General features: G+C 38.8%; 1 protein-coding gene across 4 annotated transcripts; it reads left to right on the top strand.

Annotated features, from left to right (window-relative positions):
- The first annotated feature begins 120,126 nt into the window (after positions 1-120,126).
- LOC136864708 (ubiquitin-conjugating enzyme E2 S) lies at positions 120,127-243,723 on the top strand. Of its 4 annotated transcripts, none has more exons than XM_067142038.2 (6): positions 120,152-120,252; positions 154,799-154,942; positions 169,528-169,675; positions 208,878-209,068; positions 209,156-209,284; positions 236,669-243,723. In XM_067142038.2, exons 3-6 carry the CDS (start codon positions 169,528-169,530, stop codon positions 236,813-236,815), a joined length of 615 nt encoding a protein of 204 aa, XP_066998139.1. In that variant the 5' UTR covers positions 120,152-120,252; positions 154,799-154,942; the 3' UTR covers positions 236,816-243,723. The 4 variants fall into 4 exon arrangements, with proteins under 4 accessions (XP_066998136.1, XP_066998139.1, XP_066998138.1 ...); XM_067142037.2 differs by having other exon boundaries at positions 120,160-120,252; positions 154,743-154,942; XM_067142035.2 differs by lacking the exon at positions 154,799-154,942 and having other exon boundaries at positions 120,127-120,252.
- The last annotated feature ends 44,635 nt before the right edge of the window (positions 243,724-288,358 follow it).

Raw genomic sequence — 288,358 nt, 5'->3', positions numbered from 1 at the left:
AAACATACAGCATATTAGAGTGCGGTACGGTAAGGTTAATTTTCCTTTTTACGTAAGCGTAGGAAAATGAACACAACGAAAATTGTTCTGATGGACTAAATATCCATATGTGGCTGGGAGGCGTGACCAGTCTTAAGGAAAATAATGGATGAGAAGAGCATTGTGAGATAAAACCTTTCGCCCGAACAGCGGCGATACATCTCAGGCTACAAAGTGCAACACAAATACGGTGCAAAAGATCAGGAATAGATTCCTCAAACGCAGGAAAGGAAAATAAGTCATAGGCTATCAGTATGGGCACAGAAATGTTTACTTTCTGAGTTAACTATTTGTTTAGTATGAATTAAGATTCTGCTATACGTCCATTGACTGGAAGTGAATCTGAAAATCTGATGTACGGTAGGTTACAATGTATAGGCCTATCTATCTTCGCTGAACCTCACGGGTGGGGGTGGGGGGTAAATTGTGATGCCTATGAGACAATAAGAACTCTATGAGGAATATCGAAGCTTGTTCAGAAGTCGATAAGGTGACGGACCGAAGGGTAGACATATAGAAGTGATGGTGATTATTGGTCAGCCATCCTCTATTAACACTCTAATCAGCGGAGAAAAGTTGAAGGGACCCGACGCTTCGATAAATTAAGGTACTGTACCGAACAAGAGCCAAGAATGGCATGAAAATGAAAGACTCTCTAGGCTTCGATAACATAATATCGTCGGGGTCGGAAAAGAACAAGGGTTGACCAAGAGAGGTCGGGTAGGAAAGATGAAAGTGAGGAGCATGACACAAGCAAATGGAAGCAATGCCTCATCTCGGCTTAGGATCCCGTGGTCGCCAACCCACGCTCCTAAGTTAAGAGCCCATGGGGCCCCTTTTCGCCAACTCTTACGACAGGTAGGGGATACCTTGGGTGTATTCAACCACCCCCGCCCACAGAGAGTAGGCATTTAGAATATTGGATTGAAAGAATGGCAACAAAGTGTAGGCCTATCATGATTCCAAGAAATAGGCCAAACCATATTTCAATACACTATGATCAAACTTGAAGAGCCGGGCTGCGTGGCTCAGACGGTGGCCTTCTGAGCCCAAGTTGGCAGGTTTAATCCTGGCTCAGTCCGGTGGATTTTGAAGGTATGAAGGCGCTAAAATGCGTCTAAATATCTACTGCGGGACAAAATTCCGGCACATCGGCCCCATCAGCGTCTCCGAAGATCATAAAAATAATTACTGGGATGTAAAACCGTTATTAGTATTATTACTTATTTTTATTTTATTTATTTTAGAACTTGCTTTACGTCGCACCGACACAGACAGGTGTTGTGACGATGATGGGATAGGAAAGGGCCAGGAGTGGGAAGGAAGTGGCCGTGGTCTTTATTAAGGTACAGCCCCAGCATTTGCCTGGTGTGAAAACGGAAAGCCATCTTCACAGCTGCCGACAGTGGCGTTCGAACCCACTATCTCCCACAGCTGCGATACGATGAAGATGTGAAAGATATGAACCATAATGCAACCTCATTCGAATGAGTGAAACAATTTGACCTCCTGATCGATAAAGCACTGAAAACCATGGTTCGAAAGGATGTTGAAGTGTTCACTGGCATAGGCCTAAGTAGGGGCCTACTACCTATGTGCAGCTGAGATGCTTCCCATTCCGTAGACCACTTGCCGGTTAGTTCGTAATCATGACGATCGAACAATATTTCCTTAAATTCATGAATATCTGCATTATTATAGCTCGCACGGTAATAACGTATCCAGCATGAAAGACTGAAAACGATATTTTCTGTAATTTTTGCTATGTACATCTTTGAGGTAGAACTAACAATTCCATAGATATTTGGAACCTTGTGAAGAATTGCATAATACGTCTCCGTTATTAGACCTAAGTATTTCTTGTACTGTAAACTCGTGTCCTCGCCCCGAAATGGTGCAGGTCTCGTACGGTAACACGTCATGAAACATAAAGGATCGAAAATTACATTATAGACAACTTTAATAGTGTACAGTTTTTCGGCACAGTTAATTTGAAACTAACATTCTGTGATTTTTTTTTGTTGGTGATTTTACGTCGTACTGACACATGGAAGGTCTTCGGCGACGCAAGGACTGGAAAGGGTTAGTATTGGAAAGATACTGGACGTGGCCTTATTTAAGGTACAGCCTGGTGTGAAAATGGGAAACCACGGGAAACGACCATCAAGGCTGCTGGAGGTGGGATTGAAACCCACCAACTGCCGAATGCAAGCTAAAAGCTATGCAACCCTAACCGCACGGCCATTTTGCTAGGTATTCCATGATTTGTTCTCCTTAATGTTGCTACACCAATAATCGAATAGTAGGCTATACCGGTATAACGTAGTGCACATCGAGGCTATCCCTAAACGTAAATACCGCCAATGTCCGGCTCCATGGCTAAATGGTTAGCGCGCTGGCCTTTGGCTACAGGGGTCCCGGGTACGATTCCCGGCAGGGTCGGGAATTTTAACCTTAATTGGTTAATTTCGCTGGCACGAGGGCTCTGGGTGTATGTGTCGTCTTCATCATCATTTCATCCTCATCACGACGCGCAGGTCGCCTACGGGTGTCAATTCAAAAGACCTGCACCTGGCGAGCCGAACTTGTCCTCGGACACTCCCGGCACTAAAAGCCGTACGCCATTTCAATACCGCCAATTTCGAGACATGCTGTTAAGCTGTTTTCCCATGATGTCGACACAAACAAAAACACAAAGACAGACAAAAATTGAACTGAATCTACTTCGCCTTCACTTTACCAAATCCAAGATAAGAATGAGTTAACATTTTACGGTGTAAGTTACAAAGTTATACATTAAAAATACAAATTACCATTGTCCGCCTCTGTGGTGTAGCAGTTAGTGTGATTAAGCTGCCACTCCCATAGGCCTGGGTTCGATTCCCGGCTCTGCCACGAAATTTGAAAAGTGGTACGAGATCTGGAACAGGGTCTGCCTAGCCTCGGGAGGTCAACTGAGTAGAGGGGCTTAGATTGCCACCTCAGCCATTCTCGAAATGGTTTCCCGTGGTTTCCCACTTCTCCAGGTAAATGCCAGGATGGTACCTAACTTCAGGCCACGGCCGTTTCCTTCCCTCTTCCTTGCCTGTCAATTCCAATCTTCCCACAAAGCCCCTACTCAGCATATCAGGTGAGGCCGCCTGAGCGAGGTATTGGTCTTCCACCTCAGTTGTATCCCCGGCCAAATGTCTCACTCTCCAGGACACTGCCCTTAAGGTGGTGGGATACCTCGCTGAGTCCGGGGGAAGAATCCACCCTGAAGGGTAATAATAGTCTAATAATAATAATCATTGTAAGTTCTGGGATGCGAATAATGCAGCCTTATATAGTTCCTACACGCAACATTCCTCGGTGTGATCGGCTACGTTTTATACGATCATATGTGTGAAATCTACTGTATGTGCCCTAGATTTGACCACCCCTGCCGTAATTGCAGACAGCCTCGTCTAGACACGCTGTCGGAGCCAAAACTGCAACTCAGCGAATGTGTAAGCCTGCTTGCTTCAACAGCGTTCTAGAACAAAGGCGAGAAATAAAAATACTGTACAGAGCGTGCATTGTAGTCAGCGGAGGACGATATAAGTTAGGTAGGGCCTACGTCTCAAAATTTCTGTGACCAGCTCCGTTGCGTAGTTGGGAGAGGTATTCATTCGCCTTCTATGCTCCAGCTTGCAACAATCTCAGTCGAGATTTATCAGCACGTTGTTAAGTCCCTATTCATGGCATCTTTCCGGTATAGATATTGGGTGGCAAACGATCGGTTGTATAACCTAAAGACCAGAAGCAAGTAGGCCTATTCTGAAACGTTTTTATTTCTTCGCCTTGAGATTTTCTACTAATTTGCTTTCTAACAAATTCTTCAGACTGAACTCCTTGCTTTTGTAACCAAGACAATGAATACTGTAATTTTTAGAGGAGGCGAATCTGTCTGTAAACAGCAGGTCACTGTTTAACCCGCAGGCCTAATAGATGAAAGGAAATTAGGCACTAGTTTCTTCGTAAGTATATTTTTTTCATTCGCTCTGTAGCTGTCTTCGTGAATCAGTGGTAAAGCGCCCGAAGTTCGCGGGTTGGATCCTGACTAATTTAGTATGTTTTTGAAGGACGGTCAAAAACCTTGGCACCACACGTCATCGTTTATGGCGCGTTAAGGATCTCTGGAGGCATAACATGTTGTTAGTATTACATTCCACTAACGTCCTTTTAAGTTTTTTGGGGACGCTGAGGTGCCAGAATATTGTCCCGCTGGAGTGATTTTACATGCCGATAAATCTACCTATACGAGCCTGACGTAGGTATTTGAGCATTTTTATATACCTCCGGACTGAGCCGAGCTCCAACCCGTCAACTTGGACTCAGAAGACCAGCGCTTCTACTGTCTGAACCTGGCAAAATTAAATTAACTCAGTTATAACTTAGTAGAATTCCACTTTCGTTGCTAGATAGCAGCTCGATCGGAATTTCGAAATTTCTATCAGATTAGGCAGATCCCTTGGATGGCACTACTTCACAAGTTCTGCATCTTTGTAACAGATACCATACCATGATAATAATAATAATAATAATAATAATAATAATAATAATAATAATAATAATAACAACAACGCCTGGCCCCGTGGCTGAATGGTAAGCGTTGTCACCTAAGGTTCAGAGGGCTTCGATTTCGATTCCCGGAAAGGTCGGAGATTTTAACCTTAAATTGTTAATTCCCCTGGCTCGGGGACTAGGTGGTTGTAAAGTCTCCAACAACTCTGCAACTCGCACATCATCCCCTTCTTCAATAAAACACAAGTTTCCCATAAAAGACAGATGACTCCCACACTTGTCGGAGGGTCTGCTTTATAAGGGCTGCACCAGGGTAGTAATAGCGACACGAAATAATTATACAGTAGGCTATTATAACAACAACAACAACAACAACAAAAGCAGCAGTAATTCACCCTATATATAGTGTATCGGGGTAAGATGGTAATCGGGGTATGATGCCTATTTGCTCCTGTTGCTTCACTGTGTCGAGAGAGCTCAGCACTGATCAGTCCACTACTTCCTTGAGTCAGTGTCTCGAACGGCAAGCGTTCAGTGCAGTTGTTACGGTCATTTTCCGCCTTTGTGAGCTTAAAATCGGTGGCAAGTATTAAAACTTACGCTGTGAAATATTTGCAGATGCATTTAGAAACAATAATAGTGATTTCTATACCCCTGTACCAGTTGTAACTATGTGTTAATCATGTACTGTATATCTTGAAGTGTATGTGTGTCAAGTTACTACCTGTTTGCTGCCATAGTGGATCACATATTTCAACTGGCATCTCACCCCGATCCCTGGGAAAGACGCCATATTTTCTTCGGGGCAAGATGGACACTCATAATAATTTACCATATATATATTAATTTGCCTAGAAATTATGTAAGAACACAAATAGAGGTCAGTGGAGTGAAGAAAGTCTCCATTGAGCAATGGACCGTGTAGAATCTGGTGGCATGAACTTTTTTCGAGCTTCTCAAGAGTATGACATTCCATATCGGACCGTGAAAAGGCGGATAGGGAAAAACAATGGCAAAAAACGAGGAATGGGACCTCAAAGTAAGACATTTAAACATATTTATTTGAGTTTCAAACCATAAATAAATAAATACATAATAAAATAAAAGTCAGAGCTAATGAAAATAATAATTACCATAAAACAATATTACTTTTTAGTAATAAATATTGTGTGTTGTTTCGTAGGTTGCCTTGGAACAGAAAATGAGAAACAACTTGTACTCTACATTAAGAGACTACAGGCTTCCGGATTTCCTGCTACCGGAGGTAGTTTGCGAAAACTAGCATTTCAATTTGACGAAGCGAATAATATTCCTTATCACTTCAACAAAGGATGCTTGCACGGCTGGCTAGGATTGGTTGCAGTCATTCTTGAGACGTTTTCATGATCTTGTGAAGAGAAAACCTCAAGGTCTTTCCATCGATAGGGTAATGGGACCCAACAGAGAAGACATTGGAAATTATTTCAAATTATTAGAGGATGTTCTCTTGCAGAATAACGGCTCTCAACAGCCTGCTCGGGAACTGAAACTCGTACAAGTGTTGCAGCTTAACCAGGGACCTCGTTTGAAAAGACTGCACCGATAATAATTTTGGAACCACTCGAAAAAAGAAGGAAGAAAACTGGATCTGTGTTGACAAACCAGAAAAACCTAAAATGTTCGAAAGAAGCACAACACAAAAGGACCGGCCCGAAAAAAACTCCTGCCAGCAAACAAGAGAGAAAAGGAAAATCGACTGCTGAAGACAATAACTGTGTTGTGTACAAAAGAAACTATTACGAAAGAAACGAACCACAAGTGGTCTGAATTCAGTACATTCACTGTAAGAAATAGCTTCATGAAACATGCACAGATGAGGCAGATATGTGTAAAGACTGCGCTAACAACAGTAAACATCAACCGTAGAAGGGTTGGTAATTACAATGTATCATTGTTATTTTGTATTATTTGACCATAAATCACATACTAAAATTGGTAAAATTCATATATTTGTATCCAATTTATTTTGCCATCTCACCCCAATCTTCGGGGTGAGATGCCTAGTACGCTAACCTGTAAAAAATATTATACTACAGTATACAGATATTATGCTTTTAACATATACAGTGATTTTCAGTTTGAAAAAACCTTGCTAAACATGTGTAATAAATCTCGTTTTGAAAATCGCAGTATTTCCCCTCCTAATTTCATGTGGAACCAAAAAGTATGGCATCTTCCCCCGATGTACTCTACTTTTCCGTGATAATGAATTTTTTTTTAAGAATAGGCTTTACGTCGCTCCGACACAGATGTCTTATGGCGACGATGAGATAGGAAAGGACTAAGAGTGGGGGTGGCCTCAATTGAGGTACAGCCCCAAAATTTGCCTGGTGTGAAAATGGAAAACAACGGAAAACCATCTTCAGGGCTGCCGACAGTGGGTATTTTAAGAAAATATACTAGAAACTTGTTGGTTATTAATTACGTGATAAGTACTGTCACTCCTCACTGCAATTACCGCCATGAGTCTTCTGGGCACGCACCTGATCAAGCCCCTTACACACTCTTGTGGTTCGCTCTCTCATTCTTCTTTTACCGCCACATTTAATTCAGCCAGATTGTTGAAAACTTACATACCTCAAAGTCGTTAACAATCGAAGAAGACCCAATATGGGACACGACTTACCTGCTACTGCCCGGACAGCAGATGGATTTCTTTCCATTGTAATCCTGATCTAGAATCGCAAACCATTTTCACAACAGATGGATCATTTCTTTCCATTCTAATCCTGATCTAGAATCGCAAATCATTTCCACAGCAGATGGATCATTTCTTTCCATTCTAATCCTGATCTAGAATCGCAAATCAGTTCCACAGCAGATGGATAATTTCTTTCCATTCTAATCCTGATCTAGAATTGCAAATCAGTTCCATAACACTGCCAATTTAGCCAAGAAGAGGATTTGAGATTTTCCACAACCCGTTCGTTTTACCTCAACCCAAAGTGACTGCCATCCAGTTTATGGCCTCGCCAGAAATCCTTGGTCTGCCGTTCGTTTTTTTTCTGGGTCAGCGCCCTTCTACTCCACCTGTTGACAGGTTCCACAGAAACGAGTGCAATTATATATTCCGACCAGTAGCGGCGATTGGGAATTAGAAGTGGGAGGGGGGGCGAAAAATGGACAGACAACAAAAAATACCCAGGATTGTGGAATATAGCGGCAGGGTGGAATATAAATCAAAATTTAAAAAAAAAACCTACAAAATGGTAAGTTTTTGATGCTCTCTGAGTGAATTTCAACAGAGAGGTAACAGCTTACCAACTTAAGTGCGGTAATACTAGCTTTTCTTAAGATTTCTATTCAATATTATGCAATAAAACTTTCAGCAAAGAAACAATTACACATGTATTACAATTAAATAGAAGTGAGGCGTAATACTACAATTAAAATCATTTATTGTTTGACTGCACACTAAAAACTAACGTATACTAAAGAGACTGTCAGACTGACGAACGCACGCGGCAAGCAGGTGAATCATACCTCAGTGTCCATAACTTTGGCGAAAAAAAAACTGCTACCCTTCCTCACAACATATCGCCGCTGCCGGAACAAAACCTCCTATGTGAAATATTTTAGCTTAGAACTTTGGCCGCTAAGGTTCTGTCATCTGAGGTGCAATATTGTGTGAATATTGTCAAAGCGTTCTCGCTCTTCATAATATATGTGCTGTGGATCAGTATATCTCCAAAAATATTATCACACAGGAGGTTTTGTCCCGGAAACGACGATATGCAAAATCTTCACTACTTGCAGTGTCGCTATATAAATCGATTAGACAACAGGGCTTGTACAAATTGCCTTTAAAAAAATAACTTCTAGATTCAGCCTGCTAAAATGGAATAAAAGTCCAATGTTTTATCCAAAAGTGGGGGGGGGGCAACTGCCCCCTCGCCCAGCCCGCCCCCCTAATCACCGCTACTGATTCCAACCAGGGATAACTTAGATTACAGTCGGCAGAGTTAAGGTCTGGACGTCCGCATTAAAGACAGTCTTTACAGCAAATAGCTCTTGTCAACAGGTTGACTACAGGCTACTCTGGTAAAATTTAAAATGTGTTTTAACTTACTCATTTGACATTCTTTAGTATTTGAAAGTTTAGTGATTGTCATCATTATGTGATTATTATTGTGAATATTGTGATTCTTGTTATTGATTGTTATTGATTGTGTTAATAAAAGCTTTTACAGGAAACTGAAGAAGTTAAAATTGAAACGGCAAATCTGCGAGGATCATTGGGATGCGAGTTATGTTGTCGAGCTCTCCTATTGTTGCTTGAGTGACTTACCAGAAGAAATTCACTGGCCTCCAAGAACACTTGATATTTTTAAAAAATCTCAGTTTAAGGTAGCAACATTTATTTTTATTTCAAACATCATTACAGAATAGAAGACAGAATCTTTACATACCTATTCCAGAGACAACAAAGCTCAAAACATTTTGATTTAAAAATATACGGTTTTTAAAATTAAAAGATGCAGAGACTAATAGATTTTCTCATTACCGAAATTACTGATTTAAATCACGTAATTTTAAGAAAATATACTAGAAACTTGTTGGTTATTAATTACGTGATAAGTACTGTCACTCCTCACTGCAATTACCGCCATGAGTCTTCTGGGCACTCACCTGATCAAGCCCCTTACACACTCTTGTGGTTCGCTCTCTCATTCTTCTTTTACCGCCACGTTTAATTCAGCCAGATTGTTGAAAACTGGCGCCGAAGGCGACGACCAATCATGTCCCACACATCATAAATAGGGTTGAGGTCTGGACTCCTCGCTGGTCAGTCTCGAGTGGGAATGTTGACCTCCCGGAGAAACTCCATGACGCTCTGAGCAGCATAGGGTCTTGTATTATCGTGCGTAAGCATGAAGTTTTCGTCGAAAGCGAATACAAATGGCACAATATGATGAATGAGAATCTCCTCAATGTACCTGTGTGCCGTGAGGGTGCCGTTCTCAATTACAAAAAGATCGGTACGGTTATCTGAGGTTACGCCACCTCACACAATCACGGATCTTCCTCCAAACGGTGTGACATCGGCTTTAAAAAAAGGTACGGGGGGTAAAGCGTCCTTCCGCCCTTCCCCACACCCTGTCTCTTCTGTCAGGTGACCTCAGGATGAGTCTAGACTCGTCACTGAAAAGTACATGTCCCCACTGATCCTCAGTCTAAATATGCACCTGCGCGAAATGATGACTCTGTTCGGTGTTGTGATTAAAATGCTGGTCCTTTGGCTGAATTTGCTTCATGGGGCCTCCTTCCGACTGTGTTCTCGCACCTACGTCGTGGACTTGCAAGCTTGGAGCAGACTTCTACGAGTCCGAGCCTCAAGCGCTGTTAGCTCTAGCCGTCAGCTACTCAATACGTGTAACCTCAACAAGTGATCTTGCAAGATAGAAGTGAATCTAGGACGGCCTGAACCAGATTTTCTGTTTTAGGTATGATGATTCTGAAAACGTTTTACAGCCTGATGAATGCTTGTAGGAGATGACTTCAAAACCTCTGCTACATAACGATACCTACGGCAATCATTCACCAATGTTGCTGCTATCGCCGAGTCCACGGGAGTTTTTATAGCTCAGAAAATCCTGATACTGGCCAGTCAGCGTCAAAGGTACAAGGGTGACTACAAATCTGAAATAATGGTTTTCATAACTGGCGGGAAAAAATGAATAAGAAATCTGCGGAGCGTCCACAATTGTTTGAATGGGTTACAATATTGCATTAAATGGTTATTCATTGTTATTCATTGTTGATTCTCCCTCAGTAGTGATCACAAAATACTAGTCAGTCTATAAATACTGGAAAAAGTATGGTATCGTATTCAGTCTCGGTTAAATTCCACCAAATACCAAGTGTTACGCTTGTGTTTGGAGGACAGTTTATTTTTAGTAGCCTATTTTAATAAGGCGTGCCATAGCATATAGTTTAGGCCTATTTTAAAACATGCGCTATAGAGAAAAACGGACAAAGGGGCCGATTTCTTCCTAGTGGTTTAACGTCGCACTCTCACATTTAAGGTTTACGGCGACGCAAGGATGGAAAATGGGTAGGATTGAGAAGGAAGTGGTCGGGGCCTAATTAAGGTACAGCCCCAGCATTTGCCTCGTGTGAAAATGGAAAACCATCAATCAGGGCTGCGACAATGGGGTTCGAGGCCGGGCTGACTGGCTCAGGTGGTTGAGGCACTGGCCTCCTGACCCCAACTTGGCAGGTTGGATCCTGGTTCAGTCCGGTGGTATTTGAAGGTGCTCAAGTACGTCAGCCTCGTGTCGGTAGATTTACTGGCACGTAAAAGAACTCCTACAAGACTAAATTCCGGCACCTCGGTGTCCCCGAAAACCGTAAAAGTAGTTAGTGGGACGTTAAGCAAATAACATTATTATTATTATTGTTATTGGGGCTCGAACCCACCATCTCCCGAATGCAAGCTGATAGCTACGTGACCCAAACCACACAGCCACTTCTTCGGTGCACAACAGGTCGAAACAGCTGTCACATACCACCGGAAACCTGAAAATACATGAAAGTAAACACCTCGGAACATTATGCCAATAACTGTCAACGGGACCGGCGCAAGGTTACTTGGAGTCCTAGGCAAAAGCTCCATTGTCTCCGCACCCCACCAATCTAAAATGAGGAATGCACTCATTCAAAACGTTTAGTTGTGGTTGTGTTGTATTTATACAAAGCATAAGACTAATTTAAACAAAATGTTATGCATTTATTATAGGCCCAAGTGTAACTTTTGTATGTCCACCCCCAAGTCCCTTTTCCTGACATGGGGTCGGGGATGAGGTGACATGAAATTATATGGCAGATTTTCACGGCTGGTTGACCTTCCAGACGCCAACCTCAGTTGAGGAGCTAATGGAGATGAAATGAATGATGGTGAATGGAACTGGGTAAGGAGGTGGAAGGAATCGGCTGTGACCTATGAGTAGGAACTGTCCCGGAATTTGCATGGAAGTGAAAATAGAAAACCATAGAAAACCATTCTCAGGACAGCCAACGGTGGGGCTGGAGCCCACTCGTTTCCCGAATGTAGAGCTTAGCTACATAGCCGTAGCGTGTTAACGGGTGCGGCCACTACACTCGGTATATAATAACGTACTTGTTATGTATTTGCTGAATAGGAATTTTAAGTGATTTGTGCTGTCGACTGTTGTAAAAATAGGAGTGTTGCTATCTATCAAAAGGAGAAGTACGGGATCCTACAACTGGTGATACAAGGCAAAATTGAAAGACTGACGAAGAACTTTATGGCTTAAAAACTTGTTAGACTGGTACCAGAACACAGAACATTTCAGTGCGGCAGTATACAGAGTATACTTACCTATGAAGACGGCATCCGAATCTTGATATTTAACGACCCCTAGACGCCCAAAAATTGGGTTTCGCAACTACGGAAGTTGTTAGAGGGGAGGGCAGGTGGAACATGTCCCATGTGTCATATGTCATGTCAATGTTTTATTTCTACTACAATTGCTAAATGTAGTTTGGGTGAATTGCGGTAATTCAACGTGTAATGAAACAAACTTATCAGCATTTCGCCATAAGTAAACGGGAACAATTTCAACTCTGAAGGTACTGTAAATAAATGGCGTGTGACCTCCGAAGAGGCCTGGTGCAGGTTTTTCGAGTTGACGCCGTATAGGCGACCTACGTGTCTCTGAGGATGGTATCTACCTATGATGAGTTCTAATGTTGAAGACGGCACACGCACACCAAGCTCCTCACCATTGGAACTAACCAATGAAGGTTAAAAACCCCGATCCATCCGGGAATCAAACTCGCGAGACCTGGGCAAAGGCCAGCACTCTAACCATTTAGCCATGGAGCCGGACAACTCCGAAGTATTCCGCCGTTAGTAACATAGTTTATCAGTGTAGACGCAGTCCGACTCGTTGGCTGAATGGTCAGCGTACTGGCCTTCGGTTCAGAGGGTCCTGGGTTCGATTCTCGGCCGGGTCGGGGATTTTAACCTTCACTGGTTAATTCCAATGGCCCGGGGGCTGGGTGTATGTGCTGTCCCCAACATCCCTGCAACTCACACACCACACATAACACTATCCTCCACCACAATAACACGCAGTTACCTACACATGGCAGATGCCGCCCACCCTCATCGGAGGGTCTGCCTTACAAGGGCTGCACTCGGCTAGAAATAGCCACACGAAATTAAATTAAAAAATTAAAGTGTAGACGCAGAGCACTAGCTCAATACTGTTTCAACTTACCACTCAGCATTATCATCTAATAATCCTTAATGTTACTGGGAAGAAGTAGGCCTAGTCTATTCTGAATCTAGAACATGAGCGATTGTTACTGTACCTCTTTGACCGTTATAGGCACGATGGGTTACACGGTATAGGCCTAGACCATTTAGTCTTGGCAACAAAAAAAGTTCGAAGAATGACAGAAAAGAAACCCAGTTTGGTACTGACCATTAAGATATACGCACTGGAAACTTACAATATTACTGCCGATTGATGTAATGTGAAGGTTCTCTTTTGGTGAGTCAATTTAGGCCTCTTGTCTTTAAACCAAATGTGTATTATGTCGAGGTAAATGAGTATATTTTATGTTGATCTTTTCAGTCGAGTTTGTAGAACCAGTATGGTAGATCTACAGGGTATACTTGTATGCTTATAAACAATAGATTTTTCCAGCACATAAGGTACAAGAGTTCTTAATTTTCGTTTTACACTTAGAAGATATAACTTGCAGTTACAAACTAATTTTTGTATGTGACATTTAAGATGTCCCCAGTAATAAATAGCTAAAAATGCTACACCTTGCAGTTTAAAAATAATTTATGCATGTGACATTTAGGATGCCCCGTCCCCAGTAATAATTAACTAGCGACGCCGGTGTCCGCAATATAAATGTGATGTTAAGACGTCGTGGAGCCTCCTTTCAAGGCATTGCACAAGGGATATTTAGGCTGCAGACCTCGTCTTACTTGGCCCATTCAAATCTGGATTACATTTGCTAGTTGAAGGGTTGGATCCTATCGTCATTTTAACTGTCCCAAACCCCTTTATCAAGGCCTGTGATTAATGGAAGGCACTTTTTATACAATCTGCATATGCCAATAATTAGTTTCACTTCATTCATGGCTATGCAGCTCATCAGGAGGTTTCTTCGTTTGGTTGGGCGTTTTTAGGAGTTCTACAGTTGTGTTCAGAGTTCAGGATCGAACACAGTACAGTCGATTGACACTGGAAGGGCCTTAAAAGCGAGAGATCCGCGTCTGGAGATTTCTTACATAGGAGAGTGTAAGCGAGGATATTTTACAAGCCAAGTCATATGAAACATACAGTCTTACCGTAAATTGTAGCATTACTGTTATGAAGACTTCCGTAGATTCTTCCAATAATCACACACACACACACACACACACACACACACACACACGCACAATTGAACATAGCACAGTATGTTAATCGCTTGTTAGAAGACTATCAGTCATTCACTGTCACTACACATAGAAACACTCTTAGAAAATGCTCCTCCCGATGTTTCTTCATCTTCTTTAGCCATGTCCGTTTCACTTCCGCTGATAGTGTTGGTCGATTTAATATTACTTTCGCTTGCGTTATCGGTATTGCTTTCATCACTGCCTATATTGGAATCCGTGTCACTTCCCACATTTATGATAATCTCCTGCGCTGGGTACAGTAAATCTTCACTTGAAATGTACTGGGCGTCAGTTTTCATTAGGTGCACGCAACGTTTCTTCCAGTCCACTTTTGTAATGGAAGGAAATGTTTCATCCGTAAATTTTAATAACGCATCCATTCTGAACTTCACATTATGTTCAGAAACGTTATTCTTGACACGTGTCCGTATCAGATCAATAGGATTCATTTCTGGAGTAAGATGTAATACGGTATGACCTTGTTTGGCTAAAATATTTTCTATTTTATAGGTACACTGGACCGGTTCTTTCATTTTGTTTAATGAATATAACTGGGGTCTCACCATATCCTCGTCGAAAGGAATTAACTTTCCTGTTAACCAGGACATCATTTAACTAACTACTCAAGTTTTCGTTCCGTACCCTGAAGGAGTACGGCGGGCCTCATAAAGGGCGACACTCTCTCAGGCCAGGAGGTTTGTCACGTTGAATGTGATGCGGAGAAGGATAAGGGGGAAAGTGGCCGTGGCCTATAAAATGACCTGTCCCGGCATTCATCTTACTGCAGGATAGTGGAAAACTACGGAAAAACCATTCCCAGAACAGTCGACGGTGGGGACCAGTCCCTCTCGGTCTCCCGAATGCAGAGGTGTAGAGCCACGGTAGAGCCGTGGCCACCGGCCCTCTGCTCGTTTCGTCGGTCGGAATGCAGAGTTGTGGGGCAACGGACAAACCGTGGCCACCTCGTTTCTGTACTCGCCTACCGGACATCATTTATCTCCTCTTAGAGTTCGATGTGGGAGCACGAGTTAACTGCTTGTTGTGATAAGGAACATTATCTATAACGAGGACAGTATTAGGTAGCAAATTAGGTATATCTCCCTGAGCCACTTTTCATAATTTTTGAAGTGCATATCATTGTGATAATTCACTGATTTCTGGACAAATTTAAATCTTACGAAGGCATTCGGTACCAAACCGCCCTCCCCGCCGGCGTAGATGATGATAATTCTGTTTCCTTTCGAAACAAGTTTAAACAGGCCCTTTCGTAAGGTGCTGTGTGAGAAGTGTGAATGTAAGACTCGTCCATATAGATAAAGACAATTGGACGAAATACATTCCTGTACTTTAGGATAGCCTACTTCTGATGTGAGGAATTCGTTTGGCCTGATACTACTTTGTTCCAGGAGTACTTTCCGGTTATTCCTTGTATTCTTCCACCTGAATATTAGAATGCAAAGAATTTTTCGGAGTGTATTTTCACTTCCTTCGAAATTTATTAAAGTCTGTAATTTTGCATGAATTTTCTATAAAGTGGGTATTCTTTTATCTGTAATGTAGAAATTATTTGCGACGCATCGAATGACTTGCTCATTAAAATAGTCTAAAGTGGCCTTCCAATATCTTTTGGGCCTTCTCTTCCAAAGTGTAGAAAATGACGAGGATTCACCTGTTAATTCCAGTTCATTCTTGATTCGCCAGACTGAAGTAAACAATACGCCAGTTAGGCCTACTTCGGGCACTCGTTTCAGCACAAATTCTTTCTTCATAAATTGGTAGACATCAGCAACCACTTGTTGGGTTTGGTTATGAAGAACTTTGTCCTATTACTCGCTTTGCACCGGTGGCATCTCCAGCTCCGTATGTGATCCCACAGACCACTGAGTAATACCAGCTGAACGCTTTGTCAGACACGATGACAATAAATCTGTTTACTTACTTATCGTATGGCTTTTAGTGCCGACAGTGTCCTAGGTCATGTTCGGCTCGCCAGGTGCAGGGCCTTCTATTTGACTCCCATGGGCAACCTGTGCGTATTGATTGATTGATTGATTGATTGATTGATTGATTGATTGATTGATTGATTGATTGATTGATTGATTGATATGTATGTGTGCATGTTGTAACTTTTATGATGAATACTAATAAATAAAATCATGAATAAAAATATATATAAATAAAATTACTCAAAAACTTAATAAAATTAATAAGCATAATTAACCGAAATGTCCGTAGTATGGGCGCCAGAGTTCACCAGAATGGATCCCTTGAATTTAGATAAGAGCATGATAAACTTTATATCCCAGGGCGTGTACATAATGCTGCGTACTGGTACATCTGCTGCAGGCCTTACCTAACCTCCTGAAAACGACTAATTAGGTAGGAACTGCACCTAGGTTCATCAATAACACTGATTCTAAAATAGCTAACTGTATTCTTAACAAATTCCGTGCATGAGCACCTCATCAACATACAACATTATACATATAATACACACATAAAATATTGCTGGAAGACTCCATATTTACAACAACAACAACAACAACAAAAATAATGAAAATCATGGAAAACGAAAGCGAGAACTAAGCTACCATTTGTAGATAGTCCGATGAACAATGTACATGTATGAAGATAAATACCCTTCAATGTCTCTATATCAATTCGACTTACCGATTCTCATAATCGGCAGTTATTACATCACACAGATACTGTACCTTGTAGTACTGTGTTCACATATTTTAACACTTGTTGTAAAGATATATACACACGTCTGTCGATCCTCAACATAAATTATGGAAAGTCTAAGATAGCTTTCACCAACATATAATGCTAGGCCGCCACAAGTGCTACAATACTTAATGCGCAAGCACTCTCCACAATCAGCCATCCACTTTCCACGAACATAACAAGACCACGCTCCACGAACGTTTGAAGACCAGTCCATTGCTGCCGTGTCACTCCAGTACCGTGTATCAGCACTACTTCCTTCCCGTACAGTGCGTCAGTTGTAGTTCTCTTATACAGTGTCACTGGTTGTAGTTATCTTCCTTCTCGTTCCTTTACAATTACCTCTACAATCACCCTTACAATGTCCCCGGTTGCCGCCGTATGATCAACCTTTATAGACATCAACATCCCCCTCCTCTCAGATGATACGTCTGGATTGGTGCTTGCCCACCAATCATGAGCGAACCTCTTCTTTCTCCCAAGTTATAAACAAACACTCGGGAGTTTTACATGAATCATCAAATTTCCCTGGTACAACAACAAGCTCATCTCATCAGGCTGGGATATATACATGACTAATGGAATTTCCTGACACAAGTACATCACAACAAACACTGGGGTAGCCAGATGACTCATTCAAATTACCAGAGTTATTAAAGCAATGTTTTCCCACTCGTGCAAAACAAATTACTCATACCTACATATGTGGATATCTTCCAGCTTACCAATATAAATGGCAAAATATACAAATGAAATACTGATAATAATAATAATAATAATAATAATAATAATAATAATAATAATAATAATAATAATAATAATAATAATAATAAATCGAATACTGACAATAATATCTCTAACTTCTACATATAATTCGGGGGTGTGATATATGTACTATCACATAACGCCCCCTTGGTGAATCGATGATATCACATATTATGATTCACCATAAAACAGAACTTCATACATAACCTTATAATGACATAACTGAACACATGATTTTCTGTAATAATAATATATACATTCCGTCTACTGCATTGTATTCGCACACACGAAATGCAATTTGTCCAAACAATAATAATAATAATAATAATATGGCTATATACACACAACTCTGATTGTTTCATATAGCATTGAACACAATCCCTTCTTGCTACTGTACACATACATTAAAATTGATAATATATACATCCAAGGTGCAGATCCTATCTCTTATATCTACGAAGGCTATAGATATTAAATGTCCCAAGGACCTAGTCGTCAGAAGTTAGAAGCTGATAAGCACACTTGCCTATTCTACTGTCCACAGTATACGGACCCTGATATTAATGAAAAACTATACATAAACTTAACATTGGCATCGATAGACGAGGAATGAGTACCGCAATGAAATCCGAATACATCTAGAATCCACTCTATCTCACACACAAACATTCATCCCATTGAGTCACACAAGAATCATACAAACTTTCATTCGGAACATTCATAAAAAGGAAATCCCTCTTTGTGAAATGCGCGGGAATCTCACTACGTTTACTCTTCCACAAAACCATAATTAATGCAAGCAAACAAATCACATACTTTTTCACACATTCCACATCGCTATCACACAACACGTCATTCAAATCATTCACACAAGTCTCACCCTTAAATAAAACATAACACACTCGCTTGTCAAACATACGCACTTCATTCTCACTCACGCTCACTCGATTACTGAAATTCTTACCATAATACACCTTGAAATTGCTGTCATTACTACTTAATGACCCAACAATTAATCCATCTTCACCACATTCCATATCAGCTCCCACTTGCACCACTTTCATGCCAACAACACTGCTACTTTCGACTCTCTTATCAGAAGTTTCATTAATCTTAAAGTCACCATTTTCACACATAATGGACCTAACTTTACTCTCCTCACGTACACTTAAATCAACAAAAACATCCTCATGATGTATACTCCGTGAACACTCTTCACTTACTAAACAACCTTCATCAACTTCACAAAAAACTTCACTTTCAATTTCAGAAACTTCTAAAAGATTATCGATCGCAGCACCGCTATTACCACCACCACTAGCACAAAGTAAGGCATCCGACACATCTTTCTTACTTTCATCACGCCCCCTATTCACAAAATCTCCCTGAACACAAAAACACATGGTCATACAATAATTCCTCTTTCACGTCTACCTCGTAACTTACCTGTTTCATCGCGTGAATAGGAATTTCGGTATCGGACTGCCTATCTGACCCAACTAAGAAGTCCGATTCCGGTTTAAATTACTTGACGTGGACTGTTCACTGTTATCATTTCTCGGCACTTGATCTGGAGGTCTTTGATCCGTACGCCACCTACTTTCTGATTCCCCTTGATTAGGTCTTCTGCCAAAATATTCCTGGTGATTAACTTCCTGATTAGACTGTCTGTTTCCCCTTCCGGAATTACCACCCTGATTCCCTTGCCTAGAATGACTGAAATTCTGAATATTCCTATCTCCCCCTAGCTGATTACCTTGTCTCCCATTATCCCCGTACTTTCTACCTTCACTTTGCCTAGTCCTCCCCTGCCCTTCCAAAGCATCAAACCTCTCTAACAGCTGCTCTAATTCCTTGATCGTAACAATATTCTGCATACATGCAGCTAATCCGACCTTCTCAGGAAAATGCCTCAACATCTGGCGGACTGTATCTCTCTCCGATGCTAGACCTTCAAATTCTGGCTGATCAGAACATGCGCCAAGAAATATTCCGTCATAGACACACCTTCCTGAGGTTTATACTTGCCAAATAGCACGCGATCTCTTTCTCTTCCCTGAATAGCTTCACTCCAAAATTTAGAACTAAATTTCTCCCTAAATTCCTCCAAACTCGAAATACCCTGTCTATAAACTTGAAACCAGGATCTCGCTTCTCCAACAAATGCAATATCCAACATCTCATCAACCATACTCCACTCGATCAAACCATCGTCAAGATTCTTGAAAACCGTTTCTCCACTGTTTTCAGGAATTCCATCGGATTAAACTGCCGACCATTAAACTTGGGTAATTCAGAGTCCTTCGTACAAGATACGTACCTATTACATATACTGCTACCTACTTGGATTTGACTGATCTTCTGCCTTAACTTTACATGACATGCTTTAATTCCTTCTTCAACTACCATTCTGGCATTTCCTTCTACTGACTTGAGGTCTTTCTCCAATTTCTCAGTCTTTTCATCTATTCGCTTCGCTAAAACATTCTGGCTGGTTTTAATTCTATCTATTTCTTCGACTTTATCTTCTACTATTTTTATTCTCTTATCACATTCCTTGCTGTTTTCAACAAATTCCTTCCTAACAACATTAAATCGGCATTCGATTTTCTCAGTCAGTTCCAAGCGTTGAGATTCAACCTTATTATTGACTTCCTGAATTTCCCTGCTTTGATGGTCAAACTTCTGGTTCAATTCATCTATTCTACCATTCACAGCACTACTTAAACTATCAATTTTACTAGACAATTCAACACTCTAAATTTAACTCCTTAATTTGCTTCTCAATCGTACTGGACAATTCCGTACTAACTGAATTTAATTCACTATTAATACTGTATATTTCATTGCTTAGAAAACTCAATTCACTCTTCAACTCTTTACTCTGACCATCAATCTTACTGGACAATTCATCACTCTTACTATTAGCAACTACACTCTGATTATCGATTTTACTGGACAGTTCAATACTCACTGAATTTAATTCTTTACTCTGGCTATCAATCTTACTGGACAATTCACACTTCAACTCATTAAGTAGCGATTTAATCATACAGAGCATTGAAGCTTCCCCTTGATTCCCTACATTCTGAGTTTGAGACGGGTTACTCGGTTCTTCACCTATCGTTACCGATTGATCTTTCCTACTATCAGCCATTTCGCTATTCTCACTTAAATTAGATAAACTCGATGTGGTGGAATTCTTTTGACTTCTCTTATCCTGATTCATAGTACTAGTAACTTTAACAAACTCTCTATTTCTCAGTTTTATAATACTCGACTCGCTACAACATTTCTTCATACTCCAACATACATATCAGGTACATATAAAACACTTCACTGACATAGTTTGTAGAATTCCATCCACACCTGACAAGTGCACCTACGCTTATAAGCCTAACAGATGTACCAATCATTCAGCCACACGTTGGGAAGCCAATTGTAACCTATTTTGTTGAAAATAATAAATAAAATCATGAATAAAAATATATATAAATAAAATTACTCAAAGACTTAATAAAATTAATAAGCATAATTAACCGAAATGTCCGTAGTATGGGCGCCAGAGTTCACCAGAATGGATCCCTCGAATTTAGATAAGAGCATGATAAACTTTATATCCCAGAGCGTGTACATAATGCTGCGTACTGGTACATCTGCTGCAGGCCTTACCTAACCTCCTGAAAACGACTAATTAGGTAGGAACTGCACCTAGGTTCATCAATAACACTGATTCTAAAATAGCTAACTGTATTCTTAACAAATTCCGTGCATGAGCACCTCATCAACATACAACATTATACATATAATACACACATAAAATATTGCTGGAAGACTCCATATTTACAACAACAACAACAACAACAAAAATAATGAAAATCATGGAAAACGAAAGCGAGAACTAAGCTACCATTTGTAGATAGTCCGATGAACAATGTACATGTATGAAGATAAATACCCTTCAATGTCTCTATATCAATTCGACTTACCGATTCTCATAATCGGCAGTTATTACATCACACAGATACTGTACCTTGTAGTAATGTGTTCACATATTTTAACACTTGTTGTAAAGATATATACACACGTCTGTCGATCCTCAACATAAATTATGGAAAGTCTAAGATAGCTTTCACCAACATATAATGCTAGGCCGCCACAAGTGCTACAATACTTAATGCGCAAGCACTCTCCACAATCAGCCATCCACTTTCCACGAACATAACAAGACCACGCTCCACGAACGTTTGAAGACCAGTCCATTGCTGCCGTGTCACTCCAGTACCGTGTATCAGCACTACTTCCTTCCCGTACAGTGCGTCAGTTGTAGTTCTCTTATACAGTGTCACTGGTTGTAGTTATCTTCCTTCTCGTTCCTTTACAATTACCTCTACAATCACCCTTACAATGTCCCCGGTTGCCACCGTATGATCAACCTTTATAGACATCAACATCCCCCTCCTCTCAGATGATACGTCTGGATTGGTGCTTGCCCACCAATCATGAGTGAACCTCTTCTTTCTCCCAAGTTATAAACAAACACTCGGGAGTTTTACATGAATCATCAAATTTCCCTGGTACAACAACAAGCTCATCTCATCAGGCTGGGATATATACATGACTAATGGAATTTCCTGACACAAGTACATCACAACAAACACTGGGGTAGCCAGATGACTCATTCAAATTACCAGAGTTATTAAAGCAATGTTTTCCCACTCGTGCAAAACAAATTACTCATACCTACATATGTGGATATCTTCCAGCTTACCAATATAAATGGCAAAATATACAAATGAAATACTGATAATAATAATAATAATAATAATAATAATAATAATAATAATAATAATAATAAATCGAATACTGACAATAATATCTCTAACTTCTACATATAATTCGGGGGTGTGATATATGTACTATCACAATGTATGTATGTGTGTGTGTGTGTGTGTGTGTGTGGTGACAATGAGATAGGGAGAGGGTGAAGCCCGGTGTCGGCACGTAGCCTACTCCTGTCGAATAACACTAAGGCCCGTATTCACCAACACGAGTAAAAGCTTTTATCTTGGTTAAAAGCTACGTAAACCGAGATAACAGTTAAGTTTGTATTCACCAACAACATTATCTCGGATAACGGGTATTATCTCGGTTGAAAATTTTACCGGAGATTGGTTGCCCGGTAAAATGGGAAATCTAAGATAATAGCATTCCAAAATGGCAGCTCGTAGACGGCTGGAATATCTGATTGATAGGGAAAATCACAGCGACGAGGAATATGATCAAGATTATGCAGTTAATAAACGTCCTAGGTGGATAAAAGAACGAGCGACATACTTCGAGGACTACGACGACACTGATTTTCAGACTCATTTTAGGTTATCTAAAGCTTCGACACTGTCAGTCTTATCCAAGATTGAACATAACCTGGAATTTCCAACAAATAGGTAAGGCGAATTCTCGATTATAGCTTATATCTTGTACGGTACACGATTGAAGAACTAAGGAATGTTTTATATTTTTTGAGTGAAGTAAGTTGCACAATTTCTTTCGTAGTTATTGAACAAGTGACAGGCATACCGGTAACCAAAAAAGAAAAGGTATAAACAGGTTAGGCCTTGTTGTCGTATTTTAGTATAGGCCTTTACAACTCAGTTCATGGTTTATCTTATAAACACTGTCCGAAATGTAAATATTACCGATATGAATACCGGTGATTTATACGTGTTTTAATTAAATTACGTATTTCTTATTGCAAATTCTGTTATTTTGCTTAATTGCATTCATCCATTCAATTTTCACGTACTTTTACACGTTAACCGCGAACTGACTAGTATCAACATACTAACAAAATAATGCAAAAGGAATTTTTGCAAGTCAAGTTCAGTACGGTATCTTTGCTGTATTACAATTACAAGTAGGCCTAATCATTTTCCAACATTGTGACTAGATGACCGGGCATTACAGTAGGCCTAGACATGACAGTACTAATTTTAATAATTGCTGTAGTCAATCAGTAACATGGTTCTTCTCAGCCAGTGAAGTGAATGGTATTTGTTGTACTTTTGGTCAGAGTTCACAAATACACTTGCCATTCAGTGAATGGTATGAATTAGTTGCACAAATAATCTGTGTTACGGTACTGTATGCCTGGTCATAGTGTGCCTTTGCCCCTTCTCTCTTTAACATTGCCTCTGTGAAATATAATTCTTCCCAGATACCAGACCTTTTCATCTGTCAGTTACATATTTCTCTGAAACCGTAGTAGACGGGAGCTGCAGTCTCGCTTTGAGATCCACTGTGAAGAAAAGTTATTTTGCCAGTTCATAAATTAGCCTTGTTGATGTAGACTTCGCTACACATATTGCTCTCTTTGGGAAACTTGCTTTTACCTGCTCTAGGACTGTTAGGTCTGCAGGCATTATAGCCTACGCATGGTATACTTCACTCGATAAATAAGGCAATTTCTTTAATTCTTCACTAAAAAGTTACACTCTTGTCTTAAGTTAGTACTGTACAAACATGCATATTTAGGTAACCACAGTGCTTATCAGTACATCGCATTTTTTATCATACGAACACTGTATGGATTGTCTTTCTATCCTTTCAGGAATCAAGCTGTTTCACCCATAAATCAGCTTCTGCTTACTTTAAGATATTACGCTACTGGAAGTGGTCAGCTTAGTGTGGCAGATTATGCTGGGGTGAGCCAGTCTACGGCATCTCGAATTGTACATCGAGTCAGCGCAGTCATAGCAGCTTTACGACCCCGCTATATTAATCTTCCTCAAACACCTCAGTCTATACATCGAACACAGAGTAACTTTTATAATATCGCCAGGTTTCCAAAGGTGATAGGGGCAATGAACTGTACCCACATTCGGATACGATCCCCTGGTGGTAATGAAGCAGAGCTCTTTCGAAACAGAAAGATGTACTTTTCTTTAAATGTCCAAGGAATGTGTAAATCTAACATGGAATTTTCCAACATTGTAGGTAGATGGCCAGGCAGTAGTCATGACAGCACTATTTTTAATAATTGTGTAGAACGAGCCAGATTTGAGCAAGGTATCTACAGAGATTCAGTATTGCTGGTAGATGCAGGTTACCCCTGTAGACCATATTTAATGCCTCCACTGGATGCAGTTCAAACACCGGAAGAGAATCTTTACAATTAATCGCAAATAAGAACAAGAAATGTGATAGAAAGAACATTTGGTATATGGAAGCGACGATTCCCAGTTCTTGCTTTGGGAATGAATGTCACGTTAGATTGTGTATTTCCTGTGATAATTGCAACAGCTGTTCTTCATAATATCTTGCGTCAAGCTGGAGAAGACCTGCCTCCAGATGATCCACATCTACAGCTACCTACACCGTGGGATGAACTATTAGGAGAAGGGCAGATTGATAGACGAATGGATCAACAGGGCATACCTCGCCGTGACAGTCTTGTTAGACGAACAATAATTGATTCCTACTTTAGAAGTCTTTTACGGCAATAACAACACAGTACTGTCACAGTGATAATCCTCTGTACTGTTGTAACTTCACAAAAATAAAGAGGTAAGTAGGAAAGAAACACTGTTTTTGTTTCTTGCTTACATACAGCATACAATATGAAGCACATGTTGTATTATTGTAATTAGATTTTATTATCTAGCCTATGTTGATGTTTTATAGTATTCTCTTGATTTTCAGATGGCACCAAAGTGCTGTATTCTGGAATGCTAGAGTTATTACAGTAATTTTGAAGAAATAGATGTCTTGTCAAACCAGAAGTGATTACAAGACTATTCCCAGGTCTACCAGAATATTTGAACTACAAACCAAGCTGGAAGGATTAAAGAAAGATATTGGGGACGAGTGGGAGTTGTTTATAAAGAATGATTGCAAGAGTTTTTGTGTTATAAAAATTTATAAATGTGCCCATAGTGTGTGAAAATAGATACTAATGTGGGAATCCAAGTGTGTGTGAATGGTCATATAATGACTTCTTTTCACTTGTCTTGGATAATGTCACAAGGGAAGCAGCAGAGGTGGTTTCAGCTACAAAGTTTGTTAACAAGGTATGTTGACAGGAGCAATGATTCTGCTGAGAATAATACTGAATTTTAGAACAGATGACTCTTAGGCAATCTATAATTAATAATAATAATAATAATAATAATAATAATGATGATTTGCATTAGAAAAGATGACCAGGTCACTTGTAATTAATATTTATTTGTGTGAAAATGTACAGAAACAGCTAACATTTTTATTAGAACAAATTTTTCTTGGTATGTAAAAATCTTACAATTTTGGTACGATCCTTATTGCTTTTGTGTTGTATGAACAGTTTTCTTGTTATGATGAATAACCTTATTTCAAATATATTTGAGAGAATTCCACATTTTCAATACTTCAAAATATGTATTATCTATTAATATACAATTGGACTATGGTGAAACATGTTTCGTGGCTGAAAATGTCCCAAAAAAAGGGACGAAACATATTCCACTGTAATCCAATTGTATTTTAATAGAAAAATACATATTCTGAATTATTGAAAATGTGGAATTTCTCTTACATACAGGCTGTTAACCATGAAATTTATTTCATATAAGTTTGGTTTGTGCTACCACATCCAAAGTATCTCCAGAGTTTTTCAAGAAAGTCCCATCTCTCTCCTCCTTTCGAAAGTGAAAATAGGAATTATTTTTTAGGAGTATTTATTGTATGGAGCTGACGAGATGATCAGATTCTTGATGGTGAAGCAGAGGCGAGGGAGGTATTGCTACTGCGTGGCCCAGAAACATTGGTTCTGTAAATATCTACGAATGGAATCCAAGACTTTAAAGTACAACAATGATTGACGCAGGGTGACCAGATTGTACTCACATAAATTTATATTAATCTTCTGAAAATCCCTCTTGATGCAAAAGCAAGGCCTAAAATTTTATTGGTACGTTTTACACAATTCTCTCCGTTATAGGCTATTATATTAGACCTTTCTGCCCGTTTCAAAGTACCAGGTCTCTCGATTGCTGTATCAGTGAATAATATTGCAGTCATAGTAATAATGATAATATTAATCATATCACAGCAGAATAAAAATATGAAAATGATTTGGAAAAAACTATAGGCTACATTTTAAGATGAAAAATTGCTTTATAAGGGTGAAGCCAAGTCTGAATAAGTTTTGTTGGAGGAGGATAATTTATTAGAATCTTCTTCACTCCTGTTAACTAGTTTGCCATGACTTCAATAATCCTGTCTCTGTCAGTACTACTCATGACAGCTATACCCCACGCAGACATCTTTTGTTACTGCTGGTATCTTGATAACTTCTTTGCTTAGCTCTCAAAATGATATTCACACCAAGGTCACTAGCATCACTAAACATACTGTTTTACTTTAGCCCATGCAACTATTGGACTGAGTTCGCAGTTGAAGTGGGGTAGCCTAGGTACGATATGGCTATGAGCAGCTAAAAAGTTGATGAATTTTAAATAGCTATTGGTTTTATCACCTCAATCCAAGTCTTATACCTGCGCTCTGCGCATTTTAACACAACATGGTACCCCTTGTCGTCGTAGCCAGTGCTCTCAAACCTCTCATTGTTTTCATCGAGAGTGGTATCAGATATTGCTCGCCGCAAGCCAATAATAGGTCATCTGCCTGCCTGCCTGCCATTCCTCTTCACCTTCAGTTCCCCCTAACCCCCCACATGCAACTGCTCTTTCAGGGATCCTCTCTTCTCAGCTCTGTACAGTAGTAACTGATCCGATAGGGAAACATTTTCAAGAAAAACTATCATAACATAATGGCTACAGAAAATCAAAGCCTATATGATGGTCATATGAAGGAAATTGTTGGGTTATTTCCAGTGAAAAACCTTACTGTTGCAGAATTGTTAATGCTTCCATGGGAATTACTGGCGTTCATTAAAAGTAAAGGGCTGGGTTGAGTAGCTGAGATGGTAGAGCGCGGCCTTCCGAGTCCAACTTGGTGGTCCGCTGATATTTGAAGGTGCTCAAATATGTCACCTTGTGTCAGTAGATTTATGTTACTAGCATATAAGAGAAGTCCTGCGGGACCAAATTCCATCTCCTCGGCATCTCTGAGAGCTGTAAAAGTTTAGTGGGACGTAAAAATCCATAACAATAAAAGTTTTTCAAGTCTTGATTTTAACAACATAAATAGAAATGTTTTCTGAATTGCAGAATGTAAAATCTGTTCATTTCAATACTCTATACAGGAAATCCACCTTTGATTTTGTGCACATCTTCAAGAGCATTCATAGTAAGTGGTTTAATCTGAAAAATGCCAGCAAGACTTATGCCTTAGTTTGATAATTTTGATGACAGTATATTTGTATTTGTATGCAAAATTCTCAGAAGTTAGGGATATTTATAAAAATCTAAAGAAATATGTTATTGAATACTGATACCTGTCCGGTGGCCATGATCGTGAAGGCATTGAAGTCTATATAATCTGACACTGTAGTTAGTCAGTTTGAGACCCATTGGTTGAAAAAAGTATCACCATCAGAATGTTGGCCAGCAGGGTAGGTGCTGGTATACAATTTCTAATCGCTACATTGCATGCCAAAATCATGGATTAAATTCCAAACCTCTTTGCAGTGCTCACATGGAGTGAGGGCATATGACGCTGTTGATGGCGATTCGTGTATTGGATGGGGATGTAAAGCCTTGAGGAGACCCTGTGGTGCTAGTCGACAGGAGTAGTAGAGTATGTACCAGCACCAGGTTTCACCCTTTCCCTTCCTACTATCATATTAAATGCCATGCACTTCATCATATCTCATTAACTCCTCTGATGGGAGGAAGGGCATCCGGCCATGAAAACCTTGCTACGAAGATTCATCTCGCATCATACCAGACTCCATAGAGGAACAGGACAAGGGTTGGACATACATGTTATTGAATACTGAACTTGAACCATAAGGCTGTCTAACAGTTTGGAAAGACAAATGGTCAGTTTGGTAGATAACTTATTTCATGAAATGGCAGGTACCGCCTATTTAGGATACAGGAAAATCATGTAAAAAATTATGCGAAGTGGTACCAGAAGTAGTAGTGAGGAGAGATCCTTCCTTTATGCTAGTCAGGATGCACAAACCCACACCTAGAAGTATTCTTTCTTACACAGAAGAAGTAAATCCAAGACTGTGTAAATCTAGGAAATGCGACCATTTTCTTTGTTGGTATTGCCTGGCTGTAATGAAGACAAGTTTGCTGTTGTCTCTGATAGAGCTCGCATCATGTCTGGCCACATTGGGTCAAAATAAGTGAAGCGCCCAGTTTAAAATTGTCGTGGCTTGTACGGAATCTCTGACATATTTACAATAACTAGTGATAAGTGAAATTCATAGACTTTTTAATAAGTCATAGGTTAATAAACTTAGGCCTGTTCATTTGTTGTGCAACATGTGCCAGATGTCTGGAAGTGTCAGGAACAAAATTAATTTTCTTGTGCCAGAAGAAATGTACCTGCAACTTCAAGCAATTGACCAGCAAGAGTATATTTTCGGAAGCTAAGCTTTGAAACTGATATGTAACCAGACCATTGGCCTATCCAGAGCAGACCAGTGGTTTTGTACAGGGTATAATAGAGGGCTGGAGGCTGCTTCACGGCAGCTAACCTGGGGGCTTATGCTCCAGACTTCCTTTCCTTGTTGTGCAAATCAAATTCAACTTTTGGCCAGTCTCAAACATAAAATACAATGTTTGTACTGTGTACATTAATGCACCAACATTGCCTGCACTGTTTACTGAATTGTGACATCATCCAAGGCACACCATGTTAGATCTCTAACTCGGTCCTGGAGGGTAAGAGTTGTAGAAACCGGGTGAGTTGGCCGTGTGGTTAGGGCAGCGCAGCTGTGAGCTTACATCCAGGATATAGTGTCGGCAGCTCTGAAGATGGTTTTCCATGGTTTCCCATTTTCACACCAGGCAAATGCTGGGGCTGTACCGTAAGGCCACGGCCGCTTCCTTCCCATTCCTAGATCTTTCCTGTCCCATCGTCACCCTAAGGCCTATCTGTGTTGGTGCAACGTAAAGCAAAAATAAGAAGAAGAAGAAAAGTTGTAGAGGGAAAATAAGGCGACGATGGTTCGACTAAGTTTCTTAAGTACAAGTGGAATGGAACTGAAGGAGTCCACAGTTAGTTAAGAATAAGAGGATTATGGAGGCTTGCAGACTGACTGATGAAAAGCATAACAGTCTATATTGAAGATGTATGCACGTAGCCTGTGTGTTAAATAGAGGTGTCCAAGTATTCCCAGAAATGACTCTGCAGTTAGGATGGTGCTTGCACAAAGTATATTTTTTCAAAGCGTAAACTACATCAGTTCCTCCTTGCTGTACTACTGAACTTATTAAAACAAAGCAACTATCTGATGTCACTATATGTACATGCGGTCGAAAATATATTGTATTATGATTCAAAACATGCTGATAACTCCATTTTATAAATATTGTCACACATTAAACAAGGTTGAGAAATGATAACTGTCACTTCAATAAAAGAAAATATTTTCCACTTTTTTTGCAGTACTTTGTATAACTTATTATAATCTTATCAAGAAATGATGCTAAAAAATAACACAGTGCAGCCCAGCCTGCACAATTTGCACATACTGTTGGGTGTTCATTTCTTGTTAGGGATGTACGTTGTTCATAAGAACTGCTAGCAACTGAGGAAATGTGTGCACAAGTGTGAGATGAATATAACTTTTTACCGTTGGTTTCTGTACAGCATGAATCAAGTTGTTAGGGGTTAGAAAGGTTATCTAAATTATTTTCAGCATAAGCATACTTTCTTTCGGTATGTGTGTGTGTGTGTGTGTGTGTGTGTGTGTGTGTGTGTGTGTGTGTGTGTGCATTAATTTGTTGATTTAGGAGGTTTTATTGAGCCATTAGTTGGTAATGACATCTATGTCAAATTCTAGGAATTGCATAAATTTCAGTGAAAACAAAAACAAGCAAGAAAAGCAATGGCTAATGTCAGCAATACTGAAAATGACACACTATTTATGTTAGGTTACAAAAGCAAATATAGTGTATTTTGTGAGGTTGGATAATGAACACTTAGCTCTAAAATAAAAGTCACTTTTCCTACTTAAGTTTTGCTGAAATGATTTTTGAGGCTTAAAAGTGTCTATTAATATTTGGTTACTATGTTGTTGTTGTGTCATTCTGAAGTTGATTAATATGTAAATAAAGTATGTTAGAACAGCTAATTACATTTTCCACATTCTTAACTAGTATTCCAGCTGCCCCTCATCACTAATTCCTTCACTACCTTAATATGGTAAATTACTATAAGGTCAAGAAATGATGAACAAATAATTTGTGAGGCTTAAACTGTTCCATTTTCTCTGCGTGTCCAACACTTGTAGGCTATATTAAAGAAATTTCTACAGTAGCACTGAGATTAGAATTATCATGAAAAAATATTAAATAACCAACATCAGGTAAGTTTAAGGTAAGAATTTATCTTAATGCCTATGGTGTTTGGATTTAGCTACTTCTTGTACAAATTCAGTTTGTTCCATTTCTTAAATTAGTTAGGCCTAAATGGAGAACAATGAAACAGTATGTGTCTCGGCATGACCTATATTTCGACCAAGTAGGATAGAATGCAATTGCCTGAAAAAATATTTCATCAGGCTATTCAAATAAATTAATAATGTGTGCCTTCAGTGCTATGTTAAACAGCATTCAATTTGTTGCTTATGACATTAGTGAGTTATTTCTCTAATCATGATAGCAGAGAATTATTTACGAGCAGCAACAGCAGCAGAATGCAAGTGCCAGCTGGCCAACAAGTTATCAGTGAGAGGTAGCATCAATGTGTAGTCCAACCTGGTACTTTACAGAATGCTGTGGTATTGTACAAGAACAAATGTTACATAATGATGTTAGTTTAGTTTGTTCTTACATATGACAGTATTATATAGCGAAACTGGGAAGATTAATTTTCAGATTTTTTTTTTTAGAATAGCCTATACTATTTATGTATTTTCTGTTTCTCTGTACAATTAAGGAAATAAATAACAAGAAACACACCCAGAATTAAATAAGAAAAAAACACAATTAAATAAGAAACACACAAAGTAAATAACTAAAACACACCAAGAATTAAATAAGAAGCAACACACAAAATAGCTAAAAACACATAACACAGCTGAACTCATTTTACTGTTTTTTCATCAACAATTCTGTTTTGATTTTCTCTTGCTTCAGAAGTTCATACTCCCTCTCAAGTCTGACTTGTTCAATTTTCAGCTTTACTCTCTCCTGCTCTAAACGAAGAGAGTGAAGCTCCTGTTTCCACAAGTGTTCCTGCGTTGCTTCCTCCGTGCACTTTGTTATCGCCTCAGCTTTTAATTTGTGGACTTTTGCCAAGGGTTCTTCTGATTTGCTAAGCGTTGGCCTTCTACGCTTAGCCCACCTTGGAGAAATTGACACTGGAGGGGCTGGGGAAATGTTGAAGTCTACACTGCTCACTTTATGGGAGTCACTTTCATTACAGCTTGTAGTCGGTTTCAGAGCTGGATGTATTGAAGACTTTAGCATATTTGAAGTATAGTCGCTCCAATCCAACTGCACTGCTTCAGCCTCCATATTAGACTCCCCACACCCCTCTTCCAAAACAACTACATTACTGGTACCAATGTCCATAGTTAACTCTAATGGTTCCCTATCACTCACAGTTGTCACCTCTAATGGTTCACTATCGCCATCGTACGGGTTCTTCATTCCCTCTACTGAAGGGCGAATCAGCTCGATTACTCTTTCCAGAATGGGGTCACTTTTAATAAACGTATTAGTGCCCCCACCTGTTTTCAACACTTCCATTTTTCTGTCCGCTGATGCTTTCCTGGCAGCTTTCTTCATGTTCTCCCAAACTGTCTTCAAATTTGCAGCGTCCCGAACAGACTCATTTCCTTGGGAATTAAATGAAATGGCAATTTTTCCCCACCTATCATTCTTCATCTGCGTCGTTACACCATCTGTTTTCTTATTTTCAATTACATGAATGTTCTCAGCCACCAAATTGATTAACATTTCCTTCTCGTGGAACGTCATATTTGGCTTCTTCCTTCGTTTCTGCAGCTCACAAGCGGACATGATTGACGAGAAAATTACGAAAAACAGCAATAATATCTCAAACACTTCCAAAACACTCAACAACTTGTATATTTTCGCTAATGGCGGCAGTGCGTAGTCATTTGTTTTCCGTGCGGCAGTATGAAAAATTCTACGTTCAAATTCACATTGCAAGGAAATCTTGGGTTTCGTAAACCGAGATAATAAATGCTGTGGTGAATACGGAAGCAACCGTTATCCGAGATAATAACATTATCCGAGTTTTGGAAATCTAAGATAACAGCCAAAGTTACCGACGTTGGTGAATACGGGCCTAAGTTGACTGCTCAATGCTTTGCATCCCCATGCTGGCGACCGACTGAGCAGGGAGTACCAGACCTGTAGACCAGGTCCACTGCACATTTTGTTTACAGTGTTCTCCACTATTTGCACTATTTGTAAACACAGAATTAAAATAAGAAGAAAATATATTCTAATTAAAAATTGTTTAATAGAGAATGGCTTAAACCATGTTTGAATAGCCTAGCAAAATTGCGTATCATGATGATAATCTGGGGTATGAAATGTAAAGGTGATAATAATAATAATAATAATAATAATAATAATAATAATAATAATAATAATAATAATAATAATAATAATAATAATAGTTTTCCTTTCCACCAACTTGTAACTTTCTCATACTGAAAATGAAAACCTACAACCTGTTTCCCTGTTTTCCAGTCAATGGCCGGGTCAGGGATGGGATGAATGAAGCCCCCAACTTGCGGCGAGGATAGGAATTGTGTGCCGGCTGCCGAGGCCTGTCGCACTTCTCTGGGGCAATGATTAATGACTGACAGATGAAATGAAATTATAGTGGAGAGTGTTGCTGGAATGAAAGATGACAGGGAAAGTCGGACTATCCAGAGAAAAACCTGTCCCGACTACGCTTTATGCAGCACAAATCTCACATGGAGTGACCGGGATTTGAATCACGGTATGCAGCGGTGACAGGCCGGCGCGCTACCGCCTGAGCCACGGAGGCTCTTAACGTGCTCATATTTGAAATTTAGCCGCTGTCAATTACGACTGATGTATGTATATTTTAACAAGTGGCGTATTGCTATGTGATTAAATAGCCCGCCTGGTGGCCATGATCCCTAAGGCTCAAGTCTATATGGTCTGACACCGTGGTTTGAGTCCCGTTGGTCGAAAAAAGTTCCACTATCAGAATATTCGCTGCCAGAGTAGGAGAGGTGGTAGTATACAATATATCACTAGACTGTGTGTCAAAAGCAGGGCAGGAGAGGTGGTAGTATACAATATATCACGAGACTGCATGCCAAAAGCAGGGTAAGAGAGGTGGTAGTATACAATATATCACTAGAATGCGTGCCAAAAGCAGGATAAGATAGGTGGTAGTATACAATATATCACTAGACTGCGTGCCAAAAGCAGGGTAGGAGAGGTGGTAGTATACAATATATCACGAGACTGCATGCCAAAAGCAGGGTAAGAGAGGTGGTAGTATACAATATATCACTAGAATGCGTGCCAAAAGCAGGATAAGATAGGTGGTAGTATACAATATATCACTAGACTGCGTGCCAAAAGCAGGGTAGGAGAGGTGGTAGTATACAATATATCACTAGACTGCGTGCCAAAAGCAGGGTAGGAGAGGTGGTAGTATACAATATATCACTAGACTGCGTGCCAAAAGCAGGGTAGGAGAGGTGGTAGTGTACAATATATCATTAGACTGCGTGCCAAAAGCAGGGTAGGAGAGGTGGTAGTATACAATATATCACTAGACTGCGTGCCAAAAGCAGGGTAGGAGAGGTGGTAGTATACAATATATCACTAGAATGCGTGCCAAAAGCAGGGTAGGAGAGGTGGTAGTATACAATATATCACTAGACTGCGTGCCAAAAGCAGGGTAGGAGAGGTGGTAGTGTACAATATATCACTAGACTGCGTGCCAAAAGGAGGGTAGCAGAGGTGGTAGTATACAATATATTACTAGACTGCGTGCCAAAAGCAGGGTAGGAGAGGTGGTAGTATACAATATATCACTAGACTGCGTGCGAAAAGTAGGGTAGCAGAGGTGGTAGTATACAATATATCACTAGACTGCGTGCGAAAAGCAGGGTAGGAGAGGTGGTAGTATACAATATATCACTATACTGCGTGCCAAAAGCAGGGTAGGAGAGGTGGTAGTATACAATATATCACTAGACTGCGTGCCAAAAGCAGGGTAGGAGAGGTGGTAGTATACAATATATCACTAGACTGCGTGCCAAAAGCAGGGTAGCAGAGGTGGTAGTATACAATATATCACTAGACTGCGTGCCAAAAGCAGGGTAGCAGAGGTGGTAGTATACAATATATTACTAGACTGTGTGCCAAAAGCCTGGATTCAATTCCAAACCTCCCGGCAATGCTCATATGGAGTGAGGGCATATGACGCTGTTGATGGTGATTCGTCCGTGTTGAACTCAGCAAGACACTTCACGCGACAACCGCACGTAATACTAATAATTAAGGGACTTATCGGCCCAGTACTCGAGACCCGAGAGAAGGCGAGGTCATAGCAGACATGTTTGAGACGGCATTCACTCCCAACGAGGAACCGTTAGACCCTAACTTAGCAAGGCGAATAGAAGCATAAGTAGCCGAATTCCTCACCAATACACCCAAGCCCGAGGTTAAGAAGACAAACATACACGAGATATGGTGGATCATACATCATCTAAACCCAAAGAAGACCCCCGGCCCTGATGAGATACACTACAATATATTATAATAAAGAAATTGACTCAAAAAGCCCTATCATTACTCACAAGCATATTCAGTGCAATGCTCAGGCTTGAATACTATCCCGAGGAATGGAAAACGACCCGAATTATAATATTTGGGAAGTCTAGCAAGGATGACTTGGACCGAAATAACTACAGAGCAATAAACTTTCTGGTTGCCTCAGCAAAGTATTCGAGAAAATACTGCTGAAGAGGCTAATTGCGCATATCAAGAAAAGAGAAAAATAGGAATTACCCGCAACGAACAATTCGGATTTAGGAACGGGCACCCTTCCACACAACTGCTCATGTGATTCATAGAATACCGAGCAAGTGGCCGTGCGCTCAGGGGCGTGCAGGTGTGAGCTTGCATTCGGAAGATAGTGAGTTCGAACTCCAATGTCAGCAGCCCTGAAGGTGGCTTTCCGTCGTTTCCCATTTTCACACCAGACAAATGCTGAGGCTGTACCTTAATTAAGTCCACGGCTGCTTCCTTCCCACTCCTTACCCTTTCCTATCCCATCGTCGTCATAAGATCGATCTGTGCTGGTGCGACGTAAAGCACATTGTAAGATTCATAGAACACGCAACTCTCGGCTTTAATAAGCAAGGAGACACGAGCAAGGTTTTCTCATATACCCTAAAGGCAAAGTTTGGTACGAAGGATTACTAGCGAAACTAATAGACTGTGAGTTCCATCCTGGATATGCCAGACTAATCAAGTCATACCTGGAGGGCCGAGAGTTCCAAATAGACGTACACAACACACTGTAGAGCATGCGAAGGATCAGAGTGGGCGTAGCCCAAGGCTCCCTAAGAAGCCCACATTCTGTTCGTCCTACATACAAATTACATGCCGTCAGCCGAACTCACTATTACGCACCTCTACGCAGATGATCCAGCAATAGGCCTATCAGTGCAGCACTTTCAACTCATAAGGACACGAAAGAGGTTAAAAGTAAGCACTACACACTCTCGAACCTTGGCTAACTAAATGGCCCATAAAGGTCAATGTTAACACTTGCCAAGCAGTGATGTTCACATGGAAGAACAGACACAGGCAAAGGCCAGCCAATATAAAACGTCTCACGCTATTCAATCAAAAAGTAGCAGGCCATGACAAAGCTAAATACCTAGGGTTAGTCCTAATAAAAATATATCGAGCGAATTGGTTGTGCGGTTAGGGTCGCGCAGCTGTAAGCTTGCATTCGGGAGATAGTGGGTTCGAACGCCACTGTCGGCAACTCTGAAGATGGTTTCCCGTGGTTTCCCTTTTTCACACCAGGAAAATCCTGGCGACGTACCATATTTAAAGCCACGGCCGCTTCCTCCCTACTCCTAGTCCTTACCTATCCCATCGTCGACGTAAGAACTATCTGTGTCGGTGCGGCGTAAAGCAATTTGTACACAAAAAAGCTCACCATGCTACACCATATCAGAGACATACAACGCAAAGCCCGCATACGGCTCATCCAGTTTTATCTAATACTGAACCGAAAATCCAGTATTAACACGAAGGTAGCCATAAGCATGTATAAAGCCTTAAATAGACCAATTATCATTTACGCAACCTCAGCGTGGTTATACAATGCCATGACGAAATTGGACAAGCTGGAAAAAATACAAAACACATGCCTTCGAGCAGCGACTAAACTTCCATTCGATACACCGCTACGGGACTTGCATCAAATCACGAAAGTCTGCTCTATAAGACACCATATCCCCATATCTATAAACAAACACTCCGAATGTACATACACGAAATGGGGAAATGAGATCAACCCGCTAGTAAATGGCATTGGACGCTACGACATCCACACCAAAACATACGCTGTTCAGCCACAGGATTAGAAGGCAACAGGCCCAAATATACCCCACCCCCTTCTAAGCTGACACCATTAAAACACTGCACACAATACACTAAAATGTGCACTGCAATGAAAAACAAAATGCATGCATGATATATATACATTTGTGTGTGTGTGTGTGTGTGTGTGTGTGTGTGTGTGTGTGTGTGTGTGTGTGTGTGTTACATCTCTTTTCATCTGCAAGCGACACACACGAAGAAAGGATTGATATAAAGCACACCACGACGAAGACGGCATAGCTGAATGACAACGGGCGCCTTAATTCACCTCACAGCTCCCGAACTGCGACACGGTAGTGTAAACTGTGCCCGCAACCTACCAAGAAGATTCTCACACAATTATTATACACGTCATAATTATTATCTTTAATTTTACTCTTTCTGGTTTGTACTATTCTCCTATATTAATTAAGGTAGATTGTACAAGGACAAGAGAGCAGACGAGCCAGCGCACACTCTAGAAAATATATAATCACCCAGAAATGTGTACTAAGTTACCGTATTTGTAAATATCCGTGCTTATCTTACAATTAGTTACAGATTCAGAGACATGTGTGTGGCAACACTGCAAGAACGGGACGTTGACAGGCGGAAGAAGATAGCCCCATACTTCACGTAAGGTTTGGCGAAGAGACCTGGTGCAGGTCTTCCGAGTTGACGCCGAAAAGGTGACCTGCACGTCTATGAGAATGGAGTCCTAACTACGATTAATTTTAAAGATGAAGGTGGCATACACACCCATCCCCCGAGCCATCGGAATTAATCAATGAAGGTTACAATCCCCGACCCGGTCGGGAATCGAACCCGGGACCCCCTGGAGCAAAGACCATCACGCCAACCATTTAGAAATCGAGCCGGACATCACAGCACTGACAGCAACGCAAAGAATGTCAAAACATCCACCAAATTTTCTGAACTTAGCACCGAGATTTGAAGCAACTTTAGATACAGCCCTTTCAGTCCTGGCATTAGTTGAAAATAGTGTGTACAGTAGGCCTAGAGGGGGTCCGTAAATGATTTTAAATGAGGTGGAGAGGACTGAGCATTTATGGCACTACTTACGGCACGTTCTATCTTATGATTTACGCAATAAATTGTAAGTATATTTCGTTTGTGCTTATTTTTCAAAATATTTGCAGATCCTTATATATTTTGCGCCATGTGAAGCAATTCCAATACGTTGTTTTCGTAAACGCTCTTCACTTACCCCATGCCAAGTAAAACACATGCAAATAATTTCAGCCTCACCAGTTAGTTCAATTATATTTTTAAAAATGCATGGCTTTTCATCGTACATGTGTCGCTTATAAAATCATATACGATTTATTTGGTACGATGATGTTTTCGTTAACCAAGTACTGAACATAAAGGCTGTTTCGTTAATGTACTTAGAAAACTTTAAAGACTTTTATTTTAAGATGAAACGATAATATTAGCTCAAATTTAATCAGAATTCACTATAGTCCCCACATTGCAGTCATTTATGTTTTGCAAAGTGCATATTTCTGGGAACAACTTAAATGACTCAATATTCTTGCGTATTAAGTAAATGCGCAATTCGAAAATTTCGAGCCATTATTTCAATCTTTCAAATTTTCATTCTTTCTTTCTTCTTTCTAAACACGAAACCCTCTCCGTGAGGAGCTCTTCCCGTCGTTCTGCCATAATTTCAGTTCACTTTATATCGAACCTACTTCTACCGTAGTTAGATATTTTATCACTCAATTTTTAACTACTTTTAGCTGTTGGGCCCTGAATAAATGCAGCCTCTGCATACATTATTTTGTCTTTAAAGGTCCCTACATTTTCAATATCTTAGCAAAAAGTGCATATAACTTCTCCCTAATATTTTGCACTCAGACAAGGGCGCATAGGTTTCCATTCATCAAAGCACACTTTCCCTAAACAACAACCTATTAAACTGCACTTATTCCCTTCTTCCACCCTTACACTCTCAGACATTTCACTTGCACATTTTTTCTCAAATTCACATTTGTCGTTACCTTTAATTTTTTTCCATTCGTGAGTTGCAACACTTCACTGCACTGTGAGTTCGATTCTACGTGAGTAGGCTTACATATGCTTTTCTCGAGAAATTCTTGCTAAGATATTCTGTTCGAAACTATTCAAAACTATTCAAAAGTAAAACTGCTGTGGATGAGGGATAACCAGATATTCGATTTTTATCATTTTAACTTCAAGTCACTCAGACTCAGTTGATGATGTGGATGACGACTAATCATATGACAAACGGGACTATGCACCGCCCAAGGCAGTAAGGTGGCTCGCAACAAATGAAAACCATATTAATTGCGATAACCGATATTAATAAAAGCTCAACAATCAAAGACAGCCATTTACAGGCAGCAGCATCATTCATATTTCATACAGAAGCTGAACAGCAGAGTTGCTTGGCTTGAGGCTTGCTCGTATATCCATGAGTGGGCTTAGATCATGTACCTAATTTCTACATTATTTATTGCCGTCTGTTTTTCGGCGATGGCAATGCGTCAGTTATTTCCGTTGCAGTACTTTGTTAACTATATTGTACAGGGAACGCCGGTACAGCAATTAAAATTACAAAGTATTTCAGGATGCAGTTAGGCAACCCACTTCATTCTGGCTGTTAGGCAACCCGCTTCATCCCATTGACATGGAGAGCGTGACGCAAGCCTCGCTGCTAGGTGCCAAGGACAGGCCAAGGCATGGCATATCGCCGGATTCCTTGCCGATTTTGACAAAATCCTGAATTAATTGAGATACCGGCAAGTGATAAACATCAACGTGTACACAGTTTCATATAGCTCGACACGTGCACATCCCATCGAAATCCCTTAGGGGGAACAGAAGTTATTCGACGTTATGCAAATCGAGGACATCGGATGACGTATCACGCTTGGCAGTACATAAAGGCGACAGGCACAGGTTCTTGCTCATAAAGGGCCTCTTAACTTAATGGCGTGCTACATTTCACCAGACGCTCCGTTCGACCCGATAGACCTAGACCGTGTCATTGACACAGGAGTTCCGACTGTTCTAGCCGGTGATTTTAATGCCAAAAATCTCCGCTGAAACAGCCGGAGAACCACCACTAGGGGCAAACAACTCGCCCGCCATTGCGACCGGAACCATCTACTTCTCCCACAACCCCAACGTCCGACCTGATACACTGGATATTGCAATTTCCCACAGAGAACACCACTTCCTCGAACTCACGACCCAAGACCTTTTCGATTCAGACCATAAACCTGTCCTAATGACCATAGACTCCTCTTCTGAATTTACCCCCACCCACATTCGTAACTATAACCGCAAAATTAACTGGACCACCTTCCCTACCGAACTATCCTCACACTTAAATGGCAATCCCACTATCCCAGCGTGAAAGGACCGGACGATATAGATAACTTAGCCGAACAGTTTTCTACTGCTATTATTAACGCTGCACAGGCCACCGCTGAGGGCCCAAGCATTGTCCAATTAAAGGACACACTCACCTCAGAAATCCTGGCGCAAATTACAATTAAAAATATAGTACGTAGGCTGTGACGAGAAACCAGGGACACGTATCTTAAGAGAAAATGTAAACGGTGCAAAAGAAACCTCCAGATTACGATCCGGAACTACAGGAGGGAAGCGTGGCGGTCCAGGCTCTCGGGTCTGAACGTGGCCGATAACTCCCTCCACAGGTTGGCACGGAAATTCGCAAACAATAGGTCTGGCATACCCGCCCTCCACTGTAGGAATGGAATGACTCACTCAGACAAAGAAATGGACGACGCCCTGGCGGACACGTTCGAGAGCATGTATACCCTTAACGACGAGCCTTGCGACGAAAATTTCGTAGGCTTCGTCAAAAACGAAAACGATCTTCACGAAACTGACGAGACTAACCTCCTCCCTGGCTTTAAGTTTGTAACGCCGTCCGAACTGTTCGCCGCCATAAAACGACTCAAGAACAGGAAATATCCTGACCTTGACTACGTGTCAGCGCCCTTTCTTAAGAACCTTCCCAAAAAGGCGCTGACATGTTTGACTAAATATTTTAACGCAATTTTCCGGTACGGCCGCTTCCCGACCTGCTGGAAAATTGCGAAAGTAATTATGTTACCTAAGCCCCAGAAAGACAAGACATCCCCACAGAACTACCGACCCATCTACCTCCTCAGCCTCATATCCAGACTTTTTGAATCCCTTTTCCTAACCCGACCGAATATTATTTTAGAAGGCCAGAAACTTATGAACGAGGAACAGTTCGGCTTCCGGCGAGGCCATTCCACTACCCACCAGTTAATTCGCTTAACGGAGAAGATTACCAAGAATTTTAACGACCGTCGACACACAGGAGTCTTTTTTCTTGAAATTTCGCGTGCGTTCGATAAGGTATGGCACGATGGACTACAGTATTATATAAATTAAGGGCACTAGGCTTTCCCCCCTATGTTCTAAGCCTACTGAAGAGTTACCTAGCTGACCGAAAATTTCAGGTCCAGGTCGACGCTGCACTGTCGAACCCTCGCCCCATTGAGGCGGGGGTACCACAGGGCAGCGTGATTTCACCGGTTATTTTCAACCTATTTATGATAGACATGCCTAAACCTACGCACGGGAAATTATATTTATACGCGGACTACACAGCGATATCCTCTGTCTCGTGGCTGGCACCTAAAGTAAAGGACTACCTCCAAGACGCGTTCTCCATTCTCGAGCCCTGGCTAATGAAGTGGAGAATCAAAATTAACGTAGACAAATGCAGTGCTACACTTTTCACGAAACGCTGTTCCGATGACTCCGAGCCCCTGATGTTCTTTGGCGAAGTCATCAGGGGGAACAATAGGACCAAGTATCTAGGTTTCACCCAAGACAGAGGACTAACGTTTGCCGATAACATTAAATGTATTACTGCGCAAGCAAATTTGCGCCTTTTCAAAATTATGCCGATGATAAAAGCCGACAATGGGCTAACAACAGAAAACCGACTCCTCTTGTATAAGTCGATGGTCAGGCCCATCCTAGAGTATGCCAGCATTATTTGGGGGGGGGGGGGGAATGCAGCGATGTAGCACCTTGGTATGAAAGAAATACTGACCTGCATGAACGGTACCAGCTCGCTACCATTCAGAGCAGGATCAGCCACACAGCCCCTCAGCAGTACAGCAAGTCCCATCTGAGCACCAACCGCCTAATATCCAAGCTGGGAACTACGACACCGTAGGCCTACGCTATCGCAGGCCTAAGGATATTCTAAACTAAACCACCCCCTTAAGGAGTGCAGGCCACACTCTGGTCAGTTAGATCCCCACTAACAGTGCACAAACCTAGCCTATCACGGTAATGCAGTATTAGGTACTGTATTATATGTTATGAAATAGCACTCAAGGACTTAATAGGTCGAAGGGCTATAGGCCCTCACCGGTACCGGGACCTCCCGGCACCAACGAGAATTGTGGCTTCTTCACCTTATTCACTATCGCGAGTTCTACCTAGCAGACTCGCTAGTGAACGCCGTGACTACTGCTCGTCTTAGGACGAAGTTATACTCCGCTACGACTTTAATTCCACGAGTAGAAAGTGGAAACTGTATCACTGCGAGAATAACTTCGCGAGTGCGAACTGGACTTCAAATTCTTCAAAGACTTAGAAATTTCCTTGGCGAGTTTAACTTGCATTTCGTACCATCGTACGTACGAAATTCTCTCCGAATTTCTCTCCGAATTAACTTCATTCGAAATCTAAATATTTCAACTGATGTTGACTTTATCTTCGTTCATTTTGCGTAGGCAATAACCTTGAACATTTTCATAAGAAATAACTTTGATTTCGTTTATGATGTGCAAACTTTAGTGGAATAAACTTTTCCATTTGACAAATAGATTGTAAGGAACAGATATTACAGCGAGTGAAATAATATACTGTCGATCCCAGAACAGTGATCCTTAGTTATTCGGACACTCAATGCAAGTGCCGACGTGTGTTAAAACTGCATCATAGAAAAATTTATACCGAGCTCGATAGCTGCAGTCTCTTAATTGCGGCCAGTATCCAGTATTCGGGAGATCGTGGGTTCGAACCCCACTGTCGGCAGCCCTGAAGATGGTTTTCCGTGGTTTCCCATTTTCACACCAGGCAAATGCTGGGGCTGTACCTTAATTAAGGCCACGGCCGCTTCCTTCCCACTCCTAGCCCTTCCCTGTCCCATCGTCGCCATAGGACCTATCTGTGTCGGTGCGACGTAAAGAAAAATAACTAGAAAAATTTACAGTAATGTGAGATGAGGCGTGCAATTTAATGTTAATTTGCAGTGTTTGCTAGAGTAATGCGAGACTGAAGGAATTTACCAGGAATTTGAATTTAGCAAAGAAGTCAGCCAAGGATAACATGATAGCAAACATAACTGGCAGCCATATGTATTTTAAGAAATGATGGAAGCATCTGTAAAATACAGACAGATACCTTACGGCAGAAACAGGTTGCAGGAACGACATTCCAGGGATCATTAATGAACTAGGGGAGTGTATATATGAGGACTTACAGAAGGCAGAGGTATTCAGTCAAACGTACGTAAACACAGTTGGATATAAGGATAATGTTTAGGTAGAGGACACGTCTTATACTGGCGAATCGCTGAAATGCACCTATGATAAAAAATATATTTACAAACAAATACAAAAGTTGAAAGCTAGAAAGGCAGCTGAGACTGATAGGATTTCTAGGCATGTACTAAAGGGAATGGGTTGGGATATAGTTCCATATCTGAAATATTTATTTGATTACCGTTTGAATTAAAGAAGGGTACCAAATGAATGAAGAGTTGCAATGGTAAGCCCAATGTACAAGAGAACGGGCGATAAACATAAAGCGGACAACTACACGTCAGTCAGCTTGACATACGTTGTTTGTGAGCTCTCGAAAAGCATTCCTTCTGATAATATTAGACACGTTTGCGAAATTACTATCTTGTTTCTTAGAAACAGTTCGGGTTCAGGAAAGGTTATTCCACTGAGGCTCAACTTGGTAGGATTCCATCTAAACATAGCAGATATTTTAGATTCAGGAGGTATTTTCTTTTCTTTCTTGCTAGCGGTTTAACGCCCCAACAACACATCGAAGATTTTCGGCAACAAAAGAATGGGAAAGGACAAGGATTGGGAAGGTAGCGACCGGGGTCTTAATTAAAGTACAGCCCCAGCATTTGCCTGGTGTAAACATGGGAAACCACGGAAAAACACCTTCAGGGCTGCCGATGGTGGAATTCGAATCCATCATCTCCCGCATGCAAGCTTATAGCTGCTCGACCCTAACCGCACGGTCAACTTGCTCCGCTGAAGAGATCAAATATACCGAGCTCGATAGCTGCAGTCGCTTAAGTGCGGCCAGTATCCAGTATTCGGGAGATAGTAGGTTCGAACCCCACTGTCGGCAGCCCTGAAAATGGTTTTCCGTGGTTTCCCATTTTCACACCAGGCAAATGCTGGGGCTGTACCTTAATTAAGGCCACGGCCGCTTCCTTCCCACTCCTAGCCCTTTCCTGTCCCATCGTCGCCATAAGACCTATCTGTGTCGGTGCGACGTAAAGCAACTAGCAAAAAAAAAAAAAAGAGATCAGATGACCTGTGTTCCTATTGCACTATCCAATACTTTTGATAGGGTAGATCATGGGAGACTACCGACGCAAATGTGGGCTATTGGACTAGACAAAAGAGTGCTTGACTGGGTGACAAAATATCTAGAGAACAAAACTCAGAGAATTAGAGTAGGTGAAGCGGTATCTGATCGAGCTCGATAGCTGCAGTCGCTTAAGTCCGGCCAGTATCCAGTAATCGGGAGATCGTGGGTTCGAGCCCCACTGTCGGCAGCCCTAAAAATGGTTTTTCCGTGGTTTCCCATTTTCACACCAGGCAAATGCCGGGGCTGTACCTTAATTAAGGCCACGGCCGCTTTCTTCCACTTCCTAGGCCTTTCCCATCCCATCGTCGCCATAAGACATATCTGTGTCGGTGCGACGTAAAACAAATAGCGGTATCTGATCCTATAATGATTAAGATGTGGGGGTCTCACAGGGCAGTATTATTAGGAACTTCATGTTTTCTTATTTAGTATATCTATATATACCAGGTGGCTCCGAATCGCCGTACTTTCTACATATAAATGTCCCGCATGCACAAATGTTGAATGGGATATCTACCAACTGATTTTCACTGGGGCACTTCTGCCAGCGGGCAGGTTACGTCAGAATATGACGAGGTAAGAACCGCACTGTTGCTCGCAGCATGTTACTCAGCGCCACAGGTCTAATGCACCCCTTGTATTAGTAAACCTCGTTTTCCACCGCATAGTTCTACGCTGGTGTATGGTACAGCCGCACTATATTTGCTGTGTGCATATCGGCAATGGCTAGTGTTTTGAGCAGAGACGAATACACAGACATCATTTAATCTGGACAACCTGGTCGGAATGCAGCCGAAGCTCCAAACAGACGTATACCTTCCACACACGTATTTCACCGAACAGTATTAGCTTTCGTTTCATACAAGCAACTATTTTATAAAGTAGAATGTCTACACGTACCTATATAAATTAATAATTTATTAAATTTCCTTTTCTGCATTTTGGCGTGGTTACAAACAGTAGCGGCGATTACGGTGTGGAGCGAGGAGGGACAGTCGGATCCCCGTCCACTTTTATATTTTATTCCAATTTAGCCAGCTGGAAGTAGGAATTATTTATAAAAAGAGATTTGTACGAGCCTTGTTGTCTTATCTGCTAATTCTTTGGCTTTACGTCCCACCGACATAGATAAGACTTGTGGTGACGATGAGACAGGACATGGCTTCGCGTGGAAAGGCAGCAGCCGTGGTCTTAATTAAGGTACAGTCTCAGCACTTGACTGGTGTGAAAATGGCGAACCACGGAAAACCATCTTTAGGGATGGCGACAGTGGGATTCGAAACCAATATCTCCCGGGTGCAAGCTCACAGCTGCGCGCCCCTGACCCCACAGCCAGCTCGCCCGGTACAAATAAATAGAAGTGCGGCATGATTATGCAATTAGAAATCATTTAGTTGTTTTTTTTTTTTTTTTGCTAGTTGCTTTACGTCGCACCAACACAGATAGGTCTTATGGCGACGGTGGGACAGGGAAGGGATAGGAGTGGGAAGGAAGCGGCCGTAGTCTTAATTAATGTACAGCCCCGGCATTTGCCTGGTGTGAAAATGGGAAACCACGGGAAACCATACTGTTTGCAAACACGCCAAAGAAGCAGAAAAGGAAATTTAATAACATTAATTTACACTGACTGACAGAGCAAATGCAACACCAAAGAGGAGTAGTCCGAAAGGGATGAAAGTTGGGGAAAAAAGAGAGACGGCACGGACGAATAATTGATGTTTATTTCAAACCGATATGCAGGTTACACAAAGCGCACAGCATCGACTCAGTAGGATGTAGGACCACCGCGAGCGGCGATGCACGCAGAAACACGTCGAGGTACAGAGTCAATAAGAGTGCGGATGGTGTCCTGAGGGATGGTTCTCCATTCTCTGTCAACCATTTGCCACAGTTGGTCGTCCGTACGAGGCTGGGGCAGAGTTTGCAAACGGCGTCCAATGAGATCCCACACGTGTTCGATTGGTGAGAGATCCGGAGAGTACGCTGGCCACGGAAGCATCTGTACACCTCGTAGAGCCTGTTGGGAGATGCGAGCAGTGTGTGGGCGGGCATTATCCTGCCGAAACAGAGCATTGGGCAGCCCCTGAAGGTACGGGAGTGCCACCGGCCGCAGCACATGCTGCACGTAGCGGTGGGCATTTAACGTGTCTTGAATACTCACTAGAGGTGACGTGGAATCATACGCAATAGCGCCCCAAACCATGATGCCGCGTTGTCTAGCGGTAGGGCGCTCCACAGTTACGGCCGGATTTGACCTTTCTCCACGCCGACGCCACACGCGTCTGCGGTGACTATCACTGACAGAACAGAAGCGTGACTCATCGGAGAACACGACGTTCCGTCATTCCCTCATCCAAGTCGCTCTAGTCCGGCACCATGCCAGGCGTGCACGTCTATGCTGTGGAGTCAATGGTAGTCTTCTGAGCGGACGCCGGGAGTGCAGGCCTCCTTCAACCAATCGACGGGAAATTGTTCTGGTCGATATTGAAACAGCCAGGGTGTCTTGCACATGCTGAAGAATGGCGGTTGACGTGGCGTGCGGGGCTGCCACCGCTTGGCGGCGGATGCGCCGATCCTCGCGTGCTGACGTCACTCGGGCTGCGCCTGGACCCCTCGCACGTGCTACATGTCCCTGCGCCAACCATCTTCGCCACAGGCGCTGCACCGTGGACACATCCCTATGGGTATCGGCTGCGATTTGACGAAGCGACCAACCTGCCCTTCTCAGCCCGGTCACCATACCCCTCGTAAAGTCGTCTGTCTGCTGGAAATGCCTCCGTTGACGGTGGCCTGGCATTCTTAGCTATACACGTGTCCTGTGGCACACGACAACACGTTCTACAATGACTGTCGGCTGAGAAATCACGGTACGAAGTGGGCCATTCGCCAACGCCGTGTCCCATTTATCGTTCGCTACGTGCGCAGCACAGCGGCGCATTTCACATCATGTGCATACCTCAGTGACGTCAGTCTACCCTGCAATTGGCATAAAGTTCTGACCACTCCTTCTTGGTGTTGCATTTGCTCTGTCAGTCAGTGTATATACGTGTAGACATTCTACTCTATAAAAGAGTTGCTTGTATGAAACGAAAGCTAATACTGTTCGGCGAAATACGTGTGTAGAAGGCATACGTCTGTTTGGAACTTCGGCTGCATTCCGACCAGGTTGTCCAGATTAAAATGACGTCTGTGTTTTCGTCGCTGCTGAACACACTAGCCATTGCCGATATGCACACAGCAAATATAGTGCGGCTGTACCATACACCAGCGTAGAACTATGCGGTGGAAAACGAGGTTTACTGATACAAGGGGTGCATTAGACCTGTGGCGCTGAGTAACATGCTGTGAGCGACAGTGCGGTTCTTACCTCTTCATATTCTGACGTAACCTGCCCGCTGGCAGAAGATATCCCATTCAACATTTGTGCATGCGGGACATTTATAGGTAGAAAGTACGGCGTTCGGGAGCCACCTAGTATAAAATAACTTGTCTGACTGACTGACAGATTCATCATCGCCGAGCCAAAACTACTGAACATAATGAAATAAAATTTTGGGGATACATTCATATTAACATGTAGGTGCTCGCTAAGGGAGGATTTTTTGGATATTCCGTCGTTAAGGGCGTACAATTGGGGCTGAGTTTTTAAAATGAGGATATCTATATCTCAAAAACTTAAAAGTTTACAGACGTAAAAATTGGTATTTGGAATCTCCTTTAAAAATAAAGAAACACGTATTTTTTGTTTTCGGAAAATCCCATTAAGAGGGGTGAAAAAAGGGGAAAAAGGGGTTGAACACCATTTATGAGGAGACTTATATCTCAAAAACTGAAGACGTTACAGGCATGAAAATTGAAATTTGGAATCTCCTTTGAAAATAAAGAAACACGTATTTTTGTGTTTTTGGATAATCCTATGAATAGTGGGTGAACAGGAGAGACAAAGGGGTGAATTTTTAAAAAGACTATATCTGCAAATTATCTCAGACACGTAACATATTACAGATTTGAAAAATGGTATATGGGAATTCCTGTAAATGTAAAGAAACGTAAATATTTTATTCGGAAAATCCACTTAAAGAGAACTGAAAAAGGGGGTGAATTTTTACAATGAGCATATCTACAGTATATCTCAAAAATTTAATATGTTGCAGACGTGAAAATTGGTATTTAGGACCTCCTTTAAAATAAGAAAATACGCATTCTTTGGTTTTCGGAAAAAACCTTAACGGGGGGAGGGGTGAAAGAATTGAAAAATTAGTTGAATTATTTGTAAGAGAATGTACATATATACCAAAAAATCTAAAGATGTTACAAACTTGAAAACTGTATATGGAATCTCCTTTAAAAGTAAGGAAACACTCATTTGGTGGAGGAATCAACATGGTAAGAGGGGAGGGGAGGGGATGAAAACGGAGATGAATTCCTTTTAGGAGGATACATATATCTCAAAAACTGAAGATGTTACAGTCCTGGTAATTGGTATTTGGAAGCTCTTCTAAAGAAACGGGTACTGTTTGTTTTTGGAAAATTCACTTGAGTGGGGAGTGTGAAAGGAAGTAAACAAATGAATTCTTTTTCTGGAGAAACTTATATCTCAAAACTGAAGGTTACAGACGTGGAAATTGGTATTCGAAATATCCTTTAAAAATAAAGAAACACACGTTTTCTGGGTGGGGGAGGGGGGAGAGAAACAACTTAACGGCGTGGGTGGAGTGAAGCAGGAATTGAAGTCTTTTCATGAGGACACTTATATCTCAAAAACTGAAGATGTTACAGACATGAAAATTTGAATTTGGAATTTTATCTCAAAGTAAGGAAACGCGTAATATTTTGTCTTTGTAAATCCACTTAAGGGGGTGAATTAATTGAAAAATTAGTTGAATACTTTGTATGAGGATACATATATCTCAAAAACTAAAGATGCTACAGACGTGAAAATTAGTATTTGGAATCTCCTTTAAAAACAAAGAAACACGCATTTTGGGGGGAAAGCAACTTGGTGGTGGAGGCGGTTAAAAAGGAGTTTAATTCCTTTTTATGAGGATACGTATATCTCAAAACTGAAGATTTTACGGTCGCGATAATTGGCATGTGGAAGCTCCTTTATAAATGAAGAAAGAAGTCTTTATGGTTTTCGGAAAATTAATTTAAGGGGGAGGGTGAAAGGAAGTGAATGAAATGTAATTCCTTTTATGGAGAGATCTCAAAAACTGAAAGGTACAATCGTGAAAAAATTGCAATCAACTTGAAAATTAGGAAACATGCATATTTTGGAGGAGGAGGGAATCAGCGTAATGGGCTGGGGTGAAAAAAAGAGTTGAATTCTTTTTTGAGGATACTTATTTCTCAAAATCTGAAGATGTTAGAGGCATGAACATTTCTGTTTGGAATCTTCTTTCAAAGAAAAAGAAACACGTGTTCTTTTGTCTTCCACTTAAGGGGTGTGAATGAATTGAAAAATTGGTTGAATTATTTGTGTGGGGATACATATATCTCAAAAACTAAAGATGTTAAAGACGTGAAAATTGGTATTTGGAATCTCCTTTAAAAATGAAGAAACACGCACTTTTGGTGAGGGGGGTATCTACTTTATTGGTAGGAAGGGGGGTGAGAAAGGAGTTGAATTACTTTTAAGAAGATATTTATATCTCAAAAATTGAAGGTGTTACAGACGTGAAAATTAGTATTTGGAATCTCTTTTACAAATGAAGAAACACACATTTTTATTTTTTGGAGAGTCGACGTACGGGGTGTGGGGTTGAAAATAAGTGAATAATGAGTTGAAATATGTTTATGAGGATAACTTATCTTAAAAATTGAAGCTGTTGCAGACGTGAAAGTTGGTACTTTGAATTTTCTTTCAAAATAAAGAAACACGTATTTTTTGTTTTCGGAAAGGCCTCTTAAGGTGGAAGAGGGGTGGAAAGAAGTGAAGAAGAAGAATTTGAATCATTCTTATGAGTATACATTTATCTCAAAAACTGAAGGTGTTAGAGACGTACAGGCATGACAACTGGTATTTTGGAATCTACTTTAATAATTATGAAAGCATATTTTTTTGTTTTCGGAAACTCCAGGTAAAGGGCTGAAAAGAATAGGAAAAGCGCGTGAATTTTTAGAATGAGTACCGGAATATCTACACTATATGTCAAAAACTTAACATGCTAGAGACAAGAAACTTGGTATTCGGAAAGTCCTTTAAAATACAGGAACCTGTACCTTTTTGCTTTCGGAGTTGGCACTTAACAGGGGGTGAAAAGAAGTGAAAAATAGTTGAGTTGGTTATTTTTTGGGGTTTACTTACGTATATCTCAAAAACTGGAGATGTTACAGATGTGGGAATAGGTACTTGGAATCAGTCTAGCTTGAGCAACCGAGGAGTGAAGTCTCATGGTGCAGTGCGTGCCGTGAACATGGTCGGTATTGAACAGTACCGGGCCGCGATTGGGAAATGTCAGGTGAAGCAGATTAAGGAGACCAAGAATGGACGGGTGTTAAGAAAAGAAGGAGTAAAAATCGGTGAATTGGTGCTGGTAGTGACAGTAATAGCGGTGCTGCTGGTTGTTGGCGGGGGGTGGGGGTGGGGGTGGAATTAGACCCAGGCCCAAATACCAGCGGAAAATTCAGCATTGAGGACTTGGCAGCACTTACGGTGGTAGTGAGTGAAGTAATACAGGAAAAGTGTCAATGGGATAGGGTACATGAAATACAGGACATGATGGAGGAGCAGAGAAAGGAGATAAGGAACATGTAGAAATGGCTAGAAACGAAGACTGAGGAATCGAACAGGAGAGTGGGCAAAGATGAGAAGGAAATAGAGTTATTAAGAGGGGAAGTGGAACTTTTGGAAGAGGAGGTGATGATGATGAAGAGAGAAGCGGAGGGGTACAGGCAGGAGAGAATGAAGAAAGCCATATTGTGGAAGAAGTTGAGAGGGAAGGCAAGATTGATCTGATATCCAAGGTGGTAGAGGTCATACGGAATAGGATGAAGATAAACTTCAGTGAAGTAGACATAAACGATGTGGAGAGAGTGGGAAAACTAAAGGACGGGGGCCAATTAGGGTAAAAACTTTCTCAACCCTAATGGCAGAAATTGTGATAAGAAACGGTAACAATTTACAGGGCCAGAAAGTAGGGGTGAAAAGAGACATGGGAAAGGAAGGAAGTGAAAATATGAAGATTCTGAACAGACACCTGTGAAGGTGTATGTTGAAAAGTAGAAGACCGAGCTCGATAGCTGCAGTCGGTTAAGTGCGGCCAGTGTCCAGTATTCGGGAGATAGTGGGTTCGAACCCCACTGGCGGCAGCCCTGAAAATGGTTTCCGTGGTTTCCCATTTTCACACAAGGCAAATGCTGGGGCTGTACCTTAATTAAGGCCACGGCCTCTTCCTTCCCACTCCTAGGCATGTCCTATCCCTTGGTCGCCATAAGACTATCTGTGTCGGTGCGACGTAAAACAAATAGAGAGAGAAAAGTAGAAGTGAGGATAAAATTATAAACAGTTATGGGGAGAAACGCCTAGAGATGTGCGCTGCGGGAAATTTGTATATTCTGAATGGATGGATGGATGGATGGATGGATGGATGGACGGACGGACGGTGACAGTGCGGAGAAATTGACCTATGTTACCGAGAAAGGAGGTAGTGTAATAGATATGGTTTTAAGCTCGGAAGGAGTGTTGGAGGATATTGTATGGATGGAAGTAGGAGACTGGATCGAATCACACCATTTCCCAGTGTGGGTTATGTTGAAAAGGGGGAAGAGAAGCATATAAGGAAGGAAGCTGAGACGAAGGATAAAGAAGAGAGTGGATATAACAAGTATAAGTGGTCAGAGAAAGTGGGACGGGATTGGGATTGGGTAGCCAAAGAGGAATTACAATTTCTGAAATATGGTTGGAAAGGTGCGTTAGAGGAGAAAAGTATTGATAAAGCCTTGGAATTGCTGCTACATCCAATAAAGATGATAGCACAGAAGGTAGAATGTAGAAGGAGGAAAAAGAAATAGGGTGAAGAATGGTTTAATAGGGAGTGTGAAGGAATGCGGAAGAGGGTGCTGGGTGCGTTAGGAGAGTATAGAAAGAAAGGTGGGAGTGGAGGAAGGGAGGTTTTCTGTAAGTTGAGGAAGGAGTATAAAAAGAAAATTTGTGATGTAAAAAAGGAGTAATTAGAGGAAAAAAGTGAAGCCATAAATAAAGATGGTAAGACTAACAGCATTGAAAAAGTATGGGAAATGATTAATAGAATAATCAAGGGTGGAAGGAGTATAGAGAGAATGAGCATTGAGGAAGCTCAGTGGGTGAGGTATTTTGGCGAATTACTCGTAGGTAAGGGGGAAGAACGGTGGAGAGGGACGGGGGAAGAAGTAATTTGGAGGAATAGGAGAGTGGCAAATTATGAACTGGACAAGGAAATTACAAGGGAGGAAAGCTTGAGAGTGATACGAAGAATCAGGTGCAAGTCGGCAGGGGGATGTAATGGGATAAATAACATGTTTTGGAAACAAATTAGCAAAAATGTGACAATGATAGAGGGCATAGTTAAACTATTCAATAAGATCTATGATGTGGGGAAGTACCCGAAGGAATGGGAAATAAGAATTGTATGTCCAATATATAAGGGAAAGGGTAGTAAGAACAGCTTGAACAATTATAGAGGAATATCTCTGTTAGACTCCTTAAGTAAAATTTACACGGGGGTGTTGGCGAACAGGTTAAGTGAATGGGCCAAAAGAAATGAAATATTGACAGATTACCAAGAGGGCTTTAGAAAAAAGAAAAGAACAGTGGATAATGTAATGATAGTAAAGACAGTTGTAGAGAAGTATAGGAGCCTGTCTAGAAGTAATGTGCATGTGGCAGCAATAGATTTTGAAACAGCGTTTGATAAGGTGAATAGAGGGGCTTTATTGGAGAAATTGGGTAGGTTGGGGGTTTCGGAAAAGATGATGAGGGCAGTGGAGGGAATATATAGGGTGGTCAGGTTTTGTGTAAAATTGGGAGACGATGGATTGAGCAGACCCTTAGAGTCTAAGGTGGGTTTAAAGCAAGGGTGAAAATTATCGCCAATATTGTTTACATTTATTAACGATATATTGGATGTGCGTGGGGCCAGCAATTGGGCCGTGCCGGTAATTAATGGGTTGGAGGTACCGGGATTGATTTTTGCTTACGATGTGATATTGATGACTCTAACTTCAGAGGGGATGCAGAGAGCTTTAAATGCAGTGTCGCTTTTCGCGAAGAAATGGGACTTGAGAATTAATGGGAATAAATCTAAAATGCTAGTAGCCCAGGTAAACAAAGGAAGAGGGGAGGACGGGAAATGGGTTCTGCAGGGAGAAAGGTTGGAACAAGTAAGGAAGTTGGAATATTTAGGAGTCATTATTAACAGTAAAGGAACTTGGAACTATCAAATTAGTAGGGCGAAAATCAGAGGTTTGGCAGCCCTAGCCTCAGTCAAAAACTTGCTAGCTAGCTAAATATCCGGGTATCAGTTATAAAACCTTGAGGTTAGTGTTAAAATCGGTGATTTTCGGTAGGGTATTGTATGGCACAGAAGTATGGGAGTTGGATGAGAAAAGAGGTGAATTAAGACGAATTATTAGTAATTTTGGTAAGATAGTGATGGGGCTGCCGCTGTGCACAGCTAATGCAGGAGCGGAATTAATGTGTGGGGAGGACTTGGAATCTGAGTATGTGAAAATAATAGATATTGGATGAATTTTAAAATACAGGAAGGGGGAGGGTATTACAGGCCGCGTATGAACAACAACGGAAGAGAATGTATAAGGGAGGCTGGCTGGAAAAATTAAGGGATATTTGAAGATGATAGGTTTGGAGTACATGTGGGAAGTGGTGTGGACGAAGACATAAGTTAGAGGGATGAAGGTGCTGTTAAGGAGAATTAAAGATATGTATAGGCAGAAATTATTGGCTGAAAGTAGAGTAAGAAGTTCTCTTAGTGTTTTAATAAAGTAGAGGAAGTAACGGGGATAATTATTAGATACGTTGAGACGTTAAACACGAGAGGGTTGATATGGTGGATAATGGGGCTTCATAAACAAATGGGATGGTTAAAAGGTAGAGATAAGTCGGTATGTATACTTTGTGGGGCAGAGAACAAACGATTTTCACTTATTAGGTAATTGTGAAGAAACAAGTAAGATCAGAAATAGTCTATTGGGTGCCAAACATCTGAAAATGTTAGGAATAGGAGACAAGCGGAGTATTATAAGGTGGATTATTAAGGAATGGGAAGACGGAGGAGAATTGAACAGGTACTTATGTGCAGTTAAAAATGCATGTGTGAGAAAAATGGAAGAAGGAGATTCATAGGGCAATGGTGGTGAGTATAGCTTGGAGGGAATAAGGGGGTATGTGTCTGGAATGGGGACGGGTGTTTATGATGTTCATGGGGGTCTTGTATAACAGTATCCAGTGGTTTGAGTTTGTTAGGTAATTTCAGCAGTAAGTGAAGTGCTGGTGATGTGTGCATAGTGAAGGATGTAGAATTCGAGCCTGGAGGTGAAGTAAGACCGAGTGACAGCGATGGGCATTCAGATTGCGAAGTAATTGAGTAAGTAAATAATATGGTATGTGCGAAATGTAGAGGCCTTACCGATTGCGAGATTGCAAGTCTGTATACGAATGTTGTCATTTGATGTACTTTAAATCCAGGTTAAGTGGGTTAAGGAACAAGGATTGCTAAGTTAGCAACTGTGCATACAAGGACTGGAGCTGAATCTGTTGTAACGTAATGTCAGCTGTTTTTTCAGAACTATCTGTTGTGACGGTCATGTGGTGAATGCAATGTCAGGGTGGGGCTTGATTAGTAGTTTTGTAGATAGATTCTGGTTTATTATTATTATTATTATTATTATTATTATTATTATTATTATTATTATTATTATTATTATTTTAATAGGATTATTGCTTTGTGAACATGTATCTGGGCTGGAAGCCTGTTTTGTTCATTAAAAAATACTGCTACTACTATTTGTAATTTATAATTTGTACTTGGAATCTCTTGAGAAAAGACTGTTTCACACATGTACATTTTTATATCACATGGTTATCTTAGCCCCAAAAGGTAATACCAAAAACATGGTATACAAAGAATTTCTGGGGTAAATGAATCTCAATTTGTGGGTTGAGTTTTTATACTTAAAGGATTTTCAGATAATGCCGAGGAACTATTACTTTGATCAAATTACGAAATCCACGCGAGCGATGCCGCGGGTAATTGCTAGTAAATTATATGTGTAAAAAAACTAGAATCACAGATAAGTGTATTTGCGGATGATATTATATATTATATGGAGTAGTAAATAAGTTACAGGGTTGTGAACGACTGCAAAGAGACCTCGACAATGTTGGGAGATGGACATCAAACAAGGGTATGATGGAAATGGGGATAATTCAGGTTGTAAGTTTCACGAATAGAAAAAGTTCTCTCCTTTTTAAGATCACAAAGTTCGTTACTAGGTGGGATGTTGCTCTTGAAACTGATGTAAGGACCGGACCATTGGAGTTGTTATCCGAAGTTACGGACTTCATTTCTGCGAAAGCAGTCGATACCGACACGGTGTTCAATATGAATCAAAGTCGATTTGATAATGAATTCACGTCAAATAGAAGACAGTCGATGACCCGAGAAAAGACAGTAAAGCTGATATTCAAGCGTTGCATCTACTACCCATTCCAACACCAGTCAGGTGCGTGTTTTCATGTCAGGACGCCTCACAAAATAAAATGTACATCTGCCTTCAGGAAGTGGGTGGTAGATTTGGCAAATATGCTTTCAGCAGACTACAACGTATCCAACTTCCAAATAAACTGTAGCCTATAATATAACTGCCGCACATGGGTAATACATCAGCAACTCTCGTGTTATCCTGGATGCGTAAAGTTCGGGAATCGGAACTAAAGGGTACTTCTGTTGTGTTGTTGGATTTATGGCCTGGTCAAACCGACACAAATTTGTCGACAAAAGCCTTCGAACACAGGGATGAATATTTGCACAAAAATATTATGCCTCCTTTAACCACGAAGTACCGTCAGTCTCCTGACATTTATTTCTTTCGCCGATTCATGTAAGAGTACTTAAGGCATAGTGAAGAGTATGCCATCAATCTGCACGACAGGCTCTTCATTTTCGATTTGCAATCTTTTGCATGCAATAAGCTGAGGGAACCATCCTACTAGCCTATGAATTGTTATGCGTGGAAGGTGTTTGGATACGTTTCATAGGATACTTCACTTTCGTTCCGTAATGTGTTGGGCATCAATGTTACTGTTTTTGATACATGCAGCACTTCTGGCTTTGATTCCAGTGCTGTCAATATTTTCTCGTGGTCTGAGATGTAACTTCGTTTACAGCACTGCCTTCTCATCCCCTATTGCCACGATGTAGAATGAGGTGTGTATATGACATCTGAACATTCAAGATTGTGGGTAAACTCAGCTTTCATATATCTCATATTTCATAGGAACATTTGGTCTGGTACGTTATGACTGCAAATATTACAGTCTGTCTATTACATCCTCCTGTGACAGATTGCTTTTATGTCTAATTCGACGATCGACCTGAATAATATCGTTACAAAATTCCCTTAATTCTCCTTATTCAGTCTGATCTACCAGCTGATTTTTCAGATTTTATCGTTGCCAACTTTGATAGAATTCCTTTTAAATTGTGATCTACATAATCGCTAAGTCAGTCTCGAATCCTTGATGCAAAACCTGTTTCATGCCCTCAAGTCTCTCTCCAAATTCATTCGAGGTTTTAGTGATTACTTTTCCATGTTTTCCTTAACGTGATCTAAGCTCATTCTAAAAATGATGACTTCGCTTTACACACTAGCCATTTTTCCGCCAAAGAGTTATAACTCCTCACGCAATTTCGTGGTTTGTTCATTAATTTGATCTTGCTTCTTCATTCGCTCCTGCATCTCTCTCATTTTTTCAATATGCTAGTTTAATTATTCCTGATTTTCTTCCATTAATTCTCCTGATTTTATTGCATGCGCTGATTCAATAGTTCATTATCATTCTTTAGCTCTTCCTGACTATCATCCAAGTGCTGACTTATTTATTTCCGATTTTCTCCATGCGCTGACTTAACATTTCATTATTGTTCTTAATCTCCTTACGGAATTGGAGACTAAATCAGCCAACAGCCATCTCATTTCATTTACATTCATCGTACAATTACAACACGCGTTTGCCCTATGATATCGATAAATTCGCCAACCGGAATTACGTACCCACGAGAATGAGGAAGACTGTGAAATTTTAGCAATGCTTCCTAATACAAAATTAGTATTTTCTTTCTCAATGAGCATACATTATTGCTGACAAACATTCGAGAAGAAAAATCTTTGTTAGGTGACTTAGTAGAACACCTTTAATACCTAAAAGACATCTCGTAACCAGCAGTATGAACTGATCTTGGCAATATTTATCAGACAAATCAAATCGAAGGCCTAACACTAGGGGAAAGCCATTTTATAAAACTACTCTTCCTGTCCCTGCGTACCCGTTTCGCCATGAGGATCAACAGAGGTGGACTGTAATTGAGTATGCTATTTGAATATAGGAAGAGGAAGAAAAGATTTCAGAGCAAAACAAGTAACAGTAAATAAGGTGTGGAATTAATACAATAGAATTTATTCAAAGATGAAATCGATAAATAAATAAATACACTGATAAGGAATCACAACTCTCAAAAGTATAATCTAAAAATTATTTACCTTAAACAAATGTTATTTGAAATTGCTCTAGTAAGTTTTTATTCGAATATAATCATTTAAGTTATTCTAAAAAGGCTTTTATTTTTTATATACATCTCTACATTATTCTTAAGCAATTTAACAATCCTTCAAAAAGTATTTGAGGAGTCTGTTCAAAAGGTGCTATTTCCATCATAAGAACGTTGTGGGGAAAACGCATACAAATTACAATATAAGCCACATGGAAAGTACCATGATCGGGTATGGCTACAAATGTTAAAGAAACACGTTTTTATCTGGTCTGAATTGCTCATAACATTCGATAGAATCCAACTACTGCAATGCATACGGAAGAAACACTAATTTTTATACTGAAGTGGAAATAGCACCTTTTGAACAGACACTCCTCATATCTTAAATAACCAACTTCGAAGTAATACATTTTAAGTCTAATAATCTTTAAAAATTTCATTACAGCCAGTTGAATTACACTCAATTGAATTAAACTGATAACATTGTTACACTTTAATCTCAATCAAACAACATTCGAAGTTAAGTAACTTTCTTTTCTGAAGTAATCTTAACAATGAATAGCAAACATCTGCTAAAAATGATGAATAGTAAACAATGTTTCATAAATATTGTTAAATATTCTCCTAAAGATAAAAATAACGTTACAATATCGCTTTAATTATTTAAATTTCACACACATATAATCTTAAAAACTCGATCCCCTATATTTTCGAAAACCAAGTAATTCAAACCAGATAAATTCATAACGGTGATATCAAAATAATGTTCATCCACAACAGACATTTCAGAAAATATTTCTCCGTATTACAAACACGCCGAAAAATATGATTGAACAACGTGCTGGAAGAAATGACAACTTCAATAACAATCGCTCTGTAATCAAACTCAACACACATTCAGTACCCACTATTTAAAATCTTCTTTTCAAAAATTATACTTATGTATTATTATTCTGTTATTATTACAGCAAGTAAATAATATCTTCAGTGGTCGCATATTATTTGAAGGGCTTTCAAAGTTTAATCCTCCATTAAATAAATATGATAAGTACGTGATTGAAATACAGATGGGTCACTTCTCTGAACAAAGAGGAGCATACCACAGAATGAAACCAACTTGAGTAATTCAGATATACGAGCTCTAGGAATACGCTGTACTGCTATATCCAACATGGGCTATTCCTATCACTGAGTGTATAATAAATTGCATAAATTCACAAGCATGGTACTCCAATAGTATAGGCCTAACACAAATGCTGGCTCGCTTGAGCTCCAAAATATTCCCATATTACTCTCATAAAATGCTTGCCTACGCTATTACTGTATTTACCAGCAGCACAAAAATTCACCAAATCAACACAGAATAAATATGAGCACGTATGATTATCGATCAGTATCATCCCCACATATATTATACTGAACTCCAATTATGAGCATGATTATTATTCCGATAACGGATGATGCTAGGTTTGATTAATGAATGATTAGTACTATTCCTAATATCTTGCCCTGCACAGTTCTCTAAGGAAATTATACAAGATGACCTCCTATCTGCCCTTCGCATGAGATAACATGTCTTGCTTGACAAACTACTGAAAATATGAAACAGAAAAATTCTTCAGTCTAATCAAAGCTAATAAATGTACTTTCTTTTTACAGGAAACTAATAGAAAGGGGAGACGTTAACATTTCTACAAGCTGGAAAGCCTAAGTTCCCATAAGAAAAGAAGATCGAAAAGGAGATGGTGAAGAAGAAGAAGAAGAAGAAGAAGAAGAAGAAGAAGGAGGAGGAGAAGAAGAAGAAGAGTTCTTACTTTAATATCTTGAGCAATTTTTTGGTCTCCTTACTCCTCCCAGGGTTCCATTATCAAACCCAGAACCTCGCGTTCATGCTTAGCCTCGCATAATTCTTGTTCAAATGAAGCAGAAGTCCGTCACATTCTCAGATCTCCCCCGTAGGAAGTACATTCTTGAAAGATTAAAAGGATAAATATATTAAACGGAATAATTTCGTCCAAACCTAAAAACTCAAAAGAGCTTTAAGTTACATGTTCCATCAATACGCGAATATTCAAAGTTTAGCATCGCATGAAGAATACATTACTTGTACACTGGAGAATAAGGCTAAGGGATCTGGAAGCCAAGTAGGGATGACATAAAAATGTTAGTGTTGAGCCGTAGAAGTATTATAAAGAAAGGAATAGGATTAAGTAATTTAATATATAGGCCTATACAGGTACCTACCAGATATTGTAATAGGAGTTGAATCATGGCTGAGAAATGATATAATGAATGCAGAAATTTTCTCACGGAACTGGAATGTGTATCGTAGAGATAGCATAGAAATGGCAGGAGGGGGAGTATTTATTCTGGTGAAAAAAGAATTTGCAAGCTACGAAAAAGTTAAAAACTTAAATATGAAATTCCAGGTGTAAGGCTCATTTCTAAAGATGATACGCAACTTGATGTCTTTGGAGTGTACAGACCGGGAAAGGGGATCGCTGACGCTGATTCAGAATTATTGGATAAGATAATCAGCTATGTGGGAAACGACATGGAAAGGAATGTGATTGAAGCGGGAAATCTGTATTTACTAAATGTCAATTGGTAAGGTAATTCGAACAACAGGAAGCATGGCCAATAAATGGCAAATAAGTTAATATGGGAAGGACAGCTTATTCAGAAAGTGATGGAAACAACTAGAGGGAAGAATATACTGGACGCAGTGCTAGTAAAACCAGATGAGCTCTATAGAGAAACCGAAGTAATATATGGTATTAATGATCACGAAGCAGTTTTGTTGTAGTTAAAAATAATGTCATAGAAAGGAAGGCATTAAAAGTAGGACTTTTAGCAATACCATATGACTGATAAAGAAGGCATGAGGGAATTTTTAAAAAGAAACTATGATCGGTGGAAAACGGTAAATAAAATGTAAACATATTCTGGGATGGGTTTTAAACAATTGCTGAGTTATGTGAAAACAGGTTTGTACCTTTAAAGGTGGGCAAGGAATGGTAAAGACCCAACTTATTATAATAGAGAAATAAATAGACTAAGGAGGAGGTGCAGGTGGATAGAAATAGAGTTAGAAATGGCTGTGGAAGTAAGGAGAAATTGAAGAAACTTACTAGGAAATTGAATATCGCAAAGAAGTCAGCTAAGGATAACATGATGGCAAACATCTTTTAAAAATGATATTTGTTCGTGGCGTTGACCTCTGCAGATCTTTTGCCACTACTTTCACGCTATGAGAGGAACCTGCGAGTAAGTGTGATTGCGGAAGTGTAAAGTGTTGTATGTGAGGAAAGGAACGTTAAGGGCGACACATACACCCAGTCCCCCGCCAGGGATATTAATAATTTACAAGTAAAAACCCGTGACACGGCCGGTAATTCAACCCGGGGCCCCCGGGTGGTACGCGGACGCGCTGCCCCCTACACTGCGGGGCCGGACTGATGGCAAGCATAATTGGCAGTCATATAAATTTGAATGAAAAATGGAAGGGTATGTATAGGTACTTTAAGGCAGAAACAGGTTCCAAGAAGGACATTCCAGGAATCATTAATTAACAAGGGAAGTGTGTCTGCGTGGATCTTAAAAGGCAGAATATCCAGTCAGCAGTATGCAAAGATTGTTGGTTACAAGGATAATGTCCAGGTAAAGGATGTGACTATTACTAATGGAGTATTAAAATTGAGCTATGATAACAACGATATTTACAATAAGATACAAAAGTTGAAAACTAGAAATCAGCTAGAATTGATAAGATTTCCGAGGATGTACCAAAGGCTATGGGTTGGGATATAATTCCATGTCTGAATTACTTATTTGATTATTGTTTCCTTGATGGAGCTATGCCAAATGAATGGAGAGTTGCTGTAGTAGCCCGTGTGTATTAAGGAGAGGGTGATAGACATAAAGCTGAAAATTACAGGCCAGACAGTTTGACATGCATTGCGTGTAAGCTTTGGGAAAGCATTCTTTCTGATCATATTAGATATGGTTGCGAAATTAATAACTGGTTCGATGGAAGGCAGTTCGGGTTTACAAAAGTTTATTCCACTGAACCTCATCTTGTAGAATTCCAGGAATATATAGCAGATATCTTCGATTCAGGAGGTCAAATGGACTGTATCGCGATTGACCTATCTAAGGCATTTGATAGGGTAGATCATGGGAGACTACTGGCAAAACAGTGCAATAAGACTACACAAATGAGTGATTGAGTGGGTGGCTATATTTCTAGAGAATAGAACGCAGAGAATTAGAGTAGGCGAAGCTTTATCTGACGCTGTAATAATTAAGATGGGAATTCGTCAAGGCAGTATTATTGGACATTTATGTTTCCTTATACATATATGTATATGATATGAGTAAAGAAGTGGAATCAGAGATAAGGCTTTTTGAGGATAATATTATTCTGTATAGAGTAATAAATAAGTTACAAGATTGTGAGCAACTGCAAAATGACCTCGGTAGTATTGTGAGATGGACAGTAGGAAATGATATGATGATAAACTGTGTTAGCAGCCTAGGTTGTGAGTTTCACAAATAGGAAAAGTCCTCTCAGTTTTAATTACTGCGTTGATGGAGTGAACATCCTTTTGTGGATCATTCTAAGTACCTATAGAGCATCCAGAGTTAAGAAAAGACTACAGGCCTTATGGGCCTGCTGCCTTCCACTGTTGCCATACTCGCTCACTCAGCGCGGCTCGGACACTGCTTGCGAAATACAGTCATGACATAAAATTATACAACGCTTGGTACAGCTGTTGCAAGACTAATAATAATATAAATGCCAGATTATCTCCAGTCATTAATGAAATTTCGTTTTGCCATAACGTTTCTAAGGATAATAGCCCACTGACTGTATCATTCGAAATAGAGGAAGAGTTTGAACACGCAGGGATGCGAAATAAATAATAATAATAATAATAATAATAATAATAATAATAATAATAATAATAATAATAATAATAATAATAATAATAATAATAATAATATGCATATCCAGAAACCGAAATGATTGTCTTGTTTCTTATATCTGAGAAAGTTTCATGATCGTTGTTGCTTTAAGGGAGCGCAGTGCTGAGTCTATTAGCCCCCAGAAACATTTCATTATTAAGGCATATACTGTGTGGTTACAACACAGGAAGCTGACGGCGAGATATCTCTGTCTCGGTGATGTATCCTTCAGCTCATTTCAGATAAATTTATTCGTAAGTGACAACAGATGCAAGGGCTTCATGTTTATCACCAAATACGATAACGTAAATATTCTTCCGCCACATAAAATACGGAATGCTGAATGACCTATTCGTATGATTTCTTAAAATCAGGTAGTTCGGAGTTGCTGTTTTTCGGAAGTGAGGATTGTGTTCAGAGTTGGCGGTTCATCTCTAAAATATAATTCATGAACAGTGCGCCGTATTCCACTTCTGACAAAATCATGGTATTTAATGAGTCTGGAATTATTGCGAATTAACTGTTTCCTTTCCCGCTTCTTGCTGGAACTCTGGAGTGCCCTTCGCTGGCTTCCTTCCTTATTTTGAAGACGGAAGTCTTCGAAATTCCTAAAAACTTTGCGGCTTTATCTACTACCCAGTTTACACTTCGTCCTGGATGCTTTGTTTTCAAATATGAAAATGAATTAAGCACCATTTGCCATTCCTTTCTCCTGACAACTTCACTACTTATCCTTTTCACATGTTCAGCTATAATTTAAATGTATTACTCGCTGACTGATTATATAAAAAATACTAAACAGACAAAAACTATACCCGATACACACAACCAAAAGCAATGCAATACACGAAAAATGAAACACAATAAATTATACTGTATTTATAACAAAACACTATGCGTCCCAGGAAGACGATCACTTCACTCTGCCGAACATCTCCCAATCATTGTAATGAGTGACACACACAAAAAGGGAAACATGCCGCACTGACCTCACCAATGATGATTCGCAGTGGTTAAGCTGAGTTATTACACGTGTTGTCTACTGTACACACTTCCGTACTACACGCTGAAATGTGGCGCGCAATGCGACAAGCATGGCCGGCTGTTCCGTGTACTGAACCGCATATACGATATTTAAAAGGATAAACTCAAAGATATCAAAATGATTTTACGTCTTATTTAGTGTTGTATGGCACAACCAATCCTTGTTTCATAAGAAAAAGTATACATTTTGATAGGAATTCATTATAATGTTTATATACATGTAGAACTAAAGTGGGTAACACCAACAGAAGTAAAAGCCCATAAGGCCTGTAGTCTTTTCTTAATGCTGGATGCTCTATAGGTGTTAACTTAAGGAGAGATCTTCATTGGGAAAATCATATAAATGGGATTGCAAATTAAGGGTGCAGGTCTCAGCACATGGTTGTAAGGGTATTTAAGGGGTTTTAATTAGGATCTAATGGAGAGGGCATATAAGTCTCTGGTAGGACCCTAAATAGAGTATGGTTCCAGTGTATGGGACACACACCAGAATTATCTGTTTCGACAACTGGATAAATTGCAAAGAAAAGCAGCTCGATTTGTTCTGAGAGATTTCAGACAAAAGAGTAGCGTTATAAAAATGTTGCAAGGCTTGGGCTGGGTAGTCTTGGGAGAAACGAGACGATCTGCTCGACAAAGTGGTATGTTCCGAGCTGTCAGTGAAGAGATGGAGTGGAATGACATTAGTAGACGAATAAGTTTGAGTGGTGTCTTTAACAGTAGGAAGGATCAAAATATGAAGATAAAGTTGGAATTCAAAAGGAGAAATTGGGGCAAATATTCGTTTATATTAAGGGAAGTTAGGGATTGTAATACCTTACCAAGGGACATGTTCAATAAATGACCAATTTCTTTGCAATAATTTAAGAAAGGACTAGGGAAACAACAGATAGGGAATCGGCCACTTGGGCGACTGCCTTAAATGCAGATCAGTAGTGATTGATTGATTGATTGATTGATTGATTGATTGATTGATTGATTGATTGATTGATTGATTGATTGATTTTTAAAATATGTGTTTTTGGGCGGATAATTTTCACAATTGAGTATTATGTGTGACTTAATTAAACAGAAAGGGCAGTACGAAATTTTCCCTGCGCCTCTGAAACAGCAACTGTTGATGGGCTAAAATATTTAACAAGATTTATCTTCTGCTTTTTCAAATGAAATAGGATATAATGTTCTATGATAAATATTTTGCTATTGATTTATCAGAACGACAGATTCAGCTTTAAATACTGTACATTTATTATACATATCCAAAAATTCAGCCTAAACTATCTTATATCTCTATGTATAACAGTGTTTAACTAATGTACTACATCAATCCAAAATGGAATGTCAAAAGATATTAAACATCCGCATTGATCCAAATGTTCCATTTTCTAACATTTCCATGGAAAGTAAATGCTTTAATCAATATGAAAATTGCACTTTGATTCAGGGTTGCCAGACTGATCGAAAAGTCCGCGACTGAGCTACTCAGGAATTCTGTTTGCGATTAATTTCTACCCAAGTCTATAAGTGAATTTCGGACTGGTCAAAATTTGGAGAGAATTTTTTAGTGAACGCCGATATTTCGTTGTCTTTGAATATGTGTATTTTTCCCCACAACAGAGAATAGGCCCATTTTGAACAGTCACATTTCGTATACGGTACCTGTGATTTACCCGGTATATTGGCATGAACCGCTCAGAACTATGAAAATAATGAAAGTAGACTGTGAATGCAAGCTAGAGGACTATTTTCAATTGATCTTCCAGCGACAGTCGGTTAAAAAGACCTATTTGGACGATTCTTCAAGTCAACCATGATTCTTCATGTCTCGTCCACAACGGAAGTCCAATTTCAAGTCAGTGTACATTCAACAGCGTAAAAACTGACCGTCTCAGGTATATGAAATATGAAGATTTTAAAAATTCTCTGTTGTGAGAAAAATACATATTTTCAAATACAATGAAACTCTGGTTAGTTTGTGCGGTCCTTTAAATTTATCTTGTTTGAAATTGGATGAACATATTCTGCAGGTGGTAGGATTCTTTCCAAGCATCAGGCTATCCACAGTTTACGAATATCCTTACGTTTTGAAAGCGTATAAAATTAAAGATATATTTGCAGGCAAATTGTGTACGATTGAGTGAACACTGTTCCGTTAATGATCTATGAATTGTATTTTATCCACTGATCCGCGAGCACGACACAGCTGAATCGAGTGCCGTGAGTTCGCGATTTCTGTGATTCAATTCACTCGGACAGTTGAATGAATCGATACTCTGTATCGAAACATACATTCAGTAAACAAAACTGTTTTGCAGTTTCGTTCCACGCTTTCTCCTGCATGAATGTTCAGTTGTTGCATAATAGGCTACTGTACTTGGTTTAGCCGCTCCTACTTTTACGGTACTGAGAATAATTGGGCCATGTGAGATGTTGGCGTCACTTTGAAAATTATTCAACAATTTAATTATGATTACTGCAAAAGTGAACCTAATCGTTCGTTTATCCTCGTGTCTTGTAAGTGAGTACCATTAGGATTACCGTATTATACAGTGACCAATAAGTGTGCAAAATCACTGATATAAACAATGAATACAGTACGTTAAAGTGACCGGATTTCGAAAATCAAAATATGGGACACACATTAAAAGTTGTCATTAATCAACTTTTTGTGTAAACATTCCTAATTACTATACCTATGTAGCTTTTATAGCAGATTAAAATTAATATTCTGTTAAAATAAGTAGGTTATGATATAATTGTATAAATACACTGACTGACAGAGCAAATGCAACACCAAGAAGGAGTGGTCAGAACTTTATGCCAGTTGCAGGGTAGACTGACGTCACTGAGGTATGCTCATGATGTGAAATGTGCCGCTGTACTGCGCACGTAGCGAACGATAAATGGGACACGGCGTTGGCGAATGGCCCACTTCGTACCGTGATTTCTCAGCCGACAGTCATTGTAGAACGTGTTGTCGTGTGCCACAGGACACGTGTATAGCTAAGAATGCCAGGCCGCCGTCAACGGAGGCATTTCCAGCAGACAGACGACTTTACGAGGGGTATGGTGATCGGGCTGAGAAGGGCAGGTTGGTCGCTTCGTCAAATCGCAGCCGATACCCATAGGGATGTGTCCACGGTGCAGCGCCTGTGGCGAAGATGGTTGGCGCAGGGACATGTGGCACGTGCGAGGGGTCCAGGCGCAGCCCGAGTGACGTCAGCACGCGAGGATCGGCGCATCCGCCGCCAAGCGGTGGCAGCCCCGCACGCCACGTCAACCGCCATTCTTCAGCATGTGCAAGACACCCTGGCTGTTCCAATATCGACCAGAACAATTTCCCGTCGATTGGTTGAAGGAGGCCTGCACTCCCGGCGTCCGCTCAGAAGACTACCATTGACTCCACAGCATAGACGTGCACGCCTGGCATGGTGCCGGGCTAGAGCGACTTGGATGAGGGAATGGCGGAACGTCGTGTTCTCCGATGAGTCACGCTTCTGTTCTGTCAGTGATAGTCACCGCAGACGAGTGTGGCGTCGGCGTGGAGAAAGGTCAAATCCGGCAGTAACTGTGGAGCGCCCTACCGCTAGACAACGCGGCATCATGGTTTGGGGCGCTATTGCGTATGATTCCACGTCACCTCTAGTGCGTATTCAAGGCACGTTAAATGCCCACCGCTACGTGCAGCATGTGCTGCGGCCGGTGGCACTCCCGTACCTTCAGGGGCTGCCCAATGCTCTGTTTCAGCAGGATAATGCCCGCCCACACATTGCTCGCATCTCCCAACAGGCTCTACGAGGTGTACAGATGCTTCCGTGGCCAGCGTACTCTCCGGATCTCTCACCAATCGAACACGTGTGGGATCTCATTGGACGCCGTTTGCAAACTCTGCCCCAGCCTCGTACGGACGACCAACTGTGGCAAATGGTTGACAGAGAATGGAGAACCATCCCTCAGGACACCATCCGCACTCTTATTGACTCTGTACCTCGACGTGTTTCTGCGTGCATCGCCGCTCGCGGTGGTCCTACATCCTACTGAGTCGATGCCGTGCGCATTGTGTAACCTGCATATCGGTTTGAAATAAAAATCATTTATTCATCCGTGCCGTCTCTGTTTTTTCCCCAACGTTCATCCCTTTCGAACCACTCCTCCTTGGTGTTGCATTGTCACTGTCAGTCAGTGTACTTGGTTTATTCTTCAGCTAGATCATCATCGTACCCTTTTGTTAAAATCCATACCGAAAGAAACATCAAAATACATTTAAACATTTAATGACATAAACAATATTATTGTTTTCAAAACACAATATTTTTCACTTGCATTACTTGTGGCAGCGGGTTTAATTCGAAAACATAAAATGATGGGAATCAGACGGTAAACTTATCAATATACGCAAAATCAAACCATACGTGAAGTAAAACTTAACTTACAGGTGTTTCAAACGACAACTAAGGAAAGGGCGTGGAAGTGGCGGTAGCCCTATTGAGGTCCGTGGGTAAGTATAACGTTATGGGGAAGAAAAGGTCCTCGATAATCACCCTCAATCTAACAAAAGAAAATGATGCAAAATCTAATAAAATAAAAACAAATGACATAGCCGATGACAATTAAGAACACCTAAATCAAAGGCTGTTTAAATAAACTGACACCTAATCCATTTCTGCAGATAATAGAAGATAAACCCTTAACATAGAAGTTAACTCTAGATTACGGGAGGTGAACTGAAAACCAGTTAAATTTACGTTAATTATAATTTACATAGGTCACAAATTTAGAACAAAGAAGAGTTTCCTCCGAAAACACAAATGCGATGACAGTTTGACAAGACACCTTCATTCAGAAAACCAAAGTTTGTGAATGTTGAAATCTAGATTATTCAAAGACGCGGACAGTTGCCTCGCTCTCACGAGGAGCTCTTAACCGGAAATTGGATGATCACAAGTAGACCAATGAGAACACGGAATTTCCCCAGATCTCCGTATTCACCAACAGGAAATGTCGTTATTCCGGCCTATCCCAGAGCACTCCTAGAAATAATCTTTCTGCTGAGCCAGCATATTACCGGATATGAAGAAAAGACTGGAAAAGACCACTTACACGTGTCAGTACACCCTGCCTCACAAGTTATTACCTTTAAAGCTCCAGATGCTAATTACACAGTTATTTACATTATAAAGTTTTACGCAATAACCAAATTAATTTACTGGAGTTGCAGAATAATTAAATAACCCTCAATATCTTATACGCGTAATTTCAAGTTACATGAATGATTTACAGAGTTCGCATTCTCAAATGAAAACACACTGTTCTTGACATGCAGAAAATAAAATGATAACAATTGTGTATAGCATGACAAATTTCCAAAAGTTCTTCTTGTTTGTCCTCATCCAAAATGATAATTTTAAATATCACACTCAGTCAATTTTTCAAGTCGAAACAAAACAAACATATTTCACAATATCAAAATAAAGCCGATGACTTTTGTCCTTCGGTAACATTCTAACATTATTAATGCCCTTTTTTGAGGCTTTCCGAAATTGCATAATATGGTACACAACATCTTTCCAAATACAGCTTTCTTGTCACCATGACATTACTAATCGAATAAATACACTGACTGACAGAGCAAATGCAACACCAATAAGGAGTGGTCAGAACTTTATGCCAATTGCTGGGTAGACTGACGTCACTGAGGTATGCTCATGATGTGAAATGCGCCGCTGTGCTGCGCACGTAGCGAATGATAAATGGGACACGGCGTTGGCGAATGGCCCACTTCGTACCGTGATTTCTCAGCCGACAGTCATTGTAGAACGTGTTGTCGTGTGCCACAGGACACGTGTATAGCTAAGAATGCCAGGCCGCCGTCAACGGAGGCATTTCCAGCAGACAGACGACTTTACGAGGGGTATGGTGATCGGGCTGAGAAGGGCAGGTTGGTCGCTTCGTCAAATCGCAGCCGATACCCATAGGGATGTGTCCACGGTGCAGCGCCTGTGGCGAAGATGGTTGGCGCAGGGACATGTGGCACGTGCGAGGGGTCCAGGCGCAGCCCGAGTGACGTCAGCACGCGAGGATCGGCGCATCCGCCGCCAAGCGGTGGCAGCCCCGCACGCCATGTCAACCGCCATTCTTCAGCATGTGCAAGACACCCTGGCTGTTCCAATATCGACCAGAACAATTTCCCGTCGATTGGTTGAAGGAGGCCTGCACTCCCGGCGTCCGCTCAGAAGACTACCATTGACTCCACAGCATAGACGTGCACGCCTGGCATGGTGCCGGGCTAGAGCGACTTGGATGAGGGAATGGCGGAACGTCGTGTTCTCCGATGAGTCACGCTTCTGTTCTGTCAGTGATAGTCACCGCAGACGGGTGTGGCGTCGGCGTGAGAAAGGTCAAATCCGGCAGTAACTGTGGAGCGCCCTACCGCTAGACAACGCGGCATCATGGTTTGGGGCGCTATTGCGTATGATTCTACGTCACCTCTAGTGCGTATTGAAGGCACGTTAAATGCCCACCGCTACGTGCAGCATGTGCTGCGGCCGGTGGCACTCCCGTACCTTCAGGGGCTGCCCAATGCTCTGTTTCAGCAGGATAATGCCCGCCCACACACTGCTCGCATCTCCCAACAGGCTCTACGAGGTGTACAGATGCTTCCGTGGCCAGCGTACTCTCCGGATCTCTCACCAATCGAACACGTGTGGGATCTCATTGGACGCCGTTTGCAAACTCTGCCCCAGCCTCGTACGGACGACCAACTGTGGCAAATGGTTGACAGAGAATGGAGAACCATCCCTCAGGACACCATCCGCACTCTTATTGACTCTGTACCTCGACGTGTTTCTGCGTGCATCGCCGCTCGCGGTGGTCCTACATCCTACTGAGTCGATGCCGTGCGCATTGTGTAACCTGCATATCGGTTTGAAATAAACATCAATTATTCGTCCGTGCCGTCTCTGTTTTTTCCCCAACTTTCATCCCTTTCGAACCACTCCTTCTTGGTGTTGCATTTGCTCTGTCAGTCAGTGTATTTTATTGTTACTACACGTAAACATAATGACATTTAATTGTTTTTGTTTGTTTGGTTTAATTGCTTTTTCACATTAATGTGTTGCACAAAATCATATCGGCCGCCATGGTAGATTGAAAAGTACTTTTACACAATGTTCAAAATAATTTCTTGCTTTGCTTTTCTAAGTGCAGAGAGGGAAACTCAGTTTTAATTTTGACAGTAAAAACAAATTTTCATTTTGACATCTTTATAAAACCATCCAGTAACTGTAACTCGTGAACCCTACCACACTTATATAGTAGGCCTACACGTCGCAAACAACCTGAAGCAATAGGAAATGCACAAAGAGACCGGAAACGGCGAATTGCACGTCTTGTGACACCATTACGTACTATCAAATAAACAACCTCAATATTCGTGTCCTGTTCTGTTTGGTTTCATCAACGGGGGTATTTTCTTTCCTCTTTGGGTATTACCACAGTTGTTCTCCACATGTAAATACTATACAAGTTACCAAAAACACGCTATCTCAAAATATACGTTACCATGAATAAAAATAGGGACAATTTGCATCCCGTATGCATTTTGTAGGGACAACGGGGCACTTAAGGGAAATAAGGTACGATCGCGTAAAATGCGCGACGTCTGGTTACCCCACAGTACATTATTGACTCTTCCACACTGCGTACCCACATATAATTGCTCTCATTGATTTAGTTCATATTTTTGTATCTTCTTTATAATAGGAATCGGGTGTACCCTGGGCAACGTCAGACGATGCAACGAAATGTGCTGACGGCTGATCATTTCACAACTGGCCTCTATCCGAAAGGATTGCACAAAGATCGCTCTTTTTCAGGACAGCATTTGTTTATCTCTTTAAACATCGAGGGATTTTCTCGAGAATTTTATATTGTACCAACTCCAGTGAAACATAATTGTGTGCCTTTCAATCAATCAATCAATACTGATCTGCATTTAGGGCAGTCGCCCAGGTGGCAGATTCCCTATCTGTTGCATTCCTAGCTTTTTCCGAAATGATTTCAAAGAAATTGGAAATTTATTGAACATCTCCCTTGGTAAGTTATTCCAATCCCTAACTCCCCTTCCTATAAATGAATATTTGCCCCAGTTTGTCCTCTTGAATTCCAACTTTATCTTCATATTGTGATCTTTCCTACTCTTATAAACGCCATTCAAACTTATTCGTCTACTAATGTCATTCCACGCCATCTCTCCGCTGACAGCTCGGAACATACCACTTAGTCGAGCAGCTCTTCTTCTTTCTCTCAATTCTTCCCAACCCAAACATTGCAATATTTTTGTAACGCTACTTTTTTGTCGGAAATCACTCAGAACAAATCGAGCTGCTTTTCTTTGGATTTTTTCCAGTTCTTGAATCAGGTAATCCTGGTGAGGGTCCCATACACTGGAACCATACTCTAGTTGGGGTCTTACCAGAGACTTATATGCCCTCTCCTTTACATCCTTACTACAACCCCTAAACACCCTCATAACCATGTGCAGAGATAGGTACCCTTGCTAGTCGCATCTCCATAAAATTTGCGGGTCATTTAATTGATCTTATTAAATATAAACTATCCAGCTGTGTGGTATTTACATGACAACTTCAACATCCAACTTCACAGTACGTAGTGCACTGCAAGAATTAACAAGGTTATAGCTGCTAATATTCTAAGGAGCAAGTTGAAGATATAAAAGACGTACCCTCTTCAATAATTATTTATGATTCGGTTGACATGCAATGTAATAAGTATATTTGCATCTGTTGTAGATACTACAATAATAGAATAATTAAAGTTATCACACAATTATTAGGAGTTATAGAAAGTAAGAGTACAACTAAATCACCAAGCCGGATGGCAGGGCTATAATTAGGCTTTCTTCGCAGACTGAGGAGTCAGATGGTTTTATCATTACTTTCTTCGCTTGTCCAGAAAGCGTTGTTAAAGCACGACAGGCCTCATAATTTATACCTTTCGTAACATTCAGACTCACTATTCGTGCTCTGATCTCATTACTCAGTTCTAATCATTCACAGCCTCTTCCATATTCTTAAAGCCATAAAAGAGACAAAGACTTCAGTTGAAGATATATTTCACTCTGGCCTGTACTATAGTGACTATATAGATATCTCGCTGCCAACTCGCTTCTATTTATGATTGGCTGTGCCTGGAAATACTCTCGAACCGCCATATTCGTCCCTAGCACTGTACTGTATACATGTTGTTCTAATGGTCGTAGTTCGGAGAGATGGTGAAGATGCCAGGTAGTTGTGCTTTCGGCTATACAAACCAGACGGCGAAGGGTTTACCATGAAGGTATTTCCCGGAGACCCAATTGGAAGAACACAATGTGCTGCCATGGTTAATAGAAAAGAGTGATCACCTATTGAAGCATCGCGCTTGTGTGAAGTAATTCCAACACTCATTTTTAACGTAATTTAAGTATTCACAGTATAGTAGACTGGAATGACTAGCATGTTATTTTATTTTACTAGCAACACTTTGAGCCACATATGTGGGAGAAAGTACGAGAGGATGGGAAAATAATTCTGAGATGTTATACCGCTGCCAAAATTTTCTCTCAGCGAGAGCCTCTGAGAAAGAGCAAACCTCCCAACACTCTGAAACCATTTGGTCCAAGAAAAAGAAGAAATAGGTAGAATGAGAGGAGAATACATGTTCTAATCTATCAGACACTGCAGTGATAGGTACAGAAGAGAATGTTGTAATTTTTAACTCAACAATTGCTTCACCGAACGAACCTGCAATACCAAGTTGCAGCCTGCCTCATTCAAATAAAGACACAGTAACAACTATGAATGAGAACTGCAGCGGTATGAAAATAATTGCAAAAATGTCGAGAAGAAAAATCGTAGACTGAAAAACACATGTTCTAAATGTATAAGTATTGTCAGAAAAACCAAGTAAATGATTTGCCCATCATAAAGAAAAACATGAGAAAAGTGTTCATTAGTGTCGAGATATGTTCATTAGAAGGTAAAAAGGCATTTTGGTCAAACGTAACAATCAAGAACTCTATCAAATGTCAATTTTCTTGCCGAAATACTGGCTATGAAGAACTCTCACAGCAAAATTATCCGCTTCCTTCCCTACGAACACTTCGTAGGAAAGTTCAGAATATTCCTTTTCAGCCTGGCATTCTAGAGTGCGTTATAAAGTCTCAAAATAAAATCTGGTCTCTTAAGCAGTGAAGATAAGCAAAGTGTTCTATTAATGTATGAAATATCTATTAAACCAGGGAAGAAATATGACAATTCATGTAATGCATTCACTGGGAAATTCATCTCATCTGGTCCTAATGATCAAGATACATATGCTATAGTGTTCATGTTGTGTGTATTATCAAGTAGATGGAAACAGACAACTGAACAGTCTTTCACTGGAGACAGTACAGATGGCACTGTGCATAGAAATATTATATCAGGCATTATAATGAAAATCCAGGAAATTAATCTTAATATTTTGGCAGCTGTGTCAGGTATGGGTGCACCAAATCAAGGATTTTGGAGGAGTGTCTGTGTAACTGCACTACGCCACAGGAAGGAAGTTAATTATTCCTAGCATCCTTGTGACGAAAATAGAAAAGTTAATGTTATTCTAGATCCTGGTCACCTTTTCAAGAATATTAAAGGCATGCTCAGTTATAACAAACTGATCATTACCTCACAATCAATTGCTGAAGAATTTGGCCTACGCTCTATTCTAGTCGAGGTATTCCATGTAGAGAAACTAACTGCATACGAACAGAAACACAATTTCAAATTAGCACCGAAATTTACTGAAGAGGATGTGAACCCATCTCACTTCAATAACATGCAAGTGTCAACTTCAACTAAGGTGATAAAGCCTTACTGTCAGAAGTGTTCTAAAGTTCCTGGCTGAAGAATTAGATCGTCCAGAATTTTACACCATGTAACGTTATTAAGTGGCAATGTTAATCATTGGAAATTAAACTTTCTACTATAACCTGTGGTATTCCAAATTATGTGTCTGGACGGCAAATCAAGTTGAAATCCTAAGTGTATGAATATTATCTATACTTTTTGCCGGTCATTTAAAAATTTCTCTTCGTCTCTTCGCCATGTGTTTATTGTGAAATGTTTTTTAGTTGCGGCCTGTATCTACTGTATGTGGCTGTTGTGCACTCTGACGCTATCTGTCAGTGAATAACATTACTCGTCTCCTGTACGAACTCTCCCGCCAGAGCGCACGTAATTCGCCTGATGCTAATGCTTGTACGGTCGCCTTCTGAAAGCGGTTAAAATTATGATATAATTTTAGTTCCATTGTTTCACTTATTTTACGAAGTTTTCTTGTACTATCATCTGTTTATTTTTCTTTCGGTGTAATCTGTTCCTAAAATATTTTTAATTTAAAGTATTCAGGTGTTATTATTCAGTAGTCGGCCTTGCATTATACTGGGGATCCTGTCCTTTTTTATTTGGGATGGGTTTTCAGCTTGCTTCACTAAATGTCTGGTTGTTTCTGGGTAAGTTTTTTCCTTTATGTGTTACTGATTTGAATATTTTGCTTCACCATTCCTTCTTCTCGTTCTCGTTACCCCTATGGCGTTGGTTGAGCGTAACGTCATTGCGGTTCACCCAGGGGTTACGTTGAAACTACTAGTTGGTCCGTAGACTTAGATGAAATATGATTTTCACTTCACACTCCTCGTAATACAACCATAGCATACAGCGAACACGATTATGATGCATATTGTAACAGGAACGCCCAAACTTTAGCTTAGTGGAAAACATGGATTGACGCCAGGGCGTGTACGGTCCATGCTCAGAGAGTTGGAGAGAGAAGGGTAGTGCAATAAGTTCTTTTTAAGTGCAACTTTTAGTTCATTCAAGAAAAACAGATAAATCATATCACCTTTACAGACGAATGGTTGGAGTTTGAGTGTCCAGGAAGATGTAGAGAAGGCGTCGTCCTTCGGCGTCGGTCGCCGTCTCTCAGCTTCGGCGTCGTCTCACGTCGCTTAACTCCTTTCCCCTCACTATGGCACAACGTCATCCCATGGCGGTTGTCGACCCTCGATGTTTGAAATAGACTCGCACCTGAAGTCTGTCGTCTGGAGATAGTGCAGCGTGGAACAGTTGATTAGCTCTGGATTCCACTAAAGTCCCATGAAGGGAGTACAGAAATGTATGGGCTTCGCATAGAATGTCAAACTCCTCTATCGCATAGCACTGAAGGTTGTGGCACGACACTGCACAAGTTCCACTGTCAATAGTGTTGGACGCAAACTACTTCGAATAAACAAATTCAGAATCACAGTTTCGTATGATAATGAAAGTTAACACTGTTCAGTAAAAGAAATAGTCATTGACGAACTTGAAATGATGTTGTTGTTGTTGTTGTTGTTGTTGTTTGAGTCATCAGTCCATAGACTGGTTTGATGCAGCTCTCCATGCCACCTTTCCTGTGCTAACCTTTTCATTTCTACGTAACTATTGCATCCTACATCTGCTCTAATCTGCTTCATATTCATACCTTGGTCTACCCCTACTGTTCTTACCACCTACACTTCCTTCAAAAACCAACTGAACAAGTCCTGGGTGTCTTAAGATATGTCCTATCATTCTATCTCTTCTTCTCGTCAAATTTAGCCAAATCGATCTCCTCTCACCAATTCGATTCAGTATCTCTTCATTCGTGATTCGATCTATCCATCTCACCTTCAGCATTCTTCTGTAACACCACATTTCAAAAGCTTCTATTCTCTTTCTTTCTGAGCTAGTTATCGTCCATGTTTCACTTCCATACAATGCCACGCTCCACACGAAAGTCTTCAAAAGCATCTTTCTAATTCCGATATCAATGTTTGAAGTGAGCAAATTTCTTTTCTTAAGAAAGCTCTTCCTTGCTTGTGCTATTCTGCATTTTATGTTCTCCTTACTTCTGCCATCGTTAGTTATTTTACTACCCAAGTAACAATATTCATCTACTTCCTTTAAGACTTCATTTCCTATTCTAATATTTCCTACATCACCTGCCTTCGTTCGACTGCACTCCATTACTTTTGTTTTGAACTTATTTATTTTCATCTTGTACTCCTTACCTAAGAAATGAAATGATAGGCAACACAAAATCTGGAACCTTCTGAGCTTCAACCGTATGCAACTTCACTTAATCTCAGTTCAAAGAAAAGAAATAAATTGAGTCCCTCGAACACAGTCGTTCGTACTGTTCGTAGTGAATACGGTGAAGTGAATGCAATGATCTAGCACACACAAAGTCTGAAATACATTAAAGTTTCTATGAAGGCAGTTTTAATTGATCACAGCGCAGTCTCGTGACTTGAAACCAAGTTTGATAAAGGAACAGTTTATGAATTGTAACACGTAGTCTTGTGAAAAAAAGTTCCAGGAATACATAGTCTTTACGAAGTAACTTAACACAGTCTCTCGAAAGAAATGTAGGCACAGTCTTTTACGAAGTGAATTAACACAGTCTCTCGAAAAGAAATGTAGGCACAATCTATTACGAAGTGAATTAACACAGTCTCTCGAAACTAAATTGATTTTCTTTAAGGCACAGTCTTTATGCACCAAGTTAATCACACTCTTTATAAAAGCAATATCTACGTGACAGCAATTAATGTACAGACTCTGCAAGACGAAATTCACAAATCAAAAGAAGGTTAATCAGCTAAACCGATTCTATGACTTGCGTTACTGTTGAACACGTCTTCTGAGGCAACTTATTTCCTTCACACGAATTTAAAGTCCTACGAGTATATGTTCGACACTTAGACACTCGAACCGTATCGCGTATCATCTACCATCGGCCCTTAGCCGGACAGAATAACAGACTATTCTCCCGCAGCTGACCCGTACGGCGTGGCAGCTGGGACATGGCGAAACACACTCTGCCTTCTACGGGGCTAGTGAGCTCCTTTTATCCCCACATGTCGGCTGGCCATACTGAAAATATGAGGTTCTTTAATTTTCATTAACCTGGCCATCGCTCTACCGATGTGCTTGAAATTTTGTACAGTGATATTTGTTATTTAGTCCTACAAGATGATGTGCTTCAAATTACGATCGGACATCCAGTTCTGGCTACATTGACATCGAAGGAATGGAACATGCGATCGTGAAGTCACTCAGCCTTGGCTGGTACCCTGCAGCGAGCAATCACCTGCCTGCGCTGTTACAGATGATGCCTGCGCTATCGGCACTCGTTTCAAATCTTCACAGACGGGTGTTAGCCCGTTTTCCACAAGAAATACATGGACGGCGAATGCTGACAAGACATTCCCGTTTCAATATCAAGGAAAATTTGCTCCAATTTGTCCTCTTGAATTCCTACTTTATCTTCATACTGTGATCTTTCCTAGTTTTGAAAACACCACTCAAATTTATTCGTCCACTAATGTCATTCCATGTCACTTCTCAACTGAACATACCACATACCACTTAGTAGAGCAGTTCGCCTCCTTTCTCCCAAGTCTTCCCTGCCCAAACTTCGCAACATTTTCGTAACATTGTCGCAAATCACCCAGAACAAATCGAGCTGCTTTCCTTTGGATGTTCCAGTTCTCGAAATAGATCATCCTGATGAGGGTCCCGTGCACTGGAACCATACTCTATTTGGGAACTTATCAGAGACTTATATGCCCTCACCATTACATTCTGACTACAGCAATAAATACCCTAATAACCGTGTGCAGAGAACAGTAGACTTCATTTACTGTCCCATTTATGAGATTAACGAAATGAAGATCCTGTCTTATATTAACATCTAGATACTTAAAGTGATCCCCATAAGGAAATTTCAAACCTTCAACGCAGTTATTAAAATTGAGAGGACTTTTCATATTACTGAAACTCACAACCTGGCTTTTAACCCCGTTTACCATCTTAACATTGCCTACTCTCAATCTCACAATATTGTCGAGTTCTTGTTGCATTTGGTCACAATTTTGTAACCTTTTTATTACTCTATACAGTAAAACGTCATCCGCAGAAAGTTCTTTATTCGTATCACTTACATATATACACATACATACATACATACATACATACATACATACATATATACATACATACATACATACATACATACATACATACATACATACATACATACATACATACATACATACATACATACATACATACATACATACATACATACATATATATACATACATACATACATACATACATACATACATACATACATACATATACATACATACATACATACATACATACATACATACATACATACATACATACATACATACATACATACATACATCATTATAGAACGTTATGTCTTTCAGCGTTCGGTCTGCAAGCATCTGTGAATTTACAAAACGTCGCCACAATTCTTTATTTGCAACTAGTGCTGTGGCCTCATATAGTTCTATAGCTCTTATTTTTAAATCGTTAGAAACTGAGTCTAACCATCGTTGTCTTGGTCTCCATCTACTCTTCTTACCCTCCATAACAGAGTCCATTATCCTCCTAGGTAACCTATCCTCTTCCATTCGATTCACATGACCCCACCACCGAAGCCACCTTATGCATACTGCTTCATCCATCGAGTTAATTCCTAACTTAGCCTTCATCTCCTCGTTCCGGGTACCCTCCAGCCATAGATCCCACCTATTAGTACCAGCAATCATTCTCGCTACTTTTATGTCTGTTACATCTAAATTATGAACAAGATATCCAGAGTCCACCCAGCTTTCGCTCGCGTAAGGCAAAGTTGGTCTGAAAACAGACCGATGTAAAGTTAGTTTCGTCCGAGAGCTGACTTCCTTCTTACAGAATACTGTTGTCGCAACTGCGAGTTCACTGCATTAGCTTTACGACACCTTGATTCAATCTCACTATATTACCATCCTGGGAGAACACACAACCTAAATACTTGAAATTATTGACCTGTTCTAGCTTTGTATCACCAATCTGACATTCAATTCTGCTGAATTCCTTACCTACTGACATCAATTTAGTCTTCGAGAGGCTAGTTTTCATACCATACTCATTGCTCGTGTTTTCAAGTTCCAACCTATCAGACTGCAGGCTTTCGGCACAATATGCCATTAAGACCAAGTCGTCAGAATAGGCCAAACTGCTTACTACATTTCCACCTAACTGAATCCCTCCCTGCCATTTTATACCTTTCAGCAGATGATCCATCTAAACTTCGAACAGCAAAGGTGAACGATTACACCCTTGTCTAACCCCTCTACGTACCCTGAACCAAGAACTCATTCTACCATCAATTCTCACTGAAGCCCAATTGTCAACATAAATGCCTTTGATTGATTTTAATAATCTACCTTTAATTCAATAGCCCCCCAGTATAGTGAACATCTTTTCCCTCGGTACCCTGCCATATGCTTTCTCTAGATCTACGAAACATAAACACAACTGCCTATTCCCCTCGTAGCATTTTTCAGTTACCTGGCGCATACTGAAAATCTGATCCTCACAGCCTCTCTGTGGTCTGAAGGCACACTGGTTTTCATCCAAATTCCTCTCAACGACTGATGGCACCCTCCCTTCTAAGATGCCAGTGAATACTTTGCTTGGTATACTAATCAATGAGATACCCTGATAGATGTTGCAATCCTTCCTGTTCCCTTGCTTATAAATACGTGCAATTATTGCTTTTGTCCAATCTGAAGGTACCTTACCAACACTCCATGCTAATCTTTCTACTCCATGAAGCCATTTCATCCCTGTCTTCCCACTATACTTCACCATTTCAGGTCTAATTTCATCTATTCCTGCTGCTTTATGACAATGGAGTTTATTTACCATCCTTTCCACTTCCTCAAGCGTAATATCACCAACATCAGTTTCCTCCTCCCCATGAGCTTGGCTGTTCGCAACACCACCGGGAAGATTTCCTTTTACTTTGAGAAGATGTTCAAAATATTCCCTCGACCTCTCCAGTGATTCCCTGGGATCTATTATGAGTTCACCTGAATTACTCAAAACACTGTTCATTTCCTTTTTCCCTCCCATCCGAAGATTCCTTGTTACTGTCCAGAAAGGTCTCCCTGCTGCTTGACCTAGCCTTTCCAGGTTATTACCAAAATCTTCCCACGACTTCTTTTTGGATTCAACAACTATGTGTTCGCTCTGTTTCTTTCATCTATGTACAAATCCCTGTCTGCCTCGGGCCTTGTTTGGAGCCATTTCTGATAAGCCTTCTTTTTACGTTTACAAGCTGCTCTCACTTCATCATTCCACCAAGATGTTCCCTTTTTCCCGTCTTTACACACAGTTATTCCTAGGCATTCCCAGGCTGTTTCTACTACAGCATCCCTGTATCCCACCCATTCACTTTGTATATCCTGAACCTGCTTACTGTCTACTGTTCGAAACTTCTCACTAATCATATCCATGTACTTCTAATTTCCTCGTCCTGGAGAATTTCTATCATTATTCGTTTGCAGACAGATTTCACTTTCTCTACCCTAGGCCTAGAGATACTTAGTTCACTACAGATCAGATGGTGGTCTGTATCATCGAAAAATCACCGGAAAACTCGTACATTCCTAACAGATTTCCTGAATTCGAAGTCGGTTAAGATATAGTCTATTATGGATCCGGTACCCCTAGCCTCCTATGTGTAGCGTGAATAGACTTATGCTTGAAGAATGTATTGGTAACTGCAAAACCCATACTAGCACAGAAGTCCAGCAAACGCTTCCCATTCCCATTAGCTTCCACATCTTCCCCACATTTACCAATCACCCTTTCGTATCCATCAGTTCTATTCCCAACTCTCGCATTGAAATCGCCCATTAGCACTATTCTATCCTTGCTGCTGACCCTGACCACGATGTCAATCAATGCTTCATAAACCTAAATACTTAAAATTATCTACCGTTTCCAGCTTTGTGTCACCAATCTGACATTCTATTCTGTTGAACTTCTTACCTATTGGCATCAATTTAGTCTTCGAAAGGCTAATTGTCATACCATACTCATTGCTCGTTTTTTCAAGTTCCAACCTATTAGACTGCAGGATTTCGGCACAATCTGCCACTAAGACCAAGTCGTCAGTATAGGGCAGGCTGCGTACTACTTTTCCACCTTACCGAATCCCTCCCTGCCACTTTATACCTTTTAGCAGAGGATCCATGTAAACTACGAACAGCAAAGGTGAAAAATTACAGCCTTGTCTAACTCCTGTAAGTACTCTGAACCAGGAACTCATTCTACCATCAATTCTCACTGCAGCCCAATTGTCAACATAAATGCCTTTGATTGATTTTAATAATCTACCCCTAATTCCATAGTCCCCCCAGTATCGCGAATAACTTTTCCCACGGTACTTTGTCGTATGTTTTCTCTAGATCTACGAAACATAAGCACAACTGTCTATTCCTCTCGCAACATTTTTCAATTACCTGGCGCTCACTGAAAATCTCATCGTGACAGCCCCTCTGTGGTCTGAAACCACATTGATTTTCATCCAACTCCATCTTAGCGACTGATCGCACCCTCACTTCCAAGATGCCAGTGAATACTTTGCCTGGTATACTAATCAATGAGATACCTCGATAGTTGTTGCAATCCTTCCTGTTCCCTTGCTTGTCGATAGATGCAATTTCTGCTTTTATCCAACCCTGGAGGGACCTTGCCAAAATTCCATGCTCATTTTACTACTCTATGAAGCCATTTCATCCGTGCCTTCCCACTATACTTCAAAATGTCAGGTCTAATTTCATCTATTCCTGCTGCTTTATGACAATGGAGTTTATTTACCATCCTTTTCACTTCCTCAAGAGTAATTTCACCAAGATCAGTTTCTTCCTCCCCATGAGCTCCGTTGTTCACGACACCACCATGAAGATGTCCTTTTACGTTGGGATGATTCCCTAGGATATACTATGAGTTCACCTGAATTTCATGAAACACTGTTCATTTTCTTTTTCCGTCCCTTCCTAAGATTATTTATTACTGTCCAGAGAGGTTTCACTGCTGCTTGACCTATTCTTTCCAGGTTATTACCAAAATCTTCCCACGATTTCCTTTTGGATTCAACAACTCTTTGTTTCACTCTTTTTTCTTTCATCTACTTACAAATCCCTGTGTCCATCGGCCCTTGTTTGGAGCCATTTCTGTTGAGCCTTGTTTTTACATTTACAAGCTGCTCTCACTTCTTCATTCCACCAAGATGTTAGTTTTTTTCATCTTTATACACAGTTGTTCCTAGGCATTCCCTTGTTGTTTCTACAACAGCATCCCACCTGTACTGGGTTTATACCCGGTAGCATTTATGGGAAGAAGCGGTAGGCCAAGGGAATGGGGCGTAAAGGCACGATAAGTTTGCCCGATAACAATTTATTACATAAATGGAAAGCATTGCATTACTTCGGTACAGTATTTTAAACAACACCAGGGACATGTCTCAATTTAAAGCACCATTCTGAAACAATATAAATACATGTGACCAGCACAATTTACTAATTAGTATAATATTCGTTAGAAACCGGGCCTAGCCCTGAAAACACAATTCATCGTTTACTTACAAACACCCAACTTAGGGTCTCTTGATATCCCTGACTCCACAATAGTACCAAAAGGTTCTGGATCATGCCAGAATAATCTTTAACTTAGAAAAACTACGCAAGAGCGTATACCACCAAAGTATCATACATAACAGCAAGAAATTTAAACACACAAGACTTGCTCTATTCATCGCAACCTTCTGGTACTTTCTCGTACTCAGTAGTTACACTCATTTTCTCAACTCGATTAAACTTCTGAGAAGGAAATGCTTTACGCAAATACAAATTTACAGACAATGTTTAAAGGTAATCTGTCCCATACTCAAGGACAACATTGCTAAAAGAAACACAGGTCACAAGACCCTAAAATAAATCTGACATGCATACTACGTTTTAGAGTGAAATATGCCTGGGGCGAGAAACCTATTAAAACTTTACATAAACTAGGGCTTTTAACATATAGATTCTTTAAGATTGCGATCCGCTTCCTCAAACTGTTCCTAACGCGCTACACAGGGGGGAAACCCTCTAAAGTCTTACCTCCACGTCTGGTGAGTCCACGGTTCGAGGCCGCGGTGGGACCGGCTGCAAAGTGCGGCGAGCGAGTCAGTCAGTCAGAATGACGGCAAGGTCCAGCGAGCGCTCGCCTGCCCAGCAGGGAGAGGCGCGCGCACACCCAAAGGGGAGGGGAGTTTTCTCACCAGATCGTGGAGGAAAGAGGACGATAGCCAACATAAGATGGAAAATACCCCAGGACGGGAAGAAACTTCCCTTTATCCTGGGGCCATGAGGGAATGAGGACAACGTTTTATTTAAGGAAAAGGGCAATCCAAAGAAAACATAATACAATATAACATGTATAAATAACACCTGAATTAAAACAGCTTGCAAGCACAATTACACACAAATAAAATAAGACGAGGAGTGGAAAGAACTTTCTTCACGGTACACCACCCATTCTCATTCTATATCCTGAACCTGCTTACTGTCTACTGTTCGAAATTTCTCACTAATCATATCCGTGTACTTCTGTCTAATTTCCTCGTCCTGGAGATTTTCTACCCTTATGCCTACGGATACCTAGTTTACTACAGATCAAATAGGGGTCAATATCATGGAAAAATCACCGAAAAACCCGTATATTCCCAACAGACTTCCTGAATTCAAAGTCGGTTAAGATATCGTCTATTATGGATTTGGTGCCCCTAGCCTCCCAAGTGTAGCGGTGAATAGCCTTATGCTTGAAGAATGTTTTCGTTACTGCTAAACCCATACTAGCACAGAAGTCCAGCAAATTCTTCCTATTCCCATTAGCTTCCATATTTTCCCCTCATTTACCAATCACCTTTTCGTACCCTTCAGTTATATTTCCAACTCACGCATTGAAATCGCCCATTAGCACTATTCTATCCTTGCTGTTGACCCTGACTACGATGCCACTCAATGCTTCATTAAACTTGTCAATTTCATCCTCATCTGCACCCTTCACATGGCGAATACACTGAGACACTGAGACAATTCTCGGCCTAATTCCTCCAACTGCCAAATCTACTCATATCATTCGCTCATTAACGTGCCTAGCAGAAACTATGTGACGTGCAATAGCATTCCTGATAAAAAGTCCTACCCTCCACTCTGCCCTTCCCTTTTTAACACCCGTCAAGTTCACTCTGTAATCTCCTATCTCTTCCTCGATATCTCCCCTTACCCGAAATATCACTTACTCCTAGTATATCCAGATGCATCCTCTTTGCTGATGCTGCCAGTTCTACTTTCTTTCTTTCTTTCTTTCTTTCTTTCTTTCATAATCCCCATTAATACTGATAGCTCCCCATCGAATTCCATTTCGTTCGCCAAGTTATTTCGAAGGAGTCTCTCGCCGGTCGAATGAGAGCGGGACTCCGTTACTCCCATTGGTCCAAGGCTTGTTTATAATGCATAAGAATACATAAAGTACAAAAATACTGCCTTGAAGAATTTCCATATTTATGATTACAGCAACAGATAATGTTTCACCTACTCTAATTCTCTGAGTGCTGTTTTCTAGAAATATAGCCACCCATTCAGTCACTCTTTTGTCTAGTCCAGTTGGACTCATCAGTATTCTCCCATAATCTACCCTATCAAATGCCTTAGATATGTCCATCGCGATACAGTTTAGTTTATCTCCTGAATCTAAGATATCTGTTACATGTTGCTGAAAACCTACAGTGGAATAACCAGCAGTTAATTTCTCAAAAATCTAATATAATCAGAAATAACGCTTTCCCAATGCATATATGCAACACATATCAAACATCATGGCCCGTAATTTTTGGATTTATATTTACAACTTTCCTTTATACGCAGGGGCTATTACAGCAACGCTTTGGTACACCTTCTTCATGCAAACAGTAATCTAATTTGTACTTGTGCTGTATCCCTACCCAGAAATCTTATGAATTCCATCTACTTTTCTAGTTTGCTACTTCTGCATCTTATTGTAAATGTCTTTGTTATTGTAGGTAACTTTCAACACTTCGTTGTTATTAGTCACCTCCTCTGTCTTGACATTATATTTGTAACCAACCATGTTCTCATACTGCTGACTGAATACTTCTGCCTTTTGTAGATCCTCACATACGCACTCCGCACCGGTATTAATGATTCCTGGATTGCATCCACGAAAATAAAATAAAAACCATTTTGTACGAAAGAAACACTTGAAATCCTTAATTCACAATCTCTTTATTTTTTACTGTGAATCATATGATTATAAAGCACTAATTATTGTGTTTCCTGCAGAAGCCGACATTCTTTTTCATCTACAGAAGATCTATTACTGTCTGCTTGTGCTTGGCCCATCCCGTACCTGTAAAAGCTGAGCTCCCCATTATTCCTCCAGTCATGAACAAGTGCAGGGCTATCAATTTGTCAATATCAGATATCTTCAGTGGTGTGGCCTTTTTTGAATTTGGGTGGGTTCAAGACGACAAGAGGATAATAATTTTCTCTTGTCTCGTCAGGGCTTCTGCTGCATTTTCACACTTGTGAGAACAGAAATATTTCCTTTAACTAATACCTTTCCAGGTCGTCTGATAAGAAGGATTCATTTGCATGTTTTTGTGCTGGAGGGCTATTTGAACGATTTGTCCGCATCAACATCTCTAATTTTCTTCCTGTTCCGAACAGGCAAATCTTTCATAAGAAGTCTTACAGTTGAATGTTTTTATGATACAGGTATATTTTTGGCTATTGAGGATTTATACACACCTCCTAGATGTTCTTTTTCATTTGGACATACACTCTATCAGGCGGTAAGAAACTTTGGCCTGTGATAGGAAACACAACCTGAAATTCTTTGAAATAAGTAGGTGCTTTTTGAAACCAGTAGGCTACCGTAATTGTAACAATGGTATTTTGTTCTGACCGGAACAAGCACCCTTTGAAAAAATTGTTCTAAACCCAAAGGTAAGATGTTATTGTGTTTGTATTAAGACAATATTTGGAGAGACATATAACGACTCGGAAATTAGATAAATGCATTTGTCGGCTGTAATATGCAGCCTGATCAAGCATTCCGAGTAGTAGCTGGTTTTCTGGCAGTCATGGGAACCATTGAATAAGATGTTCCATCCTATGCTACGCTATGAACTCTTTTCTGTACAATGTATATTTATTTCATTGAATCATTTGAAATGTTTCATCTTTTCATCAAGCACTTGACATCTGGAACACAGGTCCACTCTAAGTCTGTCAATCCCTAGATTACAACAGGTATTTAAGAAATACCGAATATACCATTTCTGTGCTGCTTTTTCGAGAATAGTAGTAATAACATCTTTATGGTCAGTGTCATTGCCATCATTCTGTATTAAAAATTTCGTAAGAAACTCTTTGTACATGACATACAGCTTACAAATATCTAGCTCACCTGGCAAGTAGGTACCTTCTACCTGTTGTTTAAAACAATAAAGTTGTTCAGATCACTACATACTGCTAATAAACCTCATTATATTTTCCTGAAATGTATGACTGTGGCACAGGAATAGGTATAAATATATTAAAGAATGCCTATACAAACGAAATACACATAATTAAAATATTTGCAATATTTATAGTCGAGTGAGGTGAAGATATAAAGCTATTATTTTGAGAGTAATGATGACGTGCTGCCTTCAGCGCGTCCCACAGCCACAAGATAGAGAGAGTACAGTGAGCACGTTGACAATGTTGGTCCCACGGATGCTTCATTCGGTTCAGGGCCGGGAAAATTTGAGCCACGGAAGGACTTGAAGGATTTTGTCGCGTTTTTCGAATTACTATAGGACCTCGTTATGTACCAGGGCGCACTGCCTCACTGGAAGATCCCATCCACTTCCAGCGAAGATAATCTGCATGTATCGGTGTATGTGACCTGTAAGGTTGGAGTCATAACGAAATCGGTCAAGAATGATTTCCACATGGATGATTGTTCCCAGAGAATATCACGAAATCATTCCGAAAACCAACATACTGCTTGTATTCTTCCAGCAGTGGTTGCAGGGTGTTTGTTCTCCACCGCTTCATGCCTCACACGTCAATATCCTTCCGCTCGATAAATAAGAAAATGGGGACTCAGCATCGGAGAAGTCAAAACCCGTTGTCAATCAGTTGAGATCTAATTACGATACTGCGGTGTAAACTGAAGCGTTTATTACCAATACACCTTCGTTAGCATAAAGGGAATGATAATCCATTTTGCTTCGGTGCCCCACACGCTGAAGTGCCGTTTCAGACACACGTCTGGTAGCGGTAGCCCGCTGGTTCTTGGAGAATGAACTGCAACATCGTAACGTGTTGTCTGTCAGCCCTCAAGCACCTGTGCAGCAGACGTTCACGTTTCACATCAACTGTACGTGGTGGAATTCGCAGTCATGCCATTTATCCACTCGCGATGCAATTTCAGTACAACAGCGCACGAACAATTAACAAACTGCGTTGTCCTAGAAATATTGCCATCCTTGGCACTAAAGCCGGTAATCGCCCCCTTTTTCCCATAACAGCAAAGCATTGTATGTGTACTGACGGCCAACCACATGCCTTATATAGACCCACTCCACCTCACTACAAATGATGTACTCCATCGACTTCGCGCTGCAGACATTAAAAGTACGGGATGGAATAGTAATATGATGGGACTATGTTATGTGGGACACGGTATCTCATTTTGGAAAATACATTTTTGACATACCGGTAAGTGATTCGATTATTATTATTATTATTATTATTATTATTATTATTATTATTATTATTATTATTATTATTATTATTATTATTATTATTATTACTGCAAGTGATACGCTTCCGTGTTAAGAACCCATGGGATAAAATAGAGTATGTTGACTTTTGTTTCACGTCATCAATGATCAATCACTACCAGCGATGGGAAAATTAAGAAAAAAGTAATTGGGCTGAATTACAGTTAACTGAGAAATATTTTACTCTGTTGCAATTACAAATTATTCTTTTAACTAGTAATCAGTAAAAGTTCAATTACTTCACAAACGACAATCTTAAGGAAGCTACTGACTTTATTCAAAGTTTTAAAAGAAAAATATATCACTTCACTTTGTGTATTTTTATTTTTCATTTTTAGCATAGAGCAATTAGGAGGCTATCATCACTCAGTGAGACTAAGCATAATGCCTTGGAACTTTCAGGGTGATTATTTCCCATCATTGTTATTTTAGTTAGAGACTTCCAGTGTTTTAAATAATATTACAAAATAATTTGTCATTCTCATCTTCAAACTAAAGTAAATTGCATCTTTGCATTTGCTCAAAACACGCTGTTCAGGTGCATTAGAAAAAATACCATTGTTTAATTTTAAGAACATCACCAGTAGTGACACGGATAATGTAACAAATGTTTGATGTGTTTGGGAGCACTGGAGAGGTAAGAAATTGCCTCTCTAAGCACTGGTGAAGCTATAATGGGGTCCATGAGAGTTGGAGTCTAATGTGCAACGCGAGCAACGATAAAAACTTGATTAACGCTGCCCGAAAAGTCTCTGTTGTCATGGCAATGATCCTAGAGATGCCACATATTGGGATGCTACCGCCAAATAGTTTGTCTTGCTGTCAGTGACTTTGGTGATATCATTCAGAGTGGTTATTATTATTATTATTATTATTATTATTATTATTATTATTATTATTATTATTATTATTATTATTATTATTATTATTATTATTATTATTATTATTATTATTATTATTATTATTATTATTATTATTATTATTATTGTTCAAGTTTAGTTTGATTAGTTAAACTGTGGCCAATTGAACAATTTTTTGAGAGATCGATACACTTTGGCAAGCGGTACTTAATACAATAGTGCTGCAGTCAAAAACTCTAAACTAACCGGTAAATTGTTCTGTCCGAGTTGAAAACTACAGTGGATGTCTCTAATTTGTGAATATTTTGCGTGACAAAATTTAAAAAGGCGAATGTTTTTGAGACTAAGGTAAAAGCAAAGCTAGTTGAGAAGACCACGTGGGAAAGCAAAACAAGTTGTGAACATGATTGAAATTATCAAGAACTCAAGCTTGAATTAGCGTATAAAGACGAGATCATCGGGCTACTGAAGGAGGATATGAGAAATTTAAGAAAATAAACGTCCGAGTATAAATACAAGACAAGTGGAATCGAGGAAAACAAACCAGTGCAAGAAAGTGTGTCTAAGCCGACAAGATAACAGAAAATACGTAGGGGAACGATTTATTCTGACAGTCACGGACGTGAAGTTTCAGCGAATGTATTGGTGCGATGTGTTGACATGGCAGGCACAACAACAGTGAAACCCGCTGCATCAATTTCTAAAGTTGCGAGCGGGATTAATAATGGATCTGCATGGTTATCTTCGAGTTTTGTGGTGATCATCGGCGATTCCATGTACCAAAAATGTTATCAGCTCATCTCTGTATACTCATGCCATCGTCATAGATGTGAAATTTGGCCATAGTATAGTGGAACAATCCTGTATAGTTTTAACTGTACAAAGCACGAATTTAGGGTTTGGAAATGTGTGTAAGCCTTTTTGCAATGTTCATTTGTTAGATATAATTAGGTTGGATATAGTTATGGACACTAGGCACTGGCAACATTTGAATAAGCCAGATAAGGATGTCGTAAGTTATGAAATAAGTAACATTATTAACATTAAGTTAAGAGAAAAATTAGATGCAATTTCTGTATAGTGGTCACTTGGGTATCGAAACGAGAGAAACAGAAGAAGCAGCATCTTAAACGCAGATTCAGCAGGTGCTTTCAGATTTCATTAAGTGCAAGTTGAATATTGAGCGTCAGTACGTACAGTTGATCTCTACATGTCCCAAGGTAAGGCGAAAATAATTATATTAGGAGGATAAGATCGTCATAGTGAACTAGACGTGCCGAAGGTAGCAACCACTGAACTTAAGGTCTAGATCAAAATTAGACGTTGATATTTTGAATTGGATTTGTCAGAGGCTGATAAACAAATGTGAAATAAGAATTCTGTAAGGTTATTTGTGTATTTCCGAGAATTGGCTTTTTGATGATCAGAAATATTTTACGAATTTAGACTGTTATATACTGCAGTAAACATATTGTAGAAATAAGGACAAAACTGGGCTGTGACAGTGTTTACTTCGAGGACCGGCACTTTAAAATGTAAGGTAATAAATCTCTGTTTTATGTGGAGAATTAGATTTTGAACATTGTTGCAGTGCTCAGATATGATCTAAATTTTGTTGTTTCAGAATATCCTCCTCTTAATGAGTATGTAGTTGTCTTTTCTAAACAGATTGAGATGTTGTTGATATTTTTTTCATATACTGGGTTTAAGGTATGCATCTGTGGAGACATCAACCCTGATGATACTCTAGGTAAGAGAACAAATAATTATTTTCTAAATTTGCAACGTTCTTTCAATTTTTACTAACTATAGTCGTACAAAGGGGAACTCAGTCCTTGATGATGACTAGACAAATATTGATGTAGAGCCTTTTGATACTGGTACACTAGACACAGTCATGATTGGCCTAGGCTCCGATCATCAAGCCCTTCGGTTGAAGTTTAGAAATATCTGCCGAAGAATCAGTTTTCAAGCTATTTTTTTCGGAAGGCGAAAGGCTAGAGTTTACAACAAGGTTAACTAATGTAGACTGGGGGGAATCAAAAAGTTAAATGCGAAACAATATCAAACGTAGATAGTTTGATTGTTTTTCAAAAATATTTTAACAGTACTTTAACGAATGATTTCATCTCATTAAAAGTCCGGCTTCATGGCTAAATGGTTAGCGTGCTGGCCTTTGGTCACAGAGGTCCCGGGTTCGATTCCCAGCAGGGTCGGGAATTTTAACCTTAGTTGGTTAATTTCGCTGGCACGGGGGCTGGGTGTATGTTTCGTCTTCATCATCATTTCATTCTCATCACGACGCGCAGGTCGCCTACTGGCGTCAAATCAAAAGACCTGCATCTGGCGAGCCGAACTTGTCCTCGGACACTCCCGGCACTAAAAGCCATACGCCATTTTTTTTTATCTCATTAAAAGAATCTATAGTAGGCCTAGTCAACATTCACGCCCAACAGTAAATATATTAATGTGGTACACAGTAACGTTGGAGAATATAAGGGAACGATGCATGTTATGCTGTATATTGTCAACGATTGAAAGTAAAGAGTACCTAGATAAGAATGAAAGGAAACAATATAAACAAGAAGTAAATCAAGAAAAGTTGAAAGGCCATGAAACATTGTTTGCTGGGGCAGTCTATATACTGTATGCAAAGCTGCATGACAAGCATTTAATAAGGAGAGTAATAGAATTAGGTAGGTAATAAAAAACATTCAAATATCCTCCCATGAATTCAATCACTAGAATCAGAAAATAGAAATGAGATTATCTAATTTTTACATCGAAAGTGGTGACGATAAGGCTCGGTGTTAGGGCCATTTTTATTTTCGAAGCCAATAAATTATCTAGTTTACAATGTGAAGTCTACAGGCAGTTCAATCTTATATGGGGATTATGCACGTTTCATACCAAACGGTAATATTATATACGAAGTTAGAGAGCTAAGAAAGGATACACTATATTCAGCAACTTAATGCAAGCTGTTAATAAATTCCACAGAAACTCAAACACTGATATTTAATCAAATTATTCAAGATAATCATGTCAAGCTAATAGGATTTTTTATTTGTATGCTAAGCTAATTGCTGATACACATATTGATGTTAATACACGGAAATTTTCAAAGTTACCGTATTTATTATGGGCCCTTACTTATAAAGTCACGAGAAAGTCCTTTTTAAATGCGTACTAAGCTTTTTTCGTGGCATTGTGCAACGGAATGTTACTGTGGGGTAATATCAGTAGAAATTCAGAGGTTTTTGTAATCTAAAAGAAAGCTCTATTGTTAATATCTAAGTCTCCACTGCGTGCGCATTGCAAACCCCAGATTACTGATAATTCTATTATGACTATGTTTAATCTGTGCATTTTATTGAATTATATGAAGTAAAACATATTATAGATATTAAATACCGAAATGACTTCTACACTCTCCACACGAGAAGTAGAAACCAGGTGTATATACGATTTTTCCAGATTACAGAAAACAAAGCACGTCATCGAATTTGCCCATTGAAGCTCTAGAGTATAGGTTCTCCTTAATGATATATTTATTTTATTACCGCATGTATTTATTGTGCTTTTGTAGGTGAAGAAGTTAAGGGTCTTTGCACTCTCTTAAACTTAACCACTGTAGTGATACATCATTAGGAGCAGAGCCTAAGAGTACATAATAATATATAGTAAATACTAATCTACACAATACTACATTACACTTTTCTAACATAATAATATATAGTAAATACTAATCTACACAATACTACATTACACTTTTGTAACTCACAGTCATTCATTCATCCAGTGAAAGAAATTAGCTGCATTCAGCAGGTAGTCTTGGCAAGCAGCTTTAAATATAAGTAATGAGGTGGTATCTCTGACACTGACAGGCAGGGAATTCGAGAATCTGGAATCCGTCACAATAGAAGAATTGTTTTACACAGAAGATAGGTGAACAGAAATAGAAAGGGAGGAGCCATTGTGGGTATAGCTGCTGTGCAAGGAGGACAAATAATTAGCTGGTATGAAATGTAAAGTGGTCTGCCGTCAGTGAGCAATCTATATATATCTGCATTAGTATGTGATACGTTCATCGTTTATTCGGTTCCAGCCATGAAATACTGCGATAGTATGGTGTGACATGTCTATCATAACTCAGGTTGTAAATAAATCTAAGGCAACAATTAAGCGCTCGCTGAAGTTTCAGAGTCTGCTCCTTTGTTGTGTCTACAAAAATAACGTCAGAGTAGTCGAGGATGGGAAGCAATAGTGATTGTAAGAGTTTAACTGTCGTATCGTATGGCAAAAGTATAGCTGTTTCTTTTAAGAAAATAATGTATCAATTTTTTTTACAAAGACATTTAGTATATTCGGACCAATTTAAAGATTCGTTCATTGTCACTACAAGATATCCCACAGTTTGGCTGAATGGAATAATTCTGCCATTCAGTATAAATGGAGGAATAGTTTCATCTCATAGTCAACAATTTTTGACAGCCAATAATGATTGCTTGAGTCTTGTGGCTGGGGACTAAGGAGGAGGGAATTTTTCAAGGAGTAAGTATTAAGTCGCTGAAGGTCAGAGTGTATGTCTGTTATGGCTTGAGGCAAATCAGATGTCTTAAGGCCGGTCTCCACTGTTTAACATTTAACACCAACATGTTAAATTTAACATGTTACAGTTGACATGTATATTGTGATTGTGTCTTCCAATTGACTTTGCATGTTAACTCAGAATGTTGAGTTAACACTTTTAATATGTTGGCGTGTTTTCCGCTCCAAGTGGAAAACATGTCAAGTCAATTCGTTGTTCGTGCGATTTCGGCAACTTCCATGCTGTTTCCATGCCAACACGTAGCCCAAACGACTCAAAAGGCGTGATCCTCATGAAGTAGGATTATAATTACAACACTCCGCAACACTCATTCTCTTTGTTATAAGCTACTACGCGCACGTGTGTCGTTCTCTCTGCACTATACTCAAATGTATAGTCAGAAATGGAGTAGAGCAAGGAGATTACTCTGGACTTAATTAATGATATAATAGAAAGGTCTTATTTGTGGGATGTCTCATCAGAGGAATACAGATATAAAGCGAAGAAAGCCGACAGTTTCCAGGAACTCGAAAATATCGATAATGTTCCCGCGAGTAAATCGAAAAAAAAATCTAGCGTCCCTCCGCTCCCAGTACAGTCAAGAATTGCAGAAAGTTCAGAAAATTCGGTAGTCGGGAGCGGACGAAGTTTATACTTCAAAGTGGTTTGCTTTTGAAGCAATGAGCAGAGTGAGGGGAGGAAATGTGCCTAATAAAACTGCATTTCTAAATCATAACAAGAAGCAACCGCTCGCGGTGGTCCTACATCCTACTGAGTCGATGCCGTGCGCATTGTGTAACCTGCATATCGGTTTGAAATAAACATCAATTATTCATCCGTGCCGTCTCTGTTTTTTCCCCAACTTTCATCCCTTTCGAACCACTCCTCCTTGGTGTTGCATTGTCACTGTCAGTCAGTGTATATTTGCAGGCAAATTGTGTACGGTTGAGTGAACACTGTTCCGTTAATGATCTATGAATTGTATTTTATCCACTGATCCGCGAGCACGACACTGCTGAATCGAGTGCCGTGAGTTCGCGATTTCTGTGATTCAATTCACTCGGACAGTTGAATGAATCGATACTCTGTATCGAAACATACATTCAGTAAACAAAACTGTTTTGCAGTTTCGTTCCACGCTTTTTCCTGCATGAATGTTCAGTTGTTGCATAATAGCCTACTGTACTTGGTTTAGCCGCTCCTACTTTTACGGTACTGAGAATAATTGGGCCATGTGAGATGTTGGCGGCACTTTGAAAATTATTCAACAATTTAATTATGATTACTGCAAAAGTGAACCTAATCGTTCGTTTATCCTTGTGTCTTGTAAGTGAGTACCATTAGGATTACCGTATTATACAGTGACCAATAAGTGTGCAAAATCACTGATATAAACAATGAATACAGTACGTTAAAGTGACCGGATTTCGAAAATCAAAATATGGGACACACATTAAAAGTTGTCATTAATCAACTTTTTGTGTAAACATTCCTAATTACTATACCTATGTAGCTTTTATAGCAGATTAAAATTAATATTCTGTTAAAATAAGTAGGTTATGATATAATTGTATAAATACTTGGTTTATTCTTCAGCTAGATCATCATCGTACCCTTTTGTTAAAATCCATACCGAAAGAAACATCAAAATACATTTAAACATTTAATGACATAAACAATTATTGTTTTCAAAACACAACATTTTTCACTTGCATTACTTGTGGCAGCGGGTTTAATTCGAAAACATAGGTAGAATAGAAATGAGACTTTAGTCTGTCGCGAGCGCCGATTCGCAACACGTCCTTCCGTGGGAAATTATGGGGCGAGCGCATCGAACGAGATTCGATCCGTGACCTCCCAGTCAGAAATCCCAAATAATCATGAGTAGTTTAAGCATAATATATAAAGGAAGATAGGCAAGAACAGTGGAAGTGAGTGATTAAGTGAAATAGAATATCAGTGCAGTGAATAAGTGTAGAATTACAATTATAATTAAAAGCATTTCTTAAAGCTACTACCAACTTGGAGCATTTCAGTGAGCTGAGAATGAGGCAAATTTGTGCAATCAAAATATTTGTCAGAGAAACATGTAAACAGACTAGAAGGTCATAGTTAGAAGCTTTTAATGGGTGGACCAGGAAAAAACAAACCTGTTGTTAGTCACGTAGCAAGGTGCCCTGTAAAAATGCGAACGCATGCTGTGGTGCAATAATTCATTCTAGAAGGAATCTCTGGAAGGTCGCCAGTCACATGTACATCCATGAGATGGGTGGGACCACATTTGGAGTTACCAATAGGAAGTGATGTGATGTGAGGGAACAGAGTAGTCGATGATGACTTGTTCCAGAAACTCAGAGAAGAGATAAAGGGGAGTGACAAGGGAGCTTCTTGGTCATTCTGTGTCATCCTGTGTCATTCTGTGGTCATTCTTGGTCGTAATTCTGGTGTCATTCTGGCAGTTATTCTGTTAACTTGGAAAGGAGCGTCCTCTTGGGAAGGGACGGACACTAGAGATCACTTGGCAAAGAACAGACTCTGTACAATAATGTTAGTGAAGATAGCAGTATATGTAATTAGTCAGATCAGGCAGTAGTTGAGTCTGCCATCAGTTACTAAAGACAGCAGTATAAGAAGTTATTCAAATTAGGCAGCAATTAAGACTGTCAAGCAGTAGGACTGGTTAGCAGTGTTCCACAGGGAGACGTACAGAGACAGTACGTAGAGAACTCACTGAGTGTTCAAAGGAGACTGTAGTTTCAGTTAGTATTCACCTTAGAGTTCTGTGTTCGAGTCTTGAAACCGTCAGGGAAGATTCAGAGGAACGCCTCAACGAGGATTCAAGAAAGAAGCAAGAAGAAAGAAGCTTAAAAACCCGAGATAAGTATCAACTAGTTAAGAGACTTTAAAGACTGAAGGGAATTTATAAATGTTGTATAGTGAATCATAGAAGAGTGTGTATTTTACAAAGAAGTCAGAGACTGATAAACTGGTTATTTAAAAGTAATATTGAGAAGAGAATAATTACAGGTGTGATGTAATATTATTGGAAGGGTATATTTGTTAATCTGTTTAAATAAATTAGAGTAAGAATTTAATGGTGTCAGAAAGTGTTTTTATCAAGGTCAATCTGATATTCCAACCCAAGTCCTCAGCCTGCCCTATTCATAGAATACGACAAGTCAGATGGTTGGGAGGCGTCGGATTTCTTAGACACACGGAAAACATTGGGTCGTTTCCACTGTGAAGGAAAGATTCCGTTTTTAAGGCAGTAGTTAAAAACGTGGGTAATGATTGGTAAAACAGCACCATAATTTTTATGCAAGAAAATTTTAGGGATATCACCACCTCTTCTGGATTTTGATTTGATAGAATCTAATACTTTTTAACCTTTATTGGTAGTAACCGGGTGAAAGGTTGTTTTGAATAAATATTATATTAACTGGGTGAAATGTAGGATCAGGTAAAGGGTAAAGGTAAAGGTGAAGTGTTAATTACGGAATTGTCTTGAGTTTGGGAAATTTAGTAAATTAGATGGAATTCTTTCTTCAGTAACGAGTCATTTAACTAATCGATTGGTATGTCGGGCACATGAGGTTGTTGCTTAGCTTTACCTATGCATAAGGAACGAAGAATGTTCCTAGGACTGTTATAATTCATACTTGCAGTCATGTTTCGTAAGTAAGAAAAGATGCTGTTTTTAAAGAGCTGTTTAATTCTATTTATAAGGACTCGATAGCTTTCGAAGTCACTTTGGTCACGAGTTTAACCAAAGCGTCGAAAAACTGCATCGAGGTGGGCCATCTTGCCTTCAATTCCAAACCGAGTATTTTGGTCGTGCGGTTAGGGGCGCACTGCTGTCAGCTTGCATCCGGGAGGTAGTGGATTCGAACCCCACTCTCAGCAGCCCTGAAGATGGTTTTCCGTGGTTTCCCATTTTCACACCAAGCAAATGCTGGGGCTGTACGATGACGAATAGAAATAAATAGTGCGATGACTTCCTCTGAATCACGTGTCAACAGACATGGTGTACATGTTCTCCGCTCCCTGCAGCGCTGCTGCCGATATAAAGGCCAAGTAGTTGCGCTTTTGTCGGCTTAAAGCGGAAGTGTGTAAACAGTTTTCGGTAGTTTTTCGGTAGTTTTATAAGCGCAAAATTTCTGTTGTTGACTTATCGTGAAATGAAAAGTGAAAATTATTTCGTACTTGAAATGTAGGATGTATTCTTCGGTATATGCTTCAATTTACTGCCACATTAGGATATGCGAATAGCTTGCTTTGTCCCGGGTTACAAGTCACCAAGTGGTCGAAGGCTACTCCACGACAAGATCTACCTTTGGGTGATAAACGTCGTATCTGTGATCTACATTTTACCATCGAACACAAAACTGTGACAGTTTCATGAGACAGTTTCATGGTTAAACATTGGAAATTCCAAGACTGAGACGCAAACTGGATCCCATAGCAGCCCACACATTTTTTCCAAATATTCCATTATATTTATCCTGAAACAACATACGAGTAGTAGAACGATGTTCAAATAAACGCCAATGTACTAAATCAGATGTACCTTCAACTCACGATTATTCCATACTGGACTCCTCTAGCATTAGCTCTGTATGCTCTAGTGCTGGTGATAACACAAACGTAATGCTGAAAATAAGCAGGAAGTCGCCTTAAAAAGGGACTTAATCATCTCCAGGGGAAGATACTGGTAAGATGCATGATTAAGCTGAGCATGTTAACATATAAATTAAGTATATAAATATATAAATAAGTATATAAATTAAGTAGTTATGTAGGAATTACATGTGTATGACAGACGTATTTATAAGACGTATTTATAAGACGTATTTATAAGAATAATGTGGCAAGCCTGCAGAGGTTTAATATGTTTACTGCGATATATTTCCTAGCATGTACACTAAACAGTTGACATCATTTTTAAGGGCATAACTGATAATTGCTACAGAGTTTGATATACAGTAATTTTCGTGGCGAATTAGTGAAAAACAATTAACGCAACTAAGCACGAACGTTTGAGATACTGATTACGTTCCTGACGAACCAATTTCTGATGTAATATCCTTATGTCATTATTAACTGTAAAATACTTCCTACGTATTTTTCACAGATTACTTTCAAAACATGAAACATTACATCTTAATTTGCATCGAACATATAGAGCACATAAACACAGTCATCAGACAGTAAACACAATGCACAGTCCTGAAGCATCACAGTAATTTATTTAAACTATAAATTCCGAATTAAATCTCTTCAATCCCATTTAGAAACACATGTTCAGAGAAATCTGATCCCTATATATCTACACCAGCTCCGCGTGTGAAGGAATATATCAACCAGCACAAGTCGTCACACTATATTGTACCAGGAAAAATTGATTTCAAAGAGCATGAGGTCATTCTGAGGGGTGCCTAGTCCTTAGGAGAGGGTACCGAGAGGGAGAATCGCAAGGCAAAATAATACATATAACTTTCTCCCATTTATTGAATCTAATAAAATGTACCCTATTATATCGCTGAATTATAGTGATCATAGATATTTATTGGAAAATATACCCCAATTCCAACAACAGAATATCGAAAAAATTATATTGATCGTGTAAAAATCCAGCTGAATAATGTTCTTTTCAACTAGTTATATCCATCATGACTTTATTGATGTAAAATAATAAAGCATGTTGAAAGTAAGTTAATATTCCACTTCAATGAAATCCTAAAGTCCTTTCTATTATCACTTGTGATTTCAGAGTTTTTCTACATACATTAAATAAAGTAAATTTTGTAATTCCTTCTCGTGAACATCTCAAAGTATTAATATTCAAATATAAAACACTTGAAATTAAATTCGATCTTCTGGTAGAAATTTCTAAGTATTGTCCTATTTTGCGTAACTTATTATACACTTTATATGAGTATTGCTAATTAAGAGTTTATTGTACGCCTTCACTATAAATAAAGCACTGAATTGAAATTCTAACGTTCCAACACGTGAGAGCATACGATATTACGAGAGCACACTCCTTTCAAAAGTCTGTCTGTACTTTTAAGTATTGTGAAACGTTAATTTTTAAAGTTTAATGTCTGCTAATAATATTTCGTCAAAATATTAGTTAAGTGAGCTTTTGAATTGAGTTAAAGTTCGCTGTCAGCAATGACATTGTCTATAAGAGTTCCGTTGAAAGCAGAATTATATTTCTGAATGAAAGACACTTACATCAACTGAATTATGTATTCTCGTTAATCTCGAACTGTTCAATACAGCTCTGCAAGCAGAAATCTGGAACTCAGCTAACAGCAAGCACCAAGATGTTCCAAAGTACCACGTCTCAGGAACCGTCCCTCGTAGTACCAAGTCCACGTTTCGCGTTGATCTGTATCAAATCTCCGTGGTTCTTCGTCGTCGATCTCCGTCGTCTTGTCAGGATTTCTCATGTTAATAAAAGAGTGGCTTTAACACGAGAAAGTCCACCTTACTAGGCCACTGATAGAGTGTCCTATGTTGAAACGAGCACCATTTGATTTGTGCTGTTAGAACTGATTATAACTGTTTCAGAAATAATCACCATTCACTAGATGAGAAATGTGTCGAAGCACTGTTTCTTTTCGTAAGTTGCGATAATTGGAAAATGAGAGAACACATTTATATGCATAGTTCATCTTTACACTAACTGCACACCGTTCGTCTTGTCAGAAATAAATCTCATTCGAAGCATAGTTTATCATGACTCACTTTCACAGCAAAGAAATAAATAGCTCTCTCGTAATGTTCCTTCTCACTGTCACAGTTCTTCAAATATTCGTGTACGAATCCTATAATTCACAACGTCACTGAATTACGAATTACGAAGTATGCGTAATGTATTACGGCGTATTTACAGTTCATTAAATAGTCTCTCCACACGAATTGGTTTCAGATGGTACAGTCTGTTACGAAGATTAGGAAACAGTCTTTATGCACAAATTAAAATGGTTTTAGAATTTGTTATATTCAAAATAGTTAATGCCTACACTCACGATGTTCTAAGTTGGAACAGTTCATGATCATTAAAATTTAAAGTAATCGTGCTAGCTTCAAGTTTGTTAAAGTTATTCACACGGAATCGAGATATTTTATAAGTTCCAATATTGGCGAAATATTACAAGTCTTATAGCTTCGAGGTTAAAAACACATTAAATTACGAAATTCAAATAACCCTGACGAATTGTAAGTCCAACATTTTCTTAAGAAAATCCACTGGTGTTCACATAAACTAAGTGTCTACTTGCTGTCGAAAATTATACAAGTTTCACGACGTTCCTGTAGAATAAACACTGAGTTCGACTTCACTTGTCGCGTATAGCATGACTGACAAGCCAGCTGTGAGCGTGAGCGAAGAATTTGAACTGGTTTGCTTCGGCCCGGACCGCGGCTTATATTCCGTAAGGCCAAGGATACTCGCCACGTCACGAGGAGAAATGTGGTGTCTTTCTCGCTTGTTCTCTTGAAAGCCTTGATGGAATTTGTTGAGACTGACATATGTTTGCCATCAGAATAGTAGCTACACGACGAAGTATGTCTCATTTCTGTATTTTCATCGGTTAAGAAGTTAGTAAATTTTTATTCCATACATTCGAGGGAAAGGCATACAACATGTGACACTGACGTCACTCGTAAGTTCATCGCTCGAGACGTATCCTGCTTGTCACGAGGAGCTTCGTATCGAGCTCACATAAGATTTCGGGCACATGAATTCATATTACTGCCGTCCTTTTCTAAATACTCCGGCAACTTTAAAATAATGTACCTGGCTAAAACAGTTCCTGCTACAATACATTTCTATTCATCCTGGCTGTACCTTAATTAAGGCCAGGGCCAATTTATTCCCAGATCTAGGCCTTTCCTATCCCATCGACGCTATAAGATCTATCGGTTTCGGTGCGACGTAAAGCCAATGCGACGTAAAGCCAATAACAAACAAAACTGCGTGCTTCTCTCTCAGCAATACCCGTCAGAACAGTGCTATGTTAATGAGTCATAGCGGACAACATGACAAGCGACAGAAGATGACCGGTATTTGGATGAAGCCTGTTTTACGTGGATGGCGCTGAGCAGTGATATTGATTACTGTGATGTTGAAAAATGTATACTGAATTTGGAAGCTAAGTCTAAAGCCTTTCAAATTAATGATGAGGAACCTTAAGATCAGTTCTGCAATTACAAACAGTTTGTAAATGGGAGTAGTAATGACCCTGTATTTAACAAGTTATTTGTAGTCATAAATGGGCAAAGAATTTCAATTCACGTAAGTAGTTCAGAGTTATTAAAACTTACATAATTTTTTTCTATACAAGGGCACAACGCAAACGTAGAAAGACCATTTTCATTGCTCCCAGCTCAATGTGTTTATTTATTTATTTATTTATTTATTTATTTATTTATTTATTGATTTATTCGTATCAGAAGCAATACATTATATAAATTATTAGTTAAAAATGAAAAATAATTAAATAGGCCTAAATGGTAAAAAAAGTACTAGAGGTACATTCAAAGTAACAATTATATCATATCGGACCAGAAATTGGCAAGATCTCGACCATTTTGTGTGGCCTTGACTAAATCTTGCATGGTGCAAACGAGAGGGCAGGAGTTGCAATTAAGGAGATGCGCCATAGTTTGTTCTTCTCCGCAGACACAGAGGGTTGACTCTTCAGATAGACCCCACTTCTTCATATTATTCTTAGATCGACCGACCCCAGACCGTAACCTGTTCGGACTCTTCCATGTAGACCACGACTCTTCATAACCGGCCGGAAGAGTTTCAGATGGATCCATCCATCCATTGAGATGAAGGTTTCTGGATCCCCAAGAAGGTAGTCTTGATGATTGAGGTGACTCCGAAAGGCACTCAGTAGACTGAAGAAAACTTCTCCTCGATTACAATCGTTGTTGAGCCGGCTGATAATCATGTAATGGATGTGTATGTGAAATGTCTAGTTTACATTTTTCATATTTGGTAGCTACTTCACGTCTAATATCTGGGGGAACAATGCCAGCCAAGCAATATACCTTATCACAAGGTGTAGATCTTAGGCAATCAGTTACAAGCCGGCAAGTTTCATTTAAAGCAATATCCACCTGTTTGGCATGACATGATCTATACCAGACAGGGCATGCATATTCTACTGCGTAGCTCAGTGCTAAAGCATTAGTTCTCATCGTTTGAGCTTGCATTCCCCAGCTGGTACCGCATAACTTGCGAAGAATGGAATTTCTCGTAGATACTTTGTGTTTCGTGTTAAGACAATGTTGATCATACGTGAGTGCACGATCCAGAGTCACTCCTAGATATTTAGGTGTTGAGCAATGATCCAAGAGTGCTCCTTCCCAGAAAATCTTCAGTTTTCTTTTTGCCTGCATATTCTTTAATTGAAAAGCGCAAACTTGCGTCTTTGAGGTGTTAGGCTTTAGATGTTTTCTCTGTAGTATGGACTCAGTTTATCTAAGGCTTCAATTAGTCTCCGTTCAACACACTCAAACTGATCACCCTGGGTGACAATAGCTCGATCATCTGCATAAATGAAGCTGTTTGTTCCTTTTGGCAAGGGTTGATCATTTGTGTGAATATTAAATAATATTGGAGACAAAACACTACCTTGGGGTAGGTCATTCCTGAGGTTCTTCCAATGACTATGACACCCTTGGAAAACTACAAAGAACCTTCGATTTTCAAGAAGACATCGAAGAAATTCAGTCAGCTTCTTGTCCTTTGTCATCTTATAAAATTTACTCAGCAGGATTTGGTGACTAACTGTGTCATAGGCCGCAGTTAGGTCGATGAAGAATGTACCAGTTATTTTCCGATTTTCAAAACCATCTTCAATATATTGGGTCAAATGGAGGATTTGTGATGTGCAGTTCTTGCCCCTTCTAAAACCAGCTTGTTCTGGAATCAAAAGTGGTTCAACTATTTTTGTAAGCCTTACCAGAATCATTCGTTCTAATATCTTGAAAAAATGATAGAGCAAGGAAATTCGTCTGTAATTTTTAGGATCATGTGGATCTTTTCCTGGTTTGAGGAATGCTATAACTCTATATTTCCTCAAAATTTTGGGTATTCTGCATGTTCGAATGCAATTGTTAAATAGATTTAGTACCCGTTCTCTAGTAACAGGTCCAAAATTCTTGATTTGTTGAATACAGGTTTCATCTACACCAGGAGCCTTTCCGTTTTTACTGATATTTATAGCATAATTCAGTTCATTCATGGTAAAGGGATTAGAAAGCATACTGGTCTCTGTTATGAATTTTGTCTTAGGAACATCCACTTTTGTTTTAGAACTGGAGTTTACATACTTACCATTTTGGACGAGTTGGTGAGCAATTTGGTTTGCATATACGTTACAAATAAATGATGCTTTATTAGGATCATTACTGAGACGCCTGAGTAGCCTCCAGGCCTTCTGACTACTCCTATCCTTGTTAACCTCTTCCATTAATTTTAACCACCATTCTCGTTTAGTCTCTGAAATAGCAGAGAGAAGTTGTCCGCTTGCAATAGTTTCAGCACTAAAAGTATCCCTTTCATACAAAATGAAGTAGTTTTTCAGTAGGGCAGATATTTTCTGGCAAAGACCTTGTATGTAATTATTTCTGCATCCTCTTGGAATGGCTTCTTTAGAACACAATCTAATGGCATCAATAAATTTGTCATATGTCTCTGGTATGGGACTGATCATACTCATATTTTTATCTAAATAAGAAGTGAAATATTCCCCGTTTGACTTTTTGAAATTATACCTTCTCTTAAAGTAAACACTCTGTGGTCTGACTGCGGCTAATATCTGGCACATTATGGGACGATGTTGTATGTTAGGAATAGGAAGGCAGACAAATTTAACACACTGATGGGCAATCCGCTCACTCACAAAAATAAGATCTGGATTATATCCATGTTTCCACCTTCCACTGTTGAAGGATGAAGGAAGATTGTTATCGTGAATGAGGGACAGTTGGTGTGATTCTGCCCAATACATAACAGCTTCTCCATTCTCATCATCATGTGGATAACCCCGTATAAAGCAGTGGCTGTTGAAATCACCCACGAAGATGGACATTTTCTGCAAATTCAGATTATCAGGTTGTCTGAATGAAAAGCTTACCTTTGGAGGTTTATAAATGGAAAAATTGATAGAGTTATTCAATTCTATTGCAATAATATCTATTGTCACTTTCATCTGTGATGGAGTTTACAATAATCCTGATATCTGGTTTAGTGAAGATGGCACATCCATATTGGCCATGAGGACGTTCGACTGCCAATCTAATTCCAGGGATTTTAGGACGTCGTTGATTAAAATCCCTATGAGTTTCTTGTATACATAAAACATGACAGTTATGTTTTAGGCATATTTCATGTAAAAGATCTTCTTTACAAGAAGACAGTCCTTCAATGTTAAGAGAAATAATTGTTAAATTGAGCTCTGATAAGAGCCTTTTTCTACTAGAATGAAACATTTCAGATAGTACTTTAATGATGCTTCTGGAATGCTGACGTTCAGTTCAGTAACGGAAATTCAATTCCGACTACATATGCAGGGGCACCACGAGCAGAAATCAGCTTCACCCCCAATCAGTATTATTTTCAAGTATTACCACTACTGTCCAATTGGGGTCATTTAGGGACGTTTAAAACTAGGCAGAAAATTAGGCAGTTTTTCATCTGGAAAAAGATGGACAGTGATATCCGAAACATGGTTAAATCTTGCAAAATTTGTGCCATCAGTAAACCTAGTCTGAACAACCGTGTCGGTTTGTTATCATCTTCACAAGCCTCTCGCCCGATGGAGCGAATATTCATCAACTACGAGGGACCAATGGTTCGATCTTCTCTGGGGAACACCCACATTTTTGTGTGTGTTGACGCGTTCTCGCGGTTTACCTGGATTATTCCCACTAGGTCTACTACTTCTCGGACTACTATTAATTGTCTAAATTCTATCTTTGCACCTTTTGGCCCTCCCAAGTTTCTAGTTTCTGATAATGCCAGTGCGTTCACTAGTTATCTGTTTAAGAAATTAATATTTGGGTTGTGCATCTCGCATGTTACAACCACCCGATATAATCCAAATCCACCTTACGCCGAGAGAGTGAATAGAAATTTGAAGTCTGCGTTGATAGCGTATCATCACAATAATCAGTCTAATTGGGACTCGTGTCTACATTGGTTAGCTCATGCTTTTAAATCTGCTATCCACGAATCTCACGGTAAATAGCCCATGTCTCTCATGTTTTCTTATACTCCATATTCCCCAATGTCAAATGTGCTTGGTATTGATGATCCTTTGCCGATCTGTCTAAACCCTATGATATTCGAAAGGTCTGGGATGAAGCAAAGAAAAATCTGTCCGTCTCGTATGAGAAACCCAAGAAAAGGTATAATGTTGGTAAGAAACCAACAAGATTGAAATTTGGAGATACAACCTTCATTAAATGTTACCCCATCAGTAAAGCTGGTAAAAAAATGTCTACCAAGCTAGCGCCTAAGTATCAATGCCCTTGCACCGTTTTGCAACTTCTGTCCCCGGTATCAATGTTAGTGAGTGTTCCGGTTGCTAAAAGAATTAGACGAGTCTATCTGTCCCAGATTAATCCTGGTTAATGTGCAGTAAATTTCCCCCTTCCCTTCCTTAATGATACTGCTTGGTGAAGCACTTGGGCGTTGGTATTGACATGCGACTGAGAACTGCATTTCAGTGAGCTAATTGAATTTTATCCCCTTATTGTTTAATGTAATTCTACCGGAGGGTATTTATTTTGGTAAATGTTTCAATGATTATTGAACCTAGGTTTCATGTGATTCTATCGGTTCCTAGTACTGTTATGATTTTCGGAGTGAGCATTGTGGTTCTGTGGTGTGTGAAGTTTACCTTGCGGCTGTTATTTAGCTGTTTATTACCATGTAATATCTGACCTGTGCACCTTATGTTTTTCCTTTACTGGATTTTGACATTTATTTCTCATGTCAAGTCTGGTATGATTGTGAGTTGGACTATGTATCGAGTATTACGAGTCTGCCATCCGTCATTTACCTGCTGATGCTATGGTATTTCAAATATATTATGATTATGTGTTGTAGATATGTATTTTTCCTCTTATACGAGGTGTCTCTTTTCTGTAGTCACCTAGACTATTACTTGTTTGATTTTTATTTCTTCACCTGGGTGATTGCTTGTAAGATTATTAAAAAATTGGTTACCGAATATTACCTAATAGGGTGGTTGATTTAAACATGGATTATTATCAGTTCATATCTTCGGGCTTACTACTGGTTTTGTAAGCTTAATCCTTATTTATCTCTTGAAAATTATACTCGCTATGTTTCTTAATTCCCCCTTGTAGAGAAAATTTGTTTAGATATTATGTTTATATCTACTTCTGTAGGGATTTAATTACAAAATAAAGGTAGAACACAATGAAGGTGCATGCATGAATCGTCATTACAGGGGCACTTATAAAAGTCAATTCAATCAATCATTACTGATCCACATTTAGGGCTGTCGCCCAGGAGGCATATTCCCTGTCTGTCATTTTCGTAGCCTTTTCTTGAATGGTTTAAAAATAATTGGAAATGTATTGATCATCTCCTTTGGTAAGTTATTCCAATCCCTAACTCCCCTTCCTATAAACGAATCTTCTTCTTTTCTTCTTATGCTACCGCTTTTTGTCACACCTGTGGGGTCGCGGGTGCAAATTGCGTCGCGCATGTGGATTCGGCCCTGTTTAACATCCGAATACCCTTCCTGACGCCAAACATATGGGGTGATGTAATCACTCCTGCGTGTTTCGGTGATGGTAGGTAGTGTGGTATGTTGTCTGAATATAATGAGGAGAGTGTTAGGACGGACACAAACACCCAGTCCCTGAGCAAGAATAATTGATCAGAAGCGATTAGAATCACCGACCCGGCCGGGAATCGAACCCAGGTCCCTCTGAAGCGAATGCAAATATGCTGATAATTCAGCCAACGAGTCGGACCCTTCTTATAAACGAATACTTGCACCAAATTGTCCTCTTGAGTTCCAACTTTATCTTCGTATTTTGAACTATCCTACCCTTAATCATACCACCCAAATTTATTCGTCTACTAATGTCATTCCACGCCATCTCTCCCCGACAACTAGGAATATACCACTTAGTCGAGCAGCACGTCTTTTTTTTATCCCAAGTCTTCCCAGCCCAAGCTTTGCAACATTTTTGTAACGCTACACTTTTGCCTGAAATCACTCAGAACAAGTCGAGCTGACGTTCTTTGGATTTTTTCAGTTCTTGAATAAAGTAATACTGGTGAGGGTCCCATACACTGGAACCATACTCTATTTGGCGTCATATCGGAGACTTGTATACCCTCTCCTTTACATTCTTACTACAACCCCAAAACACCCACATAACCATATGCAGCGACCTGTACCCTTTACTTACAATCCCATTTATGTGATTACCCAATGAAGATCATTCCTTATATTAACACCTACTTACTTACGGTGATCTCCATAAGGAACTTTCAACCCATGAATGCAGTAATTATAACTGAGAGGGCTTTCCCTATTTGTGAAATTCACAACCTGAATTTTAACCACGTTTATCAACATCTGCTGTCCATCTAATAACTTTATCGAGGTCATTTTGCAGTTGCTCACAATCTTGTAACTTATTTATTATTCTATACAGAATACCATTATCCGCAAAAAGCCTTATGTCTGATTCCATTTCTTTACTCACATAATTTATTTGTATAAGGAAACATAAAGATCCAACAATCTTGCCTTGAGTATTTCCCCTCTTAATTATTACAGGGTCAGATAAAGTTTCGCCTACTCTAATTCTCTGAAATCTATTTTCTAGACATATAGGAACCGATTCAGTCATACTTTTGTCCAGCGCAATTGCACTCATTTTTGCCAGTAGTCTCCCATGATCCACCCTATCAAATACGTTAGGCAGGTTAATCGCGATACACGACATTTATCCTCTTGAATCCAATATACCTGCTATATCTTGCTGGAATCCTACAAGTTGAAATTCAGGATAGTTACCTTTCCTAAACCTGAACTGCCTTCTGTCGAACCAGTTATTAATTTCGCAAACATGTCTAATATAATCACAAAGAATGCTTTCCCAAAGCTCACATGCAATGCATGTCAAACTGACTGGCCTGTCATTTTCAGCTTTATGTCTATCCCCCTTTCCTTTGAACACAGGGGCTACTATAGCAAATCTCCATTCATTTGGCATAGCTCCTTTATGCAAACAACCGAGCTCGATAGCTGCAGTCGCTTAAGTGCGGTCAGTATCCAGTATTCGGGAGATAGTAGGTTCGAACCCCACTGTCGGCAGCCCTGAAAATGGTTTTCCGTGGTTTCCCATTTTCACACCAGGCAAATGCTGGGGCTGTACCTTAATTAAGGCCACGGCCTCTTCTTTCCCATTTTTTTCCTTTCCTGTCCCATCGTCGCCGTAAGACCTATCTGTGTCGGTGCGACGTAAAACAACTAGCTTTATGCTAACAATTATCAAATAAGTGCTTCAGATATGGTATTATATCCCAACCCTCTGTCTTTAGTATATCCCCCGGAACCTTATCAATTCCCGCCGCTTTTCTAGGTTTCAACATTTGTATCTTATTGTTAATGTCATTGTTATCATAGGTAAATATTAATACTTCTTTTGCATTAGTCACCTCCTCTATCTGGACATTATCCTTGTAATCAACATTCTTTACATACTGGTGACTGTATAATTCTCCGGGCGTAGAGCTAACCACCCTCTCCCATCAAGTGCCGAATAAACGAATGTGCAATGTCTACACATTATCGGAATACAGTAATCAGCTGATTCATGTATATGAATACTCAGCAACAATAGTCCCTGTGAACTCGTTGGAATTCAGCAAACATTCGCCAAAAATCCACTGTCTGTTGAGTAATTATCCAGTGAAATATCGTGTATTCTCTTTAATTTCTTTTTAAATCGAAATTTACAGGCGTATCGTGTTAAGGGGGTGTATTCTGCCCGAAGGCAGGTCCGAACCACCGCAGGGGTGTTCCTGAGCCGGAGTTTACGTACGGTAGGGTGGACAGTTCCTTTCCGCTCCTCCATTCCCTTACCCCCACCAACAGCGCGTGGCAACCCATCCAACTCCTGACCACGCCCAATGTTGCTTAATTTCGGAGATCTCACGGGATCCGGTGTTTCAACACAGCTACGGCCGTTGGCCATATCGTGTTATTTAGTTGAATAAATTATCACCTCCGTGATAGTTTGAACGGATATCTATACGAAATACCGGAAAAGCTGCAGAAGTTACAACGTCTTTGTAAGTCTTATACCAACGAACCTACAGATATTTAAAGATAATTTTAAAAAGAGTTAGTACTATAACTAATTTAAGATCTGTTGGTTCTACAATTATGCCTCTGAAATTTTATTCAGTTTATTGTTTATAGTCAGTTTCTTTTTTAATTCCATGGGGGTTTGTTCTAACCCCCGTCAGTACGCTCCCCCCGTCCCCTGGCTACGCCCCTGGAACAATCTGATACTGCGAGGAGTTTCTCATTTTCGAAGTGGCATAGGGGTGGCTAGAAACGTGTTTGTAAGACTGGCAAATTATAAGAATGTTTAATATCACTGTAATTGAAAGAGGTGTTAAAATGAATTTTTTGAAATGTCGAGACGTCGACAGATTGTAATATGTTGGATGCGCTAGCGAGTGGTTGGCTGTTACAAGAGCTCTGTATTATCTTAGTGATAAAGTAGTTAATAGTTGTAGAAATTTAGCAAATTATGTGTGTGTGTGTGATACATTTAGTTCCACAAATATTGGTGTTTAGTGTTGTTGTAATTGAGATTAGTGATATTTATTTACAATGTTTACACTGGGTAGTTCCGTAGGCGTTCGCTAGATCACAAGCTGCAATTTAGGACTGCGTGAAAGAAGAAATATATATATTTTGAAATATTGTTATTAAAAAATCAGTAGGTTTGATGATAAAATACTTACAAAGACGGGATAGTAAAAAGAGTCGTAACTTCGGCAGTGGTTTTATTAGTGCAGGTAATTGACAAGGTATTTCAAATAGCAGTTCAACTGTCCCACCTATCACGAAGGTAATAACTTCTTTAAATAACGCGGTACTGTTGTAAATTTTGTTCAAAGAAAGGATTTCAATAGAAAATACAGTATTTCACTGGCGAAATAGTTTACAGTCGTTGTATTGTTATTGATTATTGTAGCTCTTCATATTCAAATATTGCATTGTTGGCTACGGTCGTGCACAAAGGTGTAGTGCAGTCAAGTAAAAATTAGTAAAATTCCGCTTTTCTTGTATTCCGATCATTTGTAGTTCTGAGTAGGTAGTTAAAGTATCCGTAGTTTATATTTCGCTCCCTCAAGTTTTAAGAATTTATGAGCGGTTATCTAATAATAATAAAGTTGCTATATCCCAATAATTGCAATTCAAGTCCCTGGAGTAGTAGGAGTAATTTTGACAGAAATATTTTTGAGAAATTATTGTAGACAACCAAGAAATTTTTCAGTAAGTAAGGACACTTTTATTCCCTGTCCCGTAGAGTATGGAAAATAATAGTACTCCACCAGCTGTAATAATCACATAACCACATTCCACTTGAGAACTGTAGTGAAGATACAGTATATTAGATAGTATCTTTCCTTTTATATTCGTGTTTTTTCTTTGTGTATGATAACACTTTCGATACTTTAGCATTTAACCAAACGCAAGGTTTCATTTCTAATAGAGCATAGTAGGATAAAGTAGTACCAGCGTGCGAAATCGCGGGGTGAAGGGAGAGATTTTCCCAAACTGACGATTTTATCTCAAAGGTTCCCCCCACCACAAATATTGCCCGGGGGTATTCTTTCATTGTAAGATAATGAGGAAAATGTAGAACACATATAATTTATTACTGAAATGAATGATTTTACTGTCATATTTTCATAAAAACGTCAGCAATAATTCAAATGACTGCCAGATCTTGAGAAATGAAACAACGCAGCAGTGGCAATCCGGATCTGCAGCCTATTGCTCATGTTTCACTCCGACAAATCCATCCGAAATCCGGGCAAAAGTATAAATTACTTGAAGCTCTACTCCCTTGTCATTGCTCTAAGTAGCTCTAGCTTACACCACTCCTGTACTTCTTGCAGTGTGTGTGTTTCCGATGGGTAGCCAATAGGACAATATTCCCTTAATCGATCAGTGCGAATTAGGAGGATTGATGATATTGGAAAGTTGCAGAGCGAAGACACAAGTGTAACGGCACAGCCAAGATATCATACCAACACTCGTTAATGGCAGTACCTAAGTGTTACAACAAATATTCCATTTTTCCATTAGGCTGTTATGAAATTCAATACGATTCCATAAATAATTTTGTTTTACAGAACAGCAGTTCATATAAGTTGCTTCTTACCTGGACGGAAACAGCTCTGCTGGTCCGTCAAAATCTTACAGTGCGGTTAGGTGCTTGTACTTAAACAGCAGGAGTATTCGAAACAAACTTGAGGAAATATAAATTATTTTGCACATTATAGGCCAGGTAGATATATTGGTTGTGACAGAAACCTGGATAAAAAGTGAGGAGGCGTAGTACTATAATATACCAAATTATAGAAGCATCTTTTCACACAGAGACGGCAAAGCTGGAGGTGGCTTAGGTATTTACATTTCGCACTGTTGGAAAGTAAATGTGAAAACGAATTGTGAACTTGATCATAACCTGATATGGGTTGAAATTTATAGGGATAAATTTAGTAGTAGTAAATATAAAAGTATTGATTTAATTGCAGGATATAACCCAAATAGGAATAATGTCATACCATTTCTAGCATCCCTCGAAAATTTTCTAAGTAAAACAAATAAAAATTTATGCCTATTTTTGGGTGACACGAATATTGATATCTTAACTAGTTACCAACTAAAAAGAAAACACATGAACCTGCTTTCTTGCTATGATTTCAAGCAATGCAATAATGTTTATCCAACCCGAATATGTGATACCACAAGCGCTTTAATAGATCATGTGTCTATAAATAATTCTGGAATATATTATTATTTATGAAATGTTGGTAGCTATATAAGTGACCATAATATATTAATATTTGATCTTCTTTTGCCAAATTATAAATATCCATCACAATCGCTTGAACTGAAAAGGCTGAAAGCAACTAATGTAGACCGAAAAGATGATAGACCTGAAAAAGTAATATCACGGAACATAACACAAAAGTCATAAACAACACTACTAGTAGGATTGACATGATATATCATTCCTTTAATGACGAAATACCGCTTAGTACACAAAGACAGAAAGCACAAAGTCATCGAACACAAAGAACTGGTAGCTCGCCATGGATATTTTCTGAACTTCTCAGCCTTATTAAGCGACATGACATTTTACATGCGAAACTTAAAAATCCTATCCTAAAGAATAACATCAGTCTCAATCAGAAATATCGCAGATGTAGAAACAATGTAACAAATCTAAAAAGGAGCTTAAAAAACAAATATTACTCTGAAAAATGTAGAATTCATAACAAGAACCCAAAGGAAACATGGAAAATAATCAATGAAATCATACATAACAGAAAAACAACAAAAGGCGATAATTGTACATCTCTAGAAATAGATAAAAAGATGATTACAGACAGTCAGGAAATATGTGAATCACTAAATTTATATTTTTCAAATATTGCTAAATCCCTGGCTTCAGCAATCCCTCCCCAGAGCACTGAAACACGAGGGGTTCCTAGTTATTTGAACTCGTTTAACCTATATAAAACTGATGAAACAGAATATCTATAATATCAAATCTAAAAACAAGAGTAGCTGTGGGCAGGTTGGTATAACTGCCAATTTTCTAAAAGAATTCCAGGATTCTTTAGGCGGGATGCTAACAGAGAACATTAACGAATCCTTGGCATCTGGTACATTACCTAGTGAGCCAAAAGTAGCTAAAGTAGGCCTTTGATACAGTGGACCATGAAAGACTGTTAGCTAAATTAGAGAGAGCAGGGGTTCGTGGTGCTGCTTAGAAGTGGTTTGATAATTATCTGTCTGATAGAAAACAGTATGTAGTGCTGAATAACTGTAGGAGCTCAGCAATTAGGGTAACCCATGGCGTTCCACAGGGGTCGGTATTGGGGCCGATACTCTTTCTAGTCTACATCAACGACATTGCAACTTGCCGTTTGAAAAGACGTATCACACTGTATGCAGGCGACACAAACTTGTTCTATACTGGTTGCAATATAGACTCCATTGTTAAAGATATGCAGGAAGACTTCAATACTCTGTGCTTTTGGTTTCAAGTAAATAAATTAACAATTAATATGCAAAAGACTAATTATATGAAAATGACAAATCAAGGTCAGAATGAAATCCCACACAGTAAAATATATACGTAGAATACTGAAATAAAACTAGTTAGTACTGTCAAATATCTTGGGTTGTGATTGATAGGAACTTGAACTGGACAGACCATGTTGAATACCTTACTAAAAGATCACACCTGTTACAGGAATTTTAAAGAAACTTAGTTATCTTATCCACAACATCTTCTAAAACAGATCTACTACTCTTTAATTCATAGTTACATGCAATATTAGAATGTTATCTGGATGCGCTGTAAGAAGTCTGACTTGAATGAGCTACTGGTAGTACAAAATAGAGCTGTTAGAAATATGAATATTGAATTTTCACGACCGCACTCTGTACTTAACATCTCTTCAACGCGTACTACATGTACGTAACACGAGCGAATACGTTGAAAGTCTGTTTCGATTACTGTTAGAAATATACTTAATCTTCCCTACTTAACGCCAATAAAATACCTATACCTAAGTGCTAAAATACCACCCCTAAGCATGAGTACAGAATTCAATACAGCTGTATTCATGTATAACATAAAACATAAATTTATACACCACAACACTACATATACTCTGAATTCTAACAACCTTCCATATAGTACTAGGCACGCAAATGACTTTGCCTTATAGAATGTTCGCTCTTATAAATATGGTATAAACAGCTTGAAGTTCTCTGCGATCCAGTTATTTAATAACATCCCTGTGGAGGTAAAAACAGCACCAACTTTGGAAAAATTCACACAAATAGTGTAGCATTATTTTGGGAAAGATATAGTGTTGTTTAAATCAAAATATCAGTTGTCATTTAAGTCATTCTCCCAAACAATCTGCAAACTGTCCGGAATTATTCTTGTACCTCTGCAACTTTTATGTTATGTAAATGTAAATACTCTGTAATCTGTTCTTGTACCTCTGCAACTCTGCGTTATGTATATGTACTGTAAATACTCTGTAATCAATTCTTGTACGTCTGCAATTTTTATGTTATGTAATTGTAAACAATCTGAAATCTCTTCTTGTACTTCTGCAACTCTTATGTTATGTAAATGAAAATACTCTGTAATCTATTCTTGTAGCTTTGCAACTTTCATGTTATGTAAATGTAAATACAGTCAGAAATAATTCTCTGTAATCCTCATATTGATGATGTACACATTTTATATATTGTATGTGTTTATATGCTCAACCATTTACTAAAAATCTTATATACACAGACTATATTTTGATGTGTAAGTGCCCGACAGTATGTAATGTCCTGTACAATTCCGATGTATGAGCCTGCAGGCTCGTTGGAATTAAATGAAATAAATGAATGAATGAAAGGTGCAAGGCTCATCTCTAAAGATAATAGGCATCTTGATGTCTTTGGAGTGTACATATCGGGAAAGGGTGGCGCTGACGCTGATTCAGAATTATTTGATAAATTAATCAGCTATGTGGAAACGATGTGGACAGGAATGTGATTGTAGCAGGTGATCTCAATTTAGCAAATGTCAATTGGGAAGGTAATGCGAACGACAGGAAGCATGAACAACAATTGGCAAGTTAATATAGGAAGGGCAGCTGATTCAGAAAGTGATGGACCCAACTAGAGAGCAGAATATTTTGGATGTGGTGCTGGTAAAACCAGATGAGCTCTATAGAGGAAACGAAGTAATAGATGGTATTAGTGATCACGAAGCTGTTTTTGTCGTAGTTAAAAATAAATATGAAATAAATTAAGGTCTTAAAAGTAGTACTATTTGGAAGTACCATATTGCTCATAAAACAGGCATGAGGGAGTTTTTAAAACGTAAATATGATCGGTGGAAAACGGTAAATAAAAATATGAACAGACTCTGGGATTGGTTTAAAGCATTTTTTGAGGAATGTTAAATAGTTTTGTACCTTTAAAGGTGGTAAAGAATGGTAAAGATCCACTGTATTATAACAGAGAAGTAAAGAGTCTAAAAAGGATGCGCAGATTGGAAAGAAATCGAGTTAGAAATGGCTGTGCAAGTAAGGAGTATTTGAAGGAACTTACAAGGAAGTTGAATCTAGCAAAGAAGTCAGCTGAAGATTACATGATAGCAAGCATAATTTGTGGTCATACAAATTTTAGTGACAAATGGAGGGGTATGTATAGGTATTTTAAGGCAGAAACAGGTTCCAAGAAGGGCATTCCTGGGATCTTTAATGAACAAGTGGAGTGTGTATGCAAGGATCTTCAAAAGGCAGAAGTATTCAGTCAGCAGTATGTAAAGATTGTTGATTACAAGGATAATGTCCAGATAGAGGACGTGACTAATACTAAAGGAGTATTAAAATTTACCTTTGATAACAATGACATTGACAGTAAGATACAAAATTTGAAACTAGAAAAGCGGCTGTAATTGATAAGATTTCTGGTGATATGCTAAAAGCAATTGGTATTGATATAGTACCATATCTGAAGTGCTTATTTGATTATTGTTTGCATGAAGGAGCTATACCAAATAAATTGAGAGTTGCTATAGTAGCCCCTGTGTATAAAGGAAAGGGTGATAGTCATAAAGCTGAAAATTACAGGCCAGTCAGTTTGACATGCATTGCATGTAAGCTTTGGGAAAGCATTCTTTCTGATTATATTAGACATGTTTGCGAAATTAATAACGGGTTTGACAGAAGGCAGTTTGGTCTAGGAAATGTTATTCCACTGAAGCTAAACTTGTAGGATTCCAACAAGCTATAGCAGATATCCTGGATTCAAGAGGTCAAATGGTCTGTATTGCGATTGACGTATGTAAAGCTTTTGATAGGGTTGATCATGGGAAACTACTGGGAAAAATGAGTACAATTGGGCTATAAAAAGAGTGACTGAATGGGTGGCTATATTTCTAGAAAAGAGAACTCAGAGAATTAGAGTAGGCGAAGCTTTTTCTGATCCTGTAATAATTTAGAGGGGTATTCCTCAAGGCAGTATTATTGGACCTTTATGTTTTCTTATATATATCATTGATATGTGTAAAGAAGTGATATCAGAGATAAGGCTGTTTGCAGATGATGTTATTCTCTACGGAGTTATAAATAGGTTACAAGATTCTGAGCAAAAGCAAAATGACCTCGATAATTTTGTGAGATGGACAGTAGGCATTGGTATTATGATAAATGGGGTTAAAAGTCAGGTTGTGAGTTTCACAAATAGAAAAGTCCTCTCATTTTTAATTACTGCGTTGATGGGGTGAAAGTTCCTTTTGAGGATCATTGTAAGTACCTTGGGCCGATGACCTGCGATGTAAGGCCCCTTAAAAACAACAAGCATCACCATCACAAGCATGTAAGTACCGAGATGTTAATATAAGGAAAGATCTTCATTGGGGCGATCACATAAATATGATTGTTAATAAAGGGTTCAGATCTCTGTACATGGTTATGAGGATATTTAGGGGGTTGTAGTAAGGAAGTAAAGGAGAGGGCACGTAAGTCTGTGGTATGACCCCAAGTAGAGGATGGTTCCAGTGTATGGGACCCTCACCAGTAATACTTGATTCAAGAACTGGAAAATTCCAATGAGAAGCAGCTCGATATGTTCTGGGTGATTTTCGACAAAAGAGTAACGTTACAAAAATGTTGCAAAGTTCGGGCTGGGAAGACTTGAGAGAAAGGATACGAGCTGCTCTACTACAGTAAGTGGTATGTTCCGAGCTGTAAGAGGAGAGATGGCGTGGAATGACATCAGTAGATGAATATGTTAGAGTGGTTTCTTTGAAAGAAGGAAAGATCACAATATGATGTAAAATCTGGAATTCAATACGGCGAATTGGGGCAACTATTTGTTTATAGGTAGGGAAGTTAGGGATTGGAATAACTTACCAAGGGAGATTTTCAATAAATTTCCAATTTAAGAAAAGTAGGAAAACAACTGATAAGGAATCTGCCACCTGGGCGACTGCCCTAAATACAGATCAGTAGTGATGAATTGAAAATTGATTGTTGAGCAAACATTACGGCGATCAGTGGATAACGTTTGACTGCTTCCAGTTTTGCACACATTTGCTGGAAATGTTTGGAAAGATGTGACTGGCAATGAGGAAGGATACATTGAGGGAGGGAACATTTTTGTAGAAACAGACGATTTCTTGTTTTAAATGTTATATTTATGTGATTAAACACAGTTAATTTATACTTATCTCTCATTTGATCATTATTTGCTGTTCTTTCACTTGCAATTGAGGTAATCTCCTAAGAATGTTTGATGAAGAAGTGAAAATATCCACCCATTAGTTGCAAATCTGTCAATCTCCAATTTTAAAAATGTCAGTGCTCAAAGTTTATGGTAGATATTAGGTTATGTTGCTTTTAAAAATGTTTAAGAGTAGAAAGATTGTATTTGGAAAAAAACAAAACAAAAAAACATACATGTATCACCTCTAATTTTGGAGATCTAACAAATCAGCCTCTCCTGCAAATTTGGGTTGATTGGGCACTTTCGGTTTTGTTTCTAGACGCCTTGAATGCTATTAGGACATACACTTCGCTGGCAGCAATCCTGAGTTATTTACCTTTACAGAATTTGACCAACAAATTAAAACCTAAATTCCCGCTTTGTGTTTTCTCAGGGAAGTTATAAAGTGTTCGTTATGATTGGTCGAGAATTTGAAATGTCGCTTATTCCGAGTAGCAAGCAGTGTACACAGAAGCAAACTTAGGATTTTGTAGTGGCTGAAAGTTGACATAATTACTGTTTCCGACTGAGCTTTGTATGTTTAATATTTGGAAGGTGCGGTACAAATGAATGCGGTAAGCGTGGTATTTGTTACTGAACGTATACGTGGCTGCTATATCAATTCCTTTGGTAGATGTATTTGAAAATTTTTGAGCTTGACTTCCAGTGTTCGGTTTCATGTTGTACTATTAGTGCAAGTTTAGAGATTTATATCTTCCGACCGTCCGATATTTGGCATGGTAATATATATAACTACGAGCATTGTTCAAGAAATTCACACGGTGGATGTTACTGCATGAATATTTAAAACTTGGTGCATTTTGGCTGAAGAGTATCTTATAACCTAAATGATGGAAATATTTTTTCGAGGTTGAGAACGAGTAGGGCCCAGGCTTGCCAGAACATATTTGTATGTGACTGGGCTTAAAAGCACGTTAATTGTTGTAAAAATGCACATGATTGTTATGTGATTTTTTTTTTTCTCGAAGCGAAAAACTATTTCGGAGCTATGATTGGCGACCAAGACTTACATTTTAGGGTTTCAAAACATTTTAAGTTTACCTATGTCCACGAAATTAAAAGCTGTAGGCTATCTTAGCAATATGAAGCATTTTTTGAAGTAATCAATTCTATCTCCCTGCAGTCTTATAAGTTGTGTTCACCGAGCGAGTTGGCCGTGCGGTTCGGGTCATGTTGCTGTGAGCTTGCATTCGGGAGATGGTGGGTTTGAATAACACCGTCGGCAGCCCTGAAGTTGGTTTTCCGTGGTTTCCCCTCTCTTACCAATCCTAGCTCTTTCCCATCCTCCCGTCCCTAAAAAACCTTCGATGTATTAGTGCGACGTTAAGCAAGTTGCAAAAAGAAAGGTTGATGTGTTTAGTGTTGTAGTGTCATTATCTATACCGGTACCTATATTATAGGAAAAGTTTGTAGAGGCTAAGAACCACTCAAATGATTTCAGAAATTCTTTCACCATTGGAAAGCTTACTTCTTCTAGATTATTAATGTATTTTTATTATTATTCTGGCTTGCATGAAGAACAGGTAGTTTAAAATAAAACAGAGCAAGCTGGAGAAATTGTGCGCCCAGGTCCCTTAACACGTTGGCTGCCGGAGTGGTATGTTGTATCACCGAGTGAGTTTCTCGTTAGGCCATAGGGGTACAAAGTACTGCTGATAGGTGTTTTGAATGATTTTTCCTGCTGGGCCGGCAGTCTGTTGGGCTGTTGACTTCGCTATGTTAGCACACTGCTGTGGCCTCGCAGCAAATCGTGCGTGCTTGGTTTCCAACTTAGTAGTGTCCTACATGTGTATTTGTTCTACCAGTTTAGCCGTGCTCTATGGTGTGCCGGGTTAGCTAACTCACAAGCTAGGGATTTCGAAGATAGGTAGTGGGTTTGAGTCCTACTTTTGGGAAATCTCTTAATGGTTTTCTGTTGTTTACCATTTTCACTCTATGTTTATGCTTACCGTATCAGTAGGTCACACTGATTCCTTCTAAATCCTTGCACCCATACCTATTTCTCTGAGTTGATACCTGATGCTTAGCACAACAAATTTAGCAAAAAAATGAGCGTATTTGCATTTTCTAAATTGACAGCATTGTAAAATTACCAATGAGCATTTGGCAAACAGTACATAAGGAATAATTTAGAGCAGGGCCTCTCAGGGTGCATGCGCGTGGTGCATGCACTGTGCACGGTGCAAAAGACGACTTCGCTTGGTTGACCAGAGTGCAGACCCCTCCACTCCTCTCTCCCTACACCTGTCTCACCCGTTCGGCCTGTCTCCGCGTTCCTCACCTTCACTGCTGTTTCTCCCCCACTGCGAAATGTTTACGTGTGGTGAGCGGAGACGCTCAGTTGTATGGGACAAGGTTACCAGTGTTATTAAAAACTTAAAAAAAAAAGTGAATTAGAAATACACATACATGTTTGAGAGGAATGTAAACATAATTTTAAAAAAGCAGAACCCGTAACCAAAATGAAAATGCTACAGTACTGGAACAAACCTCATTTGTGGATATAGAATGTTCTTCTTCAAGGTGTTTCAACTTCCTTAATTCTTTCTCTCTCACGTGTCCTATGATTTCGCAATAATTTTCCGAATGTAGTCTGTTGTAGTGTCTTTCAGTAGACGATTTTTTTACGCACGTAATTATCGTCCCACAGATTAAGCATTTGGCGTTATCGTCACGACAGACAAAGAAAATACGAAAGATCCCAGTTCGATTGAAATGGACTTTCGGAAGTCTTTGCTTTCTTCGAAACAGGTTGCTCCATTATTATGTAGTTGTCGTGCGCTTATCTATTTCACTGATAAACACGTCGTCTACCACCAAACGCTTCGTCGCTCTCAGCACACTACACCATCCGAGTCAAGCCGAGTTGAGGCGAAGCGTACCGATGCACAGTGCACAGAGCCTATGCACCTCGCTCTGCACGCGTGAGAGTTTGGGCGTTTGAGAGGCCCTGATTTAGAGGAATACATGTTCAAGAAATATATCAATTTGCTAGTGAAATTTCAACATAGAAAATAAATCACACTTTTTATTAGATCTACAATACTTGAGTTAATGTAGGTTGTCGTGGTCTGTACGTTTGCCTTGAGAATAGGTGAAACATGGTACTATCACTCCACAATCTTACGATAGAACAATGAGTGGCTTGGGATTGTAGTGTTAAGCATTAGTAAACAAATCGTGGCACAGTTTGTTTGCTAAAATGAGTACCATCAAGCAACGCAAGCTTCTAGTACTTTACAAATGATAAAAATCACCTTTGATCCATATTGACATATTACAAGACCAGCTGCATTACAACACATCACTCCATGGAACCACGATTTTATACCTGTTAGAGATTAAGATCCACAACATCAACCTTGGTCCGATTCAACTATACTAAGACCAACAGGCCCAAGATTCAACAAAATTCTATTATTTGTCTACAAAAACTAAGAACTTTATAACAATATTTACACATAATGACGAGATGCACGGAAGAACTTTTCCACAAAAGATCACAATGGGAGAATATAACTCATAAAAGAAACTTTTCACACAAATGTCTTCATATTTTAATAGTTTTATAACATTTTTATGTACTGATGATCCAAAGGATCAAAACATGTTAATGCTTTACACTATGTATATGTTAATTTTAGAGTTAACAAAATTGTGTATTGAATAAGGTGTATAAAAAGCCTATATTTTAATAACTTCTAGTACCACTCTATGTTTATGCTTACCGTATCAGTAGGTCACACTGATTCCTTCTAAATCCTTGCACCCATACCTATTTCTCTGAGTTGACACCTGATGCTTAGCACAACAAATTTAGCAAAAAAATGAGCGTATTTGCATTTTCTAAATTGACAACATTGTAAAATTACCAATGAGCATTTGGCAAACAGTACATAAGGAATAATTTAGAGGAATGCATGTTCAAGAAATATATCAATTTGCTAGTGAAAGCACAGTAGAAAGAAAGCTGGGGCTACCAGGACATTTCTAGCATTGTGTGTCCTGGCAGTCAACATGTTAGAAGCGAGTTCTTTGCCTGGACTGTTACTCTTATCTAGAAAGGGAGCTTACCATATCTACTCAGAATTAATCTTCTACAAACAAGTTTGTATGCATTTTGTTTCCAACTAGTACTAGCAATGTCCAATAACGGACCATTTATGTTGGTATAATAACTAGCACTCTTTCAAGAAAAAAAAAACCTTTCTTCGTTTTGGTGCATGCTTTCTCCGATATTAACCACTAAAATGGGTAAACTGTTTATCGTATTAAAAAAAAAGAGACCATTTTAGGCAGGCTGGGATTTAAAATTAAATTGTCTACAGAAATGTCCATGTGTTCTTTCCAACTCTTGGAGTTCTCCAGGAAAAAATGCTGTTCTTTTTCTATCTCTTCGACATACGCTACCGGTCTTCTTCGAGCTGTGCGTTTCCCTTCATCGGATTTGGAACAGTACACAGCTATCCACTGTTTGTCCGTTCATTTCATTCATATCCTAAAGGCAAGGCCTTGTCGCTGCAACCATATTTTTCTCTCATCTGCTGAGCGTTTCAGATCAACATATTTTTTTCAAATTCAGCCTGTCCATCACGGAATCCAGATACTTCTTCCTCGGTCTTCCTCTTCCCTTCTTACCCGGAACTTTTCCTTCCATCAGAGTCGTGAGCCAAAATAACTGTTAGTCGTATCAAAAAGGAAGCTTTTGTACAGAATTTAGAGTTAAATTTCCTACAAAAATGTCCAGACACATTTTCTGTGTAATTTGAAAAGTTTGCCAGAATATTGCACTTTTAAGTGTTTAAGGAGTGTTTTAAGTGAACGATTCGGAAGGCTAGCACATCAAGCAGGAAATCTTTACCAACTAGTTCACAAAAGAGGGTTTAAAATGCACCATGGCGAGGCTCACGATGTCACAACGCGCTACACACGGATGCCAACTTACGAACTTAGTTCACGCTAGTGACAAGACCATTGGGCTGTATTGGTTAGATCTGGCTAGTTACAAGACCATTGGGCTGGATTGGTTAAGTTTGGTTAGTCACAACCATTGGGCTGGGTGTAAGCGAAGGTGGAAAGCGGGGTCTCTGACATGTGAAAATTAGTTGAGTTCCGCTGACTTCCAATTCGATGTCTCTTACACACTTCACAATGGCTTATATCTTACTTCACATAGAGTGTAACTACAGCCATCACACGCCATGACAAGTCACTTTTGATCACCGTGGTTTAATTATTTTCAGAAAATGTGGTAGCAGTGGGCGAGACATGACGCGAGTTCTATGCGAGGCAATAGAAACTGCTCTGCGGCCAATAGCAATACAGAAAATGGTTGCACATCACAGATTGTCATAGTGTTGGATTTATAAAATAAGAGTTTTGTCTGTATATTGCTCAGAATTTGAAAAGAATGTTATTTCTGTATCGGTAATGTCCACAGTAACAAGGAAATGCACTTTTTACTTTTCTGTAATTTCTGTCTGTCTGTCTGTATGTATGTATGTATGTATGTATGTACACGCATCACTAGAAAAGGGCCAAAGAGAATTTAATGAAAATCGGTATGAAGAGTCGGGGATTAAGTTGCTACAATCTAGGCCATAAATAATTTTATTCACGCTCATAGAAATGGTAGTTTAGGGGAAGGCCTAAAATTTAATTTTCAAATATTGGTGTTTTTAGTAGTCCTATCTTAATAAAAATTGGTATGCAAAGTCAATGAATACATCGCTACAATCTTGGATATAAATAATTTTATTCACGTTGAGTGAAATGGTAGTTTAGGGGAAGGCCTAAAATTTAATTTTTAAAGATTTACATTATTAGTGGTCCTACTTCATTGAAAATTGGTATGCCAAGTCGTAGAATGAGCCATTACAATTTAAGCTATAATTTTATTTACGCTGAGTGAAATGGTAGTTTAGCGGAAGGCCTAAAATTTAATTATCAAATATTTATATTATTAGTTTTCGTATCGATAAATACTACATAACCAAAGTTATATAGAATTAAATTTCCGACCATTTGCCTTATACATTTTTATCGCAACGGCTATGATAACACAGATATTCATGAATTTGTATTTTTGTTGCTAAGTCCATATCAACGCCGAGCCACGAGAAAATGGGTTAACAGAATTTAATAAAAATCGGTATATAGAGTCGGGAAATAAGAAACTACAGTCTAAGCTATAAACAATTTTATTCATCCTGGATGAAATTGTAGTTTAGGAGAAGGCGCCTAAAATACAATTTTTAAATACCAATGTTATTAGTCTTATCGAAAAGTACTATTTAAAAGTTATAGGGAATACAATTTCCGATCATTTATCTTTTATTCCGTTTTACCGTACCGACTATGACAAGAGTGGTATTTCAGAGTCGGAAGAAAACTGAATGTGAAGGGCTACAATATCGAAAGCGCATAACATTGATCAACAATAACATTACATTGACCATTGTTTGTGGTGATGTTCTTTGTCTCTTATGCAGCCTCTCAATTCCGATAGATGGGATTACTGCTGCGTACCGAGTATAACAGCCTGACTGAATACTGGCGGGAAATAGCCGGGGAGTTAGGAAACTTTCTTCTTTAGCATGCCATTCCTCTGGTTCATTCATTTTCTGATACAGCTGGTACGTAACACACTGGTTCATCATAGTATTTCAGCTATTCGATCCCTACTCTGACGCGCTGTTTTGATTGTGGAGTGTGCATACTTAAGGCAGAGCCTTACTTGGTGGTGGTGGTAGTAGTAGTAGTAGTAGTAGTAGTAGTAGTAGTAGTAGTAGTAGTATGGCCTGGTCTAGAATAACAATTTAGGCCATTTCCAAATTATAGCATTGCAATATTCACTAAATAACTCAAAATTCAGCCCTGAAAAGAGCTGTTTCTTAAGAAAAGCTTCTCTCTCTTCACTTTTATTAAATTCTACATTCAATTTATTCCAAATTAGCAGTGAAGAGGGGGTTTCTCCTCTGGCTTGGAGGAAAAAATTTGCCTTCAAGTCAGATAGGTTTTTCCACCGCCAGTGTAGTGAATTTATATTTTTCGACTCATCGGGTAGTCCTAGGAAACAGATTGGTAATTGGGCATAGTTTTTAGCCCTGGGAGTCTCCACTATTCGACACTCTCCCCGCCGAAGAAAGCCGAAGAGTGTTCATGGATCACGGCTGTCTGCGGCTTTGTCATTCCAGCTCTGGAACTTTGGACTGTTAGATCGCAGCGTAGTCCTGTTCATTAAAAGTGAGAAAATGTGTGGTGTTGCATTTGAACGAGTATTTCATAATATGAAAGCATTGTTTTAATCGCGTCATTCCTACTGACGTCATTGTAATGTATGTTCATTTCAGTTGGGAAAACCACTAAGACAGTCTTTCTGAGGATGTAAAAAGGCATTATAATGAAAACATCCCAACCTGATTGTGACTGATGGCATGCAATTGGGTCTACCATTACAGTGAAAATTCCCTAACTCAGTCTTCATAAGAGAAAAGATGTTTGGTGACTTCCCGTCGCGTTTCTAGGGTAACGTTAAGAGCTATACAATTTAATACAATCTTGCTCACAATGTACACAACCTAACCTAGAATTCTGTATGCAATGTAGAATTCCATAGCGAAGCACGGGTACATCAGCTAGTTTTTCTATATAAGAAGGCATATTTCTTGGGGGGGGGGGCTGGTGGGTCGCTGGCAAACATAAGGAAGGATCTCTATTCTTATATTCTTAAGGTATCATTTCACACCATTTTTGCAAGACTTTTGTCTTCCTAAAAATGTGAACTAGCTAGGAAAGTGTAACCTATCAAGCATCGGGTAAAATTTAATGACTGAGCAAGTGGCTGCATGGTTTGGGTCACGTAGCTATCAGTTTGCATTCGAAAAGTAGTGGGTTTGAACCCCACTATTGGCAGCCCTGAAGATGGCTTTCAGTGGTTTCCTATATGGTCACAGGTCAAATTCTGGGGCTGTACCTTAGTTAAATTCGTGGTCGCTTCCTTCCCACTCCTAGCCCTTTACTATCCCATCATCGCCATAAGACCCATCTGTGTCTGTGCAATGTATAACAAATTGCAAAAAACAAAATTAACAAATTTCTTCTCCAGGGACCCATAAACCCTCTCCCAGGAATATATTTACTTTAATAGCCTATTATTATGTAGACGGGGCTGATGACCTTAAATGTTAGGCCCCTTTAAACAACAAGCATCATCATTAATATGTAGACTATTATTTTCATAAGTTGTTCTTTGTAACAACATTATTTTAATACCTGTAAGGCCGGGCTGAGTGGCTCAGACGGTTAAGGCGCTGGCCTTCTGACCCCAACTTGGCAGGTTCGATCCTGGCTCAGTCCGGTGGTATTTGAAGGTGCTCAAATACGTCAGCCTCATGTCGGTAGATTTACTGGCACGTAAAAGAACTCCTGCGGGACTAAATTCCGGCACCTCGGCGTCTCCAAAAACCGTAAAAGGGTAGTTAATGGGACGTAAAACAAATAACATTACATTTACATTATTAACCCTCGAAGTGGCGGTCATTTATCCTGTAATGGCAGCGATATTTTACCGGTGTTGCAGACTCTTAGTATAAATTGTGTTAAAAATCGTTGACTTGTTATACATACATAAACAGCACACCCTTTTATCCTCAAAAGTACAAGGAATAAGATGATGATGATACTAAAGCTGTTATTTATCATCCACAAAGTGTAAGACCAAAAATATGTTGAATTTGTTTATATTATTTATTTTCGCAAAAGTTTTGCTATATATAAAATGTTTATATTTAGGTAAATTAAAAAAAATTACATATACAAAAGAAGCATCAGTTCATAGTAAATATTTGCGTACCAGTATGTAGTTTATAATACTGTTCTTAGCTGGAAAAATTATACAACAATTGTATGCTACCACTTGTACAGTTCACTCAGAGTCACTTGGGTGGGTCTTTCTTTTTACTCCATGATTGTGAAGCCTCCAGAAGTACACTAGTTTGTAACACCCCTGGTGAATACCACCATTCCATCCTCGACACCAGAATGTAGACTTCTTCTCCTTCTTCTTCTTTACTTTCAAGCACACAACACATAGGCGATTGTTATTCTGTGGCAATATTTCGAGAGCATGAGAGGGGCCTCCTGCATGACCTGTTGGCCTCACAACTGGAATTGGGAACTGTCCATTTAGCAATCCCCTAACTATAGTGATCATGAAGTCTCATCTTGCTAAAGGCTTATCAGTGTTCTTTTGGGGGGTGGGGGTGTAAATCAACTTAACGTCAGTGGGGTGAAAAAGGAGTTGAGACCAGTTGATTTTGCTGTTCATAATGTACTTATTCTGATCATTTTTAATCTTTCCTGGGTTTGTTTTCAAGAACCATCTTTTCCTTTGGAGTACATAAAGTTGAATTACAGTAGATTCTCCTGGCATATAAATAAAAATTTGAACACATTTGAAATAAACGATATGAATGATATTGACCGTGCAATTGTTCACCTCTATAATAAGGTCAATAATTCACGGAAGTATATCATTCGTGTCGCCAGAAATTTCGTGCACTTGCCTACGCGCGACGATGATGCTGGTCACTTGGTCAGCAATGACAATGGTAGAGGATGTAATTTACCGCCAAGTAGCAGTCTTGCGTCTTGCTGTGGGTTCCAGACTATAACCTAAATTCAACTAATATAACCACCCTAATAATAATAATAATGTTCTGGATCATCGTCAAAATGTGCGGACCGCGCTGGAAACGGGTCCTGGCTGGGTAATGACTACGATTGCAGTCCGGCCGCGGGTTCAGTACCGCCAAGGCACCGAAGACGACACCACGCCGGATCTCCTCAAGGATTTGATCCATATTAAAATACTTATAGGAAAAGATGGCAAAGATTTAGGGACCCAACTGGCCGAGTGAAATACCTGGACCTAGCCCGGGAAGTACGAAATCGATTGATGGAAAGAAAGATTGAAAAATGGGAGGAACTTTGCCGTAATCTCTCAGAGAACGAGTCAGATCACGAATTTTGGCTGATTCTCTCAGAAATAGAGTTAGAGCGCGAATTTCGGCGGATTATATATAAAACGTTAAGCATTCAATTATAAATTTCATTATAATACTGCACCCGCTGTCGTGCGGTCAGCGCAATGTCCTCCCGGTAACTCGGTTTCTTCTCAGGGTATTCTGTCTATCGCTCATAAAATCTGAGATTTTATATGTGTTTGTTTTTTACGTGGTTTCGGAAGAGACTCGAAACCGCTGAGACACGTATCATGGGGAAACCTAACCGCTTGAGTATGGATCCTAAAAGAATAATATAATAAAATTTATTGGATTAAATAATGTTCAATGAAAGTTAATGTGAATTCTGGGTAGTATAATCTTAATATCATTTATGTATAATGGGTAAGAGTCAGCGCTGGCTCAAATAAAAGTAAAATAATTATGATCTTTAAATTATTTACACTCATTCTCATTCAATGTTCAAGTTCATATCGGTTATTTACTTCTATATTCGTAACCATGTTCCGAAGTGACTTTAATTTATCCTAATTATTCGACAGATCACTGATCAATTACGGCCTACGTATAAATACTTGTTGTGAATACAGTCACGATAATTATATTAATTATTCTCACCTCATTTAAGTCAATTCACTGTAATAAAAACAGATGGTTTGCTAAATTGAAGCGTAATAGAAATTAAATGGGATAAAGTCAGATTGCGAATATCAACCTGATCATGTCTTTGCTTATATGTCTCCCAATTGAACTCTTGCGTGAGTGTGAAATAGTAAACTGCTCTCAAAATTTTCCTTCATAAATCTGAACTCTGATTATTTGGTCCTTCATCTTGAATACTCATAAATAACAACTCACGGGCCAAGACAATACCTCCCTAGACCATACGACATATGGCTCCTACCTAACCATTTTCCTATTCATTATGTTATTTAAACACTTGAACTCAAATGATCTCTGCATTAAAAAGAAATAAAACATCTATCTAACTGTTTAGGTAGTTTCCGATCCACACACTCCTCCACCAACGGCTCAATGTGCTTTAGCTATCTCATATTACTCAATATCTCTCAAGTGTACGAGCTACTCAACTCATATGGTCAGTACAGAATGAAATTAATACGTATTATATTGAAATGTCACCGCACCAAAGAATATCACGTGTGTACTTAGTCATGAGCCTAGTTAAACCGTATGTTAAAGAATTCTCTCGTATTCGCTACATATCATTTACCAAAGTCAGATAAAAACTGTCACGATTCACAATTCTACCATAATACATGTCGATCTTACCTTAAAATGTGTCATCTGCGCGATGTGCACTCATTTGACATACTCTTCCATGTGACACAGAACTCACCTCATGTAAATCTAACGCAACGTTTCCTCGGCAAATAGCAATTCTTTCTCATACCGCAGCACATAAACAAACATCTGCATTTCAAATATTCCTTAATATACTCTGAGAAATAACCATATTTTAATACCATTCCAATATCTATTATCACACCACTGGCACACTTATTACCGTACGCATATCGCCGATTACTCTTAAAACTATATGCCAAACATTTTAGAATTGCCATATTATAAACGCATTTTTATAACCTCTTATCTTTTAAAAGCAATTGGAGTTCAATGCCCTCTTTCTATAAAGAGAGGAATACGTAACTTAACTATATTCATCTCTGTTGCGCAGGTAAAATCGCAACGTAATCATTGTACAATTAATACGAGATTAATCGAAGTTTCACTAGTTGTATAGACTCATTGCTATTAGATCTTCACAAGTAACACTTCTTTCATTTACACATGCTAGTTTCTACTATTTGCGTGCAAGTGCGGTAGCCTGTATATGATATATTACCACTCTAATTCTACACTGCCATCTTATCTTATAGCCTTAAATATCTCACACTTCACTTTATGATTCACACACGTTCTTAATTAATTCATAACTATCACCAATTAATCAGCACATGCCGAAGTTAGAGTGAGGGTGTAGATTGTAAGAAACTACTCTACTAGAAAATGTAAAGACTTAGCTCGTTAGATGTTATGTTTGGTCTGGTTGTCGCTCCATTCCTTGGTTGTGGTTCGACTCTCTGTTAGGATCTGGATCTCATGTTGGACATCATCTTCCCGGTCATCGGCTGGTCATCAGATTGGCCGCTGCCTATCCTCCTCGGCTGGTCATCTGGTCTGCCGGTCCATTCCTCCACAGCTGGTCATCTGGTTTGCCGGTGCCTATCTCCAGTTCAGTCCATCATGTAGATTTAGCAAGCAGTCATCATTCCAAATCTGCAGACAATATAGAAAATTCCTTCTGCGGAGACATCAGTCATAATATATTCCATTGTTTTATTGTTCTTCTTAACGACGAAATTTTCTTTAATTGGAAATAAATTCTCCGTATATGTGTATTAATTTATAACAACAGGGGTGATTTTCTTCCCGTACGAAATTATCGGTCCACTAATATAGTGAGTCCTTCTTCGCCAATCGCAGAATGGTTGCTCACCGGATCCAAGTTAATTATATCTCACCGTACTTTTTACATCTCGTCTCTTTTATAATATACGCCGGTGAATTATTTTGTCTGATTTGAATGTCAATTATAAAATATTCAATATCTTCTTCAAAGGTTTAGGATAATCTTCAGATGTAAGCTTTGCTTGTTCTTGCGTCCTTCCTCTGCCGTTGAATTTTTTAGAGTGTGTAGTTTTTTTATAACAATTACTCCGCTGCTGTATTTTTTAATAAAACAATCCAATTGAGCCTCTACTGTCCTGTAGTGTCTTCCAACTTGGTCTGTTCCGTGACGTGCATGGTCTTCTATATACCGTATTAATGAGAAGTTCATTGCCTTCAATAGATCGCATGGGCCATACCTTCCTACGCCGCCATTTTGTGAATGGTCTACGAGATGCGAACGGGCACATTTTATCCCCCGTCACAAAGAAAATATATTGGTCACGACATATTTTCTCATTGATAACTTTAATCTCAAATGTGACTTTGCATCTCGTATATATTCTTTGCCATTCCGATACTGGCCATTCGATTATCAAATATCCGCTGGTTGATATCGATTCTGTCTTTGTTGTTGTACTAGTCTGTTTACTTCTCCCATGACCGCGTACACAACAGCTGATTTTCTTTATTCCTTCCAGTCCTAATAAAGATATTTAATCATTCCTCCAGACACATTTTATAATGGTACGTCGCTTATTTGGTTCTGGGCTTTGTTGTTTCTTAAGTTCTGATTTCATAGGCTAATTTTCTTGAAAGTATAGCTTGATGTTGCATGCATTGTGTATGTTACGGTATTTTCCATTTAAGCTTACTATTTCATAAGCATTATTTCCAAGCACGCGCTCGATTCTGTAGGGACCATTGTATAACAGCAGAATTTTAGCACATATTTTTGCTGGTGCATTTGATATTGGAGCAGTTTTGACTAGAACTAGTTCGCCTTGCTTAAAAGGAGCATAGAACCTCTTATTCCGTACTCTTCTTAATCGTTTTTTTGATTGATCCTTGAGCCTCTGTTGGATCTTTAGAGTTATTTCTTGGGGATCTGGCTTCTTTTCTAGCTGCATAGTAAAAATACTATCCCAAATTCTCTGTGGGTGAACATTTTTATGGGCAACGCTAGGAATCTGGGCAATTGACTGGTTAACGGTGTTATTCAAACTTTCTGCTATAATGTCTAGCATATCTATCCATTTCCAGTGTTGTTGACTGCAATATATTCTCCCAAATTTAGCGATCTCTTTCATATACCTCTCTGTGGGATTCGCTGCTGGGTGGCGAACTGAGCATAACGTATGTTTGATGCCCTCATTTCTCATTCGCTCAGGAACATAGTTGAGGTAAATTGTGTTCCTCTATGAGTAAGAATCCTCTCAGGTTTTCCTATTTCAGGAAATATCTTATTGACGAGACCGTGTATAACTTGTTTGGTATTGGCTCTCTGGATGGCTTGCAATGAAATATATTTAGAGAATATGTCGATAACCACTAGTATATATTTCTTTCCCTTCCTAGCAGTGGGTAATTTTCCAAAAATATCTATTGCATACATTTCCTGAGCCCTAGATGGTATAATTGGGATCGGTTTATGACCGCATACGTAATTGTTATGCTTTACTTTCTGGCACACGTCGCATGTTTTTGCTATGTTTCTGACTGATTTTCGCAATCCTTCCCACGTGAATTTCTCCATTAGCGTTCCTATGACCTTGTCTATGCCAGCATGTCCGGTTATCTTGTGGGTATGTCAGATCAGTTCTCTCTGTAGCTCATGTGGTATTACAATTCTTTTACTGTGGTTGATCTTGTCCACTACTTTCAGTAATAATCCATCTACGATTTCATAGTTCCTTGTGAATTCTGGCGCTGATTCCCTGTTCGTGAAGTTATCGATGATGACCTTCAATTTCTCGTCGGATTCCTGGAATTCTCTCAGATTTTCTAACTTTCTTAGCAGTTGTTCGTCTCGAGTACCCAACTCAATTGCTAGAACGTCTTCTTCACTTTCTTGTGGGTTTCGGCTTAACGCATCTGCTAGGATATTTTCCTTTCCACTACAATGTTCGATCTTTAGGTCAAACTGTTGCGTGAATAACATCCATCGCGTTATCCTTTCGCTGATCATAACCGCTTTTAACCCGAAGGTCAACGCCTTGTGGTCTGTCCTCATCGTTACTGGGTACCCATAAATTATACGTCTCCATTGTTGTAATGCGTGCACTATCGCTAGAAGTTCGAGCTCAGTAGTGGTATAGTGTTGCTCGTATTTTCTGAGTTTCCTCCACTTGTTGTTAACCTTTAGTAGGTTTTGTAATGGTGCAGCCGTCTCCGTGTAACCTTCGCAATGGTCTGAGAAGAATCCAGTCATCCCTAGAAATTGCCTTATGTGCTTTACCTTTGTTGGCCTCGGGAAGTCGCATATAGCCTTTATTTTTACGGGATTTGGTCTTATCCCCTCTCCATCGATCACGGTGGCCTACAAAAAGTACCTGGCTTTGGCAAAATTTGGATTTTGATAGATTTATTTTGAAGCCAGTTTTCTGTAAGTTACTTAATAGCTTCTCCAGCTTGACACAGTGTTCTTCGAAGGTAGAACTTGCATGGACCAGATCATCGACATAACAATTTACGAACTCCTTTACTTCACTCGTTAGGCTTCTGTCTAGTGCCCTTATCAATACGGCCGAGCTGACTTTCAACCCAAAGGGTAGGCGACAATAGGCATATGTTTGGTTATTAAACATGAAACCTGTTAACAACCGTGACTTCTCTTCAAGGACGATATGGTGAAATGAGGCCGTGCAGTCCATACTTGTGAAGTATTTCTGACCTGGAAATCTCTTCACAGTGTCCTTAATCTTGGGGGCCTGACTATACTCTGGAATTAATCTCTCGTTGAGACTACGAGCATCCAGGCACAGCCTGAGATTTCCGTTGTTTTTCCTTACAATAACTATGGGATTTAAGAATGGAGTGGTGGTCTTCTTGATCAATCCATCAACTAACATTTCTTCAATGATCTGCTTAACTTCAGCGAAATATTTCTCGGGCACATCATATATTTTCCCTTTATACGGCGTCCAGTCAGTAACCATCAGTTTGTACTTGTAGTTAGGGATTTGCCCAGGTTTTGTCGCTAAATACTTCAATATATTTATTTATGATATTGTACAGTGTTCGTTTTTCTTCTGGTAACACCGTAGCTTGAGCAATAGCCTCCCAAATCTCAGATTTTTCGCAGCTTTCCTCTTCAATTGCAATGATTTTCTCGATTCTCATGATCAATTCTGGCTTTATTTCTATACTAAGATCCTTTTCTTCTCGTCCTTGGCTCTCACCGTCCAATAGATCCACTTCTTTTCCCTCGATCTTCAACCACTCGTTCTGTTCAAGCGTGTCATTGAGTTGGATTCTTTCTACGGTTCTATTTCCATCATTTTCTACTACCGGGAATCGAACTTCACATTTTTCCATGTCAATTGTCATCCTAGAACTTATCATGAAGTCTATCCCAAATATGATGTTGTATTTTATTTTTTTCATAACCATGAACGGGTGTTCGAATTCGTATTTTCCGATCTTTATACTTAAGTAAGCTTGTATCTTACACTCTACTGACTTGTCTGGAATGATACCTCGGATTTTTACGCCAGATACAGGTATGGTCGGTATCTCTATTTTCTGGCTTAGCTCTTGGAATAAGGCATATGACATCACACTTATGCTGGCTCCAGAGTCCACTAAACAGTACAGCCTGATGTCAAACACTCTCACGACTATTACTGGTAACTTGAATTTAGGTTGGGTTTCGTGACAGGTATCCTCTCTAATTAAATCCTCGGGCTGGATGTCCCAGTGATCTATCTGAGCTACTACCCAACTGCGAATTTTGACAATATTTTCCAACGGTTCATTATTTACAATTTCCTGATTCGTTAATTCGCCATCGGCGGTTTTTTTTTTTTTTTTTTTTTCGCTCAGATGGCTGGGAGTTGTCTGTGTTCCCTTGGCTCTCAGGCTCCTTCCAGCCTTCTTCTTGTCTCCTCCGTTTATAATTTTGAAGCTCGAGACTTTTTGCACCTTCGAGGTCGCCGTTTATATCCTTGTTTTTGATGGCTTCCTCCCATCGGCTCCTATTTTGTCTCTGCTCCCTGAGCTCTCGGACATAACGCCTATTCTCTTCGTTCTGATTATATTGAACTGGTCCTCTCCTTTCATTGTATCGCCTCCTGTTCCTGTGGTATGGTCGACTTCTATTGGTGCTATATCGAGTATTATTCCTGTACTGAAAACTATTTCTGTTTCCTATTTGCCCACATCTTCCATGCTGCTCTCCACTGTACTGGCTATAACATCTCCTCGATTCCTTGTCTTGGGCTCTGATACAACTTTCTGCCCTAATCTCATCAGCCTTATCTACTCTGCGGTTGGTGATTTCGGGACTGATTGTATTAATTGCTTCGATTTGCCTAAGATTTCTGGGGTTCCTCTCTATTAGACACGTTGATGTTAGGTCAATCTGCCTCAATCGTCTCTCCATATCAGTGGCAGTTTGTATGTCAGAGGCCGCTAGTAATCTCTGTACTTCAAGTGGCAATTGCCTCTGAATAGTTTTAATCGCCTCCAGTTCGCTAGGCGGAGAATCCAAGTCTTGAAATCGATGGAACTGGAACGAGAAGAAGTCGCTGTAGCGAGTTTGGCCAGCAGTTGAGAACTTCCTCGAATACAGCTCTAATCTTAGCTGTTGCTGGATCTCAGGATCCCAGAACTTTCTCAGGAAGGCTACCTTAAACTCATCATAGTTGTGGAAGGTATATTTGAAAGCCTGGAACCAAATGTTTGGGTTCCCGTCCAGATGTTTTTCAATAATACGCAGTTTCTTTTCTTCTTGAATCTTTCCTTCTTTAAAATATTCCTCAATGTCCCTAAGGAATTGCTTCGGTGAGGTCTTAGCCGAGCCGTCGAAATGTTTCGGGCGGTCGTCGTAGTTTTTAATAATATTGATTATTGTGCTTCCCTCACTCTGGTTACTTCCGTTTAACATTTCGATATCTCTCCTAGTTGGGTCGCTTATTCCTGAAGGTGCGTTCTCTCTCTCACTAATTTGTACTTCTATTGCTCTTTGCCTATCACTAGAGCTTGAAGCCATAGATTTCGCCGAGTGCGTCTCCACCTTCATCTCCTGTATCTCCTTTCTAATCTGTTTCATCTCTTCTTCTGTCCTCTCGATTTTCCGTTCCGATTCAACTTTGTTGTCTTCTATCTTCTGTTTCAATTCGTCTATTTTCTGAGCTACTTTACTTGCAGCTTGATCATATTTCTCATCTAAGTCTTGTTGCCTTAGATTTAATCCTTGCATGCCAGTTGTTATATCATTTATCTTCTCTTCTTCCAATTTTCTGATGGTTTCTTGCCTCTCTGTTACCTTTTCATTTATCTTATTTATTTCCTCGTGCATCTCTCTGTTTCTATTTTCCATGGTTTCGGTCAACCTCGTCTGCATATTTTGAATTTCGTTCTTAACTTCATAAACTTCCGATCGTGTTTTCGCAGTTTCTTCAGTCGCTTCTTCTTGTTTCTTGCATAACTCTTCGATCATCCCTTTGTGTTCATCCTCTATTTTCCTAACAAGTTCTTCTAAAGATTCTTTCTGTTTCAGCTGATCCTCTCTTCTTTCCTCTCTCATTTCAACGATGCATCTCTGGAATCTTGATTTCCGTTCCTGTTCTTTCTCCTCTTGCTTCTGTTGCCATTCTTCTAGTTTCTTCTCTTGTTCCTTTTGAAATTCCCTGAACCATTCTTGTTGTTTTCGCTCCTTTTCTGTCCGTCTTCTTTCCTTCTCTTCTTTATCCTTCAGTCTTTCTTCTTCCAGCTTCCTCTCTTTCTCTTCACGTTCCTGTTTCTCCTTCTGTCTTTCTTCTTCCTGTCTTTTCAAATATTCTTGGAACCATAATGGAGCTCCATCCTGTTTCTCTTGTGTTCTTCTCATTTCCTCTTCCTGTTCCCTTCTTGTCTGTACTCTTCCTTGGGTTGCCATCTTTTGTCGAGTTCAAATATATTCGGTACGATCTCTCTAAATTCCTTAATAAGTTCTCTATTTTGCAAATATCCTATAATTTGCCTAACAGTTCTCTAAGTTCATAGAATATCACATATAATATCACACAGACAACAATTTCTTAGTCTACTAAGTTCAAAACAGTTCAAAGTTTGCACCTTATGCACTAGTTTAAAGTTTTTCTTATGCACTGAATGATAATATAGATGGACCTTCCTGGAGATCGGCACCATCCCACCAGATAGACCATCGACAACCGGACCACGAGTTCAGATTTATGATTTTGATTTCATTTCGGAACATGTTACGAGAAAAAGAAATTAAAATTCCGCTATGCGGCATCCAATATTTACATATACGGCCATCAGCCTTTACCATAGTTAAAATCAACTAATTGTCAATTCATATATACTCAAAATCACTCTAACCTACATTATTGTCGTTAAAAGAAAGCAATCATCTAAATAAATTGCAGTAATTCCTTATTATCTATTCCTACTGATAGACTTGCATCTTTATCCACCTTCCATCTTCTTTTCCTGGTATAGTTCCCATCATGTGTCCATTAACTGCTACATTCCTGGGAATTCTCCTTGTTATGTCATTTCTTCATTATAAGATCTCATGATCGGATAAGTTTCGCCTTAAACAACCCTATCAACTGCTCATAATATACAGTTCGCTTCTGTATAACCTTCCCACGGTGTCTTTCTCTTCAACAAGTCCCACCATGTGGCAGCAATTAAATAAATTTATCCATATATTGGTGACTCTTTTTCTTTGCCCGATACCTACATTTCGAGCTTCACATCAGACTACCAATTAAGTAGTGTGGGTTATCGGACCATTTCTTACTCTCCCGCGGTGTCTTTCTCTTCATCGAGCTTGACATTGTGGTGCCAATTAATATTGCCTTAGGCGGTCCTTTACTTGACGTTCCCGCGGTGTCTTTCTCTTCTTGCTTCACGTTGGAGCGCCAATGAACATTGCACCCGCTGTCGTGCGGTCAGCGGAATGTCCTCCCGGTAATTCGGTTTCTTCTCAGGGTATTCTGTCTATCGCTCATAAAATCTGTGATTTTATATGTGTTTGTTTTTTACGTGGTTTCAGAAGAGACTCGAACCGCTGAGACACGTATCATGGGGAAACCTAACCGCTCGAGTATGGACCAATGGCCGAAAACCTCAAAAAGAATCTCTTTCTTTTGTCAAATTCATCAGTTACTTATATCTAGTAAGCTTACTAGCTAACTTACAAACTCGGTGTTACCAAAAAGAATTCATAACACAGACACATCCTAAAAGAATAATATAATAAAATTTATTGGAATAAATAATGTTCAATGAAAGTTAATGTGAATTCTGGGTAGTATAATCTTAATATCATTTATGTATAATGGGTAAGAGTCAGCGCTGGCTCAAATAAAAGTAAAATAATTATGATCTTTAAATTATTTACACTCATTCTCATTCAATGTTCAAGTTCATATCGGTTATTTACTTCTATATTCGTAACCATGTTCCGAAGCGACTTTAATTTATCCTAATTATTCGACAGATCACTGAGCAAATACGGCCTCCGTATAAATACTTGATATGAATACAGTCACGATAATTATATTAATTATTCTCACCTCATTTAAGTCAATTCACTGTAATAAAAACAGATGGTTTGCTAAATTGAAGCGTAATAGAAATTAAATGGGATAAAGTCAGATTGCGAATATCAACCTGATCATGTCTTTGCTTATATGTCTCCCAGTTGAACTCTTGCGTGAGTGTGAAATCGTAAACTGCTCTCAAAATTTTCCTTCATAACCCTTTCAGATCTGAAAGAAAACTGGATTTGTGAATTTTTGTTTGTACGTCAAGAACTGACTAAAATGCTCCTCAATACACATATTAATAGTTTATTTTACAAAATAAAAACTAACATCCGAAAAACAGGACCCACACAATTGTGCGTATCAAAATTCAAAACCTCGTTGTATCACGTACGATGGTGTAGCTTCAAAATTTACGTTCACTAACCAATGTACACACTTCATTGAATATATTCCGGTATTCAGTAAAGCTTCTAGATTAATATAAACGCAGTAAATAAATACTTACTTTCGGCACTACTGCTTCCTGCCATCTCGCCGATCAACTGTGCTTTTTAAACTCTTCTTCCTTCGCCCTGGCGGTCAAGCGCATACTAAAATCAATTGAAATACACGCCACGTGTCCTGCACAATCACTGCAGTCCGGTGTAGCGCCGAAAAAACGTCAAATACGGTCAGGGATAACTAAAATACGAACCCGCACAACTGTGCGTACTCGGTCTGAAAGGGATAAATCTGAACTCTGATTATTTGGTCCTTTATCTTGAATACTCATAAATAACAACTCACGGGCCAAGACAATACCTCCCTAGAGCCTACGACATATGGCTCCTACCTAACCATTTTCCTATTCATTATGTTATTTAAACACTTGAACTCAAATGATCTCTGCATTAAAAAGAAATAAAACATCTATCTAACTGTTTAGGTAGTTTCCGATCCACACACTCCTCCACCAACGGCTCAATGTGCTTTAGCTATCTCATATTACTCAATATCTCTCATGTGTACGAGCTACTCAACTCATATGGTCAGTACAGAATGAAATTAATACGTATTATATTGAAATGTCACCGCACCAAAGAATATCACATGTGTACTTAGTCATGAGCCTAGTTAAACCGTTTGTTGAAGAATTCTCTCGTATTCGCTACATATCATTTACCAAAGTCAGATAAAAACTGTCACGATTCACAATTCTACCATAATACATGTCGATCTTACCTTAAAATGTGTCATCTGCGCGATGTGCACTCATTTGACATACTCTTCCATGTGACACAGAACTCACCTCATGTAAATCTAACGCGTTTCCTCGGCAAATAGCATTTCTTTCTCATACCGCAGCACATAAACAAACATCTGCATTTCAGATATTCCTTAATATACTCTGAGAAATAACCATATTTTAATACCATTCCAATATATATTATCACACCACTGGCACACTTATTACCGTACGCATATCGCCGATTACTCTTAAAACTATGTGCCAAACATTTTAGAATTGCCATATTATAAACGCATTTTTATAACCTCTTATCTTTTAAAAGCAATTGGAGTTCAATGCCCTCTTTCTATAAAGAGAGGAATACGTAACTTAACTATATTCATCTCTGTTGCGCAGGTAAAATCGCGACGTAATCATTGTACAATTAATACGAGATTAATCGAAGTTTCACTAGTTGTATAGACTCATTGCTTTTAGATCTTCACAAGTAACACTTCTTTCATTTACACATGCTAGTTTCTACTATTTGCGTGCAAGTGCGGTAGCCTGTATATGATATATTACCACTCTAATTCTACACTGCCATCTTATCTTATAGCCTTAAATATCTCACACTTCACTTTATGATTCACACACGTTCTTAATTAATTCATAACTATCACCAATTAATCAGCACATGCCGAAGTTAGAGTGAGGGTGTAGATTGTAAAAAACTACTCTACTAGAAAATGTAAAGACTTAGCTCGTTAGATGTTATATTTGGTCTGATTGTCGCTCCATTCCTTGGTTGTGGTTCGACTCTCTGTTAGGATCTGGATCTCATGTTGGACATCGTCTTCCCGGTCATCGGCTGGTCATCAGATTGGCCGCTGCCTATCCTCCTCGGCTGGTTATCGGGTCTGCCGGTCCATCTCTCCTCGGCTGGTCATCTGGTCTGCCGGTCCATTCCTCCACAGCTGGTCATCTGGTTTGCCGGTGCCTATCTCCAGTTCAGTCCATGTAGATTTAGCAAGCAGTCATCATTCCAAATCTGCAGACAATATAGAAAATTCCTTCTGCGGAGACATCAGTCATAATATATTCCATTGTTTTATTGCTTCTTCTTAATGACGAAATTTTCTTTAATTGGAAATAAATTCTCCGTATATGTGTATTAATTTATAACAACAGGGGTGATTTTCTTCCCGTACGAAATTATCGGTCCACTAATATGGTGAGTCCTTCTTCGCCAATCGCAGAATGGTTGCTCACCGGATCCAAGTTAATTATATCTCACCGTAATTTTTATATCTCGTCTCTTTTATAATATACGCCGGTGAATTATTTTGTCTGATTTGAATGTCAATTATAAAATATTCAATATCTTCTTCAAAGGTTTAGGATAATCTTCAGATGTAAGCTTTGCTTGTTCTTGCGTCCTTCCTCTGCCGTTGAATTTTTTAGTGTGTGTAGTTTTTTTTATAACAATTACTCCGCTGCTGTATTTTTTTATAAAACAATCCAATTGAGCCTCTACTGTCCTGTAGTGTCTTCCAACTTGGTCTGTTCCGTGACGTGCATGGTCTTCTATATACCGTATTAATGAGAAGTTCATTGCCTTCAATAGATCGCATGGGCCATACCTTCCTACGCCGCCATTTTGTAAATGGTCTACGAGATGCGAACGGGCACAATACCATAGCAAAGCACGGGTATCTTGCTAGTTGTTGGATATAACAGTTTAGCCTAGGTAGAACTAGTTTTTCCTAAAAATTGGATTTGACCTGTAACATACTGTATATACACATGTATTTATTTTTTTGCAATCTGTTTCACATCACACTAACTCAGATAGGTTTTTAGCAACGATGGGTTAGGACTGGCAAGGAAGTAATCATGGCATTAATTAAGTTACAGTCTCAGTATTGGCCTGGTGATAAATAGGAAACAATCAAAAACCACCTTCAGGGTTGCAGACAGTGGAGTTTGAACCCACTATCTCCCGAAAGCAAGCTTACAGCTTTGCGGCCTGCAGCACGCTCCTAACTTCTTTGTACTTTTTAAATGTCTTATTGTGCTGCTGAAGAATTTGGGGAATGAAGTTTCAAGTCTGAAAATAATCAATTGAGAAACATACCATAGGAATTCTATTATTTGTATAATTACATCCTGCTAATTACTTTCATGGTTTTCAGCTATTATTTGTAGATGAGCCATTCGTCACATTGTATTATTAATAGTTTGCAAACCAGGGCATGGTAGTGGTGTGGCATAGCTACTGGCTTACCACCAGAGTGCCTGTTGTTTGAATCTCAATTAATGCTGTTTATTTATTTATTTACTTGTTTTTGTCTTTATGAAGTGGTGAAGTTAGGGCTCTTGGCCCTCTTTTACACTTACCCACGTACAATTTTTAGACTTTTGTAGCATTAATTTATCATGGAAATCAGATGCAGTTTATGTTAGTCAGATAAGGAGTTACAATAATACAATTAAGATTACTATTGGTAACAAAGTATGGGATGAATAGTGTGTGGACAATAACAGAAAATATCAAATTAGTAACTAAAGAATATATCTACTAACTAGCATAAATGAAAACTTATTTTAATGCGAGGCAAAAAGAAATTAACTGAATATTACTATGTTATAACCTGAGTTCACTAGAAACCCTGTTACTTTATCTATTTCTAGGACCAGTGCATAGTCTTAAATGTGAACAGTAAAAACGTAAATGGGATAGCCTAAGGTACTTAAATCTGATACATAATTTTTTGTTTCAATCACGCATCATTCACTCTTACATTCATTCATGTCAACTGTATGTACTCTGGAGGAATTTACAGTAGGCTGTTTTAAACATCCTAGACAAGCAAGACTTTTTAATATCCCCCGAGATCATATTCCATAACCTTGAAGTGGTGACCAGGAATGAATGGCTGTGGGTATTTGTTCAATGCCGTGCTGTTTCGAGTAGTGATCCAGAACGAGTATTAATTTCATGGAATGAATGAAGAAGCCTAAAACTTGGACGATGGATAGGCGCAGAGACGAGGGTCATTTGGTGGGTTTTCTATGGTCATTTTAACGTAACCATCCCAACTGTTTGTATTAAAGTGTTACATGAGCATTGTATTGGAGTTGGAAGGCATATCGAATGCAAGAATTCTGTACACGTTGTAGTTTTGTCTTGTTTACAGGTTATGTCAATCAGTATCTTGTCACAGTAGTCAAAGATTAGAAATAGAACTGTTTGTATGAGTTTTAATTTAACGTCCAGTGGGAGAACATTTTTATGACACTTTAAGGGATAAAGGGATGTACCTTTCTGTACACTGTAGTTACATGTTCATTCCACGTCAGAGTCTCATTTAAGGTGACCGCAAGGTTTTTAACTATCTTAGTATGGCACTTCAGTATCATTAATGGTAGTTGGAGGAGGATTTTGATTATTATTTAGAGCACACAGTAATTTTTTGTGTCCAATTATTATGCTTTAGGACTTTTGTGGGTTGATTGATGAGTAAGGCAATGTTTCTGGCATATGTAGTGAGTCACTTTAGGTCTGTATTCGTATGTCAGATCACTTTGCATTACGATGTATACTAGTACGGTAATATACCTGTAAATGATCAGCATATAGATGGTATTTACGGTGGAGAAGTGGGGATGAAATACCATTGATACGCAGGCTGAATAATGAAGGTCGCACCACAGATCCTTCAGGGACGCCAGATAATCTGATAGCCCATTTGGACATAACACTGTTTACTGAGACATATTGACAACGATTTGTGAGGTAGGATATAAAGAAATTGAGCGTTCTCATGTCGGTGCCAACGGAGCGCAATTTTGAAGAGAGGAGTTGTATCAGATGCACTACTAAAATCATGAAGCGTGAGTACTGTCACCTGTCTTTTATCCATAGCAAGCCTAATATAATCTGTTACCCGAAGAAGTGCTGTCGTCATACTGTGGCCCTTCCTGAAGCCAGATTGCAACGGGTCTAATAGTGAATGATTTGTGAGATATTCAGTTAGTTGCTTGTGTATTAGTCGTTGAAGGGCTTTTGCAAGTAGAGGGTGTATAGATATAGAGTGGTAATCTGATGGAGAATTTTATGTGGTGTTCTTTAATACTGGAATCACTAGAGCATCCTTCCAAATGGGCTGAAAATAATAATAATAATAATAATAATTGAAAATATGAGTAATGATCGGTAATACTGTGCCAATTATATTTTTTATAAAGTCTGTTGAAATATGATCTGCTCCTTTTGCTTGAGATTTAATGGAATTTAAGACTCATTTTACTTCGTTTATACTGACGGTTCGTAATAAAATTCTGGTTCTATATTCTAGTAATTGCAATCTTCGTTTGGTGGGATTTCGGATTGGGGTTGAGTTTCTCTCATTTGTTTACCAGTGAAATGAGAGTTGTATCCAGTGATACTGTTGGAATATGAGGTTCTTCAATTTTTCCTATTCCCATTGAACATAATTGATTCCACGCATTAGCTCTATTGAAGTTTATTTTATGTAATGAAGTTTATTTTATGTAATTAGCTCTATTGAGATTCTTGGTTTGATTTCTGATATATTTAAATTTACTGTTTCTAGTTAGTTGTTCTGTTTTGTTCCATAAAAGACAGTATTGTTTGAAATCTGTTTGCTATTTTGTTGTTCTGTACTGGCGAAACAAAGCATCATGGCGGGCCATTGTTTTTATATCAGTGTTTAACCACGAAGCAGGACAGCTAGTAACCCTTGCCTGCAGAACAGCAGCATGCTTTTCATAGAGTCCTAACAGAGAGTTAAATTGATCTACTTTAAGTTCACGTCGTGCAATTGTCGTATGCCGTCCCAAGGCGAATTATACGCGTCATATTGTAGTACCGTTAAATTTATATTTTTCATGTCTCTGTAGTTTATATACTTAGCTTTACACTTTGGCACCCACAAAGAGTAGCACAGATAAATAAGATAGTGTGTAAGAGATACCAGGGACAAAGATTTTCCCATGCTTGACAGCTTTATGGAGATTATTTGTCACTAAGTACATAAGTAATTTTAATATAAGGAATTCCACCGTTTCAATACATACAAAACTGTTGCACTTTTCAATATCATCAGCCTTTCGTAAAACCAAGCAAAGGAATGAATTCACATATAGCAACAATATACACACACGGGTAAAATTCGTGTAATGACACACATTTAAAATAGTTTATATAAAATACGTGAGGATTGCTACCTTGGGTTTCTCAGAAATTTCATTTAGGTTTAAATTTGGGTTGAAAAACTGATCGAGGTGTATGAAGCAATTTTCGGTGACATCTAAGAGAGGGCCTTTTCCTAAGGTTCTGAGAATCTCCATGTCTTGGTCTCTAGTGGTAAAATTTTCACGTTATACGTATGTTGGCCCACTGCCGAAAACCTATTGTTTTTAATAGCATTGACGATTGCATCACGCACAGTGATTATTTTTCACTTGCAAACAATGTATTATTATCAAACTATATAAATATTTTAAAATAACAAACTTATCTCAATTCCTCTGCCTTTTTGGAATGGTCTGGTCTGCTTGACTACTGCCAGCAAATCTTGCGGCTAGCAGCTGCACGGCTGTTGTCATCTGGGATCTCGGCTGATCATCTTAGGTTGGATCGGACAGCTCTGAGTACCCACCTTCTTATTTCTACAGTTTCTGATAATTTCAATTAATAATTTTTTCCCCACAGTTCAAATCTTCCCTTACCTTGTGGATGAATGATTCTCAATTTTTCTTTGGCTACTACTTTTTTTTTCAAGCTCTTTTTGTGTCCATGTGTCTGGCTCTACTCTTCAGTCTTTTGTGTTTTCCATTCCTTCCAAGTTTTTTTCTTTTGCTTTATTATATCTTTCACTTCATCATTCCATCATGTTGTCTCTCTGTTACCTTTCCTGATGTTCTGCCACATGTTGTTTTCTCTGCACTCCTTACAAATATATTAAAACTAGCTGATGTACCCGTGCTTCGCTACGGAATTCTCAGAAAGAATGTGTTTGTGGTTTTCCTAACTGAAGTCAACATAGGTCGTTACAAAAACGTAAGTAGGAATGTGGCGACTAAAAGCAATGTTTTCATATAAAATACTCGATCAAATGAAAAACCGTACATTTTCTCACTTTTAACGAACAGTACTACGGTGCCGATCTAACAGTCCATAGTTCCAGAGCTGGAATGGCCAGGCTGCAGACAGCCGTGAACACTCGTCTGCCATTATTCAGTTAAATATGCACACTGCTCACGCCAGTCAGTGCCTCAAGTAGGGATTGAATAGCTCGAATGCTATGATGAACGAGTGTGTTACGTACCAGTAGTATCAGAAAATTTATGAACCAGAAGAATGCCATGCTAAAGAAGGGCTACTCCCCAGCTACTTCTTGCCAATATTCAGGCAGGCTATTACACAAGGTACGACCGGGCGAGTTGGCTGTGCGGTTAGGGGCGCGCAGCTGTGAGCTTGCATCCGGCAGATAATGGATTCCAACACCACTGTCAGCATCCCTGAAGATGGTATTCTGTGGTTTCCCATTTTCACACCAGGCAAATACTGTGGCTCTACCTTAATTAAGGCCAAGGCCACTTCCTTCACACTCCTAGACTTTTCCTATCCCATCGTTGCCATAAGACCTATCTGTGTTGGTGCGACGTAGAGCAAATTAAAAAAGAACACGGTATGCAACAGTAATCCTATCTATCGGAGATGGGTGGCAACAGAAGAGACAAAGCACATCAACAAACAATGGTCAATGTAATGTTATTATTGATACAGTTCATGATCTTTCTATATTGTAGGCCTTCACATTTAGTTTTCTTTCGAGTCTGTGATATTAGGACCTCTTATAAATTTATTTATGGCGTAGACTGTAGTTCCTTATTCTTCGACTTTACACACCGTTTTTTATTAAATTATGTTTACCCATTTTCTCGTGACTTGGCGCTAATATGGACTTGGTGACAAAAATTCAAGTTCATGAACATCTCTGATCATAGCCGGTACGGTAACAATTTATAAGACATAAGTGATCGAAAATGTAATACTATATAACTTTAGTTATGTAGTATTTATCGATACAACCACCAATAATATAAATATTTGAGAATTAAATTGTAGGCCTTCACTAAACTACCATTTCACTCAGTGTGAATAACATTATTTATGGCCTAGATTATAGCGACTTATTCGCCGACTTTGCATACCGATTTTCATTAAGATAGGACCACTGTTAACAGAAATATTTGAAAACTCCATTTTAGGCCTTCCCCTAAACTACCATTTTCTCAGCGTGAATACAATTATTTATGGCCTAGATTCTAGCGACTTATTCCACAACTTTGCATACCGATTTTTATTCAATTCTCTTCAGCCGTTTTCTTGTGGCGTGTACATACAGACAGACAGAAATTACGGAAAATTAAAAAGTACTTTTTCTTGTTACTGTGGAGACGACTGATACAGAAATACCATCCTTTTAAAATTCTGAGCATTGTACAAACAAAACTCTTATTTTATATACATAGATTGTTCCATTCCTATTCAAAATGACTAATATCTGTCCTTGGTATAACTTTTTGTAATTTTCTCAAACTCTTCTGGAACTTCCACTTCCTTTTTCTTCAATCTTCAGTCCCTAATCTTCCTTTCTCTTTTTCATGTAGTTTTGTGACCCTCCCAATGCTCAACTTTGCTATCACTGCTCTTTGGTCACCCACAGAGGCTTCCGCAGGCATAGCTGTAACATCCCTAAGATCTTTCCGATGTCTTTTTTTCTACTAATTAATCTTCTCAGTTTTCCTGAATTATGTGTTTCCTAATATTAGTTGATTCCTTTGACAGAAGTCCATTAACATATCCACTTCTTGGTTCTTGTTGCCATATCTACATGGTCCCAGAAATCTTCTCTTCCGAGTCTCTCTCTTCCCACTTGTGCATTCAGATCTCCCATTATAATTTCTTTGTATCCAGTTTGTGGAGCATGTAATTGGAACAGATCTAATGTTCTTGTCTGAAACTGTATCGTTGCTATGATCATTCTGTCATTGATCTTCTTCACCTCCACATATTCCAGGACATCCTTTCTAATTATCAGTCTACTCCATTTACTGCATTCTGTCCTACCGAGCTCGATAGCTGCAGTCGCTTAAGTACGGCCAGTATCCAGTATTCGGGAGATAGTGGGTTCAAACCCCACTGTCGGCAGCCCTGAAGATGGTTTCCCATTTTCACACCAGGCAAATGCTGGGGCTGTACCTTAATTAAGGCCACGGCCGCTTCCTTCCCAGTCCTAGCCCTTTCCTGTCCCATAGTCCCTGTAAGACCTATCTGTATCGGTGCGACGTAAAGCCAATAGCAAAAAAAAAAGCCGGGCTGAGTGGCTCAGACGGTTAAGGCGCTGGCCTTCTAACCCCAACTTGGCAGGTTCGATCCTGGCTCAGTCCGGTGGTATTTGAAGGTGCTCAAATACGGCAGCCTCGTGTCGGTAGATTTACTGGCACGTAAAAGAACTCCTGCAGGACTAAATTCCGGCACCTCGGCGTCTCCGAAGACCGTAAAAATAGTTAGTGGGACGTAAAGCAAATAACATTATTATTATTAATAGCAAAAAAAAACGTCATTCTGTCCTCTACTGTAAAACAGCCTGTACCCTTTCTTCAGTTTTCTTTCTCCTCTTCCTCTCCATCTTGTTTCACTAAGAACAAGGATGGCTATGTCCTTCTCTTTCATGAACTCTTATCAGCCATTTGGTCCTGTCTGTTAGGGTTACGATGTAGACTGTCCTCATTTGGATATATTGTGATACTAGTGTCCTACTTCTCACAGCTCCTCCAGTACCTGAAGAGAGGGCCGGGCTGAGTGGCTCAGACGGTTAAGGCGCTGGCCTTCTAACCCCAACTTGGCAGGTTCGATCCTGGCTCAGTCCGGTGGTATTTGAAGGTGCTCAAATACGGCAGCCTCGTGTCGGTAGATTTACTGGCACGTAAAAGAACTCCTGCGGGACTAGATTCCGGCACCTCGGCGTCTCCGAAGACCGTAAAAGTAGTTAGTGGGACGTAAATCAAATAACATTATTATTATTATTATTAGTACCTGAAGAACTGTGCATCGCCTACAGGGGACACCCTAGCATTTTCCAAGGCCGCACCACATTTGCACTCATTTTTAGGCTGTTATTACGATGGGTTCGCCACTCCCAAAGGCATTTTAGAGGTGCTGCCAGCAGGTGATGAGGCCGCCCCTAACATGGAGTACAGACGCCTTCTGCAGCTGCCCCTAATCTGGGGACAGATGCTGCTTTATGGGTTCCAGTGGAATTTCCTACACTGAGGGGACCATCACGCCACCTAAGAGAACTCATCTGCCCAAAGCTGTTGGTCATCTTAGTGGGTAGAGTTATTTCTCACCACCCGTCGCTCTGCCCAGAGTTGCTGGCTGTGTGGTCTACTCTATTACTTGTAGCTCGGTATACTGATCAATGAAATACCTTGATAGATGCTACTTCTTTCCTGTTCCTTTGGTTATACAGTAGATAGGTTCAGTTACTGCTTTTGTCCAATCAGAAGGTATCTTACCAACATTCCATGCTAATCCTGTTAGGTACTCTGTGAAGCCATTTCACCCTGCCTTCCCTCTATATTTCACATGTTCAAGTCTAATTTCCTCTATTCCCTCTGCTTTTTCACACTGCAGTTTATTTACTATCCTCTATGACTTTGTGCATAACTTCTCTGCCATCATTGTTCTCCTCAACATGATCTCAGTTGTTCGAACTTCAGTAGAAAGATTTCATTTTAAATTGAGAGGATTTATGAAATAATCCTTCCATCTGTCCAGTGATTCCCTGGGATCTCTTATGGATCTCTTATCTCTGATTTATCCAAAACAATATTTTTTTCCCCCTCCTTTCCTAAGATTCATTATTACTTCCAAAGGTTTCCCTGCTGCTTGACCAAGCCTTTCCAGGTTATCAAAATCATCTTATGATTTCTTCTTGGACTCGACAGTGATTTGTTTTGCTCTTTCTATCATCTACATAAGATTCCCTATCTGCATCCGTTCTTGTTTGGTGCCAATTTTTATATGCCCTCCTTTTACGTTTACAAAGTGGCGTGACTTCATCATACCTTTTTTTTCCGTCCTTCCCCACAGATGTTCCTAGGCATTCCCTTGCTATTTCTACTACAGTATCCCTGTATGCCACCTGTTCATCTATTTCCTGAATGTGCTTACCGTCCATTCTTCAGAACTTTTAACTAATCCTGTCTTAAGATATGCTTCTATCTAATTTCCTTGTCCTGAAGATTCTCTACGCTTATCCATTTGGAAACAGATTTCATGTTCCTAGGCCTATTCACTGCCGGTCAGATAGTGGTCTGTATCATCGAGGGAAAAAAAACCTGAATACTTGCACATTCCTAACAGATTTCCAGTCAGATAGTGGTCTGTATTATAGGGAAAAAAACTGAATACATGCACATTCCTAACAGATTTCCTGAAATTTAAGTCTGTTATGATAAAGTTTATTATAGATCTGGTGCTCCTACCCTCCTATGTATAGCAGTGAAAGCCTTATGCTTGAAGAATGAATTCATAACTGCTAATCCCATACTAACACAGAAGTCCAGTAATTCTTCCCATTCCTATTAGCTTGCATATCTTTCCGATTTTTTCCTATCACCTTCTCATGTCCTTCAGTTCTATTTCTAATTTTTGCATTGAAATCACCCATTAGCACTATCCTATCCTTGCAGTTGACTCTGACTACAATGTCATTGCTTCAGAAGACTCATCTGCACTCTCACATGGTGAGACAATTCTCATCATAATTCCTCCAGTTGCTAAATCTATCCACATCATTTGCTAATGTATGTGCCTAAGAGTAACTGTGTTGCGTGCTTTGGTATTGCTGGTGAAAAGGCCTACCCCACACTGTCTTTCCCCTTTTCTCACCTGTTAAGAACACCTGATGATCTTCTACCTCTTCCACGGTATCTTAGCTCCTAAAACCTCATGCCTGTTCTGTTTCCCTTCTTCCATAAGCCTCATTGATATTGATAGTGACCTGTCATATGGAAGAGAGACTCTGTTACTCCCATAGGTCAAAGGCTTGATAAAACATTCTGAACATGCTTGGTAAGAATTTTGTGAAGAAGGTTACCTTACTTACACATTGTGCCAGTCAGAATAGTTCTGCTAAAGGTTTGGGACTGCCATTAGATTGTATTGTTGTAGCCACCTGAGCACAAGGAGGGCTATGACTCGGAATATGTTGGGAGGAGCCCACTTCTGTTCAATAGCAGCTGGTATCCTGACTCTCAGGACCACTTACAAAGTCACTCATCCATTGTGCATGTTTCACGAACTAGGATGTGACTTCTGGAACTGTAACCCACAGTTTGAAAAACTGTTTTTATATATAGCTCCTATGGGGACCTTTTTTGTACGTGTAAGAAGTAAATTATTTACATTTATTAACTTGATGGATCCAGACAGACATTCTGGTCTTGCTAACACTAAATTGGATATGTACACTTGGAAGAGTTAAATGATTTTACCTCAATTTTCTTGGAGTTTTCAAAATTAGAATGGCATGCTAATTTATAAACTGTGATATCAGTCCAAGAGATCACAAAGGTACTGTCTGGATACAGTGAAGGTAGCAAGTGGAAAAGAGAGGAATAAACACCATAGTTTTACTGTGGATAGGCAGAGGTGTAAATTTAAACAGCCTTGATATAAAATTTATGCTACTGATAGGCGGACTGCTTCACTACTCAGAATTTTCTGTTTGTTCCCATTACATGGTGGTGTATTTTCCCCATGTCTGGAGAAGTCACAGGCAGTGTTGCCAACTTATATTTTCAAGATCCGCTAAATACTACTAAAAATCCACTAAAATTCTGCCAAGAAATCCGATCTCAAATAATGAGCAGAAATAATAATAATAATCTGAGGAATATTATCGGCCCCCGAAAAACAGAAGATGGATATAGACTGAGGTCACGCAAAGTGACAGAAGAGCTTTCCAACATTGCAGCCGACATCCGCAAAAGACTTCTGAAATTTTATGGGCACGTCCGCAGACTGCCGGCAAGTAGACTGACATACAAGATTCTCACCTACATAAAACATCCAAAAACTATTCCATGGGTACTGGAAGTGAAGAAGGATCTGGAAAAAGCCCAGATGAACTCGACACCGTGGATAGAAACCTCTATAGGAAGAAAATTAATGGGTGGAAAGTGCAACCAGAGAACGGAGTGAAAAAGAAGACTGGAACAAAGTGGACAGAAGAACGAAAAAGGATCCACGGAGAAAGGATGAGAGCTGTTTGGCAACTCAGATAACAGAATCGTTAGAGCTTTGCGCGATCCATTGGGTCCATACGCACATAATAATAATAATAATAATAATATTAAATGTCTGTACTCACCTGATCTGTGAGTTCCACTGGGATTAACCCCCTGCCTGCGAGCCGGAGAGCTAAAACTTGTAGGCGTTTTACTGCCGGGTGCAAACTAGGTGAATCCCCTACCTCAAGGCCCCACACAGAACAGGCCAGTTCATTAAATGGTCTTCCTTCATAGCATAAATATAAATGCTACTCTCTCACAGTTTCATTATCTGTCGTTATTCGTCAACTAAGAGTAAAGTACCCTTTCCCCACGCATTACAAATTTATGATACCACGATCTCATAACATCAAATCCAAATAACGTTTTCCTCATGCGACTGATAGCTCCTGGCAAGAAATACGGAATAGCTCAGAGACAGACTGGAGTACAAATTTTTTTAAAAAATGTAAAATGGATAAAACGCTAAATTCCGCTATAATAAATCTACAATTCCGCCAAAAAATCTGCTGTCCGCTAAATGGTATATTTCTCCGCCGACAGTCTTCTAATTCCGCCAAATTTATCGGAAAATCCGCTAAGTTGGCAACACTGGTCACAGGGAGTGGATGGGTGGGGAGGGCGAAGTTTCCAAAGGTACAAAGGAAAATACAAAGGTATTCTTGGCATCACAGTAAGTTGTACTGTCACAAACATCATCTTCACAGTTTCCATCTTCTCATAAATTAATGAATCCCATAAAATCATTTTTCTCTCAATAATATTGTCCTCTTCCTTCAGCTATGTGATAGAAACAAACCCAGTCTTCTCCTGCCACTCTTACATGTTAAACTACTAGCAAAAAACCTAAAGAAGTGGTCTAGAATGCAGGTGTCCAATCATGTGAATTACTGCGTGCAGTTCTTCTCTTGAATACTCAATCAGTACCTTTACCATTTTTCTACTGCCACTGTATTTAGATATCTGTAAGTTACTTGCAGTTAGGACAGCATATTAATTGGTGTACAAGTTGCAGTCAGGTATGTTACTGGTACTTTTTTTTCAGTGTAATGAAATAGGAAACAACTTGGCTAATCCTTGTTCATGTTACCTCTTATTTCTTTTTAGATTAAAATGGATTAGATTCTGTAAGGCCTTCTTGCAAATAGTGTTACAAATCTTGGCCCATATTTTAAGGAATTAAAACTTCGAATTCTTTTTCCTTTGATTTTGAACAGTTATTGGTAACCTCTTGGTGGTAGGGGTTTCAGAGATCATTTCCTGACTTTCTCAGATTCTTTCTGTGGACCTTGGAACAAGGATCATTCAGCATCAGATAGCCAACTGAGGCTGTTAATTTGAGAGGCACTCAATGGTTGGAAGACAGTTGTCTTAGCTGTTGCAAGCTTATAAATGGGCTGTGTTCACCATGGATTAGGTAATGATTGTTATTACTTATAGATGCTTTTTCAGGAAGGTCTGTCTTTGCAAAATGTGATGCTGTCAAAGCATTTGAACTGGCAAATTAAATATGAGATTTATGTACAAAAATGTTTGGAAATGGAGCACTTTCTCAAGTTGACCATTGTTCTAACCAGGATATTAATCAGGGAATTGGTACTGTATATTAATCAGGGAATTGGTACTGCTGTTATTCACCTCTGTTTATGGAAAGGTTTTATCACCTTTTCTCTTGTTGTTTTGTGTTCCAGACATTCTCTGACTTAAGGTTAGAAATTGTTGCTCTTGACTTTTTTTTTTTTTTTTTTTTGTTTATTTTGTTTTAAGGGCAGGGAGAATTTGCATGAGATCAGAAATGTTCCCTCTCTTGCAAAATCTGTTTATGGGAAGCTGTGTCTTGAAATTATTTTTCTTGATTTGATAATTTCATTTATGCATGAAACTTCTGTGTCATTTTCCTTAACTGATGGATGTATATATTGTATTTGAACATTCATCACAGTGAAGCCTCTTGCACAAAGTGAAACAACTCGTGCAGATGGATGTATCTTGAAGACTTTGGATATCCATCTGTCTTTTGTTCGGTAAAGTGTTTGAGAGGAAATAAAGTAAATACATTAATTGGACTGGTGGATAGTACAAGTGATTAGGTGCCCACTTCCTGTGTTGAGGGTTGCAGGTTGAAATCCTGGCATAGTCTGCATTTAAAGTGCTTGTACAGTATCTGACAAACTCATTTCATTAGTTACTGACAATTGCAAAAGCCTTTTTCAGGAAAAATTCCTGCACCTCAGTGTGTCACAAGATTAGTACCATTTTGAGCTGACTTCATACACACAATTCTTTTAAATATTAAATTGTTATAAAATAGTTTACTTCTACATAAACATGTCAGTACTTCACATGTTAGAGTACTATTATTCTGAAAGTTATCTTCTGTACTATAAGATTGTGGTCACATTTTAGGAAAATGGCTGTAATGATGCATATTCTCTAGACAGTTTGGTCGTCTAGCTGGATTGAGCTAAATCTAATAGACAGATGCATGGTAATTTAATGTGCAGATTATCTACAAGAAAGAGAACAGCACATTATGAAGTTTACATTGAAGAAAGAAAATATAGTGAGTTCTTATTCTTGGGCATTCTAGTCAACAGAAGAGTACTAATTCCTTTCAGTCTAATGAGAGACAATAATCAGGACTTTTCAAAGATGCTAAGTGGTTTACAGCCTGTGCTATAGGAAAACTGAGCATCTTTCATGACTTTTCAAGGAAACATCTACAACAGAAAAGATATTTTAAGATCCTCCAAGCCATTGCACCTACCTAATTAAGGCACAAAACTGGAGCCTTTGTAACATTCATTCCAGCCGCTACTTACAGTATCTGTGAAGTCCTTGTGGCATAAGCTCATAACATCAAACCTTTCTTCTTCTCCTCCTCCTCCTCCTCCTCCCACATCTTGTTTGGGTCATGGGTGCGAACTGTATCACGCAGGTTAATTTGGCCTTGCTTTGTGGCCAGATGCCCGTTCTGATGCAAACTGTTTGTTGGGGTATATATTCACTATAACATATTCTTGTGGCGGTTGGTTGTTTTGTGGTGTGTGCATGAAGACTGCATTGAAACAAATAGAAACTCCCATTCCCCAAGTCACTGGAAATAACCAGTCACAGTTAAAAATGCACAGCCATTAATCAAATCCAGGACCTTTTGACCAAAGACCTTGATGCTGACCATTCTGCCACGGAACTGTACATTCTAACATGTCTTCACTACCACTCACAAATATTCCAGTGATTACATACAACCAAAAATGGTTCATTGTGTGGGTTACTGTAGTCACGTCGTGACCTAGTAAGTGGTCCTGAGAGTCGGGATACCAGTTGCTATGGAATGGGAGTAGGCATCCCAGACATATTCTGAGTTATGGCCCTCCTCGTGCTCAGGTGGCTAGGACTGTACAATCCATCGGTGTTCTGTAACCTGTCAGAGGAGATATTCCTCACTGGGACCATGTGAAAATAGGGTAGCATCCTGTTTCACAAAATTTACCAAGCTCAGAACATTTTAAGCAAGCCTCAGGCATATTGGAGTAACAAAGTCCCACTTCCATTTGACAGGCAAAGGACTCCTCGGAAACAACTTGGCAAACAAAGTGGAATTTGATAGGGAACTATCAATATTAATGGGGCTTATGAAAGAAAAAAAGAAAGTAATTAAGACTGAGTCTACAAAGAGGATGCATCAGGATGTATTAAGAGTTAATGATATTCGAGTAAGGGGTGATGAGGAAGATAGAGGAGATTATAAAATATTCTTAACAGGTGTTAAAAAGAGGAGGACATAGTACGGGGTACGACTGTTTATCATAAATACTATTGCATGCAGCATAGTTTCTGTTAAGCCTGTAAATGAGCGAATGATGTGGGCAGATTTAGCTGTGGGAGGAATTAGGACTACAATTTGTCTCAGTCTACTCATCACGTGAAGGTGCAGCTGAGGATGAAGTTGACAGGTTTTATGAAGCACTGAGTGACATCATAGTGTCAGCAGGAGGGATAGGATAGTGTTAAAGGGTGATCTCAATATAGTTGGAAATATAACTGAAGGATACAAAAATGTGATGGGTAAATGTGGGGAAGATATGAAAACTAATAGGAATGGAAAGCGTTTACTGGACTTTAGTGCTAGTATGGGATTAACAGTTACAAATACATTCAAGCATAAAGCTCAGCATTACATGTGGAAGGGTAGGGGCACCAGATCCATAATAGACTGAATCATGACCAACTTTGAATTCAGGAAATCTGTTCGGAAATTGCTGGTATTCCGGGCAATTTTTGATGATGCAGACTGCTATGTGATCCATAGTGAACTAAGTATCTCAAGGCCTAGGGTAGAGGAAGTGGAATCTGTCTGCAGACGTATCAGGGCTGTTACTTGTCCATATATGCAGTCGGATGAGGAAATTAGAAAAATATGCAGATATGATTAGTGAAAAGTTCCAAACAATAGACAATAAGCAGGTTAAGGATATAGAAAGAGAACGGTTGGCATACAGGGATGCTGTAGTAGAAGGCTGATTCCAGAGAATTGTCAACCCAAGAAGGAAAGTTTAAAATAAAACTCAACAATTGGTTTTTATGATAAAGCATTAAATTTTATTAATTTTATGGTTATTATTCATTTATTGATGTCTTTCAATTTTTAATTGTGTGGTTAATTGAACCTTTATGTGCAGTCTAAATTCATTTGATATTTCTCAATGTTTTAGGAATTACTGTTTATTATGATGGAAAGGTATCAAAATAATGATGGTAAATGTTAATTCTAATGTTCTTTCTCTTCATAGTAAAGTACTTATTTAGGTTATTAACAGTTTATATAAGGTATAATAAGGCGACGAATTTATTGCTGCAGGCCGTGTAAACACGCGACGAAAAAAGTATAAAATTTTGTGTAGACGAGAAGTGCGTGGCTCAATTTAAATAAAATTTGGTATGCAAAGCCAATACTGTACACCCTTTCAAACTGCTATATCATTCGTTTAAAATTTCAAATGGATTCATACGAAGCTGATAGTAAAATACGTCGCGTGTTTACGACGTTCTCGCGAGCGCGCGGCCGGGGAGTTCCCCGTCGCATGGAGCCATGTATGCAGGGATGCTGGAGACGAAATTGATTGGTAACAGTGGCAAAGTGATGATGAAAATCACGTATCCCGAATTCAAGAAACTGGCACAGTTCAAGAGTGTTTTGATAAACTAGTAAAATCGTGCCCCTTGTTTATGAAACACATTAAAAGAATGCAAAGCAAAATGTTCGATGTACAGAAAAAACAAACGACTGAAAATTCAATGGTTTTGCCAGTGGATTTCGCGGAGAATTTCACTATTCTTCCACAAGATGAAATTCAGGGTTATTGGCATTGCCGACAAATTACGATATTTACTCATGTTGCGTGATTTGCGGGAGGAAATCACGCTTCATATGCGATTATGTCTGACCATGACAAATATACCACGCACTAATTTTTAGGCAGAGTATTAACAGACATCAAGGAAAAACGACCAGAAATCACAAGTGTGTTTATCTTCTCGGACGGGGCGGCGAGCCAGTTCAAGCAAAGGTTCATGTTCGCAAACCTAACGTTTTTTAAGAAAACTTTTGGAATGAATGCAACTTTTTTTTTTCGTCTGGTCACGGGAAAGGTGCTGTTGACGGTGTTGGCGGAACACTAAAACGTAATTTGACTGTTGCTCTACGTGCAAAAAGGGGCCTTATAAACGTGCACGATGTCGTGGAAGTAGCGAAAAGAAATTCAGCGCACACAAATGTTATATTTGTTCTTTCTGAAGATGTTGAAAGGAGTAAACCCCTTCTGAAAAGCCGCTTCGCCGATGTCTGTGCAGTACCAGGAACACATGATTTTCACTATGTGGAGTCAATAAAAAAATACATAGTTCAGACAAAAAAAAAATTATTCAGAAACAACTACCACACACACTCTACATCCAGACTACAAGATCGAAGCAGATGACAAAAATACACCCCGTGATACGACTTTTGAAGTGGGAGACTTCGTCCTTGGAAAATAAAGCGGAAAGAAACATTCCAAGTATTTTGTTTGCATCATAGCTGAAAGTGATGGTGTTTATTTTGTAACCAATTTTCGGAAGTGCCACGACGAAGCTAAACTGTTTTGTGAACCACCGACGAAAGACGAGTGCTTTTAAAATGAAAGTGAAATCGAAAGAAAATTATCAGTGCCTCGTTTTACTCGTGGGAAATGGTATTTTGAGGAGTCTACACCAGAAGCAGAATGAACATAAATTGTTTTTTCATTTTATATTTTTTTTCTGATCAAGCTTTCATTCAAACTGTAGGCTACGTACTGCTAAGCATTGAATGTCCAGATATTTTTAAATATTTTAGTTCATTTTACATTCACTGTTATTAGTGTTAAATAAATGCGTGACAATTCATAAAAACACTTTACTTAGGCCACATGTCCGTACCAGTACATGTAGATATATTATTATTATTATTATTATTATTATTATTATTGGGAGGAAGCTTGTAGTTTTACGTAACCGATAATCACACTATCGTAAGCGACGGAACCTCATATTTTACGTGAAATCCGAACCACCGGACGTGACTTTCACGTCGAAAATCACAGATGCATTAATCGGGACTCGAACCCAGTCCGTCTTGATGGTCGCAAGCAGTTTGACCGCTGCGCCATCTCGCCCCTTCTCTGTTATTACTTGCTGCGATATTAAATATACGTTTTATCATTCAGTGATCGTATTTGATGCGGAGTTAAAGATTTATTGTCCCTCATGCCATGTCGCCATAGCGCAGATTCGCGCGTGTAATCCCGCAACGCTGTCCAGTAAACACGCGACGATCGCTTTTAAATATATTACGCAGACATTACGCAACTTACACATGTGGGTTTTTTTTTCACAAAATGTACATTGTCCTCCTTGTAAACAATATATTAACATTACTAATAAAAGTTACCACAATTCGCAGAATTTAGAAAAAAACGTAAAGGTATGCGAAGTTTAAAGTCCGTCCCATGTAAACACCGATCGCTACGTTTAAAAGTTTATAAAATCGCAAACATCAGATTTAAGATAATGAAATTTGTGGAGGTTATTAAGTATCACCTAGGCATAAATCTCAATTTGTTTAGGTGGTAAGTTTCATATATATGTTAAAAAGAAATGTTCAAATGTTAACACGCGACGCCTGGAATTGGCCAGAAACAGTAAGGCAGTGCCTATGAACAACTGTATTTAAAGGTGGGAAAAAGTGAACATTATGGTAGTACGATGAAGTAAACGCCTGGAATTGGCCAGAAACAGTAAGGCAGTGCCTATGAACAACTGTATTTAAAGGTGGGAAAAAGTGAACATTATGGTAGTACGATGAAGTAAGGGCAGCTTGTAAATGTAAAAAACCTATATCTGAAATGGCTCCAAACAAGGACTGACACAGACAGGGAATTGTATATAGATGAAAGAAACAGAGTGGAAAAAATAATTGTTGATTTCAAGTAGTAGTCATGGGAAGATTTTGATAACAACCTGGAAAGGCTAGTTCAAGCAGCAGACAGTAATAAAGAATCTTAGAAAGGGGGGGGGGGGGGGGGGAAATGAATAGTGTCTTGAGTAAATCAGGTGAACTCCTAATATATATTGGGGAATCACTGGAGAGGGAGAAGGAATATTTTAAAATCTTCTCAACATAAAACAAAGTCTTTCTGGTGATGGTTTGAACAACTGAGTCATGGAGAGAAGGACAATGGTGTTTGGTGAAATTGTGCTTGAGGAAGTGGAAAGGATGGTAAATAAACATCGTAAAGTTAGAGGAATAGATGTAATTAGACCTGAAATGGTCAAATATAATGGGAAGGCAGGGATGAAATGGCTTCATAGAGTAGTAAGATTAGCATGGAGTGTTAGTAAGGTACCTTCTGATTGGAAAAAAAAGCAGGCAAAGTATTCACTGGCGGGCATCTTGAAAGGGAGAGTGTGATCCGTGGTTAAGAGGAAGTTGGATGAAAACCAGTGTGGTTTCAGACCACAGAGGGGCTGTCAGGATCAGATTTTCAGTATACACCAGATAAATGAAAAATGCTACAAGAGAAGTAGAAAGTTATGTTTTCTTCATAGATCTAGAGAAGGCACATGACAAAAGTACTGAGGAAAAAGATGTTTTGCCATACTGGGGGACTATGGGATTAAGTGTATATTATTAAAAGCAATCAGATATTTATGTTGAGAGTTGGACTGTGGTGAGAGTTGATGATAGAATGACTTCATGGTCCAAGGTACTTAGAGCAGTTCACCTTTGTTGTTTATTGTTTACTTGGATCATTTACTGTAAGGTATAATGTGGCAGGGAGGGACTTATTTATGTGGAAAGGTAGTAAACAGTTTGACCTCTGTCGACGACTTGATCTTAATGGCAGACTGTGCTGAAATCCAAGATTCTAATATCTTGAAACTTGAAAATAAGTGCGATCAGTATGATATGAAAATTAGCCTTTCCAAGACTAAAATAATGTAAGTAGGTAAAATAGCTTAGAGAATTGAATGTCTTGTTTGGGAATACAAAACAAACAAGATAGATCATTTCAAGTATTTAGGATGTGTATTCTTGCAGGATGGTTGTATTGCGAGATTGAATCAAGGAGCAGCAAAGCTAATGCAGTGAACTCAGGATTGTGATCAACAGCATTCTGTAAGAAAGTCGTCAGCTCTTGGACAAAACTATCTTTACACTGTTCTGTTTTCAGGCCAGCTTTGCTTTATGGGAGTGAAAGCTGGTTGGACTCAAGATATGTTATTCATAAGTTAGAAAAGACATGAAAGTAGTGAGAATGATCATCAGTACAAACATGTGGGAACAATGGCAGGAGGGTACTCAGAATGACAAGATAGAGGCTAAGTTGGGAATGAACTTTATTGGTGAAGCCTGTCTGCATAAACCTGCCTTGTTGGTGGGGGTCATGTGAGGCAATTGGAGGGGGATAGATCACCTAGGCGAATAATGGTCTCAGCCATGGGGGGTAAGAGAAGTAGAGGGAGATCAAGGCAACAGCAGTTAGACTTGGTTTCTAATGATTTAAATATAAGAGGTATGGAACTAAACTAGGTCACAGTTACAAATACAAAATATTGGCAGTGTTTAGTAAATTTATGGCTTGCAGACTGAATGCTGAAAGGCATCATAGTCTAAAATCAAGATGTATGTATCTACAAGGCTTTATTTCCATCTGAAATATTTACCCTCTTCTTTTTCTTGTGAGAAGATATCCACAGCAGTTATGAAGTACAGAAATAGCGGGTTTGAAACCCATTGTCGGCAGCCCTGAATATGGTTTTCTGTGGTTTTCCCATTTTCAGTCCAGGCAAATGCTGGGGCTGTACCTTAATTAAGGTTATGGCTGCTTCCTTTCCACTTCTAGCACTTTCCTATTCCATTGTCACCATAAGACCTATCTGTGTCTGTGCAATATAAAGCAAATTGTAAATTATTAAGTACCTATCAACACCAGTTTAGTAATTCCATTATAACTGTTCACCTTAGCTAGAGAAGTCTGTATTATATTTGAGTATATACTTAGCCATTTGGATAATTAAAAAAAAAAAGGGAAGTGATTTGAAGAGATTGATGGTCTCTTGATGGAAATTCAGTCGCTTGGAAGTTAGCCTATCACAGTGTCTTTTTCTTGCAAAAGACATTTGCTGCTAGGGTAGGTTCATGGCTCCTTGTGACAGATGTCCATTCAAGAAATTCTACCATATCATTGAAATTGCAGATGTTTCAAAGCTGGAACATACCCAGACATCTCGAAGTATAATTATTTCTAAGGTGCATGGGGTGATGGTAATTTAACACGTGAGAGGTCACACTTGCAGCAATTTGCCGCACTTTTAAAATATTTGTTAATAATTTTGTTACTAGCCGCTGTAGGGCCTAGGGCGCTCGTTTCATCCCTCTCTCCCACCTGACATTGTTTATCATCAGTGTATTGCCTGCTGCGTTCCGGAGTAATTTAAGTTTTCTTTCACTCTCGGATCTGCCGCGGCAAATTGCCTTCAAGCGTGGAGTATTCTTACATGACTGCATTTCTAAGAAAGTTTCTTAAGTAAAGTTCATGAGGTTTATGGTGGCTTTCAGTGAAGTGTGGTGCTGTAGTTTTATCTTGAATTGTGACCAAATCATTCATTGAAATGTACAAATGCAAACGTTGAGGCAGTTTGCTCATGCGCGACCTCTCACGTTCTTTAAAAACTCACGTAATTGTACCAGATTTAGCAAAAACATTTCATTCATTCTTTACATTGAGAAAATATTGTTACTGGGTAATTATGTTAGTACTAGTTGAAAGGCAGTTTAACAGGGTACATATTTATATTTTTATCTGAGCATTCACTGCAAAAGCGTGAGCAATTTGCTTTCGCGCGACCTCTCGCGTTCTAAAACGGGTGCGACCTCCCATGTGTTAATGTAGGAAGAACCTGAGAACTACTAATACTGAAAAACAAAAAAACAAGAAAAAAGAGAGAATTAGAAAGAAAACGAAGGAAGGCTGGAAGTAAAAAATGCAGATAATGAAAATAATGTATTGCTCACTCCTTAACTTTTATGTTAAAACAAATTTATTTAGTGTTTTAAGTTGACTATAGGTATAGTACTAGTTCTTGAACATGTTTTTCTTTTAAACATTATTAGCAAGCCCATTTCTTTTTTTTCTTTTTTTTTTAAGTTTTAAAAGTAAAATTTTCCCACCCCTGCCCACACTACTGCTCATTCTGAACTACTCGTAGACAAGATGCAACTCATTTCATATTGCTCATCGTTTACAGTAGCAGGTGTTATTTTAATCAGTTTCTTGATTTAATCCGGTCTAGAAAGCCAAGAATAACGACCGAGAGGATTTGTCGTGCTGACCACACGACACCTCGTAATCTGCAGGCCTTCGGGCTGAGCAGCGGTCGCTTGGTAGGCCAAGGCCCTTCAAGGGCTCTAGTGCCATGGGGTTTGGTTTGGTTCTTGATTTAATCACTGTAGTAAGCAGGTGTACTATTTTAGTGGTTGTAAAATGAGTGCTGGGAAACTAAAACCGAACATTTTAATAATCCTCGAGAAATTTAGTATGTTTTAGAACGTTTGGAGAAAGATGAATCTCTGCTGTCATTTTGTAATAAATTAGGATTAGCAGTGCAATTGAAAATCTCTGCAGGACTACTGTACACAGGCGGAATCAGAAAGAATACTTTCTACTGGACACTTGAAATAAGCTAATGATATCGTCAAAGTTTTAATTGATGTTTGTACAAGAACATCGTAAAGAAACTCTGCGTGCTGAACTGATATTAAAGGAAAATGTTGTAATCCTTCATAAAAGAACTGGAAACGGTGATGGATGACTTGGCTGCTGCAAAAAAAAATGGCATGGTATCCATGCTCTAGAAATTTGTGGTGAAAAACTATCTGCAGCTAATTTAATGACAGAAGAAGACCCTTATCCAGATCATCTGTACAGTTTGGTTATAATATTGTTCAAACATGGTGAAATATCTTGAATTATAATACAGTTAACCCCCGATAATGTGCCACCCTCTTATTCTGCCAAGAAGTTCTTGCAAACAGATCTGCTTGTATGCTAAATACATCAGAAACCTCATTACTGTGCCTATTGACTTAATGCCAACATACAGTAAGGGTATGTCATGTAAATGTTACAAAATGTGGCTAGTAAGATATCCTGGAATTGCTATAGAACTGACAACAGTGGCTATCAAGGGCAGGTACAGTGCTCAGAACCACCTCTTCTACCTCTGCTCCAAGACCAACAATCTCAAACATTTTTGTACTGCTTTATTTTTCAGTGTTGTAGTGTTATGTTACTTTCCTTGTTCACTGAATTTCTGAAAATAGTATTTAAAACTTATTTATCAGGCGTCCGATGATAGCTAGCCTCTAATTGGTGAGGGAGTTTCATCACAAGTGAGGTCATAGATATTTATAAATGATTAAAGTACAACAACAATAACAACAACAATTTTCAATCTTATATTTTAAGAGGTGCTTTAGAAACATTTCTAATATAATAACAGAGTTAAGGTGGATAAGCTGTGGCTTTTGGGTGCTTGGGTTTAAATTATCCTATTAACTCACCAACATTTCAATCATGCGTACTGAGAATAACATGAGTTATTCCTATCTCCTTCCTCCTATCTATTTGGTAGATGCATTTACATTGTATTCGGTGAAAATGCATACATACATACATACATCATACATTATCATTATAGACTGCTATGCCTTTCAGCGTTCAGTCCGCAAGCCTCTGTGAATTTACTAAACGCCGCCACAATCCTCGATTGCAACTAGTGTTGTGGCCTCATTTAGTTCTATACCCCTTATCTTTAAATCGTTAGAAACAGAGTCTAACCATCGTCGTCTTGGTCTCCCTCTACTTCTCTTACCATCCAAAGCAGAGTCCATTATTCTCCTAGGTAACCTATCCTCCTCCATTCACGTCACATGACCCCACCACCGAAGCCGGTTTATGCGTACAGCTTCATCCATCGAGTTCATTCCTAAATTAGCCGTTATCTCCTCATTCCGAGTACCCTCCTGCCATTGTTCCCACCTGTTTGTACCAGCAATCATTCTTGCAACTTTCATATCTGTTACTTCTAACTTATGAATAAGATATCCTGAGTCCACACATCTTTCACTCCCGTAAAACAAAGTTGGTCTGAAAACAGACAGATGTAAAGATAGTTTCGTCTGGGAGCTGACTTCCTTCGTACAGAATACTACTGATCGCAACTGCGAGCTCACTGCATTAGCTTTACTACACCTTGATTCAATCTCACTTACTATATTACCAACCTGGGAGAGCACACAACCTAAATACTTGAAATTATCGACCTGTTCTAGCTTTGTATCACCAATCTGACATTCAATTTTGTTGAATTTCTTACCTACTGACATCAATTTAATCTTTGAGAGGTTAATTATCATACCATACTCATTGCACCTATTTTCAAGTTCCAAGATATTAGACTGCAGGCTTTCGGCACAGTCTGCCATTAAGACTAAGTCGTCAGCATCCCTCCCTGCCATTTTATACCTTTCAGCAGATGATCCATGCAAACTATGAACAGCAAAGGTGAAAGATTAACAGCCTTGTCTAACCCCTGTAAGTACCCTGAACCAAGAACTCATTCTACCATCAATTCTCACTGAAGCCCAATTAAACTGAAATTAGCATAAATAATTTATTTCTTACAATGTAAATTGAAAATGACACAGATTTCTGGCCTCTTCCTTTCATTCTTTTCTACTTCCATTTCAAACTCTGGTATTGCCGTAGTGATAGAGAGTGGCTGGGAGAACTTTGCCCAACCTTCATGGCCTGAGACGTAACAACGTCACTTTGTGTAAATAGTAGGAGGCTTGTTTTTTAAGTAAGTATCATTTAGATATAGATAAAAAGTAATGCAATTTTTTAAACAGTTCTTTTTTTACATGTAATCCTGTACCGTATACTAATTCTCAACGTAAGTTCCAGGCATATTATGGCACTTGTCATATCGTGAAGCCAGCTTCTGAATTTGATCCTTGCCGCCTGATGTACCAGCCACTGCAGTGCGGTCATGTTTAGGTCGTCGTCGTGGCGCTGACCACCTAAATTTTTTTCAGTTACAGGAACAAGCGGTAGTCGCTAGACACTAGGTCACGACTATATGGAGGATGATCAAATTGTCCCCAACCAAATGAAGCGATGATGGTCTTGGGTTCGATTAGCCATGTGAGGTCACACATTGTCATGAAGCAAAAGAAACCCCTTTTTGAGCATGACAAGCAGTTTGCTTTGCATTGCCTGAGCATAACTTCCGATAATCCAAGCGTCGTGACACCATTTCATAAAGAACACTCTTTGAAATTTCAGGCAACTCATAACTTAATGACAAAATCGTAAAGCATCTGTTTTCTCGAACCTTTGCATCAACGTTTTGCACCAAGTCTTCAGTATTGACAGACGGTAGCCCAGTACGCTTCTTGTCGTGGACATTAGTACAGCCTCGTTAAATGCTCTAACCCATTTTCTTACCATTCCTTTGCTCATAGTGTGTTCTCCATACACTTCACTAACCTGCCGATGAATTTCAACAGCTTTCACGCCTTCTTCATTTAAAAGTAAAATCACAGCGCGTACTTCACACTCGGCGGGACCGTTCATTGTCGGAGGCATTTTCAATATGCACAAACGTAAATACGAGTGAATGCTTCTGTAATGGCGTTTGTGGCCAGCCTACAGAAAAATTGTACCTTTGAACATAAAAATTAATTAAATCTACTGGATTAATTTTGCATGTATTTTGATTCACTGTAAAGTTCTCTATGGTACATAATCTTAGTGCTCATATACTTATCAGAATGTAAATAATTGAATACTTTCTTTTAGGGAGACAGTTGTAACTGACAAAATATCCAAAACTCTATACGATATCTTGTTTACTGCTATAGATTAATCATATTTAAAATAAGAGCCCTATTATGAAATAAATCCTTGGAACTAAAACTGGCAATTGCTGTACAAGAGAATTTAACACACAATATTTTCTCTTTATTAAATTTTTATAAAATTATTTAATTAGCATTTACAATACCTTACCTGATTTATTTGTCATGACATTGTGTTAAAAGATTTACTTGTTGCCATAATTTGTTCTAAAATATTGTATACAGAACAGCTGTTTTATTAATATTGTCTTATACTTTGATCTATGCATGACAGGGTCTTTTTTAGCTTTGGTCGGAGCACCAATTAGATTATGGTACAGCTGGCTCAATGACAATCTGTCGTCCAGGCGGTAGGTATAATGCGTGCCTTTCCTCCCCACTACATTGCGGTGATTCACATTTATAAAAATCTTCTTCTAGCAAATCTATTAGTCTAAAACCTGTCTGGCATTACATTTTGAAGTTCAAAATGGTGTCCCTCAGCTGTCAAACATGATTGACATCTCGTAAACAGGTTTGCTGACACTCGGCGAATCTCAGCCCATGCGATGTTCAAAATAACTTGTGCAGTGTTCTCTTGAAAATCTTCTCTTATGTAAGGGTTGTTCACATACACTTTACCCATCAGAATCCCCCACAGCTAATAATGATGGGGATTTAAATTGGGAGATCTAGCGGAATAATTAACCACGCGATCTTCGAAAACTTCCCCTATTATCTCCATAGACCGATTAACATTGTGTGCTGTTATATTAACTTGCATGAAGTAACTATTACTTCTTTCTTCTTCCATCTCTTGAAAGAATGGCCTGAGAATGAGCTCTATATATCATTCAGCATTTATTTTTTCATGGAAAAATACAGGTCCGACAATCCTGCAAGCACTTGTTGCGCATCAAACTTCTATTTTTACATCATGAAGTGAGCGGACATTCAGCTGGTGCAGATTTTCTGCATACCAGTAGTGATTGTTTTGACTATTTACACAGCCACTTAAGTGCAGCTATGCCTCATCGCCAAAAATATCAGGTACTGGCTAGCAGTGAGTTTGAACGGTTTGGCTTTTTTATAGTTTTATAGTTTTATTGCTTTGTGTGCAGAAGTTACACATTAGCTTGTATGGTGAGACATGAGAGGGATTTTGTTGGAGTTCTTTCCAGGAGAGCTCCAATTTCATAAAGCTTTTCCTCTGTTAAAAAATTGTCTCCTGCTTGTTTTCTTGTTGAGAGTGGACCTGGTGGTGCAGAACTTCTTCTTTAAATTAGGTACCAAAGCTAACACACTGATCACACTATCAATACCACATGTGTTAAACTAAACTATTGCAGTAGATCATCTTAGCCAGGCATGAAGCACTTTATCTCTTGGCAAATGAGTCACCCGTCTGTGCTATCGCCTTCCTGTGCAAGCCACTTGCCCAAAGGTTAAAAAAAAGACCCTGTAGTTCTGTAGTGATAGAGATTTTTATCTTACAAATTTTCTTTTGTTTTTAGATGTCCAATGTGGAAAATCTTTCTCCACAAATCATTCGTCAGGTGGTAAAAGAGTTGCAAAGCTTGGTAAATGATCCACCTGAGGGGATTAAGGTGACCGTTAACGATGAAGATGTCACGGATATCCAAGCTTCTCTCGAAGGTCCAGGTACGAACATGATTTAAATGGAAACATTCAGTTAAGTAGGAAGATTCATTCCTCTGTGGCATTTCTCAGGGAGGTGATTTGTTTGGTCATTGGAATACAGAAATATAATTAAAAAGTTAGCTGTCCAGTGTTTAATGGTGGAGTTCACCTCATTTAAGGGAGATTACTGCTTTCACAATATTGATATAGTCTTTTTCTCTCTCTTGTCCCTGTTGCTTGCCTTGTAGTCACATAACTCGCCCCAAGTTACCGAGCACACGGAGAACACTGGTTATTGAAAATGCTGATTTTCATTACCATTATTGATCTGGTGATGAAAATCCATCTGCTTTGGAATTGTTGGTAACCTTTTTTACAATTGTTTTTTCTGTATAACTTCAAGGTAAGAGCGAAAGAAGGAATGTCAAAATTAAAGAAGGCATTTTGAGGGTATATCACAAAGCCTGGGTTGACATGTTTTAAATGAGAATGTATGGTACCTCTTTCATCTACAAACTGCAAGTGCTACAGTCTGAGTAAGAGACAAATATTCCACTTCTGTTGGTGACTTTTTGCATAATTTTGTGAATAAATATGCATTCTTAGCTGGGTATTGTAGATATATGTCATAATGCACAAGGGGAGGCATAATTAGCCTGTGTGATATTTGTAGGCTATTGCAAACCCTCATGGTGAATGGCCCTTTCAGGAAATATTTGCAATTAAACTTGAGCTGATGTGATGACAATTGTACTTCAGGTTCTTTAAAGATATATCAATGGCAATACCATCTCAATCTTGACACTACAAGCCTGATTTGTTGGAAGAAATGCCTTTCATTGTTCATACATGTATGAGGTTTTAGCACAAGTCTCACTTCTCCATTACACAGTGTTTGTCATAGATTGAACAGAAATTATCCTGAAACACTAAACACAAATTATCCTGAAACATTATTTGTAGAACTTTTCCTTTTGAATTTTTTCTCATATGTTTTCATTTTTCTGTCCTTTGTTGTAACACACTATTTAAAGATTTCTGCTTGTACTTGCTATGTTTTGGACGTCAATGTATTTTAGTATTAAGGGTTACTTCAATTCAACATTGTAATTCATATTGTCATACTTTTAATGTGTACACAATTCCTATGTTTTTTGCATATTATTACTAAACATGGATTTATACTCCAGCAAAAAATTTGTAAAAACTATCCAATTATGACAGGTCTTAATCTTGAGACAATTATGTAGGCTGAAGATGCTTGTAAATAAAGCGAAACATGTCCCTGTAAATTCGTGTTGTAGTATTATGAACTAACAACACAAAACCAATTTGTATTGAATAGGTGGATTAAAATAATCACTATATTGTAAGCATTTGTAGCAAATTTCAATATGGGTCTAATCATGAGATTGGTTACATGGAATACAGTAATCTTTACAGTAAACCCTCATAGTAGCCCAGTAGATAGTCCACATCACATTGCCAATGATGCAGAGACTTCAGATACCATTTGCCTCATCATGTGCGAAGTTTGCATTCTCATGTTTCACAGCATTGGTAGTGTTTGGCAGTGTTCTCTCATGCCCCAAACTCTCTCTCACCTTGGGGATGAGGTCAAAATCACATGGAGATAGGTCACGTGATTATGGCAGGTGTTCCAGTACTTCCCACGTTGTTCCTGCCTTTATAATAACTAACTCTTAAGAGAATTTGTATTATTGGTCTACCTTTCAAAACAGTTTGGCCTTGTCACGTCAATTTTGCGTGGAGTCTGACTTACTACAGCATTTACATCATCCTGTGCATGTTACCTGTCCAATGTACCATCTTCTCTTGCTATGTCCATGTTATGCTTTCCAGGACATATGACCATTTTATAGTAACACCATACAAATGTGAGGGGGAAAAATAGTTGCCATATGCCGCAACCCTTGTATTTCCAAGTTATATCATCCTTCTGCTCTTTGTATCTAGTGTCTGCATTTCATGTCCTAAGTGCTTGATGATTTCTCATAATTTGAGATTTCCCTTGGAATTTTAAAGTTTTCCTTTCTCCCTGTTCCCTTGTCATCATTATAGTCTTTTGTGTGTTTTTTTAACCTGTAACTTACTCTGTTAACATGTTACTTAATTATACTTTTATCATTATTTTTATTTACATATTGTCATTAATTTGTTGTCATCCGTACAACATTAGCAATACGCATTCACCTAATTAAGTCATTATTACTGTTTTGGTCTTGTAAGATGTCAGTCATAGTCTTACAACACTGGACATGGCCAGAGATGAACACCCAGTTTAAAAATTTGTTGCCTGTAAACGAGTAAACATATGTTCCCTGGTGATATAATTACGACTTCAATATTTCCTTTAGGGTGTAAACATGATGGAGTTGTTCACCTCACTGCACATCTCGTCACTCTTTCCGCCGTTTAATACATTGAGTTATAATATTTAGTCAGACAGTGAAATATACAAAACATAGTGATAGTGGAACTTTCTTCAGCTTTATAATTTACGAATTGATGGAAAAGGTCACACGAAATATCTCTACTAAAGAATTTCTCCTGCGTTCAAATATGAAAATTTGTTGAAACCATATGCTCCCAAACATCTAGATGAAGAGAAGGAGCTATGTAATAAGAAACTGTCAGTGGCGCAAAAAATGGTGGAATGCAACTTCGGAATTCTGTCCGAAATGAAAATATTGCACTATAAATTGAGGATAATTATGTCCACCTTTTCAATACAAATACAATGTGTCATTAACACATCACGAATTTATTACCCTTCGAAAAATTGGGACTGGTTTCGGCATTATTTGTATGCCATTATCAGCCATAGGAAACTTTGTGACAAGGCTTAAGTACAATATTAACATAACATACAACAGAAATATATATAAAAATTGACCATATTCTTACATAACTATTAAAAAATGTTGGTGTAGTCCTTAAAACTTAAGATTAAAATTGGTAGCATATTTATATGCAACATATTATGCCTTATTACTTCTATACAATTTTTTGCTAAAGTTAAAGCTTTGTCAGGTTATTTAAATATTACAAAATGCTGATTTAGCATCCAGTTAAAAATTTTTTTTTTTTTTTTTCAATCTTTGAAAACTTTTATAACTACTAGGCGTTTAAAGGTAATTGTGCATTTTGGTCAAAAATACCTAAAAATGACATGTATTAAAATGAGTTCACCTATTAACAAATTGGAAACAGTAACCTATTTGTACTAGGTGTAGATATATGTTACAGTATAAGTCTTTGGTAACTCAATATCTTGCGTTAATGCAGTTTGGTTATTTAACAGCAAATCGAGTAAAATGATAAGTTCGGCTGATATTATTTTAGATTTTAAAACATTATTTGTCCATTTTAGAGGTCCCTTGAGTAAAGATTTTTTTTAGTGGGCAAAACAGTTCCTTATTAGAATTGATTACAGGTTCACTCTGTTTTGGGGTTTGTATAGAATGAAATTCTTATTTCATTATATAATGTTGTTTTGCAATATTCATATACATAATGTTCCGTCTTTGCTGGTGTTCTTAAAATATAGATCGACTTAACAGGAGTGGACTGGTGAACCGGAATTTCGTGGAGCATTACATTCAAGGTCTTTGAGGTTCTAGAAATATCTCGATCCAAGACGGACCCCAAGCACAACGTCGTCAAGAATAAAGCCAGAGAGGAACTGTCTACTGGAAAGGCAGATAACGCCTAGTAGTTATAAAAATTTTCAAAGATTAAAAAAAAAAAATTAACTGGATGCTAAATCAGCATTTTGTAATATTTAAAGAACCTGACAAAGCTTTAACTTTAGTAAAAAATTGTATAGAAGTAATAAGTCATAATATGTTGCATATAATATGCTACCAATTTTAATCTTAAGTTTTAAGACCAACATTTTTTTAATATTTATGTAAGAATATGGTCAATTTTTATATATATTTCTGTTGTATGTAACGTTAATATTGTACTTAAGCCTTGTCACAAAGTTTCCTATGGCTGATGATGGCATACAAATAATGCCGAAACCGGTCCCAATTTTTTGAAAGGTAATAAATTCGTGATGTGTTAATGACGTCACATTGTATTTGTATTGAAAAGGTGGACATAATTATCCTCAATTTATAGTGTAAATCTAGATTCAATACGGACCAAAATGAAGTTCTTAACTTTAAATGAAAATATTGCACAAAGCAACAGAAACATTCTGAAACTGCAGAAGCTACTGTTAAAGCTACTTGATCTCTCCATAATACAGTAATTGACAGAGAGATTAAACAAATTAAATTGCAGAGATCCCATCCTCCAGAGTGATGTCAGAGTTCGAATGTTTCAGTTCATTAATTTATTATTTCGTTTTAGGTAAACGTTACAGTAATCAGGTGCAGTTTTCGTGAAGTAGCAAATATACAGTACTTTCGCAGGTTTTTAAAAGTTTGTGTGTTTGGCATTACCACTGAGGCCAAATACGTAATCATTAATTATTCTATTATTTTGAAAAAGCTTGATGTATCTATTGTAGAAATGACAGGATGTAAAAGATTATATCATTACAACTGATAATTAAATTATTATTATTATTATTATTATTATTATTATTATTATTCTACTTCTTCGCCAATGGGTCACCTAGGACCACGCAGAATCAATATTTTTCGGCCTTCTTTTTTGCCCAGTATTTCTTCATCTTTCATGACTGTGCACGTCTCCTGTTCTCCGACCATGCCGATTGTGTGGGTTTCCTTTCTTGTTCCTCAAATCCCCATGTTTGAATAATGTTTTGTATTTCCTTTCGATCTTGTAGATATAGCAATCCTAATTCAGTGAAGTCTCTGTCTAATAATTTGTACCACTTTGGTTTAGTGGCCTTGTTTTGTAGAAATTCGTAAGTTTGATGTGAAAATCTGTTACCGTTCATTCGTTCCAAATGCCCTGAAAATTGGATTCGTAACATTCAAATTGCATCTGTAATTTTTGAAATGTGCTTGTATATTTCACTATTAGGTTCAGGGCAATTGTTCCTTTAATCCCTTTTGTTGTATGTTGAGAGTATCTGCAGCATGGAGTGCTTCTGGTTTAACTACTGTATTGTAATGTCGTATCTTATTGTTCCATGAAAGACATTGTTTATTGTAAATGGTTCTTGTTAGTTGGAAAGCAGTTTCCATCTTTCAAATTCTTTAAGTTATGGATTTCCTTTCATTACAATTTGCTGTAATCCATTCACCTAGGTATTTGAATTCATTCACCCTTGAGAGTTTGTTAGTGCCATTGATAAGTTCTTGTGGTGCGTTTTTGATGTGTCATGTATTTAGTTTTATCGTATGATATTTGAAGTCGAAGTCTTGCTGCTTGTTCCTGTAGAATATAAAGTTGCTTTTGTGCATCTGGTATGTTTTTAGCTATAAGTGCCATATCATCAGCAAAGGGTAGACAGTCAAATTTTATACCTTTATTCTTAGGTCCTAAATGGTGAGATGGTGCACTTGCTTTCTTCCATTCAAGAGCACAATTGAAAAACAGTGGACACCCCATCCCCCTGTCATACTCCTGTGTTTATCATATGCTTTTTTGAAATCAACGAATGTGATCACATAGTTTGTTTTTTTTTTCTGTGGTACGGAAGTATGTTATTGTATTCTTTAAATTAAGAATTTGCTATGTGCACGACCTTCCTTTTCTAAATCCAGCTTGGTATTCACCTAATTCTTGGTTCAGTTGATGCTCTGCGTGGTTCAGGATGATTGAAAGGATTTTATAGGTAACCTAAGGGGGAGAGATTCCCTGATAATTATCTGGATCAGTCTTACTTCCTTCTTTATGTATTGGGTGTATGATTGCTGTTTTCCAATCTGTAGGGATATTTTGGGTTTGCCATATTGTCAGCATAATTTCATAAAGTTTCATGATAAAGTTTTCTCCTGCATTTTTCCATAGTTCTGCCACTGTTTGGTCTTGCCCTGAAGCCTTGTTGTTTTTTAGTGATTTAATTAATTTCCTGGACACTTGGTGGGGTTAAATCAGGGTTACTTCGGGGAAAGTTGAACATAAACTTCTCGTGGTGTTTCACAATTAAGTAATGTAGAAAAGTATGTTGCCAGGGTTTCACAATTAGCACTGTTAGTGTAGGTGATTTTTCCATGTTCATTGGCAAGATGGGGTGATGGTGGTGAATGTTTGGTTAACTTCTGTTTAAAAGTTCTGTACTAATTTTGTGAATTGTGTTTCTTAAAGTCTTCTTCTATAGTTTGCAGTTTTATAACTTCACTTTGTTTTTGAATTTTTCTTATAGATTTTGTTACTGTCTTTCTAACATTTTTAAGATTTTGAAATGTGGTTGAATTTTTGTTGCATGACCAATTATGCCAAGCTTGTTTTCTTAGTTGTATGACCTTGTCACATTCATCTGTCCACTAAGCATGTTTTCTGGTCCTCATTAGTGGTGCTATGTTTTTTGCTGTTTGTAGAATTCCTGCTTGGAGTTGTGACCAATTTTGCGGATTCAATTTTTCTGTTACTATCTTAAAGTTTTCATTATCTTTAATGTGTTCTGTGTCATATTTTTGTTGGGTAGCTTGGTTTGTAATTTTTTTTTTTTTTTTTTTTTTCTGGAATTATGTCAATTGAGAATTTAGTAGGACAATGATCAGAGTCCAAGTCTAGTCCTTTGAGGACTTGAGTTTCATGATTTCTGTTGTATTAATGTGGGAGATAGGATGTGGTCCAGTTGATATTCACACAAAGGGTTAGGTGAGACCAAGTCTTAATTTCGGAGGTTTTTTTTTTTTTTTTTTCGTGAAGAAAGTTGATTTAAAAAAGAAATCATGACTTATGCATATCTCAATAAGTCGCATCCCATTCCTATTAGTCTTGTATATGACCAGACCATTTACCATCCCAGTATCTACCGTATATTTATTTTCTTTACCGATTTGGGTATTGAAATCCCCCATGTCGTGTTGAAACTTTTTGTAAAATATGATCTAAATGGTTCGAAAATTGTTCTGCTTTATCAGGATTGTCTTTGTTAGTAATATTAGTTGGTGCATGCCCATTAATTAGAGTATATGTTTTATTTTCTGATTTTATAGTTAGAGTGGAATGACGCCCTGAGTAGGACTTGTGTCACAACTGAGTCTAGTATTGATTTATGTACTATAAATCCAGTTCCAAATTGTGGACAATTCGCCATAACTCGTTCGCCCAGTTTTCCTTTAAATATCCTGTAGTTTTCTGAGTTGAAGGAACATTCATCTGTATATCGTGATTCTTGAAATCCAATAATTTTAATGTATCATTCTGTAGATTTATTTAATATTTTTCTCAATTTCCTAGTTTTCAGAAGGGAATTGACATTAAATGTCATTAACCACATTCGTGATTTGGACTTAATTCTGTTCTTACGGGGATTTGAGGTACTCTGACTTAACCTCCTTGCACACTTCTGTGTTCTCAGAATCCGAATAGAACACATGCTGTTTTTCAACCGAGGAATTTGACCCCCTTGAGGTAATTAAGTTTAGAAGGTGCTTTCTTCATGTTGATTCACTTGGTTGAGTTTCTTGACTGGGGTTTCAGTCGATATACATTCAAAGTTCCACTTGAGATCTTCTCCACTGTAGATGACGTTGTGGACTTCACTCTTAACCCTGAGTACGGGTCTTCCATGTTTATAGCCCCTGGAGAGAGGGTGTCCCAGTATTTTGAAGTCCCCAGGAACTGGGCTGTCTGTTGGTCCGCGGGTTCCTATTCCAAGGTATTTGAACCAGCCCACATTTCTGTGAGCCCCCTATCTGCCACCTGGGGATGCACCCTCTGGAGGTTAACAGGCTTCCCCGAATGTGATAATTAAATTATATTATGTTTAATTTAAATGTTCACTTAATATCTTGTTTAATTTTTCCTTAATTGCGTGCATGAGTAAACAGAAATAAATAAATGCAACCCAATGTAGAGAACTATTCATCATTGTTACCTGTGGCACTACAATTGTCTACAACCTCTTTTCAACATTTATCTTGAACACATCTGTTATAGTACAAATTGTGACACTAATTCCATTGAGCAGTTTCGCAGAAAGTATTGCTTGTGTCATCCCATAGAGGGGACAATGACGTGACCTTGCGACAACCAGTCGCATTGCGAGTTCCAGACACCTGCATTCTGAAATATAAAACTAATTTGATTCCTGGTGAACGGCGAGATGTGTGGCGAGGTGTGCAGCTCCATGTTTTGGCTCATTTCCTACTGTTGGTTTGTTCCCTCAAGGTCACACGGTGAGGTGAACAACTCCAACTTGTTTACACCCTTATGGAAACTGTACACGAGATGATGCCATCCATTGGATGTAACCACACTAAAATACACTCGGTAAAACACACTGTTCAAATAACATATCGTTGCTGCCTCTTTACCCTCAAGTATATATCATAGTCCAGCACTCTAAAGTTTGCTACAAAATGAAAGTAACAGATTTATGGTTAACTTAGTGCTTATATAAAAGGTACCAAACCATTCACTCAAGTGGAGGACTAGTGGCAAATTTATAATGTGGAGGTAATGAGATTCTACTGGAAATATTCACTGTCTCATACTCATCATACGATGAAAGAAGAAACCCACGAAAATCCAAAATTTATCATTGTTTGGAAGGTTAACATCTACCATTGCATTAAAGTGACCAAAGTATTGCTGTTGTTAGACTATGCACTCTCCCACCCTCAGTATAATTAACTTAATGATAGTGATATTTTACATTAAACATGTTTTCTGTACTCCAGTGAATGGACCCTGGCATTATTATAGTCCTGAAGTAGGAACACACACGGTTACTTCCGCATCAACTAATTGAAGATAATTTGGAGACTCTTCTAGGTGATGTGCAGGGTAGTATGTTCAGTGACAATCTGTTAAATGCTTTATATTCGTGGAAGCCATTTCTTTTCATTTCCAAATAAGTTAATCTATAACAGTGAGGTTTCTCAGTCTATCAGAACTAATTCAGGATAAAGGAAGAAAATACCTGGATTAGAAAATGTTCAATTATAAATTTTACCTGAAAAAGACATAATTTAATTAAAAACAGAATGACAGGTTTCCTTCTTGGAAAGAACATTTCAAATAACATATCGTTGATGCCCCTTTACTCTCAAGAATGAAACTTGTCAGTCTGTTTTCAATTAAATAACTTTTTCAAGTATAATTTATTAAATGTTTTCTTTTTAAGGAATTCTTTAATTTTATTTATGCTGAATTAGTTTTGACAGACTGGAAAACATCACATTTATAGAATTATTAATCTTAAAAATGACATCAGAAAGATCTGAAATAATCTTCAGATGCAGAAGACATAATTTAAATGGTTTGAAATCAGTAAAAGAACGTACTCCAGATTACGAACAAGACATTGAGACAGATATAATATGGGATTTATTAGCTGATAGTCCTGAATAATGAGAATGATGAGAAAATTGCAATCAAAGATCAGCAAAAATGAATCGTGTCGGGGTTGAAGAGTTTTCATTATAATGGCAAGCTCCATCTCCCACTGCCAGTCACAGTTGAGTTTGGGAGTTTAGATTATAATGGTAGGTCCCTTTGCCTACTGCAAGTCACAATCACTTTGGGGTTCAAATCCCACTGTCGGCAATCCTGAAGGTAGTTTTCCATGGTTTCCCATTTTCCCATTAAGGCCTCGGCTGCTTCCTTCCCACTCCTAGCCCTTTCCTATCCCATTGTAGTCATAAGCCCTATATGTGCTGGTGCGACGCAAAGCCAATAAAAAAAAATGCTTTTGGGAGTTTTCATTGCCGAGAGCTAGTTACAATTGAATTCTCTTTCTGTTCAAATTACGTTGTCCGAGGTGGTGGTGGTGGTGGTTGTTGTTGTTGTTGTTGTTGAAGTGAGGTTGTTTTATAAAACTTCCTTTTAGACTGCAATTTTTGTTTGCCCCTGTGGCTACAGAATCACAAGACTGTCAGAAGAGCTTATATATGAACAGGCTACATATAACTGGCCATGGGAGAAACAATTGTTTCTTAAATCCACACCAGCATCTTTTAAGGACTGTCCCTGAGCTCTGTTTATTTTCATTGCGAAGCATAATTTAATGGGAAATTGCAGTCGTTTGAATGGAAGGTGGTAGTTGGAGGGAGTCAAAGGCATGCAGGGGATGAAAACCTTTTCTCCCCCACCACATCCTGTCAAAATAGTTGCTTTGATCATTTTACTATGTACAGACTTCACTTGCAGCCTGGTGCCATTACAATGCTTACGGGGATATCAGATTTCGTAGCAGCACTATAGATGCTTCAGCTTTCGGACTGAGATTGTGAGGTGGAAAACCTGGTGGATTTAAAGTGTGGAGGAACTCCATAGGGTAGAGGAATGACCATGTCCCCTATCTCCACCACAGATTCCACAGACTTGTATCTCACCATCTTAGTAGAAAGTTTGTCCAAAAAGGAATCATCGATGCTTGTTGCGGTGCCATTCTTAGGAGTGAGAATAGCTCTCTTCTTAAGCGAATTCAGCCAGCGAGTCAGTGTCCTTTACCTTAAGTAAGACAGAAATAGAAAAACAGGACTTGTCACCATTCGTGGGTGCACGGTGGGGTAGTATTACACCGCCAACAACAATGAGCTCCATGCCTAACAAATACTATTATGGAAAAGAAAAGGAAGTCAAGTATGAGAAACGGGAACTATGTACATTATACAGGAGCTGTAGGTAAACAGAAAGGAAAACGTGGTAGAACTATAATCTGAAGAATATGTGTCTGAAATGGTGGAAAGTATTAAGAATAAAAAATTTAAAAAATATATGTGTATGTTGATAAAAGCCAGCTTCATTGTACTGTATGATAGAACGTGGAAGCACGTCTGATTGTACTGCTGTGAATGAAACAGTTGCACGCAGAAGCTCCTCTGCGCTTTTCTAGGTATAGAAGATAGAATGGAAAAGAAAAGGAAACTAGTCGGCTATGGGTAACAGGAACTACAGTATACAGAAACTCTAGGAAGTTCTGGTAGAACTGTAATAGCTTTGTGACCGAGCATGTGCCTGCGTGGTTTGGGCCATGTAGCTATTAACTTGCATTCAGGAGATATTGGGTTTGAACTCCACTGTTAGCAGCCCTGTAGATGGTTTTCTGTGGTTTCCCATTTTCACACCAGGCAAATGCTGGGAGCGAGTAGGGTTTCACTGTTCCGATATATTAACATCTACTAGGCACTCATTCAGGGGCACAGCGGGATTGTTCGATACGCTCTGTTTATGTATGACCAAGCACTATCATAGAACGAGTCTGTACAACCGAGTTATGGTTCAAAGGGCATCTTAATCTAAATAGATCTTATGAGGTAGAAAGAATTTCAGTGGAAGATAAGAACGTCTTAGATGGATTTAACTGCAAGCAAGACCAAGAAGTTTGTTTTATTTTGAGTTAATCCAAGAGATAACTGTTTTTAACACAAATTTTTTAAAATGTTACCTCAATAATGGCAAATACAGCAACTATTAATGCTATTTAGATAAGCATTATTATGAAAACTTTTTAAAGAGAGAAAGAATGAAATTGTATGTTTTAAGTTAGTATTTTACGATTTTTAAATATTTATGTTTTTAGTGGTAGTTAGTATTTATATTTATGGATCTTAGAGTATGTGGAATTTTGTTTTGAGATCTCAGATTCACTTAAGAAGATAGTGGGCTATCTCTCAAAACATGTACGAGTAATAATTATATAAACTAACAAATTGTATAATAAATATTGACAGGATGGACCCAACAACTAACCGTGGCATTTTTCATGAGCTTAGGCAATGGAGATTTGTGTGCAATGACATCAGTAGACAAGTAAGCTTGCATGGAGATTTTGAGGAAGGAAGGATCTTTTTTGAGATTTGTTTGTGGTGTCAATCTCTGTAGATCTTTTGCCACTACTTGCACCATATGATATGAACCTGTGTGTAATTGTAATTGCGGAAGTGTAGTGTGTTGAATGTGAGGAAAGGAATGTTAAGGATGACACAAACACCCAGTCCCCAGGCCAGGGATATTAATCATTTACAATTACAAACCGCTGACCCGGCCGGGAATCGAACCTGGGGCCGCCGGGTGACAGGCGGACTTATTGCCCCCTACACCGCGTGGCTGGATTTCGTATATATAAGGAAAGATTATAATATGAAGATAAAGTTGGAATTCAAGAGGACAAATTTTGGTAAATATTAATTTGCAAGAAGAAGAATAATCAGGGATTGGAATAATTTATCCAAAGAAATGTTCAAAAAATTTCCAAGTTCTTTAAAATAATTAAGAAAATACTTAGAAAAAAAAAGATAGTGTACAGCCACCTTGGCAATAACCCTTAATGCAGATTGATTGATTGATTGATTGATTGATTGATTGATTGATTGATTGATTGATTCCCACAAATGAATCTGCAGAAAAAACAAAATGGGTTTATGGTCCCAAAAGAAGGAATAGTTTCTTCCAAAATCACTGTAGCAGTAGGCCTGACCCATTTTAGGAAAACCTAGAAGAAACTGTTATTTGTGCATGTAATCTTCGTGAAACATTCACGGACCTAGATGACTAAAACCTGGATCTGTTAAAAACTTTCATTTTTACTATATGGATCTGTTTTTAATTTGTTCATATTATATTCTGTGTGCAATTGTCTCTAAACGTCAACCTGACACCGGGCATGTGGTGAGGGAATCCATCATTCCTTGAATTTTGTCATGTCCCACTGCGCAGTGGTTTTGTGCACGTGTCTGTCCTCCTAGTTATTTGAAATTCATTATTTTCCACAGCAGTGTGCTACTCTTCGTCCGACTCGTTGGCTGAATGGTCAGCGTACTGGCCTTCGGTTCAGAGGGTCCCGGGTTCGATTCCCGGCCGGGTCGGGGATTTTAATCGCTTGTGATTAATTCTTCTGACTCGGGGACTGGGTGTTTGTGTCCGTCCCAACACTCTCCTCTTCAAATTCAGACATCATACCACACTACAAACCACCACAGAAACACGCAATAGTGATTACATCCCTCCATATAGGGTTGGCGTCAGGAAGGGCATCCGGCCGTAAAAACAGGGCCAAGTCCACATGTGCGACCCAGTTCGCACCCGCGACCCCACAGGTGTGGGAAAAGCGGTAGGAAAAGTAGTAGTAGTGTGCTACTCTTCCTTGTTGGTGAAGGTTTGTGATTTTCATTTGCAGTGCATTGTTGTAATCCTTGCAGTTCACTGAGATTTTCCCCTACCCTTTCGCCTTATTAAGTTAGTATTTCTGGCATAGTTTTATACTGTAAATATTTTGACTACGTGTGAATGTCTTGAACTATGGAAGACAAGTCTGCACGGAAAATGTTACAATGGATAGATGAAGTGGTAAAGGAGATGAACAGAAAGGAAGAAGCAGGTGAAGATTCAGATGATATTATTGACATTTGCAGTGATAATGTTGAACAAATGGAACAAAATAGCCAAAATGAGTTTTCAGGCATTGAAACAAAACCTGTTGCTGCAAATTTTGGCCATGTGGTACGAAATAGACCCATATACACAGGGAAAAGGAAGTTACTACATGGGATGTACACTGCAGAAACATGACGGATAAGACTAGGCATAGGAATCTCGTGAGATGTCCACCAGGTACCAGAGGACAAGCACGAAATGTAAATTCAGCATTTATTTTTCCCTGAACACACTATAAAATTAAATTGTGTATCATACCAATCTCAAATTGACAGAAATCGTAAAAGAATCACACGTGAAAGAGATGTTCATAATACGGATTAAACAAGGTAAAATACCCTACATTTGTCACTACAATGATCTTGATGTTGTTGTTTGAATAATCAGTTTTGATGCAGCACTCAACGCCACCCTATGATGTGCCGACTTTTTCATTTCTGCATAACTGCTGCATCCTACATTTGCTCTAATGTGCTTGTCATATTCATACCTTCGTCTATCCCTCCCGTTCTTACTGCCTACACTTCCTTCAAAAACCAACTGTTCCTACATTTCTTCTGAAGCCACATAGGTCTTCTCCCAACTCGGTTCAACTTGTCTTTCCATTCTTCTGTAAATAATACGTGTTAAAATTTTGCAGGCATGAGATACTAAACTAATGGTGCAGTAGTTTTTACACTTGTCAGCACCGGTTTTCTTGCCGAAAATCGGATGGCGTTTCTCCTGTCTCATACATCCTACGCATTAAATGGAATAACCTCGCCATACTTGTTTCTCCTAAGGCAGTCAGTAATTCAGAAGTAATGTCATCAATTCCAGGTGCCTTGTTCCTATTTAGGTCTCTCAGAGCTCTGTCAAATTCTGACCTCGAAATTGGGTCCCCCATTTCATCAGCATTAACAGCCTCTTCTTGTTCCAGAACCATATCATCTACGTCTTTACCTTGATACAACTGTTGGATATGTTCCTGCCTTGTCTTCTTTCCCTAGAAGTGGTTTTCCATCTGAGCTCTTAATATTTCTACACTTGGTTTTTCTTTCTCCAAAGGTTTCCTTGATTTTCCTCTGTGCAGCATCTACCACGACCATACAACCTTCAACATCCTTGCACTTCTTCAGCCATTATTCCTTAGCAGTCCTGCACTTTCTATTCACTTCATTCTTTAATATTCTGTATTCCTTTTTGCCCTCCTCATTTTTTGCATTCTTGTACTTTCGTCCATCAATCAGGTCTAGTACCTCCCGAGTTATCCATTGATTCTTAGGTGATCTTTCCTTTCTTCAGCAGCCCTAGAGACCTCATTCTTCACGACTGTCCATTCTTCCAGTATTATGTTTTCTTCAGCCTTTTCATTTAGTCCTTGTGCAACATGTTCCTCGAAACAGTCCCTTACACTCTTTTCTTTCAACTTGTCTAGATCCCTCCTCATTGTATTCCTACCTTTCTTCAGTTTCTTTAACTTCAGGTGGCATTTCATAACCATCAAGTTGTGGTCAGAGTTCCACGTCTGCTCCTGGGAAAGTTTAGCAATCCAACACCTGGTTTCTGAATCTCTGCCTAATCATAATGAAGACTGTTTTATACCTTCCAGTGTCTCCAGGTCTCGTCCACGTATACAGCCATCTTTTGTGGTGTATGAACCAAGTATTAGCAAGGAATAAATTATGATTGGTGCAGAATTCAACCAGCTGATTTCCTCTTTCATTCCTTTGACCCAATTCAAATTCTCCTACTGTATTACCTTATCTTCCTTGGCCTACCACTGCATTCCAGTCTCCCATCACAATTAGATTCTAGTCACCTTTTACATATTGCATTAAATCTTCATATATTCTTTCAATTTCTTCATCTGCTGAACTAGTAGGCATATAGACCTACACTATTGTGGTGGGCATTGGCTTCACGTCTATCTTGACGACAATAATCCTTGCACTTACTGTATTACCTTATCTTCCTTGGCCTACCACTGCATTCCAGTCTCCCATCACAATTAGATTCTAGTCACCTTTTACATATTGCATTAAATCTTCATATATTCTTTCAATTTCTTCATCTGCTGAACTAGTAGGCATATAGACCTACACTATTGTGGTGGGCATTGGCTTCACGTCTATCTTGACGACAATAATCCTTGCACTATGCTGGTGGTAGTAGCTTACCCGCTGTCCTATTTTCTTATTCATTATTAAGTAAGCCATCTCCTGCATTTCCCCTGTTTGATTTGGTGTTGATAATTCTGTAGTCCTCTGACCAAAAATCCTGTTGTTCCTGCCAACGTACTTGAACCATCTACATCTAAATTTAGTCTATCCATCTCCCTTTTCAGATTCTCTAACCTATCACAACGATTCAAACTTCTAACATTCTACGCTCCGACTTGTAGAATGTCAGTATCCATCCTATTGATGATTGCCCCCTCTCGTGTAGTCCCCACCCAGAGATCCAAATGGGGGAGTATTTTTCCTCCGGAATATTTTACCCGGGAGGAAGCCGTCATCAGTATATTTATTCATACCGAGAGAGCTGCATGTCCTCGGGAGTTAGTTACGAGCTGTAGTTTCCCCTTTCTTTCAGCCGTGTAGCAGTATCAATGTAGCTGAGCCATGTTGAGTATTATTACAAGGCTATATCAGTCAATCATCTACACTGCCGCCCTTGTAACTTCCGAAAGGCTGCTACCCCCATTTGATGAACCATTCGTTAGTCTGGTCTCTCAACAGATACGCATCCGATATGGTTGCACCTGCAGCTCGGCTATTTGGTTCATTGGGACACGCAAGCCTTCCCACCACGACAAGATCACGTGGTTCTGAGGGGAGGAAAATATTGTAAAGCTACAATAATTCTTATGAAAATAATTCAAAAAAAATGAATTAACCAGTTAAATCTAAAACTGTACTATAAACATGATTTTCTTCGTTTATTTCATGGCCATGGTTCATTGTGTGGGTTACTGTAGTCACGTCCTAGTTCGTGAACCATGGGCAATGGCTGAGTGGCCTAGTAAGTGGTCCTGAGAGTCGGGATACCAGTTGCTATGGAATGGGAGTGGGCATCTCGGACATATTCTGAGTCATGGCCCTCCTTGTACTTAGGCGGCTAGGACTATACAATTCACCGGTTGTCCAAAACCTGTTAGAGGAGAGATCCTCACTTGGACTATGTGCAAGTAGGTTAGCATCCTGCTTTTTGAATTTGCCAAGCTCAGAACATCTTAAGCAAGCCTCGGACCTATGGGAGTAACGGAGTCCCACTCCCATTTGACAGGCGAGGGACTCCTTGGAAACAACTTGGCGAACGAAATGGAATTCGATGGGGAGCTATCAATATTAATGGGGCATATGGAAGAAAGAAAATAGAACTGGCTGAGTCAGTAGAGAGGATGCATTTGGATGTGCTGGGAGTAAGTGATATTCGGGTAAGGGGAGATAACGAGGAAGAGATAGGATAATATAAAGTGTACTTGGCGGGTGTTAGAAAGGGAAGGGCAGAGTCTGGGGTAGGGCTCTTTATCAGGAATACCATTGCACGCAACATAGTTTCTGTTAGGCACGTAAGTGAGCGAATGTTGTGGGTAGATTTGTCAGTTGGAGGAATTAGGACTAGAATTGTGTCCGTGTATTCACCATGTGAGGGTGCAGATGAGAATGAAGTTGACAAGTTTTATGAAGCATTGAGTGACATCGTGGTCAGGGTCAACAGCAAGGATAGAATAGTGCTAATGGGCGATTTCAATGCAAGAGTTGGGAATAGAACTGAAGGATACGAAAGGGTGATTGGTAAATGTGGGGAAGATTTGGAATCTAATGGGAATGGGAAGTGTTTGCTGGACTTCCGTGCTAGTATGGGTATAGCAGTTACGAATACATTCTTCAAGCATAAGGCTATTCACCACTACACATGGGAGGCTAGGGGTACCAGATACATAATAGACTATATCATAACAGACTTCAAATTCAGGAAGTCTGTTAGGAATGTATGAGTTTTCCGGGGATTTTTCGATGATACAGGCCCCTATCTGATCTGTAGTGAACTAAGTATCTCTAGGCCTAGGGTAGAGAAAGTGAAATCTGTCTGCAAACGAATAATGATAGAAATTCTCCAGGACGAGGAAATTAGAAGTACATGGATATGATTAGTGAGAAGTTTCGAACAGTGGACAGTAAGCAGGCTCAGGATATAGAAAGAGAATGGGGTGGCATACAGGGATGCTGTTGTAGAAACAGCAAGGGAATGCCTAGGAACAACTGTGTGTAAAGATGGGAAAAGGCGAACATCTTGGTGGAATGATGAAGTGAGAGCAGCTTGTAAACTAAAAAGAAGGCTTATCAGAAATGGCTCCAAACAAGGCCCGAGGCAGACAGGGATTTGTACGTAGGTGAAAGAAACAGAGCGAAACAAATAGTTGTTGAATCCAGAAGAAAGTCTTGGGAAGATTTTGGTAATAACCTGGAAAGGCTATGTCTGGCAGCAGGGAAGCCTTTCTGGACAGTAATAAAGAATCTAAGGAAGGGAGAGAAAAAGGAAATGAACAGTGTTTTGAGTAATTCAGGGGAACTCATAATAGATCAGTGGAGAGGTGGAGGGAATATTTTGAACATCTTCTCAATGTAAAAGGAAATCATCCTGGTGGTGGTGTGAACAGCCAAACTCATGGGGAGGAGGAAAATGATGTTGGTGAAATTATGCTTGAGGAAGTGGAAAGGATGGTAAATAAACTCCATTGCCATAAAGCAGCAGGAATAGATGAAATTAGGCCTGAAATGGTGAAGTATAGTGGGAAGGCAGGGATGAAATGGCTTCAGAGAGTAGAAAGATTAGCATGAAGTTTTGGTAAGGTACCTTCAGATTGGACAAAATCAGTAATTGTACCTATCTATAAGCAAGGGAACAGGAAGGATTGCAATATCTATCGAGGTATCTCATTGATTAGTATACCAGGCAAAGTGTTCACTGGCATCTTGGAAGGGAGGGTGCGATCAGTGGTTGAGAAGAAGTTGGATGAAAACCAGTGTGGTTTCAGACCACAGAGAGGCTGTCAGGATCAGATTTTCAGTATGCGCCAGGTAATTGAAAAATGCTACGAGAGGAATAGGCAGTTGTGTTCATGTTTCGTAGATCTAGAGAAAACATATGACAGGGTACTGAGGGAAAAGATGTTCGCTATACTGGGGGACTATGGAATTAAAGGTAGGTTATTGAAATTAATCAAAGGCATTTATGTTGACAATTGGGCTTCAGTGAGAATTGATGGTAGAACGAGTTCTTGGTTCAGGGTACTTACGGGGTTTAGACAAGGCTGTAATCTTTCACCTTTGCTGTTCGTAGTTCACATGGATCATCTGCTGAAAGGTATAAAATGGCAGGGTGGGATTCAGTTAAGTGGAAATGTAGTAAGCAGTCTGGCCTATGCTGACGACTTGGTCATAATGGCAGACTGTGCCGAAAGCCTGCAGTCTAATATCCTGTGACTTGAAAATACGTGCAGTGAATATGTTATGAAAATTAGCCTCTCAAAGACTAAATTGATGTCAGTAGGTAAGAAATTAAACAGAATTGAATGTCAGATTGGTGATACAGAGGTAGAAAGGTCTATAATTTCAAATATTTAGGCTGTGTGTTCTCCCAGGATGGCAATATAGTAAGTGAGATTGAATCAAGGTGTCGTAAAGCTAATGCAGTGAGCTCGCAGTTGCGATCAACAGTATTCTGTAAGAAGGAAGTCAGCTCCCGGACGAAACTGTCTTTACATCGGTCTGTTTTCAGACTAACTTTGCTTTATGGGAGTGAAAGCTGGGTGGACTCAGGATATCTTATTCATAAGTTAGAAATAACAGACATGAAAGTAGCAAGAATGATTGCTGGTACAAACATTTGGGAACAATGGCAGGAAGGCACTCGGAATGAGGAGATAACGGCTAATTTAGGAATGAACTCGATGGTTGAAGCAGTACCCATAAACCGGCCTTGGTGGTGGGGTCATGTGAGGCGAATGGAGGAGGATAGGTGGCCTAGGAGAATATTGGACTCTGTTATGGATGGTAAGAGAAGTTGAGGTAGGCCAAGATGACGATGGTTAGACTCAGTTTCTAACGATTTAAAGATCAGAGGCATAGAACTAAATGAGGCCACAGCACTAGTTGCAAATAGAGGATTGTGGCGACGTTTTGTAAATTCTCAAAGGCTTGCAGACCGAATGCTGAAAGGCTTAACGGTCTATAATGATTATGTATGTATATATGTATTTCATGGCCAAGGAAAAGTCTCACAACACACCCGCTTCTGTTCCTAATAACCTTTCACCCTGTGCCAGGTTAACTTTACAGATTTATTCTAAGTGTGCAAACATTGAATTTACGGATGTCATTGGAAAGTCCACAGAATTTTTATCTAAATAGAAATGAATTTATTTAATCAAAAATATTTCAGTCATCACATAGAAATATTTTGTAAATTTACTTACTACAGTAGAAAATTATAAGTGCGAAAGAAGTATGCGAGATAAAATCAGACATGCTGGGGATGACGCAATAGAAATATACTTAAGTTATCCCGGGTTTAAAATGTGACTCGACTGTGTAGAAACAATATTTAACAAAGTTGTATGCATTTTGCGGGAAGGAAATCGGCAGACTAACTTCATTCTGTGTTCAGATCCAGCAAGTGTATTATATAACGTTATATTACTAGTGGTATTGGACAGGAAGCTAGCAATAATTATTTCTAGTGCTAACGGAGTGAACTGTCAGTTGAGTGACTGTAATTAACAGATTAAAACCAAAGTAAGTATTAACATATATCTTTTTGTGTGAGTTTAGGTGATGGAGGCCGGTTGACAGATTGATGAGGTCTTGACTTGGGCAAGGAAAGTATGGGTAGTCTCAGAAAATAAACAGCGCAATTCATTTTGGTTTACGAGTTTAGGTGGTGGGGGCCAGTTGATACAGATTGATGAGGTCTGTACAAGGACAAGGAAAATGTGGATAGACTCAGAAAATAATAAACACCACAATTAGGCCCGGTTTCTTCAATTCTTTGTTAAGTTTTAACTAACAATTGTTATTAATTTAACAGTTTGGTTTAATGTGCCCTGTTCCACGAACACATTTCCAACATTTTTTACTAAGCAATTGTTGAAGACATACCGGGCGAGTTGGCCGTGCGCGTCGAGGCGCGCGGCTGTGAGCTTGCATCCGGGAGATAGTAGGTTCGAATCCCACTATCGGCAGCCCTGAAGATGGTTTTCCGTGGTTTCCCATTTTCACACCAGGCAAATGCTGGGGCTGTACCTTAATTAAGGCCACGGCCGCTTCCTTCCAACTCCTAGGCCTTTCCTATCCCATCGTCGCCATAAGACCTATCTGTGTCGGTGCGACGTAAAGCCCCTAGCAAAAAAAAAAAAAATTGTTGAAGACAAATGAAGACATTTCCGTGAGATTTCTAAACGCGTTTGGCAGTGAGCGTCTTTTGTTTGTTTACATAAAGTGCTCCTAGTGTTGTGTTGAAATAGAATTTTGTTGCACATGGTTGACATTATTATAGGATATGGTTAGTGGAGACTGCTAAGACGTAAACATGTCAAGTAAGAGGCAACAAAAACGTTATGATAAATGCGATACATGTGTTGTTATAGTTTTAATTTGAAAGTACGTGAGTGTGCTTAAAAAAATAAAAAACAATTTTATCACATCATTCGATATAGTCTATTCTTATATCAGTGCAATCTAAAGCTCCTACATCACTGGGAAAATGTGTTAATTGATATGTCTTGAATGATTTTCAGGCATTCTTTTATTGTGGGGAAAATAATGTAATGCGTTGTTTATGCTGCAATGACAGCAGGAATTTTTTGCAGATTTCTACACACTCTTGTCTTACACTCTTGAACATAGTCTCCTACAGTTACATGTCAAGTGTCTCAGGCATAATATCTGACAAGGAGAGGCCAGACCCTGCATACAACTGATTTCAATGAGCTTCAATGTATCTGTGGGGGACACTCAACAGTAGCTTGTGTATAAGGGTTTAGGTCAATACACTTTTGTTTTTGAAAAAAAAAAAAGTGAGGTCAAATGTCATGACACAGGATCCACTTTGGACAAAGTGGAGTAGCTAGAACACTGAACGGCGAACAAATTTTACCTAATAATTTCTGAAAAATTGATGAATCCCCAATTCCAATGCAACGCATGTATACTTGGAGTTACATCACAGTCGAATGGAGTGGTGGCCTAGTGGTCACCATACTTGTCTGCGAACCTTGTACACGTGAGTTCGAGTCTCGTTGCAGCTATAAATTTTGTACAAAATAAATTAATGAGGGAACATGAAAATAAAAATGGGTACAAAAATATTATGCAAATTGCAGCACACTTTATTTTCTGCCTGAAATTAATATAGGCCTAAACATTCTCACAGTTACTGCTGGATCTCTCTCTCTCTCTCTCTGTGTGTATATATAATTTCTGATATATATATATATACACTTTATTTTTTACCTTGAATTTATGTATATATTTATATATATTAATTTGAGGTAGAAAATAAAGTTCACTGCAGTTTGTCTAATATATTTATTAGCATTTTTACCTTCACGTTCCCTCAAATAATAATTTAATTTGTATTAAAAAATATAGCTAGCGGGACTCGAACTCGCGTCGTCGCGGTTCGTAGACAAGTATGGTGACCTCTCGGTCACCACTCCGCTTGACTGTGTTGCAACTCTCCAAGTATTGAGCTCTTATTGAAGTGCTCATATAATTAGTAATTTCTTTGAATGTACAGAGAATATTTCATTTTTATTAAGTACTAGTAACTGGCAGGGTACATCCACATTCAGCAGCACATGTCGCAATTTTTGCAGGGTGCTTTGAGCTCGGGTTTATTTGCTCGCCAGCTAAGTTTAGAAGGAGAAATTTCAACATGACGTACACAAAGCAGAACAAGGAAACAATAGAACTCCAACGGACAACATTTTGGAGGCCCAGCGAGAGCCTACAGGAATTGGAAATATACGTTTGAAGTAAGCAGCACGAGCGCGATGTGCTGGACCATTGAAATGATGGAGCAGCAGTCAATTTGGCTAGGCATTGGTCTATGCGAGTGATGGCCCTGATCAAGGATACAGCAGCATCTAAGAGGAGGAATTGATAAATGCGATGAGCGTGTGGGCTAGCTACGTTTTTATTTGGTGAGATTCTGTGCAGGTGACATAGAGAGAAGTAATATTTACACGAGTGCAGGTCAGAACTTATGTTTCTTGATAGTGTGGGGACTTGAACTTTGGTTTAAGACGCTCAGTCTGTATTTCGATTATTCAAGATGTTAAACTTTTGAGAATGGCTTTTATTTTCCGATTTCTGGAGGGAAGAACAGTTTCCAGATAGTCATTCAATGTTTAGTAGCTTGCCGGTGTAAACAGATTTTACAAGGACAACAAATTCAGTAATTTCCAGTCCTGCATTTAACTGGGAAATATCTGACTTTAGTTACAGTGAGATAAGAGGAGTTGTTCCGCTAGGCTGAATGAGAATTGGTTTCAGGGTTAGTGGAAATTACCCCGGCCGTAGTACTCTAGTAACCGGCAGGTTAATCTTTACCTAGTTTCTACATCATGAACAAGGGGATGTTGTAGACGACATCCAGAAGCAGCAACGGAAAATATGACATCACTTTTCTTCGCCAGAATGGAAACCAAAGGACTGATCCAAGTCTTTTCTGAAGGCATCATCATCGATATGGCTTGTTAAAACACGATGGGAGCTGGCTGTTCCTACAGCTGGTGGCGATAAGTCAACAAAATAGATGAGTACGGAATTTTAATGTAATTATGTGAGTGTGAACGTGTTTTAATGTTGCAAAAGGGGATAGGTTAGTTTTGATATTTGATTACTGTAAATTTAGCTTTTGTTTGGAAGGACTACGTCCTATTTAAGAAGCTTGTTAATGTAAATACAATTGTAACGTAAATGTGGACCGTTGGCATAAGGTCACGGCTTGCTTTCTTTCCATTTTTATGCAGATTATTAGCTTAGTGGTTAGTGTCTTTCTTTTTTATGAGTCTGTTTCTTATGTTTAGCCTCTATTTTTTTATTTGTTTGCTTTGATGTTTGAGATGCAGTGTACGTCCTGGGGTTTAAAAGTAAATAAGAATTTAAATTAAAGTCAGGAAGGACTAGAGTAGTATTAATGGGAGCTCAAAGCGTACGGAAACATGCCGTCACATTTTCTGGAATTTATTGCATGACGTGATTGTGTGAGGCGGTAGAGCTTGGAACCACAAATTTTGATAGCATCATCTTTGTGACTATTTGAATATCAAGATGAGTGTAGATTAGTAATTGATTCAAGAGTTCTTGGAACCCAGTTTCGTCTTCGAAGTTCCAAATAGTTAGAATAGCTTTTTCTGTAAAATTTTATTATTAATGTGAGTTTCTTGAGTTGTAAGATTGAGATATTTCAGTAACTTTCAAATGTTCAGATATGATCAATTGTCTATATGGCATTTTCTTAGTTTCAAGTTATGGTTTTATTACAGAGTTGGCCACTTTATTATTCATATTTAACTATACGAGCGCGAGTGCTTTGATTTGTGACCAGTGCAGTCTTGTTTCTTTTCATGCGAGCGAATGTTAGACAACCTCATTTATATTTGTATCAGTTTTGGTAACTTTAGGACAAGTGATATGGCTTAGTGTGATTTTGAGTAAGAGGACGCGTTCCTCATTTGAAAGGCCTGCATCTTCGTATTGTGTGACTTGTCTTGGGTAGACTGTTGAGCAGCGAGTGTAAAGGGTTGGACCCTGTGTTTTAATCTTTGCTTCTTTATTTTGGGAGACTGAATCCTCGCTTTAGTGTCATTACACCGTGTGTTGGCGAGGGTGGATATGTTTGTCGACCTAGGAGAGTTTTATTTTAGCCTATTCTTCGTGATTTTATTGATTTTTTTTTAACATGTCGCTACGCTTGTTGCAGTAGACGAGATTTTTATATCGCGATGTTTAGTTTGGATTTTCTTTTATGATATAACCGTGCTGAGGAACATTTGTGTCATTTGATTTATTTCAGGAAGCAACGTTGAAATATGTGTTGAAAGTTAAAGCCTACTCTTTTTTTAATGAATTTGTGTCATGTATTTTATTTCAGGAATCCACGTTGATTTGTGCGTGTCGTTATCAAGTCCACCAGTTGATTGCTTTTATGTCATGCAGTCGTGCCAAGTCCCCCCCCCCCCATTTTTCATCGTTTCTCCCGATCGCTGGGTCCGATCTCCCGATTTTCAGAGCAATATCCGTAATTTTTGTATTATTTTAAACTCCCGCAGATTTCCTTGTTCTATCGATATATGGCTGAGTATGGCTGGTCGATAGTAGTTCTAATAATGATACCAGATGGCAGTACGGGGCATGGTGGCCAGTCATGTGCTGCTCTTTGGTCTATAATACAGTCGTTCTCTTTGCAAGGGAGTCAAGCGAGTAACATTCTCTTTGGAGTAACCTAACCTCAGAAACATAGTCGTTCTAGCCGGGGCAAGACCTGCAGAAGTGCTCATGTTGTGTCTTAATATTTGATTTGGCCAAAATGTCAAAAAAAAGAAATATGATGCTGTGTTTAAAAGTGCTAATAGGGAAGAGTTTCCGTGTTTGAGTGAATCCAGAAAGGGACCAACGTTCACATTCTGTACTATATGTAGGTTTGATTTTGCAGTTGCACATGGCGGGAAATGCGATATACTCAAGCACATGCAAACGTAAAAACATAAGGAGTGTGTTCAATGTGTAGAAAGAAACCAGAAACTGAACCTTTCATGTAAAAACCAAGATGTAAATCCTGTGACGAATGCGAAGGCGTTATTTACGTCATTTATAGCAGAAAATAACCTGCCTGTAAATTGTGCCGATCACGCGCGACCTTTGTTTCGCAAAATGTTTCCTGATGTTATTTATAAGTTTCATTTCCGTATTGATGGATATTACTTTACAGAAAAACAATATATATACAAATCTCCACCTTATCAATACAAATTTATTTTACATTAAGCAAGTAAATATAGTCAAATAGTCAAGACTAGTTTCGACCCCTAGGGGGTCATCCTCAGTTGACATGCAATAAAAATTGTATTGTTCATAAAAACATCACATATAGTGGTAAAAGTTTGGACTAATTTAGACTGATCATTAATGTTGGTATGTCTAATGCATGACTAGTGTGCATCGTTCATGAAGACACACAAACATATGTGTGTTCCATATTATATAACCTAAAAATTGGATGGTAGTAGCAGTAAGGTGATATGTGTCTTCATGAACGATGCACACTAGTCATGCATTAGACATACCAACATTAATGATCAGTCTAAATTAGTCCAAACTTTTACCACTATATGTGATGTTTTTATGAACAATACAATTTTTATTGCATGTCAACTGAGGATGACCCCCTAGGGGTCGAAACTAGTCTTGACTATTTGACTATATTTACTTGCTTAATGTAAAATAAATTTGTATTGATAAGGTGGAGATTTGTATATATATTGTTTTTCTGTAAAGTAAATGTTTCCTGATTCGGAAATCGCTAAACAATATGGGTGTGCTAGAACGAAAACAGCGGCTATCATTACAGAAATGTGCATGGAAGAAAGGGCGAAAATTGTATCACGTTTGCAGGTGAATGCATTTTCTGTTGCTACTGATGGTAGCAATAAAAGCGACTTAAAGATATAGGCCTATCCCATTGTTATAACATTTTTTACGCCTGAACTCAATGAAATTCAGAGTTGTCTACTCTCTGTGCCTAATTTAGAAGGGGATGCTACTGGAGCTAACATTGCCAACCTTTTTCTCTCAACTTTTCGGGAATTCTCCATTCCATTAAAAAAGTGCCTAGCTCTTGGTGCTGATAATGCTCCAGTAATGGTAGGATTAAAGAACGGTGTGGCAGGATGTTTGAAGCGGGAAAATAGTAACATAATCATCATAGGCTGCTCTTGTCACCTAATTAATCTTGCTGTCGAGAAGGGTGCGGCATGCTTGCCCCTAAATGTAGATGAAAGTATAATTGATATATTTTATTATCTGGAAAGATGTGCAAATAGGAAAGAAAAGTTCAGAGAATTTCAGACTTTACACAACACAGAGATCAGGAAAATTCTGAGGTATTTGCCTACTCGATGGTTATCACTAAGAAGGTGTTTAGATAGGATTTTGCAGTGGGACCCTTTGGTTACATTATTCAGGAGCGAAATTGTGAGTAAGGATTCTCAGATGGGAACTTTGAAGACTTACAAAATTCCTAAGCATAGTTTGAGTGCAGATGTGTCTTGTTTGTCTGAAAACGTTAAGGATTGTCATAACATTTCACCTCACTCCTCAATAAAAGGAAAAGACAGTCATCAGTTTCACTAAAAAAAAAATGGAACTACTTATGACACTAAGAGCCATGCATTGTCACGTGAAGAACGACTTTTCATGTTCCTTTCATCAAATTTACATAAATCTTTTTGCCTTATTCTCAAGTTTTATGGATATCTTTGAGAATCCAAACGTAGCTCTTCAGTCAAGTATGCCGCACATCCACTTACAGGGTCACTTTTGGAGGAACTATTGAAGAATGTGATGGCAAGTTTTGTGAAACCAGACGTTATTAAAAGATCCTCCTCTCTCCTTGATGTAGATTATCATACTCCAGCAAATTAAAAGGATGATTGTGATCTGATGATAGGGAACTCTGCTTTTATTTTAGTGAACACTTTGAAGTTTGAGGAAAAGTTCATATTCTTTAAGTCTGTTAGAAAGTGTTTCTCTTCATCGTGTGACTACGTGGTACACTAATTTCCATTCAAAGATGAAATTTTAATTAATACAATAGTTGCAAATATTTCTGCTATATGTAAGGCATCATTTTCTAGCCTTAGATTTTTGATAAACAAGTGTCCGATCATTTTGACTAGTGAAACGGAACATTTGGATAAAGAAACTGATATTCTGCACTCCCAGTTCTGTAACTTTCAGCTCGAAGAAACAGACCTGGCAAAAGGATGAATTGATGTTCAATGGGCATTGGTAGGTCAGATGAAATCAGCTGATGGTGTACTTAAATATGACAGACTCTCTAAGGTGATGCTTGCTATTTTATCAATTCCACATAGCAATGCAGAATGTGAAGGGATTTTTAGCAGAGTCACAAAGACAAAACCACAGTTCAGATCCTTGCTGTCTGAACAAACTTTGGAGAAACGTTTAACCTTGAAATCAGGGCTTTGGTAAAGAAGTAGGGGACTGGAAATATTAATAATATTGCATTGAAAATTACTCACAGGTGTTCAGGACTCCATTTTGAATATTATTAGGTCCCGAAATGTTGCATTATTAATGATTTTGTGGGTAATATTGGTAATAATTGCACATACGAAGTAGGAGGATGTATTCATGATAGCCATCTTTGTTTCCAGAGATGTTATGGTATAGACTGGTTACTTTGACTTAACAGATAAGCAAGGAACTTCAGATAGGTACAACATAAAGCATGGAAGATACAATGCAAAGATGTTATTCTCATGACAGAGCTTGGTCTGGATGTTGCAAAGATAGGTTACAGCTATTAAATTATATTTTTTTTCTTGCCGTGTGGGCATTATGTGCCCCGAAGGAGGCCACTGTTTTCATGACAGAGCTTGGTCTGGATTTTGCAAATATAGGTTACAGCTACTAAATTATATTTTTTTCTTGCCGTGCGGGCAATATGCGCCGTGGCGATAGTTAACAGCCTCTCAAAGGGAGTGTGGCCCCCAAAGGGGGCCACTGTTCTCATGACAGAGCTTGGTCTGGATTTTGCAAATATAGGTTACAGCTACTAAATTATATTTTTTTCTTGCCGTGCGGGCAGTATGTGCCGCGACGATAGTTAACAGCCTCTCGAAGGGAGTGTGGAAGGAGGCCACTGTTCTAATTACAGAGTTTGGCCTGAATTTGCAAAGTTACTGCTACTAAATTAGAGAGTTGTCATCCATGCTTTGCATTGTAACTTCCATACTTTCCTCGCCTATCTGAAGTTCCTTGCTTTGCTGTAAAGTCAAAGTAACCAGTCTATACCATAACATCTCTGGAAACAAAGATGACTATCATAAATATATCCTCCTACTTATGTGCAATTATTACCAATATTATGCACAAAATCACTAATAATGCAACATTTCGGGACCTAATAATATTCAAAATGGAGTCCTAAACACATGTGAGTGATTTTCAATGCAATATTACTATTATTATTTCCAGTCCCCTACTTCTTTACCACTGCCACTGGTGTGTTGAACAACAATTAATCGTAATGTGATCACCATGTTGAAGGATGAGAAGTCACATGTTCCTACAGTTCAGGTATGTCCAGTATTTAGTATTGACATGTAAATGATGGAAAATATATATATGAGCAAATAGAATTGTTAATATATTGAATTATAATGAATTTGTACATGTTCTGCCATCAGTGATGTGTCGTAATATGTCGCGATTCGCTGCGAAATTTCTCCTGATTTTTCACTTTTGAACGTTGGCATGTCTGTGTCATGTAATTTCTTTCAGGAACCTATGTTGAATAGGATGTGTTGCTTAAAGTGTAAAATTAAGTTTCGTTATATTTTCCATCAAGGCTTTGAGTGAATGAGAGTTGCGTGAATGTCGCAAGCTTTCTTGGTGAGCCCTGGAAAATACAACATGTTTCTGTTTCTTTGAATGTGCATATTTGCCTTTTGTGTGATTTTATTGTGCGTGGTTCCAACCCACAGTGTTTTGTTGTGCTCATGAGGTTGCTCATGTTTCATGGTGTATATATTTGTAGGATATTTTACCACTCAGCATGTTATATATTGTATAGTTAGATTAGTTTTTCGTCTCTTCTTTGCGCTTTAAATCACGTCTTAAGGTTAGGGACCCCCACTGCAATGTCGTGTGCAGAAAGGGGAACGTACTCATCTACAGTTGAAAGTGTTAACAAAAGTAAAGCCAGGAGCGTGGTGCGAACATGCAAGCCCAAGGTGTAAAATTAATGAAACTTTAAGATTTGATTTGATATGTTTAGTATGTGTGTAAGCATACATTGTATATTTGTAATATATTTTTGATTCTCAAGATGGACTTTATCAAGCTGGAAGAAAATTCTGAGTCATGTAAAAATTTGGATCATTTGATTTTTTTTATTTTTATTATTATTTTTTTTTTTTTCTATTTTAAAAAATATTTTTCTTGTTTATTTTAATAAACAGATTTTCCTCCAAAATTGAAGTCATGTTTCGCCTTGCTTTATTGGTAGCTTTTAGTTGACCTCATCGTGTCCATATTAGTTATATGTTCCCCATCAAATCCAGGGTGTTTGTAATTTTAGAGCAATTATTTTATCATAGTTTGACCTGAGCACCCCTGGAGGCAGCTGACTAGTCTGGGGCAAATTACCTTGATGGTAGAAATGGACACAGTATATATTTATTGCATTGGAATCGGGGGATTCATCAATTCTTCAGGAATTATTAGATTGCGGACCTGACATGTTTTAGTAAAATGTATTCCTCCACTTGGTCCGAAGCAGATCGTGCCTCATGACATTTGTCCTCAATTTTTTCAAAAACGAAAGGTTATTGACTTGTTGCAAAATGTGTCCAACAGCCCAATAAAGGCAACATCCATGGGTTCAAGTCTGTGGGCTCATTGTGGTGGAAGACACAGCATGACTACACCATGTTCTTTTGCATATTCCAAGGCTTGAAGATTTATGTGACTTTAGTGGCCATTAGGGTGGCCATTATTTTTCAACTTTTGAAAAGACAAGCTCCCACCCCACTATGTTGATCCAATTAATCAAAAAACAGTCTCCGTAAATTGTTAGCTCGTTCGAGTGGCTAAAAGGCAACCCTCATCGACCCTGAAGTTATGCCTGAAAGTCATTATTGTAGATATCACATTAAATAATTCTTCAGACTTATCCTTCATATTGTAAGAATACGTGGCAATAAGTAGGGGCAGAGCGCAGTTACAGTGCAAAGACATAAAAGATGGAAAACTGCTTTCTGTACTCAAAGGCATTGAAAAAGTTAATAGACTGGCAATAATAGTAACTTTTCAAGGCAAGTGGTAATTGTTGGGAGTCCCTGAAATCCCAGCATCTTCAGGAGAAGAGCAAGCAGTTGCTGCTTGCCAGGCAGTGGGGAATAACAGACAAAATTCAGGCACTTAGTTTTGGTACACAGCAAGCAACGTACGGTGGGTAAATGGTGCCTGTACAATTCTAGAAAAATTGTTCAGTTGCGATGCTTTGTAATTTGCCTACTGCCATAATATTTTTGAGATAGTTTTGAGGAGCTGTTTTTGACTTACTGATGGGTCCAGCTACTGGTCCAAACATTGCATTTTCTTTTCTTTTTTAAGATTTAGAGAAACCTGGACAACTCAACAAGAGGGTTTACACAATTGGCATCAATAATGTGTCAGTAAGGTGTCAAACTTATTCAAGTATTGTATTGAATAAGTGGACCACTTAGTTATAATATTGAAGTTTATCTTAAATATGTTTATCATGTAGAAATTGCATGCTTCATTAAGGAACCCTAACATCTCGTTTTACATGTTATTCTAAGAATTTTTCGAATGTACTTTTGGTAAATTTGATTCAGAACCTTTTTAAACAATTGTTGGGATTGGCTGAATCTGACCCATCAATTTCTATATTAACAAAAAGAAAATGGTCGTAATGGGGAAAAGTACACTGCTTTTGATCGGAATTAGTTGTTGCTTGTACTAATTTTCCAACTTAGAGGCGTTTGAGGGTCTCCTTTTAAATTGTCCGATTGCTTTTAAATTTTGCATGGAGTGTTTTTCGTAGATTGGAACTGGCTTAGGGGGTTGGAGCAGCAAAATTTTAATTTAAGGAAAATTGCCTACTGCTAAGGGCCACCCTAGTGTGTCCATCAAAAATAAGAACTTTCTCCTCATTTCTGAACTTCACAAATGAAGCAATTTGTACTGTCCACTGAACAAACAATTCTATCATATATCGTGTTTCATGACATGGTCTGAGAGTTCTTGGAGGTGCTTCAGTATAAAGGGAGAGTTCTATCTTTTCCTGGGAAATATCAGAGCTGGTGGTGCGTACTGCCCAACAAAACTCATATACAAGTTGCTATTCTTCCTCCTCATCCTCCCCATCTTGCCACTTGCCAAGGCACCAGCCTGCTTTTTACTTTCGCATGCAATAATTTTTGCTGACACTGTGGTAAGTGCAGACTCTATAATGTAGACTCTTGATAGAATATTTTCTCCTTCTGGCATCTGAGGAAGTAAAGAGAAAAACTTCCGAATATGTGGCCAGTTGAACGCTAGTGCACGAGCTGCAAATGTAAATTTAATCCAACATAAACAACAGTAATAATAAAACTATAAATATAATTCTCAATAGGTGTTCATGTAAATGACATAATGGAAAATTAAAGGAAAACTAGCTAGCCCATTAAAAACTTGTTAATTTTCAAAACCAGTTTAAATTATGATAATAATAATAATAATAATAATAACAATGCAAATTATAGCTTTTTTTAGCTAGTTGCTTTACGTAGCACCGACACAGATAAGTCTTTTGGCGACGATGGGACAGGAAAGGGCTAGGAGTGGGAAGGAAGCGGCCGTGGCCTTAATTAAGGTACAGCCCCAGCATTTGCTTGGTGTGAAAATGGGAAACCACAGAAAACCATTTTCAGGGCTGCCGACAGTGGGGTTCGAACCTACTATCTCCCGAGTACTGGATACTGGCCGCACTTAAGTGACTGCAGCTATCGAGCTCGGTGATAGCTTAATTTGAATTGTCTCTGATGTCTGGTAACAAACTGCATATATAGGCCAAGCAAAACTAAATTTCCATGCCAGATTTAAAAAAAAAAGTTATTAATATAAAAAACTGCAAATACAGTTCCAAAAGTGTTGACGTAAGCGAAAATGAGAATGGAAAATTACTGGTATAATAGGGAGCCCATTAGATGCTCATTAGGAACCCCTGGATTGTTTGCAAAATAATTTTAATATGCGGATAATAATTACTACAATAATAAAGGAAGCACTAAAAATAAAACTCCTAAAAGTAAAATACGTGTCATTGACCTAGCCGGGGAGGGGGGGGGTGTGGCATGGTGGAAGGTCCGTGAACTGACTAGTCAGCTGGACTTGAGCCAACACAGTAACGGTTTTGCAACAACTTGCATTCTGTGCTAGAGTGGAGAGAAGTGATAACTTCATTAAGATATGTTCCAATTTTTCAAGTTTTTAAGGACTCAAACAGAAATAAACATAAATGTTTATACATTTCTAAATATTTTTTATTGTGAATTGATATAATCTGATATTCTTTCAAGAATGAAGAAAGATGTCGTATTTTAATTAATTTTTTTTTTCAGGTATAATTCTGTTACCATTTATGTTTTCTTTCCCAGGTAGTTTATAAATTGATTTAGAATTCGTTTCAGTAGTCCGAAGAACCTAACAGTAAAAAAAAAAAAAAAGACTGCAACATAGTGTTAGAACGACAGGGTCAGTTGCCAATTTTTTGACATATCCACCACTTTCTCTGCCATTTCTGTTTGACACCCAATAATGAAATAATAGCTTTGGATTCTATGCTTAATTTTGTTGTGGCATTTCAAAACACTTTGTTCCTTTCAAAATGCACAATGGTCTACACCAAGCCCCTACAAGTAAGGCAGTTGTGTTAAAAATACATTGTGTAGCAGATGCATTCCAAAACTTGTTGGTCTATGTCATTCGGAGAACTGTAATTATGTGCGAATATCACATACCCTATACTTCAGTACTGTGTTTCAGGCAAAATACTTTTGAGTATTATTTGGTAAATCATAATTAAAATTTAACTATACAACAAGGACCTTAAATATAGACCTTCAGTTATTTTGTAATGGTATGTTTTCAAACTGTTGGAAATAGACAACTGTCATTTGTGAACTGTGCATTTCGATTTCCCTTTTCTTAATTAAATTTCCTTCCCCAGAATTATCACCTTATTGCTTGTTTCAGTCGTCTTTCAGTTGATTGCTGACCTCAGTGGCGCAGTCGTTTAGTCGTTGGCCTTCTCTTCCCAAGATAGAGGGTTCAACCCCAACTGAGGTCAGTGGCATTTGAGGGTGTTTAAATGAGATAACTCTGTCGTTAGCTTCCAGTATGTTACGAAAATCTTGTAAGACAAAATTTGGGTGCTCTGACTTTTCTAGAAAATCTTAGCAATTGAAGGGATCTTGAACAATACCATCCATAACAACCATACCAACAATAGTGTTGGCTACTGAATGCATGATTCGAAGCAGTGTATCGATTCATCCAAGTGTCCAAGTGAATCGATTCACAGGAACGGCGAGCTCACGGCACTCAATTCAGCTTTCTCCCAGCGGACAGTGCTGAGTGGCGCACTTACGGCTCACTAGCGGGACACTGAACGTTGGCGGGGAGCCGAGCTTCCGCTGCAGCGAGACAGTGACTCATGGCACACCGAAAGAATCGTGGGCAAGCACAGTTCATTGAGACACAAGATACACATGGCTCCTTATTCTGTACGCTGGACACAGGAGGGGAGCCGAGCTTCCTCTGAAGCAATACATACAGAGCCATGGTACACTGAAAGAATCTTATGCCATAATGGACTCTCGAGCTCAGCTCATTTGTAAAATAATACCCACTTGCATTCACTGTCCTCTTCTTACAGGGAGGTTTAAATAATAGATGGATTTATTTGCAGTGTTAAAAAGGTAGTCAAAACATCATTCTAAAGTAGCTAGTAAGTAGGTAGGCTGTTAGGTTATACTATTTATTAGTTTAATGAATCTTAGTATTATAACTTAGTTGACATTTGACAATTAATTAAACTCGAATCTAGCCTGCCCTATGACTACGAGTCATGCTCATGACCACTCAAAAGTACCTTTGTTATATTGGGAAGAACGTCTCAGTATTCTCTCAGTTTGTATGTCTCATCGTTGCACAAGACTTCAGTCATATGTGGACAGTAAGTGAGCCGACTGATGCATAACTTAAACAACAGTATGTTGAATCAGAAAGCCAGTGGGCTACTGTACATCACGGGTAACCTTTACAAAATGACTATTTTAAAAAATCCTCTGCTGATAGAAAAATGCATATTTTCAAAAATGACTGAGCGAGTTGGACGTGCGGTTAGTATCACGTAGCAATGTGCTTGCATTTAGGGGATGGTGGGTTCGAATCCCACCGTCGGCAGCCGTTAAGATGGTTTTCCGTAGTTTCCCCATTTTCACACCAGGAAATGCTGGGACTGTGCCTTAATTAAGGCCATGGCTGCTACCTTCCTAATCCCAGCCCTTTCCTATCCTGCGTCGCCGGAAACCTTCAATGTATTAGAGTGACTAGCATGTTTTTCTAAGAAAGGAGTTCATAGTATGAAGACCAGATGGCAGCAGCGAGCATTGAATGCTGTTGCTGCTGTCTTACCAGTACATACTACACAGATGCAGTAGGAGCGGTGACTCTAATGTGCCGTGAATCAGATCACTGTATCGATTCAGTAACGTGAGCGGAATCAAATGAATCTAATGTCCCATCACTAACCAACAATGCAGATTCATGAGTCTTTGCTCACTAGTATGATAAGGTTCTCTTCTTCTCAAAATATTTAATGAAGTTAGTCAATACGAGACCTGGAATATATATTGTTCTTTAGCAGATCAGTAGACTTGTCAGATTCTCACCAATAGAATGTCTTTGTTGTCTGATGTCCATTCATGCAGATCTTATTATGGTTAAGGGTACATTAGCTGAGTAGTGTTGTCACTTGTTTTTCACCAAGGCACCCACAGTTCAAATCTCTTGCCAATGTGTGTCGGATTTTTAAAGTGAAAAATCAGATTTCTATGGTTTGGCTTCCACGTGAAATTGGACAGCCTTTGGCTATGATCACAATATAGTAGCTTACAAATTAAATTTGTTTTCTCTTTCCATGGCCGAACAGCCCTAAAGGGCCATGGCCTACCAAGCTACCGCTACTCAGCATGAAGGCCTGCGGATCATGAGGTGTCATGTGGTTGGCACGGTAAATCCTCTGCCGTTATTCTTAGCTTTCTGGATTGGGGCCATTCTCTGTCGCATAGGCTGAGTAGACCTTGAACCAGTCATCAGATCCTGGTAAAAATACCTGACCTAGTCAGGAATCAAACCTGGGGACTCTGTGTAAGAGGCAGGCACACTACCGATTCACTGCGGGGCTGGCTGTTTACGGTGAAGCATATCGTAATTTGGAAGCTGCCGTCAAATTGTCCAGGGAACGATTTCCTGACCATCACATACCCAATAGGCGAATGTTCATTGCTGCATACCAGCAAATACACGATACTGGTAGGGCTTTATCATCCTGTCGACACTGGTTGGCAAAGCTCGTAGCAAGTGTTAGCAGAAGAAGCTGACATTCTGGACATAATTGAATGACACCCAGAGAGAACCACGCAAAGTGTTGTGTGTGATTTTGATGTGTCCCAGTGGACTGTGCCTTGAGTCTTGTGTGAAGAGCACCTGGGACCGTGTCGCGCAGTGTGTACAGTGCCTGCAGGGCAAGGATTTTCTACAAGGGTGAGAATTCTGTATGTGGTTTCTAAACAAATCAGCACAAGGACTGTTCCTCTTCCAAGTGCTAGCCACAGACGGAGCTAGTTTCACAAAGAATGGGGTGTTATATTTGCATAATACCCATACTTGGGCTTTTATTAATACCAGACATTATAAATTGTCCAGCTAACTCATTCCTGGTTGCCAGCGTTTCGACCCAGTGTGCTAAGTTGGGCTCATCAGTTGGTGTAAATAGCACCTACCTACCAAGACGCATGGCTGGTGCTTATCTTAACTCGTGCACAATTCAACAGGAACACCACTTCATAAGATTTGAGGTTTACCTGAATACCTCAATTGTAATTTCCATAACATGGGAACAGGTGCAATGGATCAGTAAGCTGGCCAGTTAAATCTCCTTTTTTAAATCCCCTGGATTTTTACATGTTGGGCCAAATCAGGAGTCTTGTATGCCCAAGGGAAATTGACACTGAATGCGAGCTCCAACGTATTTTGCTACATCAGAATCCATACAGGCAGGCCTGCAAGTTTTTGCACATGTTCGGGCATTGGGGATTCATTGCTGTGAAGCATTTCTGTGCATATAGCTGACATATCTTACACCTACTTTAGTAGCTTCAGCGTGCTTAGTGTCCATTCAGAACTGTCCCCACCGTTTCCATGATCGTGTGCCATGTTGTCTATGTGAAGGTCATTGTCTCCAGTATGCAGCTTGATGTATACAAACACTTTCTCTGTGTCAAAGACACATACCAGTGCCATGGTGGTTCGCCTGATGGGCACCCATGAGCTGTGAGTATGCCCTGCGTGTGACGGAATGCAAAACAGGAGACATTAATTTTTGTCCTTCTCGACATTAACACATCATGGCAGCTGTACTGTATTGTAACCAATACTCTTCTTACACATGGGCCAAAGGCCATAGCCGTGTTGAAACACAGGATCCCGTGAGATCTCCGAAGTTAAGCAACATTGGGCATGGTCAAGATTTGGATGGGTTGCCACGTGCTGTTGGTGGGGGGTAAGGGAATGGAGGAGCGGAAAGGAACTGGCCACCCTACCGTACGTAAACTCCGGCTCAGGCACACCTCTGCGGAGGTTCGGACCTGGCTTCGGGCAGAATACAACCATACCTTACCTTACCTTACCTTACCTTACCTTATACATGGCTCACATTTTCAGTATAACTTTCCCTTGCACCATAAAACCATTTAAGAACTTGTACAGGAAGACTACCAAGAGGGTAACTTAAATTAGAATTAGAGCTGGACTAACTGAAAAAATATTTTTGAAAACCAGCTCATTGAAAAATGAATGAGTCATATTTCAGAATTGGTGGATTGAGAAGATGGAAGAAAATAGAACAACACTTGAGGATGTGAAAAGAATGATATATCAACTACAGTGTCAAGCAAGAGGAATGAATGAGATGAAGCCAAATGTGTTCAGTTATAGTGACAAGGCAGTTACAATAAGGCTTCATAGAGTAATACAGCTGATGAGATTTTGGTACAGTACCTATTAACTGTGTGGACGAAGTGGTAACAATGTATAAATTAGTAGAGTGGAAAAATTATAATTATAACTTTTTAATCAAGTGGCATCAGGAAGGGCATCTGGTCTTAGAACCCCGGCCGAAACCAAAATGAGCCTGGAAGGCTCCAGGACCTTAGAAATAATTGGGACAAGCTGAAGGAAGTTATCAGTAATCCAAGTAAAACAGTTGCAGGCATGTGGGGAAGAGAGTAATGGTGGAGAATAAAATGGATGAAAAAAGGACAAATCTCACCTGGATGTTTGAGATTGTGGAAATAGTGTATTGCAGGTGCTGTTTGTGTTTCAAACTAATGTGGTGTAGTGGTGTGAGTTAGCTCAACAGGTCTATGTCATTGCACAGTGACCACAACAAAGTCCTCTTTGGTTACCTTTTGCAATCCTCAATTGACTTCTTGTACCCTGACAATTACGGGATATTCCACAATGCTTCTCATACCAAGGTTGTTCACAAGTATTCTGGAGAGTCTAAGAAATGATGTAGTCACCATGTTTTGTCAAACATGATTGCAAATACTTTTAACATTTATGGGAAGTGGTCGAGAAGCCCATCACACCCAAGATCCTCCACCTACAAGTACCAGAGGACTGTGGACCAAAGGAAAAAGGTGTTTATGACTAGTCACATTCCATTGCTTCACATTTTCTATAAAATTGCAGGTTGTATGGCTATGATTGTGTATAAACAATCAAATGAGACTACAACCTCATTTACTTTGTAATCCTTTATTCTCATTCATATACCTACTTACGGTATATCTTAAAATTTGCAGAGCTGGATTCAGTTGAACTGAAGGTGGTATTTGAAGGTGCTCAAATTCGTCAGCCTCGTGTCAGTAGATTTACTGGCACGTGAAAGATCTCCTGCGGGACTAAATTCTGGCACCTCGGCGTCTCCGAAAACAGTAAAAGTAGTTCGTGGGACGTAATGCAAATAACATTATTATGTATGTATGTATGTATGTAGTATGCCATTGGCATGTCTGTGTGGTCAACTATTTGAACATTGAAGCAAAATGCAGTGAGTATGGTATCAAAAGCAGCATTTCTAGAACTAAAGTGAAACTTACGAGACTTAAGAATGGATTGGAATGGGAACTGATGGAACTTTTAAATTACTTCATGTTTGCAAGATGGCATTATAGATTGAGAAATCAAATCAGGATGTAGTTAACAAAGTGAGTTCACTGTTGTAATTGATACTGTTTTGTAAGAAGGAAGCTTATTCATTGATAATTTTTAAGAATAAATGGTTGACTGGTGCTGTTCATATGGCTTCCACTTAGATAATCTAGGTGGCTTTATTATTATTATTATTATTATTATTATTATTATTATTATTATTATTATTATTATTAAAAACTTGTTTATAACAAGCAAACCTTTTATGACATTAGTAATGCAGGAATCAGAAGTAGACTTATTTTTGTTTTGCAGTGATGTTTGTTGATTATTTTCTATCTTTGTAGAACAGCTTGGCCTCTCATTTGACCAAAATTTACTATTCTTGAACGTTTTGACTTTTTTTGTTGCAGCTGGGACTCCATATGCTGGTGGTATTTTCCGATTGAAATTGGCATTAGGGAAGGATTTCCCACAAACACCTCCAAAAGCCTTTTTCCTCACCAAAATCTTTCATCCAAATGTTGCCAAGAATGGAGAAATTTGTGTAAATACCCTGAAAAAAGATTGGAAGCCTGATTTAGGCATCAAACATATACTACTGGTAAGAGCTGAAAAGTTACAAATATTAAAAAGGGTTCATTTCTCATCTCCAGAAGTGTTTCTAATACGTGTTCTATTTATGTTCCAGACTGTAAAATGTCTTCTCATATTTCCTAATGCAGAATCTGCTCTAAATGAAGAAGCTGGCAAATTACTGTTGGAACAATATGAATGCTACTCACAAAGGGCCAAAATGATGACTGAAATTCATGCGCAGGTAGAATGAATGTAAATTTATTAACAAATTGTTGAGCCTTGTGTAGAATTGCTTTTTGCATCCCAAAGTATTTTTGCAATACCATAAAATGGGTATACATTGCATCAGTTTCCACTTCTTTTACGCATATCATTGATATATATAAGAAATCATAAAGGTCCAATAATACTGCCTTGAGGAATTCCCCTCTTAATTATTACAGGTTCAGATAAACCTTCACCTTTGAAGGTGCTCAAATACGACAGCCTCGTGTCGGTAGATTTACTGGCACGTAAAAGAACTCCTGCGGGACTAAATTCCAGCACCTCGGCGTCTCTGAAGACCGTAAAAGTAGTTAGTGGGACGTAAAACAAATAACATTATTATTATTATTATTATTATTATTATTATTATTATTATTATTATTATTATTATTAATAAAGCTTCACCTACTCTAATTATCTGAGTTCTATTTTCTAGGAATATAGCCACCCATTCAGTCACTCTTTTTTCTAGTTCAATAGCACTCATTTTTGCAGGTAGTCTTCCATAATCTACACTATCAAATGCCTTAGATAGATCAATCGCAATACAGTCCATTTGGCCTCCTGAATCAAGGATATCTGCTATATCTTGCTGAAATCCTACAAGCTGAGCTTCAGTGGAATAACCTTTCCTAAACCCAAGCTGCCTTCTGTCAAACCAGTTATTAATTTTGCAAACATGTCTAATATAATCAGAAAGAATGCTTTCCCACAGCTTACATGCAATGCATGTCAAACTGACTGGCCTGTAATTTTCAGCTTTATGTCTATCACCATTTCCTTTATACACATGGGCTACTATAGCAACTCTCCATTCATTTGGTATAGCTCCTTCAAACAAACAATAATCAAATAAGTATTTCAGATATGGTACTATATCCCAACCCATTGCCTTTAGTATATCCCCAGAAATCTTATTAATTCCAGCTGCTGTTCTAGTTTTCAACTTTTGTATCTTACTGTAAATGGCATTGTCATCATAGGTAAATTTTTAATACTTCTGTAGTATTACTCATCTCCCCTATCTGGACATTATCCTTGTAACCAACAATCTTTACATACTGCTGACTGAATACTTCTGCCTTTTGAAGATCCTTGCATACACACTCCCCTTGTTCATTAATGATTCCTGGAATGTCCTTCTTTGAACCTGTTTCTGCCTTAAAGTACCCATACATTCTCTTCCATTTTTCACTAAAATTTGTGTGACCAATTATGGTTGCCATCATGTTATCCTTAGCTGACTTCTTTGCTAGATTCAATTTCCTAGTAAGTTCCTTCAATTTCTCCTTACTCCTTACTTTTTATAGTTCATGAGAAGAAACACTGTTTCAGAGACATTACAATGCCAGAAAATGCATAACGCTCCTTGAAGGTGGTGTGTGGGTTAGTAGGAATGCACAACAATTCTATTATAAGTTTTATTGTGATCTAAATACTGGTGCAAAATAACCCATATAGACTGGTAACTTTGCATCATTGCTTATATTTACATATATTTCATTGAATGTGTCCACATGTAAAGTTACAGTATGGAATCGCCATTGTGGCAAGAAATAAAGAGCATCATGTTATGGATAATATAAGGTTTCACATGAGAAATAACAGAATTTAAAGAAAGTATAATTTTAATGGAATGATCATATTATATTTATATTGTGTGTTTCTGTCTTTTTAATATTATGTAGGTTTGGGATTCATATTTAATGAGTTTTTACGAGAACTGTAAATAAAGTAGTGGCAGTATTGACAGAATGCAATATTTAATGAACTAACAAGTGTAATTGCATTATATTTCTTCACTCTAGTCACCCACAAAGCCTATTACCTTATGCCAAATGTCGGGAATCACAATTAGAATTAAAGAAGGTTCAACGTATTCATTACAAAATGTGTTGTACAAGGTGTTCACAACATATTTATTATTACTAGTACCGGTTTCGACGCTTAATGGCGTCATCATCAGCTAGAAATCACAAAGTGGGCAGAGTACATGTCATAAAAGTTGTATAGATAATACATACATTGTAAAATACAAATGATAGGTTGTTTTCTCATTAAAAGCTAGAAGAATGATGTGTAAAATATGGTAATATAATATAACATTGTCTCCATTGAACAACAATAGAAGAGTGGACAATTTTATTGCATCGTTTTATTATCATATGAAGACTTTTATTCTCATTCATCAGACCAATTTTATTGTACAATACTCACCTGCCTCATTAGACTATAACGCCTCTATGTGTTATGTGTTCAATGTTTTGGATGATGAACTGCAAAAGTGGGGGAATCCGTGGGATAACTGCGTAGGTTCTGCATGTGATAATGCAGGTACAGTGTTCTCCCTAGTAATTTTTGTCAGCCGGGTGGCAGGAATGAGTAGCCGTGCGGGGTATACTGTACTATGTAAAAAATGCCAATGTATTCCCTCAGGGCATTAACAATATCAGACAGGTAAACATTAACCACAAAATTGAACTATTTTAGTGTTATCAGGAACAAGACATTACAGAGAAATTTGAACGTCCAGAGTTCAACTGCTCGTTCATAATCATGTAACGCCAGGAACCATTCGGTTGCTGTGCAGTGCCAAGCGGTTTGTGACGTCATGCGGAATCGAATGCTTGCATATGATTCCACGCTAATACAGACACCTCTCACGCAAGATACGTGATTAGTCAAGCTAAACATTTAAAATTCGATGTAATAAGACACAATTATGGTGACAATAATGAAGATTTATCATTTAAAGTATATACTTTTTAATTTAGAGCACCCAATGACTCAAATATGTATTAACTAGCAAGATACCCGTGCTTCGGTACAGTATTATACTGAAATTTATAATTGAATGCTTAACGTTTTATATATAATCCGCCGAAATTCTCGATCTGACTTGTTCTCCGAGAGAATCCGCCAAATTTTGCGATCTGACTCGTTTTTCGGAGAGATTGCGGCAAAGTTACTCCCATTTTTCAATCTTTCTTTCCAGCAATCGATTTCGTACTTCCCGGGCTAGGTCCAGGTATTCCACCCGGTCAGTTGGGTCCCTAAAACTTTGCCATCTTTTCCTATAAGCATGCAACCCACCCCTTCCCTAGCGATATCTAAGACGTAGAATCATGCGCACGTAGGGAAAAACGAGGCGTGAACCGCGACTAGAAAAGGCCAGTAGAGAACAGCCTTGAGCTGCAAACAATCCTCATTATTGATGAATAAGGATATCAGTCTAAACTACAGCAATAAAATCAAAATAAAATTTAAATTGTGTTTTATTGATAAAATAAGATTGGAGCAGAAAGGTAAAATTGTGATGTCGGTAACATAAAAAAAGGGCAAAAGATTGTATCATAAGCATACCTTGTTCAATGGATGTCTGAACATTATAACGTGAGTGCGGCGTTCTTACACTCCAGGATAGAAATAAATATTACCACAAACTTGCCGTCTCGCATATTATCAGGTTACATCATGTGCAGGTAATTATACAGCTCACACGGCCCAACTAGATCGTTCTTTTTATGAGATTTACTTCATAAGCAGCATATCCCTCATTGCACTCATTATCAACACAACAACAATAGTCATAAAACATTAAAAAAAAGGCTCCATGCATAATGGAGGGGGAAAAAGGTCTAACCAAAACGTTAGATAACACACCAGAGAGAGAAACGTCTCTGGACCAAAGAAGTGAATGAAATCAAAAGGAGAAAACACATGCAAGCACATAGCCCAACTGAATAAAAGTAAACAATCATGGCTGCCTCACAGCCAAGCAAGCGCCCAAGACAGAGACCAAGATAGAATAAGCAATACTGTACCCAGAACAAGCAAAAGGTACAGAAACAAAATCATAAACGAAAATACAACTGACCGATACGTCGTCTTTCCACTCCCTTCACTCACCCACACGCACCCAGGTTCACACACACATGCCAGCACGGCAGGCAATAGGAGCGGTAGCTCCAATTAATAAAGCAGAACACCAATTCATATAGGGCGCCTGGTCACGAACTTCAGGTCTCGCATTCACCAGACAGCAGTGTGCACGACGCAAACAATAATGCAAAGGGGTCGGATGAATCCCGTACTCATAACCATCATGTCACATGCCTCGTACGACGAGAATGAAGCTTCCAGTCGACATGGAGAGCATACACATAAATGTTGGCGAAATACCATACGATGCAGTGCACATAAACAGAACCAAATTTTGAGACCCAGTTACTAACATGGCATAGTCGCAAACACACTAACAGACACACGTCCCATTCGTGCTGCATGGGGCGGAAGACGCATATCAATCAGCTGTATTCAATGGGGTTAATAGTACTACAAGGAAACAAGAATTAACGTACCTCCAATATGAATAATCAAAGTATTAAGATGCATGTAAGTATGAGCTCGGTTTGAATATATTAAACATCCATTTATAAGATAGGAATGCAGCTCTGCTCTTTGCGGGCTGCATTGTTAATTAATCTCTCGTAAACAAAGCAGATGCCCTTTAAAGAGATAATACTCCTCGTCTCGCAAAAGGAACGATCTTCCGTGTTTATATCAGACAGTGCTGCCTTCACTACTACTTCATCAGAAACGCATAAGTTATTCGAATTGAGGCCATAGGAAGCCATTTACATATTTGAAAAACATCACATTTATGAACATGCCACTAGGCGTGGTTCAAGCATTTTTAATGTGGATCAAATCCTTGAGGAGATCCGTAGTGGTGGTGCCTTGGGTGCCTTGGCGGTACTGAACCCGCGACCGGACTGCATTCGTGGTCATTACCCGGCCAGGTCCCGTTTCCAGCGCGGACCACACATTTTGACGACGGTCCAGAGCATTTTTATTTTTATTATTAAGATGGGTGATATTAGTTGAATTTAGGTTGTTGTTATTATTATTATTATTATTATTATTATTATTATTATTATTATTATTATTATTTGTCGTTTAGGCCTACTGAGGACCATGGGGCTCGTATCTACTCTTCGGTAAAGTTGTTGCTTTCTTCTTCTTCTTCTTCTTCTTCTTCTTCTTCTTCTTCTTCTTCTTCTTCTTCCAATACTCCTTCATTTGCTGACTATGAGCCAGCTTTCTCTTCTCTGTCCACTTAGTTTCTGTAGTCTTTTTACTTGTAAGGGACGTTGGCAAAATTCTCTGTCGGATGGCTCGGCGGAACAGTAGTCGGTCATGAGTTTGTCCCAGTGGGATGTCTAGTTGTTCCATATCCGACTTAACTGACGTGATCCATTTGTTCTTAGAAGCCTTGTCTCTTCAAGTCACTGTGAATATCCTGTTGGTGAGTCTTTTGGAATCCAGACGGGCCAAGTGTCCATAAAAGGTCAGGCGCCTTTTCCTTATAGACGTGACGATGTCCTCCTGGTGTTCATACAGTTCATCATTATGGTGGATTCTGTAAGTGCCTCCTTCCTCTCTGATTGGTCCTAATATCCTCCTCAGGATCTTCCTTTCTTTTAACTCCAGCTTTCTGAGTGGGCCCTTCCTAGCCATTACAAGGCACTCGGAAGCATACAGAACAGATGGTTTGATGACCGAGTTTTAGTGTCTGGGTTTGAGGTTCTTGGAGAGGCACTTAGATGAATAGATACTACGACACGAGTGATAAGGCCTTTCAAACTTAGTGCATCTGGCATCTATGGCTAGGTTCTTGCTCTGATTCGCAGAGATCCATTCTCCCAAGTACTTAACTGCAGGTACTTTTCGTATGGTAGTGTTTGTGAGAGGAATTGTAGAAGGGGCCTCATTGATATTGTTCATAAATTCAGTCTTCTGGATGCTGATCTTCAGACCAGTCTTAACCGCAACAGTATAAAGACTCTGTAAGTTGTAGGTAGCCTCCTCTATATTGTTTGCCAGTAGAATGAGGTCATCGGCAAAGGCTAGGCACAGGACAGTGAGGTTGTCTCTCTTGTACCCAAGCTTCAGTCCAGCTCCTGGTGGTAGCATCGTTCTCCATTCCCTAATGATCTTTTCCAGGACATACTTGAAGAGAATGCAGGAGAGACCATCACCCTGTCTAACTCCTGTTCTGATTGGAAAGCTATCGGATAGTTCACCTCTGAACCTGACTTTGGACGTCGTATTCCTCAGAGTGGCTTGAACCAATCGTAGGGTCTTCCCATCCAGACCAAGTTCCCATAGTATGGAGAAAAGGGTGTCTCTGTCCACAGAGTCATAAGCTTTCTGAAAATCTACTAGGACCACCACCCAGGGATGTCCACCTCGGCTTTTGTAATTGAGAACTGTCTTCAGATTGTGTATCTGTTCTGGACAAGATCTAGTCTTACGGAAACCAGCTTGTATTCTCCTAACTGTGAGTCTAGCTGTGTGGTGACTCTATTGAGCAGGGCTACAGAGAAGATCTTGTAGGTAATTTGTAACAAGGAAATACCTCTATAATTGTTGAGGTCTGTCTTACTTCTCTTCTTGTGGAGGGGATGAATCATGGCAGACGTCCATCCTTCGGGTAGGGACTCTGTTGTCCATATGTCCTTTATGATTTGATAGATTCTCTGCAAAGACTGGTCATCTGCATGTTTCTGTTCTTGAGACCACTGATGATGTCATTTATTTCTTCTCTCATAGGTGGTTGAGAATCGGGGTTCCTGTGTGAAGGCTCATGGAAAATAAGCTTTTCTTTAGGTTCCTCTGTGTTTAGTAGCTTCTGGAAATAATCTGCAAGAGTTTTGGTGCAGTCTTTATTGTTCAGTTGAAGTTTTCCATCTTTCCCGTGGAGGATGAAGGTAGGAGCTGTGTACTGGGTCATTTGCTTTTTAAGTGCTTTGTACAGGTCTCTTGAGTTGTTTCCCTGAAAATTATTTTCAGCCTGTTGCATTAGGCTCCTGAGGTAATTTCTCTTGGCACTGCGAATGGTGTTAGCTGTAGCTTTTCTTTGCATGAGGAAGGCTTCATAATTGGCTTCAATTTTATGTTGGTTCCACCTAGTCCAGGCTTTATGCCTTCTATAACCTCATCACGCTTTGAACTCCACCATGGGTGTTTGCCTTTGGTTGATGACGCAGGGATAGTTTCTTGAGCGGTATCCAGCAAGGCCTTTTGTAAGGCAGGCCATCCTTCTTTCTCTGTGTTCTTCCTGAGGGTAATCTGAAAATCACAATCCTCATTGCGCAGTCGCAGAGTGTTGAACCTGGGTATCTTATGACTACTTTGGAGAGTTGGTGTTTTTCTAAAGGGTTGCATATTAATCTTGACAAGTGAATGGTAGTGATCAGAATCTATGTTGGCTCCTTGTAATACCTTGACGTTCTGTATGTCCGTATGATATTGCCGTGCTATAGCAACATGGTCTAACTGGAATTCACCAAGCATAGGATTTGGACTCTTCCAGGTTTTGGCCTTTCTAGGTAGACGTTTGAAGGCTGTTGATTTCAGGACTAAGTTGTACTTGTCACAGAGTTCAGTGAGACGTTCTCCATTTCTGTTTGTTCTCTTATGGGCTGAATAATGGCCTACTATCTTCCGGGACTTCCACTCCTTACCGACTTGTGCATTGAAGTCTCCCATGAGTATGATGGAATGGTGGGAAGGTATCTTATCTAGAGTTTCTTCTAAGGTGGCCCAGCATTGTTCTACATTTTCGAGGTTTGAACGGTTTGTGTCATTCGTGGGTGAGTGGAAATTTACGATAGTGTATGCTCTATTACAAGACCTGAAGGATAACAAGGTCCTTCCGTTAGGTGAAGTGAAATCTAAAATATGGTCAACCATCTTGTGGTGTACCGCAAACCCAGTACCAAATTATGGAAGTGTCTTGATAACTCTTTCACCAGGTTTTCCCTTGTAGATTCTGTACACTCCGGACTCTATTGCATCCTCATCGGTGAACCGAGTCTCTTGTAGCGCTGCTATCGTAACCTTGTACTTTTCCAGCACGTCAAGCGTTTGTTTGAGCTTGCCTACCTTCAGTAGGGAATTAATGTTTACTGTAGCAACGTACTCGATGTTTCTCTTTGGCTGTCGTTTAGCAGAATTAGATAGAAGTGGGAAGCATGATGGTGCAGATTCCCCAGAATCCGATGACCTGCTTGCCCCAGACTGTGTGGGGGTGGATTGGTTACCACCTGGGGTACATTTCTGAATATTCTTTATCTCCATGTTTCGAGTATTACGAGAGTCGTAATGGTGGTTACCTAAAAGGTAACGGGTTTTTAACTATCAAGGTTGTAAGCCTTGAAGCCATTATTATTATTATTATTATTATTATTATTATTATTATTATTATTATTATTTTGGACCCCACAGCAAGATGCAAGACCGCTACTTGGCTGTAAATTACATCTGCTGCCATTGTCATTGCTGACAATGTGACCAGCACCATTGTCGCACGTAGGCAAGTGCGCGGGATTTCTGGCGATACGAATGATATACCACAGTGCATTATTGGCCTTATTATAGAGGTGAACAGTTGCACGGTCAATATTATTCCTATCGTTTATTTCAAATGTGTCCGGCTCCATGGCTAAATGGTTAGCGTGCTGGCCTTTGGTCACAGGGTCCTTAGTTCGATTCCCGGCAGGGTCAGGAATTTTAACCTTAATTGGTTAACTTCGCTGGCATGGGGGCTGGGTGTATGTGTCGTCTTTATCATCATTTCATCTTCATCACGACGCGCAGGTCGCCTACGGGAGTCAAATAAAAAGACCTGCAACTGGCGAGCCGAACTTGTTCTCGGACACTCCCGGCAATAAAAGCCATGCGCCATTTCATTTCAAATGTGTTTTTTATTTATATGCCAGGAGAATCTACTGTAATCTAACTTTCAGTTCTCCAAAGGAAAAGATGACTCCTGAAAACGAACCCAGGAAAGATTGAAAATGATCAGTTTATGATCAGAACAAGTACATTATGAACAGTAAAATCAATTGGTCTCAACTCCTTTTTCACCCCACCGCCGTCCAAAAAAGGAAGGTGTGTTTCTTTATGTTTAAAGGAGATTCCAAATACCAATGTTCAAGTGTGTTACCTTCAGTTTTGAGATATAAGTATCCTCATAAAAAGAATTCAGTTTCTTTTCACTTCCCTTCACCCGCCACCTGTTGAGTGAATACTTTTTTCTTTAATAGTAAAGGATCTTCTAAATACCCTTTATCCCTACTCTAACATCTTCAGTTTTTGAGATGTGTCCTGATAAAAGGAATGCAACTCCTTTTCACCCCCGCCCCGAAGATGGTTTCACCCACAAAACGTTTTCTCTTTGTTTCTAAAGGGGATCCGAATACTAATTCTCACGTCTGTAACAACTTTCGTTACTATTAGATGTAAGTATCCTCATACAATTAATTTTCAATGATTTCACCCCCCCCCCCTCTCATTGCATTTTTCGAGAATACATGTTTCTTTACTTTTAAAGCAGATTCCAAATACTAATATTCACGTTTACAAAATCTTTCGGTATTGAGATAATAGTATCTTCATACAAATAATTCACCTAATTTTTCAATTTCCCCCCCCCCCCCCTCTTTAAGAGAATTTCTGAAAACAAAAAGTATGTATTTAGTTATTTTTAAAGGAGATTCCAAATACCAATGTTCACGTCTGTTACGTTACGTTTTGAGATATAAGTATCCCCATAAAAGAAATAACTTTTTCACTTCCTTTCACCACCCCTTTAGTGAATTTTCCAGCAAAAAAATCTTGTTTCTTTAATAGTAAAGGATCTTCTAAATACAAATTATCACGACTGTAACATCTTCAGTTTTTCAGATATGTGTCCTCATAAAAGGAAATCAACTCCTTTTCAGCCCCGACCCTAAGATGATTTCCCTCCCAAAACAAGTTTTTCTTTGTTTTTAAAGGAGATCAAAATACTAATTTTCATGTCAGTAACAACTTTAGTTTTTATTAGATGTAATAAGTATCCTCATACAATTCAAATAATTTTTCAATTCTTTCACCCCGCCCCGTCATTGGATTTTCCGAGAATGCGTTTCTCTACTTTTAAAGCAGATTCTAAATACCAATTTTTAAGTCTGCAAAATTTTTCGCTTTTGAGATAATAGTATCTTCATACATATAATTTAACTAATTTTTCAATCCCCCCCCCGTTATGTGGATTTCCGAAAACGAAAAATACGTATTTCTTTATTTTTAAAGGAGATTCCAAGTACCAAATTTCACGTCCGTAACATCTTCAGTTTTTGAGATATCCGTATCCTAATTAAAGGAATTCAACCCCATTTTCAGTCACTTTTACCCCCCACCCCCACCCAAGTGTTTTTTCCAAAAACAAAAACTACATGTTTCTTTACTTTAAATAGAGATAAAAAATACCATTTTTCACTTCTGTAACATGTTAAGTTTTTGAGATATACTGTAGAAATGCTCATATTAAAATTTCAACCCCTTTTTAATTCCCCCTAAGTGGAGTTTCCAAAAACAAATCACCTATGTTTCTTCACTCTTACAGGAGATTCCAAGTACCAATTTTTACATCTGTAACATTTTAGTTTCTGAGATAGACTGTAGACATTATCTTTCTAAAAATTCACCCCAATTATTCACTCCTGTTTAACCCCCATTAATTGGATTTTCTATAAACAAAGTATACACGTTTCTTTATTTTTAAAGTTGATCCCAAATACAAATTTTCAGGTCTATAATATCTTCAGTTTCCTAGATATAAGATTCCTCATTAAACTCATTCAAACCCTTTTTTACCCCTCCTATCGGCATTTTCCGGAAACAAAAAAAGTGTTTCTTTATTTTTAAAGGAGATTCTAAATACCAATGTTTACATCTGTAAACTTTTAATAGATACACTCATTTTTAAAATTCACCCCCCTTTTTACCCCCTTAGCGAAGGAATATTAAAAAATCGTTCCTTAGCGAGCACCTACATTGTAATATAAATTCATCCTCAAAATTTCATTTCTTTATGTCCAGTAGTTTTGGCTCGCCGATGATTAATCGGTCAGTCAGTCAGGACAAGTTATTTTATATATATAGATAGATATGATGTAATTTGCACATATCTAGGTCATGTTAGCCAGGCGATCTGTAAAACCGGCAGGGTGGTGCGCCCATTAGAAAGGTCCTAGGGAGAACACTGAAGTACTATGGCTGATTTATTTGTAAAGAAAATCCTAATATTCGCGTGGAAGGCTGTGCTTGTCATCTTGTGTACTTAGCTGCGCAAAAGGGGATGCAGTTCTCTTGTAAATGTTAATATTGAACAGTTTTTAATTGATACTTATCACTATTTGCTGAAGAGTTCAAGGATTCAAACTGCTTTAAAGGTATGCCAGGAAGTCTTTGGTGAAAAGGCTCACAAAATTTTGAAGTATGTTCCTGCCAGGTGGTTATTTCTTCTACAGTGTGTATCAAAGGTGTTGGAACAGTGGAACCCTTTAAAAATGTTCTTTTGTGTATTAGATTCTAACAGGCCAACTCAGAATTTGTGAATGTTATGGAACAGTTTGAAAATCCATCTACTAAGCTTTACCTTTTGTTTCTCAGCTCGGTTCTTCCACTTTTCAAATCCTTAAAATTATTCCGCCAACAAGAGACACCACGTATTCATAAAATTCATTCAAAGTTAAATGAATTATTCAATGACCTTATTGTTTGCTTTGTGAGAGCATCCTTTGTTCCAGAGTCCCATAGTAATTTGCTTGATGTGAAATTTACTTCTAAGTTACTGAAAAGTGACAGTGAGTTGGTTATTGGGGCAAACACATAAGGGCAGTTTCTCTAAGATAAAACTACATTGAAAAAGTTTTATTCCGATGCCAGAATGTTCTATGCAAAAATATGAGTACGTTGTCAACAAATGGCCAAGTATAGGATAAGTTCTTCGAACATGCTGATGTTTTCCTGAGGAAATCCAAGAGTTTTATCTATAGAATTTATGATTGACTGGTTTCCTAAAATTCTGTCATCAGAATAAATTGATCTTTTGGAAACAGAGTTTAGTCATTTCCAATTTGATGGATTCCCTTTTGATAAGGATGAAAGGACTGACGGACTTTGGTTTGAAATATGAAAGATCACTGATGCTTCAGGAATAAGGAAGTACCCTTCACTGAGGAAGCTAATGCTGGCTACTCTTCTAGTACCCCATAGCAATGCTCCAGTGGAAAAGGTTTTTGGTTTGTTGAGGAAGAACAAAAGACTGAAATTTGTGCTAATGTGAACACTGAAATGTTAAGTGCACATTAAGTGCAGAGGATGCACATGATGTCAAAAGAAAAAGCAAGGAAAACATGTCACCAGTCTACTTTTACCGAATAGGAACTACAAGCTGCTAAAGTGGCGACTACAGTTGTCAACAAAAAAAATGGTCCTTCAACCTCCATTCAGATATGTATTACAGATCACCTGTTACTCTAGCAGGTAAGAATCATACACTGGTTATATGCCACGCTTTGATTGTGTTACATCTGGTTGAATTGTACGTTGTTTATTTTTCAGTGATTTGTAATATAGTGAGATTTCGAAAAGAAATTACCATGTGTGCCCGCCCGCACCCCCCACCCCACCACCACCTCCTTCCCCGGTACCCTGTCGGCTGCATTGTCTATCTTGAAAGTTGGCATCTCTGTCAATCGGAACTTCAGGAATGGACGCCGTCTGTGCGGTGTAATTGTGCAGTCTCTTTCTGACCCGCACGGAATGCCCTGACCCATCATGCAACCGTCCCATACAGTAATGCATTCTCGCCACAGAATTCACATAATCCTAGACAATATTCTGATGCATTTTTGCCACAGGCAGTCTGTATTTTAATCACGAACGCTGATCACCTTTTGAAAACATGCTTTTGAGCTGTGAAATAGACACTCTTCACTTTGTCACACAGCGACTACACTTCCAACTGGATGCCCGTCAAATGCTCACTACACATCGACAAAAGCCCCACCTGACCACTCCCATATCCTATTTATGCATGCCCGATCTCCTGCGAGTGTCTGGGCTATGTTGCCAGTGCTTCATTTACGGGCCTCATACTTCACATTTTAGTTTTTGTCGTTAACCACTTGCTCGTGAATCCTTATGAAGAATGGGTACTTTGGCTATTGCTATATAGAATACAAAAGTAACTGTCGTAGAAATGTAGTTATTTATTAGCATGTTGTGAAAATACATTTTTTTAAATTTAACTGACCTCCCCACATTAAGGAAATATTGTGAAAGTCACTATGGTTTTCTCTTCAAAGCAGGAAATGGAATATGTTTATAAAATTTTTGGTGGTTGGGGGGGGTATTCTTGCGAGTGTGTGGAAGTTAATTTATTTGTTCAGTTTTTGAAATATGTCCGTGAAGTTATGCAACCCTACACAAAGTGCAATCTCTGCACACATCAGTTGAATACGCAGTGCATTGCTAGCTGCTTTTGCTGAATCTAAAAACATTGAGATATTCAGATATTTTTGAATAAAATTAACATTTTAATGACAATCTCAATAATATCCTGAACAACAGACTTGATGTACCACTCCTACGTTGTCTGCCCGAGTATGTACTCGGGCTTCCCATTATCACCGCATGGTGCCGGCCTGAATATATACTTGGGCTTGTACAGCTTTGCCTTCAATGCTTTCATTGTAGCCATAAATGAATGCAAGCACCATCTGCTGCACACCATTGGAATCAGGAAAGTAACCTCTTTGCAATAGCACTGCTCTAAGTATTTATCCTCCTTGCTTTGTCAAGCTAGAGACAGAAGAATGACGCTAACCACTGTTTGTTTACACTGTGGCTTCCTCATCACGCGGTGTTCCATGTTCTTTGCTAAATAATGCTATTGAAAGAGAATTGTACCATGATGTATGTAGTGATAGAGTTGAAGTGAACATGTTGATGATGAAAATATCAATCATGATAAAGACGACAGTAGTTGATTGGCATTTTCCTTTGAAACTCGATACTGGTCAATAAAGTTGTGTTCTGACAAACTGTTTACTGCTGATATGTTGAAGTTGAATTCTAGGTCCTATGTTATCCCAGATTTTCTAAAGGGTCCAGCAACAAATTGTTGTTGTGCCTAGGAAAAATGCTGTGTGATATTTCACCTTAGAATTCTAACCAGAAAGTTTCTATCATTTAAGGTTTGGTATTGCATGAACCACACAATGCCTGACAAAACAAGGGAAGGAGGAAACAAAATGAAACTTTACGTGTTGAGAGACTATGTGACGTTATTTCAGTGATTACAATATCTAGTCGGAACTTGGCAGCACAAGCCCACTTATCTAATGATGTTGCACCACCCCCGGCCTGGATGCGTGCACTGATTCGGTTGGGAAGGGTGTCATAAAGCCGTTGTATTCTCTTGATATCCTGAATACTGGCAGTGGGACGAAGTTGACATCTGAGCTGGTTGCGCGTTCTATCGAGGACAGGTCTGACCACAGGAGTACCTCGGCATCATGCAGGCAGTTCATAGAGATGTACGCCATGTGTGGACAAGCATTGTTCTGTTGAAAAATGGTACCGCGATATTGTCGCATGAGGGAGAACACAAGATGCAGAATGTCCGTGACGTACTGTTACGCCATCAGTTCCCTCAGCCACTACCAGCCATGACCTGATGTCATACCCGATGACTTCCTACACCATGACACCAGGATTAACACCACTGTGCCCTTAAAAAGCATTGGAAGAATGGGTTCTCTCCCCATACTTGCAGACGGTCATCTGGGGTAGTGCAGAACCGCGATTCATCACTCAATACAATGCGACACGATTCATCACCAGTCCATGCTTCTCGGTCACTGTACCACTCCAGGCGCAGCCGTTTGTGTTGTGTTAATGGCAGCCTAGTCCAGCTGCTGCTAGTCTCCGGCCACTGGTGCGGTATAACACAGAATGTTGCAGGGAGTCCATTACTTGTTCTCAGATGGCAGGTGCAGATGTGAAGAGGTTACGATGTGCTTGATGCACAATACAGCGGTCCTCCCTTGCGGTAGTCAGACATGATCGACCGGAACCTTGATGACGAGTATGCCTGACCTCGCGTTCCCATACATTCCAACATTGGGCCACTATCACATCCAAATGCCCCACAAATCTGAATATTGCATGATTTGACCAGCCGCGTAGTGTGGCGATCATATGGGAGTAGTGGATAAAAATCAAAATTAAGTTTTCTTCACGTGTTACTGCCTGTGAAGGTGCTCACTGTCCAATTAGACCTATCGTAATTTATGAGCTTCATATCCATATTGATGATTCACACAAATGCAAAGAGGAAAAGAATTCTACCTCATCAATACTTGTTTATTATTGTTATTAAAAATACAGGACCGGTTTCGACCCTAGCGGGTCATCCTCAGCTGGACATACATATACATATGACACATTGTGCAATTGCAAACATTACAATATCTAAACAGGAATATCATGTGACTGTAACATGTCAGGTTGTACTAATGAGTAGGGCATTCGTCAAATTGGAAGTTAAGTATATGTTATCATGCGTGAATGCATGCCTATGAGAAGTGAATATTCCTAAACTTAAAACTAACTTATAAGTATTCATAAAATATAAACAACATATGCGTAAAACACTTTCATGTTTGTGTTTATGGCTTGCACTGTTTCTTAAAGCTTCAGTTTGACTGCTATCATTAAGTCTAGTTGTCCATAACTGCGCATTATATTAAAACTCAGTGGCTTAAATTGTAATATGAGTTACACTTTAAAATACCAATGTCTCATTTAAAATATTTTTTGTCACCATAAGTACACGAAGGATAAGAAACCCTTTGCACCTTTAAAAGGCAAAATATTGACATAGTGTGGATTCAGTTGAGGCTTGGACGGAAGTGTAGAAATTGCAGCTTGCCATATATAAAATCCAGTTGTTTACATTAAAAGATGAGTCATAATGTCCTTTGCCGTATTAAGTAATGTTGTATTGCATTAAACCAGAGTGGTATCTCCTTCCTTTTCGTAGTTGTGTGATATTGTAAGGATTATCTGTGAAAGATAAGAGTAAGATGTGAGTGATACTAATAAATTGAAGGAATGTCTTAAGTCATGTGAGAGAATCTGTATGTGTACTTACTGCTATTGTGGTCTTGAGGTTGTATGTGGTTTGGGAGCACGTTGTGTACTGCTGCGTGTTAGTCGTGCAAAAAAAATTATGAGAGTTCCCAGTTCGATTGAAATGGACTTTGGAAGTCTTTGCTTTCTTCGAAACAGGTTGCTCCATTATTATGTTGTCTTGCGCTTATCTATTTCACTGATAAACAAGCCATCTATCACCGAACGCTTTACTGCTCTGAGCCGTACACAAGCCGAGTGGAGCCGGGTCGGAATAGTGCACAGAGCCTCTGCGCCTCGTTTTGCACAAGTGAGATTTTGGGTATTTGACAGACCTTGGTTTACCAACTTCATCCTTCAAACTTTCTCACAAATTAGTTTTGCGCTTTGCCCTCCAGAGTTAATTCCAAAATATATGTTAGAGCCATCCGGCAATCGGAGGAACAACTTTTACACCATTTGAAAAGTTCTTAGTTGCTGTCAGAGATGGCTATAGGCACCGTGCAGATAGATCGAAATGCTACTACTAGCGCTACATAGTGGCCCGTTCTGAAACAAGAGGTGAGGCATAGTGCGAGCGTCTCAGTACAACATGGGTGACATTCGAACAAGTTGTGGGTTTAAAGCGATTCAGTTCGGAGATCTAAGTGAATCATCATGCAATAAAGGAAGAAACCTCGTCAGTGGCCACGTGAACGGCGTTGAAGAGTGAATTTCAAATGGTTTCGGGTACATTACAGGAAAAGTCACCTGTCAAACGTCTATCACTTTGCCGCCTTATATCGTGAAACTTGAGGTAGGCAACGTGTAGTTAGCTAGGATCCACTTCAGTACCAGACATGTGCCATTTTTAGAATTTTATGTGACACAAATTTTCTTTTGGACAAGATTTTAAATTTGTTTACAATGATTTTAACATGTATTGTATACGTCATGTCCCAACATATTTTATAACTACTATTCCATAATATTAATATCATAAGAAATCACAATTCAATTTTTACAAATTATAAATGTCATTGTCATCTAAACAATGTTTTTTTTTTAAGATTAATTAATATGGATGATGATCTCCAATAAATGAAGGGCAAAATATGTCCCATAATATTTAGATTTTCTATGTTTAATTAACCACATAACGTGGTACTAATTGTATTGAAAAGGTGGGTTAATAAATATACTCCTTTTGTAAATTATGTAAGATCGCTGTTTTCAATACGGAACAAAAATGAGTGTGGTGGTTGGTAACATACCACTTAGTCGAGCAGCTCATCTTTCTCTCAGTTCTTCCCAGCACAAACTTTGCAACATTTTTGTAACACTACTCTTTTGTCAGAAATCACCCAGAACAAATCGAGCTGCTTTTCTTTGCATTTTTTCCAGTTCTTGAATCAAGTAATCCTGGTGAGGGTCCCATACACTGGAACCATACTCTAGTTGGGGTCTTACCAGAGACTTATATGCTTTCTCCTTTACACCCTTACTACAACCCCTCAACACCCTCATAACCATGTACAGAGATCTGTACCCTTTATTTACAATCCCATTTATGTGATTACCCCAATGAAGATCTTTCCTTATATTAACACCTAGATACTTACAATGATCCCCAAAAGGAACTTTCACCCCATCAACGCAGTAATTAAAAATGAGAGGACTCTTCCTATTTGTGAAACTCACAACCGACTTTTAATCCCGTTTATTAACATACCATTGCCTGCTCTCCATCTCACAACGTAATCAAGGTCACGTTGTAGTTGCTCACAGTCTTGTAACTTATTTATTACTCTATGCAGAATAAAATCATCTGCAAAAATTCTTACGTCTGATTCCACTTGTTTACTCATATCATTTATATATATAAGAAAACATAAGGGTCCAATAATATTGCCTTGAGGAATTTCTTAATTATTACAGGGTCAGATAAAGCTTCGCCTACTCTAATTCTCTGATATCTATTTTCTAGAAATATAGCAACCCATTCAGGCACTCTTTTGTCTAGTCCATTTGCACTAATTTTTGCCAGTAGTCTTCCATGATCCACCCTATCAAATGCTTTAGACAGGTCAGTCGCGATACAGTCCATTTGACCTCCTGAATCCAAAATATCTGCTATATCTTGCTGGAATCCTACAAGTTGAGCTTCAGTGGAATAGCCTTTTGTAAAACCGAACTGCCTTCTATCGAACCAGTTATAAATTTCACAAACATTTCTAATATAATCAGAAAGAATGCCTTCCCAAAGCTTACATGCAACGCATGTCAAACTTACTGGCCTGTAATTTTCGACTTTGTCTATCACCCTTTCCTTTATACACGGGCTACTAGAGCAACTCTCCATTCATTTGGCATAGCTCCTTCAACCAAACAATAATCAAATAGTACTTCAGATCAGGTACTATATCCCAACCCATTTTCTTTAGTATATCCCCAGAAATCTTATCAATTCCAGTCGCTTTTCGAGTTTTCAACTTTTGTACCTTAATCTAAATGTCAGTGTTATCATATGTAAATTTTAATACTTCTTTAGAATTAGCCTCCTCCTCTATCTGTACATTATCCTTGTAACCAACAATCTTTACATACTGCTGCTGATGGAATATTTCTGCCTTTTGAAGATCCTCACATACACACACCCCTTGTTCATTAATTATTCCTGGAATGTCCATCTTGGAACCTGTTTCTGTCTTAAAATACCTTTTACATACTCTACCATTTTTCACTAAAATGTGTATGACTGCCAATTATGCTTGCCATCATGTTATCCTTAGCTGCCTTCTTTGCTAGATTCAATTTCCTAGTAAGTTCCTTCAATTTCTCCTTACTTCCACAGCCATTTCTAACTCCATTTCTTTCCAATCTGCACCACCTCCTTAGTCTCTTTATTCTTCTATTATAATAAGGTGGGTCTTTACCATTCCTTACCACCCTTAAAGGTACAAACCTGTTTTCACATTCCTCAACAATTGCTTTAAACCCATCCCAGAGTCTGTTTACATTTTTATTTACAGTTTTCCACCAATCATAGTTACTTTTTAGAAACTGCCTCATGCCTGCTTTATCAGCCATATGGTGCTGCCTAATAGTCCTACTTTTAAGACCTTCCTTTCTATCACATTTATTTTTAAGTATGACAAAAAACAGCTTCATGATCACTAACGCCATCTATTTTTTCGGTTTCTCTATAGAGCTTATCTGGTTTTACTAGCACCACATCCAGGATATTTTTCCCTCTAGTTGGCTCCATCACTTTCTGAATCAGCTCTCCTTCCCATATTAGTTTGTTTGCCATTTGTTGGTCGTGCTTCCTGTCGTTCACATTTCCTTCCCAATTGATATTTGGTAAATTCAGATCTCCCGCTACAGTCACATTTCTTTACAATTCGTTTCCCACATAGCTGGTTATCTTATCAAATAATTCTGAATCCGTGTCAGCGCTACCCTTTCCTGGTCTGTACACTCCAAAGACATCAAGTTGCCTATTATCATTAGAAATGAGCCTTACACCTAGAATTTCATGTTTCTCATCTTTAACTGTTTCATAGCTTACAAATTCTTCTTTCACCAGAATGAATACTCCCCCTCCCACCATTCCTATCCTATCTATACGATACACTCTCCAGTATGCTTACAATATTGTGATTTTTTATTCCACCTTTTCAATACAATTGGTTTTATGTTATTAGATCATAATGCTACAACACTATTTTATAGGGATATGTTTCGCTTGAATTTCAAGCATCCTCAGCGTATGTAATCATCTCAAGCTTAAGATCTGTCATATTTGATTTGCTTAGACAAATTTGTGCTTAATTGTAGTTCTAAAATTAAGTAAGAAAATATATAAACATAGGAATTTATGAACACATTAATAGTTTAACAATATGAAGGACTATACTAAAATTGGAATAACCGTTAATTCTAAAGATATTGACGTCCAAAACACAGTATCTTCAAATGTTGAAAATTTGGTTAAAATTGTTTTCTCAAAGTTCTAGTTTGTTAAAAACAATTGTAATTTGACTTCTGTGTTAAAATTTGAGTCGTAATTATAGTTAAAACTTATTGGTGTCTGAAGATTAAAATCTTGGATACGTTGGAATTCAGCTTCAAGTTTTAATTTTGAGGCTTGCTACTGTAATTTAGTAGTTTTGAACAGTAAAATGTTGAATTAGTTAGTTTCATCGAACTAGTCTTGTTTTTATGATCAGATTTTCCGTTGGTAGTAGTTTGTATTTATGAGGGTTTTAGTCAAAAGGGACGTCAATCCAAAATCTTGAGGAGTTGATTTGTTTCTTTCATAATATTTGAATGATGGTGCGTCCCTTTGACTGCTATTACAAAACCTTGTGAACTTTGTTACATGGTTATCCTCATAAATACAAACTACAATGGAAAATCTGATCATAAAAACAAGACTAGTAATCTTTCTGACAAGTTTAACATCTTGTATGAGGAATTGATTAAAACGAAAGTTAGAAAGATACGTCAAACTTCAACGTGTCACACGCTCGATGACACTCGCTCAGGTCGTTCCTCCAGCCGCAACACGCCCTCCCACTTCCCCTTCACACTCCCCGTTCAGTGTAGTAACTACTTGTTTGAATTCAGATAGACCCATACCTCAGCAGAGGTGAGTCCTCTTCCGCGCATCAGGGCCAATAACAAGGAAGTAAGTAATGCAGTTTAAACTATATGTATTATTTCATCTTCCATCTCCCTTCACTTATGCTGTACTTAGCTTTCTTTCATTTCAGACAGAACATTATTCAATTCTACTAATAACTTTACTGCTTCGTCCCCGTGTTGAATTCGAATCCTTAAGCGTTCATTCTTAAATACAATTTAAAGGAATGTCTACCAAAGATCTGAAGGGTCTTTTATCAAGAAATATTTTAAATCAAAGGTTTTAATTCACATCTGTGCTCATCTTACGATTTTACAAGTCCAGCTGTTAGTTTTCACGAATTTTGTCATAAAGAATTTTAATGAACAATCCACACCCTATGACTTGAAACTTTAACAGAGTTTGCTAATAATGTATTTTAAATATCCTTATGTATAAAAGTGTTCTTAATTTGTCTTACCAATCTAGTAATGTAATATTTGTATCTGATATATTGTGTGATTTATTGTAGCTGATGATGTCCCTTAGGGGAAGAAACATGTACTAGATTTAATAAATTATATGTGTATTGAATGGGCGAACTGCTTAAATATAATATTCATATAATATATATATATATCATATATTTATATAATGTAATAGTCGCTACTTGATTTTATAGTCAATACAGGTTTTTATGTAAAATGAAGCTGTTAAAGCTTGTTACATGTAATACCTAAGCACTCGTCTAAGTCATTTTTTGTTCCTTCACACCCAAGGATTTGTTGCACACGGTGTAGAACATCTGCACGTTCATTAATTTATCCAGTGCTATCAGTGTACATTAAGGTATGCCATAACTTTATCCATGATTTTCTGATTAATTATTGTTTAACATTTCCCCATGCTTCAGCCACCCAGATCATATCTTTTGTATAGACCTTTTTAAGGATTTGGAGCCTGTGTTAAAGAATGGTCATCAGTCTTAATCATACATGTAAGAAGCCTTTTTTCATATGCATATTCTATATTTTGAAGCACCTGCTGGTCCATTGGTTGCAGCATTGGAGTAACATTAGCTGGCAGAAAAACAGCTTTGACAAACAGATTGACAAGTCCATGCGTTGAGCTGTGTTGGGGCATTGTCAAGAACAAGTAATGCCCTCAGCAGTAAACCATTTTCTTTGTTGAACTTTGTTACTGCAGGGACATGCTGATTATGAAATCCTTGAATAAATCACTGCTCATCCACTCATTTTTTGATGAATGTAGGTCACAAGTGAATTGACATATTTTTAAAAGCTTTGGAATTTTTCGATTTGCCAGTGACCCATTGCATGCCAACACTGCCATGCTAATTGCTCATCTTGAAACCAGGTGCATTAAGTTCTATCTTAAGAGCAAGGCTCTTTTTTTTTTTTTGTTGCTTAAAATCAACTCCATTCTGATTGCTCCTGTACACTTCTTTGGCAATGTTCCTTCACGGCCTCATAAATATGACTTCAACAGCTGTAGCATTAGCAGTTTTTGTTTGAGAAAGTGCTGGCAAATTCTGAAACATAGGCTGGATGATCTAATGGCAGTGACACACCCGTGATTGAAAGCTCACGTATTTCACCCTGTCTCCTTTTCCACCGGTCTAACCATTCATTATTTCAGTAAAATCAGTGTCGCCATTCATAAATTTACTCAACTGCTGGCCTTTTTCCTGACTTAACGGGCCACAAATAGGGCTGCCTCTTTTCCTTTCCCACGAACCTGCTACGCAGGCGTAGTAGGGGGAGAGGTGATACTCCCACGTGGCGCTTCCCAGGTGGCGGATAGGAGGGTCCTAACCGGCTTGCCGGCGGACTTGAGGGAAATAAAATACCTCTCGCGGACCTAACACACACCCCCTGTGGGTGGGGGAGGCAGACGAATAATACACCCACGGTATCCCCTGCCTGTCATGAGAGGCGACTAAAAGGGGCGACCAAGGGATGATTGAATTATAACCATGAAACTACTTTTGATTCGTACCATCACGCAGGGAACACCATGGGTCGCCTTTACTTGCGAGTAGTACCACTCTGTAAGGTACTGAATAGTTCTGTGATTCGTAGCACTCAAGCGGGGTTCAGTGTGGGTTTCCAGTACCCGTGAGTCGTACCCATGTGAGCAACACCACGGGTCTGGGCGTTGCCTGTGAGTTGTACCACTATATGAGCGACACCGTGGGTCTGCGTCGCCAGTGATTAGTACCCACTATGTGAGGAACACCACGGGAATGCCAGCGCACGTGATTAGTACACCTAGGTGAGGAACCTCATCGGTTTGCGTTGGCTATGTGTGGCGTCATTGTGTGAGAAACACCATAGGTCTGCGTTACCTTTACGACGTACAATACTTGTGAGTCGTACCTTAATGTTTGGAACACCGTGAGTTTACGCTACCTTTGATTAGTACCGCAGCTTGAGAAATATCATGGTTGTACTTTACTCGCGACATGTACCATGTAGATGTGGATTTTGCACCCCTTTAGACATCAAGCAGCATTGTGCTTTATAAGTGGTTCCTTGGTCAGTAATAATATTATTTACGATCTTTTTTTGAGTCTGATCCACTGGTGTTTGTTTGTTTGTTTTTTGTTTATGTCCATCCATTCATTTTTCATGACTTTTTTTTTGGGTCAGTGGATTTTTTGAACTTTATGTTGTCATTTCATTTCGTACCATTAGGGGCCTATGACCTCGATGTTAGGCCCCTTTAAACAAGCATCATCATCATCATCTTTTCCTTTCCGAGAAAATCAGATAAACACTGCTCCATCTAAATTTTTATAATTGGACAATTTAGATGTATGCGGTTCACAGATTTTCTAGATAATGTTAGAGAAAAATTCTCAATGTTTCATGATTTTTCTTCCTGTCACTAATGGTTGCTTTTCCAGCACTGAATTCAGCTGCTAATTTAGTTTCACTTTCTGCTTTATCAAGGCTTTTCAACGCTTCAATTTTGTATTTTTGTCACACCAAACTTCGTTATCTCTTGACTGACATATTAAAAACAAAAGCCAACTCAATACAGCAAACACAGCATAGTAGAGGTTAATAGTTAAGACACACTGATACGCACTTCACTATAAAACATGTCGCAGCTCGGCATACACTGAACAAAAAAGTGGCCAAATCGACACTCGACTGTCCTTGACCACTGGACTACCTAGCGCGTGAGTCTGTTGTAAGAGTACTGATCGATTCAAACAACCACACACAAAAATTTCTTGCACATAACACACACTATTATTTAATACTATACTATATTGTTATTGGCACAATACAGAAACATGGGTGTACGGTACTCTATAATGTACTGGAATTAAATTATAAGATTCAACATTGAACCCCAGTAATCCGAATTTTTGCCAATCCGAACTGATCTCGGTCCCAGTTAGTTTGGACTAGCAGGGTAGTACTGTATTGTCATTGAACCAGTAAATGTTTTACCTGATCAGTTACATCTTGCAGTTTATGTTGCAGTTCAGTATGGATGAAATATGAACTGCAAATTTCCTCCTTATTTCTCCAATAAAGTTTAATGCTGTATGGTAAAGTTGGGAGAAGGCTTTCATATTTTTTTTAAAGTACATGTATTAATTTATTGGATCAAAACAATTTTGAATTATAAGATCTCTTTATAAATTGTCATAAAAAACTCAAATGTAAGTCAGAGTAAATAACTGTAAGAGCGAGATAATAGTTGGAGGAGTATAACATAGTCAATTAAATTATCGGGCATTCAGTCATAGAAAATTGAGTGTCTTGAGCTCAAGTTGGCGGGTTCCATTCTGGCTCAGTTGGGTGATATTTTAAGCTGCTCAAATGTGCTAGTCTCACATTGGTAGATTTACTGGCACATAAAATAAATTCTGTGGAACAAAATTCTGGCACCTCTGCACCTCCAGAAACCAAAAAAGTTGTTGGGATATAAAACCAGTAAGATATTGTTGTTATATTAATAAGTTCCACCGTATAGTGTAGTGCTTAGATACCTGCATTCTTTGCTTTGGTTAAGGAATGATGTATTGATGTGATTGGTATTTAAGACTGTTTAAATGTAAGTCACCTTATGTGAGTACATTTACTGGTTACCATGTGAGTTGAGTACACGGTTTGGGCCGTGTAGCTGTGAGCTTGCATTCAGGACATAGTTGATTCAAACCCTACTGCCGGCAGCTTTGAAGATGCTTTTCCGTGATTTCTCATTTTAATACCAGGCCATGGTCATTTCCTTCGCAGTCTTGGCCATTCTTGTCTCTGTTGGTGCGACATAAAACAAATAGCATAGATTTACTGGGCAACACTTTTGAGTGCATACTTCCAGCACACTGATGTCTTAGAATTCTGAAGGAATGGAGGGATTTTAATTGAGATTAGTATTAACATTGAACTTTGGACAAATGGGGAATCTCATTTCATTCAAAACTTATTGTTGTAATCTGTTGGTTCTCATATTTTCATGAGATGTTATAATTTATTATAATGGATCCATCTAATCAGTAAAGAAAACCTGTTTGAGAACGTTGGCATTTTTCATTTTATTTTTTCTTCAGTTTCAGTTGCCATTGGATAATGCTAGATTAGTTTTACAGAATTTCATTGATTCCCCTTGTCATACAATCCATACTTCATATTATAAAATAATTTTGTATCATGCATTTTATTCTTTATTTATTTATTTATTTTCCATAAATTGATGGTACAATTCAGGGATGGTGAGTGGAGAAAAAGTATGGTCCAATGTACATCAAGGTGCCTCCATCCCCACTTAAAATTACAGTATTAAATAATTAAAAGTATAAGTTACAGAATGTGCTTGTATACAATTATGGTATTTACATAGGTTTTTTCTTTGAATATTATGTCATCAGGATTACCGTATTTGCTCGCATATAACTCGCACTTCTTTTGACAAAAAGTAAGTGTGGACATTTTCGGTGCTTGATATATGCGGGGATTTTTGTGCAAAAGTTCGTATTTCCAAAGAAAAATGTAAAATTTGTATTAGGCTATTGAAACGAGACAACTGGCATACTTACCCTATTCGTTGTTACTTCCTTCAGTCTCCGAGCTATTCTCGCGTGCATCATTCTGGTCACCATTCCGTACTGCATCGCCCTGACTTCCGTCCAACGCATTTGCGATGCCCGTCTTCAAGAAACTCTTCACAGTAACGTCTGTCGACACCGTAACCCATGTCCGCATAACCCAGTCACACACGAGTTCAACTGACGGCCTCTTTATTTTGCCTGCTGGCGTCAGCTCATGCTCCCCTCGTGCCATCCATTTGGCGTACAATTTACGTATGTTGTCCTTGAAGGGCTTGTTGACGGAAACCTCTAAGGGCTGTAGACAATGTGAGAGTCCACCAGGAATTGAGCGAGATCAGTTTTCATTTCCTGAAGACGTTTCTTGGTGTCTTCCACCAAGTATCCGCGGAAACTGTCCCACACTAGCATTGCTGGGCATCAAATCAGTGCCCCAGGCCGTGCTCCCCACACTGTATGGGACCAGTCCCGGACAGGAGCTGTATCCATCCATCTTTTCCCTTGAATGCCTTTGGGAAACTTCGCTTTATGCACTGTTTTCCTTTTGAAAATAACGTACGGTGGTAATTTTCTTCTGTCTGCATTGCTGTTTTCCACACTCAGTTGTACGTAGAACGCTTCTTGTTGATGGTGGTGTTGTATGGCATGTCAAAGTTTTATTTTGTGTATGTACCGTGTCTTTATGACGTCAGAAATTAATGCGAGTTATGTGCGAGGAATTTTTTCAGATCCGAACAGCTGATCCCTCCTTTAATAGCTAGTTCGCACGCTTCGAAATGTAGCATCTCGTGCGAGATACTAAAGCCATCATTTTGCAACTCTGTAACATAATGAAGCAACTCATCTTCCAGCTCAGGAAACTTACCAGTTTTTGGCCCTCGATTTCTGTTTACGCCAGTAGCGAACATTAAACTCAATCACACTGAATTCTCGACCAGCAGCTCTGTTATTATGTTCTGCAGCATATTTTATGATTCTGAGTTTAAACCCAGCCTATAACTCCCACGTTTCTCCATAACTTAAAGTTCGACCTACACAAGAAAACTTAACTGAGAAACAACAATGAAACATGAAGACAGAATACTGGTACTTGTTGACAATACAACAAATGGAAGATACCTATTACCATGATCACTTGACTGCCTGGACAAGGAAACACTCCCAGTCACGTGGTCAGCTCTGCCAGACAGGTAGTGATAAGCATATTGACAAAGACGGAAGAGTGAGAGGGATGGCTGAGTGTGACTGATTGGCTAGAAATGCGGCTTGGGCGAAGTTTTGTGAGTTACGTATTTTTGTTACAACAGCTAGCCTCAACCGTTCTGCAGGTAGAAAGAAATGCACTTCTTCTTGTACTGTCACGTACAGCAGTTTGTACAGTCTCAATATTTAATGTAGGCACGTCCACGGAATACCCAAACTTTATTTTGTGTATGTACCATGTCTTTATGACGTCAGAAATTAATGCGAGTTATGTACGAGGAATTTTTTCCTGCAGTCTCAAATGTTAAAAATGTGGTGCGAGACATAGGCGGTGGCGAGTTATATGCAAGCAAATGCGGTATATTCTGCTGGAGTATGTGTAGATCATTGTATATTAGCACACGAAGATGATGTTATATTTTTCTTTTCAGGCATTCAAGGAGCCAAAAGCAGGTTTGGAGCTGGGTGCATCATCTGGGGATGGCCCAATGGCTAAGAAACATGCTGGAGACAAGAAAGTGGCTGCTGATAAGAAGAAATTGCTAAAAGATAAAAAGAGAACATTAAAGCGGTTATAATGTGAGATGTAACTGAATTATTTTTTTTGTGTTTGTGAAAAACTGAGTTAAATCAGTGATAAACATTTATCGTACCATGAAAAGATACGAGCTGATACAACTCGGTCATCTTAGCTGTATCTACTTTTGTGGTGATTTGAGAATTAAAATTACACCGACTGCTGATCAAAATGTAAATCATGTTGCATAAGCAATGTTTTTTTAACCATAGTTTTATTACAGTTCAATACAGGATGTAATATTGGAAAGTAACTGCTCCTTAACTCTCCTTTGTTATAATGGGGCAAAGGGGAGGATTCTTTTTAAACTAATTATCTTATTGATGGATTTCGTTGTTGATGCTGTGATCACATTTGCATTTTTATATATATGTACATATATGCAGTTTTCTTAAATGAGGGGTGCTATTCTCCACCTAACAGATTAAAGATGTATTGTACCTTTGTCCTTTATCTGGTAGGTCTGAATACTTAATCATCTTGATAAAGAAGACTGTTCCATATGGGAGTATTTTCACTGTAGTCGGTCTCTTTCATTTTGTATTCATCCATTTTATAGCTACCTGAAAATTGATAGTAATTTTGTAAGTCTGCCTTGTATGCTTTGTTCTTTCTTGATAATTTCTTGTGTCTCTTGTCAGGAGATTTGTTGCAAAACAGTGGCCTTCTCAGTTATATAGGAGTAGAATATTCATGTAGTGTTTGTTAGCATTTTCTAAGAATGGATATTGAGATGGTATAATCTGAAAATTATCAACCTCTAGAATCAATTGAATAAATTACATTATGTTTTCTTTCTGGGAACTTAATTTTTGATATGAAGACCAAAGGCAGGCATTTATACAAGTGGAGGCATGTGCTTCCCCTAGTGAACCGTCACTGCATTGTTGTACGTAGGCTTGTGGCAGTGTCTCTACGGTGCACTAGCTGCCAGGATCTTGGAAAAGTGTAGCAATCCAACTGATGAGCCCACTGCTACATTGGGGCGAAACACTGATAATTTCATATTGAAAAGGCCTAAAGAACTTGAATGTTTATAAGCTCCAAAATGCTTATCCTATATAAATTCTCAGAATTACAGTGAGTTTTGTAACAATACAGCTGAAAGTGTTTTTTGATGGTCAGGATGATTCATTGCATAGTTATTTTTTGTTCTCAGTGTAAATAAACCTTATTCATATAACCTCTATGAGAATATATATTTCTATTATTTACAATACATGCTGAGGGATAAGGTGTTGAAATAATGTGTATACATCAGGAAAAAAAAGGGGGGATGCAGAAACTTCAAATATCATTGTTCATTTCTTGTCTAAGAAGAATTATGTTGGTACTTCTGCTTTAAAGACTTACCTATGCTATACTGTTCTGTAACTATCCCCCAGCCCATTCAGTTTTATTCTATATGAACTTAAATAACTCTCTGCATTGTTAAATGTTTATACAGTAAAACCTCGTTAATTTGAAGTCGTTGGGACTCAAAAATCGGACTTCGAATTACGTGATTTCGAATTAACCACCAATTCGCAATTCAGAAGTACCAACCCTTGCCGCGTTACGAAATATTCTAAGGCCCGTTACTGCATGCAGTTAACCTTGATTCACAGTTTATACCTTTCAAATGCCATTAAAAAAGAACTATTTCCAAAATGTATCCAAAATGGTGCATTTACAGTATTCAAATAGTGCACTTGCATATCTCACTGGCAAATATAACCTCACGCAACGAAAAAAAAGCATGATTCAAAGACGAGGAGAAATTTATGCTGGCTCCCATGTGCAAGTGCTTTATTCATTGGAGTACTATACTGTATGCATTTTAGATGCCTTGTATTTACACAGAAAGTACCCGATGCCCTTAAAATCAAACTTTCCTATGACTATCCTTGTACGATTTCCCGCCATGGCACTTTTCTCGTACTTCAGAAATGTAAACACTTGCCGCGTCACAAAGTATTCTAAGACCCATTAATACATGCAATCACCTCGATTCACAGTTTAAACCTTTCCAGTGCCATAGAAAAACTATTTCCGAAATGTATCTAACAAGGTACATTTACAGTGTTCAAATAATGCACTTGGATAAATCACTGACGAACATAACCTCACGCAACGAAAGAAAAAAAAAATCACACAATTCAAAGACGAGGATAATTTATGCTGGTTCCCCGGTGCAAATGCATTATTTTTTGGATATCTGTACTGTTTGCATTTTTAGATGCTTTGTACTGGGATGGAAAGTGCCCGACACCCTTAAAACGTAGCTTATCGAACTTTTCTGTGACGAGTTGATAAAGTTTCTCGCTTCCATGTGCATTGCAATTGCAACTCTCTACAATGACCCCCATCCCCGACCCTTGTACTATTCTCCGGCTGGCACTTTCTCACCATAAGACCGTTTGGGCTCGCATTAAAATAAAGCAATGCAGTTTCATCGGCAATGACAGTATTGTTCGGTGCCTACGAATTTATTATATGAGCCACGTTTTTTCGTCAACTGTCGGCATCGCCAGTGTTCGCGCATTCTGTTTTCCCGCACACTGCCTGTTGCGTGATATTACGGCGTTCCTGAAAAGGTCGAATACAAAAGAATTCCGATTTCATTCAACTTGGCAATCATGAAGCGCACTGTAGACCCACCGAAGTGAGTGTAAGTGTGGAAAGCTACCCCTCCACGTTCCAGAACACGCGTTCTATTATGACGTGGATAAATTTCGAGTTGAAATTACTCTGTAACATACTATTGTTTTAAAATGTAAGGGCAGTTTCGAATTAAAAGTCTGAATTTCGGTAATGGGGCCGACATTGTACTTCGAATTACGAATTATCCGTATTTCGAATTAAACAATTTAAATAACATGCAAAACTGTATCTCATGTTTCCGGGAATGAGAGCTTCTTCGAATTACGTGGGATTTTGAATTAACCGATTTCGAATTATCGAGGTTCTACTGTACATCCCCTAATCTAACTTGCTTCGAGGTACTATCTATCCCATGATACCTCTAAAATGAAATTTGTCAGTTGAGACATATGTGTGAAAACTAACCTTCCTTCAGCTTATCCCTGTTATTTCTAGGATTGTTGGAGGCATCCAGTTATTTTGGTTTTGGCCAGGGCGGGGTGTTAAATCCAGTTGCCCTTCCTAATGCTATGGATTCTTGAGATGATTATCTCAACCCAGGATTGACTGGGAAGCAGAGTTCAGCCTTCTGGGTGGAAAGCCAGCAGCTAAGCAACGGAGCTAATCACGCTCCCAAATCCTTTCTTCAGTTTATCGCAGGTATTTCTGAGGTTGTGGGAGCCACCTGACTCATTTTGGGTTTCAACGAGGGATTAAGGCCGGATGCCCTTCCTGACACCACGTGATTTTTCAGATAAAAATTCCAACACAGGATTGATCGTAAATTGAACCTCAGCCCTCTAGGTGGAGTGCCGGAAGCTCAGCCACTTTGCTAGTCACATACACATCCCACAACACATGTATTTTGCTTTTTAAAAAGTCACTGTATATTGTATTTTCTCGAATAATTCATGCACTTTCTGACAAAAGTATAGGTAAAATTTCAGTTGTGTGAATTATTTATGGAATTCTAAAACATGAAAGGTGTATTAACTAAAATCTTATGAACTAATGTACATAAAGTATGATATAAAAATAAACTTTGTAAACGTTCATGCCATTCGACATCAAATAGCTTATTTTATTAGGTTTTTTTGCAAATCAAACAGAGGGTCTCTCATGAACATTGAACATGTGTATGCTGGAATGCTCCCATTACAAGCTGATAACAGCTCCTGATGCAAAGTAAGATCGAATTAACTAAGATACCAATCCTTATGAAATGGCATACCGGCAAAAAAAAATCTGCCTACAGCTAAGTGCAGCAGATATTTGTAAGCACTACTGCAGGAAGAATCCTTTGCTGCTGTCGATGCTTGCTTTTCTCCATAGAAGGTCATCTCTCTCTGCCATCTGACACACTCGAGATCCTTGTTTTCTTCAAGCTGTTCTCAATCCGTTTCAAAAAAACTATGTCCCAAGTGCACAAAATCCACTTGCAAAGTAGTTCAACAAACGGTTCCCGAATAATTCCTCGGCCTGTTGAACTTTTGTCCACAACCCTAAAATGAAGCAGTAGCAAAAACTGTGATTTTGAAAAAATAAATGCAGATACTGTGAAGGTCCAGATTTGGCAGCATCTACAAACCAGTGTATTACTATATATCAGAAAAGGTCTCTTGTCTAGTGCTTGAAGACTAAAAGAGAAGATATCTCGAACATTTCTGTATATTACATGTATAGTATTCCAGAATTGAGTTAGTGACATTAAATATAAATTACAAGGTTACGATAAATTTAGCAATAATATTAAAACCACTTATATCATCATGAGCAGTTGCTTTCATCTGCTACATCCTTTTCTTTTTTTTAGAACTTGTCTAGTTTTGAGTTATATGAATAGTATATTTTACTCCTCAAAAACTCAGGACTAGTATTTAGCTACTGTAAGAGGGTTTTTTTTTTCATTCTTTTTAGTGCTTGATCTCTTAATAATCACCGAGGAATTGAAGAAAATTTAGTTGAATTCTGTGTTTCAGTTTCCAGCCTATTTCTTCAGTCTGAAGTAAAATTTGACTGCAATTGTTAAAAAAAAAAAAGAGAGAAATGAGGTTCCAAATATTTATTTACATCCCATAAAGTTGTTACATATATTCTAAGGAGATTTTAATGAAAAAAAATTGTAAAAGCAATTGTGTTCCTTAAGAAATGCAAAATATCTTTCATTCTTTGGTTTCATCATTGTTATGCCTTTGATGTTCTGATTAATATTGTATGTAAGACATTATTTGTAATTTACCCACCACACATACATCGTAAGTTGTTGTAATTGTTGCCTAACAAAAAATGGAAGGGAAGTGTAAGGAATAGCTAAATGACTTAATGATGGCCTGGTTGCCAGTGCCAGGTCAATAATTTTTCTGTTACATTGCAGTGACTCCATTTCCTGAAAAATCTGTCCTTATACATCTTATAACTGGAAGATGGCTGTTATATATTACATCAAATGTAAAACTGATAGCAGATCTTGTTTTCCAAGTTGTCAGGCCGAATTTGCATTTTGAGGAGTATCGACATTTCATCCACTCTGCCACAGTCCTTGGCAAGACTGACAGATGGAATTGACTCCTCTTCATATGGGTCAAGGCACAAGCATCCACTATGGAGTTCAGGATTCTTAGGAAGTGACCCCCGGGTCAAACTGCTGCCTGTTTTCCCAGTACTGGAAGTTAGATTCTGTTTAAGCACTGGCTTCTTTCTTGCAATTCAATTCGTTCAAAGTAGAGAAACAATTAACTCCAATTGCAAGGAAGAATTCTTACACTTAAAACAGAGTCTGGTTTTGAGCACCCAAAAGCAGGCAGCAGTTTGTCCCATTTATAATTTCTCCTCAATTACAGACTGCATAGTGAATTGCACCTCCACTTATATACTCGTACTTATATAAGAAGAGGTCAAATCAGTCTTATGAGAACGTCTCAAGAATGTATGCTTTAGAGCAGGTGAAATGTCGACATTTGTATAGCGGTCCAGAAGATATCGCCTTTCTATAAAATACCAGCCATGGCTCGACATCATATTCAACGGCAAAACCTCATGTTGTTAGCTAAAATAATTACTTGTATGTCCACTTCTTATCGATGACTAAAAAACCATTCTGTTCCGGTTACCAGATTTTTTTACCTCCACATGTTTAAGGAATGTGGTGACTGTTTTGACCTTGGAGTTAAGGTATGACTCATGATACAGTTTATGGGACATAAATACCAAAGAAATTAACATATGATTGGAAATGAATTGTTCATGGCAGGAAGAGGAATAGTTTTACTCTGCATTTGTATGTGTGGTGTACTTTTTTCAGTGATCATGGTGAGCTGGGTCAGAAACTTATCTAAATTGTGACTTTCTCCACCCATTTTCACATCCAAACTATGTCTTGGGTGTAGTGTTGTAACGTAATTTTAAATGGAATGCAGGTATTGAGAAAATTCAATTTCTGTTTGTAAATGAAACTGTATTGACGATGAATTACACACTGTATATAGGAAAGAATGAATGCTTTTTTTAAAATTGTTGTTAGAATGTTTATTTTAGCATTGGGTCTGAATTCATGTTCAACTCATACCACAGTTAGCTGTTCACAAATTATGAATTATGACCAGGATATAAATAAGGTGATTTCTCTTCCTCACTCTATGTTGTCTTTTGAAGTGCATTTTTTTATTTACTACAGGCTGTGTATTAATGTTCTGAAGATCCTAAACACCAAGTAAATTAACATATGATTGGAAAGGAATTGTTTGTGGCATGTATAGAAGCTTTTATCATATAATGTATGTTTGAAGGACAGCTTCTTAACATGGAGAATGAATGTCAAACAATGCTGTAAAGTTCCTTAAAATGATAGAACATAATCATTCAACAAATTAGTTCCAGATTTCTTTTTAATGGGCGACACTTCAACATATCATTTGGTATAAACCTAGCTGGCCTATACGTTATTCTGTTTCTTATTTTTTACCCTTAGTTTCTATTTCTGTTATTGTGACATTTTGAATGAATGTTTTAAGAAACAAGATTGCTAATACCATGATTTTTTCTAAAACTGTATATATAACTTAATATTAAATTATTGGTAGCCTCATTGACATGTTATGAAATATTTTTATGATTATATTTATTGTTTTTACTCTTCTCATGATTAAGTATGTGTACCTGTACATATGTAATCCCAAGGACATCAATGAAATCAGTGCTGAATGAAATTGAAAATTTGCCTTTCCCTAATAGTTTTGTTGTGTATTTTACTATTTATATGCAGAATAAATTGATGTATTTTATACCTTATACAGTGTCTTTTTTTTTTTTAATGTATGGTCACTCAAAAAGACAATGAATGCACAATATTGTACGAGTTCCTCACCGGTATACTTTTCTCCGAAACAGTTAAACCCATTGATTTATTTATTCTGGGTATCCACAGGGTTTGTACCTACATAAATTATATTTTGATAATTAAAATTTAATAATGCCTTTGCTGGCAGGACCTACTGTTTACAGTGCACTATGTCTTCTGGTATGGGCTAGAGCAATTTTGTTACTTTCATTGATCTGTCTGTCTTATCCTTGGCTTTGACAATATGAAAGTGACTGAGATATGAGCGATGCTAGTAATGCCATTCCTTGTGCAGCCAGTCCCTGCTATGAATGGTGTGAAAACGTTGCTCATAGGGTCGGTTGGTGCATGCATTTCAGTGGGTTTCCAGACTGATGTGTAATAGCAACTTCTGGCTCGGTGAGGAAAGCAACGGTAAACTACCTCACTCCTTATTTCCCTAGTACGCCTCTTCAGTGATGCCTAGGCCATCTATGACAGCTGATGACAGGGCTGTTGAGGATCCAACTAGCCTTAGAGCTGAAGACTGAACATACAGTTAAAATTAAGTCTGATAAAATATAAAATGTGATTAATTGTAATACCATGTCTCATTCCTTTCTTGAGACAAGTGGTTAGGTATCGATACACATGACCAAGTTATGACAGAAGAAGAAATTGTTTCTCTTAGTACACAGGAATCTGCTGATGAATCAGACTAGTCAACCCAACATATAACTAAATAAAATACGTTTGAAATAGTAACTGAAAATTTTATCTGTATTACAGCAATTGTGTGGTTTAACACTGCTGATTTAATTAAGCATTCTCAAGATTATGTAACATTAACATGGAATCCTGTTTCCATTTGCCTTACGCTCATTCTCTCGTCGCTTTGTTGCAGCGTGCTTTTAATAAAGTGTTATTTGTTGTAGTACAAATTTTTATGTGAGAAGTATTGTTATTTTTTGACTTTGTAAATTGATTTTTATAAAGAATTTAGTTATATATACATAAAGTATATATCTTACTCTTTCCCACAAACCCGACAAATTATTAATATGTAACTCTTTCTTGAGTAACCAGGAGATCCTGAAAAGTGACCATTCATTCTTCATATTTTCGAATACAATCCCCAGAAAAAAGGAAACCTTTCGTGGTATGTCAGTAGTGAGCATGTGTGTCTCTTCAGTATATTCAAAATATATATATATTCCCCCATCTCTGTTAGGTCTGACTGGTTGTGCAGTATTGTTGGTTAGCTACTTGTTTCAAAAAAATCCCAGAGCTTTTAAAAACATGAATGTCAATTCACTTGTGATCTACATGCATCAAAAAAGTGCGGATGGTTTAATAATCAGTTTATCCCTCCAGTAACAAAGTTCAACAAAGAAGGTTTACCGCTCAGGGCATTACTTGTTCTTGATAATGGCACAACTCAATTCAGGACTTGTCAATCTGTTTTTCTCTCAGCTAATGTTACTCCACTGCTGCAACCAATGGACCAGCAGGTGCTTCAAAACATAGAATGTGCATATAAAAAAATCCATAGATGTTTGAGTAATGACCGTTGTTGTTTAAGACATACTCCAAGTCCATAAAAAGGTCGATACTGGGTGTCTAAAGCATGGTGAAATGTTAAACAACAATTAATCAGAAAATCATGGACAATGTTATGCAACAAATTCTTGGATATGAAGGGACGAAAGAATTGGACTTCGATGAGTGGTTAGGTATCGATACAGAAGACCAAGTTACTGCTGTACTGGTTACGACCTGTACATGCATATTTTTTGATAGTTAATTGCATTTAATCATCACGCGTAACATTCCGAGCAAGCCTGGTTTGTTTACATTCGGTGGAACGAGCGAGTCGACGACAGCTGTGTGTGTGTGTGTGTGTGACGTGGCGGCAGGGCCAAGATAGATCACCCGCCTGACACGCCAAGTGTAGCTGGCCTGACCTGGTATGTTCTGGATTCAAGCGTCACACCTTCACGAACATTCGATTAAGAAAATTTTAAAACTCCTCTAATAATTATGGTAGCGATTTGAGCGACATGTCATTTTGAAGGGAATCACATAAACGTCGCAAAGCGTGAATCTCAAGTAAATTCGTCGAGGGATTCATGGGATAACCAGCTTCAAGGGATCACGCTATATGATGACGTAGAAGCCCCCAAACCGAATATAAGGAGGGCTGATCAGTCAGTCACAGCTGAGTATTCAGCCTGGCTCTACACGCTGCCGTAGTCGTCAGAGGCTATTTTCGAGTAGTTACAGTCTTCATGCAGAACTTAAACCATCACGGCCATATGGGACTTGATACAGAAGTTGATTCCCATAGGGAATCTGTAATATTTGTTCCGAATGAGTAAATTTATAATACCAATATAAATGGTCCGTTATTGGACATTATAAATTTTCCAGCTAACTCATTCCTGGTTGCCAGCGTTTCGCCCCCGTGTGCTAGGCTGGGCTCATCAGTTGGCACCTAGCACACCCACCAAGACGCATGGCTAGTGCATACCGTGGAGGCCACTGCGTAGGCTAATTGTAGCCACCGGCAGTGGAAAATTTATAATGTCCAATAACGGACCATTTATATTGGTATTATAAATTTACTCATTCGGAACAAATATTACAGATTCCCTATGGGAATCAACTTCTGTATCATCTGATGGCCAAGCAGGCATCAATTTTTAGTAGTGAGACAGAGTGTCTCGTAGTGCATTGGCACTGCCGGTGGCTACAATTAGCCTACGCAGTGGCCTCCACGGTATGCACTAGCCATGCGTCTTGGTGGGTGTGCTAGGTACCAACTGATGAGCCCAGCCTAGCACACGGGGGCGAAACGCTGGCAACCAGGAACGAGTTAGCTGGAAAATTTATAATGTCCAATAACGGACCATTTATATTGGTATTATAAATTTACTCATTCGGAACAAATATTACAGATTCCCTATGGGAATCAACTTCTGTATCATCTGATGGCCAAGCAGGCATCAGTTTTTAGTAGCGAGACAGAGTGTCTCGTAGTGCATTGGCACTGCCGGTGGCTACAATTAGCCTACGCAGTGGCCTCCACGGTATGCACTAGCCATGCGTCTTGGTGGGTGTGCTAGGTACCAACTGATGAGCCCAGCCTAGCACACGGGGGCGATACGCTGGCAACCAGGAACGAGTTAGCTGGAAAATTTATAATGTCCAATAACGGACCATTTATATTGGTATTATAAATTTACTCATTCGGAACAAATATTACAGATTCCCTATGGGAATCAACTTCTGTATCATCTGATGGCCAAGCAGGCATCAATTTTTAGTAGTGAGACAGAGTGTCTCGTAGTGCATTGGCACTGCCGGTAGCTACAATTAGCCTACGCAGTGGCCTCCATGGTATGCACTAGTCATGCGTCTTGGTGGGTGTGCTAGGTACCAACTGATGAGCCCAGCCTAGCACACAGGGGCGAAACGCTGGCAACCAGGAATGAGTTAGCTGGAAAATTTATAATGTCCAATAACGGACCATTTATATTGGTATTATAAATTTACTCATTCGGAACAAATATTACAGATTCCCTATGGGAATCAACTTCTGTATCATCTGATGGCCAAGCAGGCATCAATTTTTAGTAGTGAGACAGAGTGTCTCGTAGCGCATTGGCACTGCCGGTGGCTACAATTAGCCTACGCAGTGGCCTCCACGGTATGCACTAGCCATGCGTCTTGGTGGGTGTGCTAGGTACCAACTGATGAGCCCAGCCTAGCACACGGGGGCGAAACGCTGGCAACCAGGAACGAGTTAGCTGGAAAATTTATAATGTCCAATAACGGACCATTTATATTGGTATTATAAATTTACTCATTCGGAACAAATATTACAGATTCCCTATGGGAATCAACTTCTGTATCATCTGATGGCCAAGCAGGCATCAATTTTTAGTAGTGAGACAGAGTGTCTCTTAGTGCATTGGCACTGCCGGTGGCTACAATTAGCCTACGCAGTGGCCTCCATGGTATGCACTAGCCATGCGTCTTGGTGGGTGTGCTAGGTACCAACTGATGAGCCCAGCCTAGCACACGGGGGTGAAACGCTGGCAACCAGGAATGAGTTAGCTGGAAAATTTATAATGTCCCATAACGGACCATTTATATTGGTATCATATGGGACTTATCAATTGTGCGCGCGTGAACTCTAAAATTATTCAGTCTTTATGAACATGGACTTGTAATATTTGCAAGTGTTAAGGAGCAATTTATTCAAAGTCTTCACAAACACTGACTTGTAATGTTCACTCAGTGATGAACTTTAAAAGTATTTAAAGTCTTTATGAACATGGACTTGTAATATTTGCGAGTGTTAAGGAAAGACAGTGACTTGTAATTTTCGCCAGTGATGAACTCTAAAATTATTTAAAGTCTTTTGTGGACATAGACTTGTAACTTATGCCAGTAATGAACTCTAAAATTCTTCAAAGTCTTTATGGAAATTGACTTGTGATTTTGCCAGTGGTGAGAAACCAATTATTCAAGGTCTTTATGAACTTTGACTTGTAAATTCTGCGAGTGACGAACACATTTTCGAAGTCTTTGTGGACATTGAGTCTATCAGCCACAATGGACTTAGGTGATGAGTGATTACCTGCAACATCAGAGACCATCCCAGGTTCGAGACTCACTCATACACAACCAACCTGGGTGTTCCAGCCTGTTCGGCCCGGTGAGCGGGAGACCCGGACCAGTAAAAGGAGGATGTTGAAGACAACCCCTATCTACAATGAGGTGATGTGCAATTTGATATGCATTTCATGAATAAACTCTTATTCAATCTGATTAAAATTTTTCTTGTAGATAGGACCCTGCCTCCTGTACCAAGCCCTAGCTAGTGTCTATCCAGTTTTTGCCCTGAGAACTAATTCATGCTTACATTAAAATTAAAATCTTAAAGTCGGGCTCTTTTACTGGTACACTACAGAAGAAGAAATTCTTTCTCTTAGTACACAGGAATCTGCTGATAAATCAGACTAGTCAGACCAACTGATTTCCTGCTCTGAAGCGGCAAAGGCATTAGAAAGAGCCCCGCATTTCGTAGAGCAGAATGCCAATGCTACAGTTGTTGATGTCATGTTTATGAGGTGATGAAGGAACATTCCGTGACTGCTGTTTGACTTTATGCCAATACAAAATGACTGATTTTGTGCAAAAGAACAACCAGTGAAGTGTATTACAGTACAATATTACATACATACATACATACATCATTATAGACTGTTATGCCTTTCAGCATTCAGTCTGCAAGCCTCTGTCAAGGCCCCCTGCTCAATATTACGGAAAATTGTTTTATCCATCTGGAAAAATTTTTCAATCCCAACTTTAATCTAAATGAAATTGCATATAAGGGCTGGTTCTACCAACTGCTGGTAAAGTGGCTGGCAGCTGCCCAGGAGGTAAACTGCCTGGGGGGTGTAAATCAGCTGGTACTTTGCCTTGCGTGCAACCACCTCCACGCAAGCGCTGGGTAGCTACACGGAGCTCTACACCGATATACGGAGTTGGCTAGACTGATTATCAGCGACTTCTCGCTTTCAAGTGTGGTGCTATCTATCGTCAGATGTATGAAGCTCATTTCGATTGTCTTATTTTCCTGTGCTTGCATCTGCTGATTATCACCAAAAAGCATAATAAGAGGAGTCTTAAGAGTTATGGACAACGATTTATGTCAAGCTTTTGTGATTTTTAATCTATGAGCTTCAAAATCAATATCTAATTGGGATTAAAATCTCAATATTACATTTTCGTACGCCTATTATAACCTGTCATGTAGGGCAGCGTTTGTGGAAATATTCTCATAGTAGATTGGTCAAGTCGCTTGCTCCGTAATAGAAGGTACGCAGGTTTTCATCATCTTTTTAATTTACATTTAAACATTTATTTTCGTTCCCTGTCGTTCTTAGCTCTTTTTTACATGTTTCCATACACGTATATACACACGCATCTTCCTTACGGACTTATTGCCTTTGAGCATTTTATCTGCAGGCTTCTGTGATTTGACTAAGTATCTCCACAATGCTCTATTTGCAACTAGCTCTGTGACTTCGTTTAGTTCCACATGCTTCCATTTATTGATAATGCATTTCATTCTGATGTTTAACTTTATCTTCATAAAGTTGGAAGGTACTGTTAAGGAACTAATCGGGGTAAATATCCATTCATAGGAAGAGGAATTTGGGAATGGAATAGTTTCCAATTTCTTCAAAATCATTTACAAGAAGACTATGTAAACAACTATAGGGAATCTGCTACCTGGATGACAGTCCTATATGCTATATTAATCATAACATCACTTTCTATAAGTAACATACATATAAAGCATTTTCCTAGTAGACATAATATTGTGATTAAACATTTCAATGAAATATATTATTAACAAAAGAACGTATGAAAAGCGGCATACAGATTAATACAACACTAATAATGAAAATAAAAAGAATCGTCATAATGAAAAACCGAACCTGCATAAATCTTGTTATGAAAGAGCGTGTTAGCCATTACACTACGAGAAGGCTTGGGTTAACTGGGATACATACACTAACTTCTAAGTTATACCTGGTGTCTGAAAACTGAAAAGTAGAAAATTAAAGCCCATTTGAAATAATTTCCAAATAGGTTTTGATTTTATATCCTTTTAGAGTTTCTTTGCGAAAGCTTGACGTATAAAATGTGTTCCCTATGCTGCCAATGTGAGAGGCTGGCCTGACCGTTGCAACTCAAGGGAAGCATTAATGTTCAAAATCCTGCAATACAATATCGATCACTTACAGTATCATGCTTTCTTCAGTATACTAAGCTAATTTAAGTTGTATGTCACCAGAAATACAGCTAATAATGTCCAGCTCTCGAAACTTGCCCGGCAGGTAAAGTCTTATCGGGCTCTCAAAGTGGCCGATAAATTACGTGATGGGTAACTACGATTTATGCTGCCGATAGCGCTACCTGGGAGTGGTCGAAAGGAAACATCCTTTTACGCGGAGGGCAAGTTACGCGCTACTTTACCAGTAGGTGGTAGAACTGGCCCTAAATCAAATATTTTATTTGAACTTATTAATTCCTATCTTTAGTAATCATGTCTTTCTTTTATAATCTCGTTAAATTCCCCTCTCAGCAGCAGTCTTGCTTTCCACATCCTTCAGCCCCACCTTGGACACCCCTTCTCTCCTCCCCTTCCACCCCCTTATCCCCTCCCTTCATCCCCTCTATCTACTCCTTTGTTTTTATTGCCTCCTTCCTACAAAAAGTCAGTGCATGTTGCCTATCCACTTCTTAGTTTACATGATATGCCTGCTTCCTCCAGCAAGTCAGTGCTTGTTCTACATCAGACATTAGAGGTGAGTCTCATAAATAATGTTTCTCTTTTTTAATTTCTTTTCTGTATGTTTATTCATTCCTAATTCTGGCTATCATTTCCAGATTTACTTCTTTGCCTGAGGTGCTAAATCAACTTAAAGACATAATATCACAAGAAGATCATAACCATAATATTTTTGTTATTCAGGATTATACGGTACATATAATACCACCCACCACAGAATGAGAACTGCGCCCTAAATTTGAAACGGCAAAATACGGGAAAAAATAAAAAAATCAAATAACTTGCGTACCTATTTAATTTTCTTCAAATATACCACAAATATAAATTCAAACAGCTTACAATTAATAAAATCATCACAAAGCTTGTAAATAAAATTGGCCCAATACTCAGATCATTCACAATTTACCGTCATCTGAAGTTTCGCCATAGGAACTTTCTTCGCTGGCATCTGTCCACAAATAGTCATCCTCAGTACCGTTCTCTGAATTTGAAATTCCACATTTCTTTAAGATTTTGGGCACTAGATCGTTGGGAATGCGTGCTCATGCGGTCTTGATATATCTGCATATTAGTCCCACTTCAGGCCTCTTCACTTGTCCGGTTGGTGTTAACGCGTGATCATCAGACATCCATTCGGTGTACAACTGTTTCATTGCAGTTTTGAAAGGCCGGTTCACTCACACATCCAACGGCTGTAGAATAGAAGTGAGTCCTCCGGGAATTATCGTAAGATTGGTTTTTCCTTTCCTAATCATATCTTTTACGGCGTCAGTTGTATGTCCTCGGTAACTATCCAACACAAGCGTGTTTCGTTTTTGTAACAAAGCTCCCGGGTAACGTTGCCAAACGCACTTCACCCAGTCCTCAACTAATGCACTGTCCATCCAGCCGGACTCGTGTTCTAACAATAACACCGGACGGCAAGTTTCCTTTTGGAAGTGTTTTCCATTTCAGAACCACACATGGAGGGAGTTTGGTTTCGTCTGCTAATATGCACAACGTTACCGTGCATCGTTGCTTTTCGTTACCAACTGTTTTGATGGTTACACTTTTAGAACCCTTCGTATCCGCTATATTTTCCAACGGCATTTCAAAATTGACAGAGGTCTGGTCAACATTCCCAATTTGCGACAGGAAATAAGAATTTCGCTTCCTCAAATGAATAATGCGACGCTGAAAGGCCGTTAATATTTCTTCATACGCCCCAGGGAGACGTTGTGAAATAGACGTACGTCTCCGAATGCACAATCACATTCTGCGATAAAAGTTTCGGATCCATCCGCGGCTTGCAGTAAAACCATGCGTTTTGAGATCTCTAGTGCTTTCAATTGACACATTTCACTTGAAACACCATATCCTAACTCACGTTTTTCTATCACAAATTTGTGGAGTCGTTCTTCATTTTCCGGAAACACTGCACTCTGCCCGCGGAACGCTCTGCGATCGCCGTTACTTTTTAGAAGTTTTTCCTTCTTCCGCCAATCACGAATATCTACACGATTCATCAATATCGTGCTTTCTGCCAACGGCACAATTTCTGTATAATGCAACTTCGCTTACAACTTAAAGTTTCTCACACACAGTAAATGACTGCAGACGCTGTTTTGAATCCATTTCTTAAGAGTCAGCACTTTCAAGGGACAGATACAGAACTCGAATGTGAGCGAGTTAGACTTCCGTAATGAACAGTCTTGACTCTCGCAAAGTACGATATCCCGCAAGATCAGCTATTTGCGCACCCAGCATGCCAGTAACACTTGTGAAACAAATGACGATCGAGCATCCGCAGCAGCGGCTTTCATATTTACCGCATATTTACCAATATTTGATTTACCATATTTCATTACCGGTACCTTACATTTCGCGTTTACATGCCACTGTAACCGTATTGAGAGAAAATCGATCTTGTTTTCTAGAAGGTACGGTAACTAAAACACAATAAGACTTTCGTTTACATGTGGTATATTGAGTACGGTAACCGTATTCAGATCTATTTCAATACTCCATGTAAACGTAGTGAATATTTACGAGAATGAACAGCTTGGATACGACCCGCAACCCAAGATTTAGAACCAATATTCGCATATTTACCAATATTTGATTTACCATATTTCATTACCTTACATTTCGCGTTTACATGCCACTGTAACGGTATTGAGAAAAATCGACCTTGTTTTCTAGAAGGTAACTAAAACACAATAAGACCTGAATGCCCGTTTACATGTGGTATATTGAGTACGGTAACCGTATTCAGATCTATTTCAATACTCCATGTAAACGTAGTAAATATTTACGAGAATGAACAGCTTGGATACGACCCGCACCCAAAATTTAGAACCAATATTTTGGGGGAAAAGTGCGGGTGTTATCCGGGATTATACGGTATTTTAATGTTACAATTATTCCTGCACCATTATCTTTGTCTGGTATACATATGTTTTAGTTATCACATGAAAAACCTACAACCTGTTTTCCAGTAAATGACCGGGTCGGGGATGGGATGAATGAAGCCCCGAACTTGCGGCGAGGATAGGAATTGTGCCGGCTGCCGAGGACTGTCGCACTCCTCTGGGGCAATGATTAATGACTGACAAATGAAATGATAGTGGAGAGTGTTGCTGGAATGAAAGATGACAGGGAAAACCGGAGTACCCGGAGAAAAACCTGTCTCGCCTCCGCTTTGTCCAGCCCAAGTCTCACATGGAGTGACCGGGATTTGAACCAAGGTATCCAGCGGTGAGAGGCCGGCGCGCTGTCGCCTGAGCCACGGAGGCTGTTTTAGTTATCACATAATCTGTTTAATTTATTTGGCTGAAGATGGACACTAAGTGGCCACTAAGAGTTAGAAATGGCTGTGGAAGTAAGGAGAAATTGAAGGAACTTCCTAGGAAATTGAATCTAGCAAAGAAGTCAGCTAAGGATAACATGATGGCAAGCATAATTGGTGGCCACACTAATTTTAGTGAAAAATGGAAGAGTATGTAAAGGTACTTTAAGGCAGAAACAGGTTCCAAGAAGGACATTCCAGGAATAATTAATGAACAAGGGGAGTGTGTATGCGAGGATCTTCAAAAGGCAGAAGTATTCAGTCAGCAGTATGTAAAGATTGTTGGTTACAAGGATAATGTCCAGATAAAGGAGGTGACTAACACTAAAGAAGTATTAAAATTTACCTCTGACAGTAATGACATTTACAGTAAGATACAAAAGTTGAAAACTAGAAAAGCAGCTGGAATTGATAAGGTTGGGGTATAGTACCATATCTGTTTTTGTCTGATTTTTGTTTGCATGAAGGAACTTTACCAAATGAATGGAGAGATGCTATAGTAGCTCCTGTATATAAAGGAAAGGATGTTATGCATAAATCTGAAAATTACAGGCCAGTCAGTTAGACATGCTTTGGGAAAGCATTCTTTCTGATTATATAAGACATGTTTGCAAAATTAATGAATTGGTTTGACAGAAGGCAGTTTGGGTTTAGGAAAGGTTATTCCACTGAAGCCCAACTTGTAGGATTTCAGAAAAATATAGCAGATATCCTGGATTCAGGTCAGTTGGATTGTATTGCGATTGACTTATCTAAGGCATTTGATACGGTAGATCATGGGGAAACTACTGGCAAAAATGAGTGCAGTTGGACTTGACAAAAGAGTGACTGAATGGGTGGCTCTGTTTCTAGAAAATAGAACTCAGAGAATTAGAGTAGGTGAAGCTTTATCTGTCCCTGTAAACATTAAGAGGGGAATTCCTCAAGGTAGTATTATTGGACCTTTATGTTTTCTTATATATATCAATGATATGTGTAAAGAAGTGGAATCAGAGATAAGGCTATTCGCAGATGATGTTATTCTGTACAGGGTAATAAATAAGTTACAAGATTGTGAGCAACTGCAAAATGACCTCGATAATGTTGTGAGATGGTCAGTAGGCAATGGTATGATGATAAATGAGGATAAAATTCAGGTTGTGAGTTTCACAAATAGGAAAAGTCCTCTCAGTTTTAATTACTGCGTTGATGGGGTGAAAGTTCCCTTTGGGGATCATTGTAAATACCTAGGTGTAAATATAAGGAAAGATCTTCATTGGGGTAATCACATAAATATGATTGTAAATAAAGGGTACAGATCTCTGCACATGGTTATGAGAGTATTTAGGGGTTGTAGTAAGGATGTAAAGGAGATCATATTTGTCTCTGGTGAGACCTCAACTTGAGTATGGTTCCAGTGTATGGGACCCTTACCAGGATTACTTGATTCAGGAACTGGAAAGAATCAAAAGAATAGCAGCTCGATTTGTTCTGGGCGATTTCCGACAAAAGAGTAGCGTTACAAAAATGTTGCAAAGTTTGGGCTGGAAAGACTTGGTAGAAAGTAGACGAGCTGCTCGACTAAGTGTTATGTTCTGAGCTGTCAGTGGAGAGATGGCGTGGGAGGACATCAGTAGACGAATAAGTTTGGATGGTGTCTTTAAAAGTAGGAATGATCACAATATGAAGATAAAGTTGGAATTCAAGACGACAAATAGGGCAAATATTCGTTTATAGGAAGGGGAGTTAGGGATTGGAATAACTTACCAAGGGAGATGTTCAATAAATTTCCAATTTCTTTGCAATCATTTAAGAAAAGGCTGGGAAAACAACAGATAGGGAATCTGCCACCTGAGCGACTGCCCTAAATGCAGATCGGTAGTGACTGATTGATGATTGAAGTGGCTGAAACTAGCCCCAAGACTGATGTAATATTATTTACTTGATGTATTCAAAAAGTACGATATCCCGCAAGATCAGCTATTTGCGCACCCAACATGCCAGGAACACTTGTGAAACAAATGACGTTCGAGCATCCGCAGCAGCGGCTTTCATATTTATTTCTTATACAGCTTCATCCATCGAGTTCATTCATAACCTTTATCTCTTCATTCCGAGTACCCTCCCACCATTGTTCCAACCTGTTTTTACCAGCAGTCATTCTCGCTTATTTTATGTCGGTTACTTCTAGCTTATGAAAAAGATATCCTTAGTCCACCCAGCTTTCACTCCCGCAAAGCAAAGTTACTCTGAAAACAGACTAATGTAAGGATAGTTTCTTCCGGGAGATGACCTTCTTCTTACAGAATACTGCGGGCTTACTGCATTAGCTTTACTACACCTTGAATTAATCTCACTTACTATACTACCATCCTGGGCGTACACACATCCTAAATACTTGAAATTATCTACTTGTTCCAGCTTTGTATCACCAATCTGACAAAATTCTCTTGGATTTCTTACCTGCTGACATCAATTTAGTCTTTAAAAGGCTAATTTTCATACCTTACTCATTACACCTATTTTCAAGTTCCACGATATTAGACTGCAGGCTTTTGACACAATCTGCCATTAAGACCAAGTTGTCAGCATAGGCCAGACTGCTTACTACATTTCCACCTAACGGAATAATTCCCTGCCACTTTATACTTTTCAGCAGATGATCCATGTAAACCACGAACAACAAAGGTGAAAGATTACAGCCTTGTCTTTCCCCTGTAAGTACCCTGAACCAAGAACTCATTCTACAGTCAATGCTCACTGCAGCCCAATTTTCAACATAAATGCCTTTGATTGATTTTAATAATCTACCATTAATTCCATAGGTCCCCCAGTATGGCGAACATCTTTTCCCTCAGTACCCTGTCATATGCTTTCTCTAGATCTACGAAACATAAACAAAACTGTCTATTGCTCTCGTAGCTGTTTTCAAATTACCTGGCGCATACAGAAGATCTGATCCTGACAGCCCCTCCGTGGTCTGAAACCACACCAGTTTTCATCCAACTTCCTCTCAACCACTTACCGTACCTTCCCTTCCAAGATGCCAGTGAATACTTTGCCTGGTATACTAATCAATGAGATACCTCGATAGTTGTTGTAATCCTTCCTGTTCTCTTGCTTATAGATAAGTGCAATTACTTTTTTGTAAATCAATCACTATTGATCTGTGTGTAGGGCAGTCGCCCAGGTGGCAGATTCCCTATAACATTTTCTTAAATGATTGCAAAGGAATTTGAAATTTATTTAACATCTCCCTTGGTAAGTTATTCCAATACCTAACTCCCCTTCATATGAACGAATATTTGCACCAAGTTGTCCTCTTGAATTCCAACTTTTATCTTCATATTGTGGTCATTTCTACTTTTAAAGACGCCACCCAAACTTATTCGTCTGTTAATGTCGTTCCACGCCATCTCTCCATTGACAGCTCGGAACATACCACTTATAAGCAAAATTATCACAAAAATAACTTCTTTTATTATCACCACCTATTCAATACAAACCACGTGCTAAATGGTTGAAATCTACATAATATTACATAAACTTCTCAGGGGCATGTTTTGCCTCTTGTTAAGGGCATCATCAGCCTATGGGTAACCTTAAGGTCAAGTGTCTGAAACATTATCTATCCATACATGGTATACAATGAGAATTACGTTACACATTAAAGACCTTTTAAATTTGCATGCTACAATTAGACTATAAAAAGATGCCTTATTGCACACTATGAGTATCGAGGATTGATAGTGTCTTATACACCTGAAAATTTAAAGCTTATTAGTGCTGTTCTTTTTATGTTCTAAACAAGTCCAAAGCTAAAATACATCCTCTTCATAATAACTTGCAGATCATTGGGATAGTAACAGTCTTTCTTCGGTACATACCACTTATCTCACTAAGTTTACAAAAGGTGTATTTCATTACCCCACCTATTCAATACAATTAATTCCACAGTTATGTGGTTAAATGTGTTAAATGAACATAGAAATTACCAGATATAAAGGGACATGTTTCGCCCTTCTTTTATTGGGCATCATCAGCCTTATTTAATCTTAAAACAAGCTTTGGTTTGAGGACATTATTCCATATAAAGTTGAACTGTTGATTTCTCAAAAGTATTGACACTGTGGAATAGTTATTATACAAAACTAGCGAATGTACCCGTGCTTCGCTACGGTATTCTACATTGTATTCGAATATCGAAGTAAATAGTGTGCATGCAGTAAATAAGATTGTTTTAAAATTGCATGTCTCTTAGCGTTATCCGAGAAAGAGCATGGGGAGGTCCCCGTACGTTGTTTCCAATGTAAAGTGTTTGTTATGGATTTGTGATATAACGGCAGGCTCACTTGCCTACTGACATTCACAATCGAGTTGGGAAGTTTACATTATAATTGCAGGCCCCATTGCCTACTATGCGGACAGAATCGATTTGGGGAGTTTTCGTTAAAATGGCAGTCCCCTTTCCTACTTCCAGACAGATTAAAGTTTTTATTATAATGGCAGGCAATTACCCTACTATCACTCGAAATTGTGTTGTGCAGTTATCATTATAATGCCAGGCCCATTTTCCTACTTCCAGCCAGCTTACTGCCAGTCACACCAAGTTGGTGAGTTTCCATCAAAATAGCAGGCCACTATGCCTAATGCCAGTCACATTTTAGATGAGGACATTTCTTTATAATGGCGGGCACCCTTGCCTACTGCCAAACACAATCGGGTAGGGGAGTTTTAAACAAAACTGCATGCTCACTTGCCTTCTGCAAGTCAAATCGAGAAGTGAACTATTCATTACAATTGTAGACCATCCTTACTAATGACAGTCCTTCAAAAATGTCGGCATGTAAAAGAACTCTGGTGATACATTTGGTATTTACCCGACAAAATTAATTAAATCTCAGCCATAGACGCCCAAGAGAGATCCGGTTTACTCTAGGTCCGCTAGATGGCAGACAGAGTAAACCGGAACGTCGAAATTGACGAGCAGACAGCCAGATGGCGTCAAATCGAAATGTCTGCAAACGGTAGCTGAGGCCATACGATTATTATTATTATTATTACTAATGACAGTTACACAGGAGTTGGAGAAGGAACCCTTTCATACTGCCAGTCAAAGTCGGTGTGGGGAGTACTGATTACAATAGCAGACCCACCCTTTCTCGATCGCTACAAATCGACATCAGTGAATATAAATAGATCGACATACGAAAGTATATGCGTGTTTACAATATTGAAGACCTTCATTTACAGATTAACTGCTACTAAACGTACGTCATATCGACAAAGGATTATACCATAAGACACGCCGGATTTAGTGGCCTAAATGGCTGGTCCTATGATATGTCATCTATTCTTGGGTCAGATTGAGTTAGAAACGTGGAACAGAGTAACGTTCTTGTAAGATTATATCACATTACACTACTTTTCGGATAATTATGTGACAGCTACATACATAGCATTTGGCTCATATATGGCTACTGGGTGGGCCAATTTTCGTGAAGAGTTTGATGATTCTGTATTTCATATAAGTAATCGAAGGTATGAATTATGCATGTGAAAATTCCAAATTGACTTAACATCCATTAATACAGAAAAATCAAACGTAAAAGGGATACAGATACGGCAAAAAGTCATAAGACCAAGGTTGTAGATCATTCCAAATTGAACGGAGATTGTGCAATCTGTTATGTGATAGGAATTTCCGAAGGTCTGCACCATCATTAAAATTGCCTGCATATTTCGATATTCTTCGGGGATAAAAAGTGAAAAATTTAATGATCTTGGGTGTTTTCCGTTCGTTACAGGCTAAAACGTATAATTTTGTCAAATTTCAATTATCTTCTTTTTCTTCTGGCAGATTATGCCGCAATCTGGATTTTGGGCGAGGCGGGTAAAAATTAGGACTTTCAGGAAACTAAACCAAAAATTATGCAGATGGTCATTATTACCCCTTAAACGGAAAGCTGTACGAAAATTTCGCCAAAATAGTCAGTGTAGGGGCACACAGTCGTTACGATTTGATTTATATGGATAAGGAATCTGCTCCATGTAAAACACCTTTTTGGCTATGTCCGCTGGACTTAACATGCAAAACTGACCATCATGATATCTCCCTTATTAATCCTCCTGACGAAAAAATGCACATGAAAAAAAGGTTTAGAGGTGGAATTCCATCACGTTTGATCGATTTCCAGTCAGGTTGGTCTTGTTCTGTATATATTGTGGAAGAGTAAAATCACCATTTCGGTTCCCTATAAACCGCCAGTCCATTCCGGAACATGAAATGTTATTTACGTTTAAAACCTACCTTTGGACAGGTGGATGCTAAATATGAATTTTGGTTCGAATGTCTTCAGTAGTTTTCAAGTTGTAAGGAATACGCTTTACACGCACCCGCTCGTGAGTTAAGTCCGATGGGACTTGTACAGAAAAACGGTCCGTTAATGATATCTCCCTTATTAATCCTCGTATCGAAATGATGCACATGAGAAAAAAGGTTTAGAAATTAATTTCTACCAAGTTAGGTAGATTTCCATTTTGGTTGTGTATATTTTGTGGAAGTGCAAAATCACTGTTTCGGTTTCGTATAAACCCCCAGTCAGTTCAGGGATTTAGAAACAATATTTGCCCTAAAACCTATCAAGGACAGGTGTATTCTAAATATGAGTATTGGTGGAAATACATCCAGTAGTTTGTAGCACTCGCGTACATACGGCGTAATTAAGGAAGAAAATAATACAGTTAAGAAAGTTGAAAGTAATAGAAAATGGATTATAACTGAGGACAGCCGGATAACGACAAATATGTAAATGCCAAGTTAATGTATTGGAAAATCAAATGCCCCTCAATAAATTATGCTAGTGTGAGTTATGGATATAATAAAGCGGTAACAGAGGAGAAATTTAGGTCCATTGATTCCTAGGTAAACAAATAATAAGAAGATGACTAATGGTGTTATTACTTAATCTATTCGAAGGCGGTTATAACATCCAACGATATTCCGCCAATATCCCGCAGATAGGCCGATTGACGCCTCTCTTGCCTTCTACCCAAGGAACAACCACGAATTTAAAAGCATGATGAGGAAAATGGCAATACGTTACTTCCCTGCTGGCATGCAGTCAGAGACGTTGCCATGGTAACCTGTAGGTTCGTTGTCGGTCTGTCGGTCACTCAATGCAGAGCATGGTACCAGCAGAAAATTGTAAATTTCTCCGTCATGTAAAGAGTAAGGTAAATTATGAACATAACGAAAGTTGTTTATAATGAAGAGACGTTTCACGTACGGTAAACGAAGTTTACAGAAAATCAATAGTATAAGAGAAAATGGAGGAAAACCATTCTGGTTTTCCTATAAACCCCCCGTGTATTCAAAGATTTTAAAACGATATGCATATTGAAACCTTCCCTGGGAGGAGTATACTCTAAATATGAAGTTTGGTTGAGATCTATCCAGCTGTTTCGACGTGATGGTGGAAAAACCATTCTGGTTTTCCTATAAACCCCCGTGTATTCAAAGATTTTAAAATGATATGCATATCGAAACCTTCCCCGGGAGAAGTATACTCTAAATATGAAGTTTGGTTGAGATCTATCCAGCCGTTTCGACGTGATGGTGGAAAAACCATTCTGGTTTTCCTATAAACCCCCCGTGTATTCAAAGATTTTAAAATGATATGCATATCGAAACCTTCCCCGGGATGAGTATACTCTAAATATGAAGTTTGGTTGAGATCTATCCAGCCGTTTCGACGTGATGGTGGAACAAACAGACAGACAAACAAACAGACACGAACAATTTTATTTATATAGAAAGATAAAGATATTGAGACATTACGTATACAACACATGCTAAAATTACTTTAAAAAATTTAAAATATTCGTCTAAAAAGAAAAGAATTGTGTGTCATATTAATTCTAGAATCAGAAACTGCGGAAACACTTGGTGTAGCCAACTCGCTCGGTAAACGATAATTTACAAAATATGAATACAGCAAAAGTACAACTTCTATGATTTGCTAAGTGCGAAAATCTGAAACTGTGGAAACACATATTGTACATACCGCGTAGCTAACTCTCTCGGTAAACGCTAATACACAAAATATGAATACAGCAAAAGTACAACTTCTATCATTTGCCTAGTGCGAAAATCAAAAACCGCGGAAACACATACCGCACAGTTAACACGCTCAGTGATTGCAAATTTACAAAATATGATATCACAACACGGGTTATCGAGCAGAACACTGATATACGCACACACACATCACACACGGACAGGAATGTTGCGAGATAGCTCTTAGACACACTTACAAACGATTTTTAATTTACTCTACACGCATATATATGAATTACCTAAGATACTTACATGTAAAAAGGGGGGAAAGAACAAATCATAATTTTTTGTATGTATGCATGTAGTCTGCGACAAGTCATAAGAGCAAATGGGAGCGAATACTGTGAGGTTTTGCTACTGGTTGCAAAAATACACATCACCTTGTTCGAGCATAGACAAGTAAGACACAAACACACACGCATAAAATGATGGATACTGTGGTTCAAATCCCGGTGACATAATGTCCTGTTACTTGATAGACCTTAGGCGTTAGGAAGGGCATCCGGCCGTAAAACAAATTCTAGTGTTTGTTTCTGGTACTTGATAGACTTAGTTTCTAGTAATTAAATCTTTGCGTTGTTGTCAGGAAGGCAATCCGGCGGGAAAACAGCATCCTTGATTCTGGCTAAAAGCTCATACAACAAACAGGGCACACAATGTTTGTTGTTCAACTATCTCACACTCTGCAGTTCAGAACCCTGATGGCTCCTAAGGGAGGAGCCTTGGCCTACGAAGTGACTACTGCTCTGCGTGAAGGCCTGCTCGAACTAACGCTTTGGTAAAAAATCTCTGTCCTTTCTGTGATTCGAACTCGCGTTATCGAAGTAAAGAGACAGGCATCGTGTCTTCTATGTGGCTACAGATTTTAGTTGCTTCTTACAAGTGAAATATACTGTAAGTGCTTTCAGGATAAGAGCACATAGATGCATACAGTATTGTATGATCTTTGCGATTAAGCAAGCCGAGCCAAGGAGGAAGCCATGCGTCTAATACTGAGTTCAGCATGACCTTGTACACACACGCTGTCGTTGGAGACATAGAGGCAGTAATGTTTTATCATTTTAATACAACATACCGCAAACTAAGTTCATTTCCCCTAGTAAGTATAGGGATTTCTTTTATCAAAGAGCTATTTCGAACAGGCCTACAGGCTGAGCAGCGGTTACACGGTACGCGAAGTCCCTGACACCCGCTAACTCAGGTTCGATTCGCAGAAAGGACAGAGATTTTTTACCTAAGCGCTAGTTCGCACAGGCCTTCACTCAGAGCAGTAGTCGCTTCGTAGGCCAAGGCCAAGGCTCTTCCCCCAGGGCTCTGAACTGGAAAGTGTAAGATAGCGACCAAGGGGCTCTTAGAGGAAGTAGAATAACACCGACGGTATCACCTGCATAACTTAGAAAAAGCACTAGCACTAAAAGGCGTCCCGAGGGCTCTCTATTTGAGAGTGTGAGTTGATGACCACGGGGCCCATAGTTGAGACCTAGCATTGCTTTCACTTATAACAGGTTCCTCACTTGTGACGCTACGAGTGGGGCCCAGTCTGGGAACCACCAAGATGAATATTAGGAGAAGTCACCCCCACCTAATACTGTGGCCGAGTGGGGGAGGTAAACTTTTTTCGAATCGAAATATGGGAGCCATCTTTAAATCAACATGAACAACCTGATCATCTACGCAGAAAGAATTAATGAAGTTCGTATTCCTGCATTGCCATTTGATCCAGAAGAGCTGTTCGTAATTGAAGAATTTATTTAGAGTGCATGGTGTCCTTTCTGGTAATAATCTGCTGCTAAAGAAGGAATAGTTGGGTACGTAACGACGTAAAAATACTGGAGGCCATCTGGTTTATCTCTTCGCACCTAATCGACAAGGGGATTTCCCCGAGGAGGGGAGAAATCCAGGAAAGAAATCTATTAATTACAAGAGAACCCAGGATCGGATTTCGTACGGATGTGTGTCATTTACTTTAGGAGGATACTGGTCACCTAATTTTCGCACTATTTTGCCTCTGTTAGGCCGTGAACAGACTGTAAGCGAGTTTTGAGAGTGGGTAGTTTCTTAGTTGTTATAAGGCTGTAGAAGCGTCACCCCACACATCTGGATCTTTCTTCTCACGAGGGGCGGACCTATGCTAGGCGAGCTTCCAGTGTCCCTTTGTTTAGAGGACTGTTGTTTGAAAATCGCTAAAAACTGCTTAATTCAAGTGAATCGTGCGCTGTATTAACACACGCAAATTTAATGGTGAGTGATCAAACCGTGTCGAGTTTTGAACACATTGTGTAACTCATAAATTTTTTTAAATTATTATTACTACTCCAACGCACTTATCCGAGGTAGCTGCGGAGACGCGTAGTAATAAATGAACTGTTCCAGTAGGATACAGGGTAACGCAGTGTTGAGTCGTGGATTCTCTTGTGCGGGTCGTAGCGAAATACCTTGTATCAATATTCTTTGATTCGGGACTTGCTAAACAAAGATCACGTCGGGCTGTGCGTCGTGAAGCTGACGTGCGTAACCTGGATTAAACTTGTGCATATTCTGTGCCTAGATAACTGAAGTCATCATTCGCAAAGGACCAGGGAGATTAAATCCAGCAGTCAACAGGTGGAACCAACGACAGTCTCAGTGGAGATGAGCCGGCACTAAACCTCGGAAGATGGGCCACCTGAGCTGACGAAGGTGTATCAAGGGATATAAGGCTGAGTAACTTCATTCTTTTATGCATGATTTATTTTTGTAAAACTGTAGCTATAAAGTGTCAGGGATTCTATTTTATTTAAACGTAAACGTGCCTAAGCAGAGCACAGAGTCTTTCCTTTGTAACAAGTCTAAGTGGCTTAAGTTGTAAATATGGGAACATTTATTTTTGGAGAAAGGATTTTTTTCCTTTTTATTTGGGGATTCTTTTACGTTTCATTAATCGTTCTGTAAGATGAGTAGTTTGATAGATTCTAGGTTTGATAATGTATGAGGAGCGGGTATTTAGCCGGCGTAGTTAGTTTGCATTCGTAGTGGTATTATGGTAGAATAAATTGTGTGTGCGAAGAGATACAACTATAAGAGTCGCCCATCCTCCAATGATATACATAGCTAGGGACTATTTCATTTTGTTTGCGTTGTTTTAATTGTCGCGTGTGTTATTCTATTAAAGCGTGTGTTGTAAACTGCCGTGTGTGTTGTTTTATTAACGCGTGTGTTGTTTTAATTACCATGTGTGTTGTTTTATTAACGCGTGTGTTGTTTTAATTACCATGTGTGTTGATTTGATTAATGCGTGTGTGATATTTGAATCGCGTAGGCAGGTCAGATAGAGATTAGACTAATTTGAAAGGATCAATAATAATAATAATAATAATAATAATAATAATAATAATAATAATAATAATAAAAGCCGGTGTCTTGATGTTCAGATGCACGTGTTTGATTGATTACGATCGGATCAGCTGTGTGTGAAATTATGTGCGGAGATATGGTTTACGAAGTTAGGATGACTCGAAGTCAAGACTCATGGTGTGAGATATTGTAATTGCACATGTAGGGGCTTAAAATTTGAAAGCTGAATGAGAAATGACCTCATGATAATGGCGATATGTTCTGGTTTAATGTGATGTGTATTTTTAAAAGGACGATATCTGTTCCTCCTTTAACGAGCGGTTGGAAGCCTCGCCCACTGCGAGGGGTGTCTGACCAGAACCGTACTTTTTGTGCAAGACTCGTGTGCAGTATATTTTTGTGTGAGGTTCGACCCTAACCTGAACCCTTAGCCTGACTGGCGGTTTTGTTCTTGTGAACGTGTTAATTGATTTATTTTCTTCAGCTGACTTAGATCTACTCCAGTAATAAGCGACCCGGTTTTCTGTGTTTAATATTTTCTTGACTATAGTTTGTTGTATATTAAATGGTTAGCAGGATTTCAGGATCCCTGGTGACATCGTTAACATGTGTTTGGTCCTGGGTATGTGTACAGTTATCTCACAGTGTTGGGATAAATAGTGTGTATTTCACATATTTTGTGTACATAAATATGTGTGTCTCTCTTGTGTTTATTTTTGTGTTCCATATCTTGTTTGTATTGGTGTGCAGCGTCGACAATGGTGTTACCCATTGGTGCGACGAAATCGTTTATTTAGGTGAAGGTTCGATCCGAACCCAAGACTTTTGATCCTTGTACAGATTGTATCATATTGTGTCAAGTTATTCCATTGGGAAACCAATCTGTGATAGAATAGATTTCACTCAGACTTGCTTGCATTGAGTGTATAATGTAATTGCCCAGTAATATGGGAATAGCTTCAGTAATTTATGTCAAATGTTCCGTACACGCCAAGTCGTGATGTATTTGCTTTACGAATGGTCGGTACTCGGTCGTATCCCTCAATATCAGATTTTAAAATAATCCACAACGATGTTGAATCAATTTTTGTAAATCACTTGTATATATGTTTGATTACCCATAATCATCAGGATTTAATAAACCCACTTGATTTAGTTTAAACTTTATAAAAGCTTGTTCTTATCCTAATATAGTTATGACAACCGTCTATTCCTACCATTTATTCCAGTAAGTTATTTTTATATTTGATGCCCACTTGATTTAGCGACCCTGAAGATTTAACGCCGGAGACCATAGGGTAGGGGGCGTATACAGTATGTTACGATGCAACGGATGATCTGCTTTGAACTAAGTAAAAAAAATAACTCGTATTCCTCGAGCTGCTGCAGCGATTTTCAGGTATACCAGCCTTACTGCAATCTTTTTCACAGTACCAACAATCGAATGCGGCCTCAGAGGATGGAAGCTAATAGTGCTAACAGTTATACTATAGGGGTGGACTGTGAACTAATTACCACTAAGCCTGTGGTAGTTAAAATGAGGTCTGTCTGAGGATGAAACACGGTAGATAATATGCAGGACGGGGAAATTATAAGTCGTGGAAACAGTGTGTAGAAAAAGGAAGAACGTGTACATTTTGCTGGAATGATTTAATTTTGCGCCCCAGTTCATTCGTTAGTGTAAATCTCTGCATTATATTTCTTTCTATCACTAATTAACTGGGTGACAAGGCATCCCGGTTTTTGCAAACTGTCTCGTCCCAAACCCAAGAAATTTTTTGGGCGGACGATGAGAGCCTAGGTGTGTGTTTTTCAGTCTCTTGGTTTATTGGTACATTTTAGGTGTTACCTCAGCATTAGCATACATTCTCATGTGAATGATTTGAACAGAGAGGTGCAGTTTTGTAACAAATTCAGCGAAGTGTTCTTAGTAATGTGTACCGAGCGAGTGGCTGCGCTGTTTTTGTGTCAAGTAGCTGTCAGCTTGTTTTCGGGAGACAGTGAGTTCGAACCCAACTGTCAGCAGCCTTGAAGATGGTTTTCTGTGGTTCAATTTCACACCAGTCAAGTGCTGAGTCTGTGCCTTAATCAAGGTTACAGTCGATTCCTTCCCACTCCTAGCCATTGCATGTCCCATTGTCACCATAAAACCTATTTGTGGTGGTGCAATATAAAAACAAATTGTTAAAAAAATTGTACTGTATTCTGATATTGTTGAACACTCAATATGTCTACCAAAGGAAAGAAGCATACATAGACTAAAATGTATAAAGCCAGAGACAGCCTACTGCATTGCACAGTGCAGCAAGCTTTGGAAGACAAAAATACCCTCGACATGCTCGCCAATACTATATAGAACTATGTTGCGAAAGCCATACTCGAGCTACTGAGAGCCACAATGGATTTACATTTTAAAGTAGTGATGTGATGACTTACATACTTCAACTTTAATATCTGGTATTTGGAAACTCGACCCTGTAGGATTGGGAGAATAGAGAACATCGCAATGTCTCAGGCAAGTGAGGAAGCTCCAATAAGCTAGCAAGAAGTCTGTAGAGTGGCTGTTCCACCGCCATTTTTGAATCCAATTGTATGTCGTGTCTCCCATATTTTAAGGGACCAAACAATAGGGTGTGATGACGAAGAATGGACACAAGGTCCAGGAATAAACAACATTACACATTTTTCTTCCACAAGAAAGCATCCAAAGGTGCACATTTTTTACAAAAGCATTAAAAACAAAAAATATGATAATTACATATTATATAAAGAAGAAAATTCAGTACATTTTCAGTAATTACTAAAGAAACCAAGTTACGCAATGATTAAATTAGTGTGTCGTTGGAGAAAGGAACTAAGGTCATTTTACAGTACTTTATTTTTTCACGCTATGTATTGAGCTGGCGAAGATACAACATGCTTTGGTTAAAGGAACTGTGTCCGCCTGTTCTTAATGGTGTATATATATGAATGAGTTTCACTCCGTACTTGATTCCTTTCTCCAACGTTCGGTGGCAGCAGGAATCAGGTCACAGATATAGTTCGGTTTTTGCAGGTGCGTTGAGAAAGGATATGCATCGGCGGCATTATGGAGCGTCCACACCAAGATGTTTTCGTTAAATTTGGTAATAAGCACGGTTAACCAACAATGTTCATGAACATTTTTGACTGTTAATAAACAAAATTGCGTGTTCATGCATGTTGGAAAAAATAGCTTTAACACTTGTGAATGAAACTTCTCCATTAACCTTTCGTAATTTCATTAACATCTCGCTCTGCACATGCGCAAGTACACAATTAGAGCACGCAAAATCGTAGCGTGGAACACAATGCTTTCTTGTAAACAAAGACTATAAAATCGCAAGCGAAAGTTCTAATATACAGTATGTTTAATTCTGCATTATATTCTTTTAGCTAGGTTTTCATGTAGTTTCATTTCAAGCTTCGCTTCCCACTGAATAACGTACGCTTCCATAATCAATTGTATATCATTTGTATAAGTAGGTTAAATGAAGATTTTCATTATTTCGTACCTTTACCAACGCTTTGAGATTGTTGTATAAAGTTTAAACATATAAGGAAAAATAACTAATATTGCTGGGTTTGATACTGCACACAAATATGTAAGTGAAATGTATGAGTCACCATTTGCTAGGAATCTGAAAGCTATACTTAGCCTGTCATTAGTGAAGCCGGCTGTAACGTTTCTTGCAATTTCAGGCCCAATTACTGTCAACAAGAACTGGAAGTCATGTGGGGGCATTCTAAGGAAAATTTTGAAAGCCTGCTGAATCAAGAATTAAAAGTTCTGACAAAATGTTCTCTACAAACTTAATTATAAACGCCTTTCCGATATATTCCTTTGTCGCACTTTGCATCTATTTCCTTCTTCCTGACACTATGCATCGTAATCTCACAAACAGCTTTTTTGGTGTGGATATAATGTAAAGAAGCTTTTTAACAAAATTTTATTAACTATGTTGAGAAGTGTTTTCATTAATATTGTTTATTAATTTTGTTTTGTTAAAATTGTGTGGAGTTAATGTTACTTTCGGAAGTAGTAGTAGAGTATTTTGATAATGATGTCTCTGAAAACGAAATGTGCTGCAAGTGAACACACACGACAAAAATTAAATGTAGCACAATTGCATTGTTTGCCCTATTCTAATTATGCAGGAAATAAAGTACATGGGAAGGCTGTTGGCGGTAACTGTGGGTAAGCAGAATATACCTACTATTTAATTTTTCTTCAATCATTCTGTGCTCGTGAAGAATATTAATGGATGCTTCATAAATCTCCTCTCATTCATTTTTCAATTCTGACCCCAACTTGGCAAATTCGATCCTGTCTCAGTCCGGTGGTACTTGAAGGTGCTGAAATACGTAGGCCTGGTGTCGGTAGATTTATTGGCACGTAAAGAAACTCCCGTGGGACTAAATTCCGCACATCGGAGTCTCCGTAAACTGTAAAAGTAGTTCGTGGGAATTCAAGCCAATAACATTATTATTCATTTTCGGATGTTGAATAAAATATTTTACCTACATGACGAGACAGAGCATGGGGGAATTCGGACTAATTTTCTTAATGTTGCAGATTAAAATGTCCACGATCTGTATTTACAAGGTCTGATTGGATTTAAAGACATGAAACCACGAAGATCTAAGAAAATGGGGGGAAATAGGATGCTATATCCATTTGAGTATCTTTTAATGGTAAGCATATCAACACCTGGAAGCAAGGTGTTTTAAATCTTGGTCTGATTACCTAGATTTTAGGCCGCTTTAAACAACTAACACCATACTTTATACCTTCACGCTGTAACGCAAGCGGTCATTCCATTTGTCGAAGTTGGTTACTGAAGGCAAACTTCCAGAAGTTCAACCTGAAAAAATTAATGAACAACTAAAATTCTTATAAATGTCTTAAAAGTGATACATGAGCTCATTGATTCTTTCCCATCAAAAGTATCCATTATAGTGGGAAAGCATCCAAGATCTCGATAAAAAATGTGTATGCTACAGGTCATACATCTGAGAAAATGTCAATCAATCAGTCGCTACTGATCGGCATTTAGGGCAGTCGCCCAGGCGGCAGATCCCCTATCTGTTGTTTTCCTAGCCTTTTCATAAATGATTTCAAAGAATTTGGAAATTTATTCAACATCTCCCTTGGTAAGTTATTTCTATCCCTAACGCTTCTGACTATAAACGAGTATTTTGCCCAATTTGTCGTCTAAAATTCCAACTTTATCTTCATGTTGTGATCTTTCCTACTTTTAAAGACACCACTCAAACTTATTCGTTTACTAATGTTGTTCCACGCCATCTCTCTACTGACAGCTCGCAACATACCGCTTAGTCGTGCAGTCTATTTCCTGGTGCCTATTAAGAACTAGCATTTAGGACGAACGTAAAACACATAACATTATTACTACATTCGGCCTGACTGTTCTTTGAGCTCTCGTAAGACAATAAACCCTCCCGAAATTATCACCACCTTGACGAAGGCAAAATACATTTTGTCTGGTGTTTGGAGGCATGCGTGTTCAAATGATTCTAAGAGTTATGCCGGCGGGAGCACATGCTGCTGGTAGGGCCAGCCATGCCGGACAGGTCTAAGGTGATGATCCAGACTAAGAGTGATACCCTGGTCCTCCAGGTTGGGGGTTGGGCGTAGAGTTCAATCCCCTACCTCGTAAAAAGACTAATATTACGGATACCTTAAGACATACTACAGGAGAAAAATGGCTTAAGGAAAATGATATCATAATAGCAACGTGGAATATAAGGACATTAAGGAGACCTGGCAAATTGAAGGAATTAAGGAATGATCTGGATAAGTATGGAGTGAAAATAGCAGCATTACAGCAGCTAAGATGGAAGGAGCAAGGAATGATAATATCTGCTCAACATATCCTGATGTACAGTGGAGGAGAAAAGGCAATAATGGCACAGGATTCGTCACACAAAAGTCTATACAGCAAAGCGTGATCAAATTTACTGCAATCAACGATAGGGTGTGAGCTTTGAGATTTCGAGCAAAGTTCTGTTTTTTGTGTATGCGCCTGTAGAAGAGGCAGTAGAGGAGGAAAAAGATGCATTTTACACCAAATTGGAAGATGAAATTAAGAAAGTTCAAAGACATGAGGTGAAAATGATCCTTGGAGATATAATGCAAAGATTGGAAGAGAAGAGGTGTATGAACACATAGCAGGGAAAGAAAGCTTGCACAAAGTCAGTAATGAGGATGGTTTGAGACTTATTGACTTTGCGAGTGGGAAGCAGATGGTAACCAAAAGTACTTGGCACCCGCGGAAATACATAAAGAAGGAGACAAGGATATCACCAGATGGTGTAACAAGAAATCAAATAGACCATGTTATCATAGAGAGGCGGCAAGCATCAGACATCATGGATGTTAGAAGTTGTAGAGGTGCTGATGCTGATTCAGACCATTATCTTGTAGGAATAAAATACAAACAAAAATAGACTTTGCAAGGACGAAAAGGCAAGAAGAAAGACAAAGCATAATGTAGAGGGTCTGAAAAACGAGAAATTGCAAGAGAAATACAAGAAGGCAATAGCGGAATCTTCGGAAATAATAAAGGCGTTATGGGAGAAAGGAGAAGTGGAAAGTAAGTGGGAGATACTGAGAACAGTTATCAGTGAAGTTGCAGATGATATTTTGGGGAAGAAGGAACGTGTAAAGAGAGCAGAATGGTTTGATGAAGAATGCTTAACACTAATTCAAGAGAGGAATGAAACTAGGAAAAGAATGTTTTAAAGGAGGACAAGGCAAGCAGTGGAAGAGTACAGAGAGAAGCGGAGAAGAGCCGATAAGATATGTAGATGCAAAAAGAGAGCTTTTAAGAGAAAGAGAATCGGAGAACTGGATAAAATGAAGGATAGAAGCGAGGTACGAACGTTTTATGAGAGAACAAAAGATCATAGAGTGGATTTCATCCAAGAGCTGTTTTCTTTAAGGACGAGGATGGAAACCTCATCGGTGACAAAACAAAGTGCTCGAAAGATGGCAGGAGTATTTTTACAAGGTACTCAATGGAAATAATGAGGATGATAGAGAAGAGGAGAACATCAGTGATGAGGGGGAAGAAGGAGAATTGAATCAAGAGTAAATAGAGCAGCCAGATTTAGAAGAGGTCAGTATAGCAATTAAAGCATTAAAGAATAACATAGCCCCAGGTGAAGATGGGATGGAGACAGAACTGTTGAGATATGGCGGGAAGGTGTAGAGAAGGCTGTTCATGAGTTGTAATTTTTTTGCAGGCTGCTTTACGTCGCACCGACACAGATAGGTCTTATGGCGATGATGTGATAGGAAAGAGCTATGAGTGGGAAGGAAGCGTCCGTGACCTTAATTAAGGTACAGTCCCAGCATTTGCCTGGTATGAAAATAGAAAAACCACGGAAAACCATCTTCAGGGCTGCCAACAGTGGTGTTCGAACCCACTATCTCCCGAATACTGGATACTGGCCGCACTTAAGGGACTGAAGCTATCGAACTTGGTGTCCATGAGTTGATAAAGGAGGCTTGGATGAAGGAGGAAATGCCCAAGGATCGGACATTGGGCATAATATGTCCAATACATAAGAAAGGAGATAATGCAGTATGCGGAAATTACCGAGGGATTACTTTGCTGGATGGAATTTACAAGGTTTTCAGTAAGATATTAGCATCAAGACTGGAACCATGGATGGAAAGTGTTACGAAGTTTCCGTGGAACAGAGAGTGGTGAAAGAAGGTGTGGGCTTGAATGGGTCTATTTACGATATCAAAAAACTTAAATTAAAAATTTTAAAATAAGGGTTATATTTCTTTTCAAATCTCAAACTTAACAAAATTTTTCACTTAGTGAAATAACAATGTTACAGGTACAAAGCAATGTTTATACACGAAATTTACAATTTCTGAGCTCCAATTTACAAGTTTACAACGCCAAAAATGTAGCGTTTAGATAGACATGGAGAGAAACTCCCAAGACAGAGCACTTTGCTCCAAACGTTACAAATTACAGCCTTCCAGAGGCACCCCTCAGTGTTACAGCTATCCCCGAAAAGAGCTTAAATGGTCTCCAACTTCAACCAAGGAGGCTGTGCTCCCAATTTCTTACAGCCTACTCAAGGCTACATTACACAAAAACCTTACACCTCTGGCCTCTCTAGACCCAACCTACAATTTATACTTTTATTACACAGAGGTGTCTATTACCCAAACTACTGGGCCTTCGTGGAAAAGCAGATCAAGTTAAATTAATGGCCCAAACTCAAAGTGTATGGAGGCTTACACTTGCGCTCCAAGAAAACCAAGTATAAAAACCTACTTGGGCTCGCGGCCCGATGATGCAGAGGCTAATCTCCAGCTACTGAGGTGACTAGAAGGAAGGTTAATTAAAGTTTTAAGGAAGAGAAATAATTACAAAATCTTAGTCACCTCAAGATAAATTGAAGGTGGACTCGAGAGGGAAACGGACTCTCTATCCCCGATTTGCAGTTTAAAACATTATGAAATTCTACATTAGCAGGAAGAAAGTTTACATTTTAGAAAACAGATAGTTACATAGTTGAAGATTAGGACCTTCCCCTCGGGTAAGTTTGCGGAGAGAGCTGCAGTGATAGAAAACTGGTGGCCATTACCTGGGCTGATGTTCTGCCTGCCGAAGAATGAGGCACCCCGTTTATGCCTTAACACACACACTCAGAACTCCGACGACCAATAAGACAAGGTAGCTTGAAAAAGCCGCAGCTTATATACCCGAGGGGAGGGTTCGATAAGGCTCTGGACTAAATCTGGACACACACTCTCATTTTTGTTGGCAGAATAAAAAGTTACAAGTTATTGGTTGAAAAATAAATACAGAAAATTTCTTATTGGTCAGACTCAAAAGCTGGCGGGACGAGAAGGAAGTGTTGCAAACTTTGAAATATTAAAATAAAATTGAAACTGCTAATGTATAAAGTTGGGACATGGATTAGTATCTGTCACTACTGAATAACTGATTAACTGAGTAATATGTTATTTCGAAGTTTCCTAAACTGAGTGGATTTCTTTGTTTTGTATTGGTGTACATCAAGAAGTTTGCACTTTTCTCCATAGATGTCTCTACTATAAAAACTGAGGTCATGCACTCTGGTTCAAGGTGGAATAATTAATGATTTGAAGTTTTTTGTTTATAGGTTTTCTCATTTAAATTGACTTTCAATTATTTTGGTACTTCAAGGATTGCGACACTTCCTTCTCATCCTGCCAGCTTTTGAATCTAGTAATAATCAAGTAAAACAAAAACTGAGATATATTAATAAAAGGAACGAGTTGATTAAATTAATGTCAGCATATGATAATGAGATGTAATAAGAGTTCAATTAAGTGAGATGTATTTGGATGAATTTAGAATTCGGTAACAAGATTGTTGTTTTTCATGGTAATTTATGATGAAAGTAAATTGATTTGATACTTAGGCCGACTTATACATTTTAATAGAGAAAGGTATTTGTGAGTGACACGGAGTGAATAATTGGTTCATTTAAACAAATTTTATGTATGAATTAAATTATAATATAGTTATAGTTGACCGGATTTTATGAGTGGCGTATTTGTCCAGCAAAATGTTAGCCAATTTCTTTTATTCGTGTAGGGATTTTTTATACTTTGCCAGCGTTTATCTTTTTATTTTAATAAATTTTGTTTTTACTAATTCATTTAGATTTTTCATTTAATTTATCATCTCTCTTATCCTTCCTGCTCAATACTTTAAGGTTAGTTATATTATTCGAAGATGTCTCTGTGGATATTACCCGTTTAGCGACCCTGTGATTGATTTTGCCGGTGCCACATTTCAAAGGCTGGAAGGGTAGAGGGTTGAATATTATATCACGAAAAACATCAACGCACACATAGCAGGAAATGAATATAAATATGAATTAATTACATATTTTATTTATTTTTTATTATTATTTTTATGACATGGCATCTAATCGGGATACTATTAATAGACGTCTTTCATCACGAATAATATGTTGTATTATAAAAATTCAATTAATATTCTAGATCCATATTCGTTTCTAATATCATGCTATAATGTATTTGAAGCTAAAGTACCTTCTTTGCTAACTACACATTCTGTACTTAAGCTAAATGCCTCATTAGCATGTACATTTATTCTTTTTAAAGATAATAATAAAATTCATGAACCTTTTTATATAACATCGAAAATGACAAAGCTGTTATGTACAGATAATATTTCGGAATGGTTTCGTGAACGCAATGTAGATGAATTTCTTTCTAAATTTCAAAAGTTTGAAGAGGGCGCGAGCAGTAAGGCGCTACAATTTATATCTAATCTTAAGTTTAATGACTGTAAGTTTGATCCATTAAATTCAGGAAGAAAATATATCCCATTTCCGAAAACCACTTTTGATGAAAATGCTGTTATCAATATACAGAATAATGGTGATTATTGCTTTTTATGGTATGTTGCAATGCCATTAAAACCTGTAGCACCTAATCCATCAAGAGCTTCACAGTAAAAAATGTGTTCATTCAGTTGCAACATACGTTAAATTTTGACGATGTTGCTTTTCCAATGGACTTAATAAACATTTAAAAATTTGAGAAAAACAATCCTGAATTAGTTTTATGTGTACGGTGTAAAGAGTGAGAGAATTATAGGTCCGCTTTATACAGTTTCTTCACCTAAACATCACATTCGTCTTTTGTATGTTGTAATGGAAACACAAGTCACTACTATCTTGTAACAAATCTTTCACGTTTGATAAGTTCACGACTTTTATCACATGCAGAAAATAAGTTTATATGTGACAGATGAGTGCAGTGCTTTCATCAGAAAGAATATTATCTACTCACTTAGTTGACTGTTCAACACACCCAGCCATAAAACTTATTCTTCGAAATAGTGATAATGCAGAAATAAAATTTGAGTATTATTGTCGTCAGGAACCTATTGCGTTTACTGTTTACGCAGATTTTGAATGTTTTACAGCACCTTTTCATCATTGCAAACCAGTCATGTCTGAACCATAAACTGATTACATACAGAAGCATTTACCGTTTTCTGTTACTCATAAACAGGGAACGGATTTATATGTACTAAAAATTAAAGAAATATATATATACATATTTATTGAAATATGGAATTATATGTGGACTTAAAATTACACATATAACATTAATTTCTATTTAATATCAAAGTTCAAAGAAGCTTAACAAAGTAGATCTACATGCAACATGATGTTGCAGTTCTCATTTTAATATACACTGACTGACAGAGCAAATGCAACACCAAGAAGGAGTGGTCAGAACTTTATGCCAATTGCAGGGTAGACTGACGTCACTGAGGTATGCTCATGATGTGAAATGCGCCGCTGTGCTGCGCACGTAGCGAACGATAAATGGGACACGGCGTTGGCGAATGGCCCACTTCGTACCGTGATTTCTCAGCCGACAGTCATTGTAGAACGTGTTGTCGTGTGCCACAGGACACGTGTATAGCTAAGAATGCCAGGCCGCCGTCAACGGAGGCATTTCCAGCAGACAGACGACTTTACGAGGGGTATGGTGATCGGGCTGAGAAGGGCAGGTTGGTCGCTTCGTCAAATCGCAGCCGATACCCATAGGGATGTGTCCACGGTGCAGCGCCTGTGGCGAAGATGGTTGGCGCAGGGACATGTGGCACGTGCGAGGGGTCCAGGCGCAGCCCGAGTGACGTCAGCACGCGAGGATCGGCGCATCCGCCGCCAAGCGATGGCAGCCCCGCACGCCACGTCAACCGCCATTCTTCAGCATGTGCAAGACACCCTGGCTGTTCCAATATCGACCAGAACAATTTCCCGTCGATTGGTTGAAGGAGGCCTGCACTCCCGGCGTCCGCTCAGAAGACTACCATTGACTCCACAGCATAGACGTGCACGCCTGGCATGGTGCCGGGCTAGAGCGACTTGGATGAGGGAATGGCGGAACGTCGTGTTCTCCGATGAGTCACGCTTCTGTTCTGTCAGTGATAGTCACCGCAGACGAGTGTGGCGTCGGCGTGGAGAAAGGTCAAATCCGGCAGTAACTGTGGAGCGCCCTACCGCTAGACAACGCGGCATCATGGTTTGGGGCGCTATTGCGTATGATTCCACGTCACCTCTAGTGCGTATTCAAGGCACGTTAAATGCCCACCGCTACGTGCAGCATGTGCTGCGGCCGGTGGCACTCCCGTAGCTTCAGGGGCTGCCCAATGCTCTGTTTCAGCAGGATAATGCCCGCCCACACACTGCTCGCATCTCCCAACAGGCTCTACGAGGTGTACAGATGCTCCCGTGGCCAGCGTACTCTCCGGATCTCTCACCAATCGAACACGTGTGGGATCTCATTGGACGCCGTTTGCAAACTCTGCCCCAGCCTCGTACGGACGACCAACTGTGGCAAATGGTTGACAGAGAATGGAGAACCATCCCTTAGGACACCATCCGCACTCTTATTGACTCTGTACCTCGACGTGTTTCTGCGTGCATCGCCGCTCGCGGTGGTCCTACATCCTACTGAGTCGATGCCGTGCGCATTGTGTAACCTGCATATCGGTTTGAAATAAACATCAATTATTCATCCGTGCCGTCTCTGTTTTTTCCCCAACTTTCATCCCTTTCGAACCACTCCTCCTTGGTGTTGCATTGTCACTGTCAGTCAGTGTATTTGAACAACACACAATCTTATATTCTCTGTTACCAAAACAATGGATTACAAAACGTTATTTTAAGTGCTGGAAAGTGAAACTTCTCCTATTATATCTAAGGACAGATTTATATTGACTGAAACTGCGTTCAACATCGGAAGAGGTAACGGGGCATAATTCAACTTTAAATATCTGCTGGGGTTAAATCCAATGTTAATTTTACACTTAAATCTCCACACAGCATTTGCAATAACATCTGTCATTTCTTCATATCCAGGGTTTTTTGAAAGTACAGTGGCCATCTTCATGTTTGCTACATCTGCAACTTTACCTGTACCACGATTTAGTTGTTCCACAGTTTTATTCACAATTTCACAACTTTCAGAAAGTGAGAGATGCGAGTTTTGGAGCCTTTTCAGTGTTTTTGTGATACATGCAAAATTATGCTGAATGTAATATAAGTCATTTCTCACACTTGTATCGCAGACAACTGTTTTCGCGGCTTCATTTGAGGCTGCATCTTCAGAGTCCATAGCATGCAGAACGTTCTCAATACAGTCTATATATTCAACATAATATTCAACCGCTTTCAGCCACGTACCCCACCTAGTTAGATTCGGCTTAGGCGGCAATGGAATCTCTGGGTACATTTCTTTCAAAAGATGAACTCTTCTGTGGGCTTTGAGGAAAACTTTTTTCACTGAGGAAATCAATAAATCTACTTTGGGGTAACTGCCTCTTACTATTTCCGCCACACGATGAAAGGCATGTGCTACACATGTTAAATGAGTCATCTTAGGATATACAACACATAATGCTTCTCCGCTTTTTATCATATAAGGTGCGGCATCGCTAATTAAAAGTAACACTTTATTATACTTAACGCCCTGTGGCCAGAGGATACCCATAGCCTCATTGAACATTTTTGCTATAGTATTGTTATCACACTTCTCTAGAACATCACAGTGTAAGATTATCCGTTTACAATAATCTTCGCTTAACAAACCAATGATTACGTTGCCAATTAGCCTGCCTTTAAATTTTAATAACTTTACAGTCTACGATTCCCAGTTTATCGTTCGCGAGTTTGCACAATAAAAGTGCACACATTTCAACGTAATTGCTTAAAATTATGAACGTTTCATATCATTTAGTCAACGTGTAGGCGATATAAGCATTCGCTTTTTAGAGTCATATACAGTTATTCACTTTTCTCTTGATACACTTGTAAATGGACGTTCAAGCGAGAACTTAAAATACATTCAGGAGTATTTTCCAGATCCTGATAAATTTAAACTTTGTATAAGGAAATGCATTCTGCCATATGACTATATTCAAAACTTTGAAACTCTAGAAGAAACCAAATTACATCCTCAGTCTTCATTTTCAAGTGTATTAAATGAAAGCAGTACACCCGCATTAAGCTAATCCTCATATGAAAACCATACAATATCCACTTCAGAAGAAGACTATTTGCATGCATGTAATGTGTGGTCAACATTTAATATGAAGTCATTAGGTGAATACTGTATGCTGACTTGTATTTAAAATTAGACACACTTTTACTCTGTGATGTGTTTAAAAAGTTCCGAAAAATGTGTTTAAGTATTTATGGATTAGATCTTTGTTATTACTACACGTCTCCCGATATTTCGTGGGATGCAATGTTAAAGCAAATACAGTAGAGGCAATACGCGACACTTACGGATGGATTTAGCCTTGTTAAAATGGGAGACCATTCGACGGTAGCGCTCCTAGTGACTTGACCAGAAAAGTCGCGCTAAATTCAAATATCAATGGAAATGCATATACGTAAATGGATAAATAAATTACGTCTAGAAAGAAAGTATTATTGAGATATTAACTTCGAAGTTGCTAAAGCAATTCTGGATAAACGAATGAAGAATTATTTAAAGGTTATTATTTAAAGACTGAAATTAGGCATATAAACAAGATGTGAAATATACTGCTGTGTAATGGCTTGATCGTTCATTTATGCATGACTTTTCTTGCTTTAGCATTCCTGCCTGAACTTTTACGGTTAAATTTGTCTCATTTAAAAAACATTGTATCATCACATTAAGACACTTGTCAATAAAAATATCGGCACATTCTTTACACACATGATGCAATGAATTAACATTTAAAAGCTGGACAACTTTCCTCTTAACATGAAGACTACTAACAGAAAGAAAGTCTATAAATTCCCGGCTTTAATCTGAGAAGAGGGATAAAAGAAAGAAAAGTATGAAAATGTTGTCGATAGTGATGCTTTGTGGAATATTTACATACAATTAGAGTAAAAATGTAACATACCCTTGGCTGTAAAGTCGAGGATTTTTAAAGTCGCTGTCCTGGAAATGATCTGAACAGATCTTATAATTCTTATATAAGCGTAACGTCCCTTCTTTCTTGTACAACTTATCCAAATCACTTCTGTAACATTTCAAAACCCACAGATCACACCTACAACAACACATCGGTATTGAAGGTTAACTGCTGCACTATATAATAAAATATGAGTAATATATTTTAAGCCAGTTAAAATATGGGTCGAGCAGGTCAGAAGATTATGAAGCTCCAGTACTATAAAAATCTCTTTGTCACTGGAAGAATATATATGCAAACACAATATTACTTACATTTTCTTGTCACGAGAGAAGCGAAAGAAAGACCACGTATTCCTCTCAATTTCATAGTTACTACAGCCAAACACTGCACATACCTTTCCCCTCATGTTGAGAGGAGATATAAAGGAATCTACGCTACTATTTAATTATGTCAACTCACTGAAAACGCATAAATAACACCAAAAATTTCACACACAAATACACGTGCTCTTACGACAGAATCAGTAGTTCTCAGGTCTATCCGCTAGAGAGAGCTCTAATAGCTGTCCCTCGATATCTCGCTGAGATCGCGTATTGTCTCTACTGTATTTGGTTAAAGTATACAGGTGTTCGACTTGATCTTCTTACTCGTGTTGACATGGTTTTGTTTTTTGAATGTGGAATACGCGGTGGACTTGTTTAGCTTTTTAACATAAACGCAATTGCAAATAATCCATACCTCAACAATTATAATTCAGAGAAAGAAGGTTGTTATCTTATGTATTTTGATGTCAATAATCTCCTACGGCTATGCAATTTCACAGCCATTACCAGGTAAAGATTTTATATGGCTAACAGAAAATGAAATTTAACATTTTAATGTTTACCTTGCTGCGGTTTCTTGATAGAGGTTCCTCTTGCTTACTCATCTAATCTGCATAATGCGCATTCTGACCTTCCTTGTTGTGTTGAAAAACTATTCCCCAGGATAATACATCAAAGCATGTTAAATTGTTAGCTACCCTATTCCCAAAAAAAAAAAGCAGTATGTTATTCACGTTCAGTGCCTTGTTCAATGTCTACAATGAGGTTTACAATTAGAACGTATTCGCCGTATTATCGCGTTTAATCAGGAAGCACGACTTAAACCGTACATGGATTTAAATACTGAGCATCGTCAACGTGCTACTTCGACAATTGAAAGTACGTTATTCAAGCTCATGAATAACTCCATTTATGAAAAATGTATGGAAAATATACGCAAACATCGTGACATTCATTTAATTAATCAATGGAATGGACGGTATGGGGCACGCTAGTACATCTCGAATCCGAATTTTAAATCCTATCATGTCATTGATCGTGAACTTATTACTACTGAAATGAGAAAACTGAGATAGTTTATACAAAGCCAGTTTATATGGGAATGGTCATACTAGACTTCTCAAACCAAAAATGTATGATTTCCATTATGGTTTTGCAAAGCAGCAGTTTACGGATCTTTCGGTTTTGTATATGGATACAGATAGTTTTATTTATCATATTCGGAATACGAACGTGTACAATGTAATGAGTAACCACTCTGAATACTTGGACACGTCTTCTTTTTCACCTTGTAATCAATTTGACACTAAGCCACTTAACAAGAAAGTAATAGGCCTTAAGAAATATGAATTTAGTATGAATATTATGACTGAGTTTATTGGTTAAGCACCAAAAGTGTATGCTGATGAGACAGAAAATTCACGATATTTGAAAAAGGCAAAAGGCGTACGTTCAAGTGTAGTTAGTCATTTACATGTTCAACATTATAGTAATGTACTGACATCTAAAAATGCTGCTTTTTGTAGACAGATGAGAATACTTTCAGGCAGACAGCATGTTTTAACTATTGAACAGAATAAATGTTCGTTAACTTAATTTGATAATAAACGTCAGTGGAATAGTGATTCTATTACCTGCAGATTAATGGAGAATATTAATAATTGCAAATAAGAATAGCTAATGCAAACGTAACACATTAGTATTTAGGCCTACATTCATAAAGTGTATATTTTGTAGTGCCATCAAACATAGCAATTTCTCTGAAGGATTTTATTACTTTATTATTTTATTACTTACCTATTCGTTGTCTTTTCTGAAGGGATTCATCCTCAGCTATTTCCTCTTCTTCATCACTGCAGCCAAGGTTTTCTATATCTGATGTATCACCTTCTTCAAGCAAACTTAGGATCAGGTCAGCATTAGTGGGATCAATCACGCTTGATGAACCTAGAATTAATAGCCGCAGTTTTACAAATGGGCAGGAAAAGGATCCTCCATAGATATAATGACAGATCAATATATGTCAAATTGTTAGAAACCTGAAAATGGAAAAGATTATTACATCATCATTCTTTTAAAATTCTATTTTCATTTCTATATTCAGGGTGTACTATTATGTAAAATATTATATTCTCTAGATTTTTTACATTTACCTGCATTATTAAAGAGATGAAATTCGATTTTTTATCCTTTCTATATTAATTAAGTTATATATGTTTGCAATATACAAAAATCACTAATAGTGTTTATCAACTATGTTTTATTTATAATTTCATTCACATATTGAATGTGTAACATTATGTTTATTTTCAAAGAATAGTGAATATGTAAAAACATTTTCAGAAAATTATAACATTTCTATAATTATATACAATCACAACTTCTAATAACAATATTTGTTTGCAATATTCAAAGAGACACTAATAATGATGACGGTGATGATGATGATAATGATGATGATGAATACAAAAAGCTATATTGTTTAATTTTTACTATAATACATTAACATCACACTTCTATTCCTGTTCCTTTATCCTTCTAATTTTTAATAGTATATGGTAACAAACCTGTTATGAACGACTAAAATATTGAAAAAAGGGTAAAGAATATATCACCTTCTCCTTACCGCACCCTCCTCATTCGTCCAGCTCTTCCTCCTCTTCTATTATCCAACGAAAATGTCTAAATAAATAAAAAAGTGTGGTAAAAAAAATTGCAAAACTTATGCGGCATATCTTATCACGTGATGAAAAGAACAAGAGGACAAATCTACACCATGCTTACCAGTTTGATAACATAACAATTACTTAAGTATATATGCGTGTTTTATTTCTAATTTCATTCACATATTGAATGTGTAACATCATGTAATGTTAATTTATTACATTATTTGGTCTGAAGGCCTGCAGATTACGTGGTGACGTGTAGTCACCATAACAGATCCTTTGTTCCGTTATTCTCTGCAAACAAGACCGGGATCGACATCAGATAGCTCTTCAATCGTACTGATAATGAATAACAAAACTATGATTTCGTTTGTTCGAAAACCGTAAAAGTATATATACATTATTGTTCATTATATTAGCTGATTGGATAACGTTCAATCCTTCGATTTAGAAAACCTCGGGTTTGATTTTCGAGAAGGAAAAGGAGGAGTGTTTATTGTTATTTGAACCGGCGCGTTGGCCGAGCGGTTATAGGCGTGCAGCTGTGAGCTTGCATCCGGGAGATAGTGGGTTCGAATCCTACTGTCGGCAGCCCTGAAGATGGTTTTCCGTGGTTTCCCATTGTCACACCAGACAAATGCTGGGGCTGTACCTTAATCAAGGCCGCGGCCGCTTCCTTCTCACTTCTAGCCCTTTCCACTTCCATCGTCGCCGTAAGATCTGTCTGTGTCGGTGCGACGTAAAGCATATAGCATACCTGTTTGTGTCAAGAAGGGGGATCTGCAAAGATGACATCGGGAAGGGCATCTCGCGGTTCATGGTTATTTGTCTGTCGGATGAAGACGTAAAGCCTCCAAGATGTTGTCGGGAAGGGGGGATCTAGCAAGATGACGTCGCGAATGGTATCTCGCAAGATGGCGTCGGGAAGGGAATCTGATCGTAAAACTAGGCTCTGTGAAGATAGGCCCCTTCATGATAGCGTTTGTGAAGTTCGCCTTGCACTCTTTTTCAAATCCGCGCCTTAAACCTTTCAAACAAGAGCACGTAGTCTTGTTTTGTAAACAAAAGTACGTAGAGTGAGGTTAGGTCCCTCTAAGATGACGTCTGTAAGGTTAGCCTTGCACTCTTATTCAAATTCCGCGCCACACACCTGTTAAAACAAGAGCACATAGTCGTGTTGACACCTGTCAAACTAGAGCATGTCGTCTTGTTTTGTAAACAAACGCATGTCGAGTGAGGTTGCACCCCTTCAAGATGCCGTCTGTGAGGATAGCCTTGGACACTTATTCAAAGTCCGCGCAACACACCTGTCAAAACAAGAGCACGTGGTGTTAAAAATCACGCGGAGTGAGGTTAGGACCCTTTCAGGTGACGTCTGTGAAGTTAGGGTCGTTCTCTTATTGAAATTCCGCGCCTAACATTGCTTATGTTTGTAAACAAAAGCACGTGGCCTTGTTTGTAAACAATACATCCCTTTTTCATTTTCTCTTGTTTATAATCTGCTTGTCTCATTGCAAACATTTCGTAGTTGTTACTTCTTTAAGTGATTGCCGTTTGGTGATGCTCGTGAAATTTCGAAAGAAAGCGGGCGTCCTACTCGGCCCAAGGAAGAGTACTTGCCAACATCCATTAGACAGACTGCTCTTTCTCCGAGGGCGAGGCAGCCTCTGTCTTGGGTCGCTCCACTTCTACAACTTATATTTATATTTAATCTTGACACACTCTTATTCAATTAGTGTACGGTGGGACCTAAGGCGGTTCTTGATACAAGCTTAAATTTCTTCAGCACAAAGCGGCATTGTCAATGCAAGGATACGTTATTCTGCTATATCAGTGCTTAACTATTTGCCGTAGCATTGATTACTAATGATTGAATAATAATATTTTCGATAAAAGTGTTCCTCATATATCTGGTGTGTTATACGAAATAATGATTTTACACTCAATAATTATTGCTTTGAAACCCAAGATGCATGGACTATTTAAGTGTATAAATAACGGGACTGGTAATTTATGTACTGTACCTCGCTTTATCTCGCATTATGTATACAAAAGTCTACAGTAGGTTTATTTCAGTTTGTTTATTTGTTTGTTATATCGCGGGTAAACGGTAAGCAGAATTTCTGGAAGCTAGGTATTTAAATTCAGGATAACTGTGTTGTGCACAGGACTATATACTTGTATTAGTATACAGTGGTGTAGCAATGTGAAAAAGGCAAGAGCAAGAAATGCCAAATATTATTTGTATCGCTAAAGCATACATATCCCACGTTGTAAAACATATACACATTTTTACCGCACGAGCCACTATATCCTCGTCCCGAGAAGTCGCAGCACTTTGTAGGTATGGCGTGAGGAATAAAAACTGTACACCGTTTAAACCTTAGTCATAATGAAGTGTAAATTCTCGAGGTGAATCGGATGCAAGCTCATTCGAAGACTATTCCGTTGTTTACATTTATGAACCGAATTTCGTTGTATCTGGAGTGCAAATTATGCTCATAGTATCAGTCGAAATATGAATAATTATGCATCATGTAGGAAAAAGCCATTTCTTAACGTAAATGGCAAAGAACTAGGGTTTGCATCAAGACTCGAAATTTTCAGCATGGTTGCCAGTTTGTTAGTTTGTATTCGCGAAGAAACTGTGAGTAGGAAAGATTTTGCGGAAATGTTCAAATGCATTATGTTAAAAAAGGTTTTCGAAAGCATGATTTGTTCCGTTACATTCGGGGTAAACTGTGACGCGCTTATGTGGACAGTAAAGTGATTTCTGCTTTAATAATTCGAGATATTACACAACAAGAACACACCTCACGATCTGAATATTAACATAGTGGCCTCTCTCTTAAAAGACAGCATTATGAGATATGTAATAATAATAATAATAATAATAATAATAATAATAATAATAATAATAATAATAATAATAATAATAATAATAATAAAATCATGAGGAAACTTTTAGGACCAAGATACACGGAAGAAAGGTACCGTCTCCAAACCCGGAAATCCACAAAAAATTATCTAATAGTGCGGCAGACCTCAGGAAAAGAAGGCTAAAATTTTATGAACATGTTAAAAGGCTTCCAGAAAACCAGAGTTTGAGTTAAGATGGCGTCAGCGAAGGATGTAAGTGAAGATAGCTCCCGGTTCTCTTGCGAAATAATCGGGAATAAGTGTGGTGTAAAAAAGAAGCAAGTGAATAATGGTATCCAGTGTGAAAGGTGTTTAATTTGGTACCATTTTGTGTGCATATGTAGTGCTGGTTTAAAAAAAATGAAGATACTTGGACCAGTGTGAGCTCTGGCAAGTGCAATTTGAATAGCGGTAACCAACCTAGGCCTACAACGGTCAACGAATCGCTGGCGTCTCGTTCCGTGGAGGATGGAGATGGAGATTTTAAAGGAGATAGTACGTTTACTGGAAACGAAAGTACCGGTACCAGTAAACACTCAGAACACAGGTGGCCGCGTGAATTCTAGCGCGTGGTATCAAGTTGTTGCAGATTCTAGAAGGAAAAGTGTACAGGTAAATAAGGACAACTTTGTAATTGATAGCAAAGATAGATTTAAAGCCCTGAGGAAAGTAAGAGATACGAAAGGAATTATCCGTATGGGAAGCAGTCAAACGTATAGCGCAAACTCCGTTACGAGAAGCGGCAAAGTTAGGCCTAAAATCCCACACAGTGCACCGGCGGAAGTGTCGAACATTCTTACGTATATTTGGAGATAGCCAGGCGAGGGGAATTGCGAAGAAAATGAACAATGAAGGTATTGCAACATCGGCCGTCATCTATCCTGGGGCCCCAATCAAGAAGGTATTGGAAAACACGGAGCAGTGAGCAAGATACCCCGGAAGTCGTGATGCAGTAGATATCATCGGCGGGAAGAACGACGTAGCTCACAACGACGCTAAGAATGTCATTTCTCAACTTAAATGTACACTAGGTAAGCTGACTCGCATTAACATCTTTGTAGTGAACGTGCCACACTGACATGATTTGATTAGAGACACGTGTGTGAACTTTGAAGTGGACAAAGTTAATTTGTAAACATTTTCGTAATACACAGGTAATTGATAGCAGCAGTTTCGAGAGACCCTGTTACTCAAAGCATGGTCTTCATCTAAACAATCCAGGTAAACGAAAGATAGCAAATATTGTACTAGATTTTATTAATTTTAAGATATGTACTGTAAAAAAGGCAACTCCCTTGAGTTATAATACTGACCAGGAAAACTAGTAGAAAGAGCCAGCTGTACTTCAAGCTGGCTCAGTCAACTAGAAAATGAAACTCAGAAAGGTAAGGAATTTCAAGTTACCCAATTGCAACAGTCAAGTTTTAGGGAGGAAGGGGGTCTGAGATTGCACTTGGTAAACTGTCATAGTGTAGTAAATAAACAATTAAAATTCGGTACATTGATGGAATCTTATGTGAGTGATGTGGTTAATTAAGTTCGTGTGGCTATTTCTAGCCGAGTGCAGCCCTTGTAAGGCAGACCCTCCGATGAGGGTGGGCAGCATCCGCCATGTGTAGGTAACTGCGTCTTATTGTGGTGGAGGATAGTGTTATGTGTGGTGTGTGAGTTGCAGGGATGTTGGGGACAGCACAGCCATTGGAATTAACCAATGGAGGTTAAAATCCCCGACGCGGCCGGGAATAGTACCCGGGACCCTCTGAACCGAAGGCCAGTACGCTGACCATTCAGCCAACGAGTCGGACACTGATGTGGTGATAGGAGTGGAATCGTGGTTGAGAGAAGGGGTGGGTAATAGAGAAGTATTTCCAGAAGGGTACACAGTCTATCGTAGAGACCGAGGAGATAAATTGGGAGGGGGTTGTTTATTCTGGTGAAGGAAACTTATTGTTCGCATGAATAGTTTACCGATGAAAGGGATGAAATATTAGGGATAAAATGAGTTTGTGATAATTATGAAGGAGGTGGAAATTATAGAAACATACA

This window comes from Anabrus simplex, chromosome 2 (genome assembly GCF_040414725.1).
Source record: "Anabrus simplex isolate iqAnaSimp1 chromosome 2, ASM4041472v1, whole genome shotgun sequence".
Classification (NCBI taxonomy): domain Eukaryota; kingdom Metazoa; phylum Arthropoda; class Insecta; order Orthoptera; family Tettigoniidae; genus Anabrus; species Anabrus simplex.
The sequence above is the reverse complement of the archived record's forward strand: the minus strand, read 5'-3'. Positions and strand labels throughout refer to the sequence as shown.

Coding starts and splice junctions, on each gene's coding strand:
- LOC136864708 (XM_067142035.2), top strand. Junction 169,676..208,877: donor AGCTTCTCTCGAAGGTCCAG/GTACGAACATGA, acceptor TTTTTGTTGCAG/CTGGGACTCCATATGCTGGT. Junction 209,285..236,668: donor TGACTGAAATTCATGCGCAG/GTAGAATGAATG, acceptor TTTTCTTTTCAG/GCATTCAAGGAGCCAAAAGC.